The 288,358-nt window shown below is 39.6% G+C and overlaps 4 protein-coding genes across 10 annotated transcripts in view; 2 read left to right on the top strand and 2 right to left on the bottom strand.

Moving 5' to 3' along the window:
• Positions 1–23,989, bottom strand: part of LUZP2 (leucine zipper protein 2) — a 309,932-nt gene extending 285,943 nt beyond the window's left edge. Inside the window, exon 1 of one of the 2 annotated variants that reach the window (XM_027798713.2) lies at positions 23,877–23,989. The gene's annotated coding sequence lies outside the window, so the exon portion shown is untranslated. Of the gene's footprint in view, positions 1–23,556; positions 23,620–23,876 lie in introns of those variants that run through there. The other variant, XM_027798712.2, reaches the window with a different exon arrangement.
• A 103,709-nt stretch (positions 23,990–127,698) lies between these two features.
• SVIP (small VCP interacting protein) lies at positions 127,699–133,246 on the top strand. Its single transcript, XM_055722776.1, has 4 exons — positions 127,699–127,859; positions 128,601–128,651; positions 131,113–131,226; positions 132,048–133,246. The coding sequence occupies exons 1-4, from the start codon at positions 127,797–127,799 to the stop codon at positions 132,060–132,062; spliced, it is 243 nt and encodes an 80-aa protein (XP_055578751.1). The 5' UTR covers positions 127,699–127,796; the 3' UTR covers positions 132,063–133,246.
• A 4,619-nt stretch (positions 133,247–137,865) lies between these two features.
• On the bottom strand, positions 137,866–236,099 carry GAS2 (growth arrest specific 2). Of its 6 annotated transcripts, none has more exons than XM_055722587.1 (8): positions 235,816–236,093; positions 225,854–226,022; positions 217,657–217,781; positions 197,388–197,529; positions 187,193–187,256; positions 182,372–182,516; positions 178,936–179,043; positions 137,866–139,264 (listed from the first exon to the last, which is right to left on the bottom strand). In XM_055722587.1, exons 2-8 carry the CDS (start codon positions 225,993–225,995, stop codon positions 139,046–139,048), a joined length of 945 nt encoding a protein of 314 aa, XP_055578562.1. In that variant the 5' UTR covers positions 225,996–226,022; positions 235,816–236,093; the 3' UTR covers positions 137,866–139,045. The 6 variants fall into 6 exon arrangements, with proteins under 6 accessions (XP_055578562.1, XP_055578564.1, XP_055578563.1 ...); XM_055722589.1 differs by having other exon boundaries at positions 225,854–226,015; XM_055722588.1 differs by lacking the exon at positions 235,816–236,093 and adding an exon at positions 235,259–235,381.
• Positions 236,100–256,201: 20,102 nt separating this feature from the next.
• Positions 256,202–257,594, top strand: FANCF (FA complementation group F). Its single transcript, XM_055723024.1, has one exon. The coding sequence runs from the start codon at positions 256,232–256,234 to the stop codon at positions 257,339–257,341; it is 1,110 nt and encodes a 369-aa protein (XP_055578999.1). The 5' UTR covers positions 256,202–256,231; the 3' UTR covers positions 257,342–257,594.
• The last annotated feature ends 30,764 nt before the right edge of the window (positions 257,595–288,358 follow it).

Below are 288,358 nucleotides of genomic sequence, written 5' to 3'. Positions count from 1 at the left end.
GCACACTTTGCAAGCTTCTCCGGATCATGCTTTATTAGACACCGAAACCTACATTGGAATAATTCCCATCTGGATTCTTAGCCATTTCCTTAGCTTTAAATAGCTATAGAACTGTTTTTATTAGTGGCTATCAGAACCTAATTTATCACCCAGAATTACAGTAACGTCCTTCGGCTCAGAAAACACTACCTCATTTGCTGCTTTGAAGGAAAAGTGTGAACACCCTTCCGTGGTGGCTGGCCTCTCACTTCTGAAAGACCACGCTGGGCCTCGGAGTCAGAACAATTCCATACAGCCCATTACCTCCCTGTATTGACAGCACTTTCTCCTGCTAATTACCTCCTTAATCATTTTGATATGCAAAATATCTGAAATCTTGAAGCTCAGCTACCGTTGCTCCCTTTAGGCTAATAGTTCACAAGTTTCAAACACTTTAGTTCATCAGTTATGATGAATGATCTTACTCTTGTTTATAAAAAAATTATACTAATTTATAAACTTATTCATTTAATTTTCAGGTCTAGCACTTTGACTGGAAGTTTAAAGAAATAATGAACTACTGGGCAAAATTTTCTTTAGAGAAAACACAACATTAAGTTGCTACTAAAAAGGTTCCAATATTTATTTTCTAGTCTTTTCTCAAATAACAGGGTCGTGAAGCAAATCCTGAAAGGTATACAGGCATGAGATTTCGTTATCAAATTCTAATTGTTTACATAGAGATGTATGTGCAAAAGTGCATTTGGTAACGTTTACATTGCAAGAAGGGAAATAGTTTTCTTTATTAATTTTTATTAGCTTACTAATATATTATAAATGTGACTTCAGTTCAGTTAACACCATATCCCATCCCAGCTGGAAACATAGATTGCCTTCAAGGTGCAAATATGAAGGTTTTTTTTTTTAATGTTAAAAACTACTATGGAATATTTGATATATTTTTCTCATCTCACTGGCTGATGAGTTATGAATTGTGGGGAAAAAAATGACAAGCCAAACAAGTACAAATAAAGCTCGCTATACTCCATTATTTTTGAAAGGCTATTGACTTATCTTTGGAATTCTGGAACAGTTATCAGTAATAATTAAATGTAATGTGACATTTTAGTAACATTTTGTAATATCAGAACTGCATAGAGTGAGATACATTAAAAAAATGGAAGTTTAAATCACATTCGGATAACATTATCTAATCTATTTTAAAACAACATAATCCTTTAGCAATTCAGGATGCAAACCATTCTAGACATGGTTGCTTTTTTGGCAGTCCCACACACATCAGAACTGTAAATCCTACAGCCCGTGCTCTCTTTTTCTCTGGGGACAGCATTGCTATCAAACAACAGTTTGGGAAAGGAGCCAAAGGAACAAAAAATACAGATGTCTACAATGAAGGTATGTTATTTCACCTTGGTAGAAACAAATAGTCACGTATTAGAGGAAACAAAACCAATATAAGACCAGGATGTCCTGAAGCTTAATTTACTTGAACACCTCTGCAACTTAAAGCTTTCGACTATTTACCGCAAAAACCCAAGTAGAAGATCAAAACTTTCCATGAGCATGTATGTGCAGATATATCGACCCAAATAGCAGCAGCAGCGTTAATGAACCCACTGTGCAGATAAATGGCTTCAATTAGGTTTCTTGTTAGTTTCTACCAGGATATTTCCTTAATCATAACTAATTTATCTCATTTTGTAGCTGGGTTTTTTTTTTTCCCTCCCCTTTTTCCTCCTCCTGTTTACCGAGGCTTCAGGAAGCTGTTTGCTAAGCACATGAATTCTCATGAATTAGGGTGCCTTCAAGAATTTACCTTTTTCTTGACCTTTCAGGCTTTTCTTCCACTTTTCTATTTAAAAGAGCTACCAGCACTGTATTACAGTGAAAACAGCAGAATAAAGGCATGGCACATATATGAAAGTGTGACAGCTTCGTAGGACTGCAGGAATATTCGCAACTATTGCAAGAAGGCTGTGATCAATCCACCAGTGTTTCTGCCTGGGTATACCAGTTGTGGCATTCTTGCTTAAACGGGAAGGAAAAGAAAACATCTCTGACTGCGCTAACGTTCTTCCACAACAACTAAAACTAAGCTGAAACACAAGAATAACACCAAGATTTTAAAGCTTCGTACCTGCTGCAGCTGGGGGAAGGCACATCAGTTGGTTTTACAGATTACACAGAACAAGGTAAGGATTTGAGAAAAACTATTTTGAGTTTAAAGAACAAAAGCTGATGATATGATTCTGCTTTGGCTCGGCACCAAATTACACTCCTGACACATCCCTCTGCATCCCGAGCTCCAGACAGGCCTGGGCAGGAAGCAAAGGTGCTGGAAAATACCCTTTTCACACCACTTGGAAGTGCGTTTTGCAAAAATGCAGAAAGCCCATCCACCAAAAAATTCTAATTTTCTAAAAGTACTTTGTGACTAGTTAATCGCTTTCATTTTTCAAAGTGGAGACAGAAGGGGAGCAGAAGCAGGCTGGCAACAGCACAACATCACCTGCTGTCCTGCAAGGTCTAGAACCTCACCCAGTGTAAAGTTTGGACAGATACTAGGAATATTTTACTCCAAACCTCACACTCAATCATTTAAATTCGAGTCTTTGCAGACACAGACCCTGCCCTGAGCAAGGTCTCAGTCACCCATGTATCACTCATAGTGCTTATGATGGGGGAAGCCAGAATTAGCAGAGACATCCTTCATTCCACATACAGTAGCACCCATTTTTGTGGGAAAAGCAGGAAGTATACTCCAGACTTCATCCAAAGTCCACTGAACTAAAAAGGTTTTCTTTGATTTTACAGGGCACAAATTTGTTAAAGCAATAGAATATAAGAGGATATATACATTTAAGGAAAGCCAAGTGACTCCACATCACGGAGCAGATCCCTAACCTAACCAAAAAAGAAAGGGAAAGTTTTGGGATGATAGCCTGAAACTGAGAGAAAGCATTGGGAAAGCAGAAGACAACATGAAAAAGGCAGCAGGAGGAATGTACTAATCATGTGCTGTCACCACCCAGCTTGGAACACTAAACATTTCAGATAAAAACAAAACCAATCTGTCCAACATGCTGTTAGTGTGGCAGGGTATCAGGTAGGCATTCCTCACCGCTGAGATCACAGAGTGTTTTGGTTCAGACTAAGAGGATCTAAAGCTTTGTTTTTACTGTGTTTCAGTGGGAAATAAGTAATGTGTAAATGTATTTATTACAAAATTATAAATTTATTATGTATGCCACCTAACACATGCACTAGTTCTAAGGAGGTTAAGACTACTCCCGTGGTTTGGCTTAGACATACTTACTCCTTCCCTGAATCAAGATTTCATAAATCAAGTTTTCACTTAAATTATTAGAGAAATAAAATGGACCATGTAAACAAACTTGTACTCAGAGCCCTAGAATGGAGCTGTTCTTCTTTTTCCAAAGTCAGGCAGGTAAAAATCACAGTGTACTGCAAATTTTAAGATCCAAATAGTTGGCATCTGCTTTGATTGTTACAGGGCGACATAAGTTAATTTAGCAGTAAACCTTAGGATTTCTGCTAAGGTTCCTGTTCCAAGTATAAAATAGAGAAACATGGCAGTAAATGGTATTGGGCTGAATTTGGCTGACAGTTTCCTAGTTGCAGCCAACAACTATTTTCTAGTTATGTTTAGTCTGTCACAGTGAGCTCAGGTGGTTTTTTTGGTAATTCAGTTTCCTACTAGAGCTTCACAGAAGTGTTATTAAAGGTCATCCCAGAACATCATGCTTCAGACCAAAATAAAGCTATGTACATTAAACTTTTAGCCTATTCCAAGTTCAGTCACAGCAATGTAGAATCCTGTATTTTGGCACATCATTAAAAAGTCAAAGCTCCATTCTAAGGCCAGATCAAGGAAATGAGGTCAATCAGAGATCATACTGGCCTTCTTGGAAAACAAGGTTGTGCAAAGAACAAACCATCAAATTGGAATTTGCAAGTTTCTTTCTCCACAGAATTCCATTTGCAGTTGCAATTCTGCATTGAGTATTTGGAATATCTGTCCCAAAATTTATAGACTCTATCCAGAGTTATTTTAATGCACATCTGGACATTAAAGCAACAAAGACATCCCTCCCATACCCCTCAGTTACCAATATTTCCACTTTGTTTTTAATAAAGAACAAGTTAGACACTTCCCCTGTCCAGGGACAAGTTCTACTGTATGTGTTTACTTCTGTTTGTTGGTCTCCCAAACACATTTATTCCCCAGGAGCCCATTCATCTTTTATTTAGTGTAGAAGCTGAACTCTATTAAAATGATATACAAGCTATGGAACTGAAGAGCAAAATTTAAGGTTTTGGATAACACCTTATGAAATTAAGTTGACCTTCATTAAATCTTCTTGCACAAACACTGCATCTAAATCAAGCGTTTGTAGGAACCATCTCTGGTTTCTAACAGCCATATTGTTACATCCAAAGCCTTTTGAAGGTTTTCAGGTTGTAGCTGCCGTTTGAGGGGTCTTATATCTGTGTTAGGACCTTGCTTAGGCAGCAGCAATACTGTGGCATCACTACTTCTATAGATCTGCAAACTGAAGTGTGAAGCATTGATTAGGTAGTTAAATATTTTACCTCCTGCAAAAGCACTGAGAGATAGTATCATACAAGAGCATTTTAATATTTTTTCATTCAGTTTATAGAGATCTAGGGCTGGATCCAGCAACACTGATATCAGTAGGAATTGTGAACAGTGAAAGTATCAAAACTTTGTGGTGCAGTGATTTCACAGTTTTAGCATTGCTATTCCTGTTTGAGGTCCCAGTCCAATTCAGCATAGTTATTCAGAATCAAACTTGAATAAGTAGAACATGTAGATCATTGGTTTATCTTGAATTTGGTCATCTGAAGAGCTTCAGAAATGTCAGGAAACCCTATCGGCATGTCAGTTTGAGTCCTAAGGAAAGCTTTAATAGGGATTTTCTTCTTTAGATGACATTAATCTCATGAATGCGTAAAAAACTGTACTTTGCCTTAATTTGTACTTTGCCTTGCACATTTAATATGTGGCCTGTTTACCCACAACATAGCTATTTTCAAAAAATTGTTGTAATCCTCTATTATCATACAGCTCATCTGAGGCATTTTCCATTTGATGTATTTGACTCTCTTAGCCTGAACTATTACTTCCCTGTAGTTCGCCATTACTTTCCTGTAATTTGTTTACCGAGAAATGAACAGAATACTCTACAAACACATACCATTCAACCCCGTAACTTACCCAGTAAACTGGGTAATAACTCATTCTTATAGTAAAGATTTAAAGAGAGAATCAGAAGGGACAATTTCATTTATTTTTCCATCAGACGCTTAGGTGAAGAATGATTCCAAGAGACAATAACGTTTCTGGGACTCAAAGATATTCAGGTAAAAAAAAAAAAAAAAAAAGTACTGAACTAAATTGCCCAGGGATATCCAGAGATTACTAAATCAAAAGTTCACAAACATCTTAGTACTGCAAGATGTCTAAGTCAACTTCATGCTTCTAATTCTCATTAATCCAACTGAAACTGGGTACCTAAATATCTTACAGATCGAAGCTCATTTTCTGACTGAATGAATTAAGGTTTCACACTAGCACCATTTTTATGAGTAGTCCCACTGATTTTTAATCTTTTGACATTCTGATCTATCAATATTTTTACTGTTTGTCACTGTTCTCCAGGAATGGTTTACTGATCAAAGTTTTAGCTGGTAAGTGGGTTGGTTTTTATCACAGTCATTTATGTCATTCACAGAGGGATTAGCTTGCTTTGCCCATTATAATGAGCAAATGATGCCATGGATTGATCTAAAAAGTACAGCACAGTGTAAAGCACACAGCAGAGCTGCTTGTTGCAGCTGAGTGAAACCAAACATATGGACACTCTGTTCCTAAGGAATTGCCCTGAATTGTTTCACTTCACTGCAAGTAGTCAACCGACATGTTTTCCTGCAGGGCTCCGTCAGGCAAAACTCTGACCGTCCAGTCCCCAGTCCACAGAAACAGGCACAAAGTTCAGCGTATTTTTAGGCACAAACCTCAAGTGCTTGACAGCCCCTCAGGCTGCACAGAGCTGAGCCCTCCGCAGACCTGCCTGTGGCTGGGTAGCAGGAGCAGCAGGGCAGAGCCCTGCGCAGGGTAGGATGATCCTTCTCCCTAGGACCCGACAGATTTTGTTGGGTAAACACATGGCTCCAGTTCCACAAAGATCAGGAGTTTTGACAGCAGTGTGATTTGAAATTCCCATTGAGCATGGTACAGCTCATGGTAGGTTCTGTAGGCACTGGTAGTTCATTATAAGATGACTTTACTACTAACCAAAGTAAAGGCTTTACACCACCAGGTAGGAAAGAGTAAGCTGCAGACAGTGCCACTCCCCTTCATCTCACATAACCTTGCTAAGGTGCCTCGTTCCCTTCCTATGGGAAACTTCCTTCCTCCATTTTTATTTTTATTTTTTTTAAGAGGAAAAGCACCAGTTACAAATGAGCTTGAATAGATGCATGATGAAACTTACCGTTCCTACTGGCACCAAAAAAGTAGTGATTTCTTGTAGCAGTTGTTCATAATGCATTTAAGACTTCAGATTTAATTATTCCTTTGTATGTAATTATATATTTTCTGTGTTAATTATCCCTTTGTATACAAGCTCTGTTTTTGCATACAATTACTTTCAAAAGAAAGGCAGTTATTTTTACTGCTGCTAATTAGCAGAGTTCTTTGTTCCAGCTCCCACAATGTATTTTCGCATTTTATTTCAACATGAAAAAGTTATAACTCTAGAACTTGGAAATTCTACATAATACTTCTGGGTTTTTTTTTCTTCTTAATAAACACTCTGATTTCAGCCATTCTTTTCCTGTATTATACCTCGGCCACATCTTACTGAAGGATAAACTCAGACAAGCTCAATAACAGTACGTGTTGCCCTCACTGAAGGAGCACACAGAAACATCCTTTGCATTGTCTTTGCAACGAATGCTGAACTTTATTATTTTTTTTTCTTGGGAAACCTTATTCCCATGCAGTTGAGATTCAAGGACACTGCAGCCTTCTTGCAAACATTCCACAGAATGATCAACGGCCAAATTAGTAAACTGAATTATTCATTGCAAATTATTTGCTCATTTTTACAGAACACATTGCACGCCACGTGTAATTGCCAATACACGTTCTCCTTACAATGTTGATTTTGCAGCTATATTTTTTCACCCGATTTTCCCTTCTCCCTCACCTTCTTCCTGTGTTATGAGACTATTTCACTAAAATATCTTTTCACAACCAAACTCCAAATGGGTTCGTTGTGAAACATAATAGCCACTTTCTTCCACTGTCCAAAACAGCTCTTCAAATTAAAAAGAAGCGACAGTCACTGTGATCTAACAGAGAAAGATGTGACAAAGGTAATAACGTTGGGCGGTATTCATTTGTGAAGGCAAATAAAGACAAAACCTAGGCAAATAGTCCAAAAATGGAGACTGCAATGAACTGATCTAACACAATAGCATCGCTCTGTGTATTTGGAAATGTTAACGAAACAGTGAAGACGAAGCTGTACAAGGCAGAGTTTTACATCGTATAATGACAAGGCTGTAACAGCTCTATTGGAACTGGGAGAAGCAAACCTACCAGCTCTGTTCCTGCTCAGATGACGAACAACTTCTTTAAGTGCTTCTCAGCTTTCATTCCAATCGCTGTTTCACTATAATTGCCTCTCTATCTGCATACACAGCGGTTAATTTAAAAAGCCTTATGAAACTGTTCAAATAACTGCTGCCCTCACATTTCCCATCTCCTGAAGGCTCAACCTACCAGAGCTGTTTGCAAGCAGCAAGGCTGTCACAGCTGGCTGCTGGGGAGCAGGGGACAAACAGGAGAGACCACCGAGGAGGTAGTGTAAGCAATCTTTTAGGGCCAGCTCTACAACCAGGTGAGACATAGAGTGTTTGGACCAGTAGGAATGACTGGCCTGGAAATAAGGGTCAGAACGTTTGGGTTAGAGCAAATGCCACAAAACAGTAGCTGACTTCAGAATGAATAGCTGCTGTTACAGCTGCTGTGAATTTGCTATTCATACTTTTGCTCCCGGGTTTATTCGCTGCCATGGAACAAGAAATTAGAACTTTAGACAAAGAATGGGGTGGGGGGAAGTAGCAGGAGAGTATGTGAAAGAACTCCCAAACAGAAAATGCTTCTGTGATGGAAAAGATCATATCAGTACTTACATTTCCTTGTTTCCCCAGATTTCCTCATGTTTAATTTCTTATTAGATTCCCCACCCCACCCCACCCTACCCCCCCAGGAAAAAAACAAACAACGCTGCTGCTTTTTAAGTAAGGGAAAAAATGTTTCCTCAGTGACTGAAACATCATTATCCTGTGCTATTAACAAAAGTCAGGTTTATAGTGCAGAGATATAGTTCTCAACATTTAGATTAATTAGAAAACCAGATTTATCACATTATTATGTCCTTTCCCTCCCTTTTCTTAATATTAGTGCTTGGATAAATTATGGTTTTTCATACAGAAAATTAAGTCTGAATTCCAATTACCTCTCTCCTTTTCTTTTTTTTTTTTTTTTTTCTTTTTTCATGACTTTCCATTTGAAAGGAGAAATAATAATGCATAGTCCCTAAACCTTGCTGCAATAAATGGATTCTGGTCCCATAAATTTTTATTTTCCTTACCACTCCATATTCCCTTACAGTTCTGATCACCCAAACTGGAGAATAAAAACAGAATGCCATTCAGGTGACTAGTCACAAAAAGATAATTATGAATAACGAGCATAATCCACAGCACAAAGCTTGCTTCAGCAATCAGTGTGACATTTTTTCTAGTTTTCAGCTTGCTCACAAACAGAGTGGGTCAGAATGTACCAGTCATGTACAGAGACTAATGCAGAAGTCTAGTGTAAATTACTTTAAGGCCTTTGTATATAGTTGTCACATAGTATATAAGAATTTCTCCTAATTAAAATCAGAAGTGAACAATATGAAATTGCAAAAGACCATTCTGGAGAGCCTGTGGCTGGACTGTGACAGACACAACGCTCTGGAATCATGGGCTACTCAAGTCTTTTACACCGAGATACACAGATGCAATATTAAACCACTGCTGTAAATAAGTAGATGCTGTACGCTCACTTCTGGAATTTCTTCCTGTATGCATTGCTCATGCAATGGAAGGTGAGAACTACCTAACCCAGGTACTACAGCTATATCTAAGGAAGAAAATCCATGCAAATTCTCCATACAAAAAGGTCTCAGTAACTCATTATGACATTTTATGTCTCTGGAAGAGTTAAGCAGGTAACAGAAACATGGGCATAAGACACTGTATGAACTATTCCAAGAAGTACTATTAATATTTAACTGAAGAACCCAAAGCTGTACATTAATTGTTGGAAGCCAATCATAAGAACATAAAGTCTGAACTACTTTAGATGAAGTAGTGCATTCATTGGGAATTGGGCAACTGTCAACCAGCCAGAGTCTAAAGTGGCCTTCTTTAAAACACCTCTCTACTTGTAATGATGCCTTACCTTTTAAGCATTACCACTGCTGTGTCTTTTGTATTTGTCCTCTCAGAATTCCTTTTTTCCATATTTTAAAATTGAGGTGATGGAAGTGATCTAAGCAGAAATCCCAGAGGGTTTTTATTTGCCTGGGTTTAATTTTCCTGGTAGATGTGCTATAGGTCTCTATACTGAGCTGAGCACTGTAGTTCAGTTAAATCAATTCAGTTGCTGGATGATTTTGTGCAAAGAGGACAGAGACCCAAACACAATTCATCTTTTTTATTCCTCTAAATTAAGTCACTGGATAGCCTAAGAAAATAGAAACACCACATTTGCTAAACCTTGGGGGGGGGGGGGGGGGGGGGGAAGAACATTTTTTCTACTTTATGTTATAGCTCATTGTATTCTTTTATCTTTTCAAGAGCAATGCTCCCTTCATTGGAATATGTCTAGCAATAAACAGTTTTGCAGTTATCAGATGTCTCAGCTTTACTCCAGCATTTAACCAATGTCTAACGCCTTAATGTTTTATATATTCAGGGCCATACACACCATTCCCTTCCAATTTAAAAAATGCTTATAAATATCTTTTCTTTATAATGTGTTTCCAGACAATTGTTAGCATGTTACTATTGACTGGGGTTTTTTTTAGTTCCTAGTGGTTCTGTCCTCTGTGTCTGACAGTAAAAGAAACAGACATTTCTTTTCAGTTTCACATGCGACTATTTGAAGGGTAACCGTTACAAGCCCGTATATCCAATGCATCAGAAGGAGAATAGGCTAACAAGAGGATACCAGAGATTTTAATGTCATCTCTAATACAAGCATTCAGCAGGCGTCATCACAAATAAACTACTCTTGACACTCCTGTTAAAAGTGATGCAAGACTGGGAAACCGTGACAATTTTCCTAGTTTAAGTATAATATTAATGTGGTTGTTCATGCAATGCAGTGCTGCTTGATAAGAGTCTTTAGCAGAACAAGGTTCAAACAGCTTCTTCCCTTACATCCCTAAGTACGCTCATCAGTGTTTTCATTTTACCTTTACCTCAAAAAACACAGACTGAATATGAGAGCAGGGCCTTACAGATTTGTGGACCCACTTTGAGACACACATGTAAAAATTGCACCTGAGCTTATGGAGTCTTGGCAGCTTAGCTTTCCTAGTTCAACCGCTGTTTATTTAATAATACCTTCTAAAAAACTCGAATCCGCAACCATTTTATTACTTGGCAAAATGTGGCAGCATGCAGATGCATCCTCTAATACATAATTTACAAAGCCAATTATACTATTCTCATTAATAAGGGGGTTGGGAAGCTGTTGGTAGCTACACCTGGAGAAACACTAGTATAGCTTCACAAGGATTACCGAGAATCCCTCCTGTGAGCTCTTTCTGGTTTTGATGATCTCTGCACTGATTCACACAGATCTACTTCTGCACTTCAGAACCCAATTTCCAGACCTAAAGCCAGATAAATCTGAGAAATGTAAGTGATTGCCACTCTCACTGCTTCTGCCATTTTTCATTTGTAAAAAGGAAGAGTTACTGATCCCCATTACACTAGTTTCTTTCCTACCATTTCAAGCAAATTATATGCTTTATTATCACTTCATTGTCCCCTTAGGATAGTAAATAGATAGTCGCAGCAGGGATAGAGATGGGGTTTTTGAAGTAATGAATGCAGTACTTCTAGCCACCCAGGAAGTTAATTTTATAGGTATAACTGGAAGTATTAGGGTGCTGGTGGAAAGGAACATCTGAGCAGTAGCATCTAGCAGTCAGGGCCACCAAGTGACTAACAGTGATCATTTCGCTACCCTCAGGCAAGCTCCCCAAGCGAAGGGCTGCAAGCTCACTGACTGAAATTCAGGTGCCACGTAGGCTCTGCCAGCACATGAGAGCTCCATCAGAGAGCCAAAACAGTTAACACTAAGCTCATGATTAAACTTAAAAGGAACCCACAAAAACAACAGGATAGAGGTATTCTTCCACTGTAGGAATGGGGATGTCTGGCACCTTCACAGATCTTAAATGAACAAACCTGAATTATCTATGACCCAGTGGCAGTGGCTGATGAGTTTTGCAACAAGGACTGCCACCTCTGAGGTGCCCCGGGCAGAGACAAGCATGCCGAATTCACCCTGACCTTGGGAGATGCTCATCTGCCCCCTGACTGACGGAAAGGGAACATGTGCCAGCTGCCTCTACAAGGTGTTTTATGAGGAGCTTCCAGGCAAAACTGAATCCCTGCCACACTGCAGAAAGCAGCATGCAGTGCCTTGTAACAAATGGGCTGTAGAGACCTGCAGTTAACCTCCATGACTGTAAAAGCCCCATCTTCCACTCCAGACTCTGGGAAGAGGTAGGCAGGGATAGGGCAAGAGGATGTTAATTTCATTTTAAAACTCAGCAAGTGGAGTAAAAGGGAAGAGTTTCCTTTGCTTGGCTCTTTAGAAGGCTTATGGACCCCTCATCTCATTTAAGGACTCCAGGCTGCAAAGACAACTTGAAAGAGGCAGAGATCCTACAGGTACAGACCCTAGACCCCGCCATCACACACACCCCCCTCCCCCCCCCTCAAAAGCACCTAGGAATCAGAAGAAGCCTCATAAGACCATTCTTTGAAATGATTCCCTAGTTTTTCCCCTTTTATTTGCTCTGCAAAGGGACTTGGGCACCTCAGTTATAGCTCTGGAGTCTACTCTATAAGCAAGTATCTAGAATGCAGGGACCGCAGCAGATAATGCTTACTCATCTAAGTTTGATAGGCATTTTTTTTTGATCCCTTTCTGATCGATCTGAATAATTTACAGCTTTTCTTGATGTCCATTTAAGTATATGTAAATTTTACACATAACCTACCCTACCTAAATCGCAGGTCTAATAAATATAATGAAAAGCTGAAGTGTTTGCAGAGTACTCTGAGCTACACCAGTGAATAGTTTCACATAGGAGAAAAACATTCATATCCAGGGCTTTAAATAGCCTCACCAAAAGAAAGTTACACCATCTCAGATGCAAAGCGTGTCATGTGGATATGGAGAGTGTTAAAGGCAAGGATAAAGCATCTTCACCAGAATCACTATTTGTGCATGTATTTAGAAAGAGTTCTCATGATGAAATGGAGCGGCTGAGAAAGTCTCCAGGATTCTATCCACTGGCTGTATAAAAGTGTCAGCAATCCTTTCCACTGACATATCATTTATTCCCAGCCTATCCACACATGTCACCAGCAAAAACTCTGTGCTGCAAGCCAGACCCAAGGGAAACGAAAGAAAGAGTAATTAATTCTCAAGAACTTCCCCAAACTGCCTCCAGTAGATCCATCAGAGCTCCCTGCTCCAGCTGTCTAAGCTCAAGGCAGAGACAGCAGAAAAAGCTCTGGCTGTACAACCTTTCTCTTAATCTGCACTCCAAAGTTTTCCCTCTCAGCTGGCTAGCAAAGCATTTCTCTGGCTCTCCCCATCGCTGTTATTCACAGCCACACAGCAGATGGGAAGCTCTAAAGAGAAACAGAGAATTAATTCAGCTTTCTTGATGGAGTAACACAAAGAAAATTCTCCTGAAGGACCCAGCCTTTTCTTCAGGCTCCCGCTGCAAGGACATCTGCAGTTTCCACATAGATATTGTGGTACAGAAAGCGATATAGCACATTCCCCACACCGTGTTTTACCCTGGGGAGGTTATGGCGCTGAAATGCTTGTTTCAACTTACTGCTACCTACAGACCTCTCCTGGACCCAATGATCCGGCACTTGAAAATAGAAAGAGTCTTCTCTGATGTAGAAGTTTGTGCTGGAAATTTCACCAAGCAGAGCAGATTATCAAATGTAGGTGTCACACACTGACCTCTTATGGGTTGTCAAAAAAAACGTTAAAAAGTGTCAGCCTCTGGGCTAGCGCATTAGAGATTTTTCTCTCTTGTTTTTGGCCGTTCTACTCCCTTTTTATTCGTGACTGTCCAAGCATGCTCGGTGCAAAAGCCTGAAAAACAAAGCAACAAAACCAAAGAAGCTGTCCTCAAGGCATCTGGTCTCCTCTTTTCTCACCCATTTTCACATCAGAAGTGCCTGTAACTGTAAATCCCCCTTTGTATTACTGAATTAATGAGTGAATAAATAAGCGGCTATAAGTGCTGAGAGGACACAGATCTGCATAAGGGAACTCACAAAGCAGCAACAGGGGAAGGGATGTAGGATATGAAGATCATTAGAATAAGCAGAGTTCTAATAACAGGAAGCAACGAAAAGCCTTGAGTTTGGGTTTGAAGGCAACTGTTTTATTAGGGAGGAAAAGAAGACTTCAGAATAAGAGCATCATGTTTAGGTACAGAGGCGACACTGTCTGGGTGGTTGTATAACCAATATGTAATTAAGAGAGATGAATTTTTGACCTCCACTTATGGCCCTGGGCAAATGTCTGCAATTCTCAGTACTATAATTTCCACATGTTGATCACTGTCCACGCACAGCATTATCACAGTAGGACAGACAGGCTACATTGGGTTTTTGGGATGATGCCAGAATATAAATAAGGTGTAATAATATTAAATTAGAGCAGAAAGAGCATTCAAACCCCACGGAAGTGTTGATAGAAAGACTAAAGATGTACTGCAAGAATATTCAGCTCAGCTGGATGCTTCATTACTGCTATGCTCTATCTTTACTAGATCAAGAAAAAATGTACTTAAGGAAATTAACTGCTGTAAAACAAAGGACAAGAGCAGACCCTGAAAAGCAAAAAAGGTATTTTTGCCATCATGCAGAGCTCTCAACACAAGGTCAACATTTCTTGCTCACTCCAAATCTGTTCCTCGTTACCCAACTAATTTTATAAATAAATCAAAATGAAATACACATTACCCAAGAAAGAATAAAACAATTGGGAGATAAGTCTGGAATAAGGTTTGTTTCTTTCCAACTTTACTTATCCATCCTAAATGTTTACTTTCAGAGAAGACACTGAAATAAGAATAAAGCAGAAATTTAGCACAGCGAATAAGCACATAGTCCTAATTATGAAATTGTATTTTATTCCAAAGACAGCTGACTCTTCAGTATATTTAATAAAGGGAAATCAAGCAAATGGTTTCAACCCTTAATGAGAGCTCCTGGGAAATTAAAAATTATAAAAGAAACAAATTCCCATGTAGGGACAAAATAGAGAAGCTGTAATTATGGCTAAACAGTTGACAGATTATAAAGTAATACTTTGGCACAAAGTTGCAGGAGAATTTCTAGCATTAGGACACCCCTTGGAGGCTCACACAGCACTATTTATCTCTGCTCATATTTTGACTTCCACTTTAAGCTGCCCGTGTTGAAATAAGAAATTTTTCAGTGGTAAAAAATTATACCTGAAAATGAAAGACATTATTACAATTTGACTCATCAAAGGATTTCAATCTATTGTAAGGCTTGGTTTTGAGGTTCTTGCTCACACTGAGCTGTTTCTTACTCCAAAGGTATTCCCACTGAAGGCAATAGGTGGAGAGAATGTCAGGATCTGTTCTTTTGTGCCAGCTAAAGGTCATTTTCTGTGGCACCAAAGTAGTTTAATGTGATATAAAATAGCAACTCTTTCTACTATGTCACTCTTGAGTTGAAATCCTACACTTCTAGTCATTTTGTTTGAATTGGACATCCAGACATATGAGCACCTGGAGACTATAGAAGCAGACCCATTCCTTTTTCTTTTTTGTCTCCAAAGGAAAAAAAACCCCAGACTTTAACATAAAGTTACAGGTTTCCTGAAATGTTCTTTACTTTCTAGCAATGATTCAAGTACTTTAGTACCCAGCTTCAGGAGCCTGAAATAAAACCTGAGCACATTTAACACTTCACAAATTAAATTTAGCATGTGATTAAAGATTTCTGGTGCACTTTTGAATTTAGCAATATTTCATTATCCCTAGCATGAAAAGCTCATTTCTTCTACTGACCTTCTGTCAGCAACCCTCCTGAAAGCACTAAGAGACACAAATAGCTAAAGGTGCCAGGAAACTTTTGTCTCCAGCGTAATTAGATTATTCCCACTGTCCTTCAGAAACCTGACGAAGCTTCTGTATGTATGTGTCTATACATGTAAACAAGCACACAGGCACACCTCAGAGTGCTTCTTGATTTCCTATACTTCCATGTAATTTCTAATTTCATTTCTGTTTCCTGGCAATTTTCCCCAAATGCTTTCACGTTGTCAGCTTTTGCACTCTTCCCGGAACAAAGCGTTATATTTTTTCTCTTAATTGCTTCTTGCACTTCTCTACCCAGCTTCCTCACCCTTTCACTGATAACACTGTTGGGTTGTTTTTTTCCTGTGTTACTCATGCACAGCCTTTGGGTACACAAGAGTTTCTCCTGAACATTTTCATTTCTTTCTGCACTCTTCCAGCCTATTACTGACTTGCAGAGTAGCTCTCCAAGTCCTCCCCTATCTCTTCCTGTCCTGAAATTCAAAATTCTGCCTTATTATATTCCGATATTACTCACTCAGCCTTACCCTGACTGTAGGCCTGATTAGATTAGTCACTTCTCCCAACTGTTCACCTCCATCACAACCAAATCTTGTTTATACATTGCTCAGAACCAACGATGAATTAACCCTTCGGCTTCTCCTTTAGTGCAACACAATCTTGTTGTACAGCAAGAACAGCAAGTAGCAGTAGTAAGCATGCCTTTCGTGTGCCCATTAGCTTTTGGCCTCTTAGACTGGAGTAGAAATTTCATTTTCCACCACCAGTTGCCTGTACTTGCTGTTATAATGCTTTGCGTGGAGCAATGAAGACAACAAACAAGTCAAAGTCCAAACTGTTCAGATGAACAGGAAAACTAGAGGCAGATTTGCACTTCAGCCAAACTTAACACACTTCTCACACCAGAGACTGGAAAATTCTCAGGACTGGACTATTATGCATTTGATGCTCAGCTTATTTACATTCCTAAGAATAAATCCCACAAGGGTACTTAGAGTAATCTGCTTTGGTACAGCTAGGACTTGATGTGAAAAAGCACATAAAGAGCAAGGATAGAAATAATCCCTACATATTTGGAAAATAAGACACCTCTCCTTGAGTTTGGGCACAAGTATTAAGTTACGAAAACTTAATTTTTCCTTCAGTCAGATCATCAGTTAATTAATTCATTTTGCACAGGACACTGAGTGGTTTTTTTGTGTTGTGTCTCTGGTTTCAGACCTGATTGATCCTACACTTAAACCTGCCTCTGGTAAATTAATAGAAGGACAGGTATCAGAAAAGCAAAGGATCGGTAAATATCTCTTTTCTTACTCACTACCCACTGGACAAATTCATGTCTGGGAACATCTGGAAAGGGCCAAGTACTCTGCATTTCCCCCCACTTCCATTCACTTCCCCTGTTCCTCTCCTCCTCCAAAACGCCTGGAGCAGGAAAAACATCACTGCCTCAGGGTACAGTCTGCTTTTGCTAGGAGAAGGCTCCATTCTCACCACACCCTACTCAGTAAGTGAAACAACACAAAATAAACCCCTTTTTAGCTGTCACACCACAAAATGTCTTGCCTTCCTTTCACCCTCAGTTCATTAACAGTGGTAACATAAAAAGGAGCACTTTTTTCCAGAAGAAGTCAATGTCTTCTTGAAGCAATCACTGATAGATTTTTGCTGTTTCTTTTTTCCTTCCTATGACCTTATGCTACCGCTGCTATGCATCAGTCATCATTATCAGTTGTGAATTTTCACAACGTTCTCGAACAAAGTCTTCCTTGTTCCCTTTACCGTTCATCCTGCGGTGATGATGATTGCGTGGGGTCTGGCAGGGACACCACAGCATGGCAAGAGACATTGTTTCAAACGGCCTGGAACTGACCTTTTCCACCCTGAGTCTTCAAAACCTTCCTTGAAGAAAGGGACACATTTGTGATGATGTGATATCGGTATGTCTTCGGAAAACAGGTATTTTTCATTCCCTGGCAATATCTGTATGATATCTGAAAAATAGTTAAAGGCTCCAAGAAATCTTTGAGTATCACATCTCATACTCATCATAGCAACAGACCTATGGTTTCCTAGCCAAAATACCTCTCTCGTGTATATTTTAAATCCAAAACCTGACTTCTGCACCTGGGAAGCAATCATTATCCAAGATATAATAGAGACAAGCACGTACCAGCATGAATTTAATGGGAAAAATCTGCAGAGTTGCCTCCTGTTGTTCACAGACTCATTGTAAAACCCCAGAGAATTAGGAGCAAGCCTACTTCTATTCAAAATACAGTAAAGTGTAAATGTTCCTCTTAAGTCATTTTACGCAGAAAATAGTTTATCAACCCAACGACATTACGATTCTGGAAGTAGCAATAACATATGGTTTATTCTTCTTACCTGATCTGCTGCCTATGCTGTGTTTCCCCAAGCTGCTTATATTTTAGTCCTACGTCTGCTCTGTCAGATCTTTTACAAAGCAGCTGTAGGCCTGCCAGCAATTCGGGAATTAAACCAACAACCATTTCTGATCAAAAGGGGAAAAAAATAAATAAAAAAAAGTCTGGAAAGCAAGATATAAAGAATTTTATTTTTTGTTTTAAGAACAATGTCTTTGTTATTACCTTGCTACTGCTTGGATTTCACATGACGTCAAAATAAGATCAAGTGCCAAAACGGCAAACTCAGACACATTTTGCATAGACCAGCTCCAGAGCAAGGAGGAGGAGGGGAGAAACAGGTGCAGAATATACATAATATACACGAACCTGCTTTTTGTAAACACATCTAGGCGGTTCCAGCTCTTTTTGATAAATCCCTGATTGAATCACGGCCCCATATTCCACCTGTTCCTAAGAAGTCCCCACATTGACAGTTCTGGAAATATATTCAGGATTGAATCCAAGTTTCCTAAATCAATGAAGTTTTGAGTCTGCTGTGAATGATTAAGTTACTGGGGCAGGAGAGGAGAGAGATGGAGCAAGAGAGAGGGAAAAAAAATAGTGAGTGCTGAGCTATTGTAACTAGCAAAGAAGCCATGTTCTGTTTTCTGCAGAACTGAATGTAACAGGAATGCATAGAACTTCTCAGGCGATAAAAGTGGAATACTTTATGCATCGCGAAGTATATTTTGCACTTCTCAAAACTGTCAGAAAGCATTTAAGCAAGTTGGGAAGCTTTGGACTTCTAAAGTAATAAAAAGACCCAAATGCATCTTGTGCTAGGGAAATTAAAAGGAAGGGTTTACGATGGTTTTTTTACAGTAACTTAAGTCCTCCTTAAACCTTTCAGGTCATCTAATTTTAAATATGTTTCTCAGAAAACTTTTACCTACTCTTAGTTGCTGTGAAAAAAAACCAAACCAAAACAAAACCAAAAACGCCAAACACAAGGACTCTTCCTTTAAGAGATCAACATGACTTAGGTGGCCTCAAGGCAGGAGAGAGGACCAGATTTAGAACTGCTCCTAGAAACCTGCAGGAAGGTTATGAACAGATTTCTACAAGAGTCAATATTTAGAAATAGATATGTTTTCTAACAGTAAAGAGACTTTTAAGAGATTTTCTTGCCATCAGTTTAGACTCCTTTTGTAAAACATATTGTACTGGGAAGTCTACATAAACCCTCAGAATATAATTTTTTCTTCCCTTATTTTTTGCTATCTTCACTTCCAGTTTTACTGCTTAATGCCTCTGCATAAACAAATATGAGTGAATATGGAACTACTGCAAGAGGAAAGAAAGAAAAAAATTCTTATGTACCGAGGACATGGTGAGGCAGTCATGTCCCAGGGTGATAAGAATGGCTAGATACATACAGCTCAATTTTCATTGTGCTTTAGTGCTTCCATTGTCATCTGAATTTCAAGTAGAAATTTGAACTCCCGCAAATGTTGAACAGAATGACTAAAGAGTACTTTACGCAGAAACTAAATAAAAAGTCAAATTTATTTTTAAATCTATAAGTGCAAAACTGTGGTTTTAGCATGTGGCAACAGTCAGGAACTTTTAGAGTTAATTTTGAAAGGACCCCCTGCATTGGATTCATTGGACATCAATGCATTAATAGAAAGCTGGACTACGGTTAAGAGTGTAACAGTTAACACACCAGTTGTCGAATTATAAACCAGGCTAAGCACATATAAAGCATCAACTGTGTACACACGATAACAGATATAATCACAGCGTTAAGTAGAATTACCTCTAAGACCAACAAAAACCACCACCAATCTGCTAATGATAGTGTAATAATTTTCAATCTGAGTCTCAAACACTCACAAAAAAACCAACGCAGCTGGCAAGAAATGCTTTGGTGTCCAGAATTTAAGGAAAAAAACATGACTATTTTAGGGGATACTTACAAACTTTATTCATGGTAGCACCACCTGGACTGCTTTCAATAGAACGTTTCAACATGAGTTTTGCTTGAACACATTCGAAAAAGTTCTATCCTCTTAATTTCTGCTTCATTTCTTGTCATTTCTATAGCGAGTGGAGCAAAGCAAATCAATTCCTTGACCCAGTTTAAGAGCACATGAGCAATAAACACGGTACAAGAGAAAGCCAAGAGCTGCCATGAGCTGAGCTGCGGGAAGGGTGCAGGAAACACAGGCTGTTGGCTCCTGCGAGTAGTTGATGTTTATGCAGCGGTTACACCCCAAGGCTCCAGTTAGCACTGGAGAGCCGCTGCCCTAGGTGCTGCGCGAACACTGAAGGACACACCCAACCATCAATCAGTGAGATATTTGGGGTTACATTTTCCTGATGGAAATTAGCATTGTCCCAGGGAAGAGGGAGAACAACTGACACTAGCTTTTGCACTTTCTGGGAGTAAAACCATGTCTATTCATTTCTGATTATTGATGATTTTAAAGGAGAAATTCACATGCCTTCTCTGAGTACCACTGACTTTGAACACCCAGCAGCTGACTTCCCAACTACTGCTTTTCTCCCTCCTGGTTATCCTCAATGATGACTGTTCTCCCTGACCTCCATTCCCATTTTAATTATTTTTTTCAAATCTCTCTCCATCTTCACCACACTTTAATCATCTTACTAAACATCTCCCTAATTGAGAAACAGCAAAGCATAAATAAATGTCATACAATAATATTTATGGTTAATATACCACCCTAATACTTTATCAATTAATTACAAATAATATAAAACATAAACACCATTGCAAGTTAATAACTGATTGTGTGTGTGTGTGTGTGAGTACTGCAGGAGAGTATTTACAGACATTGGTCTTTGAGATCTTGGAACATGTAGCATTTATATTAATTAGGAAAATACATCCCTACTGTGATCTGCAGAGGGCTTTTAAAAGTAATTCCAGTGCACATAAACAACACATATGTAAACTTACAGCAGATCACTGATTATTGTTTTTCCTTGCTAGGCATAGGCAATTCAGAGAAAAAGATATAGTCAAAACAAGAAAAACAAAGCTTACGCGAGTGATAGGTTGAGTTCAGATTGCTGCTGTTCTGTGAAAACGAAATAAAACAGACAGTAATTGGACACTTTAATATACCATCCAGCATCATTCTCAGGTGATTCTGTTATGGACTAAGGAAATTTAGATGACAGAGAAGGAACTAGGGACCATATGCTCGTGGTACCTAAACACAGAAAGCCCAAACACACTCCAAATCCAAAAAATTAATAATGAGGCCAATATTCCATCATTTCAGTTCACAATAAGGAGCACCACAAGTGGTAAAGGAATAGACAGAAACTATATTGTATGCCAAGAAAATTTAGAGCTGCGTGGCAACCTTCCCAGATGAGCATTGTCTTCAAATAACCAGTTCAAATGGTATAACTCTACACACTAGCTTGCACATAATTTTGCTTTAAAATAGAATACAAACTATTCTGCAATGCAAAATAACCCGCCCTCATCAACATACAAACACATCCACAAAACAACACGTGGAAAAGTATCTTTGTGACTGCCAGGATAGAATTTATTTTAATCTCTTCTATGATCATTCTTGTCTGCTTTTTGGTGCTCTCACAGGGGAATTCTCAGCCCCTGACCAGTGCTGAATGCTCAGCAGCTGGCATCCTAACAGACCACCCATATCCTTGCTGGTTATTCTCTGCACCTGGTGCATCAAGCTCTTGCTCCTAGGAGAAGCTTATATTGCTTCTCCCACATCTTCCCTGGTTGTTTTAAGAAAATTTCCCCTATTTAAGGTTTGTGAACTTTCTAATGTGCAAGGTTGCACAATGCTGTAGGTCTGTTTACTTTAATTTTCTCTTAACTGCGTGGCTTCATTACTGCATGGCTTCATTAAAAGCAAACAAAAATCCAAGCCTGATTAAACCCAAAGGAAATAAGTGATTTTCATTTGCTTCTCTGTGCTTTGGGCTGAGGTCCCAGAGAATAACATTACTCTCTCTCAGTCTCTTTTGGGTAGTTTTCTTTGAAGGATTAGTGTTGTAAAAGAGGTCTAACTCTAGTCCATGTCAATCTTTACCTCACAGTGCTGCACACATTTTTCTCAGGATTCAGGTACTTGAAAGTTGTGAAGCCAAAACTGCATATTATTTTTTCTATAATGACAAAGTACGCACGTAACGCACAACACCTATGAGATACCAATCACTGTTTACTTCTCAACTGAAAGAAATCACCTTATTGACTTCAAGAGCAGAATTCAAGCTTGGATCCCTTGAACAGAGCAGCTGATGAAATGCATGTATTTAATACTAATGGATTTAACTAACTGAGCAACCAGTGTGGTGTTTAGCCTTCTTAATGTGTTTCTATAGCAGATGTCACTAATGGAATTTAGTCAAGTTAATTCTCTCCTGTTTAAAAGCTTTTATTTATAATAGCTTTTCTGGGTATTAATGTTGTAAATTTAAATTATAGTCATTAAGGAAGTTTACTTTAATGTCCCATGAGTTCTATTGCTGTTTTCAATAACGCAACTACTTTTCACAGGCTTCCCCCCTGTGCACCGTAGTACAAGAACAAAACCTGAGGATGCCCAAGGACTACCCAGAAACTCTCTGTATGATTGTTAAGGCATGAAATCAGATGGGGAAATAAGCTATCCAGACCTATTACGCATCAGTTAAATACCACAGGATGATACTTTTCAGAAATTCAAAGGCTACCTAAGGCAGTAAGAGCCCCTCGCCTTCCTTAATTTGGCAGGTGCAAACAATCTGGGTGACTTGTTAGAACCAAAAAAATTAAACAGTTGAGAAATTGGCCAGAGGAGAATAACCCTACAGTAGAGAAACTTTAGTATTAGATCCCCAGGGAAATTATTTGAGAATGTCAGCATTTGCTGAAATCCAGCATTTATCAAAGGTAAATACGTGTGGTCTTCAGAAATAATGTCCAATTCACATAAAATTTATCTGTGCCTTGTCCTCAGAGAGACCTAGCATTTCCAAGCGGCATGTTGAGGAGTTGATGACAACAGAAACAGACCCAAGAAAGCATCATGGCCCTCCACTCCCCTATTCCTACTGTGCTACAGAAACACCTAACCTTTTCTTAATGCAACTGAAATGTTCCAGGTAATGTTCTGCTATATACAGGCTTAAAAATGAAATTTAAATACATTTCCATCTTCTGATCTGTGGAAGTTTCTTAACACAATTTGAATATGGGTACCTGTCCTTGCATGCCTTTCAGCGTCACTCTCTTTGAAACAGTACCCCTGTACGAAAGGGAACACTGTTAACTTAATTCCTCTTACTTCAGTTTTTCCTGGAAACTAGAATAACTCTCATTACAAGCACCATACTTAGCACTTATTCCAAAAAGTTTATAAACTCCATTAAAAGAGAGTAGCAGAGAAACACACATGGCTGAACTAAAATCAATCATCATTAAATCATTTCACTACATCTAAGGAAAGAGCTAGAGAATTCAGCTTAGAAATCCATAGAGGCATGTGAACGGTATTGTTTTTACCTGAGGGCCATGGTTGGGCAGGCATTTTAACCTTCTGCTGTACTAAGAAACAACACAACCAAGTGTTTAAGAGCTTTATACAAGAATGGTGGATGACAAAGAGGACTACCTTAATTTTGTATGACCTGTAATAGCTCACTCCTGCTTCACAGCATCCTCTCACCAGTCATTCACAGTATTACAAGTAGACAGCTTCTCAACTGCTGCTATTTATTAGCCAGCAAACTGAGGTAACTCAGTGCCAATTAGCCAATTAGCTTAACATAGCAACCTATGAGCTAATTCTGCAGCCAGCCAAACAAATGCCACAGCTCCAGTCTCAACAACAACAACAACCTGCAGATCCATCCCAGCACATACGCACGGCTCTCAGGTTTCATAAAGTCACATAAGGAAAAAACAAGTGACACGAAACGGCGAGCATCTTACCACTAGTGGTGTTATCTCCTCTGAGCACTTTTTGTGTGTTCATTTTGTGTGCAACATTATTGCTTGAATTAAAGGCCCAGAAATTAGGTTATTAAGATTAATCTTTTGCCTGTATTCTTACTCTGAGAGTGTCAGCAGCACAGGGATCTCCCTGCAGCTTTCCCATCTCCATAAGCTCTTGACATATTGAGTTCACCTAAGCATATAGCAGCAGTTGCTCCTGTTGGTAGTGTCCTTGCCTGTCAGCTCCGAGTTCTGAACTCTCTTTCATAGTGGAGAAAACAGACAGGTTTTGACAGCGTTTCCTAAACAGGCTTTGACCCACACAGTGATTAACCAGAAATTATGTGATATTGTTCCCTAAGTAAGACCAGATGGGAATTTTTGTGATCAGCTTGGAAGAAGTAATAAAGTATATTCTGTTTTTATGGACATCTAGATACTTCATCTCAAATCATTCCAACAAAGCAAGACATGTGGGAGAACCCAGGGAAGGAAGATGAAAATCGGTAGTTTTGAAGGGCAAGACGTGGAGTCAATCTATATGGCCACTGGGTTACAATGACGCCAGTTATCTGTATCTTCTACCGCTCCCAAACGCAGATTTGTCCTTCCACTATGACATCTACAAAAGATAATATTTCATGAGGTCCTTTCTACTGCAGCATGATTACTTTTTGTTGCTACCAGTGAGCAAGATGAGACCAATCCACTCCAGCTGCAGTGGCCACTGAGGGGTCCTGGCTTTCCCTAACCGCGGCAGGACTCCATGCTGGCTGCCGGAGAGCTCAGCCAGCGATGGCTCTGGCGCATCTGCACCGTGGCCAGGAGATGTTGGAGGACAACACTCTGACCAGGAGATGCTGGAGGACCACACTCGTTCAAGAGAGAGTCTCTGCTGTTGTTTGTAAAGGATATAGGTATTGCTCAGTTTTGAACAGCTGCCAAAACACAGTGGGACGTAAAAACTGAGAATTACAGACTGGGAGAAATCACCTATTAACAGCTACCATTTAGTAAATGCATATGTAACTATGGAAAACTCCTGTAGGATAGCTGATGGGTAATAACAGAGCATGCCAGCACAGACAGGGCGTGCAACGGTGTGACCCAAGACATTGCTTCACTCTCTTACACAGATGACTCAAAACTTATTTTTGCGTTGCTTCAAATAATTCGGCAATATCCTTGACAAGGTTCAGTCTGTGAACACAGTTGTGTTGGAACAAAGCATTGGCGTTGATGATCCTTATTTTCTGTAAATTTGCAGAGTTTAATCAAATATAATACAGTTTAATCAACTAAAGTACAATGGCACCTCATTGTTAATAGTTAACCTCATTGGCTAAAATGGGGCATAAAGTTTAGGTTTGCTTAAGCTTTCTTCACAGAAATAGTTTCACCCACAGAGTCGGTTATAGCCTTCTGTTCCTGGAAAGAGGTAAGGAATTTATAGTCTAACAAATCTCCCTTCCCATCATTCCTGCTCTTTAATTCATCAGGAGCCTGATCTTCCCTATTGGCACCTGCACAGCTCTGCATTTCCCACCCAGGTAACACCCGCAGTTCCCTGAGAAGGGTCTTGACAGCCTGGACCTCCAAACACACCGAAAGGGAGAAGTTCTACTGCCAGGGAGCAAATCTATTCACTAACTTCCACCAGGAAAGTGCAAATGCTGATTTCTGTGTATGCAGAGAGCGTTGTTGAAATTGCATTGCAGGGAGTGTGCTGATGAATGTAATCGAGAGGATATCACACAGAGAAGTAAAGTCTACCATATGGCAAAAATCAGAAGATGCATGGGCTGCTCCCACATAAGAAAACAGCCGTTAGGCACAGGTAACAAAATAAACATGCAGCAAAACCGGTCAGAAGCAAAAAGGAAAACAAGCCGTGAGTAAGTTAGAAGATGCTTTTCAGGTATTCACAGCAAGAAATCAAAGGAGCAAAATGTGTTATCAGTCACCGCAGAATGGCAGCTTTTAGTGTAGGGAAAAAAAAAAAAAAAAGAGAAACCCAAACAAAAATTCACTATAAAATAGAGGTTTTATTGACTTACTAAATTAAAATCCTTTTCTCTGACAGCTCGAGAGATTTAAATGAAAGAAAAAGAAACAAACAAAAAACCACCTCAGGAAAACTCTATTTATTTAGTGTGTTTGTAGTAGCTTCTAATTTAAATGAGTTTCTTTGTCAGCTCTGTGGTAGCAATCTCCTCCTGGTAGTCCTCAAGCTAAGACTGAAAATACGTGGTGAGGAAGACCTCTGTTACTACGCTACCGCAATACTAACAGTCATGGTAAATTATTACATATGGTAGCCAATGGCACATGTCCCGTACAATTAGATGCCCAGCTCTCCTACATCAATGCTTTCTGGAATGTTTCCACCTCTGGAAAAAAATCAGCTTTATTGGATGCAGCCAGATGCAAGATGCAATGGGACAAAGAACTGTATCCCAAATTCAATTTGTCACTGCTGTGACAATTCATTTCCCAGACCCCACTGAGGCAGTACACCTAAGAATATTAGGCAATGTATAGGTGAGTTATTGATCCTGTAAGTGGGCTCTTTTTCTGGTGAACACACATGGTTTTGATGTAATGTAATTGTCATGGACACATATGCATGTTACCGCTACATTTAAAGGATCAAGTTCAAAACTTAATATTATTGCTACAGTAAATAAAACTTTTTGTTTAGCTCATTACTCACTAAGTTTATGCATGCGTGGAAAAAGAATTCTGAGCTCTGCTGTTCATGCGTCATGAAGCCTTAATTAAGTAAGGAGTTGCTGCCTCTGCTACACTATTCATCTACGTTCCTTCTATAATAAGGGGAGACAGCCATCTCCAGAAGGTGAGCAATCCCATCCAGTATTTAAATACATGAGATGGGTGATATAAATTCCTCTCTGGAGCATTCTGTATCTCTCAATTGCCTGTAGAGGAATCCTTGATTAATTAGCATAGACTACTTTGGCACAGCTAATGTTGCTTCTATCATCCTTACTTACGTGGGTCTGCAAGTTACAGTGCTCATTGCAACTGCAATATTTTCACAACCAAGGGAAGTCCTTAAGACATTTTTATATTTTTTAAGAGCATCACTTTTGAAAACAACATACCTTCTACACTTCTTAAACACATTTTTTCCCTTCTTAATTATTTATACAGTGAGCAAAATTATTTAAATATTGCAAAATCTTTCTTTTGCAGAGGTAGCCATAATGAAGATTTTCCAAATGAAATGGATATATAACATATATATTTAGGGCCCATATATATATATATATATATAATACTATATTAATGCTTCTGCAGGCTAGCATGTTAGTCATGCAGCAGTACAGTGATGATAATACAAAATGCCCCAGTATGCAGGGCATATAAATAGTAACTTACTACTCTGAGCTCCATAAAAAGTAAACTGGAAAATGTAAAGAACTCTATCACCCTTGCTTCTGCATGTGTGTGTGGAGATATGGTCTTCTTTTTCTAATTATCTTCCTTTTCACCCCGCTCAGCCACATGCAGGTTCTTCCTTAATTAGCACAACAAAAAGCAAGTGCGAGTCACAGCAATTAGACATTACAGGTTTCCTGTAAATGCTACTGAACCAAGTATGTGCAAAACTGTGTTATATGCAGTTATTATTTATCCAAAGCTAGCTAGAAGTATATACTATTTTACGTAAAGTGATAAAATAAGCTAGAGTGGCAATTAGCAATTTTCTTGTCACTTCCTCAAAGGTACAAGATAGACATCCTTTACAGCTCAGACTATGTATTCTGTAAGGTCCTGGGCCCATCATAGTCATTGGCAGAGTTATAGATGGCATAATTTTCTAACAGTAAACCTTAGGGACCAGGATCCAATTACAGTTGATGCTTCTCTTCTAGTATCACAAGAATCTGTACAAAACTGCTAGAAGAGCAGAAAGGGAAATAAGTGGTCATCATTTTTCAAACTATAGACTGAAGTAGCTAGTTTTGTTAGAATATGTATCTGTTCTCTGAAAACAAAGCAAGATAGATACTGTTACTGCTTTTCCATGTCAATAGAACTTGGAATGCTTCAACCTCATCTATTTGCCTGTGTGATAAGGCAGGGATTTTTCAATACATGTAGAAAGCATTGAACATACAGACTCAATTTGCTAAATCAGAAAGTGACATCCTAAAAGACCCTCTCTTTCTGTTTCCCTTTTCTCCCATCCCACGAACAGTGATAGGCATAATTACTATTGGATACGCCTGTTTCTCAGTGCTGCCAGGGAGGCTAGTGGTATGAGGAAAATAGAGAACACAGCTACTAGTACTGGATCAGGGTAACAGTTGTAGAAGGAGCAGAGGATGAGTAAAGCGTGGCAGGACAGCATGATCACACGAGCCGAAAGGATTAGGATCAGGCAAAGGAAATGCAAGGATGAAAGAGATGGAGAAAATGTAGCACTGGCTTGGAAAAAATCCTTAGTGAAAATGTAAGTAATAAGGTTAGCGCTTTAAAAAGGACAAAAGTATCTGTCACGTGAAAGCCAGTTAAAGTTACAGATCTTATTAGCCTCATGTGAAAAGGGTTGCTGCGGATCCTGCAGGGATGCTTCATTTGAGTTGTTAGGAGAGACATCAGATTTCCTAATACTGTTTCCTCATGATTGATAGAAACCAAGAATATTGGGTTATCTTAAATTATTGCCCCAGACATGAAGAAAGATTGTAAGTATGTAGCTTTCTTAGACTTCACCTTTACCATCCTAACTTCTGGGAACAGAATAGGTCATGTCTCTTGGGGCCTTTTCCAAACTGTATCTGTTACTTACAGCTCATTGTTCCTTTCTTACCTATTTCTTCTTAATGGAGGGATATCATTAACTGAACTAAAGGTTCCTGAACACTATCCTGACCATCCAGCCCTTTGTCAAGAGCTAAGGGGGTTTCTACTTACTGCATGCCCGAGCCCTACCTTGTTTCTTTTAGGATCTGCTCCTAACTCTACTTCCATTTCAAGTTTTCCAGAGGTTTGGAATTTCTATGGAGAAAGGATCTGCTCTTCTTCCCCTGAGGAGACACAAGTGGTAATTTGGACCTCCCATTTCTGTCCAGATTTCCAAATATTCCACAACGGATAAAAAATATACTGCCTCCTTAAAACTGTTCAAAGATGTGCCAGCTCCAGCTCTGCGGACTGCACCCTGCATATTGCTTCAGTGGTTCCACCACCAGAGGTGCATCCACCCTGACACAGTTTTGTGTTGGCTGCCTTTCCACAAAAACATCACTCATCTCTTCCAGGTAATGAAGAAACCATACCGGGACAAGCAGTCTCTGGACTGAACAGCAGCAGGTGCTGTTCATTGATGTTTTCTCTTCCACGTTCTAAAGTTTTAGGCTAACGGTGCTCAGTTAACCAGTGTGGTTACTGCCAGGGACAGCACTTCTGATCCACTGTGCCTTCGTCTGCCCATTCCTACTCCCGAGTTACTGGAAGCTGTTATGTTATTCTCCATGAGAGACCACAAAACCATCAGTCAACCTGTACCTTCCCATATCTGGAGTATTTTCAGGCACTAGAAGTTTGTGGTTTTTTTTTTTTTTTTCTGATCAAATTAAGCACTAAGCCTCAGTTTTCCAAAGTGATTCTCCTCAAAAGGATTTTAAGCATTAAACAGCTAGAATAGCAAGTGACTCTGAAAACTGAAGTCTACCTTTTTCCAAAAATGAGTTTCTAAAACCTTTTGCACCTTAAGCAGTACCTTTGGTATTGGTACCAGTGTCTGAGCCCACCGCCCACCTGAAATAACAGCATGTTGTGGACGACAGCTGGGTTCCTCTAGCAGTGAGGAATTCTGCTGTGTGTATAAATAGGTGTGATTACAGCTAATTTTTTATTTGTCTGTATTTCCATGCTGTCCCTGTCCATTTTGTTGCTGTTTAACATGTCTAAAATCACCCCAAGGCCCTTTAATAAAGGGGAAAATTGCATTAGTTTATCTAGAAAAGTAAAGCTGGTTGTTGGAAACATTATTTTTTATTCTTTTTAAAACAATACAGCTTGCACAGTAATATGCCAGCTTAACCCTCTTTTTTTTTTTTTCTTTAGAAAAACATTTTATTTCAGATTTTACTGGGCTTAATGCAGTTTACCTGCAAGAGTTGAAGCCTCTTCAAGACAAGTTCAGTTTTAAGGGTCTAGAGCTATAATGTTTTTGAACTACTCCCTAAATGGAAATACTGACCTACACGTTCAGAACACTAGCTGATGTCTTCCCATCAATTTTTCTCTACCAGTCTCCCTGGAAAAATCAAGCTTATTTCTACTAGACCATGCATAATACCATCTTCAGAAACAAATTGGAAAGTTAATAGGAATGTGCAAATGTTAAACTGCATGTAGCGATGAGAAGAAAAGCTGACAAAATGGTCAGTTTGTAGCTGTCTTTTTGCTGGCTCGAATAAACCATAGCTTCTTTATAATCTTGGTAATTTTACTTTACTATGTTCTTCGAAAAATGGAATTCTTCTTGGCAATGTGCAATTCAGCCATAATCATGCCATTTCAAATGCCCAGCAAGGCAATATGTGAAGCCTCCCCCAGTAAGAAAAGGATTACACACTCACATGGATCATATTGCTCCATTTTCATCAGTCAAAATGAGGAGAAAAAAAAAAAAAGCTTAGGCTCCTAAATATGGCTCTACTGCGCTTCTCTTTTCATTATGCTTTTAAGTTATCTGTTACAGTGCTTGCCACCCTCCCTATGAGAAATTAAGAATATATGCACTCATCAGGCTCAGAGCTAGAAATCAAGACAGAATAAATACAATGTCACGAAGAAAGCAGCAAGCTGCTAGAACTTAAAAGGTATTTATGCTCTTTCATAGGCGAGCTGATACTGTGTTATTTTGATCTATTATCTCATATAGAATACTCAGATTCTTGTGCACTCAAATTCGTTAGTAATGGAATATCTAGCACAGGCCACATGAAGCGTCAATAAAAAAATGGAGCTGTAATTACGGGAGAGGAAAGTGATTATCAGCAGCAAATCAGGTACCCATGAGCATGGCAGTGAACTAGGTGCTCCAGAAATGGCTTCTACTTCCCCGACAGAATCAAAGCTCATGACACCACTGAGGCTGTACCAGCCCATCTGTTTTGAAATGGTTTTACCCACGTGTCACCCCACCAGGATGCCACGCTCATGCTGCTACTGAGCTGACTGAATTAATCTACTACAGAAAAGGCTGCTTCAAAGGCTGGTGGAGGTTCATAATCAAACCTGGATAAGATTCAGATGCTGAAGTCTATTTTCTACACGTTGCTTGCGACATTGTTGGAGAGAAAGAGGATTCAAACTTTTAAGCTATAAACTTTGCTGAAGGTGTTTTGCACAGATTTCTAGTGCTATTTAACTTTATAGAGAAAATTATTATTACTTCGAGGCTCAAGTTAGATAGAACAGTTTCAATATCTAATGTATTAATGTTTTCCCAACAATGTCATCATGTTCCTCAAAGGAACACAAAGTGGATAATATGTTCTAAAATTACTTTAGGTGATTACTCTTCCAGGAAAAAAAGAATATAAAAAAATAACCTTTCATATTGCCATTCCAGTTTAAATGTGGTTGTGATTATTGTTTCTCCTCCTATCAGCTGCATTTGACATTTGTGTATTACATACACAGCTAGCTAGCATTTATTGAACAGAATTGGCAGGAGACAGAGATACGAATGGGTCTGTGTCTTTATGACATTATCTATGGGCAGGAGCTCTAACAGCATATGTTGTCAGGCAATGGGAAAGGAGTTGCCCTGGAGCTGCTGTACAACAGCAACTAGCAATAAACTGAGGCACCATCAAATACTGACCTCAGTCCCTTAAATATACAGGTTATAGTATGAGCATTATCATAATTTTGATCCAAATTTAAGAATAATTGTGTTAAATCAACACTGCAGTTGACAACAGATCAAAGAAATCTCTGGGACGGAGAGTTATTAATCGTGTCCCTGTAGAGAGAAATAATGCACGACTCAGTGAAATTCTCAGTCTTTATTTTCCTCATTATCGACTCCAAAAACTGAAAATGTTGACTCTATTCATTATTTCAGTAATTCCAGTTGTCCACTTCAGTACTCTACTAAGTGGAATTATGTTAACCACATAAAGTAAGAAGAAAGCTTTGATTAACTGGCCTGTGCTTTTATGGACTGTTTTAGCTAAATACAGATTCATTAATCAACAACTAATTCCTCCTCATTGTTTTGTTATGCTAGTTTGTACGTGTTTACTTTCCATCCCTTACTTGCAGCCTTGGGAGGCAATATTTTGCTGCCTGATTTACAATTACATACTTTATTCTGGACTCAAATAAAGTCATCTAGTAATGCAAGTGCATTGCAAAACCAAAGTCCCGTAACTCATCTCTAGAGCCACCTGCGCCTTTCCCTTCTTAAAAATCGGAGTCTCCTTGGGAGGAGAAGAGAGAGCAGGTACATTTAGAATTTCACTTTCTGGTTGCACTAGCGTGGCATGTGGCACAGACCTTACCTTCTCCTGCGGAAATCGGTCAGGTTTTTGGAGATCTTCTGGATACAGAAGTGGAACAAAAAGGAACAGCGCCACAGTGAAAATGTCCTTGTTCTCATTGAGGTACGCCGAGATCCCGTTGCATATGTCACTTTTGATTCAGCATTGAGATTGATACGTGTTTCCAAATTTTATGCTGCTTGAAGTCACTGTTAGATTAATGATGCATAATAGACAAGGTCAGCTGCGGTCAATATTTGCTTGGTTTTCTCCTCTTGAAATTCAGGGACAAAGCAGATACTCTATCCTAAATAACCTGACACGACCGTGAGAAAACAAAGGTGAAGTGTTCATTGTTCATTTCTTGTATTGCATCCATAGCAAAATTGTCTTTTTACATTTAATGATGACTAATACGATGTTTTCTTGAAATTACGTTAACAGAAGATTCTCACATTTTTGTTTTGTCAAAGCCCCCCAAAATACCTGTCTTCCTATAATTCGCTTCCTTTTTATTCCTGCTTTGCCCATTCCCATTTTGCTTTGGGAATATTAGCAAAATGGGAAAATAACATGTGTAGGAAGGTACATCCACACCTTGGAAACATCTTTACATAAAAGAATGAGAAAATATTTCACGCATACTACAGAAAAATAAGAAGCTCTGTGTTGTGCATTTTTTAAATGAAAAATAATGTTAAATGTATTCATTCTTCTTTTCAGCTGTTATTTCTTCATAGCATTTGATACAAAAATTTAATAATGACACCCACGCAAAACATTGCCTCACCCTCACCCATTTTAAGTGCTTAATTATCATGATGCAGTAATATTTGCAAAAGTACTTTAATCACCTTATTTCCCCTCGCTACTTTTTGCTTATTTAGTTTTCCTGACTTCTGCCATAAGGAACTAGCAATATTACAAAGGTATTAAAGACTGTTTTTGTAGCTTTCCTTTAAGCAATAAATTACAAGTTACCTTATAACTTGTCTATAATAGAGAGATTTGTGACCTTATTTTCCTGAGTCCAAAGTGCAGATAACTTTCCATAAACAACTCAAATGTAGTTTGTGACACCCCTTATTAAATTAAACATTGATTTTTTTCCTTACATTCTTAACTTTATTCCTTTTTTATTTCCTTTTTAAATAAGAAGGAACTCATTTTCTACTAACTGAAAAGCACACCTAACATATATCACAGTTTTTAATATAATTTTTTCCTGAAGCTGGCATATTTCACCATCCGTGGTTGCATTCAAGTATAGTCAATGTTTTATAAAAACCTTCAATTTAAAATATTTTTAAGGCATGTCACTCAATGCCATTCTAATGAATCCTATTTTCTCATTAGAAATCTAAAGCAGTTCATGAGCCATTATATAGCATTTATGCCAAAACCAGATCCTCAGTTGTTGTAGATCCAGTTGATTTTGCCTGGAGTGGAGAGATTTTATTGATTTATACCAAGCTGAAAGATCTAGCCCTTGTATTTTAATACTCCTTCCTAACAGGAAAAAAAATATTTATTGTATTCGTATTATATATTTTAATAATAAATATATATTATTTTACACACAAAATAAATATGCTGCCTATATTGACAGAATTGGGTTATTTTTAGGGAAGATTCAAAACCAGACAAGTGCATAATGTAAAACCACCAACAAACCAGAATGCTTGTCCCCTTTTTTCTCAGGTGAGACTCCCGTTATCTTTAATACCCAAGGCAGATAATTTGCTATTTCGAAGAATCCTTTGTGACATGTGAATATTACAGGCTTATCACACAGTCCAAAGCTCTCACTTTTAAGCAAGAGAAGCATGTGTGCCTCATTCATTTCCAGATGCCACATAAACCCCTCTCCTACTGGGTAAATTAGGAGTTCCTAAAATTGCTGTATTATTGATGGCAGAACAATAATTTAGAGTCATTTACATAACTCATATAACACAGTTCCATCTTGTAAATTATGTGTCACTGAAATGCCTAGCTCCAAAGCTGCCAACGGGGAAGCCCATCGGTAACGACCGTGAATCCCGGCTCCCCTGACACTAAGGGTGCTGTTACTGCTCTCAAATTGCCTTCTAATTGTTGGGTAATGTTTGAGTACACATAATGCTGGAATTTCACTGCCACAGAAAGTGTTTGCTACTACTGGAAGTTTTTGTTAAGAGCTCCATGATACATCTATCTCTCTTTTCATACTCTCTTTATATCTACATATGCACGTGCCAAGTTTTTTCAAGGAAAGTTTTTTCATCTCCCGTAATGGTTACTTGGGAAGACAAACGCCATAACACTGAACGTCCCTCTTTCCTCCAGCTTTTACTGCTGAGCTCAACATCCTACGACATGGGATATACCTTTGTCAGTCGGGGTCAGCTGTCCCGGCTGTGCCCCCTCCCAGCTTTTCGCGCACCCCCTGCCTACTCACCGGTGGAGCAGCGTAAGAAATGAAAAAGCCCTTAACGATGTGTAAGTGCGGCTCAGCAATGATTAAACCAAGCTGTATTATCAACACTGTTTAGGTCACAAACCCCAAACGCAGCACCATAGGACAACGATCATTCATCCTAAACTTTATCTGAGTTAACGTGCTCACAACGTGCCTGTGATACCAAACACAAATCTGTTTGCTGCTTCATGAAAATCTGTACATTACCAGATGTTGCAATATGATGGAGAAACACCACGTTACACAGTGCTGCACAGAAGACGGTCCTCGTGAACTGAACTTCATAGTCAGACCTTGATGAAGGGAATGACACCGACAGTTCGGTTGCTCCAAGCCAATTAGTGGCAAGTTCCAAATGACTTGGAAACATCTTCCAAGTAACAGAGATGTCTCTTCCTACAGACCCATTACTTGTATTTGCAGTTCAGGGTTTGTTGGGTTTTTTGGTTTTGTTTTTTGTGTTTTTTTTAAGGTCGGTTGTATTTTGTTGTTTGGGTTGGGTTTTTTGAATTTCAAGAAAAGAAGAGAGCAAAGTACATTTAAGGAGATCAAGAAGAGCTCTCAGCCACACTTGTGTCATGACCCAAATAAGCTATTCACGACCCATTGGCACACCCAGCAAGTATGGGAAATCCTGGATCAGCTCTTCTCTCATCTACAGCACTTAAAAGAGGTCTAGCTGAGGGACATCAATACCACTAGCAAGGAACCTGGCTGGTGAACCATGTTAAATAGATTTCTCAATTATATTGCCATCATTGCCATGCACTTGGAGACAAGTAGCTGACGCCAAGACCAGTGAGGTAAGATTATAAACTCCCTGAAATGGAATAAAACAAGCCAGCCAGAGGGACACATGTCTCCCAGGAGCCAGGGTTCTCATCTCTCTAGCAGTCCTCTGGCTAAAAGACTCAGGCCAGCCTTTCACTGGACAGTAAAATGGGAGTAAGAAGCTACACACACCAAAGCTGAAGGCTCTGTGAGAAGCTCTAGGTCAACAGCATCTCCCAGTCATTTGCAAGACTGCTCTTGCTCCATGTCCCAGAAGACATGGCTTCCCACCAGAGACCCAGGAAGAATTTCAGCTGCTTCTTGCACCATGCTGATTGTGACAGATTCTTTCCTAAACTGTTAATTTATCCCATTAATACATTGATTCTGTTCCAGTACGTGCCTTGCTGCTTCTTAAGGAGATCTGTAGTCTGTGGAATCTTTACTTGTGAACGTAAGGAAGGATTTACTGAAATAAATATCAGTTAGCTCTTTTGTCTCCATGCAACTTGTCTGCCTAACACGGCTAATACGGAACACTGCAATACACTGACTTAATTTGCACTCAGCAAAATACAAACATATATGATTATGTTTGACTGTATTATGTTGCTAATCAGTGTATTCAAGATGGCTGCATGCACATTATAATAAACACCCATTTATTATGTATGTGCATGAACTGTATTAAGTCAATACATTGCCTAATTGTGGAGGCAGGAACTAATCTTCCCTGTTATTACACACGTTACTACAGTTTACTATGATAGAAATAGCTTTTGCTTTGAATCTTTCTGTTATATGACAAAGTAACAAAGTGCTACAATCCCATGAAAGACATCAATGCACGGGGACTAATTTGCTAAACTAATATTTTTCCTCTTATTAGAAAAAAAAAATATTAACATTTAAATACCTTGTTTCATCTGAGTATCAGAATGCTGTTGTAGTCATTCATGTTTTCTGCATCTGCCAGATCTGTACTCCTAGCAAATATCAATTCATTTTTAACAAAACCCTAACTGCAGCAATTAGTGTTCTATAGATAAGAATATTACGTTCCTCAGGAGAAGCTGAGGCATATTATGTTAATTTGTTTGTCTGTCTCTATATAGGGACACTTGCCTGTAATTAAGTAGATAAGGCAAGTTTTAATGAACTCTAAAATATAAAAGTTGTGATTTAGTTTTAATAAGAGAAAACTTGGTGCTCGGTGCATCCTCAGCAGTGTTATTCAGTTCAGACGCTATAACGACTTTTCATTTTAAGTGACAATCTTTATACAATCTGCTTATTTACCGTGAAAAGCTAGTCCATGAGAGGAATTTAATCCCTTTTCAGAAAGGGAATGTAAGCTCTACACGTCAGCTGAGTCTCAAGCCTGCCATCATGGATGTACATAAATTCAGAGTTGGCTTTTGGCAGCAGGAAGAAGATAACCCACACTCTATGCAGGCGAAAGCAAGCATAGCTAGGGTACCATCATTTCTGTCCTAAAATGACAACTCCTGATTCTCAGCCCAACTAGTCACTTTGAAGGCAGCACTAAACTGATTCCAGTTCCAAAGAGATTTCATTAGTGCCACTAGTAGAATCACACTTCATAGTTGTGCTGTATAGTACGGACATGCCCTCTGCTGCCAAACTAACACCGAAAAACACCCCACCCCAAGTGCTGAAAGAGAAAAGACAGATATCTGATGAAAACTGTGATAGGGTATGCCCGTGGACAGAAGTTTAAACAGCCATGGTATAGAGCATGCTACCTGAAACAAAAGAACTGAAAAAAACCTCATGCTCTGACTGCAGTGTCATGCTTAGGAGGTATCTGACACCTGTGTGCAGTCCTAAAGAACTACGGATGCTCCAAGCAGGGGAGGAACCATCTGTAAAACACAGGATCCCACCTTACAAGTGGAACTCCTAAAAAAAAAGACCTGTCATCGGCACAAATGGAACACAGGCACGCAAATGGAAAAAAAAGCCAGTAAGCCAGACGTGGAGAGATGAAACAAAATGTAGGCGCTTTGGTGCCAATGATGCAGAGGACACACCTAAGAGGGAAAATAAGTACAATAACGGGCAGGATCTGGGCAGGGGACAAACCATACATCCCAATGCCGCAACTACCTGAGGAAGAAAAAGTAGCAACACAACATCATTTAGATGACAGAGGCATCCCATCAAGAGAAAAGCATTTATGGTACAACTCAAGTAAATCTAATGAATCAAAGTACATGAAGTTCAGGGAAAAGCCACCCCTTCGCTTCGAGTGTCGTGAGGGGAACAACCAACCTCATCCCAGCTGGATTCGAGCAGCACAGAAAAAGTGCAACAGAAGGCAAATATTATGACGAGTCTTCATTATCTCCAGCAAAATCGCTTGGAAGATTGTCAAAACCCCACATTATTAATGCAAAAATATTCTAAAAAAAACGGAGAGATGTCAATGCTTGTTTCTGCCATGACACACTGGAGCGTCATCTGTTGTTATGCTGTTGGAAAGTACAACCGAGTAATTGAGTGTCACACACCAGCTTAAGTTTCGATGTGACAAAAGAGTGAACACAGACACTATTAGCTTTGTCTAGTGTTCTCATTGACTTCAAAGGCAACTTTAAATCTGTAGAGATTCACAAGCATAGGCCATGGAACTATTAAAATGTGGAGTTTCATGATTTTTGCCAGACTTACCCGAGATAAAACCATCAAACCTACAAAGCAGTGAGAGCTGCATGCTGTTTGTTGCATTTAAAATATATAGGCAGATGAATTAAATAAAAATCTTCTCACATGGATCTATGAAAATCCCAAACTGCTGAGAACAGAGAGAAATCCCATTGATTTCTGCATCATTAGCAGCTCGTGGAACCTGCTCACTGATCTGTGGTCAAGAATGAGGCTTTGAACATTGGTTCCTCCCAGAAGTAATTAGTGGTTGCAAGTGTTGCAGGCAGAGCACATCATCCAGAATATATTATAAGGGGCAGGGGGACAGAAAAAACCCCACCCAAACTATTGTTTATTACCATGCTATCTAGTTTTTATATTTCATATGAGTCTGTCAGCCCTTGAATTAGCCCAGCTGTCCAAGGGGCAGACTGAAATTCTGGGCTTTGCTATAGTCTGTAGGCAAACCAGCCGACAAAGGAGGAGGAGATGATTTCCTATCGAGATAGTGATGTGGGAACAGTCAGTTTCCTTGAAAGGCACTGAGGAAACTACAGCAGGTTTGTGCTGTAGCATCACGAGAGAAAGTGCACGTTTGAAGGCAGAGAAAGGCCAGAGACAAATAAAGGTTTATGCCTTTTGGCAGGTCTAACCGCTTCAAAAGGGGAAGGCATGCAATGCCTCAGAAATGCCAGTTCTTTCCCACACCTCATAAATAACCCAAGTACATTACTCAGCCCAGCCATGGCTCACCTTTTCAGGGCAATTCTGCCGGCAGGATGGCTCTAAAGGTGCTTGGCAAGGTGCTCTGCATCTCCTGGGGCTGCAAGGTGCCTTCTGCCTTGCTGAATGCAGTGCTCATACGTCGCCCACCTCAAGGTTTCCATTCACATTTCTAAACAAAAAACCCAGCAGATACCCATCATTTTTTATATCGGATACCTAAATGGAATAGTAGGAGAAGGCGTCCAGAGCTGGTTTATAGGCAGTCTATCCATTCCAGTATGACAGATGGGACAAACGGAGGCCACCAGTGCTGTCTGATGCCACCTGATGGGACGTTCTGGCCATAGTCAATAAGGAAACACTGTCTTAAGAAAAAAGAGAAACAAGATAACAGTCAATATTTTGGTTTAAGTACTTATACCTAAATATGTTTGTTTTCACAACCAGCTTACATATTAAATTACCATATGTTTTGTTTTCATAGAAAAGTTAAAGTTACCTTCTTTCCATGAAAAAGGTTTATTCTTTTTTGAAATTATTTGAAGTACCTCCTTTTGGATGCTTACCTATTCTTAATTTAAGTTTACTCAACAGGTTTAGAAAGAAAAATAACTAAAAATGTATTCAGAGACTTGAAGGGTGTAAATCTTTGCAAAACTGGAAATTACGCGTTTGTTTTCTCTAGACAAAGCAACACAGTTGCAACCTTCTTTAATGTCGAAAACAAACAAAGGATATAAAGACCTGCAAGTGCAGCTCATCTGGTGTCTCAGTCAAAACATATCACCTCTAAATAAAGAGCTAGAAACAAAGAAGATTGCTGCTATGGAATGTATTTTTTTTTGTATTATTTAACTTTTCTCCAGAAAGTTTGAATACGTCTTACAAAACAGACATTAACAATTGCCCAGGAGAATACTGATCCATGGATAACGGCTCCCAGCTGGACCCAGATGAAAGGATTTTTGCTGCATTCCGAATACTGGCAACTACAAATACATTTTATGTTTCCGTGTCAAAAATAATCACAAAGTAATGGACTACTTTAAGATTTCAATTAGTTAACTTCCTGGTTAAAAATAATTTGGCTCCATTACTAAACATCGCCAACCTACTCTTCGAAGACTATAGCGTTGGAAGACTTTCAAGTTCTCTAAATTTACTTAACTTAGGTGTTTGATTTTAAGCAAAAATTGAAGTACAATAGCCTAGTGAAGGCAGTAGATAGTTTTTATCTTACATTCACATGTTATAATGGTGTTCATAAGTTCCCTAGGAGAAAATGAGACAGTCATCAGAACCTTTGAAGTTTATCTTCACAGTCTTTCTGTATCTGCAAAAATGAAAAAACAGGGAGTTTAATTTACATTTTAATTTGTTGTTTTGAATTCAGTAGGACATTTGAGTAAGCAAAGATGACCTCTCTCTTTTCTCCTGCATATTTTAATACAGCAACAGAACTTACACTGTATGTTGCTGCAGTTCCATAGTTATGAGTTAATTTTTAAAACAATTTAATTTATTCCTTCCTTTTTTCTTTTGAGGGCTTTAAAATAGAATGAAATCGTTTTTGCTTTGAAAATTCAATTAGAAGTTTTAAGTAGCCTTAAATAACTGGATCTGTCAGAGGAGTCAAATAGAGTCTCTGGGGCATACCTAGAGACTCCATCAGTCCAGTCAAAGAAGTTAACCCTTAACCAGGTTCTTGCAGGGACTGCCACTTAAAAAAGGCTCTTTAAAGCACATTGTCCTTCCTACAGCAGACCAACACAATGCCTCTGTCTTCTTTGCTTCTGCCGATGACAAGGAAAACCAGGTGGAAAGAGAAAACCAGGGAACTCACTCTGAGAATTTGTGCGCCCAAATGTTGCACACCTGAGCCACAAAATGCTTCTCAGCCCTGGTAATTTCCCTGAATATGCATGGAAAACCTCCTCAGACTTGTATTTCCATGTCTAGAAAATGGCATAATCGTTAGAGCACCTATATTACTCATTTACATGCTAAAACATTGACCTTTATTTCTGAAATAAAGCCAACTGCCTTGCTCCCCTTCTGTCAGAAAAGGATGGTGAGATGGGCCAGCCCCGCTGCTGCCCAACGGAGAGGTTGCACAGACCCACCAGCATGATGCTCAGCGCTCATCTGATTAGGAAATAAGTTGGTTCACCTTGCTAACACAGTAAAGTGCTACTGATTTACTTTCTTCGTTCTCTTTTTTACCATTTTGCTCCTGAAGCCGTATGATGAGCTGAAGCACTCGGCTTAATGTCATTAGCACTTACAGGGAAAGCCAAACTTCACAGCCCTGGCGCCTTTGTAAGGAGTCACAAGGTTTTTACACGGGCAGATCCAGTTGATACAATCTCCTTACACTTCCAAATGACTTCCAAGCTTCTTACTATAATCTCTGAAGATATTCAAGCAACCCTTGCATAAAAAGGAAAATAGGTAAAGTAATTGGCGAAGAGGTAGGAAACAGAGAATAGGAAAATCCTTTCACTTGAGAGTGATCTCCAGCAGCGTTTCACAGTATTCTGCATCGAGACCTCTGATGCTTAACATATCTGCAATATCATAGGAATGTACTTAGTACCAAGGTGGCAAAATTTGTTGATGGTAGGAAGTTGTTCAGAGCAGAAAAGATAAAAGCTGACTGCAAAGAATTCTAGAAAGACCTTATGACACTGAGCCTCTTTGTGTCAAAAGGCAGATAAAATTCAGTGTAGAATAATATATGGCACACACAGTAAAAAGCAATCCTAACTTCAGAAAGAAAATAATGGGCTTTGAGTTGACCTTTACCAGGAAAGCAATCTTGGGATGGTGATAGATAACTCCAGGAAGCATCAGCACAGAGTTCAATAGCAGTCAAAGAGCAAATAAAGTCTTAGGAACTACAAGGAAAGAAAAGAGAACAAAAGAGAGAACTCCGGACCACTGAATAATGTGGTTTGGCTTTCCCATCTCAAAAATGACTGAGCAGATCTCCAAAAGGTTAAAGAAGAGCAACAAGGGTGACTGTAGATTAGGAACAACTTGAGTCCAAAGAACAATTAAGGTTAGGAGCTTTCATCCTGGAAAATAGGTGAGCGCAAAGGGAGGGAAGACAGACGTGAATGAAGAGCTGGCAGATCAGCTGCTCACTGCCTCTCCTCCAGTAGAAGGAGAAGGTATTGGCTGGTTTTCACCCAGTAGCAGGTGAAAAGCAAACAGAAGGAGGTGGCCCGTCGCAGAGTGCACAGCTCAACGGTGTCTCCTGTCCACGGGGTGCTGCAGATAGGTAAGATAAAAGTATGAGCATTCAAGAAAGGATGGGATGAGTCTTCTCTGACAACTTCTCTGCTGAAAAATCCACCGAGGGTTTTTGCATATCTAGATTCCTGGTCTGGCTTAGAAAGTCTTGGAGTCACAAACTGCTGGAGGGTGTTTGGGAGGGGTGTAACAATCTGGGTTTTCTCTTCTTCACCGAGCATTGGGTTTTACCCACCACCAGAGGCCCAGGGTTAGAGGGACCAGCCCTGTGTGGCCTTTCTGCATGTAAAAATGGTTGGACAAGTGCCACAGCAACTACAAGGAAAGCAGCAGAAACTCGTGGCCTGGGTCAGGGAGTTATAGAGCAGGGAAGAAAACAGGATTTATCCATTCCAGTGGGCTTTTAGAAGAATTCAAGTTCCAGCATGTAACCACGCTTTAGGTGTTTCAGTGAGAAGACTACTAAACTTAAAATAGCTTCATTCCTAAGGGTGTTAAACCTCACACAGGATGATCCAAAACACCTAGACAGAGTGTATAACCTCCAGCTTGTTCAGGTTACCTCCTTATTCAGGCAAAGGCAAGGCATCAGATTAAATCTCCACCGTTCATTTGCTCAGCTCACAAAGCATCTTCTTCACACAGCACAGACCCATCTAGAAATGCTTTGGTATTCTTGTTGCATGAGGCATCCCCACAGTCCTCAGGCTTCAGCTAAATTATGTTTTTATTGAAATCATGTTCTCAAAGCTCTCAGGAACCTTCAGCTGAACTGTGCTTCACCTGCATGAGATACAGTGTCAACAAATTTAGAAAAGTGTTGTCAGGTGGGATTGAAAAAAAAAAAACCAAACCCGATAATTTTACTAGTTTTAGCCCTGTAATCTTAAATTAGTTTATATTGTAAGCATACGAAACTGTTGCACATATGCCTGAGCAACAAATGCCACCCGCAAGCTAGATATAATGCCAGGAATATTTTATAATAAATATGTTTCATCTGCTGCTTCTATGCTTACACTTCCTAATCACTCTTTAAAAACATGGGAGGACAAGGTGCACTGTACAGTCTACGAGGGGCAGAGGAGAGTATGTGCTGTATTTCCAAAATTCCTGTGGCATTTGAGAAGCTTTAGGAAATTTTATTGCAAATTAGATAAGTAATGATCGCTTCACTCATTACTGAAATGTCCTGGAACCAGCATTTCTACTGGGGCAAAGGGCAAAGGCTTTTTAGTAATGCACAACACAATAGTTTAGGAGAAAAATGAGGAATATCTTTTCTAACTGAAAACAGCGAGGAATATTTTAGTAGGTAGAATGTCATTATCTGATTAAAATTAAGCCATGACATTGCAGCTTTCACCTCTCCTCTTGAAAAAAAGTGCCATGGGATCTGTTAAAGGGCTGCATGTGGTCGGGACCTCAGTTTTATATCTCATTCAGAAGTGCGGTGGGAAGGGATGTCAACTCAGCATTTAAAAATCCCATTTGTTTCACGTGCAGCTTGGGAATATTTTTAAGCTTTCACTTTTTATCGATTTGTTCTCAATACTCAGGGAGGAAGAAAAAGAGTTTCCACAAAAAGGACTGCAGGTACAAAATAGATAAGTGGTCGCTCTGCACAAGAAAAATAACACTGGCAAGAAGATCGCAAATGCTAAAAATATTTTAAAAGTACTCAGGAAACAGAAAAAAACTGAAACTGGAAACTTTGGTGAATACTCAACCATTAGGAGATATTTGTTAATATTTTATGTAAATATATTCAGAATAGAAATGGAAAGGATTTTCACTAGGGTCAAATAAACTGGACTTTTTCAGCCAGAGTAACGAGTTGGACATGAACAGTTTTTTAAAACAGCAACTCAGATATGCCAGTTGTGGGGCACATATATGCTTGTATGTTTTACTACAAATAAATTTCAAAAATGCTGAGTCTCTTTCCCAGAGAATAAGCATCATCACAGTGACCCTACCAGCTATCACCTTCGACTTCAGGTTTTAATTGTACTTTATTTGAAAGAATCTCATGTTCCTGTAATGTGAAGGTTGGGAAATCAAACAGAACATGGAACAGTGCAGAGCAAAGCTGAAATGCCACATTAACTCTGGTCACTTCTGCTTGCATCTTAAAACATGATTTCCATCAGCAGCATGAAGAGCCATAAATGAACGTATATGAACACTTCATTGTTCATTGAACACTTCATTTCTGAGTAGAAATTAAACCTGAAAAGAAAACTACTGCACAAGTGGAACATCTTCACAAGTTGTACACCACGCCTTGTAACAGGGCACACGCAGCTTCCACCTGTGCCTTGATCTTAACAGCAACCTAAGCTGGGTACCCTGGCTGCTCCTGAGACCTGGAATGTGACATTTCTTCCATCAGCCTGAGCTGTGTGCCCAGCCCCACCGCTAAGACAGGTCAGTCACTCTGATGTGATCTGACAGAGGGCACACCAGGCTCTTTCTCTGAGGAGATAAATTGGTCCATGATGACAACCTTAAACTTAGGGAAGTTCCTCAAATTATCCCCCTCTCTCAGCTCCGCTGCCCCACCAGTACTCCAGCAGATACCAGCGTGGACTGGCAGCGAGTTTAGGCTCAGGCTGGATTCTGCACTGTATATAGACAGTCAGTGACATCTAATAGCTAGCAAATATAAAAAAAAAATAATCAATTCTACAAAGCCATGGCTCCCAGTGCTTCGATACTGGGTCCCGGAGGAATCAGTGGGTTGACACGAGGAAGCAAGGGTTCAAAACTTTACAGGAATGGGTCAAAACTGTGCCTAGCATATTTCATTAAAGTACACAAATACCTACTTGCTAGTGAGGAATTCTAGTTTTTGCTCCCCCTTTTACCCAACATCTAACCCTCTCATGGAAACTCAAGCAGATGACAGTGTCTACTTATGAGAAAGCTAAAGTCAGCTGGAACTGGAAGGAACAGACCTGGGAAAGGCTGAATCACAAAATCTAGTACATTGAATAAATCCCCTGTTCAGATCCCACACCCAACAAGGGACACAGGTAGCGGCTGTGGATAAAAGGAGCTTTGCCACAGGCTTCATCAGGAACAAAGGCGACCTCTGCGTGTATCCGTAAGGTGAAGGCAGCCCTGAGTACCAATATGGTGATCACTGCCCCAAAGACACCTTCGGGCACCGCACAGAACATCCCTGCGCATCCCTGCGCATCGGTGCTGCACCTCCCATTCACAACCCATCGCACCTGTGTACGTCCCGCACCAGTGATGCGCGGGATCCTCCCTTGTCCTTGCTAGAAGAATGCGAACCTCCCAACATATGGTGCTCTCTTCACTCTGCCCTCCCATCCTTATGCGGTTTCGAAGCACGTCAGAACCTGTTCATAGTCGGCTGCCTGCTGCTTGTGATACACGCGGTGCTAACGTTCAGAGAAATGATGTGGCCAACACACTTTTCAATTAACCCATATCTTTAAAAACACATGGTGTAATACAATTTGCTGTGAGTTAGAGCTGAATTTTAATTCATATTATTTGCATTCTGGAAGTACGCGATGGATTTTTTTAAGATTAAAAATTTTAAATTTTGAAATGAACACTTCATTTCTGAGTAGAAATTAAACCTGAAAAGAAAAGCTACATAGGTGACACTTTTGCACCTCCAATACAATGGAATCCAAAGTGTTAGAACACAGCTCTAGAAAATACCATATATCAAATGATAATACCTAGAAACAGTCTAGCAAACACTCTCAGAGCTTTATTTTGTTGAACCCTATTAAAAGAAACTGAAAATATCTGTACCTGAGGTGCTTATACAAAATATACGCTTACAAATCAGGATCTGGAATGCAAACTGATGTCTTCATCTTCCCCATTTCAAGCATGATCTAAAAAAAAAATCTCTAAGTAAGGATTTTCTAATTTGCAGCATCTAAGATCAGTGGTCAAAAAGGAGACCAAAGCTCTCTCCCATCTCCATCACCTTGAGCCTATTTGGTATAATAGCTTGTTAGTGAATATGTGGATTTGGATTTCCTCCTTTTTCTTAAAAGTTTGAACCAACTAAAAATGGTCATAGAAGCTTTCTAAACTTGCTGAGGAGGCAAGATCATGAAAGTGAAACACTGCAACGGTCTCCATTAATCTTCCACATTACTCCATGCTTTATCCTTTGCTTCTGCTTCACTAATCCTTCTGTTCCCAGAGGTGATGACTCAGCCAGGTTTGCCTTCTTTTTGAAAAACTGTTCCTCTCCTGACTAACCAAGCGTCAGGCTCTTATTCCAATCTTTATGTAGTGTGCACAGGAAAATTCATCCCATTCTTAGCAGAAACAGCTACATGGACATAGTGAATATGCTTACATCAGCACTACAGCTCAGATCAGAAGCTTACATGAAACAAATCTCTTGTTTTACATACCCCGCTGTGGTTTTCTCTCTTTTTCAAGTCTTTCTTTTCCTAAAGCAACTTCCAGGCAGGTAACAAAGGAGCAGGAGTGGTCTTTCAAAATTTATTTCTGTCTGTACCTCTGATAGGTGTTGATTTTTATTGCCTGATATGGTAATGAAAGCCACCTGTACTATAATCTAAGTTCTCAAAAGGAATATAATTTCAGTTTCTTTTCAGCCTACATGCTCCTTCTTACCTCACAGCATGTTCACATGATGAAAAAAAAATACATTGCAAATAAAATCACATCCTTCTAAATTAAATCCTTCTGGAATATGAGCAGCAAACTCATGCAGTGGTTATTGCTATGAAACAACACTCCTGACAAAAAACAAAGCGTGAGAGTTTGTGTGTATATATGTATGTATATATATACAGTAACATTTCGAAGAGAGTAACAGTCCCTCCAGAAAACCTTCTAGCATTGTCTTCTGAGAGTTAGCTACCTTATTAAAAAATTACAAAGGAAAATTAAACCCCCTTTTTCAGTGTTCTTCCTGGCCATATGCATTTGCATTTCCTTTCCCAGCAAGTGACAGATTGGAACTGTGAATCCAAAGACACAGTATTTGACATTTACTACAACTAAGGGATTAAAAAGAAGGTTTCTGTAACAAAACTCTGGATAAATCAGATCTACCCCTTCTATATAAATGAAATTAATAAGCAAATATCTCCCCTATTTTCATCTCTTTCCAAAATTATTTTTCCCATTTTTATACCAAAGACTAGTGCTTATCCTTCTTAAAGTCCTTTCTTCTATTACAGCTGTAGCAATGTATATCACATCTGTTCTATATGATCTAAATAACTGTGGTCTTCCATCTTGAGCCAGAGATCTGAAGCCAAGGCAATGCTGGCCAAGCTGTGGTTTTGTCAATGGTAGGACAATGGGGAATTTCATCCCTGTTTTCAGTGCTCTGAACGCCTGGAGTTTATGCTGGATGTGAGAGTCTAATTGTAGGTACGCAGGTTTGGAAGTTGGAATCATACGGTCTGTCTTGCTGTCTGAGCAGGAGGTGACATTACACCATTTTAAAAAGACAGAGATCCTGAGGTCTATCTGACAATATAAGCATCTTTTTAAACAACTATATGAAAGCTGCTATAAGACAGCAATGGCTTTTTATTTCCTTCACATTTCATCCTTGTACCAAGAAAGGCAAAGGTCATCAAAACCTTCATCAATAATTTCACTTTGTCTATAAAACTGAGACAATGTTTGAAAGAAACTTATTACTGTCTATGCCTACAGTACGAAAACCATCCTTCACAAACATCAGCCCCAGTTTGGTTTTTTCTTTTCTCTTCTAGCTCAAAATTGCTAAAACAAGATAGGACACTGTTTTGGCATTCAAGGAATGGGGTCTTTGTGGCGTGAAGCCAGCGGTACCTTTAGCAAGCTGCTGGGCATGGCACTGAGGGAGAGGAGGTGCTCGACGATGGAAAAGCAGCAGGGGTAGCGCCTGGGAAGGTTGCAAGCCGCGCACGGTATAGCTCGTCCATCTTCCTGTGGCAAACTCTTCCGTTGCTGAATCACGCCTAGCTTTCCTGCAAAAACATCTTCTTGGGTCTGGCAGTGGGTTTGCTATTTCGGTCCACCCACCCATGAAAGAACATAGAAATGAGTAACTGCAGGGTGGACAACCCAAATGCTGCAGCCAGAGAATGAACGAGGACACCGTGGGTTATTCATTAGCATCCTGTTCGTGTCTACTCTCCTTCCATGAAAGTCCTCCATTCCTTAATTTTGGAAGCTGCCCAGCCACTTGTGCTTTGCCTTACCAACTGTGCCGGAAACCGGGAAGCATTTTACAGAGATGCTTCTGTCACTGAGGATGCTGCCTATATGTCTGTTTCAGACAGTTCCAGCTTTTCAGGGCTCAACACTCTCTTAATAAAAGTACCTGGACATTTTCATCCATCTAAAGATAATTATATTCCAGGACAAAGCACATTTCCTCGCATTTGCCTCACAAAGCACCACTTTATTTTGTTGCCTGGCTACCCTCCACTGAATTCAGGCAGAGCACTGTGTCTGCCCTTTAAATGTACTAATTACTTATTGCTGTAATTACAGCACACTAGTTTAAAGGTTTTATCATTACTTTGGACAGATTAACATGCTGTTGTAAGAGCACTTCAGAGCCTTTTGTTTCAGATTTCCATCATTAATCAGGCCGATGCTTCTGTGAAAATTCAATATTTATATTCCCGATAACAATATGTGTACTTATGGGCATCTGTGCTCCTAAACAACATATGAAATACAGGTAAAGCAGCAGTCACTTACTACGTAATACATCTTTCTGGAATTATTACATACTTAATTAATGTCTGTTTGTTTGTTTGTTTGTTTGTTTGTTGTCATGGCATAAAGAAGGAGTAGCAGGATTTGCAGAAGGGCTAGTCAATGCATTGCTCATCCTGCTCAGACATCTGCCTTCACTTTTATTGAAGTAGATGGGACATCACCCAGGGGGGCTGTGCATATTTGTGCGCCGTGGGCCAGCACACAGTGAGGTATTTAAAGCTCTGGCCATTTGGGAAAGGGTGCGGGGGACACACCGCATTGGCCCCCTGCCCAGCTCAGCCTGCCACAGCAGATTTCCAGCTCCTAATCTTAAGCAGCAGCTGTACAAGCAACTTCCCATGCCAAGCACCCTTCTTACAGCCAGACCCCACCATCCAACCTTGCTACAGCCCAATGTACCATGAGTTTTGTATGCAGGTGCATTATGCTCAGAAACACATAAAGAAATCAAGGAGATCATTGTTGGAGTTAAGCGTTTTTCACTAATAAGCTAAATATTTTTATTATGCGACACATAGCTTGTGGCATGAATTTATTACAACCTATCACATTTGGCTTTTACAGCATCACCTTTCATGTCCTTGCTCTCAGGTGGATGAACAGCTCTGGGTCGTGAGCCCTCAGTCAGGTCCCTTCTGCTCGGCAGCAAGCTGAGCAGCTGAGAGAACATTTTTTGCACCAGCAGAGACCTGAGCTCCTACAGAACTTTATTTATCATTTCCAGCAGTGTGAATTATGGGCAGACTACAGTAATCCTTAATTAACATTGTCTATCTAGATGTCTATTAGCATTAGCAGATCAATCATAGTCAGGATTTTCAATTAAGAACAAAACTGTCCCTTGGCCTGCATATGGAGGAAAAAACTGAAATTTCTAAATCTCTGAGGAGGGTGGGAATAAGCCCAGTCCTTGCATTCAGAGATCCCAACCCCGATAAACACAAGCTGACCACAATTGTAATAGCTTCTCCATTGCATACAGCAAGGAGTGGGGTAATGGTCTTCTACCAACCAGCTCCTTAGTACGGACTAAGGCTGATCTCCTGCGGCACAATTGCAGCCTGAAGGATGCTACAGAGAACACGTTTCATTAGGAAGCATAACCAGAGCAAGTATTTTCAAATTAGCTATTGTTTTTACTAATTTGTGCAACAGTCGTTGGGTGCTCATTAATAGTTACGTACTGTTAGACAAACCACATCCTATATTTCGTCTGCTTCAATAGATCATTGTTTAATAAAACAATCACTTTTGTGTTGATAAATTCCCAGCTGACATAAGAACTTGATTTATTTTTTTTCTGAAAAAATTTATTATTTTTAAAGCATATTTAGAAGTTTTCAGTAAGGGTGTTTCTCACCTTAAAAGCCTAAGTGTTGGACGGCTTTATTCATAGCAGTACACCTAGAGATCTAGCCCAACCTCGAGAATTCCATCCTTCCACTCTTTTTGAAGTCCAGCAATCCAGTTCCAGCATGTTTGGCTTTTCCATTCAAGCAAGAGTCCATTCCAGCAGCCTTATCTCCTTCATATACTAAGAAAATAATGAGTGTTATTACTCATCGAACCATTTACTGATATCCTCAGTGCTTTTACTCTCTACAAATATTCCTCAAAACAGCATTTAACTATGCTAGTACTCACTGCTAAGTGCTGGGGCGAACAGAAGAGCTAGAGCATAGAGCAAAATATTAAAATATTTCTTTTCATTATGTCTTCCCAGCTTTACCTGGCTTCCATATATGTGCCAAATTCCCACCGATAACAGCCTCTGACTGTGTGGATTCTGCTAGGGTCTTCTGCTAGTTAGAAGCGTTTAATTGAAACGCTACAGAATTGCTCTTTCTGCTTGATGGCCAAGCACTGTCGGAAGATGCCGAGCAGAACCACCAGGCAAAAAGGGTCCTGGGTCCACACACCTTCCTAGCCCTGCTTCCTCAACTCTTTGAGGGTCTGAACTCCTCCAGAAAACCCAGGCTTTTTTGTTTCACGATAAAAATGAGTGGGTTCCTTCCTCTGAGGTTAGGCACATCAATGAAACGAGTAGCTCAGTTTCACCTACTGACTTTCCTGAGGCGATGGCCTAAATCAGGATCACAAGACTGATAACTGTCTGGTACTGCGAAGGCCAAAATTAGGAAGGGTTTTCCTGAAAAAAGGATTGATTTTCTGTCTAAAGCAACAACGGACATTTCGTTTACTTGACTATTTTTCTCTCATTCCTGACATGTCATGGAGTTTTAGTCACTACAAAATGTTTCTGATCCAACAAAAATATCAAGGCTTTGGGTTGAGGACACTGAAAACTCATTAGAGACTATAGTCTAATACCGTCATTGGTAGTTACAGAAAGTATTTATATATAGCAAGTGTAACAAACTAGTTGTATCGAGGTGATAAACTGCTAACATGGGCAGAATACTTGAACAACATAATCATCAGCTTCTACCTTAGCTACTCAGTCCACAAGAAAAATGCAGCAAATATGGTTACAAGAAATTGAAATTTAGAGTTATACATAATTCCTATCACAGAAAAAGGTTAATAATTCAGGCACAGGGGGGAAAAAAAGATAAACATTTACAACTTGGCAACCAAATTCAATGCGTATGGAAGTAGAGTTTTGTCTAGAGAAATGTTTCAGCTGACAATTTTTGCACTTACACAGCATCTTTGTGAGGGTATGAAAGCACTTGCCAAACATTGTCAGAATCCCTCTCCAGAAACTGCTGAGGAACTGAAGTACAGTTCCACTATCCACCAAAACAGTTTTATATTAAAAATAATGACCTGATGGTGTAAAAACATGCTCTGGGGACTTTAAATAGAACAGGCAGACACACAAATGAAGCATCAAGCAATGTCTGGTTTCCAGCTGACCCACCTGGCTGGAATCTGGAATAAAAATCAGAAAAGGACAAAAAAAAATAAAGTCAGGAAAAGTGAAATTTAACACAGGACTTTCTAGGTCTCTCAGGTCACTTTAAGATATTTCTGTTTGCAAATAGCCTAATTTAGACAGAGCTCCTTTGCATGGAAACTTAATTTTGAAATATGTTTCGTATTCAGATGGACTTGGCTAGATTTGTAGATTAAGACCATAATAGTTTTAGCAACAGAAGTAATATTGGAACCTCACAGCTTAGCCTGACAGATGCCCTAGATCTCAGAGTTGCATAATAGCTTAAGTTCACCTGGGTGTTGAACCATACCTAGTACCTTGTGGAATATCTCAGTGTGCTCATTTTGTAACAATATATTCCACTCTTACATCTCTCCATTGAACTTGCTTTCCTCTTGCCCCCATCTAACAGTTCCTCCTTTTTGGCTTTGTTTGTGATTCACCTGAGTTTGAAGCACTAAATGAAAATTTAGGAATCAATGAGATCTCTCAGTATGGGCAGTCAGAAGAGCCAGGTTTAAACAGGTAGAATCCCTTCCCAAAACTGGCAAGTGCCACTGGTGTTCAGTCATAATTCCTGGGCCCAACACAGTTTCATTAAATGCCTTTAAGCAATGCTGCTTTTCTGGAGAGGAAGGGAAGGTGAGGCAGAGAAGAGTTATTAGTGAGAGATACAGCTACCCCAGCAGTGGTCTACACCTCCAGCAAAAATCTAGGGGGACAGAGTGAAGAAAGTAAAGGTCAGGTTCAAATCAAACCAAAGAAATTTCTTGAAGCAGGTGGGAGACCACCAACAGCTCTCCCCAACGGGGGCTAGGACAGCTGTCCAACACACCGACACGGTAACGGCACAGGCATCCATCCAATGGTCACTAAACACGTCAGACACCACATCTGACCCAGCACGTTCCTGGACAGAGCACTAGCTGGGTGCTGAAAGATGCTAAAAACCCTCCCCGTCTCTGTGCAGAAAGCATCTGTGATATACAGAACATAATGTACAATTGGCAATTCTAAGGTTAACCGTGTGTTTTCTTTGCTATTTTGCACCTCAGCTTTTTTCTTCTCTGAGTCAGTGTTTCAGTCAAGTACACTGCTTCTACAGTGCCACTTGGGGCACCCTGTACCTCTGCCTTGCTTTGCTCACCCATCTGCTTGCGATGCATATTGCATGGGGGAAACCTACTGAACCGTAAGAATGCACAGCCAAACCCAAACTGTGGCAGGTTCCAAACACAGTCGTGTTCCCAAAATAACCCATTTCATACAGTACATCAGCTTTCATCCTTTCCATCCCCACTGTATTCTCAAGTTCATTTTTTAAATTACTCACTGGTTCTTGATGAACGACAATTTATCGTTGGCTAAGAGAACAATCGTCAGCTGGACTAATTTAAAGGGATTTGCTTGTTTTCTCCCCTGGCCTGGGAGAAAGCTGACTTTTTTCCTGAAAAGAAAAGAGATTGTTTGTTAAAATTAGCTGGAACTGTACTGGAAGATTCACCAGCTACTGTGCACAAACATCTGCATTTTATCTAAGGTACTAAATGAATCACTCAAAACAGTTCTGGCCTTTGTCCTCTGCACGCACTATGCACTGCTGTTTAAGAAACAGTAATATTCATTTTGAAGAAAAAAGATGATATTTAACTTACCCAACATTCAGACTCCCTAGTTTCTGTACACCCCCAGCCCCCACAAAGTGCACTCATGAAAATCTTCCTGTTTGTGAGTATAACTTCAACATTAACTCAAAAGTTAAAACCACGATTCCAGCCATTCCTGAAGCTAATCTGCAGTTGGGAAATCAGTAATAACTTCATGCTTTTCCTGTACCTCATTTTCCCCTCAGTACACTATTGCTACTGCTAGAAATTTCTGAAATAACACCAGCAGCATGAGAAAATAAAGATGAAACCCACAAGTGGGGCTTTCACTTTGCTTTATGACCAGTGCCATGTGTTTGGCAGAGAAAGGCATGCCCAAGTTATTAATTGTTCTGCCTTAGTAAGGAAAGATAGAAACAGAGAAATAGAAATGCTCCTGTTATCTGCTTCTCATTTTTATTATCTTTTTCTCTACCAGTGTATAGTAATATATTTTACTTATCTCAGGTGATGTAACTTGTAACCACTATAAGCTTGCCTCCCGTAACAATCAAAATATCTGTTCCTTATTTTTTTGTTTACTAAGTATTTGGCTTATGCTTGTTTAATAATCTATCATCTGCATTTCTCCCCTTTCTTGCTATGTAACCGTGCAAAATTGAGAGTTATGTTTTCCGTAGCTCTCAATCTTTTTTTTCTTTTTTTTTTTTTTTTTTCCCTCCCCTCAAATTCATGGTAAATTAATTCCTGGGGTAAATGCATATGCCAAAAAGAAATCTTACTGCAATACAATACGTTAGTAAGCTCCTATAATTTTACCATTAGCTTCTTTCACTGTCTAAAATGCACTTGCCAACTGACTTGATGCAGGATGAGAGTTAAGCAATGATGTATTCAAATATATGTTGTTAAGTAAATGTCCTAGAAATAAACGGCAGATCATTTCTGGAAACGAACTTCTCAGACTATCTCCAGCAGCATTGTGGTATTAGGGAATACCTCAATTATTTTCACAGAGGTGCTTGCTGTAGCCATCAAAAGTGCATATCTGCCCAGGGAAGTGGCCGAGTCCCCATCCCTGGAGGTATTTAAAGGGCACGTGGATGTGGTGCTTAGGGACAGGGTTTAGTGGTGGGCTTGGCAGTGCTGGGTTAACAGCATGGCTGGACTTGATCTTAAAAGGTCTTTTTCCAACCTAACCAATTCTATGATTCTATCAATCACAACAGCGCCTATATGCTTTTTTTTTTTCCTACTCTGAACACTTTCTCTTTTTAGCTCATCTTTTTCCATGTACTTGCCTGTACTAGCTGCAGCTTTACGCTTTTCTTTCAAATTGCCATTCAATCTGGCAAGCAATGTGCCGATTTTTCGCTCAGATTAAATTTACAGCAAACCTTTGGGATGCAATTACCTCTTGTAGATGTTATATGACAATCATCGTGAGGATCCGTTCATTCCTAGCCACATTATTTTGTAAGATCACTTTCTTTTATCTTCATTTTGCGTGAGTTACCACCTTTTCTATCCCCCCTTCTCAGAATCTATCAGCATTTCAACTTATTAGTCAAACAGCACTTTTTTATAATGCTATGTATTTATTAACACCACTTGTGTTTCTTCTGTATTCATCACAGTTTTATGCAATGGTTATGATTATTCATCCTTTCCTGGACAATCCACTTTCTTTTCGAGGTGTGTTACTGCATGAAGCCCCAGTGGCTCCCACTGGAATTGATGGCTCACTCTGACCATCTCTATAAACATCGTCCTGGCAAGCGCAGGGAGCTCTTCCTTATGTTTCGTAGCAGAAGAGCAGAGAAACATTCAAATCATGTCCCTTGTCTGCAGAAACATGGCTGTGCTCATTCTGTTTGGATCCTGTTCAGCTTAAAACTTTCTAACTGTAGGAAGTTGCAGCAAATACATAACTACATAATATATACATACAATAATATATACACACATATATACACACACATAATACATTAACTAGAATGAGCTTATTAGCGGATTATTTTCTTCCTCTTCCTCAATAAAAACAATACCAACAACGGCTATTTCTTGATACACGGCCTACTTTGTAGTAACAGAGAACAAAACTGACTGCAGCAGAAACATTTTCAAAAAGCTTTCATATGTGAAGGAGTGTTTCTGTCCCAGGTTTTGGGTGTCCCCATCATCCACACATCCACCTGCCTCCACTGCCCTCAGACTTACACTGTGTGTCATTAGCAACTACCTCGACTCAGGGTTCGAGTATCTGGTACGAGACTGGCAGGGTTGCACAGGCTCTGGCTCTCTAGAGGCTCCAGTCTGGATTTTCACCCCCAAAACTATACCACTACATAACAGTTTTGTAAATTCTATATACTGATTAAAAAACCCCAGCAAACAACAACAAAAAAACCAACCCCCACACACACACAAAAAAAACCCCACCCCAACACCATGCAGGCATTCTTTTTCCTCTAATCAAGAAATGAGGTATGTTTTTCTTTAAATGCTCGTATGTTAAAAATAGGGAACAAACAACAGTTCTCTGTTTGCCTTACCTGTGTGCCTCTGCATTCCTGAGATTTCTGAGCACCTCTTGGACTCTTGTGCTGCTACGTCTGAGAGCACTGACCCACTCTGGGGTTATAGAAATAGACTGCTGCTTCAAAGACACTTTTTGCTCCATCTTGCCTTCTGGAATGAGAAACAAAAGCAGTCTTTGTGTAAAGAAAACCTGTGCTTGGTATAAAAAAGAAATAATATATTTTTGTATTATTAATAAATACATTTATTAGTATAAATAATAAATAATAAATAATAAATAATAAATAATAAATAATAAATATAATACCACATCAAATATACAATAAGTATAATAAATTAATAATAAAAATTACTCTTTATGTCTAGTTTTGACTTTTCAGTGTCACTGAGGGGTAGAAAACATTATGTAACCTTGGGGTCCAGCCCATGCTTGCTCTAACTCAGGATCTGGATATTCAGCTTTTCCAGAGTTAGTGTGTTACATGATGTTTAATTGAAAGTTATATATGTTCTGATAATTAAAAAAAAATTCTTCAGGTAAAAAAATATGAGTTTTGAGTTGTTACAAGCACGAAAATCCTATCCTGAAATGAAGGCATGGATTACCTAGAGATAGGTCTTGGAATGGAAAACTGTATCTCCATCTCTAGGAAGATAATTATCTGTTCTGTCCACCACAGAGCAGACATTACCTTCAAACCGAACTAATGCAATTAAAATGGCTGCACTGTTAATTGATACTTATGTCATAATAATTATGCATAACAGGGCCACAAAAGTTAATAAATACATTTTAATAGCCCATGGCAAATTCTCATCATGCATCTGACAGTAGCTAACAGATGTGTCAAGAAATTTCGTTGCATGTAAAGAGCCCTGCTGTGAAGAGCTGCTCAGTGTATCATTGCACTATTAATTGCTTTTCTTTCCCTCATTTTGAAAAACCCTACAGGTGTAAAAACCAGTGGCTAATCAATTGCAGGTACAACATTTTGAAGGACTGTAAGATGTTCAGCCGAGGGGCTAGGGAGGAAACGGCTTGTCTGTATTGATGTTATCTTCGGGGGGAAATTGCCCAAATTGCACACACAGTGCCTTCAGCCTCTGTTCAGTACACCAGCAAAATCCTCCTCGTCATCAGACACAGCAGCAGGTGTAATTCACATGTTGATTGTAGGCCCCTACTCTACACAACCAGTTGAGTGGGTCATAGAAATTACAGGGCAGTTTTGCCCCTGGAAGCAAAATGAACAAATTAAGACAGATCTTTGCAAAGGATAGCTACGATACAGCAGACAGATTTCCTCAGGAAAGTATGTTTACATCTAAGTAGAGGTCTGTGAAGCTCGATGGGGCTCTGAACACCTCCAAACATCGAGTTGCATGGCTGTGTAAAAAACTGCCTGGAGAGTTACCGCAGTTATTTCAGTGCTCAGCCTGCCATAAACTCAGAGAACATCCAGCGCTGGATGTTGTCATCTTTGATGAAGCAAAACATAAAGAATGGAGCAAACCCATATACTTCTAATTTCAGTAAACAACCATGAGAACGCCACATGAGCATGGCTGGTCTATTTTGCTGCTGTGTTTGGTGCAGTGCTCCAATACACCTTAGCGATGAGATTCCTTGTTGAAGTCCATTACAAAAGCTGGCAGAAAGACTTTGTTTCAGCAAAGTAAAAAACATTAATTTTGATTTCAAATTAAAAGTTTTAAAGCAACAGTTTCTAGTGAGAGCCAGAATAGATTACAGTCAAGTTCTTGTCTGAACTCCTTTGCCAGTCCAAGTAGCATTTGGGGCTACCAGCACATTTTCCAAAATGTTCCCTTTGGGTAGACTTTCCTCTTCCAGAATCTATATTTTTACAGAAAATTCCCGGTCCCACCAGATCCCCGTCCCAAGGTTGCATAATTTATCCTTATTCTACTTCTCAAGCAAAAAGGGTATTACAAATTAGAGTCACAAGCATCAGGGTGTTACAAGGTTGAAAGTAAGAGACAGTAGGAGAAGAGTGAAAGCAGACAACAGTCACCTTTAAAGCCGCAAATGTCATAATTGATTCACAATATATATTGCAAAGAGATGAAAATACTCAGCATATGTAATACCTCAGTTTTACTTAGGATTTGTATTAAGTACAGTGTCTGAAGCAAGAAAAGAAATTAAGACATATATAAATCTTTTGAAAATCTGCTAAGCTGGCAATAGCATGTCAGATTTCAGATAAAATAATTGGAACAACCGCAACCATCACGCCATCAAGAATTTTCCAGTAGCATTTTCAACCAAGATGAGTATCTCTTACACTATGGTGGTGGATTTTTAACGGTTGATGGTTTCAAAAAATAACACACACCTATCTGGACACACAGCACCGTTCGTCAAGAAAAACAAAATCCACTTGCCTTGTCCTTTAAAAAGACAGCTCCACGGTGCCTGCAGCACGCAGACACCCATCGTGCACCTCAGTGCCTTTTGGACACGCTGGCATATAAATGGTAAGAGCACTGCTTATTAGCATGTGGCTCCTACCCCTGCCGCCAAGGTTTCCCTGTGAGTACCTGCCATCAAGGCAGTGGAAGTTCCTCTGCATCTATTGTTATGTTATTTTAAATATGTGAGGGACTGGGATGTGTGAATGTATCGAAGGACGTCTTAAACGAGCATCTTGCCCCTCTGCCTTATGAAGTTTAGAAGTGAATAGAACTACTCAAAAAAAAAACCAACAACCACCTAAAAAAGTCATCTTTACAAAAGAAAACAATTATCTGCAAAATCTGAGCTTTGGTGTGGTTTTTTCAAGTTGGCTTTTGGGGGGGTGTGTGTTTTGGGGTTTTTCTCAGTTTGGGTTTCTGTGTTTTTTTGGTAGGCTTTGCTAGTCAAGACACACAAACAAGGACCAAATGGGACCTACTGCCCACGAGTCATCATTAAAGGCTAAAAGTTCTGAATTCAACATAACTTTTTTTTGGTGGGAGGGTGAGATTTTGTTCAGTCTCCGCTTCCTTCTGCTTCTCTTTTTACTGTATATCTTAATGCAGATTGCTTCTCCTGGTCATTTCATTGATGTCTAATTTTCCATCTGTTGAACATGATCTCACTTTAACACTGATACCTTTTCAGTTAAACTCTGGTTTTCACGGTTGAGATCCTTGATCAATTACTTAACATCATCTTATCCATGAATGAAATATAGCCCATAAATACATACTGGCTTATTTATCTTCTTTAGAAAGTCAAATAGGGGCCCTGTAAGTACTAAAGAAATACTCTGTTTAGAGAGCTTCCTGATAATATTTCATATTTTCTGAATATTTGAAAAATACTCTATATTGCTAAATAACAGGGACTGTTATTATGCAAACTGAACTACTTTTTTTCTTGATTAGTGAATTATCTTGATAAACCACTCACAGACAACTGTTTACATATATAAAGAATATTTCCAGGATTATTTTTGTGTTTGCACATTTGAAGGGAGGGAGAAGAAAGCTTTATTATGGCTATTAAGAAAATCTTGTTATTCCCAATGCAAAATAAGGCTCCTGCTTGGTTCACTGCCAGTGCAAGACAGCACACAACACATCTGACTAGTGTAATGTTCTTGTGCCCTTAGAATAGTCCACTCATTTTAAAAGAAAACTTATTTTCACTTACTGATGTAGGTTGACATGTGTGGTCTTACTAGCAACGTATTTCTCTCAGTGTAGCAGTCTCACCATGCAAGCTGGGGCTCGATGTCAAAGTCAGGTTTCACTGACCAATAAAGCACTGCCTCTAGTGCAACCTACCCCAAGGTACTTATTTGTATATGCAAATGTCCCTTATAATCTTTGGGAATATGGCCTTAAAGTGACACTCCAGTAATTGTTTCGCTGCCATCAAAAATGGCATTGCAAGCACAGGATTACAATTTCAAGGTGAGAACGAGCAGGTAGCAGACATTGACTTGCAAGACTCTTAAAGTGAAGAAAGAAGTAAAGAAAGGGGTAGAAACCTGGTGAGAATGGAAAAGAAACTGTCTCTGAAGGCAACGCTTTTCAGAGTTATGTGGGATGCACCAGTCTAGTTTTAATATATACCTTATCGTGCCAAGCCAGGCTGTGGGAGGAACAGACCTCAAAGACCTCTACAGGCATTTTTTTCCCTTGTTTTACTCCTTTTCTCTGGACCTTTCTGCTTGCATTCAGGAGAGAGCGCGTCTGAGAGGATCAATTTTTCACACAGAAAGGTACCATCCTGCAGACTGGCAGCCTCAGAAACTTCAACCTCCCTATACAAACACAGGCAGGAATTTGCGTGCTGGGGGGAGGGAAGGGCTGGCAAACAGCGTGGGGGCTTCCAAGCCCTCCGCAGCCCTGCCAACACACCTCAGCACTCTCCTGAACAAACCTTGAGCCACCATGATGAACTGAAAAACTACCAGCAACGCCAACGTGGATGCAAGCGCAAGGGCTGGCACAACAACCCCAGGCTTATTCATCTGTGGCCTAATTAGCGTTTGCACCTGTATCACCTGCTGACGAGATTTCTGCAGCAGATTCTTATTCCCCTGCTGTGAGCACTCACACTTCCAGCCCTCTCAATTACAGGTGAGAAGAAACAATAACAAAAATAACACCCTCAAACTTGGCCGTTTTTCAGAATTCAGCTGGTAGCAAATACAGCAGGTGCTCGTACCTCATAAATTTCAGTTAATTTGAACAGACAGCTTCACTTTCAAATAGGGACCATTCAGCTAGAAGATGTGTGCTCTGTAATTCCACATCACCAAGCTCTTGATCAGGCAAAAATAATTCCAGGTAAAATTAAGTCTTTTGCAGCTTCTGGGGATAGAGCACAGCACCAGGGCCAGCCACTCCGCCTGTAACGTCCTGCAGAAAGCTCAGCCTTTTTGCATCATCTGCTTGAAAATGGAAGCAGTTCCACCAGTATGAGGTGGCTTTCCAGTTGGCACTTACTGCCATACCACTCGAGCCCTTGCTAATGAGCCACTGCTAGTCTCCAGCATCAGCAACTGCTCATCTCACACTGTTCCATAATAGGAGTCTGATCCCAGTAATGGATTTTGATCAAAGTTTGTAGGAGTTTAAGCTGCATTTAATTATCACTAGAGGGCTGGTTGTTTTGTTTTTTTGTGGGGATTTTTTTTGTTTTGTTTTAGTACAACTCCTTATAACACTCCTTAGACAAACCACTCTTTCTGCCTGCGGCAATTCAAGTTTTTCTCCAGAACTTTCTCCTCCATTGTCTTCTGGGAATAATTCTCATCTCAAGACCGCTGATCCTTTTTCTAGCTTTGAAGTATAGCTTAGCATAAAACCAAAATGGGAAATGTATTTCAATCCCATGAGAGTTAGTTCATCGGAAGGCAGTGGGAGAACTGTGAGAATCCAAATGGCATAAAGCAATCCTTTGCTTTATTAGGGGTGTGCCGTTCTTCTGCTGCTGAAACACCAAAAATCATGACCACTTCCTACCACCACCCTGAAATATCTGCATAGTGTGAAATTACTATGAACACTGGTAAGGTGTCTTATTTTGTATAAGTCTTCATGAAATCAACGTGCTGACAAACCTAGAAAAATTCATAAATAAAAATGCAAATAAATATCACATAATTAAAAATAAATTTTTACACCTGGGCACACTGCACATTGACAGTTTGGAGCCAGCATTTGAATCCTCTCTTATCAAGACTGACGAACCCATTTTCCTCTCTTTTTATGGATTCTAAGGCCATAAGTAGCTACAGAGATAGTTTGGTCTCACTTCCCGCAGAACACAAGCCACTTCCAACTGCAAACTAATAATCACTAACAAGGCAGTTCAGGGGAATTTAAGTTAACAAAGTAATTTTTCTTTTTCTCAGTTCAGTCCTTCAGGCTTCTAGAATTCCAGAGATCCCTCAAAGATCACCAAGATTGGGCTTTCCAGAGGCTTGCAGCTGGGACTAAAGCATTCCAGAGAAATTTGCTTGCATATCATCTCATCTCTTTATAGAAAATACTACTCTACACATGCATTTCCAAATTTGAACCACCTTGTGAGTTATCTTATGAATTAACTAAAAGGCATGATCTGGTTCCTTTCAAAACAAGATGTTGAAAACGATTCATTTTTTGGATCCACCCAGAAAGGACAAATTCAACAGTCTCCATGGACCTCCCAGTCCTACAGAATGCAGAGTTATGCCTCAAGAATATTGCTTCTTCTATTATCACCAAGACTTCTTTCCACTGCCTGAGACATTTATTTTCCTATTTCACACACTTTATCCTCATGTGAATGAGTTTGCAGTATGCCCAATACCAAAAATACAAAAGCATTAAAAAGTCTTGCCCTGGATTATGTTTATTGCTTAAAATAATTTGGTTTTTATATATACACAAGCAGAATGCCTCTCCTAAAAAAAAAAATAAAATAAAATTAAGGTGGGTTTAATTGTCAAACTTCTACCTGGCACCAAAATGGGCAGAAATGTCCTTTTTATGAAAATCAAATTAGACATGAACCTAACTTGCATTTCAGTAAGGTGGGTTGCTGGCCTGACCAGAAAAAGCAGCATCTGGGAGCTCATGAAGAAATGTTTTACAAATTAAGGTTTTTCAAACCAAAGCAGCTTTGTGATAACATAGGTAAGAATGAAATTTTCCAAATCCTCATTCAAACCAACAATTATTACAATCACTATTTTTCTACATTCATAAAGGAGAAAAAGCAAGAATTTGAAAACCTTTAAGTCAAATTGTTTTCAAGGCATGTACTGGCATCCATTAGTTTCTTAGTGCTCCCTTTAGAGGAACTGTTTAAATGCTGTTTAGTACTTCTGACTGCGTAAACATTTCTCTCATGATGACAGTTACCTACAATTATCCTTAATCATGCTTTTTTGCTTTGTCAAGGTACAAATAATGTTCATTACTTATGTTTTCCAAGCCCTGCAGTTTAACGCACATCCTCATTTATATGGCTGTAAACATATTTATGAACTGCAGCTTTCATTCCAACAGTTAATAGCCTGTACATTGCAAAAACCTAACGGTCACAGTGACCTACAAAAATCTTTGGTTTCATTGAAAAGCTTTCTCAACAGTCAGAGGGAAAACACTGTAGCACCTTCAGATCCTAAAGCTTAATATCCACATAAACCACAATGAAATCAAGACCCTCGTGGGATAAAAACACACGCACAAACCCAGAAAGGAACAAGAAAGAATAGGACTCTTTATTTGAAATTTTGATTTTAAAACAGGGTTTTGATCCTGGGGAGAGCTGAGCTAATGTGTTTTCTCATAGCGTGGACTGAACAACTGGAACAAACTTGTAACAGCAGAATGCATAACAGCTCTTCATAAATGCTTTGTAGCTGAATGTCTGAGGACAAGGCAATGGCATATTCTATCCTGCTTCTTTGAAGGAGAAAAGAAGTAACATATGGGGCATTACTTGTTTTTTTCACTGCTCAGTTCGCAAGCAAAAATAATGAAGAAAATAATGGGCAATTATGTAATAAAGTTAATAAACTCAGATGGAAAACACTTTGCTTCAGTCAGCATTTCCAAGGAGAAGACGACAGCGGCTGTATGTTTGCAGCATCTGGGTTTATACAGCCACAGGGCGGCTGCACCAAAACCACAGCGGAGCTGGAGACGTGTCACTCACCCTCATTTCCCACTCATCCTGGCACTAAGTGAAATTTTCTCCTGCCCTCATGCTGTGGGACATGACTGACACAGCGTTAAACCGAAGAAGTGAAGGCTGCACGTTAAGGAGTTTGCTGGAGGTGTTTCCTTCTCTGTCCCCTCCTTCCCTGCCATGCTTGTATTCTGGCCGGCCAAGTGTCCCATCGGGAAGATGAACCAGAACTCCACAGTACGGAGAGCTTCATTCCTGCTTTTATGTACACATTGCAGAATTCAAATCCCGCCAGCAAGGAATAATCCCCTTTCCTTTCCCTTTCCACGATACGAGCCGATCAGATCAGTGGGGCTGCCACAGCCCTGACGAGCCCTCAGAAGCCTCTTAAGCTGCCTCTGCAGCTCTCCAGAAGGTATCTGTGAACCAGCTGTTTCCCCCTCTTACCATTTAGATTTAGGATTACATTCCTTCCTCTATTCCTGTCGACAGGCCTCTTCTAATAATCTAAGTGGGGAGGGATAAGCGGTGCGATTCCTTACCTCAAATAGTAAAAATTGCAACACGCTCCAGGTTACCGCAAGGTCATTAAAAAAATAGTTGTGGGGTTTCAATGGCTTTCTTCTCACTGTACACTCTCCATCAGCCCAGGAGCTGTGCCGGCAGGGATCCAGTGAAACCCAGCTCCATGTTTCTTGGGAGTCACTCTGCGCAGGGCGCTTGTCTGAAACAATAAGTTAATAACATGACGGCCTTGCACCCTTGCTATCTCTAATCCAAGGTTTCCTTCCTTAGGATACAACTTGGAGGAGGTTTTAGGCTGTTCAAATTTGTGCCGGCAGCTGAAAAGCTTCTAGGTAGCCTAAAGAAATTAAGAAGAGAAAGTCAGGTTGAATTTCTTCCTTCTCTCAAGTCCTATACTTCATACTTCACCTGCCTAACTTGAGGATTGCAAAGGCTGTCACACGGAGCATCCCAAAGGCAATCGCCTCTACAATCTCCAACCATGACATATAAACTCTCTCAAACAAGTCTAATCTTTCCTAAGTGTGAATAAAGACCATTGTTGGAAATTTCTTGCTTCTTCATATTGTCAGATATATTACTATTACTTCTGGAGAAAAAAAATAATCCCCACAGGCAGAAAGAGTGGTTTGTCTAATGAGCATTATAAGGAGTTTTACTAAATAAAAAAGACCCTGTATCACCCTGTAGTGATAATTAAATGCAGCTATACACACACACACACACATATATGGAAAATACCTTAGCACCCTTGCTACATCATTGTGTGCAACTCTACAGAAAGAGTGGATTTTTCCAGTGAAATCTACTCTGTGCATCTTGGTCATAACTACATGTCCGTCCCCTAAAGAAAGACCAGTCAGTTTTGGAAGTGATTCCCTTTTGTGAAGGGACATTTTCCCAATATGCACCAAAACTTTGACAGGACCTGACGTACTATAGATACATACACCTGTTAGCTAAACAAAGAACAACTTTTCAGTTGTATCCTGCTGCTTCCAGGGCTGTTTGTAGCATGGCATTAACAACTGCAGAGGTTTCACATGGACATAATGAAGCCTTGGCAAAGCCACCAGGACTCACTCCGCTCACCACCATGCCCCACCCTCCCCTTCACTCCCTCATGATGGAAGTATTATCTTGGGGTTTTTTCCTTTTACCTTTCCAAAGAGCAAACAAAATTAATGAATGCAAGTCTTACATTAATAAAACTCTACAAATCTCACTCCAAGCAATGCTTCAACCCATGAGAAAAGAAACACAGGTAAGACCATGAGCACTTCAACGACCTACAGAGCCTGTCCTAAATGGATTTATCTACCACAACAGCAATAAGAAATATCAAAGTCTGAAATACATCAGAATAAATGTGTCTTGTGTTAATGTTTAGGAGCCCCAGGGTGTGAAAGTGCCACAACTTCACTGTGACCCCAGAACAAAAATACAGTCTCTGTTTCAAGGGTTTGAAACAAAAAAATAAGACAATGGGCAGTAAGTGAATGTAAACAAACAGATAGGGAACAAGAACATGAGAGTAACATATTTCAATTAGAATTGTGCACTGTTAAAGTAAGAAAGCTTTTCAGGGTGACTGTCAGTTAAGTAAACGTATTTGCACCTCAAAATTTTCCACATAATTCTACATAAAAGAGAAAGTTTTCTTTTTCCCTTCCTGCTGTCTAAAAGCTATCTGCAATCAGTTACTAAATGTAAACCTAGGAAAAGCAATCAGACCCCATGTGGACTCATGTAGGTGTATAGAAAAGGTAGCACAGTTGTGAAACTGCCAGTCTTTACCCCCCATCAAAACTTTCTGACTGGGTTGGAGGCAATGGATTTAGTATGCCTTGAAAACACGCTGTAATTTGTCTTTGCTGCCTTCCATAAGGATATAACTCTAGGGGAAAAGCTCTCTGAATGGGGAAAAGGGCTAAGCATAATTCTAATAACGGATGTTAAGATCTGTGCAATCCAGAATGGCATAACATAGAAATGCAAATTGAAAAAAAAAGGAAAAAAGAGAGAGTGTTTTCTCTAATGCAACTCAGTGATGACATTTGTAGGCTGATATCCTCCAGTGACCCTACCATCTTGATTTTATAGTACCTGATGTATCAGCACCTGACTGCTAATAGAATTAAAACACTGTCTCCATTTCAAAAAAGACTGCATGAGAGGCAAAAGTATTAGCCAAAACAACGAGGAATTACCAATCCATTGCAACACAGCTGGTGTCCCCAGAGCCACTCCCAGCCTTCAAAGTAGCCTTCTGAAGTAGAGCGTCCCAAAGCATCCCAAAGCCATTGTCACGGATCTCCACACACATTAATGCATGTGCAATGAGGCCACGGTATTTTTGGATATCAAATCACTTCAGTTTTGGTTTTGGGTTTTGTGGGGTTTTTTTTGTTTGTTTGTTTTGGGTTTTTTTCCCCTGAATTGAATGGTAACTTTTCATATATCAGTTTCAAACCTGCCAAAAACATTTTGCATGAAAAATTAAAAATAATACAGAAGTTTAAAAAGGAGACATACCATTTATTATTGATGACATCTGTGAAGACTGAAATCTTGTACTTTTCTCCATCAATAACAATTTCTCCTAGCATACTGCCAATACACTACTAAAAAAGACCAAATTAAATATGTACAGGTCTTAGTCCCTGTGCAGAAGATGCTAAGCACTTGTGAAGTCAAACCACTCTTTTCAGTAATTAATGCACAGATTTACACATCTAGTGCTACATGACTTAGCTGGTATATACTGGAATTTCTTCTATATGAAACTCTAAGCATATTACAAAGCTACTGAAAAAGTTCTAACAATTGCAGGAGTCATCTAGAAAGTGGGGTTAAAGTTTATCAAGAATAGATCTAAAGTACCTAATTTTGAAAAAATATTCACAGGAGGAAAACCTGTCCTGTATTCGCTTCTTTGTTTCCCCCCCTGCTCTCTCATCAGTATTTAAATCTCATTCAGGACACTACTTTAAACTTGGAATTTATACATAACAGTATATGGTAATATCACTCACTGCTACACTTGATGAAAATTAAAGCTGAGTGCAATTTTTCATTGAAGTATTCAGGTCTGCAGCATTTTTGAATTTCTGTGGGATTTAACTCAATTGACTGAATATGAAGAACAAACTACAGTCCCTTCAAGACAGAACTTTCAGCACTTCAGCATTTTTATGATGAAACTTCAAGTTGGGTTTTAATTTAAAAAAAAATAATTTTGTTTGAAATATCCAAATAGAATGAAATTATTTTGGGGTTAAACAAAATATTTCCTTAATCTAGTAGCATTTTTTCCTAAAACTTCACCAAAAAATAATTTTCAGAACAGTTGAAAACGGTAAATCCAAAACTCATTTCTGCCATTTTTTTTCTTGAAACCAAGAACGAAATAATTCCTATGCTCCTAATTGAATCCTGATTTTCTTTGGAAGCCAACAACACAATATGCAAAGAAGCTTTGTTGACCTCTCCTTCCCGAGATGATGGTGCTTGTTTCATCCCTTTAGGAAAAGGAGAGAGAAGTGGCTGTCTACAGCTAGTCATGGAAGGCCACAATGAAAAAGGACCAAAAGTCTGGATCTGAGCAGATCCCAGCTAGCTATACTTACTACACAAGGTCGTTTGAGCACGCTTCTAAGCAAAAATAAATAAATAAAATAAGTAAATCTTTAGTTTCAGCATCAGCGAGATTCTACTGAAATCCCAGCACACTTACTGCAGGGAAACACTAAATGGCTATGTAAGTATTCCTACATATCTCCCTTTAAGCCTTCAGAAATCAGTAAGTTAACATCATGTTTTCCCCGCTACCACCAAAAATTCTAAAGAAATGTACCCTGAAATTTCCTTTACATTACCAGTATGTTTTATCTTGGAAGTTCAGCTTTGAGGAATAATATTCTACATGACAGTGTAGCAGATGGGGCATCACTTGCGGTTCTGTCATCATTTCATTCAAGTCTCTATTGCCTTCATTATGACAGAGAATTAAAATCAAATCTGAAACCTGCCACACTAATTTTTAAAAATCTTTTCAGATGGGACTTTCTTACAAAAGATTAAAAAGCAAGAGAAATGTCCAATGAACTCACACCATATGTTTGTTAAAAAACGCATTCCTGGGACAATACCCTTAAACAGTTGCTTAACCCAGCAAAATGAAGAAAAGCAACAACAATCCAGTTTGCAGGTGACAGATGGTGCCATGGGCTATTACATTCTGTAACTCTGCCAAACAATTTACTGCAGCTTCATTAAGCTATGGGCATGTGTAATTATAAACTTGCCAGGTAAAATCTAAATTCAGAATCTCAATTCCAAAATCAAGTTGGCGTATGTCAGGAAATCTTGAAATTCTGCACAATTGGAAGAAGTTAGCTAACCCCACTCAGTATTTCTTATCTGGGCAGTCCTGGGGATCAGTCAATCTTTGCACAAAATGGTATTTTTTTGAAAGTTTACAACACCAATAAAAAGCCTGAACAGCAGCCCTCCAAGGTACCATCAAGAAGTAAATGGAGTTGACCAAAAAGTAATGGTTCTATCTTGCCTTTATGTCTTGATTATTCTCATATTTCCTCTCCATCTCCTACTCAGATGCAGATGCTATGAATGAAAGCCAGTAAGACTGGCTGGAATGACTGGTCCCTGTGCATCTTTAACGAGGCTGGCTTCAGCTGTCATGAAATGCACTTTCCACTTCAAGCTTTGCCTTTGTGCGTTTCCCTGTTGTGGAGGAACATTTGCCTATTTGAGTGGTGAGCAAAGTTTCAGGTCCCATGCTCTCAGCGCGCTACCAGAAATCATGTTACTATAGCTCCTCACCCACTGGCATCAGCAGCAGTTTTCACTCAACTTTTAGAGAGGCACGTTTTAGCAGGGTTTGTTGAGATAGGACAAGGGCTAATGGTTTTAAACTAAAAGATGGTAGATTCAGACTAGATATAAGGAAGACGTTTTTTATGATGAGAGTGGTGAAACACCAGATCAGGTTGCCCAGAGAGGGTGCAGATGCCCCATCACTGGAAACATTCAAGGTCAGGTTGGATGGGGCTCTGAGTAAGCAGATCCAGTCAAAGATGGCCCTGCTCCTTGCAGGGGGGTTAGACTGGATGACATCTAAAGGTCCTTTCCAACCCAAACCTTTCTATGATTCTATGTTTTGACATTTAACTGGGTACAGGTAAAGACATACTTATTGCACTTAATGCATAAGGTAAATAAAAGTTCTCATAATTGACTTTATAGTCACCTAAACTTCTAACCAAGTGGCTCTTCCTAGCAGTCACCTGCTATCAGAGACCTTAGCTGGGAACACAGGGACCAGAGCAGGTAACTCCTGTTTTTTACTGAAAATTGCCTGTGTCTGGAACTCCCTAAATATTGTTATAAATCCCCTTTTCCCTGCCCGGGTGTTGAATTGGAGGAGACCCAGGTTACAACCAGTTGTTATCAGACTACCCTGCATTCACTAAGGTGTTATCATTGACAGACTCAAGCTGGTTGTTACTAGCAGGTAGCTATGCATACCATGCATGGCCTTCACCCCCAGGGTACACAGAGATTCACCAGGTGCCGGGTTTCTGCATCCACCCCTTCTTGCAGATAGCACCAGGGCAGGAGACACCGGAGCTCCCCAGTCCTTTGGCGTGCTGCTTATTTTTTAACTCTTCAGCCTGACGTTTTCAAAGGAGTGATACCTGCATCCTGACCTATGGGTACACAGAGAAACCACACAAATGCTCACGTGGAAGTGGCCTTTCTAACAATATTTCTTTTCTAGAGCCTTTGGCATCAAGAAGTTTCATCATATATGAAATTGAAACAAAAATTTTCTCATCTAATAAAAATGGGAATCTGAACAAGCAAGTAAATACGGCACATATTTCATCTCCCAAACCAAAGTTTACAAATCGAAAGATTTCCATAGGGAAACAATGTATAGTCAATATCAAACATGCTTCATTAATTGAACATATTTTTTTTCTTTCCCCAATTCCCTCCTAAACATTCAGTCACAGAACCCCCAAAATATTCGTTTTCTTTTCGCCACAAGCACATTGCACAGTAATATCACTTAAACCATTACTGTAAGTCTGAAGTTGATGATTTCTTGAGTTTTCCCTGTCATACAGATAAGCTGGATATTGTAAAATCCTTTTAAATCCCACAATCAAACATAGTGGCAAATATGGATACAATTTATATACATGTCAATCAGAATAATCCATTTCAGTAGGGTTCCAGTTTTAAGTCTGTTTTTACTTGCATGTCTTGCATATCTTTATTCCACATAAAAAAAACCCCAAAACCCAAAAAGCAAAAAAACCCACAACCCAGCAGTTTTAAGTCTCCAAAATTTCTGGAATAAAAGATAAAAGTATTAAATACATCTTTAATTACTATTTTAAAATTAAAAAAAAATCCACACAAAACATTGAAAGCAACTCTTCCCTAACATAATTTTCCTTTTCAGCAAGTTGCAACTTCAGGGAAGAAAAGTTCCAGCCAAAAGCTGCTGCCCAGTGCAGTTCAGCAGTACTGAGTCCCCGTCTCCCAGGATGAAAGCAAGAGCCTAATTATCACAGCTCACTCTACCTCAAGGCAGTTTCCAAGCACCCCAAGTTCCACAAAGCTTTAACATAGAAAGATCATGCAGGAACTGAGCATCCAAGCCCAAACCGCACTGAAAATCCCTGTTCAAAAGGAGCCCAGAAATTAATTCCCCTCAAACCAGTGGCTTCTCTCACAGGCAAGGTCCTCTATAGTCACCAAAAAGCTCTGCGTTTGATTTGCTGCCACAGAGATCCATGGCTTTTGTGATGCTTGACAGCTCATCAAAAACTCGTTCTACACCCTACTGAAGATGCTACATGGACACTCCTTCCTCCCCAACACTTTGTAGAATAAACGGTTCCTTTGCTAATGAGTTCACAAACAGAGGCAATGCTACCAAGGAAAGGAGAAATACATGACCTACAAAAGTTATCTACCATTTTCATCCCTGCCGATTCTGGAAATCTACGAAAATAACTTCACACCACGTAGTAAGGCTGCATCTCTGCTTTTATCTTCCACAACTGCAGTTGGCATGGCTGAGGTCTCATCTTTCTCCCACCTCCAGTCAATTGAAGTTTGACGTCAATTGACATCAGCTGGAAAGGATTCAGATGTAACTTGAAAATACCTTGCTGGGTGTGGGGGTGAGCTCTGGCAGGTCTCTTCTGATGATTCTCACCGTATTAGCATGGAAAATTCCTCATCTCTTCTGAAATGCTGTTAGAGCCTCTCTGACTTTAGACCATCTGATAAAAAAGAAGGCAAATGAAACTCTTAGGCATGCATTTATATTTTTGTAAGGGAATGAAAATTTTGGATTTTGTTTTTCTAAAACCAGTGAAATATGCACTTGACAAGTAATTTAATTATGTCAAGTACACAAGGTGAGTTTCTGGTGATACAGAGTGAGGCTCTAACAGTTAAAACAGAGACCTTTATATGCAAGTGGTTTTTGTCTCTGTTTTTTTAAACAAGCATTAGGAATATGGAAGTTGAAGGACTCTTCAATGCATCACTCAAGTGTTTATAAAGCACTAGCTTAACACCTGAAAAGCTCTAATTTCTGTTTACATATTCTTGCTGTCTTCTCTCCAGTACAACTCACTGCCTAAACACTTCATGAGCACGTTACAGACTTCATTATAGATGTTTAATCTCAACCTTTAAGTATGGTGATGCCAACCCCAGGGCTCCCAAGAAAACCTCCTCCACCGTCCCTGTACTTCACATTGCATTTACTGCAGGCACGGCCCCACTCCTTGGAGCACCATGTGGTTTACAGGAACCCCACAGCAGCGATGCTCAGACACATCATCATGCAGAGAGCACAAAGCAAAAAGGGAAACAGTCCCATAACCATCACTGTATAGAAGGGGAGGGTGAGCACAGTTGTGGTTTCTGTAGAGTTGCCCAGCAGGCCAGCAATAAAGCCAGGAAGAAAATCCCCTGCTTATACCTTAAGCTGCCTTCCTATTTCACATTCCTGGAAAGGAGAGAGGAATTCCGAGACTCAGGACCGCTGTTAACTACGCATCTGTGAATGTATGCACAGAGACTGCTCTCCAGCCAAGGATCGCTCAGAGGAATTTTCTGTTGGTTTGGCTGTTAGCTTCTTCTCTGGTTGACTGTGTCAAACCAGGGCAGGGAGAAAATGGTATAGATCTAGTCACAGCTGCTTCATTTCACAGGGTGTCCTTTTCATCTTGAAAATCCATAATGATGACTCCTTAAGCAAACCTCCTGGTGGCTCTGCACCACCCCACAAATAACAACTCTAAGTAGCAAAGGCTCAAGACCATTGTATCCCCACGAGACATGTTAGTGCTCTATTGAGTACCTTATAGCCCCTTCCCAATCCATAGGCTTAATTTGACCAGCAAGCTTACCAGAGCACCTAGCCACTACTTGTACTAGTAAAAGTTATTTTTAAAGTATTCTAGTTAATGCCTTCTTTGGGTTATCCCAGGTGTTTTTACTGTTCTATTTCCCTGATTAAAAAACAATTTTCTTACCATAGGATCTATCTCTGCCCAGTGGTGACAAGAGAAAATATAATATTTCTTTTTCCAAGATAAAAGGAAGTCTGAGGTTTTCTTAACTTTTGTTTTGTTTTGGAAATGTGAGGACTACACAGCCTTTGGATAATGCTGGACAATTGTGTATTTCCTTTTTAATCTTTCTATACCTACATTTGCTGAAAGTTCAAAACAAAAACTTATTTTGAACTAAGAAGACAAGGTGGGGGTAGATTGATTCCTGACTAGGACCAATCACAAGCTTTAAAAGCATTTTTAAACTGGAATTTCTTTTTTTTTTTTTCTCTCTTCCTAAATACAATGAAATCTGCATCACATTATGCCCAGGCTTGTGCTTTGCAAGAAAAATGGACAATAATGCCAATTAAGGCTATTTGTAATGAACTTTCATTACAATGCTGGAACATTGTATCTGAAAATGACAAAAATAAAGCTCTCAAGCATTCAAATACCAAAAGCTTCAAATACCAGCCTTGATGGGAAAGCATCACCTAAGATAACGTTGACATGAGTGGAAAAACCAGTATAGTTTTCAGGGATCAGGCCTCTTAAGATCAACTAGATCTGCTAGAACCTGCTAGAGCTCGCATCAGCATCCATTTTCCCTGATGGTCCCACATGTAACCCTTTGTTTCCAAATGTGCCCTTAATCCAGCTGCCCCCAACCAAACAGGGGAAACAGGATTTACGCTACCTTCTTCTGACACGCAGCTTCTCAAGTGCGGCAGGTACCACAGTCAGCTCCAGAACATGACTGTCAGCGAAGGGTGGAACAATAATAAACTTGTCCCTAAAGCTGGTTAATGGCCAAGCCCACAAAATTTTATTGTCCACACACCACAGTTGCTGAGCAACCTTCCTGCCACACAGCCCCGAACATACTTGAAGCAATCAAATTCAATTGAAATGAGTGCACTAGTAAACTGCTGGGACATTATTATTGATCCCTAATTAAAATGGACTACATGGAAAATAGTACAGGGGAAGGCTATTAAACTGAGAAACATAGAAACAAAAGCCCAGATCCTTGACAGCATTTAAATGTTCAGCTCTCAGGTGAAGCTTCCCTATTCCCACTTATCATCTCGCAGAACGCAAAACTGCTATAAAAAATATTAAATTTTTGATGTAACTGAAGCATTATCCCATTATCAACATAAGCAAGAAGTCAGAAGCAAATTCCAAAGGTTCAGGATCTGTAGTGGTGTGAATGCAGCATTATTTCAATCCGATTCCAACTAACCAGTCTCACTTATGAAATTATGCCCACACTTATAGCGATGCAGAATCATATAGCAGTTTTCAGGGGGGTTGGTTTTGGTTGGTTGGTTTTTTAAACAACACTTTCTTCAAACATATTATTTGACTACATGTAACGTTCCTTTTGTGTTATCTGATGGTAAATAAAACAGCATCTCTATTTGCATCCTTTTCAAGAAAAGGCTTAAATTCTTCCTACACAGTTCTTTACACTTGGTTGGAGTATCAGTGCTTTACCAAACTGAAGTTTTTGTGCCTGCAGATCCAAGCCTAGCCAGCAAATGTAGATATTAATAAGTAGCCCATTTCCCTATGATTTATCTGGACAATAAGCAGTAATTTTCTAGCAGCTGGGTCAAAAAACCCTGTGGTACATATGTAGGCATATATATGCATATACACACAACATATAAATGGAATAACACAAATAACTAAATAATTTTTTTTTAGTTTTCTTTTCGTGCCACTGTATCAATGATGCAGTATATGACATGATCCTTTGACATCTTGCAGCACGTGGTATATTTTCTTTTGTCCTCTAAACATCTCACCAGGCATTGACTAGAGGATTTTTACCTGTCAAAGCAGCTGTAAGTTCTGCTTGCTTTTCCAACATCTTTTGCTGGTAAAAGACCACATCATCATCATCTGATTTGTCTGTCATGGCTCTATCCACAGCACTTTTGTTCTGTGCTGGGGATGAGATTTTCAGTGCCTGATACCTCAACAAGCTTTTGACTTGAGCTGACTGGTTTATTTGTCTTCCTTCCCCTCCCCACACCACGCTGCCCATCTCTTTCTTTTCCACGTAACGCACAGCGGTCTAGAAGTGCTGCCATCAGGTATTTCAACAATACTTTTCCCCTTTTGGATGGTTACAGAGAAGCATGCCTGTGCTACTCTGCTGCTGCCAAGAGGGTACAACATGCAAAAGAAACACAAGACACTCTTCTCTAGTCTAAAGCGTCATTTGTATATGAGTCCAAGCTCCCGTGCTGGGAGAGACCCTTGGTTAATAATGCCGTGACATTTACATGACAGCTGACAATAACGCAGCCTGCATCCTTAGGCTGACTCAGGATGGACACGCTATTCCTCCCAGGTGACACACCATATTTGAACACACCCCTATGACTTAATTCACCCTGCTGTAAGCACTGAGGCAGTGCCACCCTGCAAAGGGCTTTGTGCCGCCCTGGGGGAAGCAGAGGATGCAGCCCTAGGTCCTCCTAGAGTGGGGACGGCCACGGTACCCAGCCTAGACACCATTCCTAAACGCCAACCCTCAGTCATCACACAAGAACTACACGTAAATTATTTCCAAGTTGGCAAACCAAACAAGAACCACCACCACCACATCTCAAGACAGCCACTAATGTGCTACAGGGAAGGTCAAAAAGAAATGCAGGGAGACAACTGCCTCCTCTCCGGGGAGATCCCCCAGCCTGCCAAGGGAACCACCAGCAGGCAGCCCCCATGGGAAGGCAGAAGACATTCCCGCTGGGATCAAAGCAGCTGAGAAGACTGCTCTGGGATGCTGTGTGTTTCCCACACAGTGTGGCTACACGGCAGCTTCCTGAAGTGTTACCCTGCAACTGGGATTGCTTGCTGCTCCTCCAGGAGCACCCCTAGGGAATGTGTGGGATTTTGGAAAACAAAGGAATTTTCATAAAGAGGTGACTTCCTAATGGGCAAAGCAGGAAGTCCTTCCGAGCAGAAGTCCAGTCTTCTATTTTTTGTGAAAATCCTCCAGAGATGAGTGGAGGTCTCACTATTCTCTTGATCCATATGAAATGTCTGAAGTGTTCTATGCAAACATCATTAGCTCTATGCTACACATCTAAATTCAGTCCTCTTTTTTTCCTCATTTCTCTTGTGCTAAGAAATTAGCAAATTTTTGATTCCTATAATTTTTAAAAGTAGTTTTGTCTTGTAGAACTTCTCCCCCTGTCAGCTGTCAGTACCATTTTATTTTTTTTTTTTGGGGGGGGGGGGGGGGGGAATATATTTTACAAGCAGAATTCCAGAGCTGACAGCATGAAGGAAAAAGCAGCTTACATTACTTTAGTTAGTCATGACAGCAAAAAATTTAAGACACGCTACCCAGAACATAATCCAGATTTAGTCAGTTAAATGAAAAAGATATTAACTGTCAGAGGTGCTAAGCAGGGCAGCATCATTTCTGGTCTAAAGTCACTCATAGTTTCCAATTTAACCTAAGCTGACTTCCTCCACCACTTGAATCCCGTCTGGCCTGCTCCTTATGGCAAAGTCGTGTTGCATCTTCCCTGAGAAGTGCTCGTGCAAGGATAACACAAGCCCTCTGCTGAGAAACATTGCAGTTTCCCAAGCTGTGCATTTCCATTAGCTGCTGCACTTCAGTTCTGCTGGTGAGAGCTTTTCAAACTTTATTTTTTCATCTTGAACAACAAAACAAAGAGCTGGGTGACCCAGATACCTCTTCGGAATGAGATACAGCATAGGCTGCTGCAAAAGCTTCTGTCATAGCAGCTTCTTCCCTCTGAAAACAATTGTTTTTTGGACACAAAACATGGGAAGCCTGGGCTGCCTGGGAAAGCCCAGGATGGGGCAGGAGTTGCATACAGTCTGTGGCAGCAACTCAGACCTTTATAAACAGCCTGGAAATATGAGATCTGTAAATAAACCCACTTGGCCAGGCAAGGGGAGGCTATCAGCATCAACCCTACCCCCCAATGTCTTCTGCACTCCAAAGGTCAACTCCTGTCTCCCCCTTTTCCTGGCTTTTGTCACCTGAATGAGAAGAAACCAAAGCACTCCAGGGCTGCTCGCTGCCACCGTCAGTTTAAGAAAGAAAATATTCTGATGTGGCAAGGTGGCAGCGTCAGGGCCACCCAGAAGCTCCATCCATCGAGCAAACTGTTGCCCTGATTGTGTTAAAATATCATATATTTGTTTCACAGGTCACCTTTGTGAGCATAGAGAGGCACAATGGTGGCTTGAACACACCCTTCACTAATAGCACAGCAGGAACAGGGACTACGATTTTCCCTTAGTGACAGGAATGCGCACGGCAGTGTGGTGAATAACAAAAACCTTGATTTTTATGCATGATCGAAAAATATCTGATGAAATTTCTCGTTACCTTATGGAGTCCCTTCAGTAAGTTGATTTCTATTTTGGGGGTGTTTAGAGGGCATATGAAGGAGAAAAGGAGTATATTATGATGGCTACACTGCACTTCTATGCTTTTCCCATTTCTAGACTTAATATAGATTTTTCCCTTAAATGCACCACCTGCAAAAAGTCTTTGTTTACAGGCAACCCCACATAATTTCATCTTTGCTACCATACACTGAGCTTCTTAACTTTTTTCTCAGGAGTGGACAATGAGTATCTATGTCAACATTTATTTAAATATTTACTGTGGATCAAAGCATCATCAAGTAGGGATTTAAAGCCTAAAGTAGTTGCCTGATGATTAATTTAGACTCCTTGAATTGCTGATTAAGGACTCATTTTACTTAAGAAGGATTCTCTGAAGTTAAGTAGATGCAGACCTCCTCAGAGAAGAAGATTTTACACATCTTTAACTATCTAATTAAAATGAGCAAATGGTTTCATTTACTATTTTTAAGAATTTATCAACTCCTTTTTTTCTTACTTAGAGTGAATAAAGCTGTCAGATTGGTCCTTTGTGGTCTCAAGAACATCAGACATCAGTAAATTAAGCTTCTCCTACATATTGTTAACATTACCTCTTTTTTTTTTTGGCATTAAGCACATCAATGCACTTATATCCTGGTCAATCATTAAAAAAAAAACCCAAAAACAACAACAACAGAAAAAAAAAGTGGAGAAAAATATAAATCAAAGCTTCCCTGCTGTGGTGAATTCTTACTGTTTTGGGTTTATTAGTTTTTTGTTTGTTTGGGGGTTTGGGGGCTTTTTTCTTTGTTTGTTTGTTTTGTTGGTTGGGATTTTTTAATGTGAAATTTTAAATATTTTATCAGGAACATTAACTCCCAAAAATTTTGCTTTTAAAAAGAGTTTATTCTGCATTTCAATTGGTATAAGATGCTGACACTTGAGTTTCTTTTCTTCAATCACACCGCTTTTTGTTTCAGATCAGCATTGCCAGAATTTTTCCTGTCTTATAAAAGACAAACTTTACAAACGTAACCTGGCATTCATTATTATGGGTTTGGTTGTTTGGTTTTTTTCCAATGCATCATATTTCCTGGTGGAAGCACGTCACTCTCTTTGGCCAGTCAGGCCTATGGCTACATGCTAAGGGATGCCATTCTGCAGCAAGACAGGCTCATGAGAAGATTGGGTACCTGAAATGCAGCCTTGGTACAGCAGAAGCAGAGACAGCGTCTGACACGTCAGCAAAGGAGATGCTGTCACTTATTTAAATCAGGTTCCATTTCAGTGACAACCTCCAGAATAGCACCTCCTAATGCAAAGGCTACAGCTTGAGTCATATGACCAAACCCACACTTTACATTTGGAGAGCTTTATAGCTAGGAAAGCTTAAAATCTGCTGGACTTCAAGATATTTTTGCGTTTATGCCTCTAGATGTGCTGCTGCAAAACCCAAACAACAGAACTGAGATCATCTGGTGCCATGATGATTAAATCTACACCTACATTAGCAAATGGCACATGTAGCAGCTGATCTGGAGGGTCTGACATCCATCATATCCATATTTTGGGGAGCTGCCTCAACCGAGCTCCAGCCTGGCACCCTCCGTAGACTGCTTGTCTGTGGCTGGGGTTCGTGAGGTGTGTGCTGAGGTATGGACCACAGCACAATGATAGGGACAGCTACGAGACTCACTTCAGAAGCACATACCTGGTCCAACCTACACCACACTTTGGAGTTTTCCACTGCATCTGCTTCAGCATCCTCCTACAGCCCAGCTGCTTCCAGCAAACTCACTGGTTATGCTAGTGTCAGCCACAGCATCATTGCAGCACAGCAATTAAACTGACACTCTACTTTATTCTAGGAAAAGTTCCAGATAGTGGGAATGTCAAAACATTCCAGATTTTTTCTGATTAAGGGCAAAATTCCATTATATGCTTTTCAGAGCTACTTACATGCTAAAGCTTTTCATTTTCATTCAACAGTTCAAAGACAGATTCAGTAGTTTCTTCCAGCTATCTAGAAAATGAGAAAGGAATATACATTCTGGAAGGGAAAACAGACTGTCATTTTCTTCATCTACATATATGACTCCATCAGAAAAACAGAGATAACAGGAAAATAAAACGGAAGAATAAACAAGTGGGTTTAATCTAATGTTTGATTTTATTTTTTTTTAAAAAAGCCGTCATTAAAATTTCCATCCTGTTTAAAATTTCTCACAATTATATTAAAAACAAGTCATTGCCATATAGTAATCAGATGTATACTATGGGACTACTGATGGTGAATTGCACTTCCAGTGAAGAAGAAAAATTATATTTTAGTGACAGGGAAGAAAGGTCATACAATGCATTTTCATATTTCCATTAATATTTTGATTTTTTTTTTCCACTAACATGTGCTGGGAGTTTGAAACAGCCAGGCAGAAATTTTCCAAGGGAATTATCTTGGCTGGAAAATTCTGACTTACAAAAATAGTTTACAAAGGCAGTACTGATACTGAGAAGCAATAGGATGGTGATTTTGCCATAGAAAAAGACAGTCTTTTTGAAAGCTGCTGTTGGAGGCTTATCACACAACCCACACACACCCCCCATGACATTTGTCCATCTTGGACTGCTGCTTATGGTCACCCCCAGCACCACCTCTTCACTGCTGGGCTGCTCTCCCTTCTTCCACATTATCTTTGACTCAGTGTTGACCCGGCAGCCCTCAGAACTATCGTCACCGCTTTGCTGTGCAAACCAGCCTGACCCCATAAGACACTTCAGTCTTCTTTTGTCCAGCATACAGTTAATGGCCAAGGAAATTTCCTTGGATAAGGTATTATTTTTTTTCACCTATGGCATTGGTATTCTCAGTGGGATCTATCAGATACCCAGGTATTTGTAACATCAGAGTAGTTACATGACTACACATATAGCCACCATACAAGAAAACCAGTTCTCCTTGTACTGAATAAAATCTCAATTGTAAACTGCATCCTGGCTGGCATCCTGAGCTACAGGTTAAACACAAAGCTGGTTTGTCATCTTTGCCTTTTTTCTCGATTCTGCCAATAAATTAAAGTGAATCTTTGTCAAATCAATTTATTAGTAGCATGGAGATAAAACTGCTTAGCTAGCTGTTGCAGAAATACAGACAAGCAGCACATTTTTATTCTTATTACAACTGTGGACTGTAACTGCGTGCTGTGAGCAGGACGTGATGAATGCGAGATTATTGGAACCACGACTGGACAAATAACAGGATGAACCTAAAGAGAAGAAGAAATACCACCAAAAAAACCCACAGAGATGAAATACTTGCAGTGTAAAACAAGGGTTTATAAAGAAGCATCAAAGGAGAGAAGACTGAGCATGGTTATTTAAACTTCTATCAGCTACTAGCATTCCAGGTTTTTTTTTCTCCTATGCTGTTACGGTGTTATTTCAGAAAACAGAGGGCATCTATTTTGAGAAATTAATCTTATTTATGATGTTTTGGAAGCTGAGGAGAAAAAAAAGTCTATTGATTTTAACTGCAGACACAAACTCAGAAACAAACCAAGGTGAAGTGACAAAGCTAATAAGAGGGCAAGCCATCACAGCAAAGTACAACCGAGCAATTCACTCAAGTCCTTGAAGCAGCCCATTGCAACAAGGCTGTGCTGCACAGTCAGCATTATTTGAGGATTTTTCCAAACTACTTGGCTAACACCAGTGAATGAAAGCTTACCTTGTAGTCAGATAACTCAGGAGCCATGAATTCAACTGCTACCAACAGATTTTGCTAAATTTAGTGATAAAACGCAATCCCAATTCTGATACATCTAACAGGATAATTCTGCCTGCTTTCAGGATGTCAGGCCCCTGGAGCATCATGTCAGAAAAGTCACCTCCAGTTCTCCACGCATGCATCTGCCCCTTTGCATAACTGAGAAAATATCGTGGCTGACCTTCTGGAGCCTGTGGGTATCCCATATTTCACTAGTTCCAAAATTCTGGGATATATATTTTAAGGACATGCATTGTATTTATCTTAAGAAACTGTAAATTCTGCATAGTCCTCTAGCAGTCCTAACTCGTGAGCCTTAAAAATCACTTCTCATCAGTAGGTGGCTAAATGGTTCACAGAGAAGCATGATCCTTATTTTCAGGAAAGAGAAAGGGAAGGAGAGCATCAGTATGAAAAGTTCCCCTGAGTCCTAGCCCAGTATTTTCAACCATCATACAGGTGTTTCCCTTTGATCACTGCTTTTTGGAACAAGTTACGGTTTCAAAAGAGTAGCAAGGTATGGTCATCCGTCGAAAATTCACTGCCAAGTATTATCCAGTACATTAAACAGTGTTGACTGGATTCCAAACTGTATGACACCCACATACCTATTTTCCATACTATGTGATAACATCCCTGCAGCTGCAAATAGTATTATAAAACATTCTCACAGACCTTCGCTCAACAAAAGAATTCATTTCAGCTCCAAGTCCAATCGGCATTATGACTACCAGCACCAGCTCAGGCACATGCTTCTCTGCTTCTCCAGATCAGGATCATCTCAGCTACTCCTCTGGAGCATTTGATATCAAATTGTAATGCATACGCTTGCGAAAAAGACATATTAACTAGGTGCAGAGGAATTTTCTCTGTGTAAAAACCTCATTCAAGGTCACAACAACAAACCAAGAATCAGCCAAATTATTTTGCAAGTAATCGGGGGGAAAAAACCCAAACCCACACCAGCAAAAACCAAACACACCACTCCCACCAACCCAAATATGAACTGCAAACAGTTTACCAACAGAAAGATTACATGTACTTGAATCTATTATTCACTATGAGTTATCACTCTGCTCTGCTGTAATTGCTTTATTTATAGAAAACAGCAAATGCGCTCTGCCTGCTGTCTGCTCTGCAGAGCCAGGCTGGCTGAAGAAGAAGCTGGCCTCCTTTCTTTTTAACATGATTATCAGAATTAACAATGCTCCTGCCACAGTCCTTATCGTCATTGTTAATCCCTAATGCCAAAAATCTGGGCAATTGATTCCTAGATTCAGGTGAAAATCACAGTTGAAACACAATGTCATATTTTTTGTACTGTAATGCAGTAGATTCTGTCTGGGAATCAGTGAGGGAGAATAAACGTGAAACACTAAAGTGATGATTTCTTTCAGAGACTCACCCTTCAGACAAGCTCTACAGGCAGAGGGTTTTCATTTATCGTAATGAAAAATGGCAGAACATTAACATGTCTCTAAAAACTCAAGGTGCACACTCCAGTAAAGATGTGATGACTTAATGGGCCCGCTACTCACCCTACAATGGTTTCTTCACTGCTCAGCCAGCAAACCGAATGAAAAGCCCATTTAACCAGTTGGCTGTGCATAGATACTGCTCTGGATAATCTGAACAGTACTTCAGTGATCACAAAACCTGAGTCGTTAGAAACAAAAAAGACCTTAAACCAGAAACCGCTCTCATCTTCTCTACAGCAAACTGGTCAAGGACTGCTGCTTATATGGAAGACCCTTCATCATCCCTCAATGTTACTTTTTTTCCAACCCATTTCAGGCAGAGCCAAGAATTTATCCCACTCACTCCACCTCACTCTGATTTGCCGCCTTTTTTTTTTTTTTTTTTTTTTTTAGAAGCAATATATCATGGAAGATATTTTGCAATTCCCTCGTAAAATTTAATCAAACATGCAATGTCCTTTTTCAGGAAGCATAGTCAGAAACATTGCCCATTAAATTAGCGCAGGAGGAAACATTTCAAAGGCTGTTCTCAATCCCCAGAACTGTTCATTCCTAATAAAAATCTATGCTGCTCTCAATAGAAGTTGGAACTAGTCAATTGGAAATGGAAGACTGAGTCTGGAAGCCTTGGGGAGGGCGGGGCACATAGCAGAATACAATAGAAAACCTTTTAAATTTGTTAAATTTCAGCCCCATCAGACTGACACATTACTTGAGTGCTCGCCTGCAAATCAGCAGATTATTTGAGCTGTCAGTCACATCGGTTTGTCACGCTCCCATGTGTGCACTGAAGTTTCAAATGCCGCAGAGATCCGTGCACGGACACGGCTACATTTTATTCCCAGTTCTGCCAGAGACCTGCGATGCAACACCACGCAGGATGCATCACCTTCCCCTGCCTCGCTCTTCTCACCGGCTAAATGCTGCTCCTAATCATCCCCCTGCTCCCTGGGGAGCGACCCAGAGAAGGCAAACTGTTTGCAAAGTTGTCACAAAACCACAAATAAATACACATCCGTGGTGCACAAATAGGTCTTTTACATTTCAGAGCAGACATTGGAGGTGGGTGGAGAGGCTGTTTGCTTCTCATGGATGAATATAACAGATATAGAGAAAATTAAAGCATATATTGAGTTCACGTCTTACGTCTCTCAGTGTGATTACATAAATATAAGTGTGGGGTTTTTTCCTGAAGATGCCAACTCATTTAGACACATTTTTTCAGATCCTGCTTATTTATAAACAGTAGCTCCCAAATACTTGTCAAGACACCAATGCTGAATTTGAGTAAACTGTTGCAGGCATTCTGAAACATCTAGCTTGCCCCATTATCCCCAATTTATAAAACATTTGCGTCTCAAAACTGGCATAGCTGAATCATTCCCTATTTGCAAATAGGAACTTACTCAAGCCAGACAGCTAGCGTGTCAAACGAATAAAACTTGTACGCTTTATAGGGAAGAGATATAGGCATATATATAGATAGATAGATAGATATAGGCATATCTGCTGCAGATATGCAATTGCACCGGCCCACAGAGGGACAATCGAACTAAGACTGGCACAGAGCTCATTGCAAGAGTTGGAAAAACTTGGCCTTTGCCTTGAGGGACCCTGCTCCAGGACCAGCATGGCACAGTACGGCACATCACAGCTGTGTCTCTGCCTGCCCCCCACCTGCTCCCCCTGGGCAAGGGCGCAGGTGAGAGCCCGGGCTCTTTTGCATCTTCACCACTGCAGGTTTGGGCCTTTATTTCTTTTCTCCTTCAGATTCTGCACTTCATCCAGCTGCAGCGGTGGAGCCAGGGCGGCGATGCCAAACCCAACATGTTTTTCTCCGCCTCTCTCAGTTTTCACACCAGAGCATCAAGACAAACGTTACCAGCTTCAAATGCAGAACACTTCAGTTCTGCCTCTGCAGAGGGGTTAACACTGAGCAGCTGATTGCTGCTCCCAGGAGAGCCTCTCTGGTGTCTTCAGCAATGCCCTGTACAGTCCTTGCATGAATTTCCCCGCAGTTCTCAGTGCACTGTAAATGCAGCTGCACTTCAGTTTTTATTAGGCCAACATAACTGTTGCTCCAGTTCTTGTCTGCTGCTTGTAACAAGGGAGAAAACTTTTTCAAGCCAAAGTGTTTGAAGGTTAAAAAGTCTCAAGACAAGAAGAAATATCCCTTATCCTTATGTTTTTTCACAGTTCTCCAAGCTCTTTTTCTTTTTTTTTTCTTTTTTTTTTTTTTCAAACCAGTCAGGAATATTGCCAATTTCTTCAGTTGCCAGAGTAATAAAAAACTCTGATCAATGCATATTTTGCATACACTCTATGTTCAGTTTCTCATCCATACTTAGTTTGCAGCATTTTTTAGTTTTAGGTTTAATTTTAAGCAGTATGACTTAATTTATTAAGAACAAATATTTTCATGTTAAAAACCCCCTAAAATATTTAACTATTCAATGACCAAGACCCCAAAAGAAAGTATGTAATACCACATACCTTCCTCAGTAAAAATCTCTTGAATTTCTTCTTCATCCCTGTGTTATGAAAATTTGCCTGTTCTAAAGCTAGTGCTTTGTCTTTGCAACTGGACTGGATATCGTAAAGCAGTTTGGGATTGCTGCCTCATTCCACATAGCAATTTTTGTGTCTTTTTTTATGGACATTAGAAGGGTACTGTTACTACACATCTGTTGGTACTTCCACCCCTTTTCCTGAATCCAGATATTGGACTGAAAATTTTTACTTTTCTTTGGTAATCTAGATGGTATCCTTGCCTGTAGGGTAATTTCAAAGTTATTACATTCCAGGGAAGGTCTTGTCTGGAAATACAACAAGGGCTCTTTCTGCCTGAGTTGGTAGCTTTTCAATACTAACAGGTTGAGCATCTATCTCTGTAACTAGTTCTACCCCACAAGTTATGCTTAAAATAAGAATGCAGAGTGATGGAAGAGAGGGATGTTTGAGATGGAACACGGATATCATTCACAAAGGCGGTTTGAATTCTACAGTGTTTTTTCCAATACCAGCTATTAATTTTTGAGGTTTTTTTCAGAACTGAAAATTTAATAAAATACAAAGAAATCATAGGTATAGTCCAAATAAGGCCCATTCTCATCAAAAGGATTACTAATTTTCCCAAAGACCAGAACTTTCTCTTCTCTTCTACCACCCTAATTAGCCATACCTCCTGCTGAGATCTGAAGTAAATGTATTTTAAAAAAAAATAAATAAAAAAGACAAAAAATTACCCCTGTGTTGTTCCCATTCCTGATGCTGTGTATAAAGCAATGCAGTAGTGTTTATGAACATTAATTGGGTATCTCCTCTGACAGAAAGGCTGTCTATACCACAGGTCTGAACAGTCCTGTAAATACCAAATCTTTTATCAGATACTTTGCTTTAATGTGATTTACAATGAAAAGTCACCACTATTAGTAAAGTTATAAAATGATTTTTTAAATATTCATATGTACTTTTGCAACCTTTTGCCAGCAACTGTTGACCTTGACTTGTGTGTATTTATTAGTGTTCCAAGAAATAAAAAGTTTGCAATTGCTGTAACTCAGATTTCCAAGGATGTCTAAACAGAATCATTTGTACTTGATTAATATTCAAAATGTCATCCAAATTGCCAAAAAAAAATTTACTTCATTTAGATAATGCTGAGACAGAAATCTGATCTTGAATCTTGAAATTATGAATTTGGTTCTTAAAAATGCCCAGATGCTTACGATTTCTCACAGGAAAACATCTTCTATTCCTAAAATATTCTTTGAGGCAGAACAAATTATAACCTTGCTCGGAACTCCTTCTTTTACAGGGGTTTTGCTGCCAAGACACTTTCTTTGCTGAATTGCTTTGCTTTGCTTACAACTATTTTCTCTCACAGTAATCATAGAAAGAAAGAAGCGGGATGAAAAGGTTTGGTTGTAAGCCAAGAGAGCTCACCCCAGCTCTACCGTACAAGGGGACTGGCCTGGCTGCCTCCATCAGCTCCCACTTACTTTGTATTTCTTGCACAAGTCTCAGAAGTTAAACCTCTTCAATCACCATGGAAAATATTTCAGTTTAAAAAAAATAGCAGACGAGTATTCATTCGGTAATTTCTGCTATAAACTATGCTCTTTTTTAGAAACAAGACAGAATTCCAGAAAGAGGAAAGTACATCTTGTTCTTCTTCTGATTATAACAGCATATTTAATTGAGTTTCAATCATTTCAAAGTAGATAAATCTGACCTTTATGCACAGCACAGTGTGTTACAGAAGAGACATGAATAAAGATTAGGTGACTACGAGGATTTCTCCATCAGCTGCTCCACAATAACAGTTTAAGAGAACATAACACGAACACCAGTTTCTCATAAACTTGCTTATCATAATCCAATCTGGTTCAGTTAAATGTTTAGTCTGTTTGCTGAAATTTCCTCAAATTTACAAAGGCACCTATTTGCCACTGCAGATTTTTTCTAAACATATGAAGTGTATTAATGTTTTTGTCACTTACATTCCCAAAGTAATTTTATTAAGCATTTTCAGCATGAAATATGATTACAAGCACACCTGTACTGACTTTGTACATCTGTATTTAGTAAAATTGTGCCTCACTACAATTTAATGGCAGTAAAAATACTGTAACACATTAAATAGGTGAAGGGGGTTGTGCTTTACTTTCTTAGCATGAGTGGCCCAGTAACCCATTTCAAATAGTGTCCACAACCCTGCATAGGGAGAAAGCACATATGATAAAAACCTTTTTAATTTAAAAAACAATATATATATATATATGAAAATCTGCTAGGTAGGACAGACTGACCCATTGTATTTTCTTGAGAAAAAAGCCCAATTTTTTCCTTGTCTTGCAATGACCCTATACCAAAGCGTCACACTTCATTAGAATCAGAAGATGTTTTAAAGCTTATACAGTAAGGCAGGTCAGTCAGCAGGTTCCCTATTTTTAAAGAAAATACAGTATTTCGGTTACATTATTACTAACAGATAAGGAAATTGATCCCTGATTTATACCCTGAACCAATTTCTTGTCTCCAAAGAGCATATGCAGAATGGAGCCCAACATCTCTGCTCCCAGAGCATCCCAACAGCTCTCAACAGTTCCCTGTTAATCCTGCCTGCTTTGGAGTTATCCAGACTTCTAGCAGAAGGCTCCTTTTAAAAAAACCCAAAACCCAAAAAACAACCCCAAACCCCCCAAAACAGACCTCTCCCCCGAAAAAGACCCAGCAACAAACACAAAACCTGAAGGGTGGAGTTGGGGGAAGTATACAGCCCATAACACACACAAACTACAGAAATGGATCTACTGTTTGTAATGAGAATTTCCATCGGTTTCCTCAGGCTCTCAGCCAGCTATGCCAAAAGCAGCATTTTCCCTGAAAGCTTGAAAGGCACCAGATCAATTTGCCTGTATGGGTGGGTTTTTTTCAATTCAGCTATAATCCTCTGTCATTAAACAGGAAAAAATATCACCTTGAGCTGAAGAAAATATCAATGTCAAATAGAAGGCCAGTTTTAATCAGTATGTCATTGTTTATCTTCAACCTTAGAATTTATTTAAGTAAGATTTTAAAAGGAACTAGGCACATCATCAGATTTCAAAATAAAAAGCAATTGAATTGTTTTGAAAATTCTCATAAACATCTTGTTGCCACTTTATATCCTTCTTTAAAAAAAAAAAAGCAAACAACCAAAAAAAAAAACCCCACCAAAAAAAACCCAAACAAACCAACAAACCAGAAGAAATAAACCCTCAGCTACTTTTGACAAAAAGCCTTTTCATCCTTTATGAAACAATTTCAGGAGCAGGCACAGACAGTCTGGGCCGATGCATCTTAGTGGCTTGCAAGCATCACGCATACGTAGATGCAACCAAACATAAGTGTGTAGGCACATGGACCCAAAGGGGTCCAAATTTAATTTTTTATTAGAGGTATCCCATGTTTACTCTTATTTTCCTTTATCTGCTGTGGAAAAGATCCTTAAGTAGAAAGCTAAAACCAAACTGCACCTATGCTTTACAAGGGGATGTCTCCCGACAGGAATGCCCCGTTCCTCCTAGCTAGACAGACAGACACTGACACACCAGAACAAACAGGGTTCATTAAACAAATCTGATTTTTTTCCTTCTAAGATAAGTTTGGCTGATGAAATTATTTTGCTCAGTTAGGAACCTAAATGGGAGAATATTTTAGGGGAGAATATGATTTCCACTAATAAATATTAGTGTAATTAAAGCCATAAATGAAGTTTGATTCCAAGCAAAGCTGATTCAGAACAGAGCATTTTCATTTACTTTTACCTCCAATCACTGGAAATTTCACTGTTCTTACCCTGAAAGAAATAAGCTTTGAAGGAAATTACTTAGCTTCCAAGGATTGTTTTAATCAGTAAATACCCATTCAGCCTTAATTTCAGAGCTGTTCTGATTCAGAATTAGTGTTTATTGTGGAGATAAGTGTCTTAAACATGTTCATAAGTCTAGTCTTGCACAACAATAATTTTTGCACTGTAAGAAATGCTGATTGAAATTGTTACTATTATATTCATTAATAAACATTTAATTGATAGATGAACAAAAACCAGAAATGGAAAATGTTGAAGTATAATTGAATCAAGGCTATTGTAAAGAAGGTCCCTCAGAAATCTACCCTTGAAATAGTGCTTTCATTATCTTTATGAATCCTACAGAAAAGAATAGAAATGCCGTGGCTGTGAGCCTTGTAGGCAATGCAGAAGTAAATAGACAGTTATTTCCCAAGAAACCTCATATTGCACAAAATGTTCAGCTTCGGTAAAAAATGATGGGGAATACAGTTCAATGCAAATTCCAATGAGGAGCCAAGAATGTACATTACTGGTAAGCTTAAGAATTCAACAACCGTAAATAAAGAATAGCCAAGTACAATAAGATGCTAGGACAATGCAAGTGGGAGCAAATGCAGCCCTTCACTGAGTTCACAGCAGCACATCAAACAAAAAACTGTTATTGCCATGCCATATCATTACTGAGACATTCCTGGAGCGCTGTATCTAATAATGGTGTCCAGATTTCTAAAAATTGTTGAATATAAAGAAATTGGGCAGTATCTTTTCAGTGCTCAACAGACAATGCAAAATGCAGTTTATTTTTAAAAAGCATATGGTAAATCAAATAAAATAATATGCCTGGCAGCACAGCAAAGTTAGATCTCATGAACTCCTCGACTCAGCATTTCTCAGCCACTTTTCTCCACAGGCAGTGTAACACTTGGATGTCTCGAAGAATTTCAGTTCACCAGGTTTATGAGGGACCACAGGTTATTAAGTCAACTGGGCATCACGGTTGAAGCCTCATGCTAATTATTTCTCTTTATGAGCACTGGTCCCTAGAAATTATTTTGTTGGATATGCCCCCCAAAAAAAGCACCAAACCCAAAAAACCAAACATGGCTGAGCTGTGCTTGACCAGGCATATTATTTTAGTCCTTGGCTATTAACCACAGCAGCACAGAGTCGATGCTTGATTTAAAAGAGCCAGCTGCAATAGTTTCCAAAGAACAAGCAACTACAGAGTGAAGTGATGCCTCGGTGCCATGTAACCAAGTAAGCATTTCTGCAGGGACAGAAAGCAAACAGTCAAGCTGCTAGACTTACTTTCCTTCTATTTACAGTGTTGCTGGTACACCGCATCCTCTCTTTTTTAAAAAAAAATCATGTATACACATGCACACATATATATACACACATACAGAAAACACCTGCAGAGACAAACACACGCTGCCTTTACATTTTTTCTTTTAAAAGAATGAATAATTTCAAACAATGATAATTACAGCAGCATTTGGTCTTTTTAAGGGTGCAGATGGCAAGGGGAACAACCCCCACCACCACCGCATAAGATAGCTGAAGCACTGAGTAGAAGGCTGCGCCTAGACAGCATCTCAAGCACATAAGGCAAACACACTCTATATAATGCATGGGGAGCGTTAAAAGCTCCAGTTTAAAAGAATCCAGACTAGGAGAGTTCGACATAGTTGGGGTGAAAGGTCAGAAGATTAGTGGCAGTCGGTCTGGAGCTCCAGGCGCACTCAATGACTGTTTCAAAGCTGACTGGAAATGAGGGATATTTACAAATACTTCCTCCAGGCGCTTCATGTTTTAACTTCAGCCTGAGTTATAGCACATCTCACCACCGTTCTTTGAGGAAAAAATGAAGTTCAGCTGTACTCACAATATATTCATTCACCCTTGAACTACAAACTAAGATGGGCTGTCAATTGCCAAACCTTTATCTTTTCAAGAAGTCACAGAAGTTGGTTCTATCCTCAGCATAATTTCCCTGGAAAGGGCTTCTGTTTCCAAATAAAAGGAGGATTGGAAAGACCAGCAGAAGCCAGGAGCTAAAAAATAACAAAATTAGAAGTCACAAACACAGAGGAAAAGATAAAGGAGAAGAACGGGAAGGGGGGGAGGGGGTAAGAAAAAAAGGTAGACCTAATAAAATAAATTTAAAGCACAAAGAAGAAGGAAACCAAAAATTATTTCTCGAGATTCCCTCTGAATTTTTGCAGCCCTGTAAGTATCCAGCAAAGCACCTGATCAGGAGGGATTTGAATATTTACAGGACAGAGATATAAGAGATAAGATGGTATATACGTGACAATCCAAGCAAGATTCAGATGAGGTTCGTGTCCCTGAGCAGATAAAGGGAGAGAGAGAGGATAATAAAGGCAGGTGAATATAAGGGTTATGAAGGGTTACAGTGGATGGAAAAGAAACATCTCTTTGACAGTGGTGGTAAAGGAAGCCAACCCAGGAGTTCAAAGAAATGCTAAATATCCTAATGGCACCCCCCTGGACTGCTACAGGTGGAGTGCACCGAGGACAGTTGGGTGCCACAAGGGACAAGCCCCCAGTTAACACATGGAAAGAGAAGAGGATAAAAATATCAGGGGTGTGGAGGGGTATGAATGCTGAATGTATGCTGTAGTAACTCTGTGTGAGAGTAGGCAGGTCAGAGAGAATACGGATTTGGTACCAAATGGAAAGACCAAACTTTTCTTGGATTCCTGCAGAAGAAATGATTTATTGGTTGAAACAACATGCCTGGAAGTCTGAAGCTTTTTATTCTGCTCCCAGCTGGGCTGATTGTTTCCCCCGTGACCCCAGGCAGAGAACTGCTCTGTGCCTCAGGATTTCCACTGCAAAAATTAGAAGAACGATTCTGCTGTGAGCAAGTGACCCTTTGGGCTGCCCAGAGCCACCCGCTCCCAGGGCACCAGCTGCTGGAGGGACCTGAAGAATGACCACTGCTGGTGAGATTGAGCCAGTTTCAAAACAAACAAATAAATCAAAGCAAACTTACCTTCATACAACTAATGAGACTGTCTCATTGGTTTCCAATTCAGAGAAAACACATTTAAAAGTTACATTATTGGATTCAACAGCCCTACCCGTCACTCCACCAGATACTGCTCTTTTTGCTGCATTTACTTTGTATGCTAACATCTCCTCCACCACCTCATCTTAGCCCAAGAAAGAAAACTGATAGAAGAATAATACAGAAGTTTCATGGCTAGGAAAAGATATGAATTAAAAATAGAGACACCCATACCAAAAAGTTGTTGGTGTTTTTTTTCTTTTTTTTTTTTTTTTTTTTTTAATGGAGAATTTCACCTTCTTTTGCAGTCTTAAAAGAGAAACTGAGATCCAGGTATTCAGGACAAATAACTGCAGGAAAAAGAAAGCCCCACAGTAACCCCTAAATTACCTGAATGAGGCACGTATACCAGTTCTTTTTTAAAAAGTGTGCTTCATGGAATTATACTTAATTTTGCAGCAAAGCTTTAAGGAAATATTTTTCTTATTCTCCACTTAATAATAGGAAAAAAGCCCTTCACATAACAAATTAGCAGCATATCAGGATGGTATTCGTATGAGGAGCTCCATACAAAGATCCATAATCCTTCTGGTTTTGTATAACACACAGAAATAAGCTGAGAGAAAGACTGTATGAGCTCTTAAAATAATTGTAATGTGTAAAACAGGACACAATAGTTTCTACATAATTCTGGAAGGCAGAAAAACTCTTTCCCGATCCCGATAAGAAATTCAATCTTCTGCCATCACAGAATCAAATTGCTTTGGCTGTTTTTGACTATATGAAAAGATTGAAAAACCAATTCTTCCCCTATATCGGGGCTAGATTGATTAGGGGTTGTTCATATTGATTAGCTGTAACAGCTAGCAGCTAGCTAGTTATAAACACAATAAAAATTCTTTCTTCCCCCTATGCTGACCTTATATAGAAGGCCTACTATGGAAAAATTTGTGAGGGTGCAGGGGAAGGCAGCAAAGGCCAGCTCCTTCACTTTTATAAGTAGTCTTTTAAGCCAGAGAACTTCATAAGGGATTATTATTTATTTAGAATTGCTTCTTGTCTTATGCCTTTTCTTCCCATGCCCTAAGTTAATTAAGCCTTTAAAGGAAAAAGGATGGAAAAAAATAATAATTGAGAAAGCAGGCTGGGGAAGCTGGGGGGGTTCAGCCTGGAGAAGAGGGGGCTCAGGGGGGACCTGATGGCTCCCGACAGCTGCCTGGCGGGGGCTGTGGGCTGCGGGGGTCGGTCTCTGCTCCCAGGGAACAGCGACAGGACAAGAGGGAACGGCCTCAGGCGGCACCAGGGGAGGTTCAGGTTGGGGGTCAGGGAAAATGTCTTCACTGGGAGGGTGGCCAGGCACTGGGACAGGCTGCCCGGGGGGTGGTGGGGTCACCATCCCTGGGGTGTCTAAAAGACTCATCAATGTGGCACTTCAGGACAAGGTTTAGAGGTTGACCTGGCCGTGCTGGGTTAACAGTTGGACTTGATGATCTTAAAGGTCTTTTCCAACCTAAACAATTCTATATACCACAGGTATTTTCACCAGCACCTGCAGAGCAGAAAGCAGCACAGAACTCATTAGAGAGTTTTACCATTTTACTCTCCTTTTTGTCACCTTGAGCCAGAATTGAGTAACAAAGGAACAGGTACATTAGCTAAACTGGAGCTCTTCCCACAAGCAACACCACACTGAGCTGCGTCACCGCAGCAGGGTGGCACGTGTGGCTTGTCCACATTCCTCTGCACTTTTGAGATTTGGTTCATTCTTGCATGTACCTTATTCAGAGGGCCTCTTACTCTCCCTTTTCTACAAAAACTAAAATACTAACAGCACCAAAACTTCCAGCTACAAGCACTACCGGCCAGCAGAGATATTAGAGCACTTCATCTAAACTACGTAGTTCAGAAAAAAGCAGGCAAGGCATCTCAAATTAAAAGTTATCAGGGCAAAGTTAATTTGACACCCCAGCCCACCAGAGTCATTATGCTATACCAGCAAAACAACAATCTGCATAAATATGCCACAATACGCCTCCTGAAGCTGGGATAGGCAGAGTTCCTTCACTCCCCATTTATTTAAGGAAGATATCAAGAGTCATTAGCCCACCTACACCTGCCAGGTAATTTGGAGGTAGCTGTGGTACAAAACCATTAAGGCCCACTCAGACCAAAACAGTGATATCCCAGGCTTTTAGGTACGTATTTACCGCAGTTTGCCTTTCTGCAAGTTATCTGAAAAATGCCAATAGACACAGAAACTTGATTAAATGGAGTTTTCTAGGATGAGGTAGTATATTTTAAGCTGAAAGATAGATGGAGAAAGAGCTTTTACTGGCTCATTTTTTTTTAAAATTCAACCTTATAAAGGCAAAACTTCATTTTTTCCAAACATATCTGGTACTACTTCTCTCACGGATCTTGTCTCATTCATATGCATAATCTGTCAGAGAAGGACAATATTGGTACACAGCAAAACTTATGCAAAGCACAAGGAGAACTGCAGGAGTGCAAAGGCGAGTGAGTCCAACCTCAGCTCTTCCAACATGGTTAGAAAGCACAATGTGTGCCAGTCTCAGATTTCTGGCACAGTTTTGCAAACCCCCAAAATAAGCTTATGCAGCCAGGGGTTTTTTTATACATTTATCTGAAAGACAGTTTTCTTCAGTTGGTTTCCTACAGCTCTAACAATTTTAGTAACAAAATAAGCGTACCTTCATTGATTTAAACAAATGATACTGAAGTTCCCAGAGTATTCATTACACCTCTGTAGCCTGTCAAGGTCCCTCTGGATGGCATCCCTTCCCTCCAGCATGTCGACTACACCATACAGCTTGGTGTCGTCGGCAAACTTGCTGAGGGTGCACTCCATCCCAGCGTCCATGTCGCCCACAATGACATTAAACAGCAGCAGCAGTTCCAGTACGGACCCCTGGGGAATGCCACTGGTCACTGCTCTCCATTTGGACATTGAGCCATTGACTGCAACTCTTTGAGTGCAACCACTCTGCCAGTTCCCTATCTCCCGAGCAGTCCAGCTGTCAAATCCATGTCTGTAGTTTAGAGGTAAGGATGTTGTGCAGGACAGCGCCAAATGCTTTGCCCAAGTCCAGGCTGGTGACATCAGCTGTTCTTCCCTCATCCACCAATGCTGTAATCCCATCGTAGAAGGCCACCAAATTTATCATTGTGTTAGATTAAACAGGGGAGCACTCTTTAGCAAATTCAAGCTAAAAATTAATGACACCAATCTGGTGATCTACTGAAAACCACAGTGCAAGATTGGTACAGCCACAGCCTTCTTGTTTCCCACTTCTTAGCATGCATTTCAGTATTTTCATTTAATAAACATTTCTGAGACACCAATTAAGAACTTATTTCACAGATATTTCTCTGTAACGCATATTTCCCCACCTTGTCCTGTCAGCTGTCTTTTATTGTTGTTATTTAGAAAAAAAAAAAAAATGTTGTAATTGAATGCACTAAAATTCCAAGCCGATCAGTATAAACCTATTGGGATACAACAGGAACAGTGTCACGTACCCCCAGGCTAGATTTGGTTAGGTACCTGGCCTCTCTCAGACATGATCCATATAAAAAGAAAGGAGAAGATGCTGGAAAATTATGTGTTCTTTCTGAGCCAAGCCACAGAGATAAATGTGCTGCAGCCCATTTCAAAATCTTTTTATGACTGTGATACCTCTGGGTCAGGGTCTGTTTTTGTAGAGCAAAGCAGATTTTGACAGAACTGTATCTCTTTGTGGCTGTAATAGAGTAATGTATCAAATTGGTGAACAAGACAAAATAGGATGCCGTTTATTTTCCCAGGTTCACTGAAAACCGTAGGGGTGAGTCATTACACAAATGAAAAACTCAGAACTAAAGAACTTGAATAGGGCAAAACCACCCTCATGTAACCTTGAAGCATCCTCCACTGGAATATACACTGGTTTACATCAGACAAACACGAAAAGGGAAGCTTTAAATTCCAAGCGTGACTTGACTCGCTATTAGACGTAACTGAATTTCTCATTTGTTAGGTAATAAACAGTTTGGTGATTACAGTTTCATTTACATGTAGGAGTCGTTTGCAGACTTCAGAAGGTCAGAAAGATGTTTCCAAAAAAACAGGGGCAAAATAAGGGATTTTGTAGTCTGTGATAATAAAGGCAATAAAATACAAGGAAGACTGGGGAACCTGGCTAGGGTCATGAATATTTTCACAAGCCTGCAGAAAACAGAGGAGTGACTTGCTGTGATGTTTTGCCAATGGACTCTAGCCTATGTTATTATTCACTTTCAAAATCTCTTGACTTCCAAGAGGGTACTGTGGCATTTAATTATACATGAATGTGCATGACTAAGCAGCCCTCAGTACTCTTTTTTTTTTTTAAATCCCCAAATAATAGAATTTTTATTTCAGATAAGCTTAAAGAAAAAATTGATCTGTTGTATTATTCTGAAGGATAATTAAAAATCGCCAAGAACAGAGCAATATATGCTTAATAGGAATTTTGTACAGTTAATAATCTGCAGATTTCTAATCCTTTTCAAGAGAAATATGAAATATTCTCCAGAGAAAGCTTGCTGTCCTGATTAGGTAAATGCAAGAAGTAGTATTCTCCTGTAGGAAAGGATGTGTGGATCACATCAACTCACCTTCACATATATATTTCAATATTTATACAATATGTATTTTTATACAAGCATACAAAGAAGTGTTTATTATAAAAATATTACACCTCAGGCTTTTAAAACATAATACCTCATGTCAGATTGCACCAGAGACAGAAGGACAACCCAGAAAGCCTAATGAGCCAGTAACAAAGTCTGCGTATGAAGTGTAAGAATATCACAAATTTAAAAGACCTTCCAGTGCGATTTTTGCTAATGACTCGCAGTTAAGCTCCAGGGCTCCAGCAACATTTATTTTCTTGCCTTAAGTAGGGAAATCAGAGCAGTGCAAACCCAGGAATGAATGTTTCTCTCTGGTCTGGTTCGCTGCTGAATCAAAGCTCCCTGCGAACCAGCCTGAAGAAGAGTGTGTAACAAGTAACATGCATTGGGAGGTACAAGCTGCCAACTTTTTATGAAAGGCTTACACACGTTATATAGCTCATATTCCCATATATTCAACTGGTTATGGCAGAATTTTGGGATAAGGCTTCTGATTTACTTTCCAGAACCCAAGTTACTCTGCTGCCTGTATTGTCCACTGAAATAACATGAAGATCCATTTGGACCCTGAAAAAAACCTTAAACCAGCTATTTCAGTGCAAGGCAAAAGAAAACGAGAAAAGAGAAATGCCTACGTGGAGCCACTCACCTGTGATCTCTCATTTAGGGGACAGGGAAAGTAACACCACTCACAACCCACCCCACCCCCCCACCCCCCGCTGCTGTCTTACAGTGGCGTTGGCGGGGGGCATGGAATGGAGCACGAGTCATCATTTTCCACAGGGAAGCTTGGACTGCTGTGGGATCAGGCAGAGAGAATTTAGCTCGGCACCCCGAATTTCCAAAGAGCGCTCTGCTACAGAGCGAGGTTATATTTCCTTTCTTTACAGTTCACGAGTGTACCACATGTAACGTATGCAACGCGGTAATTCAAATAAATTTTTCATAAGATAAAAATAACTCATTATGTCCCAGCCAGCTGCCTACTAAAACTAACCAGAAATAAAAAAAGTTTCAGAGAAGGAATTCCATTTAGTTTTTGGAATATTTCCAAGCCTTTTCTTAGATACATGAACAGCATCTGCTTATCTGCCTGACAGCGGTTACCATATGACAGATATTCCAGCACAGCACTCCTATCCTGAAGAGAAATGTGTACAAGCATTTCACGAAATAACCACAAGATCAATGTTTAGTATGAGAATTTTCCAATGCTTTTCCTCTATTTAATATCCCAAATGAGTACAAGTAGATGTCTTATGTCCTATAACTGTACAGCTACAAAAACAGAATGTGAATGACAGTCTTTCCCCCATCTGGGAAAACTAAAAACTGCATTACTGCTTCTCGGCTCTGAGAGCAAGACTGGTACAGCTACAAAACAAAGACTGAGTGATGATATACTGAACACTATTCCCACTGGGACTAATGGGTTTTGCCAGAATAACGCAGATTAACGCAGTGGTGCGAGGCACTAATGCCAGGGAAGCAGAACGGGACCAAAGGGGAATTCCTGGTGTGCAAATTCCACTTTGTGTTTTCTGGATCCTCTCTTAGAACCCGCACTTCCAACTCTGTGGAGGTTTTGCTTTCTAGTAGTACAGGAGAAGCAAGACTATTTCTCCACTGTTTGCACACACTGGACTCATCTCTGTGTTGCAAGCAAACGGCCTTTCTGAAGTCCTCACTGTCCATACATAGCATCTGCTTTCAGTTTGCCCTCCAAAGCCACCAGCCCAAGCCTATTACCACCTGCCTCGATCAATTAGCAACTAAGGTCATGCCAAGAAGTTCTATCCAGAGTCTGAGGTTTCAGAAAAATCTCTCCTCCTGCAGCTAAGGAAAAGCAATGCAATTTGCAAATGGATTTAACACACATTTAACTATAGCTATTAAAGTATTACATAGTTATTTTAGTGTATACAGCCACGCCAAACTAGAGCCCCGTTTGTTGTGTGCTATAGAACCAAAGCCAGTCTCAACACTCCTGTCTTGTCTTCCTCGTCTCTCTGGATCAGGCAGAGATAAGAACATCCTTGGCAGAGAAACGAGGTCCAGACACCACGAACAGAATCCATGCAGAGGTTCCTTCCCACCTTAGCTACTACTCAATTGTGGAGTCAGTTCAAAATCCACAGGACTTAAATTTTCCATGTGAAGATTCTTCAGGCACGTAAAACTTTGCCTAAAGCATTTCCAAGAGCTACACAAGTCCTGACAGTGCCCATCAGTAGGTGCCCATGTTTCTAGATTCAGCTTTGGCAAATCTGGGCGCTCTGGTATCCGCTGCCTTTGCCAGGACCCACGTTTGGCACCTGATCTGCAAGTGTATCTGGTGGACGAGGTGCCAGAGAAAGAGATGGCGATGGTGCGGCTCTGTCTTCTCTTCTCATCCCTCTTACTGCCAGCATTAATCCAGCGACAGAAGATATGGCAGATGAGCTCAGCTCCATCCTTTGTCTTACTTAAGCTGCCACCTGCTACAGAAAATGTTTAAACCTCCAGATACAGGACAGCCTGAGGCAGGGAAGGCAATGGTATCAATCTTTTCTACCAAAGCTAAACGGCTTCACAGAGACAAATTAAATATTCGTTGAGCCAAGAAAAGGGGAAAAAGGATTCACAGGCCACTGGTTTGGGTATCTGATCATTCGCCAAGCAAACACAGCTTTCTGTGCTGCTCTACTGAATGCTTAATGTAAAGAAAGTGTTGAACAACACAGACATGGGGATGGATGTCTCCTTATCTCCCAGCTAACCAACAGAGCCACTGGGCTTCACTGTCATGCCATCTCTATTTGCTACACCAACAATTATTTAACCTTTCTACACCAGGGAGATCACACGAAGGAGACAGAAGCTTTTTCTGTCTATGAGGGTTTATCAGCGCTTCAGAGTATAATGTCCCTATGTCCAATAAAGCCAAAAAATTTCTGAACAAAATCAAAGCAATCAGAAACACCCACAGACAAACTGAACGGGCTCATTTATGAAAAGCTGACGTATCTGGTCACAGTGCAAATTAGTAAAGAACTACCTAGTTGGTTTTACTACCCCAAACTAAATACTAATGTTACCTGCAACTCTTACACATGATTATTAGCATAATAAAATATTTATAAGTAGTGGATGACACAGACCCTGACATTATTTTTTGTGAAACAGCATATAGAAATAACAGTTTCCTACAAATCTCAAAAAATAATCCCTACAAATCTCAGGTTAGCTTCAATTAACATACATGTGATCTGTTAGAAAAACCCTCTTGCAGTAATGAGCCACTAGGCATATAGTCACAGCAGGAATAGCCACATTTAAATTTCCTCACTAGGCTAATGAGAAGAAAGATCTTTGTTTATACTATAACCAGAAGTCACTGTAATTATTTTCCTAGGGCTAGCTGAAGGCAAAAAGTCCACTATAATTAAAGTACACTGGCTTTGTCAGATGTGTAAAGTCATTTCCAGTTTGGTGGTGGAATTTGGTAGGTTTAATCCCCAAGGACTTGCTCAGAAAATAGTAATTTAGGGATGATCTCTAGTGATGCATATAACAAAAATTAAGTTCTAAAAAAAAAAAAAAAAGTAAGAAAAAAATGTTCTGCCACTGGGCAGACTGCTGAATAAAAAGCTGGAGTTGCACTAGTTCCCTTTATCTGTATTTGCAAGCTGTTCACAAACAGCTAGCTGAATGGTAGGAGATGGTGCTTAAATATTCGCTTCACATTTACTGAAAAAAACATCGTAGTAGTTTGCTATCCAAATTGATAGTAACTATTTTCTCTAGAAATATCATTTTCCGATAAAAAATACAACCATAGGAAAAGGGGTTATTTGGGGTAGAAAAGAGCAGAACCCATGCCAAACTATCAGCTTTGTGCACAGACCAAGAAATGCTCCAGTGCACTGGAATGCAAATTTTATCAAGTCAGTCAACACATTTCAAATAAATGTCATTTTCATGCCCCCTTTTTTCATACTTAAGCGAACTAGGACCAAACAAGCAATAGAATACCAGTGAAATAGAACTAATAAACCAGAAATTACATGCTTTTTTTTTCTTGCAATGTATCTCCAGGGCATCAGAAATTCAGCTGTGGTCACTGAGGACTCAAACCCATTAGAGTTTTGTTTGTCTCTGCTGTTATGTGGCACAGATTGCAATACACAGCTCCATGAGGAAAGTGATTTGGAAGAGCACAAAGGACTCCTCCTCCCATATGTATTAAAGAGCACTTCAATGATCAACCAGATCGTCAGACCACTGACTTTAAGCATATGATAGCTGGTAAGTAGGTCACAGCAGCACTCCAGAAGAGCTACAGTGAGCAGGTTGATACAATTCAGTCTTATTCAGACCGACAGACATAGAATATTTCTCAGGCTCTGGGATTTACAGAGGGAGGTTGGATCCTCAGCTATTACAAAGCATCATAGTTTCATTCATATCAATGATGCAGGAAGCATGAAAGCCATTTACACTAGCCAAGGATCAAGTCTACAACACCTGGCTCATGGCCACCGAACAGTTTACAAAGCTTTGAGTGAACTCATAAAGTATTGCCCAGCAACAAAAAAGAAATCCACCCCTGTCCTTGAAACATGCGGTTTTAATAGGAATTTTGCTTTGAGATGAATATATAAACCTAAAACTGGAAGGACAACAGTGACAGGGATCACTGGTGCATAAAATCAACTGAAATAAAAGAACTGAAACCATGATTTTTATGACATGACCCACATGCCTCACTCAAAGCCTGGTTTTAAAGATTAAATGGCTAGTACACAGTGTTCAGAGGATCATAAGGCCTCCAAGACATAGGATGGAACAGCAGGAACTTGGAAATTGCACTTGTTCTTTGAGAGAAGTGGAACCCATGGCAATGCTTTAGATGTGTAGAAAGTATTGTTAGTTAATATGACCCAGATATCTAATTTGCAGTCAGGCTAAAAGTGAGGGAAATGGTTTAATAATTGTCCTTCCCCTTACAGTCTATCAATATTTATTTCGTTTGGTTTTTTTTTTTTAAAAAAAAACCTCTTCCTATGTTTTCACACTTACATTTTCAATATGCATATATGTGTGTATGAGTGCATGCAAGCTGTGCAAAAACTCAAGCAGCATCCAGTACGTTAAGTTATTATGCACCACGGTGAGCAGGGTAGCCCCATTTAATCGTGAGAACATCTGTTGTCCAGTCAAATAAATAGGGAAATGAAAAACATATATAGTTAATTTTATCATTCCAGTCACTTACTACAAGCAAAAAGCTAGCAAAAACATTTAGAGCGTTGACAGATGCCTTTAATCAGCCCATAAAGAACACCTGAACCACGGGTGGTGTGGGGTAGGGTACACAACTGACGACGAAATGGTCATGCAGGCCCTGAACGCCCAGATAAATTGAGAAGGGATATTAGTTCATTACCCTGAGTTCCTGTAAAGCCAAAGGCTTTAGTCTTTCGCACCATTGGTCCTGCACTGAATCCAGTAATGCGCATTTGATAAACTGCATCTTCCACGGGTGCGGTCAGTCTTGAATTAAAACAACATTTTAAAATGAGATTATGTAAAGAACCACAGCTTCCGTGCTAATTAGCTCCAGTGGTTGATTACCACATTGCATTGAAGAGGGAGAAAAAAACCAAAACAAAATAAATCTGATTCCAAGACAAACTTGTCAGGTTCCAGCTTCCAGCTGCTGGGTGCCACCTGACCAAAGCACTTTGGTGATCTGTGGGTTGATTGTTTGGGCTTTATTGGTTTTCCTCCTGTTACATTTTTATATATTCTATCACTTCTCACTTCTGTTTTCTTCTTTGATTTTAAGCTACCAAATAGCCTGACCCTTCTCTCATTACAAAGAATTTTCATCTGCCTTCAAAATGTCAGACCTTTTTTTTTCCTTTTAGATCATCGATTGCGCGTCACAACATTAAAAGAAGTTACTGAAAACTCAGCACCATATACCAGTATCGCCACTCTCATTAGTGCTGTAAAGAGATGAATCGTTTCCTTGCTCCTGTTTACTACTCCCTTATTCATCCCCCTGCAGAGCATCTCACCTTGACTGGTTACAGCATCACACAGACAGCATATGTTCTCTTACACCCAGGTCCTTTTAGTTGCTGCCTTCCAGGGTAATTTCTCATTTGAAGTAAGCTCACACTCCTTATTTCTACAAGAATTGCTTTACATTTGGTGTATTTAAAGTTTATTTCTTGTTGCAATGAACCTCTATTTATCATTCTTTCAACTGTTGATTTATCTGAACATTTGCCCCATATTGATTTGATAGCTACGGTTGCAAAAACGGTATAGCTGAGCCACGGTAAACTTAATAGGACGATTCCATATAATCTATTCTGGAGTCCCGGGGACTGCTAACATCCATCAGACCAGGAGCTCAGAGCACTTCTGGCAAAGACAGGCCATTCTGGCATGCCCACAAAAAGTAAGGAAGCACTTGATCTTTGCTATAAAATAAAGTAACAGCAAGAGAGCTCTCTACTGTACCGTCAACAAAGGTATGTGAAAAAGAAAGAGAGCTCAGGAGCCACGAGAGGTTAGGCTACCCCAAGTGCATTCATCATGGGGAAAGTGTCCATCCAGCTCCCAGCTGCCACGCTGACGCTAGTCTTACACACGGAACAGCAAGCAGCATTTGAATTGGTTTTCTTCAAAAGACTGAAGATTTCAGGCTGGGTGGACTCGCTTTGTCACCAGAGGAAGCCACGAAGCGGATCAAGGAGAAAGCCAGGGAGTTCATTTTCAGGCTGGTCCCCAGCCCAGCTCACAGAAGAGGGAATGGCTGACATCCCAGCCCCAGCAGGTACCAGACATGAAGCACAGGGACCCACCAGGTGAGCTGAGCCCTGCCTTGGGACGCAGTCAGGCATAGCATGTCACATCCTAGAGACGTCAGTGAGGAGCAGCATCTCAGTAATTCTCCTAACTATGAACAGAAAGGAGTGACTTTCTCACTGAAGAGAAATTCATCATCTGGCCCGCTAAGCATGGGAGGTAACTTAAGAAAGTCAGGACAAGGCCGCCTACCACACACTTATCTCCCAGATGGCCACCATCTCCCTGCCAGCCTTTGGCCGCTGTATTTGCACCAGTACCAGTCTAATTCTGACAAGAACTGGTGCCAGCCCAGCACTGATGATCAAGTTTGCCGCCTATCCCTCTGACCTGCCCCACACACTGCTCCATCAAAGCCGTTTATAATTATCACCATACATCTCGCGGATCCATTGGCACTGCCGCAGAACTGCCTACTCAAGGCTATCTTAGTGCTGAGTAAAAAAGGAAGGAAACCAAGCCTCAAAGAAAATGGTGCAGGTGATTATTTTGTGCTTGGCAAAAGCAGCAGCAAAAGCTCAGCAAATCGTTCTCGTACAGCAAATCCACAGGCAGAGCTGCAAACAAAGGCTCAGCTCAGCCCTTGACTCTCACACATTGTCCCTGCCTTTCTTCCTTTCCCAAAGTCATTTTGAAACAAAGCAAGCAATAAAGGATTTAAGTGCTTTGAAGTGACAAGAGATAATATTAATGCTTGTTAATCAAGTGTTTAAGAAAACTAAATAGTGCAGGAAGCTGCCTGTATGGACTATATTTTATTTGAACTGACTTAATCTATTTTGCTTTATGAAACAGTTGCCTACATTAGAATAAACAGAAGAATTAACGCAGTGCCTTAATGTCCTGGTAATCTTCAACTGTTCTTTACAACATTTGGTGGGGTTTTTTTCCTTCAGAATTTCAAAATAATTTCTAATAATTTGAAACATATTCCCAAGCAGAATCAGTCTGCCTCTGCTCGGAGCTCTGCAACTCCACCTGGGACTTGCTTCCTTTCCCATGTTATTACTGCAAACAGAATGTCTCCTAAACTAAGAAATCCAGCATGAAAAGATACTTCATTACTCTGTATGGTGATGAATACCAAATTTCCCTTGGGCTGTCAGGAAGTGGAAGTTTTCTTTATCTGTGTATCAAAACAGCAGTCGGATTTCAGGAAAGCTGCTTACAGAGGATTTTCCCCCCCACACCTTGAAGTTCTTTACAATTATGAACATTTCAGGACAGGGAGCATATATAAAACCATTTCAGATAGTTCCATTTTAAAGATGTCACAGTCACTGTAAGCAATTTCTCTTCCCCAAGACAACTTACACAGGTTATTTTCAAATACTATTAATCTTTATTGAGACTTCAGTGTGGTTTTGTATCAACACTGTAAACAACTGTTTGTCCTGAAAGTTGTTAATTACCTTTCATCAACAAATCCGCTTATTTATTGCTATTCACAGTGTTCGTTCCCATACTGGCTGACATGGGAAGCCAGTTTGTTTTTTTAAAACTTTATTTTACTCATTCAACTTTTGTTAAAATAGCATTTATGTCAATCAAATTAATTACACTCACATTTCCCTTCCTTCACATTTGTATCTCACAAAATGATGATGGGAGAAAAACAAAAGCACCTTTTTAGACCTTTGTATGTTTGTATTTGTCCAGCTACTCCACACACAGACATTATTTTCAGACAGGACTTCAAAATATTATCACCATAGTGATCACAGATTGGAGCTAGAAGCACACAAACTATAAGAGAAACATAATAAATATAGGATAATGATCAGCAGGAAAGTTTCCCCTGAAGCAAGTAAACACGAAGTCAGCAAATATAAATCATAAAAACTATCTGCCGTGTCGCTTTGGTAGAGCCTAAGAGTACTGCTTTACAATAAATACCTTTCAGTTCACAATTCATAGTCACGTAAACACCTTGGATTTGCATCGAGCTACAAAAAGTAATACCCTAATACACCACCTCCCCTGTCGATCAGAGGTTTTGTGCAGGAATAAGGACCTACACTGCACTTGAGCATAAGTTTGCTGAACTGGCTTTGCTCGTTTATACTGTGCTCTTAGAGGAAATAGTAGATCAAGGAGGATCCTTAAACACAGAGCCCTGTTATTAAAAGCTCTGCATTTCTCCAGGCCAGCTGCACACCCTGCATCACTGTGATACATCATCTACCCTGCCCTCTAGTAGATAGCCAAGACTTTCAAATGCATTAAGAATGTATTATAAAAACCCACAAAACCAAACATGTAGGAACAGACAATATGGACAGCGATCCTTTATAAACAGATGATGAACAAAACCATCACAACTTCCAAGGTGTGAACATTTTTTTCATTGCAAGAAGGGAAAGCAAAATGTCATTACGAATTTAGAAATTAAAAGCTTCTGCAGAGTCATCAGAGAAACCGATTATCTTGACACATGTTGAAGACAAACGTGACAGTTTTTATTTATAACCTTACAATCAGAAGCTCAAATAAGCAAGTGATCAAAAATGTAGTAAAACTGTGGGTTAATGACAGTATTAAAAAAAAAATAGATTAAGAAGTCTTCTAGATTCCTGATGCACACAAACTGTTCTTTGTGATTTAAGGAACTTGACACGTAAATATAGAGTACTCAAGAAAAATATTACTTTTTCAACAGCAAAGCTAACCTGCTGTATCAGAATAATGGAAGAAATAAGATGATTTCAGCACCCTTTCATCATCTACTGAATATGAATCTACAGCGATTCTTGTCTCCATGCATAAAATCCTAGCAAGTTTCCCCTGAAGCGAAAGATGAAAGATATAACACACGCCTATCCACCAGTGAGGTTCAAGCATTCTGAAAATCAAATCATAAACCATGGTGCCAAGTTTACCCTCTTTCAAAATTCATTAGAAAACCTTTTTTTTTTTTTTTTTCCTGGTGTTAACAGAGAAAGAAAAATCTCCTTCCCAAGATACTCCCATTCTCTATTAAAATGCATATTGCTTACTTTTCTCTTTAGTGAAAAATACTGTTCTCTGACAATCTTTTAAACATCATTCATATATAATGGATTTCCCCAAAAATCAGTCTTGATACTTTGCGATCACAGTGGTTAGCACTGGCAAGACTTGTTCACAACATCCCTGCTGTCTTCCATCTTGTTTCAGGCTTATGGCACATTTACATTAGCCAGATATTTATCAGGATTTTTAGATACATTCAAAGTTCCTCTTCTATGTTCAAGGAGCAGCAAAGAACATATCACGATAAATAGCATGACACATCGGCATCAATCTACCCACAGATATACATGACTCATTAAATTTCCTCCCAACATGAACAAATTACTGCAAGGGAGTATAACAATAACTCAGCTCTATTACTTCCAGGGTTCCAATTCTTTGTATCCCTTACTATCTATCTATTTCTACATACTACATCATTGTAAATGTATTCCTATTGTAAACTGCTCCCAAAGGCTATGTGTACCCTTGCAATTTAAATGGCTAGGAATTGAAACGCTTACAGATGGAACTCTAAAAATCAACTTCTGTCTTTAAAAAAAAGAAAAGAAAAAACACCAAAAAGAACATGCCCTCAATTAGAGCACTTTTTATTTAAAGCATAGCTCTGAAAATCTGTAGCATTTGGCTATCAGTCTCACAAAAACAATCTGTTGAAAGATTTCCCCTTCCTGCTTCCAAGTGGACCAGAAATACACACAATCTGCTTTGTGATATTTTAGTATTTCTCATCTCTGCTGCATGAAGGTACATTAATATATTAAGGCATGCGACAACTGGTTTGGAAGAGGACAAAGATTCTTCCCATCCTCAGAAAGCATGGTTGGATAAACCTACTTGTATTTTTAAAGGAAGAAAGCACCACCAAAGGATTACTTCAAAATGAAAACTGTGTTGGCGACGTCGCGGGCAGTACTCAAATCCCTGATCCTTCTAAACAGCAAGAACTGTGCCGGGGACCCTTTGCAACCTTGATTGTTAAGACAGCCCCAGGCTCTTGGACGCTTTCAAATCATTTCCCAGTTTAATGAACTGTTCATTCCACAGTAGTTAAAATCATTTCTGGCAGAAATCCCCCCGCTAATGGAAACACTGGAACTCATCTTTTAAAGGTAGCAAGGACAGGGCAAGTGAAGTAAGTAACATCATGTCTGAGGTAGGGAATCTCCAAAACAATGCTATTTTGACAGCTCTGAAAATGCAACAGATAAGCTGGTTAAATGATGACATGCCAGAATTATTAGTACTACATCACTAGAAACCCTTGGGTGTACATTCTCCTAATCAGAACTTAAAAAAAAAAAACAAAACAGTTTCAACTCATAAATGTTTGTTGGTTTGTTAACTTGTTTATCGGTGAGCTACCAGCAGCTCCCCAAAACTAAGGATTAATAGATTTAACAATTGCAAACCTTCAAGTTGCGAATGATTTGATCTCAGGACAACTCTAAAGGCCTGGGCTGTGCAGGTCTCACAGCCAAAGCCGAGCAGCACAAGTTCGACACTCTGTTGTGCTCTCCCCACATCACTGTAAGCCTGGACTGAAAACCCAAGGACCACTCTTGCCTCACACTCTTGCAAACATGTGTGACCGACAGTTCACACCCAACTGACGTTATTCTTGAGCAACCTGGGCTAGGGAAAGGTGTCCCTGCCCACAGGCGCGGGGTTGGATCTTTAAAGGTCCCAAACCGCTCTATGACTGCACTAAGTACAGGTGCCTACGCGTGATGTTAGGCATGTAAAGACCACACTTTGTTTTTTTCCTCTCATAGTTCCCATCTTTTTAATCACCAAGTCTAAAGCCTCCATCAAAGCACCAGTAAACTCAAAAATTTTAAGCTGGATAAGCCCACTCCTCCAGAACCAAGGTGAAGGCAGCTAAATCACAGGCCTTCCGACCACCGCTCCTTGTCCATTTCTATAGCCAGCCAAATGCCCAGCGGTACGGTTTTGGGGGTTTTTTTTGTAGCATAAAGACTTGCAGTGTCACAGTCCTGATACTTTTTCTCCTTTTCCAGAAGCAGCAGAGTATCCTCAAGGTGCAGCCAGCAACATTAATGCACGTCCACAGGCAGCACTTGGGGAAATGTCTTGTTGCAGCTCTTATTTCATGGAGCCAGTTTCTCTCCTGCACAGATCTGGCTGGATTCAGAGAAAGCGATAGGAACGCGTCTGCCCTTTGACTGACTGTTTGTCAGAGAGACTGACACATTTAGCTTTGAAACCTGCCAATATTTCACAGCCTCTGGAACAGACAAGCTGCCAAATTTCCTTTGGGAGAAAGAAAGGAGGGGACATACATCCACTGAATAAAAATTACTAATACAGGGCTGGATCCAGCCTCAAACAAGCAGACTCTTCACTGAATAAGGGCTACAGGTCTTGCCTTACTGATTTTAGGTGGAAAACAATTCTAGGATTTGGCCCTTACATTTAAGCGTAAGACTATAAGATTTACTTGCCTAAAACCAATAAAAGACTGGAAGTTTGCATGAGCACAAGATGCATACAGAACAGTTTCAACGCCTGAAAAATAACTCATCAGGCACACAACCGTTACACAGACCAGCAGCCATCGCAAGCTCGTACTGTTTAATGCAACAGCATTAAAAAACCGGGCTTGCAATGCTGCAAAACATCACAGAGCTTTGTGAAAGGCTTGTCAAAAAGCACTCACTGTGATGGGTAGCTTATTTCATTTTTAATGACATATTATACATAATAAATCTATTTATATGGAACAGCCAATACAGGAGAACACGTAGATGAAGAACAGCAATTGCTTTTCAACAAAGGAATCCTCCTTTTTCTCCCCAAGTTTCTAGAGATCTCCATGCTTCAGCATGGAATTGCCTTCCACTGTGCAAGGATCCCTGGCCCACAGAGAGTCCTTCCAAGTCTGGGATTTAGAGCAGAACAAAGTGCGAGCTTGCAGCACAAAGCTGGTACTGTCCAGAACTTTTCACTGAGATTAGGCACCTTTAATCCTTGCCTTTCAAGGTATAGAGGGGTTCCAGAAAGGGATTTACGCTTGAAGGAGCCTTTCTTCCACAAACTGAAGTGGCTGTGAGCGCAGCTTGAACTTGTCCTAAGCAGAGACCAGTTCTGCTTTGGCAGGATTTTCTTTTGGGGGTGGGGGAGAATTTGGTTCATTTATTTTATTTTTTTTTTTAATGCACACAGAAAATACAATTTAGATAACAGCGGATAAGCTTTCTCTGACTTTTGATTGCAAAACCTATTTCTGTTACTTGCAACTTTGTCAAGCTGAAGTTTATCAGCACAAGGCAGAAACCTGACATAGCTGTTTCAGGTTTTTTGACAGAATCGCCTGAAATGTTACATTGGTTTCACAGAAAAAGGTGGGAGAAGGAACCATTCATAGATGTAGAAGAGAAATTACTTCAGCAGGTGTTTTAATGCAATGTTTTGAAAAACAGGTCTCCACATTCATCATAAGGGTCACCTTTCTTGTCAAGGAATCGGCTTGTGGGGAACATTCTTGAAGTAGGAAAAAAAAAATGAATCCACAAAGATAACGAAGAAATGAGCTACTGAAAGAAATTACCACACCAAGGCTTACTGCTGCCTTTCAAAAACCTTATGCTAATTTACAGCTCCTCCATTTTAATGAAACCACACCAGCACCAACCTTTTTGACTGACTATGCCCCAGCCCGGCAGGGCAGGAGTCAAGCAGCTGCCAGGCACAGGATTTCATGGAAAGAGGCTACTCCAGGTGTTTCAGCTGGACATAGGAAGAGCAACCATTTTTTCACCTTCACATAAAAATATGGGTTATCATAGCGAAGGGTTGAACAGCAGCAGAAACAGCAAGAGAAGAAACTGGTGCATCAGGAGGTAGGTCTGCCGCTGGGGCTGTTCACTTAGAAAAGACGTGTGGGGCAACCCCCCCCACGGCAGAGTACCACTTGCACACCCACACACCCCTTGCAATCCCACAGCATGGCATGAGAACAGGGCTTACCGGCACCAGCCAGTGACCTCCCACAGACCCCCAGGGGAAAGGAGTCTTTTTTTATTTATTGCCTTTTGCTGAGGGAGAGAAAAAGCAGAACACAGTGGAAGACCAAAATATTCTGAAATGTTAAATGTTAGGCAGCTAAACGAACGTTTTGATTCCTGTAGTCAGATGTGATTTCCATTAAAACAAAGAGGAATAATTCTGTTATCAAGTGGGGTAGCCTACCTGGTTGACTGTCCCCACATAGATTCGGGTACGAAATGCTAGATACTCTGAAGAGGATGAATCATTAGCTCAAGGAACCTCGATTACTTTGAATTATCCAAATTACTGGCTAGGTTACTTACATGCCCGTAGGCATCCTCCCCCAGTGTTAGAGCCTTAACCTTTAGTATACAGCTCTTAAGTCTTCTTTGGAAACACCGGGGACTTGCACAAAGGATTAAAGTCTTCACTTCCTCATAGTGGTCGAATTACTAAAATAATTTCAGGACAAAGCAGTAAAGGGCATCCAGGAGCAGGAAACCATGCTTTTCCATGCCTGCAGCCCAGGGGTTTGAAAGGATGCAGGTGCTAGAGAGCCACACAATGGAGGCAGCAAGCATTCCTATATTGTAGGATACAGTGCTAAGAGAGATAAAAGAGATAAATATCATTTCATTTGTTCTAAATCAATGCATAATTTCAAGAGGATTCACATTTGTATCTGAATACAATATTTACATTGTCGGTAAGTGTATTTTCTCGACAGATGTCTTATTGTAAACCCTGATCTGATTCAATCTGCAATCACTGGGGCTATTCACATGCTAAAACACTACGATGGATGATGCATTTTAAAGAGTAATTGAAATGGGAAATAAAATACCTAGTTCTGAGTCAGAAAGGCTGCATTACATACTGAAGGAGCATTAGGACTGAACATCAAGCGTTGTTATGGATGGAAAGACTCCATGTAGCTTTCCCTGGCCTCCAGCTTACCATCGAGCCCCTAAAGCTTCCCTGAGCAAAAGACACAACTCTGGTTTCATGATAAAAGCATAGCAGCAGTCAGGATTTGCCCCACCACAACGAGTATGTTGATGTCAACTAGGAATCTCATAATTGCTTTTATGTTTTAAAGCCTTATGAAATCTGGCTGAGATGACCATGTAGTTCAGGAGCGGTCACACCTGAGATGAGGTCCTTGGGCCTGGGGCATTTGTGGACCTCTTGTCCTCACTTATCTCAGCTGGCAACCCACACGCTGCAAGTCCTTTGCAGTGAAATATTAGTATGGCAGCCAATCTGAAAAATACTTCCGATTGCAAACAATAAACTTCTGGGAAAGAAATCGATATTAGATTAGCTGCAAGGTTAGTGCGCGGCTGTGAAGGACATAAAAGAAACAACAACAACACCCCCCCCACACAGAGCAGGTTACAGAAGACAAGTACACAAGGTCAAGATTCCATATTAAGGGCACCCTGTTCAAACCAGAAAATGAAACTCTGTTTTATTAAAGGCTTATACACACCTGCTTTGAAAAATGAACTCCAAAAATATTGTTCACACATGAGTACAGACAAAGTATTTTGCATTAAGAACACTCAAAACAGCCAACGGGAATTAGGCTGAGAAGAAAAGCCATAGTGAAACTAATGGGAAGGTTTTAAATGAGATTTTTATTTTTAAATTGTAATCTTTTGATGGGATTTTATGTCTTTTCAATTTAGTCAAAACTAAATAGCATACTGATCCCTTCTCAGGTCTCCTGGCAGGGAATACTGCAAAATTCAAGGAAACAGGATGCACTTCTTTTCTACTTTGATCTTCAGAAATATTTGCTCAGCATTTTGTCTGTTAAGTCAGGGCACCTCAGGTACAAAAGATGCTTGCAAACAATCTAACACAGGACCAAATCCAGCCCGAAAAAATTCTCTCAAATTGAATGAGCTTTGCATGAGGACCAAAAGGCTGAGTCCCAGATGTCACTCAATGGTGGCAATGCAACTTGAGGATGGTGTATTTATAAAGAAAGATTACAAGTATTTCATACGTAGAAGCATTTCCCCAGGTGCCTCCGTCCCGAAAGCGCAGTGATGAAGATGGAGATGGGTAGCGATTTGGTCTATGTAGGAAGCAGTAGGGTCAATGGCAGGACATTGCCAGAAGCACACAGAAACACGGTGTGGTGCCTTGCCTGGGTTCACAGGTCTGAGAGCCCACAAGAAAATTCAAGTCAGCCCCCTCACTCTAGCACCATACACCCCATCGGCTAACAGGCAGGTCTGGCCGTAATACAACATTGTGCAGTTTCCCCACTATACTAGGCACAGGTCTCCTCTGTGACTATTCTAACACAGCATTGATTGCTTGGGTCCGTGGACTAAACTCCACGAACATACCCATAGGAAGATCACTCTTTCAACAGAAAAAATCCCCGCTAGTAAACCAATAACCCAAATTCATCCTAACACCAAGTGCACAATTTGGCTCCGAGTCTTCTTATTTTCACAAACACAAACTTCAGCTTCTCAGTACGGGCCAGGGTGTTGCTTGAGTCCCTTAGCTTTATGATGCAACAGACAAAGGAGAAGGAGCAACATTAGACACTGACCAAGCACTAGGGGTGTCCATCGGCATCTGGCATGAACCCCAGCTTGAGCTTTGCTCTGCAAAGCACGCCGGCAGCACAAGCCTCCTTCACAAAACCATATCGACCAGTGACCACCTGAGCACCACAACCCCTTCCTTCCTCATCCTAAGGCTGTTACTTCCCTGGGCTCAAAACTTACGATTTCCTTTACCCTGGAATCTTGCCAGAAATGTTTAAGAGAGCTATTACTCAGGGACTATTCTTACCTGTTGGATCTTTGCTCTCTAACAAGGGAAGAGCAGTGCGACAGCACCTAGGGCAGCTATGCACCTTGTGCTGTACTGACACAATTATGTTACAGATGCTGCTGTTCCACAGAAGCTGAATATTCAACCCTTACTGCTGCTGCCGGCTTTTTATAAATAGACACGTTTCAGAAAAATCATTGTTATCTCCAGTTTATCAACTCAAACTTGGTGACAAGAAAGAACTGGGAGGAAGCTGTTTTGAAAAGACTCGCTAGAATAAGAATTATTCAGTGCAGGCCCACAGCTGCAGGCTGTCATGCGTGCTGAAGTCATTCTGTACCCACAGTGACAGCTGTGAACACTGGATTAGACTGTTATCGGTCTTTATATAGCATAAGGACTCTAGCTATAAAGTGATTTTGACCTCAGAAATGGCATTGCAGTACCTCACTTAAAAATACCCACCCTGAAAGCCTTGTGTTAAGCAGAGGGATAGTGAGTTGGGCATCAAAGCAGGCCCTGGCGAGGAGAAAGCCACACTTTGCTAACAAAATAAGGATTAAGTGTCTGTTCAATTCTGCTCTCCGGAGCTTCAGCACCTTGCCCTCGGCTTTTCCTCAGATCAAAGATCTGGAGCCTTTCCGAGAAGGTTTGAATTATGTGTTTTCTCCTAAAATAGGTTCAGGAGAAAAGGGTAAAGGCGGGATGGAGATGGATTTTTAAATAGCAAGCACCGCACACCCTTTCCCTAAGCACGGGCCAGGATTGAGGCACAGGCCAGGTGGTAAAGGATCAAGACAGGACTCAACTTCCTCTTCTTAAGATTTAAAACAGTACTTCCAACCCCTCAAGACGATTTTCTGACACCAAGTCTCTGATGGGAAGGCAAGAGAGGAAGCACTGATGCTGAGGATCTGTTCTCAGAAGTGATGTTTCTCCTGTGACCAGAGCAGTCATACAAAATAATTCACTTCTGTCCACAGTTCAGCTGAGTTCCCGTAAAAGCAGAACCAAAGCTTTCCCTTGCCCTGTTACACACACCAGGCATCACATATTTTTTCTAATCCCCACGAGTGACATCCTCACGGACACAATCCCAGGTCCCTACAGCTCATATACTCATGGGGGTTCCAGCTTTACCTTATGCTCTCTTCTCCTGAACAGTCCAAGCCATTAGCTGACCTTAAACCTCTAAGTATGGATGGATGGATCAAAAATATTTTAAGGCCAGTATCTTAGGCAAACCACAACAGCTGTGATACCAACGGACGAGACAGAACAGCTATTTTCACAAGTTGACTGGGCATAGTAAAGTGAAATACAGCCACAAACAGAAAAAGAGCAATAGTTACTCTCTTACGAATGAAAAAAATAATTCATTTTTATTTCCATATATGCATGCATCTCTTGTAATTTAACAGAAACTCCAAAAGACGTTTCTGTTGTGTGTTTCACTGCCTATAGGCGAGAGCGTGCCAGGCTACATTTCACTCATCTGTCACGTTTAAGTGCTGGAACGACTCTGCCCGCAGCCAGTAACTTTCCACGTAGCCCAGTGCAGTTCAAAGCAGGTCACAGTCAGCCAAGATATGACTCATGCACATCTTAAATACCCAACAGGTAAAATTCATTCCTTTCCTTCCCCTTCCCTGCTTTGCTATGGTTTTACTAAAATAAAACAAACATTTTTCACCTCTTGTTTAAATTAAAATCTGCAGAACATCTGACTCACCTGAAAGAAAATGTCATAAATTGCATTATAGCGGAGTACCTTATGATGGAAAACCTTGTTGAAAGGTTTTATTAAAATATCAGAAAATAAATAGTCATCCTAAAGTATCTCCTGGCATTGAAGGAAGAGTTCTATACCTACAATACAATTTCAGAGAAGAGTTCAAAGCCCCTCTTTTAAAAACAGATAATTCCTTTAAAATATGCACATTTCTAATGTAATTTATGTAGAAAACCTTACTGGTTTCATTGCTGTTAAATGCCATAGGACTCTCCATAATGGAATTAATTTCGGAAAAAAAAATACCATTTAAATTTATTTAATCCCATGAATTAATAAAACCATTTTCTGACCTATATTAAAAAGGACAGGGCTAGCTAGCCTAAAACGAAAACACAACTCCTCTGAGATTTTATCACTAATTTGTAAATTACACAGCTAGTTTAATTAGACCTACATCATTAGACCTGAAGTTCAACTCAGACCCACATCTTTTCATTCACACTATCACTTCAAGATTATCCAAAATCTTGAAATGGCTCTAATTTCTTCTTATGGAATAGCAAGTATATAAATATTCTGTAAAATGCGTACATTTACAAGTAAACAGAAATGCAGCACTGCTTCTACTACAATTCACAGAAAGTCTCAAAAATGACACTTTCTACACCGAAGAGAATTTAATCTATGCAGTAATCCTAAAAGTCACTGTTCAACCAAGTATGGGGAAAGAGGTGAAACTTAATAGCTCTCAAAACAAGCTCTGCAAATCAGTTTAACAAGTTCAGTTAATCCAGAGATTAACAGATCCGATAAGAAGTAAATACAAAGCAAACCTCATTTAAGTGAGAGGAAAAATAGCAGGAGCTCTAAAAATGGAAGTAAAGCCCCAAATACATTAGATGGATTACCATGTGAAACTGCAGGATGCGCAGCCATCATAAAGCAGTTGTACTTCTTTCTAGAAAAATCTCAAGACAATAAATAATATCTCTGAAGAACAGCATCACCTGTTTCTATTCCAGTTAACATTTCCAACCTCTTAATTATCTTCTCTTAAAAGTATATGGGTGTATATATATACACACATGTCTTTTTCACACCCTCTCATTTGCAAGCCATTAATATGTATGTCATATGGAAGGAATACATATTATATCACTACCACTACCGAGACCTGAACAAGGCTGCGGGAGAAGCTAATGCGAGCAGGAATTTGTAGTTGTTTTAAGAAGTTGGTCCTGAGGTACAGGAACCAGGCTGGTGGTCCTCAGGAGCTTGGCATCCTTCCCCTTACTTCACCAGGACCCTCCTGCCGAGACTGCTGATACACACTGTCCCTCTGTTTCTCCATCCATAAAGCTGTATGTGTGCTTCCTTGACCTTGTTCTCAACCTTGGTGGCATAATACTGTCTCAGTAACAACTCTGCACATAAATGACATTGTGTAAGAGAACCCCAATCTATTTAGGATCACTAAGAAGCAGTCTTGTGTCCTCAGCATCCGTATTTCGTAATGGGGAGATAAAAGGAAAGCATGAGAGCTCATGGAAGCACAGGCTTGGAAACTAAGAACTCATTACCATCAGCAAGCCTCCAAGCTCCCTAGGTGCTAGAAACATGCAATTTCCTGCAGTACGGAAGGGCAAGCTTCCCTGCAGACGCAGTTCCCAGGGAAAGACCTTGGTTTTATTTGGATATAATGTCATATCATTGCTGTAGAACATGCAGTTAATGATAAGCAGCCAAAACAGACATATTATTAGAGTAAGTGGTCTTATCACGACCAGGAATCGCCCCATAGAACTGTTTTATGTGGATGAGTGTAAACATTCGCGTCTTACTGGTTTCACCAGGAGTGGATTTTATTGTAAATATTACTATGACATCAGCGGATACAAGATGTTATTCCTGTAGGAATATGGAATATAATTATTAAGAGAGGGAAAGTTAATTCTTCCTTTCATCACTTCTAATTCCTCAATTTAGACTAATAGCTCCTATTCTTATGGTGCTGATATTTTATGTAACATGGGAGTAGCTCTACATAGCTTCTTGTCTATTGTATTCCAGGAGTGAACAAAGAGTGTCTTAGTCGTAAGTTAAGTATCGTGTGACTCCAAGATGTATAAACACAAGCTACTTTACATTAAGCAGGAGGTAACCAAAGCAGATGGTATTCTGCTAATAATGAATTTCAGGGTAATTTATCAGTATCTTCCACCCTGAGAATGGACGCGTACGTAAAAGCATGGTGAAACTTTCTGAACAGCACAAAGCAAAGCACTGACCTCGGAAGCTTTAAGATTGTAAAAATAAATTATTACCAACCAGAATGACTCTTCAATACTGCTGAATTAATGCCTTTAAAAAGCACGTAGCTTTGTATTTGAAGATTTTAGGTGGTTAACAGAAGAAAACACAGATATTATCAGGCAGGTATGGGCTTTTAAATCTTGCTACATGAACTAGTCAAGAGATATTTTTACTTACAGGACTTCAGTTAAGACAAAAAAGATCTTGCTCGAGAGGATACATTGCAGTGTTTCATTAGGAGAACAGCAGTCAAACGAAGTGTCTTTGACTTGTTACCCACTTCTCCTTCATTGGAAAAGAAAGCTCTGGTAGAACTAGGGAGTACGTGAACACACTAAAATCTCACCGAAATAGAATTTCTTCACCAAAAGCAACTAAATTTAATAACATCAAGAAAGAGCAAATGGTGTGACTTAACTGGAAGAAAACCATGCTCTAACTCATGGGCAACAGCAACTTAAACATAAAGACAATTGCAAAATCTTCTCCCCACCATGAAATATGGCATTTGACAGTTCACTGGGGCTTCATGAAATTTCTCATTTCATGTCATATCACTTGGGCCACAGGACAAGATCTTCCCCACGAAAGACATCAAGGTTTTTCATCTGCTCAGTTTTGAGCCAGAAAGTGTGTTCTTCAGGTTCTAAACTGGTTTCTGGCAATTGTAGTGCATAAATAGGCCACAGGAAATTCAAGAATGAAAAAAAAAGCCACCAAGCAGATATTATTAATAAGTAAGAAAATACATAAAGTTTACTTTAATGGTTACCTTAACGATATGTGTTCTGTGCTACTGTTCATACTTAATAGTAGGTTTTACACCATGAAGTCCCCAGGACAGCTTACTTTGTGGAACATCAAGTAGAGTTCTGGGGTCTTGTTCATTACAAACTTTTCTTTTGCCCAGACAATCAACTGCTGACTTTTAGAATTACATGTTAAGAACAGAGATAGAAGCCGTTCTTCAAATATCTAAATGCAATTCCTGAGACACTCAGAAACATCTGTGCTCAAATGATACACTGAGTATTTGCTTGCCATTGAATTCTTCCACAGATAATCAGATATCTAATGGTACTGTGTTGTTCCTCTTCTGTTTCTTACATACCAGCTTATATTTTCATGGTTGAAAGATATTTTCCACTGGTATTTTTCCAAGTCACGTCTTGGCTTTCTGGAGTGTGCTTACCAGCATCCCTCTTCATTTGCTGTAATTTGTGCTCTTACCAGCACCCAACAGAAGATGTGCCGCTATGATAGCGCTTGTCATAACATCACACTTGACACTCATGTGCATGCGTGTGGGCACGTATATATACACACAGAGAAAGAGAGAGGTAGTAAGATGCATAGATTCCCTTACAAGATTTATACATTTCCATTTCAAGTACCAAATATAAATATATTCCAAACGTAACGTATGTTAAAAGGCACCAGGCTGAAAATGCTGTGGAAAATCGTTTTCAGTTTATACAAGATATCAACAACGCTGCCTTGAAAGACACCAAGGCACACGTCTCATTTATCTGATGCACAACTACCATCTTGTGAGTACAGTTCGTAGCTGTGAGATCGGTCTCTGGTTTTATAAATTTCTTAAATACAGCTATAAGTTAAACCTCTCACCCTGGCAATCCAATTGCATTTTTTCCTTCTAACAGATATATTAAATACAAGCTGAAATTAGTCATTGACAAGTTAGTAACTAAAACCAGAGACAAATAGGAAGCATAATAGCAGTATTGAAAACACACCTCAGCAAGTCAGTAGTACAAATGTTTTGCAACAGTCAGTTAGAAAGATGCATTGAATTCATCCACAACAATGTGCTTATTACGGTTCTTTCTTTGTTATTTTGTCTATTTTCAGCAAGTCACTGCAGTAATAGAAAGACCCGCAGCGTTAACAGTTTCCACAGTGCCATATTAGTGCTTGATTGTTCTGGTAATGCTCATCTGTATCTCACACCGCTGCAGTTCAATGGCTCCTGTAATCTGGTATGAGGTTTTGATAATGCAGCCAACTATTTCAGTTGCACTTCAGATTCACACTTTGTGCACCTTCATTTTATACACTGCTTAAAATATATTGGGATAAACTTCGAACCTGAAATCATGCAAAATGTATCTTCATGATTAATTTACAGCCTGGTTTTCATTGAGATTGCTTGAGTCTTAAAAGATAAGGAGGAGAAGCCGGGCCGTTCTACAAAGCATGTTTTTCTACAGATGCCATTACTGTGACTTGTAGCAGAATACGTGTAATTTGTAGAAACATTTCTTTTGTAGTATGAAGTGTTGCTCATAAAGGAAGTCTGACTGATAAATGGGAATTACAATTTTCTCTAGGCTTGCCCAGTTATTTATAGTCAACTATCTGTTGGAAGTGACTCGCATTCAGTGTTAAGACTGATATCCCACCGAAAAGTACATCTCGATCTACAGTACCTGTGCATAATTGTTTTAATGCCGTTTTTAAAATTACAACTTGTTACTTGCATGGAACAAAGTCTGGCTGAATCCAAAGTCCACGTTCAATTGTACAGAATAAACAGGCAAAATGTTGCCATGGAAACATTACACTAATGAGATTCAGACTTGATCTACAGTTCACAGAAAGATGGCATTTTTTTTTAAATGCTGCAGCCAGTTAGCGAGCACTGCTTCTGAAGGTCCAGTCAAGAATATTTAAGTGAGAATCGGCATGAGGCAGTTCTGTTTTCCTCTTACTCTTCCACCTGCACAGCTTTTTCTCCACAATCAGTCATCAAAACTCCCACGTGTTCCCAGTGTTGATCAATATCTAGAGTTGCCGAGGGCTGACATCTTATCCTAGCACAAGTCACACCCCTGACACCTGGGTTAAGACCTTCATGCTAAAGAGCTTTGGCACACAAAAGTCTCAGGGCAGTCTGCGTTGAGCATCTGACTTGGGGCAGCCCAAATACTACCCGTAGCAGCTCAACTTCTTTGCTGAAGCTCCTCAAAGAAAAGCGGCCCGAGGCAAACACCCACATGACGAATTTCAGTCCAAGCAGCTCAAGTTTGGCAGTGTGAGGAAAAGATGAAACCCAAATCCTGTCATGATAAGTGTCAGGAAACTTTAACAGAGTGACAAAACCACTTCTGTCTATAATAAGCACTCGCAGAAATGCAGTATTCTTCCGCGGGGTCAGTATATGGACGGAGGGCTTTGCAAGATCACCCCTGACAAATGCAGTTAGAAAATTATAAGCAGCTGAGAGAAAAGAATGTGGAAGTTGAAAGGCTGGCGAGACACAAAACATGGGAGTATCAATGTTAAAATGTCACAGGAGGAAGGAACAAGGTTATTCAGCACTACTACATCGGCTTCCCCTGACAAGGTGGCCCCACGCCTCCTCTGTGGTCAGCGCCTCCAGCAGGGACCGCGGTTCCCTTCGCCAACAGCACCAAGGCATCCGCTCCCCAGCACGTCGTCAGTGCTGTCATCAGTGCTCCAACCAGCCCGTTTCAAACTAGCAAACTTTCTACCTCGGGGACAAAGCAAACTCTCAGCGTGTCTATAGCAGTGAAAAATCCCCGCATTACCCTCCAAGCAAACCTCTCACTTCTTGCCCATTAAGCATTTATGTGTGTCTATAAATACACACGTGCACAGGCTTCTGCTCTAGTTGAAAAAGTGCTTCCCTGGAAAGACTCATGGCCCGCTGCTTTGCTTTTTAGTTGGTAATCAGTAAGAAAACGCTTGATTCACCATGAATGCGTATCAGAAGACAGTAAAGGGCTGGGAACATGAAATCCTCTTCCCATTGCTATTCTCTTCTAGCACGGGATTAAAACATTAACAGTCCCAGAGACTGACTTGTCCTGAAAACTACGGCAACCATTTCTGGAAACACCAGTGAATAAAGACAATTTATTGCAACAAGATTTGTTGGCAACACAATACACAGGCAAAATTCTATGAGTTTACCACCTCTCAACTATTGCCTGAATTTCACTGTGGTTATGGGGGTGCAGCCTGTGCGGTCTGCACAACAATTTCTGCCGAGTCATTCCTAGAGCCTTCATTAATGTCACCTACACCAGGAAGCACACATTTATAAGGTCATTATGTATTATTCCCCACAAAACACACTATTTCAAGTGGAATAATAAAGAAATTACATGGTTCATTTATTGTTAAGCAACATACTAGAATTATATACATTTATGCTAACAGTCTGGCTAATGTTCTTCTTTTTACATATAGCTCTGAGAAGTTTAATTATTAAAATTTCCTAGAACTCCATTATAATGTGTTACCTATCAACTGTTACCTATCAACTGTTACCTTTAGTTTTCCAATTTCTATTTATTGGACTATGATGTGGCACTACACTGTAAATGAAGTCCTAAAATCATTACCTGTTAATTTATTGCTAGACATAGCCCATGTGTCTAGGTAAACTTTAGGTGTGTTCTTCTCTTGTTTCACAGAGATAATTAAGGCAAAGAAATATTGCTGCATTCGTGGAATCACACAGACAAGTTGATTCAGCCATGTGACTGAAGAGACCATGAAACATCAATATTGCAAATACATGCCAGAACATGCACCCATGGGTGTTGGTGACATAACAATTTACATATCACTAAAAGTTTTATCCTTAAGATCTAGTTTGATACTCTACACAAAAAGGAAAAGAAGGAAAAAAGATAGATTTCAGCCAAGTATGCTGTCAGATGCTCCAGCACCTGCTGACTGCAAATGTCAATTTTTGATGCTTCGTTTTGGTACAGGAAGCACATATTACTTTTTTCTTAAGGCAAAGGCTTAATTTTTAAGTCATATTTCCAGGATGAGAGAAGAAGAAATACATGTTTGTGTCCTTCACCTTTGGGGTTTCCCCTGCCCCTGTGATACTGATTTAAAACGGGTAAGTGAATCCAAGTGTTCCCCACTGAGACGATGCAAGGTGTTTAAAAGAAAACCAAACACAGACACAAACAGCACGAGTGCACTTACACATGAAAATACCATAGCCCCATAGAAGCTCCTGCTCTTTACACACCACCCTCTTTGCAAGGGGCCTAAGTGTTTCTCAAGTCTGAAGAAGCAACTCTACAACAGGACCCACACCAGCGAGCGGTCGACCTGTGAAAGACCCGAACATCAAAGTGTTGGAACAGATGTATCAAGGCAATCTTGAGCAGAACAAAATTTCAGCAAGATTATAATCTTTTAAAAGGGTACGTTAAAGCTATACCAGTCTCCGGGGACTACAGATGCTAGGGCAGGGAACAGAGCGTGAACTCCTCTGTCAAACTGGTGAGGTTTATTTGACATGCTGAAGCCAGATGTGAGAGAGCTTAATTCCATTCTGTACCCAAGATGTGAAACTGGTGCCCCAGGCAGGGCTACAGAGTATCGGGTGCCTGCGGAAACCAAGCAGAACGTACAAAGGCCAAGAATCATCTGCTCCCATCCTTACCTAATTGTGGGAAAACGGTCTGTATTTTACTCGCTTTAGAAGTTATTTCATGCCAAATAACTCCAAGCCTATCTCCGCTAACATGCTAGAGGGAGAAAGCATATGCATTGCTGTATGTCTTGTAAAGGAGTCTATTGCACAGCGATTTTTCAAACTGTGTAACAGTACAAAGGCAAGCAGAGTGCAAATTGACCTTAAAAAGCAGCGAAATCTTCCTTCTCGGTTTTAATTGCCCTTGTACTCAAGCACAAGCTACTTCATGATGCAAATTTATCCTTAGAAGTGGTGACTGTAAACAGATGTTCTTTTGGCAGTCCCTAATTACTGTCTAACTGAGGTATTCTGGACTGATAAATGCATCATATGAACACGCTCAGCACAGTACCTAAAAGCATTCTTTGTTTTAGCTAGCAAAGAAATCGGAAGGCGCTTTACCAGGATGCAGACTTTATCATTACATGCCAGACAGTCAGTCGAGCACGACTTCCACATGCTTTTACAGATTTTATGCAAGGATATGATGCTACTGAGTTGTACACCAAATTCTCTGAAAAGTTTCAGTGCTTCATATATACGTTTGTTTTGCACAGAAGGAAAACATATAGACAGGAGGCTTGTATGCAGTATGCATGTTTTTAGTCACCAGCTAGCAACATCCTTAAAGCTGAAAATCTGTCTTGCTACTGCGGAGCAGATCATGACAATCCATGAAGACAGACATGGAACTAATGGAAAGGGATTCATTGCTAATGAAGGAAAGGAAACTACCATGATTAGCTCAAAACCTGTGAACTAAGTTAAGCTGTAGCTTAAGAAAAGCTCAGCTTCCATGGACCTCAACAAAAGCTGTACCGTCAGGGATCATACAGAGCTTGGACTGCAGTCTGACATTCACAGTAAACCCTAAGTTAAAATATAAAAAGAAATCTGAGAAAAAACTTGTGAAGTGAAAACTGAGTATCTGCATCTGTAACCTATGACTATGCCCTACACCATATTTGCTCACCTCTGGTTAGAATAATAAATTAAAAAACAAACAACCAACCAACAAAAAAAAAAACAACCCAGCCTTGCTACATTCTTTAAAAAACACGCCACAAAGACATATATAAATGTCCAGAGATGCTGCAATTACTTTTCCAGTAGACATCCCGGCACCAAGCTGTTCCATGCCTTTCCTGGAAAGGGCCCCAACGTCTTTGTTGCTTTAAAAGCTGCCTATGCTGAAAGCAAGTACTGCTGATTCCCAAACCAGTTGCAGCTGAGCCACAGCCACTTGTCCTTTCTTGAAGAAAGATTCCTAAATTTAAAAATTTAAATTCATGGTTTTATTAGCTGGAAGAGAGGTATGGTAAGTAAGATTCCCGAGTTAAATCTGAACTGGTTTAGTTCTACTTTTCTTTTTAAGTAATTCAATGAACATGACAACTTTCCAGATGGGAAGTCAGAAACGGATTCTCTCTCTAAGATTACGTGCAGTACCAGTAACGGGAATCCTCCATTATCAGTAAGCTCTTACATTCAGAAGTCAACACTACCTCTGCCCCTTTCGACCTCCTACTCCAGACTTTCTCTTTTGTAGTGGCATAATGCTGTGAAGTGCTTCAGAAGACAGAGGTATTGAAAAAGACATTTATGGGGTAGAGCAAGTACGTGTGAAGACTAATTTTCATCCTGAAAGTGAAACTCGTCAACCCGTGAGTCACTTGGCTGGGGTTCTTCAAGCAGTTTCCCTTCTACCTGCATTATCCTGAACACACAATAGTGCAGGGTAAAACGGGCCGTTTGTTTCCCGCAGTCCTTGTCAGTTATCCTGAAAAGCTTTCTGACACATCCACAAATGGAGCAGACAGTAGCATCTTCATTCCTATTCAAAGCCACACTGCCTGTAATATCACAACAAAACAATAAATCGAAGGTGTGGTTGCAGAGTTGGGAAATACAGAAAATTTTTGTGCTAACAGTACCATCTGCTGGATTTGGAGCTCTCTAGCTAGACACGTCAACATTGACAGAAGTCAGTAAGACGCAGTTTGATACCGTTCTTGCACAAACGACACCATAACTAAACCATTACAAATCAATAAATAACAAATTGCCAAACCTTCCAGCCAGCTGCCAAAAACCTGCAGAGAGGTCACTGACATTTTCAGTATGTATTTCTTGCTAAAGCAGACACTCAAAACTCAGTACACGCAATTTGTCACATATCAAAAAATCAAAAAATTCAAACTGCTCAGCCTAGCAGCCCCACTTAAAGGCAAAGTGCTACTACTACTAATGTCAGTGTTAAGTGTGTGTGTGTGGTTTGTTTTTAAAGTTTATTACATAACTAATGTGTTATTCCACTACAGTATTATTTGGCAGGCTGTGGGGAAGTGGACAAAAAGAGTCCCAGAGCACTAAATCAACCAAACCAAAACTCCCTATCACCTGTTACTGTTGAGCTACCAGGCACTAATACCTCTCATCTCACAGCATCAGGAAATACTTGGCATGCAATTAATCAAACAGTACTGCAACCCGTAATGGTGAAGAGCACACTTCGTTCTGTCAAGCGATCACTGCTGCGTTTGAGAAGATGAGCTTAACCCTAAAGCTGAGAGGGATGCGCTGCATTATTCACACCCAGCACAGGGAGTAAGTTCCCAGGAGAATGAAAAGCAGAGACCAAGCAGGAAAGGTTAGACGGCTCTTCAGAACAGAGATGGGTAACTGCCGCTGCGTGTGTTCAGATGCTCATCCCGAGGCAACACAGATTCATTGAGCCCAAAACCACGGGACAGATGTGTTTTACTAGCGGTATCACTACAGGCCAGAGAGCTATCAATCCTCACCCGGCTCTCAGAACACAGCGAGGCTAACTCCTTGCTCATACAGAGCCCAAATTACGCCCAAAATCTGAAGTTACATCTAATTTCCCAGCTATCGCTGGTTGTCAGCGTATCTGAACACACTACCTTGAGAAATTCATTTCAAACTATATACCCCCAGAATCTCTTCAAGCTCGTTCCAGGAAATCTCAACAAGAACCTTTTGTTAAAGGACCACAATTTAAGTGACCTAACTGAAAGCTTATCCCTAAAACTACAGCAGTGAAAACATCAGCCTTGAAAACCCTCAGTAGAAACCTACAAACCCTTTGTTATAGAACAAGAAGTTGTTACCCTGTTGCAGGCTACTTCTCCATGAACAACTTTACCTACTTTATGAAGGCACCTCAAAAGAACCAAAATTTTGCTTGAACCACCCACCTTTTCAGTTACCTGTCTCACCAGCTCATACTGCCAGAAAGCTGGGCTCTCTTTCTCTGTGCAGTTCTGTTCAAGCGTGCTTCAATTTTCCTCTAACTATTTTAGATGCAGCAAAATGTATTTCAGACACCCTCCGGGATTATCATCTGTTGGATCAAACAGGGGCCGGCAACCAGCCAGGAACGCCTCAGTTCCAACCTGAAGCTTGACAAACACTAATCCACACAACCATAAAACAATAGCATCTTGATACTTAAAAAATCAATCATTAAAAAAATATATATCTTTCATTATAAAGCAGAAAGTCAAACCTTAAACACACCACACAGCAGGGAAGCTGCAGCTCCTGGGACAACACAACCCAGCCCAGCTGCTCTGCTAGAGCTTTGGTGTGCTCCTGGAGACCACCCCAGCCCCACCAGCATGAGATGGGCCACAGGTGTGCTCCCACCGGCCCCCTCCCACCACCCCAGCATGCTCCCATTGCTCCCACCACTCCCCTCCCACAGCCCCAGCACACTCCCACTCTCCCCCTCCCACAGCCCCAGCACTTTCCCACTGCTTCCACACACAGCCTCCCACAGCCCCCCTCCCACAGCCCCAGCACGCCCCCACTGCCCCCCAGCCCCCCTCCCACAGCCCCAGCACGCTCCCATAGCTCCCACCCCAACTGCTGATGGCCAGTTCAGAAAGCCCAGGTTGCTGTGCTGTGCTTTATGTGAAGCGCTGGTTTCAGCGAGGCTGTAACCCTCTCTGAGGGCTAATTAAGGTGCACGGAACAAGCAGAAGTACTTAAATTGGTACTTTACAATAACAGACAGCATCACAGGCTCGTGGGATAAATCACAGGACAAGAACATTGGTGCAAAAAGATGTATTTGTGTTCGAAATCACAGAGGCAGAAAAGAAGCTGGGTAAACATTGCAGTGTTTATGAGGAATAGGTATTTTACTCTCCACATAATCCTTGGGGATGGGCATGTAGGCCAGCACTCATACTCTGGGAATGCCATTCAATAGGGTAATGCTGGGGTCTGCTGGCAATAACTAGAAGAAAAGGTGGCAAATTTTTAAGAAAGAGCTGTAACAGAAAAGCCAGAAAAGAGGGAAAGACTGTCGGTTTCCTCTTTTTACTGAGTTAACCAGCGAGGGAAGAAATCCTTGCAGGGCCGCTCCTGCTTGTGAGGCACAGCAAAGCATTCCCACAAGGACGGAACAGCACCCGCACTGAACGGTTAACGCACCGAGGCCGAGGGGCTTGCGAAATGACACGAGCATTTAAAAATATTAAGCCGGGGGATAATCACATCCACCTCGGGCTGAACATCGGTGATCAGCCCAGACAGCCGGGTGGTGCCTGCCTCGGCTGGGCGGCGGGCCGGCCCTGAGGCGGGGAGTGCCCGGGGTCGTCCCCTGGGGCTCGGGCCCTGCCACGGCATCGGCGGCGCCTCAGCCCCCGCGGGCACCGAACCGCCCGGGGGGCGCCACCGCCCCAGGCCCGGCAGCGCGGCCCCGCCGCCCGCCCCTCAACGCAGCCGAGGGCAGCACCGGAGCGGGCGGCTCGCTGCCGGGACTGCCCCGGCCAGTGCAGACCCCACTGCCGCCCCCCGTGCCCCGCAGAACGGGGCCAGCCCGGTTCGCCCGCCGGGGCAGCCAGCGCCGCCCTCCCCGCACCGCCCGCCCCCCGCCGGCCCCATGACGGGGCGGGCCCTGCCCGAGCGCGGCGCCGCCGCCTGGTCGCTCGCCGCCGCCTCCCCCGCGCTGGCCGGCGCTGCCGGCGGTGGGGCCCGCCATGGGGCTGTGCCTGCCCTGCATGGGGGGCGCCGTCAAGGACGTGGTGGAGACGCCCGACCCGGTGAGTGCGGCGCCGCGGGCCGTTTCCCTCCCGCCGGGCTGCGACGCCCAGCGGCGCCGACCCTCCCTGCCGGGGCGGGGGAAGGGAGCGGGCCGCTTCCCGCAACATGGAGGCCGGGTCGTAGGGCCGCGGGGAGAGGCCTCGGGGCTGCCGGACCCGAGGCCGCGGCCGTGCGGGGGGAAGCCCGGCCCTGGGGGGCCTCGGCGGCGGGGAGCGTCATGGCCGCCCGCAGCCGCGGCCTGTGCGCTTGGGGGGCCGGGGGGGGGCAACGCGCGGAGGGGGTGCACCCCACAGCCGAGCGCTGGGGACCCGCGGCCGAACCGGACACCGGGAGAGCTGCGCTTTAACCGGCCCGGGGGGGTGGCCCTGGGCCGGCGGCGCCCCCGGCCTGAGGGACCCGGGCGGGAGCGAGGGGCAGCGCCCCCTCCCCAGCCCCAGGAGCCGTCGCGGCCCTCGGGGGCGGCCCGAGCGCTGTGGGGCGATGGCGGGTGGCGGGGCTGGGCCGGGCCTTACCGAGGTTCCCCCGCCGCCCCCCGGCCGGCTGGCAGCCCTCTGCCCCCCGCCGGCCGCCGCCGGCCGCCCCCGGCCCTCCCTGGCGCGGCCTGGCAGGGCGATGCGCCCTGAGGTCGGGCCGGCATCTCCTGGCAGCCCGCGGGACACACCTGAGGTGGGCTGGGGGCTTCCAGAGGGGTGCCGGCTTGTCCGGGTATAGAATGTCACTGTCTTTCGCCTTTTGTGTAGGAAATAAAGAGGAGACAGCTGGCAGAAGCTGCTGAAAAGAGGCAGATGGAGGTAATGTGATAAAACTATTTATTCAAAGTAATTTAGGTAAGCAGTTTATGGGGAAAATAGCAAGGGCTTCTGTGGGAACACTGGATAGCAGGCTCAGGATTGTGGGAAGTCATTAAATATTTTCATAGTAGTATTAATGTTTTACCTTCTTAACACTTACTACAGATACATATTTATGGACCAGTTTCACAAGCAGGTGCTCAAAGACCACTGCAAGATAAGTGAGCCTGTTTGGATGGGAGAAGTTTTGCAGGAGTTGAAAAAACAACCTAAGAATTGAAAGAGCAAGTTCATTTTTTTCCCTCATGATAGGACCTGAAAACAAGAGGGTGAGAAAAATTTCAACCCGGAGTTGCCAAACAATTGTGGTGGCAATTTCAAGCGGTACAGTGCTTGTAGTTCCCTTACAAACACAGGTTCTGGGCTCTTGCAAGTTGAGTTCATCAGTGTGGCAACAGCTGAGCATGTTTCTCACTAAACTCTAGCAAGGAGGGGTTATTAACTTATTTTTGTATTTTTTTAAGGTTGCTAAGCTCTAACTACTTAAGTATCCTTAAATCTAGAAGCAGTAGGATGCAGATGTTCTAGCAGGATGTGGAAGTAGAACTGTTTCTTCCTTCCCACACCTCTCAAAAAGGCTGATAACATACACCATACAAAATCTACAATAAGTAACACATGTGTCTTAGACACTACAGCTGAACTATGAAGAGAAAGGAATGTGTTATTTGTATGACTGTTAGTGTCGTTACATGTGGAATTAAAAATTGACCATTATTGATGAGGAGCATGTTGACCTGATTTTAAGAGAGTTCGGTGAATAATTGAAGCAACAGCTGACTGATGCTTCAGTGTCCTTCTTTAAAACTTCTTGATTTTGTGTCAGACTACATACTAAAAGCAATTCATATGTAATCTTAAAAAGGGTTTTTTTAAGTTTAACTTAACTATACATTTGAGAAGGATGTAAAAGGGCAGGGGGGGGGGGGTGTCCCCATCTAGCACTTAAATTGCTAAAAAACTTTTTCCTGGGAGGAAAGAGAAATGAAGCAACTTGGCTTATGGATGGCTTTGAAGTTTTGGGATAGCCATTAGGCTGCTATAGAAAAATGGAAATATCACTCACTTACATTTTGTTTTCTTACAAGAAAGAGATAAAACAGCTCTACCAGGATTTGTCAGGACTATCTTAAGAGCATTTTAGCCTCTGAATGTCAGGTAATGGAGGTGTCTTGCAGGCAGCCTAATCCAGTTTCCCCCTCGTGAGGGACAAGGGATCAGATCAGATGTCCTTCTCTGCTTAGTGTTTTCCTGTACATGCTTAACTGCTCATTGTTCAGCCTGAGGTGGTGTGACGTGTTCTTCCTTTTGGGGTGTTGTAGAGACAGTCTGGGTACCTAACTCACTTGGAAGGCTGGTTGCCTAAAAGCTAGAACTCACAGCGTCTGAGTTGGTAACATGTGCCTTAGTAGCCCGTTGAGATTTGAGCTTGTCGTCAGGGCCTTGAATTTCAGGTGAGAACATTGCTTTTTTCCCTTGGTAGATTTTAACATCTCTTAGGCTGTAGCATCATAACCCTAAACTTAGCTAACGATCAGGTTTAAAACATCTTCTTTTTAGATTTAGAGTGTTCACTGTAGTTCTGTTATTCCTGCCATCTAGGCTAGGTCCTTATTAAACCATCCCCATGAGGATGTGAAGCAGGTAGTTGTCAACAGGTTTCTCATCTGTGTACAGCTGCTATCTGCATGTCCTATGGAGTTCGAAGGGTAGTCTGTCTCACAGGTTGTTTCTCACAGATGGCAGTTTAGAAATGGATTTCTTAGGGCCTGGGCTAGCACTACAAACACAACCTTTTTCCTCCCCTGCTTGTAAATTGCCCATCGATTTCTGTAGCGGCTATACAGAGCTTGTGACCTTCTCTGTCTGCTTATTGAGTTTTGGAATAGAAGCTGTCATTATGATTTCCATCATCTCAATTTTATCTCTAAGTAGCCTTCTAATAAAAAGAGATGGAAGAAGTGAATGAGTGATGAAACAACTAAAGCTCTTGCAAGTTCCGTCTGCCCAAGTCACCTCTCCCCAGTTAATTCCGTTTGTGAGGGCAAGAATAGGCCCTGACAGAGAGAAACACAGGCTAAAAATTTACCGGACTTTTGGCAAGGGAGGTTCTGGTCCTGCATCTTAAGAAGCAAAGCAGGTACATGTAATTGCATTAAATACATTCACCTGGATGTGATAACGTAAAACAGAACCACTCTCATATACCTATGGGATCAAGAGCTCAGAGTATGCGGAAGTGTCCCAGAATGTCTGCATTTATGTAATAGTAGCATTGATCACCATTTCAGTCTTTTCACACAAACCAGAGTCCATAAAACTGCATTGTCAAGAGTTGCAGTTTGGTTTCTATCAAAAGAAAAATGGCTAACTAGTCTTACCTAAATGTGTTTTCTCCCAGGCTTCCTCTCGAGGTATTAAGAACGCTTACTCTGTAGAGCAAAAGAAAAAGAAACAGGAAGAAATGGAAAAAAGAATTGCGGCTTCGGGTTCTGGAGGAGAAGGAGGACTGAGAGTAAGCTTAAAAAAAGAACATGATGCAATTGTCCATATATTCGCTGAGAAAATCCTGTTTTGTTGTTGTTTACAAGATTGAATAACTTGAGGAAGAACCAAGAGGAAGGGAAATGGAATAGAAATGGAAGCAAGTGTCATTATTGCGCACAGTGTTCTAAGTGAGACTTCATTTCTGGGACACACAACGACGGCAGAGAGCTTTTCTTTTTCCTTCCCCCCAACTCTTTTTCCCCAGTTTCTGCACCTACGATGCGTCAGTTTTACAGTACTTGCAGCACTGGGGATCTCCTCACTGACTTGACCTGTACCACTGCCCCTTTTCAGTCCTGGTTGAGATGGTCTCTCTTCCCTCAGAGTTTATAGAAAATGGCTGAACTAAGTAGGGTAATAGCTTTGGGTTTCATTATCTATCTCTTTACAGAAGAAATACGCAGCATTTGCGTAGATAGTGATGAACTTGACTGCTGCTACTGCTTTTGTAATGTAAACTTTGTCTTAGAAGGCCAGGCAGAGATGTAACTAAGAATGAGAATCTCTCCAAGGCAAATAATGCATCAATTATTCAAACACAGACTTCCTAAGCCTGCAGCTCTTCCTCTCATTGCTCTAGATGACTCAGGGGACTGGAGTTTGTATGAGCTGCTGCTGGTGGGCTTCATGTCCCTCACCTGCTGGATATAAAAGGTGTTAGAATGGGGAATTTACTTTATTTAGACAATCTTGTGGTGGTTGGGTTTTGTTGTTGTTGTTGGGAGGCACTAGATTTTTTCCTTTCCCCTATTCATACAAGCCTGTGGTATGTTTTGTTTTCTTCTTCAGTGGCAGGTTGGATAATGAAGTACAACTGCCCACAAGAAGGTTGATGTTTACTGCCAATAACTTGCCAGTTTCTGCGGCTGAGTGGCACTTACTCATCATGTGGCTTTGCTGTTTGCATATGAAGACTCAGCAGTACTTTGCCATCGTCAGAGAACAGACGTGGAAACGTACACTAAGAAACTTAAGAACTAACTCTGAACACTAGGTTTTGGCCAATTTTTTTGTTTGTTTTATGTGCATGTTTGATTCTTTCTCTGTCACGGGAGGGAGATGGGTTTTCTTACATGAAAGCAGCCTCCTTACCTGCAGTCTGACAGTAGGCGTATGATGTCTGGTCAGTTGATGTATGTATGTCTGTGTGACTGGTTTAAGCGCAGCTCAGGTGCCCATGTGTTGGTTTTGACGCTTACTTCAAGCTCTACAATTAAACTTTTCTCTTAAGTCCTCATGTAGAAAATTGTTCGTAAATATATATATTTGAATATGTCAGTGACAGTATTTCTCTTCGGTTTCCTAATGACTTGTCAACTGCTTAGGGATTTAGTGCCTTTTTCATGAAAGAAAGTGGATTCATGGTGGTTCCTTACAAATGGAAGCATTTTGTGTCACCAGTTAAAAAAACAGAAACCTTTATAAACCCTGTATGCCTATAGCAAGAAAGTTGTTTTATTATGAGTCTAATAACTGTTCTCCTTGTTTTCTGATGTGGATTTATTTCGAGTTTAAATATTTATAATGAATACTGCAAGTTAAACATTAAATTATAAATATTGTTACTAGTTGTTCTCCTTTATTACCACAAGAGGGCAATGCTGCACTTCTCAGGATTTTGAAAAGCAAAAGGCTTACACTGTGTCTTGTCTTGGACAGTTTGTTTCCTAAACTTGCTGTACGTTATAGATGGGTTTCTTACGGGGTGGTAACGCTTGCTCGGTGCCAAAAGCTCTGTCACTTTTATTCTGTATTCAGCAATGTCTGTAGTCCCTTTGCCAAAGGTGAAGCTGCCTTTGATTATTTAGAGCTATTTAAACTGTGGTGTTAAAACCAGGCTTTTGAGCTAGTGGTCCCCAGCCACTGCTTTGATAGAGGAGGGAAGTCTGTTGCAGCATGATCAATATTAAGAATCTAGCTCTTACTTTCCCTAGAGACCAGTAGGCTTGTCCTTAGTATCTTACTGACCCCATTTTTGACCTGGTTTAGGCTATAGAGGAGTGCTTTTTCTTCCCTCCCCCCCCGCCCTTGAACTAAGTGTTTCTTCTTTTACCTCCCCCAGTAGTGTCTCATGCTGTCTTAGGAGTGCAGTCCCAACAGGTGACTTTCCTGGCTTAGCCTGAAGAATTAAGAAGGGAGACTTTTTCAATATTAATATAATGGTGTCTGGGCTAGAAAGCTGTGTCCTTGGCAGATGGGTACCTTCAGTTTCCTTTGCTGGCAATTGCTCTCTTCCTTGTATTAACTGGTAATAGTGATTTTTGGCTTTTTTTTAAACTCTAATGAAAATGCATTGAGTTATAATAAAATACACTGAACCGTAATTTGAAATGTGAATTTCAGTCTTAGATCTGTCACAGTGGGTGTCCTACAAAGACACTTAAGCCACACTTAAGCTTAGTCGGTTGCTTGGAATGTTTCAGACTTAATACATTCTTCTCTTCATTCTTGGTCACACCGCTCCCCACAAACCTAAGGGGAGGAAAATAACCCTCAGTCTGTTTTCCTCCAAGCCCCTGTAGGAAGGAGCTCGCACGCTGACCGAACAGGAGTCTGTGCTTGCATTAGTATCATGAAGACTTTCATATAAAGCCACTGAAATAACCTAATGAAACAACCCACAGTTCCCATCAGCAATCCAACGCTGCCAACAGCATGAAGCAGCCATACTGCTGCGCTGCCCATCCTTGCTAGGCGGCCCAAGGCAAGCCTGTTCTGCTCCAGGCAATGTCTGTCACCAGTAAGGACGCTCAGCATTCAAGTAGAGGATTACCACCCTGTCCCCAACATGCACGCTGCTCTTTATCCAGCTCTTGGTCCTGCTAAGAGAGCTGGCTTGCCTGTGGCTGCCTGCCCGGCAGCTGTGCTGGAAGGCCCGAGTTGCCCCAGGTCAAGGGTGCCTGTCAGTGAAGAGAAGATCCTTGCAATTGAGAACTACCATGGAAGAAAACACTGCACTCCCTCACCATCCTTTAAGTAAAAACTAGGTATGTCTGCCCTTTAAGTAAAAACTAGACATGTCTGTGCTGTTTAAAAGTCCCCCCTGTGAACACCAATTTTATTCCTACAGCCAAGACACATCAGAGGATAGGGGAGTGTACAGTTCCAGATTACAGATCACCAACTAGTAAAGCTATTTTTAAAGAGGTTTCTCTACCATACCCCTGTTCAGATGGCCAGTCTGAACAAAATCTAGGAAGTTACTTCGGTAAATAAAGTCACTTCTTGTTGTTTTAAGTTTCTTGGTAACATAAATTTCAGTTGAGAAAGCAAGCAGATGATAGTGCAGTTGGGTAGCATACAACTGATAGCTACCTGAAGTGTCCCGTTAAATGACACGGCTCAGAGCTCTATAGGTGAGAGCTGCTCTATTCTTGTAGAAAGAGACACCTCTCTCTTTCTTACCACTTAGTGCTGCACTACATAAATACGAAACATAATGGGAATTCTGTCCTTACTTCCCCTAATCCTAGATGTTTACTTCCCCTTAGAGCCTGTTAAAACACATCCATTCACAGCCCTACGAGTACACCTTTTTTTCTCCACCTTCTGAAAGTTTTCTTATAGCTCACTTGAAAAACTGGCAGTTGGGATCAGGGCTTACGAGCTGCAATGAAAGGGCTGACTCGGTGACCGCGATAGCATAATCTTCCTCGAGGCAACCGAAAACGAAACCATCTGCTATCGCCTGTTGCTAAAGTATGTGGGTTACGCCAGGGAGGGAGTGTTTGGGGCAGAACGTCCAGAGGCTTGGGAGGACGCAGAAGCCGCATCTCCACAGGGATGGATAGCACCACTGCGGGCCCTTAGGAAAACAGATGCCTTCAGCATGTGGATTTGGCACAGCGACAGACCAAATCGCTGGGACGCAGCTCATCAGGCACAAACGGTGCCGGCAGTTGGCCTGGGATGGAAAAACCTCTCCAGCCTCATAAACGTTCGCGTGATTCCACGTGTCTGTTTCACCTTACTCTAGATTCCTAACATACCACAGGCTAAAAAAAAACCAGTAGGAGATGCAAAGAAAAAGCGCTCTTCCCTCCTCCCCTCTCAGGTAGTGCCTCTCAGCAGCCCACAAGACACAAGCCCCAACAGGACCAGACCCTTGTCAACATATCCAGCAGATGCTTCTTAACACTGGGCTGTGGCAAACAGCTCCTCTCCCTGATCTAAAATGAACACATATAATACATTCAGTGTTGTCTCTTAAGGTATCAGAGACTTGCTATGCCTTCCCACACACATATATTGACACCTCCCCATTTCACTCGCCCCTGCCAACAGCCTTGAACTAGCTTCCATAGATGTTACGTTATCAACTCTAAACTGCAGTTGGAAAAAAAGGTGGTAATGCAAAGGAAGGAACAATTATCACTGTAACAGATGAGAAAAAACCCTATCCTCACTCACTTACGTAAATAAGCCTGCTTGGAAGAAAAATTTCAGGTGAAACAGCAAGGTGACAGAAGGTACCTCCTGTAGCAAGCGGTAACAGATGTTACATTTCCAAACTAATTCTGAATTACTTCCAGCATGATGATATTTCTTTGACATTACACAATAATAATAAGTTTTACAAGTAATCTGACATAATTTAGCCATCTTGAGTTGAGCACAGTTACTTATTCCCAGTCAGCAGGAAACCCCGTGGGGTCTGGTCTATGACCCAGCCAGGACTTTGAGAAGCAGCTTCATTGCAGCTCACGACTGTCCAACTTTCTGTGACTTCCAGCCTCCTCACCACCCACATTCAGCTGAGGCACACAGCGACAGACCAAACTAAAATCACTGCACAGCACTCTTCCTTACCATCACCATCCACGACCAGCCCAATATCGCAACACCTCATCTCCTGCCTGCCCAACACACAAGTATTCCACAGCCTCAGCAGAGCCTCCCTACCACCAGGACAAGGGATTTGCCGCAGCTACTCCCAGGTGGTACCCTACAATTCAGTTCAGCCTTCTAGAAACCTACACTAGATACGTTAATCCCATAGCTTTTGGCATAGAAACTTCGAGCATCATACGCAATACCTGGGCAAACAACAGGGTGGTTTTCCCTCCCCAGATACTTTCTACACAAAGTTTGTTCTGCCCCAGCACTGCAGCAAGAACCACACGTCTTCAAGCAAGATTTTGCTGCTTGTCTTTAGCTTTGTAAATTGAGCCTCAGGCTCTTAACAAATTCCCCAACTCCTACGGTGCTATAAGACCTAATACACTCAAAAAACACCATTGACCACACTAACCTTGCAAATAACGTACTCCCAAGCCCTTCCTCCAAAAGAAACTAGCTTACTACATCATTTGTTTGCTTTATTGATGCTCCTGCTCTAATTTCCTCCTCTGCTACCCACGCCCACACCAGGTGCATCACATGCAGGAACCCCACCTGCAAGCTTTTCACACAGATTAGGTGGCAGTGGCAATACATTAAAAAGTCCTTTATAGGCCTTCCTTTCTGGAATTAACTAAATTGAAATGTTAAGTTAGGAAGTGCGTTAATGCGAATTTTTTTTTTTTTTTAAGAAGCTTGATTAGCCTGAATCAAAAAAGGTTATTTTGATAGCTACAGTCCAAGCACATAAAGCAGTTCATGTTTAATTTAAAATTTTGGTTTGGATTTACCAAGATTATTTGTTGAAGCTTAATCTTAAAATAAACCTAAGAATACTTTTAAAAATAGCTATTTGATTTATTAACATGTAAACACCTTCAGATATTTTAAAGAAAGAATATAATAATAATGCCAACTTAATTTTGGGTGACGGAAATACATCTCTTGATGTTTTAAAAAGTAACCATTATTTCAAAATAAACATCTGACACTTTCACAAGTTTGGGTTTTTTTTTCTTTCTCTGTTCATTCAAAAACAGATCTCTCAGTGCATGTTTTAAAATCATGATTTTTTTCAGCTGTGCTGCATTTTTGCTTTTAATAATGTTGCTTATGACCTGTTCTCCACTCCCACAAGAGCCTTGTATGAGAACTGGGTTTTCCTATGGCTTTTCAAAAGATTTACTGGTTGAGTATACATTTCATCCTCCCAGAAAGTACCCCAAAATAAGAACACAAAGGCTGCAATTTTTCTTTCTAAAAACATGTTTGGAATTAGGTACTTGCTGTGTTACTTCGCATGGTGCACCAAGCAACTGTGAAATGCTCATATGTGGCAGATATTTTCAGGTGGTGGGGTAGAACGGTTCCACCAAAGGGACAGACAACGTGCTGGTTCTGATAAGGCACGGAACATAAAAGCAGGTCTCGATCCTCTCTAGCCAGCAGATATTTTGCTGTTAATCTGCAAGACCACAGCAGCAGATCATAACTCTATGTTTTAAAAGGAAACATCAAAATATACAGAAAAATACCAGTTGGAACTTTAAGAATGCTTTTGATTTTTTTCTTTCCCTGCAAAGTAAAATTAATTTTCAATAAAATCTGGGTATTTCCGTGCTATCCGTAGTAAGCAAGTGCTTGCCCCGTTCACTGTGCAGCTCATGATGAGGTTAGCAAGCAGCGCTGGGTGTTGCAGGCATCCGGGCAGTAGCAGCAAAGTGATACTACAAAGAACACAGATTACAAATAAGACTTGCAAAATGTATGAGTACTTTAAAAAAATTTATTTCATTTGTAATGAAACAACTGAGTTCTGCTCAAATTTATACAGTCAGTGAAATAATCCTATAAAATGATTTTTCTAGGATGTTACAAGGCACATAAATTACCAAATATAAACATAGAAAAGTAGCCAAAAGAATGAACTAAGCCCCCATATGCTTTTAGCTATTTTTGAGGTGCATGAAGGATTTACAAGAATGTGAATCACTCTACTGACAGCGTAATGAATATCTCACATTTGGCATGACCAACAAAATTAAAAATAGGGGGAAGGAAAAGCTCAGATTCGAGAACAGTATAGTGATTTGTGACTTAGGAGGGACTAGCATCTCCTGAAGCTCCTCCTTGGGTCCAAGGGCTGTGCATCTTTTTTTATGGCTTCCCTTGGCAGGCTGCAGCCCAGCACCCCACCAGTCCCACTGACCACCTCTGCGGTCTGGAGGAGGAAGGGGCAACCGCTCAGCTTCCCCGTGCTTCTGTATCAGGCACCTCGGGAAAAAACAGGAAGGGTCTGCACACAGATCTAACGCTTAGCATTGTCTTTAGCTTGAAAGAAAAGAAGGTGGGGGCTGGTGGGAGTGGTGGTTGTTCTTGGGCTTTTTAAATTTTGTTTTAAAAGTAACTGCTTTGGGAAGTCGTTTGGCATGCAGTAAGTCTTTATGTTCTACTGGTTAAGAAAATCTTGCAACCCATAAAAATAGTCAATTTTTATTTCATTTTCAGAGGCAATACCAAATAATTTCCACAAATACTCATTTCCCACCTGCATATATATTTTTCAACTAGTCTAACAGTCAAGGATTCAATGAAATACGATTTTCATACAAATATAACGTATTGTGTATTTTATTCCATTAACAGGAACCACTCCTTTATGTAACTCTAAGTATACATTCACATATTAAAGAGTAATAATTTGGCTAAAAATATATGTCTATTTCTTATCTGATTGTAGTAATTAGCCTAGCAAGGGTAATTTGCTATAAAAGATACAGTACTAGAAATAAATAGTTCTACAATTCAAAGATCTTCAAAATGGGTTGCCATTTCCAGTCTGTCTTAAATTTTCCAAAGTCCTTTTAAAGCATAAACTAAATTTACTACACTGGAGAAAGTAATTTGGACCTAAGTACATAGAGTCCCAATCACATGAGAAGCTTATTTCACTTAATCTCCTTCTTGGTTTTGTAATGGGCAGAAACAACCAGATAATTGTCTGGATTCATGTCCCTGAGGGTTGGACTCTTGCTCTGGATTGGAGAGGTTTTCCCATCCACTCGGGAGATCTGCAACATTCGGCACGGGTCATGCTTCAGTAAGTAACCTGCAAATGTCTCCCATCCTCCTCCAACACGAACCATCACGTGTTTGTTGTGCAGCATCTGAAATTACACATAAAGGAGAAAAAAAAACCAAAACACCAAAAAACTCTTGAGAGGGAACTATTGACTGGAAATCACTTTTTTTCTACTAGGAAAAACTGTGCTTACTTTAAAAGTCACAGACATATGTTAGTCTGCTTTACAATAAAAGGAAAGGAAAAGAAATAGTAGAATGGTTTTTATTTTAATAAATAAATTAAACCAACTGTAAGAAAATGAGATAGTAGTTAAAACTGAAGAGTTTCGTATTTTATTTAAACAACGCTACGTGGTTTTCTAGTCCTGTGGCACCAAGCGATCCTGTTCTTCATATGCTTACTATAAACGTTAGGGAACATGAATGGTTTTCAGATTAATTTTTTTAAAATATGTTAGTAAAGCCACCATTTTATACATCTTGAAGCTGTCTTTTCTTTATAGGATAGTGATCTATATGTAGCGAAGGGCGAACAACCAAAACAATCTCCTCTATCTCCTAAAATATATATTAAAAAAATCGTCACTTAAGAAACAATTTAGCATTGCTGACATACCTTCTAACTAAACTAGTCTAATGTTGTCATTACATTAGTCTAATGAGGGACATCAGAAATAACGTATCTGGAACTGTTTGGAGATACCTGAATTTATGCTGACTTGGGGAAAAAAATACAAGTCAAGTGCCCAGGCTCTTACTAGCGGGCCGGCTCAGCGCTTGCTGCCTTCATTCCAGAGCCACCAGGGCTTGACCTCCAAAGGAATCTCAGGTTGCGAGGAGTATCCAAGTGCCAAATGAGGTACCTATCTCTGATGTACGTCATCCAGATCCATGCTCATTTTTTGCCTAAACTCAAATAAACTTTTTCCCCGAGAACAAACGTAGCTTCGCCCATGTCTGAGCCTGTGAGCTCAGCTGGCAATTCCACTGTTTTCCTCTGGTTTCCCATGCAGAACAGTCAAATAAATACCAGCGAGGTATCATAAAGCAGCACATTCTATAGAAGCCACATTGTAAATCACACATTGAAAAGCGCTTTGATTAGTATGGCTCAGGAAATGCTAAACATCATTTAGCTGTAGTGCCAGAAATTAAAAATTGGCCCTGTAAAAGGCATGCTAGAAGATGTTTAACATAGTCTGGGTAATAACATTTGGATTTATGGCTGCGATGTGCATATGGGGTCTTCTACGTGTCCAAAACTCCCTCGAGGGCTAACAGTATTTGCAGTTGAGAGTTATGTGGCACATAAGCCTTTTGTAACATAGCACAATTTAGATTAGTGCACATAGCCTAGACAAGGAGAAAAAATCTCAAACAAAATCACAGATAATAAAAGGCAAAAATGTAGCTCTTAAATAAAAACCACCCAACCAACAAACACTGCATCTCAGCCTAAAAATAATGTTGATTGACTTGTTAGTTACACGAGGAGACAGACAGCTGGGGTGAAGAAAGCACGGAAAGCTGTTCAGCTTTCTAAAGTTTGAAAATCAGGGTAAGTTTATATGGAATCAAACTCTTTATTTCAATAAGCAACTGCACATGAAATCGTTTGAAAGTTTTCATTTAGAACATTTTAATGCAAGTAAATTATTATCCCTGCATTTGGGGTTTTATGTGAAACACATCGCCCAAGCAGCTTCTGATTTACGCCACTCAGGTACTCTGTTTTAATTAACCCCTCCCAGCTACTAAGATTGTGTTGTTGCTACGGGTTGTAGGAGCGTTAGCCTCTGCTCTAGCTATACACGAGCGAGGTTTTTCTCTAGATTTACGTGGGTGTGAAAGCAGAATCATAGTCCCATCTTCACCAATCACGCTTTTTGTCTCAAGCTTTGTATTTAGGTATTTAGTCAAAGACTTCACTTTGAACCGACAAGGGTATGATCAGCCTTCAGCGGGATGAGATTTGAATCATGTCTTTAGTCTGGGCAATACATCACGCAAGCAGCAAATGGTTGGTACGTCGAGTTTTAAAACTGCAGTTCAAACGGTGACACAGCTTTGAGACAACCGAGAATGGTATTTAGCAACTTTCTCCCCTTTGAATACCTAAAAAAGCATTTGAGCAATGCCCCAAAAACTTCACATGAAAACATTTTAAGCCCAACCGGTCCACTACAACAGGGGATGCTGCTGTGGGAAGGACTTAACTGTTGCTGAATTTCTGCTTCCACATATTGTCACAGAGGGGTTCATGTTCCAAGAGCAGTTAGTATCTGGACTTTTGATTAAGAGTTAGGAATGGAAAGTTAGCAGAAAGTATACTTGGCTCAGTTTCCCTTAGGGACTACTGTGCAGACAAATAAAACCTACTGCTGGTATGTTATTTCCTGATGCTCAGGTTAAAGGTACATCTTCTGTCTTTCCCCTCTTTTTTTCTTTCTCTTAGTATTACAATACTATTATAAAAATCACTGAATGCTTTTCTGTAGAGACCGAGTTTTCCTACATCCTAAATATAGTCTGTTCATGCTGTGCTGTGCCACAAAAGCACCATTTTACTTCTTCGGCCATATTTTGATGTTAGGAACACCAGCACTAATCCTGAATTCTGGATTGCTTCAGGTTCACTCAAGTATAAAAGATTTCTCACCAAGACAAGAAAACAAAAGAAAAGAAAAAAAAAAAGGGAAAAAACTTGCTGTACTTTGTAACTGATATAACTGAAAAGACAGTTTTCCCCCTGACATCCTTCGGCTGAAGATGAAACTTTTGAGCTTTTATGATCCACCCAATTCAGCTTTTGCATTGCACGAGATTGCTGACAACAAAACAGTTGGATTCTACAATAATAAAGTTTATTAGTCAGTTATCGATGTAAATAAATTCCTGACATACATGTACTTTCACACTGCTATCCAGCCAGTTGAAACCGAGAAAACCCTTTCTGTAAAACAAAATCAAACATATGTTTACGATTGCTGTAACTCTTCATTATTTCAGTTGTGGCTGAGGCAGGGCTGTCACTAAAGCTGTTCCTTCTAGAATCTGTGTTTAAATTGAGTCTGTGGTGAAACAACCATATGAGAAAACAGATGACCAGACAATAACATTGCAGAGGGAGAAATTCTGGATTGTTTGGGTATGCACTGAGGCTGTATGAAGAGATAACATGAAAAATAGTCAAAGTTCAGTGAACTAAGCTGTCATTGCCTAGGACTTTGGGCATCAAAAAAGAACCTTAGTCTAAACGGTTCTGGTTTTTACAGAAGTTGAGAGCGCTTTATGGCTTATTAAAGAGATGTGAGGCTGTATGTAAATATCTTAAGCTCATGTAAATGAGCATAGTTTTACTGACTTGAAAAAAAATCTCTTCTGTTTTATAGGAAATAAAAATCTAGCCCAATATTGTTATTCTTCAAATTATAACTTTCCTAAAGAACATTTCAGGCAGGGGTAGGGGATGCGGGAGGAAGAATTACACACCACGGATCTGATCCAAGCCCTGCAAAAGCCAACAGCAGGAGTCCCACCGTCTCGAAAGGCCCTTGGGCTGGGCTCCGGGAGCCAAAGGCAGCAACCTAAAGCACATCACGGCCTGGAGCGCATCGGTGTGATTTTAAACCAACTTCAGAAACAACGTAAGCAACATGCTAAGAGAATATTGACTATGAAATCCAAAGGTGTTTAAAAAAATAACACTGTGCATCACACCAGTGGCAGTACAAAGCAAATTTTGCACTACAGAAGTGAAATTTTAAAAGAGAAAGGGAACGGAACACATTTCAATTACTTTTGACTGAATATGGGCCACGTAGGCTCATCGTCATCAGTAGATATAACCCTTGTTTCTCATATCTTAGCATTTAGAGGACCTTCTTTGAAGGGTGTTGAGAACTGCATCATGAAATGGGTTTCTCAGAGCCCACTTCATCTAGATTTCATTCTCTACATTCATCTAGAATTCATCCTCTAGATGAACAGATTTTCACAATGACCCCAGACACATCAGAGGCCAACACTAAAGGAATCCCAGTGGTGTTAAGACTTGCCCAGGTTACTGCATCAGCCCGCTCCCCACAGCAAGCTGGAAGGTCTTGCCACCACCTCTGCCAGCTTCGAGACCCGAGGTGCATACAGGCTCCCACACGCCATGCTCTGACATTGCAGCTCTACTTTATGATTTTGCTTCAAACCTGGGTGATGCTATTTAGTAAACATTTTGCTCCAGCTTGTCTGTACCATTTATGTTGATGACCTACCCTCCTGTCTATCCAAAAAAAAAAAAAAAAAAAAAAAAAAAAGGCTTTCTCAAACCTCAGCATTATTCATGAACCATTCTTAGTTAATAAAATGTGACAGCAGGACATAAAACTCAAACCAGGAATGAGATCCCTATCTGGGCTGTCCGTATGTCCCTGGGCCTGTACCTAGTACATGGTATTGTCAAGTAATGACAAATTATTCCACAGGGACATGGATGTTTTCATGGAGTAGGACATCTCTTCCATACAAGAGACTATGGTCTCTCCCAGCATCTTCCTAGCTGGGACCTGAAGAGCTTAGGAGAGAACTTGCAGCCTGTGGCTGTCTTTGTGGCTGACAGAAGGTGAAGAGTTCTTGGAATCTGGTATGCACATCTATATCAAAGAGGAAAAATATTATCTGGGGACTTGAGGCACTATTGCTTCAGAGAACAAGGCTCGTGTCACCAAGCATCAACATTTTATTCCTTTTCATGACAACAACTTTTCATGGTCAAGCTCTAAAGCTAGCAAAATCAGTCCTCAAAATCTTCAGCAATTCCGAGGTCCTCTTGCACGTGGCCACTGGAAATTCTCACATCTATTGTTTAATGTGGAGACAGGTCTAGCCTGGTGAGGCCCTGGGAAAGACTCCATCAAAGACTGGCAATGTGCAGAGAAGCCTGTCTAGCCGCATGCCTTCACAGAAGCTCGGGGGATATTAGTTCAACATCCCCAGCAATCACCAAAACACACAAAAGTTCGTGTTAACAGGTGATGTTAATAGCCCATTCAAACCGGTGATGACAGGGCGCTGGCCAAGAAGAGGACGCTGAGAACACGACACAGCGGGCCGTGACGACTGGTCTGATAAAGGTCTGACAATGAGTCTGCAGATGGGTTTAATTAAAAAAGACATTGAGGGAAACCTCACAGATGTGCAGTATGTATTGAGAGCGGCAGGGCTCTGCCGGGGCAAGCCTGCAGCAGGCTGGAGTTGGGACCCCTGCTCATTCCACGGAGGGTCTGAGGAGACCTGATGTCACCAAGGGCCTCGGCCAAAAGAAAAGGAGCTGCAGTGCTGCCCTGTGCATCACGGATAAGCAGCACTTCCTCGTGATGTTTAGCCATCTCATGCCTCTGGAACCACTAATGTTATCATATTATGATGACAGTTTACTTATTTCCCAGTCCATGCCCATGCAGTAAATGCAGTAGCAGGCAGTATTTACACCAAGTCTAAATACATTCAACTTGGGAAGTGAATTTTCAGAAACTTGTGGGTAACTGGTGCTGCAGTGGAATTTTTCTACTTCCCTGAGAATTCAGTGACCTGAAAACACCATCAAGAACATGCAATAGTCTCCTGATTCATTGCTACAAGCCACGATTACAGATGTTAAAAACACCTTGTGAGCAGAGATTACGCAACTTCATCCCTAGACTTAAGGTAAAATTTATAGCCAAATCCTGCACCACTATCAGATAAAACGCCAGTCAGGTTAGATTTAGATACATTCCTATTTTAAAAAGTTTACAGCCACTGTAGCACATATTTTATAAAAGGCATTGCTGCTGCTACGTACACAGGGTTCACCCTTACGGACACAAGGGATTGTAGGAGCAATTCCCAAGAGGATGTGGAATAAAACCAACTTCCAGCTGGAAAGCTAGAAAGCTTCCCTCCAACTCTTCTTTTTTCTTGGCTTTCATTCTCCTTTTGTCATTGGATTTGTGTGTGAGGTCTTCTTAGAGCAAAGTAAAACATAAAGCTTATTTTAGACTTTTAAGAACTCATGTGCATAAGTGCACATCTAAGGAATTCTAATTAAACCTCAACTCTGCAAATCTGAAAAAGAGCAAATTATGTACCCAATCCTAGAGATTAGTTATTCATCCACACTGAATTAATCTACTTAGAGTATATTAATGTGTATTTTGACAGGCACCAAGATATTAGTCCCTTCCAACCTGAGTTATCCTATGATCCAATTAAGGAAAACCCCTCAAAACTAATAAAATCTTTCCCCAACTGTAAAAAGAGGAAAAATGCACTCCTCATTTTTCCTTGTCATCCCTTGTTAAGTCGCATTTTGCCTCGCCCCTCTCTTGATACAGGATTATACAAAACTGTTTTGGATTATGTCTACTAGTTTTAAAAGTTCCAAATGATACAACTGGTATCGCTCCAGTCATTACATATGGATTTGTTTAGGGACCTCCTCCGAGTTCCTCTGTTGTCATTCTCCAACCCCAATAAAGGAGCCTGCACTTCCCCTCTCTGCAGACACCATGATAATGACATGGAAAACTGACAGCTCGCTGGATTAACATCGCCCTCTCATTTTCAGGGATTTATATGCAGTAAATCACACTAAATGAATCTCAATTAGCTGGAAAAAGCATGATAAAGATGCTCAGCTTGAAAAAAAAAAGATGTCAAGAGCATACGCTAAGTGCTTGTCACAATATTCCTAGCTGTGCTAGAGTTGGGGTTTATAACTAACACACTTTCTTAATTATAAAGCATTTTAACATTATCTCAAGCTGTATCAAAGGCATTAACAGGTACCCACTCAGTTTATCAAAAAAATCTCTTACACTATGTTGTATAAAAAAAGAATGGGATGGCATGATACTTTATAAACGATTCGTAAGCTTCACGGGTTCAAGTCTATATTCCCCAAAGAAATCACATGCAAACTTTCCTGGTTTTGTCTCAAATATATGTGGTGGAAAATAAACCAGAATGGAGGCATCCATCAGAATCCCTAGAACTCCATTTTGGGGCAGAATAACCTTTAATGCTTTGCGTCAAGTGGTATTTCTCACTGAACAAGGAGCTCAGCTTTCATGCAGAACCTAATAAAGTTCCCAGCCACTCCAGCAACGCCACCACGCTTACATTCTCTGTGTCTATTGACTGACACATGGGGTGGGGGGAACTGAAAGAAGTATTGACTTAAGTAGGTGATACAAAAAATGCTCATACACTGAAGCCTGACAGATTTTTCAGGTGAGGCAGCAATAGAGGTTTGCAACTATAGACCTTTTAAAGCATATATAGACCAGACCTTACACTACATATCGATCAGAAGCCGCCTACAATTCATTGAGTCTTTTTTTTCCAGTTTGCCTCAGACCAAAAGAACAAGCAGGCTTTGTGTATGCAAATAATAATAAAAGAATACCTAAATGACCATTTGCACACGTAAAAACCGAAAAGGTAATTTAAGCATGAGAAGTATGAAACAAAAACTGGCAGGTATAAATATCTGCTTTTCTTGTCACTCAGTCAAACAAAATTCATTAGAGGACTACAGATTTATCTCTGCAGACAGGACTTTCATTTAGGAGGTCAGCCACAGTTAAGACAGGTTTTTAAAGTGTTTTTAAGCTCATCCTTATGTCTTTTGAAGTTAAAAACCACTAAGTGAGGCTTTCTGCAAAACTGAACCGAGTACTAATGTTCACACATCCTCCTAGGCAGGAACTGTCATTACGAGACTACTAAAGATAAAAGAAGGAATGTTAGGTGTGTAGTATATTATATACAGTGACATCTTTAAGGCAAAGGCTGCCTTTTACTATGGCAAGATCCCGGACCTGTGCCTGCTGCCCAAAGGCAGCATCACACAACAAAGAAGCATTTAGGATACAATGACATATTTTGGTACCATTTTCCATGTTCAGTTCCTAACTGCTTCAGATACATTAATGGTGAGGAGGTTTCTTTCAGCAGTAAGAATGAGATAGTAGTATTAATTAATAATGTCCTCTATCACAGATCCTGTTGTATCTTCAAAAAAGACTTGATCCTAAAAAAAAAAAAACAACAACAAAACAAGCCACCTATCTTCAGATAAATTAAGACATAACGAGACACTCATAAGGTTTAGTGGGAGATCAACAGACACCTTAAACGGTCACTATTCTATGAAGGGAAAAATGTTTGAATTAAAATTGTGTTTTCGTTGACTTGTCTTCCTTCCCCAGACTTTTTTCAGTTTTCTATTACATAGTTGAACCTCAAAATTGAGGTAGAAATTCTTCAGGATTTGTAAAGTGATAGCAGCTTGTAGTATTATTATTACACAGGATAATATTATCTATTATATTATTATTATATAATGTTATTGTAGTATAGTATTAAATAGGTATTACCTATTGTTTCACACTTAAATCTATTAACAGATTTTGCAATACAGTAGAAATGGAAACGTTTCAATATATAAATAAAGTGAAGACCCACTCTCCAAATTTTGGAAGCCTACTCAATAACAGATACACTTTCATCTCCTACCCCTTCTCCAAAATTAGTAGTGCTTGCTATGTGTTTCCATTTGTCATTGACAAAAAAGCCAAACCAAACCAAGCCCCAATAAGAAAAAAAGTTTAATATCAATGAAATTGATGCCTCTCTCTGATTAAGGGGATTTTTAAGGATTAAACTGGTAATTAATAAACTGAAAACTTGGCACAGAATGTAGTGAATTTGGGTAGACAGCACCTGGAGATTTTCTTACTTTTACTTTGCTTATTCAAATCTGACCTGAAAGGTCATTATGTGTTTTGTAAAACGGCTGGTCTCAAAGCTGCGAGCCCTTGCTCAGCTGTAAATCATGACTTCTTTTTGACAATGTTACTGAAAAGATCAGAGAGACTCGGCTAGCCTCAACTCTTCTTGTCTGAACTCTTATTCCTCAAAATGCTGCTTCCAGTTTATGCCTTTGCCAGTCTGACGGGGGAAGTTTCGGAAGCCAGAGTTGTATCCTATTGTTGTTCTTCAACACTGTGTAGTAAACGTGGCCATTACAGGTAAGAAGTTATTTGACCGTGTTATTTGTGTATCCTCCCTTGCTCACAGGCTTTTCTGTGACAACAGAAGTTGACTTAAGATGGTTTTGCAGCCACGTGAAAACGCCAATCTTTAAGTGGCCAAGGGTGAGGTCTACGGCACATGATGAAGCGTTATCACTTTGCCACAAAACCAGGAGGCTCACTAACAATCCTTACAGCATAATGCTTGCAAGCTTCAAAATACTTCAACATCAATATTAAAATGATCGCCGTGAGGTACGTAAGTTAACTCCTGGTCTCCTAACAGATTAACTAACATACGCACCAAAAGGTCTCAGAGGAAACTTAACAAAATCTAATAAAACCAAATGAGACCAGTTACACAACATTTTCATTAAGTGACTCATCTAGGTGAAGTCAATGGGAATTTATCCAGTTGATCAAAATGTATTTTGGGTCATGTTTTTCTGAAATCTTAACCTGACCCTTTTGCTAAAGTAAGTATTTTATTTTTTTCTTTTCTGAAAAAGCCCCAAGGATAACAGCTTTAAAACCGTATCCACCATGTCCTTTGTTAATTAAATCCACTCCTTACAAAGCAGCCCTCTCATTCTCCTTTTCACCACACAGATAATTCTATGAAACGATGCCTAACAACATCAACTTTGTTGCTTCACTAAATGACACTGCAGAGAGGTCTCTTCATGCTGAAGATGAAGTGAATTGCTTTCACCCAACTCATCCTTACAGAACTGATCAGTCAGTCATTTTGCATGCATATTAATTTCTCCTTTTTCTAGGCTGACATTACGGTCCATTCATCAACTGTCCATTTGGCAAGCGCTTTCACTTGCAAAAATGCTCCTTTCCGTGAAAAACTTAAGCAAAAGGAGAGTAAGTAAAGCTGACCTAAAATGAGAACGCCTTTGCCTCTTGGGACTCTCTCTCTTTTCAAACCTTCTTTATTCCATTTGCACATTCCTGCTAGAGGATCTTTGGATCTCATTTGAGATTTGCACCTCACAACTTTCCAATTTATTTTCCGAATACTCATCCAAGTTGTTAAACTACCGTATCAGTCTAAACTCTTTCTTTATAGTGCTTATGAAATACTATTTGAAGATGTCACTTTTTCAGCACAGGGCTGACAATGCAACTAAAGACATCTGTATCCTGCTAAGACAAGAGAGGCACAGAAATAAGTGTCTAGTGATTCCACTGAAATCAGACTGCTGTAGCGCAAGAACAAAGGCTTCGTATATTAAGATACCTTGTTGGTTTGACCTATATTACCTGGACACCTGCTGAAGTTCCACCTCCCCCCTCCAGCAGAAAGGCATGTGGAGCTTGTATAACGCTTTACAAATCTGGGGACAGTGCTAGCAAGTATCTCAAGTCTTCCACCTTTACACCGAGCTAAGTCCTGCTCCTCTGTTATTGTTTAGTCAGGAGGCAAGTCCTTCTCACCAAGCATCACAGCAACGTGAAATGAAAACAAAAATTCATTCAGATTTAGTCACAGCTCAGCAAACTAGCATGTAATCAGGTGAGAAACCCAGTACCAAGGGGAAAAAGTTGATTAATTGTTCCTAGAGCTTTCCCTCAGCAGAGGTACCTATGTGGAAAAGTCAAGATGGCTTCTTAGTTACACCCGCGTTTGTAACAAACAGCTGCTCCAAGTGGGCAGTTTACGAAGGTCTGAAAGAAGCCAGGAAACATATATTTGAGCATGAAGACACAGGGTGTCTAAGAAAACAATTAATAGCATGCTAGATGACTAAAGCCTCATACATTGCAAAGGAAATATCGGAGGATAACTAGGACCATGATCTCAAAGCAGTCTGGGAACAGCCAGATGGCATGTTTGCACTGGTACGAGGCATGATGTGCCAGATTTTTCCATGTGATATTTCAGCAGCAGATGATACTAGCACAGCACCCAGCCTCCCAAAAGGGGCAACAGCAATTACTGAAAACAATGCGCCTGTAAATCTAATCTAGCAGCATATATTGGTAGCAATGAAGATCAGCATTTGTGGATTTATCAGCAGTACAGTACCAGCAGGGTAGAGCCAGAATGGTGGAGTAGAAAACAGGGTGTCCCAGGATGCGGGGATGAGCGTGAAGGCAACAAATGCGTGACCCAAAACACCCAGTGAAACACTGGAGACAGTAGGACTTAAAGGCCTGGGGAAAGAAAGTTTCTTTTCAGCAGGCATCTAACCGTAAGCAAGGCTCAAGCAGTACACTGAAACCCTGACCTGATGCGAGACAGGGAATATTGCAGGATGGAGAGCAAGATCTCAGAGCAATTAACAGCAGTCACTGGAAGTATTTAAAGACAATTTAAAGACTCAAAGAACAAACTGGAAGTGTGACTGACAACACTGTCCCATAAATTATGGCATCTAGCACAGAGATGATTTCTAGCTGACACCCAGTCATCTGAAGAGATGGAAGAGACCAAATTATGGAGCAACGATCGAGAGAATTGCACGCGATACCTGACATCAGGGCCTGAGATACGTACAAAGCCACATGTGGAAGGTGGTGTCTGGGGAACTGGGAATTTTACAGGGATAGGGTAGCAAAGAAGAAAGGTCCACTTGAACAGTGAAGTGAATGGAAAAACCTCATTAAGCCTGAGGCACTGAGGAACAATCAGTTGATTAGCATGGAGGTCCGAGCTTGAGCAGCATTTCCACGGTCATTCCACCATTAAAGATACTTAGAACCCATGAAATAACATCTTGCCTTCTGCAAAAGAAATAATCAAGCGAGTAAAGTGGATTTTTTCCCCTTTCACCTTGCAAAACCTTAACCTCCTCTCTCTGCTTGTTCTTGCCACGAGATGAGGTGACATGTGCTTGGTATAATGGCATAAAACACTAATGCACAGGAGTTCAGCCACCTTTCATGTACCTGAAGCCAGGAATTGGCTTAAAGGGGGAAACCCCAGCATGACAGACACCTTAAGGTCACCAGCCTATTTGACCTCTGGAGGTTAAAGAAAAGGCAAAGTTGCACAGAACATTGTGACAAAGGGAAAGCACTGGGGAGCATCAAGTTAAAGTATTTTCTATAGCATAAATGTTGCACTTAATGAAAAAAAAGTCTTTATTTCTGTTTTCAGAATATACCAGAGTCATTGAAATAATTAATCCAAGTATTCCTGCCCAAGTAACTGAAATCCAGATATATCTTTCGTTCTGTTCTGATATAAACAGCATGACAGTTTGGACATTTGGGATTCTTACTCTTGATTAAACTTTCCCTCAAACCTTACTTTTAGTTTTTGTCTGACACAATTTTATACAGTTTGGGAATAATACACATTTGGTGTCTAATTAACACTAGACCTTGGTTGCTGCTTGAAAAAAGTATCCTGCGGAGGCGAGCACTTTGTGTGTGAGAAATTACTCAGAGGCAGACATAAGTAAACACATTTGTCTATTCATTAAAAGACAAGTGGATTTCTGACAAGCGCAGGCTTTTATTTCTTGGACAAGGAGGAATAGCATCAAGGAAAATTAATTAGATGTAGGAGTCGGGTTTAGAATGGCATCGGTAGGTAATGGCACTGAGCATTTCCAAGTACTCTGGGTGAGACCCTGCACTCGGTGGCTGTGAGGGCAACAAGGGTGATGCTTTCTTGTTGCTTTCCCTCCAGACATCAATGTGTGGGTCAGCCACAAAGACTTATTCCCTACCAACCGAAAATGTGGGATATATAACGGGGGCCTCGTTACTTCTAGCTACAGCACCGACTCATAAGAAACATTTTATGCAATGCTCAGCAGAAGAGATGATATGGCAAACAGATTAAAATACAGAAAAAGAAATCAGACAGAGTTTATGAGGTTAAGCGAAAGAGAAAGCGTAAACTGGCAAATGCTGTCTCTGGACGGAGGCATGGAAAACCAGATGTACTGAGATCGAATCATGGGGGCAGGGGAAGACTGTCCTTCAGAAAAAAAAAAATATTTCAAAAGCATAAGCATGAAGCAGCCAAAATAAATCTAGGAGTGATTGCTCAAAAAGAAGAAAAAGCCTTTACTCTTACCTTTGAAAAAAACAGAAGTAAAAAACAGAGTTGAATTTCTTAATATTAGACAGTTAATGTTTCAATCAGCATTTGGAGCCTTGGAAAGTCTCTCTTAAAAACAAATAGCTAAGGGGACATTTCTGTCTCACTTTCTAAAGTTCAGTATGTTTTTACCTCTCAAGGAGTACCACTGAAATCATATATTGGAGCAGCGAAATACTACTCAGAATGAGGTGAAGAGACAAAAACCTGATGAGAAATAAAGATATGAGTTCGGCTCATGAACAATGTACAAATTTAAAACAGAAACCTCTCTAAGTACAAAAGGAATTAAGTTTGCCCAGACTATCAAGATTGTCCTAACTGACATTCCTTTAAGGATATTCAGTCATTTACAGAGTGTATTCGTGCACAGAGTGATCGTCCATTTAGATTTTGCCACTGAATTCAGCGAAACTAGGATTTCACCATGCAAACGTGCATGGGTTGCATGTGAACACACTCGTGTTACAGCCCTGCAGAAGTACATGAAAATGTTCTTTTGAACCCTGACGTGCCATCTGTTTTCTAGCTATTTCTCAAGACTTATTCCGTCCCTCCCAATTTCCTGAATAACAGCCTCAAAACAGTCAAATGAAAGAAAATATTTCCCACAACCAAATAAAAACCCCCACACCTTCAGCTATAGAAATCTTCTAACAGCCTGCCTATGGAAATGATGTGCATGTGACAAGTGACACAGACATGTTCTAAGTCTAGCAGAGACTGATGTAATCTATCACACGCATCCAACAGCAGCAACCTGTGTGTTTCCCTGACTCTGCCTGAGGTTTTTTTTTTTTCTTTTTAACGTTCCAAATTGCTTCAAGCAGCTACTTCCAAGTATATGCAACATTAACGCAGACACTGGAGTTAAAACGTTCAGTGTGCTTCCTTCATTGTGCATCCACATCCTCGGGGACACCAGTATAGCAGACCCAGCAATAACTTCCCTGCAGCTGTGATCGTTGTAATCACAATTACAGTCACAACTATAATCACAAAAGTGACTGCAGGCCATTTTCCCCAAACCACTATTTTCCTCCATGGACAAGACAGGCTCTGACCTCTGTAGACAATAAACCTAAAAGGATGCTTTCAGCAGCAGTGTTCACAGCAGGAGCTCACCCTATGTACATAAACGCAACCAAGTCAAAGGCCGTTTCTGACAAACGTAGAGGAAAAAGAAGGGAAATTGCATTATCAGAAGTCATTCATTCCACCTAGAGCATATGACAATCAAACACGTTGTAGAGATTGGAAAATCCCTGAGTAGAAAAAACATTTTAGTAAAGTAGCTGAAAATATTTTTGCCAAAATAAAGCTTTCAGTATCTGTAATTATATTTTTCCTATCACACAGAGGTACTGATCTAAAGCATTCACGAACACAAATTGCTCGGAGCCAGAAGGTGAAATCTCTTACCTTACCTCAAACAAGGGGAGTTCCAACTCCATTTCACAGTCTCTGATTCACTAGCGGCTGTTTTAGACCACCAGCATCTAAAGGCTGTTCACACTGCTCCCCATAATTCTGGTCCCCTCATTCCTTCCCTGCTTACATGTCTGGGTCTTCTTCCAGTTGAAACCATGTTGTGTTGAAAAGTAATATATCCATCTTTTGCCTCCTATTGAAATAAAGATGCTGCCAGCCCTTAGTGGTAAAAATCATGACCCATAAATTTTAAAATTATGTTTAAGGTATTTTGATTTACCCAACGTTTAAAACTAACTTGCATCGAGAAAGGTATAGCAACGTCCTCAAGTCGGCTGTTAGTATTTCAGTTTAACGTGTAAAGTCCAAAGTCATAAGACTTTGGGAAAAAAAAACCACCAAAAAACCAACAAAACAAATCACAACCCCCCACATTCAAGCATAACTCCAACAACTGGTGCTTTTAAACATTTTTCCAAGCTGACTTTCTGAGGTACTACAGACCTCAGGTCCAAGCAAGTCAGTAGGACAGGACGGATCAAGAACTGGATGTGCGATCGGCCATTATTCCAGTCTTTATGACTGACCTTCTCCATGACCTTAAGAAATTAGTTCCATGAACGCACTCTTTTTACTTTCACTACCCTTCCACTTTGTCTAGTCTGATCATCTGAAAAGCTAAACGGAATCAGCTTTTAGTATGAGTTTTTACAATGTCTAACATGAGTAGCCTGATCTTGGTTAGGTCCTGCAGACCACTGCACCATAAAACCAGAACACAACGTTAAAGAAGTCATAAACCAGAACCACCCTATTTTATTATGCTGCATACCAAAGATTTGCAAAACCATCAACACCCTGTCCTAACCTTTAAACAAACAGACATATACCAGAACGTTTATTCAGAATTCCTACAATTTGGGATTTCTTACAGTTGGATCTGTTTCCAACCATTTTATTTGCATCTCTTTTGTAGTGAAACAGCTACTTTGCATAGCTGTGCATCCCATGCTACAAATTAATACTACTTAAAACAGAAACTGTTGCTGCCTGGAGTAGCAAAAAGCCATGCTCAAAATGAAATCACTTTTAGGATAGTGTGATGTCTTACTGAGTCACACAAGTCAGCATTGGGAAGGTATGATAGCATCAGCTATCACTTACATGAATAAAAAAAATGATGACAAAGTATGGGATAACACTCATCCGTTCATCAATGAGTCTCTCAAGGGCATCGCTCTTATGCATTTCTAAGAGATAAATAAAAAACGGCATGTCTACAGTCCTCACAATGCAATGCAATCACTTAGCAGGGCCTGTGCGAAACAACTGAAAAACCCCCCAAAACCCAAACAAAACCAAACCCACCAAACACACCAGAATTGCAATTATGAAGAAAATCACAAGGAGGCAGACAAATACCACAATCAATTAAATGCATCAGAAAAAGGAACCAAAAAAGGATGTTCAGAAGTGAAGATCTCACAAAGGATAGTTAGAACTTTTTCACTTGCTTGTGTAACGAAAACTAACAGAAACTTTAAGTCTCCAGACACCTTAAGCAGATTACAAGGAACTGAATACCATGTACTGTATACTTTCAGAGTATTTTTTGTGAAGAACTAAAAAATATTTGACACTGGAGAGATTTTCTGTGCAGATCAGCATAACCAGTACCTTGGCTTTAGATATTTTTCTGCAGTCTATGAGCTCATTTGGTATTGGTACTTGCCTCATTTGGTTCGACACTATCAGGTTAAGTGCAAGGAAAGACAATAGTCCGAGGTGTCTCACAGGCTGGAGAAAGGAGGCTGCCCAAAGGGAACAAGCCGCGTATCTGAGCCGTCAGATAGCGACCGCAAAGACCATACGCTCCTAGGATGGAACTGAAGATGTAATTTCTGTTCGACCATTGGAGACATCGGGAAGTCTTGTCTCTGGGTTTGAGCCAGAGCACAGACCCACTGTTTCAAGCACAGATACCTCAAAGGGTGGGCATGTCCCTATTTTCCATTTCCAGTCAGGCTTACCTTTAGCTTGCAGAGATTTTTGAAAAATATTTTTTTTCTCTCTTCCTATATCCACATATTTGACTTCCACAAGCTGACTTCTTTCCAAAGGCACCACAGAAACAGTGTTATACTGAACTGGAAGCTGATGGCAAGAACTCCTGCTGTGTGTCTGGGCTTAGAAATCCACCATGAAAAGCTTGCTGCTGTGCCAAGGGAAGTTCTCACAACCGTTATGTCCACCGCTGCACCTCGCAGCATCCCTGCATCGCCTTCAAGCTGTGCTATATTGAGAAGAGATTGCCTTTGGAATTTACATAGAAAGTTATTTCATTACATCTTTTTCCAGTAGAGCAGTAATAACACTCAAACAAAAACCCTACAGAAGCATCCTGCAGTGGGGCCCCAACAAAAGAAGCCAGTAAGATTTGTATTCTTCTGGACATTTTCAGAGTAACCTTCACATTTTTAGGTGCAGTGGTTGCCTGAAATGTTTTTTATGAAACATTCAGTAGTGCCTTTATTACTTTGACTTTTTACCTCTTCATGGCATTACTTTCGGGACTGGCAAAGTGCTGGGGTGTCTGATCCAACCCATCAGAGTAAATAATATACGACGACTGTAACACAATTTCACTTCCTCAAATTTATGAGAGAGATGTAGGTTTAATTATAAGCCCTAAGACATACTTTTTGCATGACCTTCAGCAAGTAAGTACACTGTAATTCTATACTCCAAGTCTCTAGGCTGGGCATAACAAGACTTATTTTTTCCATTTCTTCTGTGTACTGGCTTTCTGGCTAGTGAAAGACAGGATCTTTGCATATATGTGGATAAAACGGCAACAGTAGAAGGTACAGTTTCAAATAACTGATGTAAACCAATGACAGGATACTTACGGTTGAAATCAAAAGCAGTTTTTATGACTAACACATGCATTGTCATGACTCCTCACTGAATGTCTGCAGATGAAATTGGTCTGTGCTTATAACTATGGAGCTGCCCACACGCGCCTGGGGGTGCAGCAACTGTAGCGCGCAATTCCAGCGTGTGCTGGGCCGTATCTCACTGTGACTGCACCTTATAATAAATAAATAAATAAAGCTGACAAACACAGAAGTACAACACCAATATGATGCATTGCAATCATAACAGTTATGAAATTAAATTGCAGTAGGAAATTTAAAACTAGGCAAGCCCCCAGCCATGTGACTACATGGGCCCGGGGAGATCATGTGCCAAACCCCAGAAATTATACAAGAGGAGCTTTAATAGGCTTACGATCCATTTATTCCTATGCCAAAGAACTAAATTTCTTTCAAAAAGCTTTTAAAAGCAATACAATACACCAGCCAGACACAAAGCCATTTGTCCTTGGTTGCTTAGTGATCCTAGAACAGAGATGTAAAGACATTCATTGGACCTTTACTCTAACTTATTCAAAAGGTTACATGCTATTATCTAGTCTTATCCTTAAATATATTTAACAATATGGTCTGTTAGAAGGAAACTGTTCCTTTATACAATCCTCTATGAAAAAGACTCATTAAAATGTGGCTACACTGAGGATACTGCTTATAAAATCTCTTCTAATAGCAACAGGAATTAGTAACCACCACTGAGGTACATTTATCATGTTTAAGGATGAGGTACACTTCCACAATATCATCCATCTATTTTTTCTCCACCTTTCCTCTACAAGACGGTTTTTTCCTTGAATTTTCACAACCAACAAACTTTAGGGAAATCTGCTCTCTGCATTAATAAAGGTGACAGAAAATTAAACCCTGCCAAAGAATGGAAGCACAAAGGAACAAGTACAGAAACAGAGAAGAGCGCAAGCCCCATGGCCTACAAGTGCCCCATGGCAATGAAGTACTCCAGGATGGCAGGGAGGAGAAAGCAGGAACTGTTCTCACTCCAGGCTTCTAGCTCTCCAGTATGCTCAAGCTGGAATATTTCTCAAATAGGTGCAATATAATTTTAGCACCAGACCAGCAGGGACTATTGCTTGACATTTACCTTCAGGTGAAAGATTGCATGTGAACACTTGTTGTGGAGTACTTGACACGCTGCTCACTCACACCTAAAAGTAACTTGGTGAATTTGCCCAAAAACTTAAGTAGCATAATCTTAGCTCTACAGAGATGTAAATTAATTCCCAATATACTGAAACAGATCTTCTGGTCTGACTCTCTTCCAAAAAGTTCTGGACCATGGAGTAAAAGCTTGGCCTCCAATTGCTTCCCCCCACGGTGTAGAGCAGCAGGAGCTGCAATCCCATCTCCTCCCACTCCCCACTCACGCTTGCTCTCTCTGGCAGGAATGTTTCCACCACTCCAGACTTCACCTCCTTCCCTTGATGAGTTCCAGGAAAGCACCACATCCCATTAAGCACCTTACACCCTTTGCTACTTATTGTAAGCAGCATGGAACTCTGGGCAGTAGGCCAAGGCCACTCATGCCTCATCCATGGTACGTCGTGTGCATAAAGAAGGGTACGTGGACAGAATAGTTAAGAAGAGAAAAAGACTTCTTTATTATTATCCATATGTATACAGTTCCACCTCTACAGTTCTGTTCAACTAGGTGTCCTTTTCCTCTTTTGAAAAATATTCTCCTGCATTCATAAACCCTCTATGCCAGGGGTCCTCAAACTTTTTAACCAGGGGGCCGGCGCGCAGATGAAGTGGCAGGCAGTCATCTGCGGCTGCTTGGTTTCCCCTTCAACCCCCGGCGGGGCGGGGCAGGGGGGTTCTGTAAATACCGGGGGCTGGATTGAGGACCCTGGGGGGCCCTATCCAGCCCACGGGCTGTAGTTTGAGGACCCCTGCTCTAGGCAGAGTATGGCAAGGTTAAAAGCATGAGCAGATCCACACTGAAGATTAAAGGTCATGACATGCATATATCTAGATCTCTATTATTTGTCGTGTATCTGGTGAACAGATAGTAGTCAACAATTGATATTTAACAATACTCAATTCTCATCTACACTCACTCTAGCAGCTATTTTTGATTCATTTTAGTCCAGGTTTATATGAGCTTTTTTACTTGTACAGCAGTTGCCTTTGAAAGATGCATTTTTTGTATGTATTTTTTTTTCCCACAGTATCTCTCCATCTCAGTCCTCAGTTCCAGCAAGTCTCTGCGCTTTAACTGTCCTATGGCCTCACTCCAATGTAAATTCACAAAAAAATGTGACCCTTATCTCTTTTAGCAACATTATGTCCTCAGTGTTGTCAAATTCCAGCTCCATTTAGACTGTACCACATATGTACAGGCAAATAGAAACAATTTTTAGTTTCATGTAAATCAGAATCAAGTAACACAATAAGAGAATAAACATTATCTAAGAAACCTAAGGTCGCAAGAAGGAAGTACACTGCCAACTCCATCCTGCAGTACAAATGCTTAGATTGACCTACGACTGGAAGCGGCACAGCTATAGCTGTTACGGTAAAATTTTCTCAGGGAAGAATCTTTTGGTTACTAGCACCTGTAATAGAGATAAAGGGCTTGGGGCAAAAATATGAGTGAGCTGACTCTATATTTAGATAACATCCCCGCAGCCACCACTGACTGATTTTCTTCAGAACTGTTAGGACTCTCTAAGATACTTCAGAAAACCTGTGCAAAGCACAAACAGCCTATGATACTGGGTGGGTGCCTATACAGAGCGCTTCAGATTACTTGTTTTGCGATTCCTACTTATGCTGGAAACCTTAGTCCATGTGCTTTTAGATAATGTCTAACAGACAATGAACACAAAAGTCTTGAGATTTGTCTTTCACAGTCTTATATATGAACAGTTCAGGGCAACACCAAAATTACGAAAACAGTCACAGATATCCCAAAGTAAGATGCAGAGATGTGGAAACTGCCTCCCACCTCCATCCTCTGTTTTTTAAATCATCAGATCTACATGCACAACCAAGAAAATTACATTTGGAAAGTATCTAGAGACAGATTATTTTATCAGATCTTGCTTGAATTAAGACTAGAGATTATTCTTTTCAGTAAACACCCCCAAAATATACTCATTTAACTCCACTGGTTTCATTAAAACGTCCTAATTTATACTGGGGTAACGAGGAGGGAACAAGCATAGCATAATTTCAATAATGTTTATACTTAGGCTTAATTTCCTTTAAATAGTACAAAGCATCCTCTCAAAGTTTTTGGAGTTATGTCAGTGTGAGTCTATGGGGTATGATGTTACGATGTTGGAATGAAATTATGTCACTGCAAATCTATGAAAGCAACATTGTAAGTAATGAACCAAAGCTATACTAACGTGTTAAAAAATTGTGAAAACAATCTGAATGGAATAAACACCTTTGAAGAAAATTACAGACAAGAAATTATTTATCTGAGACTGCAAGCACTCTTGACTATAGATCCAAACATATATAAATATACATATATACAGCTACAGAGCCAAATCTAGTCAAGTGCAATCTGTAGTCTATTACCTAAATTCAAATGCACCATAGCTCAAGTGACTGAAGTGACTGCAGCTTGGATTCAAGTCTTTGGGCCAAATTTGGTCGAAGTATAAATAATACTGGAAATTACATCCCAGGTACAACAACTGGAGAAGAATGCAAATGGTGGAGAATTTAAGCTAGCATGTTAAGTGGATAAAATTACTCCTGGTAATGTCACTCCTGTGAAAGGAGGAAATCCACATCTGGTCACTCTCCCAGCTTCTAAAAGACAGTCATCCAAACGCAAATCAGAGGTAATTTGATTGTACTGATGAGGGTAGAATAAGCACAAATTAACACATGACGACATGGCTGCATGGTATTTCTCTATTACCAACTTCTCTTGCTCTACTTTTTTCCTTTCTTTCTGGGATCACATTAGCACTTGCAATCATCATGAATCAAACTGCCAATGCACTTGATACCTAAAACGGGTTTAATCAGAAATTACAGCACCACAGAGAAAAGAAGGATCTGCATTTCAACTTACAAAATGCATGAGTTTTACATACTGAAGTTGACCATTTCATTTCACACACAGAAATACTTTGTCACAGTCATTACACCCACCTTTGGACCTCCTCACCACCACCTCATATATAGTCTTACGCTATTACTCCATCTATACCGAACATACAAATTAAAGTGGTTTCAGTTCTCAGGAACATTAATAAACCTTGCTAATGTTCATACATATATGAATCATCTGAGGTTTGGTTTTTTTAATCAGGCATTTCTTTTAAAACAGTTTAGCCCAAGTCAAATTCAGCTGAAATTACAGTCTCTTCTAGCTTTATGTTTAATGTTGATTTTTTAATTGTTTTGACACAAGACTATACATTTTGCATAAACGTGAAACTGCCAAGATTTACCAGTTTGGTAAATTTGGGAAGAAAAGAGAAAATACTGATGTTTTTGTTCTCCTCAGCTCTACTTTGACAGCACATCTGATATTAACTTTGTGCCTAATCCTCACTTTTCCATGGGACAGCTCCAGGAAAAATCATGGTAATGCTATCACTTTTGTTCTGTAGAATTCCAGCTTTATCTGTGGAATGTGTTCCAGGACAGTTTACTGTACTGTACTTCCATGACGCTTGTGAGGGGCTGACCAGGTGCAGGGCCCTGAAATCCATGGAAGTGCTCTGAATGCTACCGAAAAAAGCTGCTGCCTTGGTGTGGAAGTGGAGATAAAGAACTGATGGGGTCAAGGGGAGAAGAAACCAGACTTCAACAGCGCACAGAATTTTCATGTACTGTTCTTTTTCTTTGGGAAATTTAATAATTTTAAGACTCCGATAACTCTCTCGACAGAGGAATGAATTATTTAAAGTTAGTATTAGTAATTTAGTTTAGTTTTGATAGCTGCCAGCTGCAACCTGACCGCACTTAGATTTAGTCACATGGAAATCCCCTGTTGTATATATTCTAGTATGTTGGATCTCTTTGCACTCATCAGTTTTATATCTTCCCGCAAATACCAGAAGAAAGATCTTTTTAGGTTCTGGCAAAGATCTTGGAATGGGAAAATGTGCTAGTTGCCAAAAAGGCACTGATTACTGTAACAGAGTAGCCTGGAGTTTCTATCTTTTCCCTTTTAATATGTAAACTTGTTTCTGATTTAGAACTGACTCTCCTGGCAAAGGTGTTTTCCTCACTGCTCGTTTGTGTATAGTCATTATGTATATACACATATGCGTATATGTGGCTCTGCTGTCGTACAGTACAAAAAGTAGTTTTCATTTACTTGGAAGCACAACTAAATTTTATACCATTTAGCCTTACATTGCAGGAGATAGAGTGGGGACAGACAACAGGGACAGAAACAGTACTTCTATTGCATGTATGCTTTTTAACCATGATTTCAATAGCAGGAACTATGGAAAAGTCATTCAAAAAAAAAAAAAAAAAAGAAAGAGAAAAAAGGAAAGTCTTCCTAACAAAAGGAAGAACTGCCTTTTGACAAGCCCAGTATGCAAGGATACTTACATACATCAGTACTTCATCCTTAGATTTCACCGCTTCAGAGAAGTGCTTTTTGCTTACTCTGAGTATAAATTGATTTTCCTTTGATAATGCACCAATAGATAATTTAATGGATGTTTACAAGATGACCTTGCATAATGCTGACATTTACTTGTATGATGGGAGATGAGTTTTGAGGTGGTTTTGAGGGTTTGGGTTTTTTCTTTCTTTCTGTTAAGGTGATGCTCCAGTAGAGGCTGAAAAAGCTACAGAAACATTCTTGGCTGAAAAGCCTTCTCAAATCTTCTCTCTCATTCACTGTGCTACGTCTGAACTGTGGGGTAGAAAGCACTTCCTGTGTTCCACATGTGTGTGGTGTGCCCTGCCACGTTTCAATCCATGAGAAAACAAGACTCTTTTTTTAACCTTATCTCTCCTCTTGCTTTCAGGTTTCCACAGCAAAGAAGCCACAACAGCTCTAGCTACATACCCCATCTGGACATTCAAGAAACTCCCCGTATCCAAAGTTCCACCTACTTCATAATCTAAACATTGCCAGAGCTGATTAGAAGGAACTACTGTTGCAGTTCTGAAAAGCCTTAGTAGAATCTACAGGTCTGTTAAATCCCTAAAGCCTTATTATAATCCCTTTTTCCATCCACAGTGAATAAATTATGATTAAAAATATATATATATATAATCTAAGCATGAAGCACGACAATTCTTGCCTTCTTGAAATCACACACTGAATTTCTACAAATGTAACGCATTGAGTTTAAACAGCAAAATTAAGTGGATCCTTACAAATGAGATGCTAAAGGCCAAAGTCTTCAGGTCCAGACTCCTGCAAAGAAATCCACTGCGACTGGATAACACGTTAGATACCTTTACTATGCCATATCTGCTTGAAAGGAGATCCTAAAGGCAGGCATCTCATGGGAAAAATCAGGTCTTACTTCCAGGGTACTGTTTGAGAAAACAGCTTCCCAGCTGGCACTGGGGAGATGAATTTCTACCGAACCCTTGTGCGCTGATCTTTGTCTTCACAGCACCTCTCACCAAGCTCTGTTTTAATTGATTCTTGTTACTACAGTGTATATGTTCTGCAAAACAGTTTGACTAGATTAGAAAGTGGCATATAGACATAAATATATCTGTTTCAGGGCCAAAACAGAGAAGATTTAATCAATGTTCCCTTCTTAGATTTAAAATATTTAAAGGGCGCAGTTCTCCCTTTATTCACCCTGGGTGTCTAACAAACATCCCGATAATATATGACCCAAAAAACCAAGAAAAGCGGATTGAGTACAACTGTCCTTGAATATTGTAAAAGACTTAAAAAGGCATATTGAGGGAGAGAAAAAATAAAAATCAAAGCATGTAATTTCACAGGTTTCTCTTCAAGGCGGGCATCTGGCAGGGTGAGGTGACCCCAAGAGGAGGGGGGGATGCTCAGGTCAGTCAGCGCATTGAGGTAATCAACTTGTGCGTTGAAGGAGAGGGTCGGCTAGCTTCAACTTGCTGGAACCCACAGGCGTTTTGTGGAGTAGTCAGGGCAGTAAGCATGCCTTTAGGATAGGTCAAGAGCTACTTCTCAGAAGGACAGTATCTAAGCTTTGGAGATTGGGGGTACAATTAAAAGTCAATGGTAAACATTGGAGAAGGAGTGGTGAATTCCAAGCACCAAGGAAAGTCAGGAGAGTACTTCTAGATTTGAACTGATTTATCTTCTTGTCCTGTGTCTGACAAAGCTCACGACTGGCCCCACAGACTTTGCTACCAAAAAAAGTAGAGCTCAGAACAGAAACACATAACCACCCAGCTGACACAGGAATCGCACCTGGGAGCACGTATAAGCACATATAAGTAAAGCTGTAGTCTGATATGCAATTCCAGATCAGTGTCTACCCTATGCTTTGATCTGAACTGCAGTCATTGTTCAGCAAATCAAGCTACCAGCTGGATACTACAGTTCTTTGATGTGTTTTGAACTGACACCATATTAACTTTAGTCACAGGACTACAGTTTCACTGATAGAAGTGTGGCATGTGTGCTGTGTACACATGCATACCCTCACATAAAATACGCAAAGTACCCTGTGGCCAGGTAACACTGTGTATAAGGCAGACAAGTGTTCCTAAATGCAAACATATGTATTTAGTTGGAAGGTCAACTGGTTCATGTATTTTCATAACATTTTTTTCCACTTCTGTATTATGACTCAGGCCAAAGAATTCTGTGTTGTAAAACAAAGCTTCTTCAGACTGGAGAAACTATTAAGCTTGCTTTAGCTTTCATTCTAACAGACTTTGCTTTTAAAACAGTTTTATGTTAATCTTCACAGTGGAAACTGATCGTTAGGGTAAGACTGTTAGTGTTAACTTTTTACCTGGTCATGGATAACACCGAGCAATAGCTCCAGACAGGGACAAAGCCACAGACACATTCCTCTCAGACTAGCACTGCTGATGCTAAGCATGAGTTCTGAGAAATTCTGCCCAGATTATTTTCTGCTCAAAACATCACCTAAGCAGCCATTATGAATTTTTAACAGCTAAGAAAGATGAAGTAACTCCTTTTGTGAAGATGACAGTGTAAAAATGTAATCACATCAGTATTGTCTTTTATCATCAGTATAGCCTGATTTTTGTATTGGACTCCACTTCAGTATTAGCAAAATGGGGATATTATGTAACAATTCCTGAAGTATTAAATGCCAATACATTAATATTCACTAGAATCTGCAAAAAATTACTTGATGGCTTTAAACCAAATACAGCCAGACTCTTGGCTTCCCAGAAGAAGTCACTGACCAACCTTTTATACAAAAGTAGATATGTTGCCAGACACCTGACCTCCACATTTCCTACAGCAAAGATTTCATACCAGAGACACAATATCACAGAGTATAAAGCTTTGAGCTTGAAGGCATCTCGTCTGGCTTAACCCTCAAGGCAGCTTTTTGGACAAAATTGAAACTACGGGAGAGAAAAGACAGGTGTTAGAAAAGTGGGATCACAAGCCTAGTCAGTTCAGAGCATTTTGCAAAGCTTTCCACTAGTGGAAAGAAAGGATCTGGGATGCTTGGCACATTTAGCAAAAGGTCTTTCCCCTCCTGTTCCATACATACTCAGGTACTCCTAACCCACCAGCATTTTACTTATCCCTATTAGCTTTTTTGTACTGGGGGGATTTGCTGAAGCACTGAGAACCAACTTAACTCCACAGAGAGATTTTCTTTTTGCACTGCTTACAAGGGAATCAGGGCTAGGTCAAGACTGAACACTTAAATTACATGAATATATATATAAAAAATCCACACACACCCCTCCCCTTTGATATTAATTTCTCTTACTGGAAAATGTGTTCTAAAATTAAGCCAGTAAGACAGTAACCCTGAGCAAATTAGCTACATTATACTCAAATTTGTAAGATACTAAAATATAAAATCAATACATGCAGGCCAGGCTTTTATTATATCCTTCAAAATCAAGGCTTAGGCTCAGAGTTGTCTTAAGCAGGACTATCTATAGCATCTTTGCAAACATTTAATTTTTAAAAAAAATTTACAAAAATCCCACCACTCTACCCATGCAGACTAAAGAGAAGGAGGGAGACTTGAGAACAATGTACACTTTCAGCTTGAAAGCGCCATGATATCATTCTTTGGCTTGCTAATATATATACTTCGAGAGTCTGGGGTGGGGAGGAGGGAAGGAAACAGAAACAGGGTTCTTTGTACCTTTATGAAATTCCAAATGACTCCTTCTCCCTCTTGCCCCTCAGTAAATCATGGGGAAGTAGTTAAGTAACATGAACCAAGAAATTAGCACAAACAGCAAAGTCATTCCTGAAAACCTGGTTTAAGTAAAATGCCAGCCTGTCATTTTACCTGATTTATGTGACTCTGGTTAGAAGGTTTTACACAGAATGCTGAATGCTGCTGTGGTTCTACACCTTAGACACAACAGAATATTGAAGTCTAAAATACATACTTTTTGCAAAGAAGGTTTTTTTTAGGCAGCCAGGATTCTCCTTATGTTCTTTGTAATAGATGTCTATGTTTTAGACATATACAGAGAAGTAATCATAATAGTAACCATGCCCTGACATCAGGAGTGGGGGGTGTGTTTGGGTTTTTTTAGCTCAAGCTGTAAACTGGCTTAGAGGTTACTCTTTAGGCATTGATTTTAATTCTCACTCGCAGATCCCATTTGCTTTCAGTACATAATTTTTTTTTTTTTGTGCATTTCAACACGGAACAAGCTGGAAATACAGTTGGTTGAATGCAGAAAATGGACACCATTTCAATTATGCCAAGAGAAAGAAAATGACCTTGTTTACACAGGAAAATTATAACCTGTTGGCATTTAACAGGCTGCTGCATAGCAGCCAGGGACAATTCAGCAGCCCAGAGGCAACATGTTGCACTTACTAATTTTTGCTATGCTTTGCCACGTACAGCAAAACTAGATTATGAAATTTAAGATGGTCTAATCACAATGTTTGGTTAGAAAAATCCACTGACACGATCTCTGCAACAAGTTTAGCAGATATCTGTTTTGGTTTCCACCTGAAAATTTTCCACACACCAGGAAAAGAACCACGTTAAAAAGCTAAACAAAACAGTTTGAATATTTCATACTAACAAAAAGCAAAAAAAGGGAGTTTCTTTTGTTCACTTTATGTTAACTTTTGCCTAACTAAAAGATTCCAGATTAATATTTACCTTCCCTACTTCCTTGATAAATCTCAGCCAGCTAACACAGTATCAGACCGGGAATACTGCTCATCATAATGAATTTATGCTGGATTTCACTTCCCCTCCCCCCCATAAGTACCTTTTGTGGACTCGTTTTGTCCATGCTTTCAATACTGAATTCTACTGATCTAATTTATGATGAAGTTGCAAAACTTCCTAATGTGTTAGTTCTTTCCTCTAATTTTGGTTTACCTGCCTGCTGATCCTTACACCATAACTGTGGGATCTCAGCAACGTCCATCTTAATGTTGTAAAGTGCTTACTAACCTAGAATGACAAGGAAATTGCAATAAAACTAACTGTGAATGATTTTGTTGTGGTCTCCAGTTGATTCTCCACCTGACTTTGAATATCCAGGGAAGCAAGTGATTTGTTTTGCTTGTGTATGCAACTTTACGAAGGGTCAGCTTCACTAAAGCACTACTGTTCATGACTGTTTTGCTACGATACTCCTTCCTGGGATTTAAAACAAGGTTTAAATATACGGAGGATGGGACCCAAACCAAAGCCAGGAAACAGAATAGGAAAACAGCAGTAGTTTTGTGAGACTGTCTGAAAGGGAAACAGTTGGAAGCATTATGAATCAGATCCTCAGCAAGCCTGCCAGGTTCTGCAAAAAAATTGGCTCATTGGTGTTTAAAAAATAAAAATAAAAACTATCTTGTCCAATACAGTGAAGACAGATGAAGAAATGAAACATTACAGATCATTGCTCTGATGATCAGATAATAAAAACTAAAAGGAGTGGCAGCAAGATAAACTTTGGGTATTTTGGGCCGGGAAACTTTCTAGGTTAGAAACTTTAAAATCCTATCATATAGTTAAAAGAATTCAGTTCACTTTTCAAAACACTATTCAAATATTATGACCAACTACAGTGTCTGAAACTAAGTGAGCTATGTTAGCTTAACTGGCTGGGTAACAGGCTGGCTAATGGCAAAATGTTTCCCAGGTCCAATACTGAATGAGAAACCCGAGCTGTAAAAAGAAAAACTACTAAAAATTAAGCTTTTTTGAATGAGTTCCCTTGAAGGAAACAAGGAGAGGGTTTGGGACCCAAAGTGATACCATATGCCATATCAGTTAAGTTGAGCTCAAATGTCTTCCATGGAAAGCAAAGCGTTAGAGTAAAATAGTATCAAAAAGATCTGTGTCAGTTAAAAAAAAAACACAAGACTTAGCTGGGTCATCTTTAAGTGATCTATTAATATGCTCCGTGTAAAATAACACCAGTAGAAGGGGACCAGGAGACTGTCAGCTGCTGAGCTGGAAGCCCCTTGCCCATGTGCCATGTCCTCAGGCCTCCCTGCCACCCCAGAACCGTTTGCAGCCAGTACACTTACTGCAATACATTGGTGCTCTAATGGAAACATTACAGATTGTCGCTGTCCAAATTACACCTCCATCTCATCCCAAAAGAAAAATTAAGTATGTAGGGCAAGGAAAGGTTTCAGATGGGGGCTGCTGGGGCAGGACACAGATGAGGTAGAAATCAGTTTTTACATGAAGCATGGGTAGACTAACGTGTAAAACTTTGAGCTTGAGGCACAAAACTGCTTTTTACATTGAGAAAGTTTTTGAGATTGTTAAATCTTCCTTCAATTGAGACAGGAATTTATTATGGCTGTGCATTTGTCAAGTAGTTACAAACACGTCTCCTTATGAATGAATAATTACTCTTAATACAGTAATTTTCATGTGAAGTTGAGAAAGTCACGCGTTTAAGATGATATGAGAAAAGCCCAACTTTCACAGGCTTTCAGTAGCAAATACAGCAGAGGAAGCAGCTGGTTTGCCCTATGCTGTATTGTGGTAGAGTTTAAAAGATGATCTTAAAGCAAATTAAAAAATCACTTATGTTATTTCAGCATTGTTTACAGAAACAATCCCAACCTAATAACTAACAGTAAATGGCACGTTCAGGGCAATGGTTCTGGCTCTCTTTTGACTTTTAAAAAAGTGCAAATAGATGGGCAGGCAAAAGGCATATTTTTAACTGCAAAACTTGAAATTATCTAATCCGTTCTGATTTCATTTCATCACTTGTCGCCATGACTGAAACACTAACTTGATAAAATAATACAATTTTAACAATCCAGTATGGTGGGTTTCTTTTTTTATTTTTTGGTGTGGGTTTGGTTTTTTTTTGAGTTGTTTTTTAAACCTTAAGGTAAATCTATTTCTAGCAAGTCGAAAACAAGGCATGACAGCACACGCCAAAGCAGTCTGAATCAACTGATGGCGATGTATGACTTGGGGAACAATCTCTACCTGGTCTTCAGTTCAATAGTAGTTGTTTTTTGGAAAATACCCTTCAGATAAATAGTTGAGTCTGGGACCTCCAGAGTTTACTCATCTTTGCCAAAGAAAATGTTTTCTGTATTTAATACTTCCTTACAGCAACATTCTTGTTTTGCTCTGAGTTTCAAATATTAATGACAAGAACAGAAAAGACGCCCCTAAACTTCCATTAAAATACACACATTATTTAAAAAGATCAGGTTTACATATATTAGGTCTCAATGAGATTTGTAAAACAAGCTGATGTTAGAAGAACTGGTTTAAAAACATTTTAGAAATTTGTACATTCACCATTTTTAAAAACAACATATATGGGAAAATCTGTTCTCATATACAGCTATCCCTCTATGAAAGAGCTCATTACCACAAGACAATCAAAAAAAAAAAAAAAATCACTTCTGGACTTGGGTACAGAAAACAATGTTGTTTTCAGAAAAGGGTAATTAATGGCATTGGGTACATATTTTAACAGAATTTCATAAGCTACAAGTTTTACCCCTTGGCTTTTCTGGACTACCACTAACTTCAGTGTTTGTCTACAAGCTTAAATCTGTCTAACTTAGCACTTATTGTGTAGCATACATGTGATAAATAAAAAACTTTTCATCACAGCAAAAAGAAAGTAATTATAGCCTTTTTCATGTTCCACCGCCAAAGGCTTAAAACCAAGTAGAAAATCACGTCTGTGAAAATTCATTATTTGATGCACAAAGCCTGTAAGTGGACTTGGACTCAAAAAATGCTAATTCTAATGCCAAGAAAAAATTAAACAAAAACACAGAAAATAAAGTCAGGCTCAAACGTTGACCTTGGTTGATGGAAGAGCCATGGAAGCATAATTTTGGTCCCTTGAGAACTAGCGCAGTCATTTGCTATAACTATTTCCATTTGTTTCACACAAAGAGATCATACATTCAAGAAGCAGAGACAGTAACCAATGCAGTCTAGGGTCGGAGACTTATCCATGGAGAACTAGTAAAACCTGTATTTTAACCTGGGGTTTTTTACCATAAACTAGATTTTATATGTGTTTAGCATAAACAGCTTGAATGGGCAAGATGTCATTATATGAAAACAAAATATACAATTAAATATATGCACAGAACCTTAAAATCTTTCCTTAATTGTCTCTTACCATAAGCAAGAATATTTGCCAACCAGTTTTTTGAAGAATTAAATTAGCAAATGAAATTTAAAATATGAAGTAAAAATAACTGTTAATATTGTGCTAAATTAGCAGCATCAAACTACATTTTAAAGGAAAATTTTATTAAATTGTAGTTACATTAAATCTAAAACCCTGCACTTAAAAATAATTGTACAATATAACCTAAAAGTATTATTTCTATGCCATCGCACATAAAAGACAGATACATGGAATTTATGATGACTATTTCTTAGTCTTTGGCTCCTAGACAGATAAATAAATAATCAAGGACATAACTGTTATGGATAAATGTCTTATGGTTTTATCCATTCTCTACCATGAGAGTTTATTCTCGATAAATACTTATTTTGGGGTTTGAAAGAGAAATCGATTGCTACTGACTCAGATGCAGCTGAAGTTTTTGTTGGTTTTTGGTTTGGTTTTTCGGTTTGTTTGTTTTTTTTTTTTTAATCTCTTTAAAAGCTGGAACATAACGTCTCAGTATAGAAACTTAAGAAATCCATGTAAAAAAAAAATCCCATAATTTAGAACAGAAGGTATCTCAAACTGACAGTTTACTTTGTAAAAGTTAAATAATACTAAATATCATATAATTCTCTAAGTTGATTAACAATCCAGTTAATAGCTATAACAGAAAGAGAGAGGAATTGCTTGTTCCTCTCCACTGAAAGAAACCTGTAGGCATCAAACCTAGGTGAGATGAATGCAACCCTCAGACTCTTAAAAACAATATTCATTTTTTAAAAGCAGAAAAACCAAAAATAATAACTCAGCTTCCCCCATCTCTTCAGGAAGAGTGAGCATCTCACAACTTCTGCTAGAAAAAAAATATCCTAGTGGAACAGACTGGTTGAGAAATTAATTGGTATGCAAACCATGAACATTCTCATTAAAATACAATGGTCTACATTTCAAGATGATAAAGAAAACCGGGAAATACAGTGTTGACGGCTTTTCTACTCGTCAGAATTAAAAGGCAGCACAGAGTACAAACACATGGGATAAATTCTTGCCACCTCTCTTTACGGTAAAAAGGACTTTGTGTACATCCTGCGTATTGGCACAGAGGTGTGGTAGAGCTTCAAAATAAAATACAGTAGATATAAGTAGTTTTCAGCGAACGAGATGAATGCATACAAGGTGTAACTGGATGCAGCAGGAGCAAGAACCATTGCTTTCACACTGCTAAGATAATGACAAAGAAATAAAAAACTTTTTAAAATGCACTTCAACTTTTTCCTGTTATTTCAGGAATGCGGAGGCCAAACCACACTGTATTAAATATTTAAAAAGCCCACATACCTTTTTTGTTAAATCAAGGCCAGTTTAGTTTCATGCAGAACCATCATTCCTGGGCCAAGATACAAAGCCCAGCTGAACATTCCCATGTAAGCTATGAGTTCATTAAGAGTATTACCCTAAAGCTAAAGAATACTGCAATAGGTAATAGATGCATTCTTACACATGAATGCTCTATGTTCAATGAAGACGTGTGATGAACAGTGCAGAAACTTTGGTTTACTGATGCCATCACACAAAACTCGTTCATTGTCAGCTCTCTAGATGGCAGCAAGAGTTATGTTTATACTGTAAGTGTAAGTGTATACTCTACACCAAGTATTTTGCAACAAAGCAGGGTGGGTTTTTTTTTTTTTTTTCATTTTGATGATCATTGTATACTAATTATATAATGCTACAGTGAAGAAGATTGATTTAATTCACCCTATAAAATATTGCAGCAGCATCCTATAAAAAATAGATGAGCTTACCTTGACTGTGTTAAATATGTTAATCAGATTAGTGTCACACAAGACCTTTTCACCTCATCAAGAAAGAAGTTTAAACAAGACAATGTAAAGCTCAGTGCCATCCTTCTTGAAGGGCAACACCAGAAATAGCTGCAGCTTCAGTTCTAACGTGTCAGGCATAGTTCCAAACCACGAGCATTAACTGCCATTTCATTGTTAATTTCAGATGTATTAATCTCTAGTAAAGCATTAAGTGGATTCTTATGAAACGATTGATCTAGTCAACAGAACCACAGCAAGTAAATAACTGAAGAAAAAGGTAATACTTTCCCCTAATAACATTTTCAGTATGAACTTATGGGACCCAATCTGTGGTTCTCAACAATCAACTACAGAGGCTTTTTCATTCTGTAAATTCTTGTCTGTAGCGTACTGGTGCAGTGGATTAGCAGTCTGTCTGTGCTCTTGGATACACAGATGCTGATCCGGCACCTTTCATATAAAAGCAGTCAGAGGAACAGGGGAAAAGAAAAAAAAAAAAAAGGCAGAGGGTGGAGGAATGAAAAACAGGTAGGAAGGTCTATTAATTTGTCTATTTTTGTATTCTCAGCATTCTAGGGGGGAGGGGAAAGCCGGAAATAATGAGATTTGTAATACATATTTATCCAGCTTTGTTACTCATCTTTATCTTTAAAGTATTGAGAATTTTTTTGTGTAATGAAGTACCACACAAAAAGCACTGCTGATCAGGGTGTGCGGGGCAACTGGACCCTGGCTTGTTCCTGCCAGAGGGGACACTGGCACCCAGGGAGGTCTTGTGGTGCCACCTGTCACCCCTGCAGGACTGGCCGCCTTAAGATCCAACCAACTTCCTCCTAAGCCTGAATCTCCTGGCAAAGGAACTCAGCTGAATTTCTGGCTGGTGCTTTTAAAGACATTTACACACACAGCTTCAGAAAACCCTACACGGGCCTCCTGTTCTAGGCCACCTCCCGAGGGAGAACTCTTTCCACTGAATACAGGGAGCCTAATATTGTTGTAACTTTGACTCTAGGAGCCCAAATTATAAATACCTTGGCAGGAAATTACTGCAGGTGTATTAGTAATTTCAAGAACTAGCATGTGACACTTGTTGAAGACGCATTATGTCTTAGAAAACCACAAGATGATTTGCTAAAGATTTTTCAAGCACCCAAGTGGAAATCTTATTGTACAACACGGCATAGGGGGAGACACTGGGAATTACAGATGACACAGTATTTAATTACCCACAGAAGGAGGTCACCAAGGCAAACAGGCCTAAGTTAGTGAGGAAGACTGCTAAGCTACTGCATAGCCTGCCTGTTCCATGGAATCAGCGTACTGCATCACAGATAGTTTTGGTTGAAAATGCTTTGACAGAATGTAACAGAAACACCATTTGGGTGAAAGTGAAAAGGAGTAACTCCATCACTGTTGCATTAAATTAGTAGCTAACAATTTGACTTACACAGCTGTTTTGTAAAGAAGTTTACAATGAATCCTTTCAAAGCATCTTTACACATTCCAAACTATCTCCAACACATGCAAGTTGAGACACTAAATTTACATGAATGGCCACGCAAACCCTGTGTGTAGAATAAAAATTACAAGAAATAAAATCAAGCAGTGGGGTAAAAAAAAAATAAAATTATTTGTAGTACTGTAGTAGTAGTGAAAGTCTGTCAAGCATTTAACTAAAAATGTCTAGGCTTCACAGAACCAGATAGTGCAACTGTAGCTGCTCTTGTGTTCAGCGCAAACACAAGGATAAAGTCAACAAGAGAGATGTCCATGGGCTTGTGGCTCCACGAAGGCTGCTAGGCCTCAGTAAGAAAGGCTCAAGGAAGCAAGAAGGAAAAAACCCAAGTAAAAAAGGCAAAAGCAGAAGAGAAAATGTAACTATGAGAACAATCAAACTGTAAATTCAGGTGGGGGAGGGCAGGGGTCTGCCTAACGTCAATCAATAGATTAATGGCAGAGTAAAGATGAAAATAGATTTCCTGACTGTCCTATTGGCAGCACTGGACTCCTGTCACCCCATGGATACATGCAGTGTCATCTTGTCCAAGAGCTTTTGAGTCTCGTGGACTGAATTTTACCAGCCCTTTAAAGACTCTTTTTAAAAAAACAAAACCTGAGAAGGTTGAGAAGAATTCCACCTTCACTAACACAAGACAGACTGAAATGTGCTAACTACTCCATGAGCATAAAGCCATTGGAGAGGAATAGGCACATAGTAAAAAAAGTGTTCAGCCACCCACTGCTGGAAGACGACTAAAAACACCTTACCTGGGACATAAATTAGGACTGGACTTAGACATGCTTTTCCCCTGGGTCTTTTGCCACCTGGTGTTCATAATTAGTATGTTTGTCTGTAAGCATGAAGAGACTGAGATCAGAAGCCCGAAGAAGAGAAGAAGAGGCCAGTGACAGTCACTGCCCTGAAGCCCAAGGTGTGTTTTCATAATTCCCTCACAAGATGACTCCCAGGCTTCCCACATCACCTCCTTTAGAGTCAGTTCAATTAAAACTCCTGATCTACCTATGTTTTTGACATTGGAAACATATCCTTGAAATGTATTTGATATGGATAAAGCTCTAGGGAAGCAATTTCAGTGCTGAAAAGGTGACCTGTGTGGTAGACTAGAAGTGAAAGGGCCTGGGGAAAGCAGAACAACTGTTAAAATCCTTGGAATAAGGAAGACAATACAAGTTAGGTAAATGATGCTGAAAAAAAAAAAAAAAACACCACACAGAAACACACCAAGCAAAAGTTGTGAGTATGACTTATGTATTTGGTTTGGGAAAGCAGAACTAGACATTTGAGTCTTGATAACTGTATGATCAATCTGCTTTCCATTTGTACTTCCAGTTCTTAGATGGTATATCATTCCCACCTGGATCGTTTGGAGTAAAGCGGGCGTCCGTGTTTATATATGAGCACATTTTCCCCACCAGGAAGAGGCAATCATGTACATCAAACTGTCTGAAGAGTGATTTTACATATATATATACACACCAATATTACACACACACCCCACATACATTTTGACAGCAAATCTCAAAATAAAGTTCTGCAGAGGAGCTGTATCAGGCAAACAATGCCTTTCATTTCCTGGGGTTTAGAAGAAGCTAGCATTAAGCAAACATTTTATTACTACTACAGCAAAATAATGCTAAGCAATACTAATGATTTAAAGTACAAGGTCAAAAAGTGTAAGAGCAATCACATGCTTCTCTGGTGTGCGAGGCAGAGAACACCTACAAGTTCTAAGAAAAACGATAGGCTTAAATTAGATGATATAAAGTGTTCTGGCTTTAGACTCCTGTTGCACAAAGAAATAATTTTTCCATCATGCAGAACCCAATAGTTTGAATGCTATTACGGGTCCAGACCAACAGGACAGATCTTTCTGAGAGAAGCTTCCTGGTGTGTACAGCAATACGTGCACACAATGTAACAAACACAAGCTAACTCAAAATAAGAATATTTGCCACGAAAACTGTTTAAAAACAATCACCCTTTTTTAAGGCCTGACAGACATTTCTTACTATAAAATCTATTAATCTAAACTCCTTTACTGCCTTCTGCAAGAGGTAAACACTTCAAAATCGGTGACGCTTTTTTCCAAGATATAACTTACCTTGCACAAATGCATGTTTTTTCATGACTTGTTTTTTTTTTTTAAATGGTCTGGTTCTACTTTGAAAAATTAAGGCTTGTTCTCTAAACCACTTCATAGCATAAGACTAGGATTAAGAGTGAACAGGCAAATAATTGACTGTATATGGCACACGTATAGAGATCACACTAATTCTAAACCAATGTTTCTGTTTCAAATAAACTAGACATTTCATTTACTTCAAGTTATTAATATAATCTGTTACTGTAAAACATGTCTTCCATCATTTCTTTGGAAGGGGAATTTAGACTCTTTCATGCCTTATAGGCAGGAAGGAAAAATAATTCACAAGCAAATAAATTTTTATTGAAAACAAACTTTTAGCATCTAAGTCACCACAGCATTATGGCGATCGTGTTCAGTTTATGCATTACGGAATTATTTCATGCATAAAAAACTACTTTTGTGACACTCATTATTATCAGCAGACTTAAGCTTTTTAATGTTTTCATGTGTTTTCATCATTTCCATTGTTTATTTTCATCTCAAATTTAAACATTTTTCAATATTAACAAAAAATAATCTTTATTCAAGTAATTTTAATGGGACCATTACCTTAAGTTACTACAGTACAAGAAAAATTTTGAAGGACTGTCCCCCCCTGCATTTTGCTGCACATTCCAAAGATTATTTTTTTTTTTTCCCTTAAAATCACTTTAGATTCATGTGTAGTTTTTTGGTGTGCTTTTTTGCATGGGTTCTATGTTCTGCCAGGTTTTATTTTTCTTTGCTGTTCCTTTTTCAGTTGTTTCATACACAGATATAAAGTAACAAAATGAGGGACTGGGACAATTTTTCCTTTTTTTTTTTTAACAGGACTTTCAGAATCAAATAAATTTGTTATGCATATAATATTATTAAATATTTTATGAAAAAAAATAAACCTTAACCTTCACTGAAAAGGTGTTAACTCCACTTTTAACTTAGCTCTTATAATGTTTTATCACATGATGTACTTGTAGCATCCCTGAAACCAAATAGGTTTTAAGTCCTGTACAGGTTACTGGAGAAAGTGAACAGAGACGGTAATGGGTAGTCTAAGCCAACTTAAAACAATGAAACTTTCAGTCTCCATTCAACTGGAACATGTTGGGTTATAAACAAATGGCATCTTTCTGGCTGTGTAAAGGCCAGGTCAGGCTGTGTAAAGAACATAGAACACAGGAGAAACTACATCAGCGACATCAAATTGAGTGCCAAATATCAACAAGATTAAGTGTCGGCTACACATCTTAAATGTGTTTTCTAACAAGTGTCCAAAGAATTCAAAAGAAAAGCTAATAAATCTACTTATATACATAATAGGAACATGTAGAATGAAGAGTAAAAACTTACTGTGATCCAGTGAAGCGTTCCAAACTGAGGTTCAAACCAACCAAAACCAAAAGACAACTGACCTAAAACCTAGGAATATGGACTTGCTCCCATTGAAGTTCATGGCAAGTTTCCATTGGTGTCAGTTTTGTAGGAATGATCTCTAATACTGCAGTTTAATGTCTAATCTATATTACTGTTATTTTTTGGCAGAATTCAACTTGGAATGCAGTAGCGTGATATGAAAAGGGTGCTTTGTTTGCAAACTTGGAATGGAATCTGACTTGGACTAGATTGCACAATAAAGAAGCCAGCAAAAGGGAATTTGACACTCACCATTCTGGCAGAAAAACAAGTTTCTCAAAACTAAAAGATTAAAAATACTTTTATATTGTTATTTGAAATTTAAATCCAAAGGAAGAAAACGTGAGTGTTAAAACTGTGCCAGATTACTGGGATCTTTGGTGAATGATCATTACCTTCTTCAAAGTCGTTTGAAGCTAGTAAAAAAGCCTGTATCTAAAAATACTGCAGAATTTAAAAAAGTCTCACTGGCTACAAAACAGAAAATCTATTAATCCTTTACACCAGTATGTGCAGTCTCAAACTGTCTGTGACAAATCCTGTATTTCTTCCTCTTTCTGAGGTACTACTGAATTAATTTCAAGTTCTCAATCCCTATTCAGCACAGTACTTAAACGTGTTCTCAACTTCATACACATGAGAAAACCTAAATCCTTATCTAAATTTGACTTCATCTTAAGTTAAGCATAAGTTAATGACAGAACAAGCGCTCTGGTGTTTTGTTGAACTAGGAACTTGACTTCTACAGATGGGAAGGAGTCCCTCTGACTTCTTTTGTTCTCACAAGTGCTAAATCCTCAGTTTTATCAGGTCACAGTTGTGTGCCTTTAGCAAGATAGGAATAACAGTTATTTGAAAGCAAGAGCTACCATTTTGTCAATTCATTACTCAAGGATAGTACATGTGGAGAGGAAAAGGGAAAATGGGAAGAAGCATAGCATCAGAGTCATAACCTACTACTGCAAATTGATATGATTAGCATATTTTCATTATTATTACCATAAGCATATACAGAGAAGAGAATAAAAATTAAGTTTGGATAGTACACTCCTGCTAAACTCACCCAGATACTAATGCTAGCAAGTATTTATATTGATGATTAACTTCGTGCTTTGGGAGTTAATATATTACATATGAAATCAGAAACACAACACGGGGATTGGAAATATCTGTTAATCAAATTAAGTACTACGGACATTAATGGTTTCCTCAGCCCAGTTCGGCAATAGGTCTTAGTCATGACTTGGCAATTCAGTCATCGTGAAGTCTTTGATCTGTTTCCTGACCCGTCAAATAGTATCACTCAACACAAAACAGGAGAAAGGCTATTTTAATGCAGTGGATGTTCTTTCCAACCAAACTGAGAGGAAGTTATCAGCTCCATTTCTGAAGACTTTTGGTTGCCACTGATCAAAGACAGAGCAAATTCAATGACCTGAAGTTAGAAGGAACTACCACATGCTACTAATTCCTTGGGTCAGTTAACCCACTGTAATTTATTTATTCCCCAACAGCATCATAAAAATAAGGTGGTGCTGGTAAGCCAAAAAATATTTTCTCCTCCCAATCAGTGATATCATTTGCAAAGTGCAAGGCAGCAGATACTAGCAATTCACTGCAAAATAAAAAGTAAAATCTTTACCCTAATAAAGAGGATCTTCTCTCCAACTCTGTATCTTCCTTGTGAAAGACGCTCCACACAGAACTTATTAGGGCACTTACAAGGTGGATCTTCAGAAATGTGTTTAACCTGAAAAACCCAGAGGTAATTAATAGAAACCACTTAAAATAGGACATGTAGCAAAACATTCAAGGGGGCATTTGCCATAACACAGTATCACTAATCTAAGTCTCCATTGATGATATTTTATTACTTTTTCTTAATATTTCTGTAATCCCAGGCTAGGGTGCTTCCAATATCAAGAACGATTTCGTAGCTGTGATGAGGTAAAAACAGAGACCAGTATCACACAGTTCAACATGAAATTTGCACTGTTTAACTGAAGTCAGACTGTTAATTTGAGTTCAGCAACAAAATTTTGTAGGTGTGTTCTCAGTATTTTGTGATTAATCAGCTCAACTGTCACAGTGCTAACATAGCTGACAGGCAAAACGAAGCTGTCCTAACAGAGTATTTTCCCTTATAAATAAATATAATACAGAAGCATCTTGCTTATCAATAAAAGGTGCTGCCCAATACCTTCTCTTGGCACTTTCAAACAGTGCCCTAACGTTAAAAAAAAAGTATACAGAGAATAATACTGTGACATAATCACAAAGCTATGCCAAGATGCTCCCTAGTGTTGTTAACTACCTTTTGATGATCTCTGCCTTAGGGCATTAGTGCAATCAAGGGCAATTTAAAGCCCTCTCAAGAATATTCTATCACTGCCAAACCTAACTATATAGCCCCAACAACAGGGGCTGAGAAAAGACAGATGAAAACCACTTTCCTGCTTTTTTTTAGTTGCATCAGCTGGACTTCTGCCTGTTGTGAAAACTTGACCCTGCACGTGCTACCAAAGGCATTAATATTTCGTAGAGGTGTATTTTGGACTTTTCGGTGATTTGAAAGCAGCAGAACTATCAATGCCAAAATAGCAGATCTAGTTGAGAAACTCTTATTTGACATTTAAATTGCACTGCTGCATAGGAACAGCGATAACAAGTGCAGCATTTTCATACGCTGCAGTTTTCTTGGATGAGTGCTGACCTAGTATGTCAGTGTCAGACAATACAAAATGCCAGAGGAACTTCCTAGAGTTTTTGACCACTTCAAATAATATTTCAAAGACCTCTTCAAATCCAGTTTGTAAACTGAGGCCTGTAAAAGTGGTCTGAGGTCTGAGAAAGGATATTCTTAGAATAGCTAACAAATTATAGTCTTAAACTGATTCAGAAGAGAAAAAAAAAAAAGGAATCAGGGCAAAGCTACGGCACTGTAATAGGTGTTTTGGTTATCTTGAATAAACGAACAGAAAAGCTTCTGAACTACAGCAAATGTTTTTCAGATCTGCTTTTAGAATAAAGTTATAGTATGTTAAATACACCAGAATGAAATTAAAGGTTAACCAATTATTGTTTCTATACTACAATAGAGAACAAAAACACTTTTGAAACTAGCCCTGTTGACCAATTTAAAGGCTTTCCATTTATTTCTGAAATTGTTCAATGTTGTTATTTGACTAACTTTATTACTTTGTGGAGTATTTTATCATCATTATCCTTACATAATTTTTTTTTAAATCAGAGCATAATATTTTTGTAAAAAATTTCATTCCAAATTAACGCTTAGCAGAAGAACACACACACAAGTGTTTCTCAAGTATCAGATGAGCTGTCCTCAATTTGAATGTACAATCACTCAACTATTTTATGATTTATTATTCCACTGATTTTCATCAACATGGGTGAGTGTCAGGCTCCATTTCTGGAGAATCAAACTATTTAGGCAGTCAGTATACAATAGGGTAACTTACACAAAGTCAGTGGTTGATGACTTAAATCCAAGCGCAGGCTGCTGAGGATGCAAAAGTTGCATTCCTGTATCGCTTGGAAAGTGGTACCAAGACTGGGACTGTGCCTACAGGACTGTTTGGCAACAGCCCTCTGAACGCTGCCCAATAATTAGCGATTTCTGACATAATACCTTATGGTATTTAACACCTCTCTGATTTGGAAACTGAAAATGGATAGCGTGAACTATGCCTTAAGAGCTGTTTTTACCAGGGTTCATCAAACAAAAACCCAGAACAGCCAGACGGAATATGTCCAAGGTTGTTTTGAACTGTGTAAGCAAAATAGAGCCATCTCTGGCCGGTAGAGAATGGAAGCCAACAGATTTATACTGGTGTAAAACAGAAGATAATGAGCCCTTCACTGCTGATCCTGCTATTGAGGCTTCCATTACATTACTATCCCGAAGGACACAGAAGTATTATTGAGTGGAATTTGGAAATCGAATAAGGAAGCAGAGGGAAGAATTATATCCTATTTTATTTTGTGTCTGGACTGTATGAGCACTGCTGCTATTTTATGGTGTGAGTGTCTGGGGCAGAGCAGGTCAGGAATCTAGCTGGATGAATTCCACGCTGTTTCTATCCCTACTGCTTTCTAAATTAAAGGAGGTGGTTGGAGACAACCTTCACACTCTGTTCTGTTCCTATAAGATACACGGTCTCCACCCTCCCTCTACACATAACTGTTCTGAATTCTGTTGAAACTTAAGCAAGTGCTTTTGCAAAATTGAGGAAGAAATACAAAATCTAAAAAAACATTAAAGGTAATTATTTGCATCAAACAGTACAAAGTATTTCAATAAAATGGATGACCATAATATTCCATCTGTTCTTTGTAACAAAAAAGTGGCACATGGATTTTTCAAGAAGTGCTCTGTAACTCCCAGGTGGCACATCTACCTTGTAATATAGCAGTTACTATAGTAACTGCTTCTTTTTATGGAATATATTTGTACTTTTCAAGTTTAACCTTTTCATGGTCTCAAAATGTATCCTTTTCATCTAATTCCAGCTACTTCAAGTGAACCCCTCTAGGGTTTGTATCAGAGAAATGAACACTGCATTGTAGTGCAAAGACTTTAACAAAATTCAAAGCAAGATTCTTTCTTCCCAACGAGGCAAAAAAAAGCTTGTTTTTTTACCACGTGAGAAACATACAGAACAGCAGCATAAAAATTAGGCTGAGATAACTTAGAAGTGTTTGTTAACATTCAGTAGAAGTCAGTATGGGCCAAATCTCCTAGTCCTGACTCAGTCCTTTTTCAGACAAAACACGAAGTGGGAGTTGATGAATAAGAATTGAACAGAGAAAGAAAACGGAGTAATAAGAAGGGAACTTGGCCCTAAGCACAAAGCTAGCCTGAACTGCAGATCTCCTACACAGTGTGACATTTTTTCCAATCTTCAGGCATAAATAATTGTGGTCAAAAATAAATTAACTCTATCAGTCTGCAAATCTTTAAAATCCAGTCAGATGTTAAACTCAGCCTTCTGTGTGCCTTGCGAGTAAGCGCATACCAGAACGGGTCAGATAGGAAGAAGCTTCCTCCCACAACTTACAGCATCATCCAACAGTTTCCCTGTGCTCTTTTTCCCAGGAGACTTTGTTGGTGACGGTGAAGGAGACGGAAGAGGGGCTGAAAGTGTTTCCTCTTGTTCAATTTCTTTTTCCAGCTTTATTAATCCAGGAGGCTCCACGCCAAACCTTTTGGAAACATGCAAACAAATTACTAGTCCTTATAAAGTATTACGTATTTTAAAACAAAATGGTGAAAAGAATTTATACCTTCTATATTGCCCTACTGTGCAATAACAGAATGCTACACACACTAGTAAACATGTATAAAGTTTATCTAATATTAATGCCATCATTCCCAATTAATACAAAAATTAATTTAGATGGAACCTCTCAGTTGATCAAATTGACAGGAAATACAGGTTATTTCCAACTTTTCTGTCTGATAACATATATATTGGTGAATGACTAATTTATGACCAACAAAAGGCCTTAAAAATCATTATGCCATGTAAGACAGATTCAAGTTCAGTACATTTTTGTCTTTTTTCCCCCCCACTTTTTTTTTTTCCCCTCCAAACAACCACCTTTCAAATTGCTCAACAATTTATATTTTGTGTTTGTATTTTTCAAAGAAATCCAGATGAAAAGGGATTAAAAGTTATCCTTGTCTCAAATATTGCACTGAATTTATAGATAAATACATTGAGACATGGCCCCTATTTTTCAGAAGTGGCTAATGCTTTTTCTAACTGATTTTGGACAGGTAATCTTCAGATCTCCGTTTACAGTGGCAGAACACTTGTACCTCCAACTAAAACAAAATACATGCAACTTCGGCATGGAGCATCTCAAACACGGCACTTGGAAAGTAAGTTCTTTAAAACAACCTCTGCTTTTGGAAGTGTCACGCAAGTGATTAAACCAGTATCTCACAGCAAGAAGCAGAGCTTGGACAGAAGTCTAAAAGCCCATCTCATTTTCCTAATCACTGATAATTCCTCTCTGGTTTGTTTTGTTTTTATTTTGCCAACACTGAACAAAATCCAGAAAAATAGAAAGATTTCCTTTTTCAGAGGAGGACTTCAGCTTGGAAAAGTAATCATGCCAGGTAGGCTTCTCACAGCAAACCACTTGCATAAGTGAAAAATATTTTCTTCTGTAGCAGAAAAATCCACAGCCTAGATGCAGAAATAGGCTGGTTTATCTAGGTAAAGATCTGGACACTAAAATGTTTAGCAGTAACAAACGTTTTATGAAAATCTCAGCTAAATACCTTAATAATGTTAAAAGTGTGCCAAGAAAGGGCGTAAGTGCATATATAATCTTTTGCATTTTCCTGATAGCTTTTAATTTAGTTACACTACTGCCTAGAAATTAATACAAAGAAAATCAAGAACCAAATCTGTGCTTGTATTGGCTTCTAACTGGTGCGGTCTGCCTAATGAAAAGCCAGCCAACACTGAAGCAAGCACTTATATACAATCCATTTACTTCCTGTCTGCCTGCAGATGCCGACAGGCTGTAAATCTTAAAATTCCCACTAGGCTCTAAACCTACACCTGCATGCAGCCTTACTCATCAAATAAAACTCCTACACTCCAAGCAATGCTGCTTCTTTCTTTCTACTGCTTCCCATAATTTCCAATTTTTGTCATAATTACTGAGTTTTAAAGTTCCCTGTACTTCCAATATTCTGAATTCCTCTGGTGATGAGTTGAAAAATGAAACCAACGAACAAATATACACACACACATTTTTTCCCAGACATTGTATCAACCTGCGGAAAAGTTGCTGGAAAGCTGAAATGGTAAAACCCGCATCTTTTCTGGGAGGGGTAGAGGTGCAAATTCTGTTCTGGAAGGTACTATGAGAATTTCCTTTTCTGCTCTTTCCTAGCCTGCCTTCTCATAACTCCAAATGCAGCAACATTCGACTGTAATGTGATCTCCAACAGACTTCTTAGAGCACCACTTCCCACTTTTACCAAGGAAAAACTGAATACAATAGCAAAAAGGTCTTGAAATTGCTCAACAGTAATTTCAAAAGACCTGTGGGTATTGTTTAACACACACACCAAGCCCCCTAGTTACCCAAGAACTTCATTCTTTCTGCAGAAAAGATAATTTAGCTGTTTTCCATTGTATCATCTCTGACTTGAAAATAATTTGGGATAAAGTTGGACCTGTGCAACCCACTGCAATAGTCCCATGTATTGTCAATGCTCGCTTACACCCTGTGGGACACTTCCCTCTCTCATGGGAAGTTCTCTACCCACAAAGTATCTGCCGGTGCATAAAATGGCCCATTTTAGCTATTGAAATTTCACAGATAACCTCAGAGTTTCGTTTTCATAAACAACTGGAATCCAGGATAGTTTATGAGGTGATGTTATTTTTATTGGTACCTAGATATGAACTGCCACACTGTGAGCCAAGTGGTCACACAGTTTTCCACTCACTGCATAGTCCAGCCAGCCAGCCCACGTCTCTAATTTGGCTAATCGGACACTATGAAAGAACATGCTAAAAGCACTGCTAAAGCATAGGGCAGTTATCAGCTGTCTCCTCATCCGCAGAGTATCTGTGGATTGGGTTCAAGTTTAGCAGAACAGAGCTCAACTCTACCTCCTCCTCAAACAATCCCCATTCCTGCTCACATGTGCCTCAATCCCGAGGTTATTTTCATTAAGAAGAAGGGCCTAAGATGATTTATAGGAATACTAGACCCTAAAGACTAACAGTAATCTAGCTCGGCAAAGTGCTAGGAGCTGGCTCCTTGTGATGAAGAAGCCACAATGAACGTCTTTCTGCTTCTAAAACAGAAAAGGAAGAGAAAAGAAAGAAGTTATTCAGCATCTCTTACTATTTTCATTCTTTAAAAACATACTGAGGCACCTTTTCCAAGATCTCTGCAGCTCCTGCACTGGAAAGCAGACTCCTAAGACTGTCAAGTGACCCAGTTTGCCTTACAAATTTGGCAAGCATGCACCCTGCTTCTCTCCTGTGTAAAGCGGCACAACGTCAGTTTATTGTGCTCTTTCCTACGCTTAGTGGAGGCAACTATCCATTCTCCTTTTCCATATAGTTCTAGTTTACCACACAGCTCAGGCAAAATTGGCATCACATATGTGCTTTTCAATTTTATTAACCTCATGTTCCCCTTCAAAAGTTTCTGTGCACCTTGGAAACTCACGAGATTATAAATGGGGTTTTGTTTGTTTTCAGAGATATTAGAGCAGGAACAAGTAGAGACACATACGTTATTAGTCGTCTAAGCTATAAACAAAAATGAAATACAGTAACATAAATATAATATATACAATAAATCAGTGGCATGTGACAATATACATGTATTATAAATAAAAAAGATATCTCAAAGGCAAATGGATAGATACACATAATAAATGAAAACACTGATTGATTCAATATTTGTTTTCATGCCTGGAACAGAGAATGTGAGACACGGAAGCTTGAGACAAAAGGCAAATATAAAGGGTAAGATTCTATCTTAAGTCCCTTGTAAATCTGTTCAGAAATCTAATTTCATTTCGCAATGAGATTTATCTAACTCAACCGACTTTAGCAAAATAGAAAGCTGTCTAAACACTGGCCTGCATTCTCTGAGGAAGCTGGATACTATCAAGTAATCAACCCATGGCAGCCATTTCTGACAGCTATGCCCTGGGCATACGGTCTCTGAATGCTGGAAGGTCTACCTCCAAGCTGAGGATCTTGCAAGCACAGTTTCTTGCTCATGAATTAAGATTCATGAACATCAATTTCATTGAGCACCTACAGATCACAACACTTCCTTATCCATGGAAAGTTAATTTTTTTTTTTTTTTTTTGACTGGATCTAAGCTTTAGAGATAAGAAAAATCTTGCAACGTGGAAATCAACCTTTTCTGGTCAACACAATTCCTATGCAAGCTTCCACTGGCACAGAGGGCTTTTCTGAAACTTCACCAAGAGACAAATTACTAGTTAAGCAGCTTCCCAAGCAAGTTGCATTCACAAAACAGGAATACTCATAACGCAATTTTAATGTGAAAATGCTAGTTCTTAAGCTAGAAATAAACAGGCATCTCCTTCGCCTTGATTGTAACCACAAGAAATTCTTCTGAAATTAATGCAACTATTTGTATGGCAAGGCAGTCCAATTTGATACACATGCATGAATGCAACTGCAATTTACTTGCAAGGCTGGGCAGCAACACTGCTGTCCATGTATGTTTCAGCAAATCTTATGCACTGTGCTTGTTAAATCTGCATCTGCAAAAAGGCAAAAATCACATTCTCATTACTGTCATTTTGATTGTCTAGCGAAAGTCACTTGCCTTGACATCAAAGATAATACTACGATGTACTGAAGGGCCAGTCTGGCTAGAAGCATCTGACAGTGATAGAATGCAGACTGTTAACTCAGTTCTCGTATTGCTTCTGTTGGTGAAAATCAGATCTAAGTTTATTTAAATAAGAGTCAGTGTTGCTTAGGTCAGATTTTGGTTATGTGAAGATCAACTTATTATCAGTGAAGTTAATGAAATCGCAATTGTCTAGAGAGAGATCTGACTGTCAGAAGAAGAAACAGCTCAAAGCTTTATTTAGAAAAAAATTCTTAACTCTTTCCTCTCTTAATAAGTCAGCCAACAAATACCTTCATCGAGGTGATGGGACAGAGATTTCATTATATTTGTTAACAACTGCCCACAAGCTAATCTTGAGTGACACCAAGACAAGCATTCTCCTTGAACTTAATGACAATAAAAGTTTGCTTGAGATGTGCTGATTTGGTAAGTCTCTCAATAGCCACTGCTGTGAAGAATGCAAATATTTCTTCATTCTTTAAATATTTTCACCTACCTTGCTGCAATCCTTCCAAGTTCCAACAAACAAAGGCACACTTCTCTTGGCTGCTTGTGGAGAACTGGAAAAGCAAAATGAAGATGGAACACATTTATAAATAAAATTTGTTTTAAAGATCTTAGTGATTAATAGAACCTAACTGTCAACTTCTCTAACTCTTGTCTCAGAAAAAATTTGGTTTTCTTTGGCTTGCAGTGGATTTTTACTGGAATAAAAAGGATGGGACTGAGGAGTGGTTCTCAGAGTGCAGACGATTTAGGCAGTTCCCACTTCATAATCCTTTACTTCCTTTGAAAACACCATTCTAAATCTAAATCACTGAGTAATTATTTGGGCTATTTGGTAACATGCAAGCCATTCATAACAATTTTGAAAATAATCAAGAGCTCTGGCAGAACACTACAATTTGTAGAATGTCAAAAATAAATGGAAGTAATACTTTTCTCACAAACTAAAAGAATTTCTATCCTTTAGATCACTATTTTTCTTAGATTATTTAAAACACAGAAGTAATGAAATTGTATTAAGACAGACATATTTCATTACAAACTAAGCCCTGAATTCATTATACATCTACTCTTAGAGCAAATATGAAACTGGAATACTTGAAGAATTCAGCTCATCATAAAATAAAAAAACCCAAAACCAAACAAAAAACCCCTCTGTTTATTTACACACATCTATGCACATTTTCATGCCTGGATTCTACAGAAGAAACAAGGTTTTAAGCTTCAAAAGCAGCTGTAACACAGCACTAACTTCTCTTTAAGAAATACCACCATCATCCAAGATAATTCCTTCCCCCCCTCCCCACCCCCCATTTTGTAGGTTATGTTCTGTAGAGAAGTCCAGCAAAATATAATAACAAAATCCAAAATCAGTAACTGAGGAAATGCCTGTGGCTGTTTGCATAATCCACTCCCCAAACGTCCAGAAAGAAGAAAGGAATAAAGAAGGAAGAGGGGGAAAAAAACCAACAACAACAAAAAAGGAATTATGAGTACGTGGTCAACTTCTCTCCAGAAATACTTGTTGCAGTAAAACCCTCATGTTGCAGCTAAAATTCAGGTTTTAGAAATTTCCACAATAATTGAAAGATTTGTACTGTATAGTTCAGATTGGTGTGTGAATATTCATACTAATCAGAAGAAACAGCATCAAAACTGATTTTTTTTTTTTATGAGGTAAGGTCAAGACATCTGCTGTATAAGCATTTTGGTTATCTAAACACTCACCTAACTCAAATGCATGAAGAAAAAAATACCATGCCTGAAAAAGATATTTCAATGTCTAGTTAAAGCTCTAAAAGTTATTACTTTGTCCTATATTGTACGCATGAGACCCAGAACAGGCATCCACAGACGTAAACACCTCTAAATGCCCTGGGGCAGATCTTCAGCTTCTTCAACTTCCAGCTTCGCGGACTTGAATAAATATATGGTAGTTTGTGGAAGCTGAACGCTCATCCCAGTATCTTTTATTAGTGTACATGTAGGACTTTGAGATGTATGCATTCTTCCTTGCTAATCTCATCCAAATACATTTCCAGAACTGAAACTGCAGAGCACGAATACTAAAAGGGCACTGCACTAGGAGAAGTATTTTTATCTTTCAGCCATCTGTTATCAAGAACATAAAAGATGCAGGCTTGGATTTTCAGATATTCTCAATATTCTTCCTTGCCACAACACAGTAGTTTTATGAAACATCTACCTTTACTAGCAATCAGTATTTTTAAAGTGTTACATCCATGACCCTAAAAATGTATTGCGCTGCTTTGGTTTTAAACCAGTTGGGACTGCCACAAAGTAAAACTGATTTTAAGAAATAAGGCATACCACAAAATACAAATGCAATAAACCAGTCTTGGAACAGTCAAAAGGAGTTCAATATTTCTGAAATGCAATTCAAACATATGCAAATATGAAGGACTTTGTAAGGGAGAAGAAAAAAAATGAGGCTCAAGTTTTATCATTTGTGAAGAGATCCATAAATGGAACTAGAAGAAGATTTGATTCAGAAAGGTAAAATGTTTTCCTGTCAATGCTTAAAGCTCTTCTACCCAAACAAAATTCAAAGTCCTTTAGCAAATCTGACCCAACATAATCCAGAGATATTTCATGCATTTCACATCGAAGACATAGTGAAATCATTGTTAGAGGATGAAGAGCTGTGCAGGCAATTACTGACCAGAAAAAACAAACATCTGTTCATCCGATGAGAAGACGGTGACACAGCACTTCTACCAAGAAAATGTTGGCATTCCTGAGGACTATACCAGCATATGTATTCAGGAACTTCAGAGACAAACAAATGTTATTTTGTATACTGCAATACCCACTGGAAATAATTTAGATACTCAAACCCAAATTTTCATTTTTTCCCAAAAGCAGAGCTGCTTAATGGGCTACTAGCTCACAAGAGACTGGGAAGGAGTCACAGCCAAAGCCACAGAGACACGAGTCTGTGTTTCCACACCTATCTTGGACCCTCACTAGAACCTTGAGTGAGCAAGTAGCACTTTCGAGTGCCTTGATTTCTGAGTACTTATTTTGAGATACTTTTCGCCTGAAAGAAAAAGCTACCTTTATGCTTTTTTCCATACATGGAACAGAAAGAGAAACATTTCTTACACTTCCTTTCTTAGTTTACTTATAGAAGTTGAGTTGCTATTTTCTAAGCAGTTTGAGACATCTGATAAAAGATATGGCAAAAACTATTTCAGAGGCACTACACAGCATCAAAATCATTATTTCATTAATTATAACAAGTATGCCACTAAACCCCCCAATCTGTAGAAATCCTAATATTTCACATATAAATGCTCACTGTACTGTTAATTTGAATTTTCATTTAAATTCTGATCGTACTTCAGTTTATCGCTAAATATACTACATATATGTACACAGTTTTATATATACATATAATTACATTTTCAAATGGTAATAATTACTATCAGTTGAGGACTACAGGCAATTCATTCGGAAGCTGAGGTTGAAATGGAACACCTGTACCCATGGTATTCTGTTGCTCCTGGGGGAACTACATCTACGATTTTATGAATTACTTACTATCATCTATATTAATAGTGGCATTTCAGTCAGAGGCACCACCTCCACTTTTTGATCTGATCACTTAACCCCAGATAACCTATATGGCAAACAGACATTTGTTAAGCAACACATTTTCTGTAATTGTCAAAATTTATGTGCAGTTAGGACAGAGTAAACACTGGAAGCCAAAAAATTATTTTGAGAAACCACCTTCATTCTGTCTATGGCCACATACGCAATTCACTGCGCATCGTTTAAAGTTTACAGTCAACAATTCATTTCCACAACAAAGCTACTGTATGCTGTGAAGTATTCAAAGAAAAAGCAAAAATTAAGATTCCTCTAAGACTTCTATGAGTTAAGTAGTAGCACTATTCCTATCTTATACATGGAATAAAGGTATAGGTATTAGATACAAGAAAAGCACACACTTATCTAGGTGCTATTCTGAAATACGTCCTGCCTGATCTCCAGGGTACTGTTGAGTTTCCTAATCCTACATTTTGTATGAAATCCAAGCCAACACAACTAGTGATCCCATTACAAAGTCCAAAATGGATCCTCCCACTGCATGTAGGTGCTATCTAGTCCCTTCTTCTGATGCTGTTCAGTAGCAACAGCAAAATATCATCTTTCAGCATCCTGCATCACTCTCCAAACATCTTCAGATTTTTTCCAACAAATAAGGCATGCAAGGAGAAAATAACATACCACTAAGAGTTTCTTTCACTTCATGAACCATATGATACCAAGATGTTGGCAGAGCACGGGCTGTTCTAAAAAGAACACAGCTCTCTGGGGAAAAAAATAGCCCATGACCACATGAAAGGCTGGTCAAAATAATTAAATAGTTTAACTAATGTAGTACAGTCAGCCTTAACTGTAGCCCAAGCACTTCACTTTGCATCAATAACACAATTTTTTAATGCAATTTCCTGTAATTGTTCAAGCTTATATATTGGAAGAAAATAATATTCCTGGAGAACCAGTAGCTAATCCTCCCCTACCAAACATTAGCAAGATGAACTGCCCAAGCAAGTGACTGTAAGCAAATGGCAATTTGTAAATGTAGAAGACATGAGCACTATGCCGATCTACTGCATAAGAGGAATGGAAATATTCACCTTGCCAGAGAATCTAACTGATGATATTTGCTTAACATAAAAGCAATGTGAAGATTTAGAACTAGCACATACAAGTCCAGCTTATTTTAGGTGTCCTGACTGTTACAGGCTCTATTGCTTGCCATCTCATTTATTTCAAATCCTCACCTGCTGTCCTCATTGCTTGCATCTTTTCAAGCTACTTCCAGCCACTCTTCTTTAACAATTCTTCCTTTTCAGCTCCTAGCAAGCTTTTATCCCTGTTCCTCTCTGGCTATAACTGCTTGCTCCACACTGCTTCCGTCTTGTTGCTGGCTCTTTCTCCTTTCACTGGTCCTGCTCTCATGATCACTCACCCAGTGTTCTCCTTCCTTGTACCTCATTTCTTTCCTACTCACTGTTCACCACACTTCTGCAGCCTTCATCACTCCCTTCTGCAGTGCCTGGATGCTACCAGGAGAAGCGGAGAAAGCAAAGAAGGAACAGCCTCTGCTTTCAGTGCTGATCAGACCCTGGGGCTGTAAGGAGACAGAACACACCCTGCACATGGATATCATGTCTTTGCTGCACATATTTAAACCAGGAGTGTTCATAATAACCAACAAGAAATTTCTTGTTTCTGGTTGGTTGGGGATTTTTGTTTTGTTTTTAGCAGAATTAGCAATTAGCAGAAAGCCCAACCACGACACAGGAGCAAAGTTCTTACACCTCCCTGCCAAATTTCAAGCCTTGGCTCCTAACATTTTCATAAACCATTTCAGTGGAGTCACTTTTTTTTTTTTTTTAAACATCTCAGGCATAGCTGAATCAAACAAGTGAGTATTATTTCTGCTTCTAAACCAATTTTTAGCTCACTAGAAGCAAAGGGATTTTCCAAAGGGGCTTAGTATTTACTATCATAGGCTTCCAATTGCTATCAGAATTCACACACATTTAGGAAAAGTTTTTTAAAAGCTTGATCCTTTCATCCTTCTTCCTACTGTCTGTCACTTTCTCCTTTAATACTTTTTCTTCTGATGCTATGGTAGTTTTTGTTGGTGTTTTATTTTTTTTAACATTGCTTTGATAACACTTACTTTGTTCAACTAACTCCACATGTATCCTTGCTTCTGCATCAGTTGCACTATGACATACTTAAATCAAGGAGTTCAGCCCTGTCACTTATGGAAGTCTCAAAAAAAGTTAAGGTTTCAAACACAGTAGATATAGGGATAGTAAATAACTGATCTAGAATGAATATAAAGAACATCTAAGCACTAATCATTTGTTGGAATTCATTAATTTAAAATGAAAATCCAATGGTAATAACACAGTGTCCAGGATGCTTCTATAGTCCTCAGAATGAGACACATTCAACAATATTATGAGTTGTTTGGTAAAATATTATGAAAGATATGACAAAGTCTTATTCTGATGCAACTAAATGTATTAAAATGTAACATGCGTTACAAGCTGTAAATGAGTCACTGTGAAAGAACAGCCAAAATACTTCCATCTTGTAATATGAAATTAGATAAACTGGAGTATTAGTTTAAAAAAAAAAAAAATCATTTACCCCACGCATAACATTTTTAAGCTATCGATGTTTGAGTGGTTTTTTCCTATGTAAATTCAAAAAAATCATTAGAATAAATATCAGAGGTGTTTGTGTTTGAGTCTATTACTTCCACTAAAACACTAGATGCTTTTTTTTAGGGAAACAATCAATTAAACTCTAATCACTACGTTGCATCAAAAGAAGCCCATGTCCCATGTTGCATGTACACACACACACACACAGAGTTACATAACATACAAGCACAAAACAAAAATGCAACAATATCATCCAACAACTCCCAAAACAGACAACACACATGGGCATGCTGGTACACTCGGTGGCAAACCCTTTTCTTGCCGGGTAGACTCTATCATAGAAGAGGTGTGGACTATTCGTCGATTCCAAATCCTACAATCATCCAACAACACTACATTACCAACAAAAGAGTTCACAAATTAGGCTTTAAGTTCACTTAACAAAAGCAAACATAGAAAATCTTACCATTCTTACTATTCGGCCAAGAGTTTTCTTCAAGTATTACACTCTTCAGGCTTGAGCACCATACTTACAAATATCTCCACCTAGAATGCTTCCATAAATTGAATTACCACAGCTGTGTGGATCTGCTGCCCTAAAAACTACAAAGGGGAACTTAAAAAATATATACATTATGGGAACAGAGGAGTTACAGACAGTATTACTTTTCTTAGGCTGCGAAGAGTTAATGCATGACATTCCAAGTCCTAGATACAGGACAAATTTTGACCTCTGATACATTTAAGAACACTGTTCAAAGACAGGGTATCTCAAGATTTGCCCAGATGATGAAAGTCTGGACTCTGGATGATAGGTTTTTTCACTAACAAAGCTAATTTCTTCTTCTTTGAAGACGCTGACTACACTAAATCGATCAACGAGCACAGCGAGCATGCAGAGCCTCCCCCTATTTTGCAGCATTCAAGACTATCCCCACGTACCGTGTTGCTATATTTGTTGCAGATGCTAATGTCTTTTCTGCTGCTTATACAAGACAGGTATGCCATCCGCCTTTTCTTTTGCAAAGGCATTAACTCTGATATTTTAATGCAGAGACGTGGCAAGAAAGTAAGTTCAAAGGGCAATATATATAGAGATTGCTACCAGTCAGCTCTGGCTGTATCATAAATCTTTACAGAAAACTATGTCCCATTTGTTTGTATTTTGAAATATGTTAAAGCATAGTTCAGATGCTTTAGATTCAACTTCAAAAAGGTAAAATGCATCATATTATGCAAGTGCATTGTTTTCAAACTTTTGAGCTCTGTACTGATCTCTTTCAAAGATATGTTCAAGTAACTCTACTGATTAGGAAGCATAATCATATCTACCAGCAAAACAAACACCACTTCCCCGCCTCCCCCCCCCCCCCTTTATTTGCTTTGAAGACTTTGATCCTGTTTCCTGTTTAGCTTAGCTAAATCCAACAAAGCATTTCAACCCTTGCCTAACTTTAACTAAACAGACACTATATCAGTGCATATGTGATGGACAAGGGCACCAAGTGACATGAGTAGGTCTACTCACCTACTTGCTTGGATCAGCCCTAGAATGTTAAAACTTTGCAGCACCAAGCCTTTAGGGACACTCAAGATCGCCCGCGAGCTCCTCAGGCACAGACTGCACCTATCTGCTATAGCATCTGTCTGACACCATTCCATTCCCATGAGGAATACCTTCACATGACTTCAGTCTGAGCGCTAAGAAACCGGGAGTGTCGGGTGTGTTTGCGTGCAGTTATACTTGCACGACTTTAAAGGCTACAGAACTCATCAGGATGAGAACATATTTTTAAGTAATGAGAAATGTTATTAATTTTAGTTATTTAATTTAGCAATTAATAGTTTCTTACCTAGTATTTAACTAAACTTGCTGATCTCTGGATAGACTAGGGACTTTTTTTTTTTTTTGAAATCTGTAGCATCACAAATCCATCATTCAAATCTTTCAGTGCTGTAAGAATGATTTTGAAGATTTACTATGTCAGAATACAAATTCACCAAAAAAAGGCCTCAAACATTTTATGTGATACAACGGCATGAAGAGAATATCACTATGTGCATTCAATTACATAATACAGTATTTACATACCATAAGGCAGGCAGAATAGAGTAAAAAAGGAGGATAAGCATCAAGTCAGTCAGGAACATTAACACCATAAGGTTCCTCAGTGTAGACAGAAACAGTTGCTTCATCACTAGCAATTTACACATCAGTACAGTCTATTAGCCATGGGGAAAACCCACAAAAAAAACACAAAACCCAGTTACCTCCGCAACCATACCTTCACCGCAATTACTTATCAAAAATACAGCAGAATTCCATAAGGCAGTGGGAATGCTTAGATGTCACTCATACATGTTTCTCACCACTTTGAGGAGAATCCTTGATATTACTTACCTTTGCTGAGTTTTTATTTCCCAAGCAGCGGAGAAGTGATTTGTTGGAGAGAGAGGAACATCAAAGCTTTAGATTGGCAGCTACTATGAGTCATCACCATTTCTAATGCATTAGAGAAACCTCAACTGAAACCAAAATTTTAAAGAATTCTAGCTCCAAGCCAGGGAGAATGATAGTTTCTGGGTGGGTTGTTTTTTTTCCCTTCGGTGCTATTTGGTTGTGGGGCTTTTGGTGTGGTTTTGTGGGTTTTTTTGGTTGGTTGTTTTTTGGTTGGTTGTTTTTTTGTTAGGTTTTGGTTGGGTTTTTGGTTTGCTTTTTTACAAATGCCACGGCCACTACCCCTTTCTCAAGTTCAGAAAAATAGGTCAAAATATTACCAAGTCCTCATCTTATTTCCAGCACCGTAAGTCTTTTAAACAAGTACTTTCTATAAGTAGTAACACTCAGAAAAGGAAAACAACAGAACCTAGTTTTCAATCAGTGAAGAAAATCAGTCACTAATCCAACAAATCAATACAGTACAGGTTTGTGCACTGTATATATGGGCATGTTTCACTTCACTTTTCTGAGAGATGAAGTCACTGAGAACATCAACCTTCCAGGTGCATTTACACTCAATGTTATACTGTAGCAGGCAAAGCACTGCCTATGTGTAAAAATTAACTTCTCCAGGGAATGACAGGATTTCAGCTATGACAATTCAATCTCTAAACAAGATCTGGTTTCCTAAAAATGCACGAAAAAACTCCTTAAAAACATGCTTTCAATTACACAGTTAACTTATTACTGGAACACCGGTAAACTGCTGGGTTTACCATAGCAGTATAAAGCCTAAATCCATTTAATTTTTTGATTAACCAATCTCAGACATTGGAGGTCTGTGTCTCCTTCCTCCTTGTGTTTGCACATTTCTTGGTCCTAGGCAACGATCAACCTCTCCATCATTCCAAAGATTTGGAAATACAATTACTGTTCACCTTGCATATGATATACCACACCCCCAAAAAATTTCATCTTAAGGATTTGAATAGAAAAACAGAGCCAATACATATATATCCTCCTTATGATGCATCACCTTTGTGATACTGATTTCTTCTCTGTCAAGCATTTTCTCCTGGAGATACAAAATAATTTGTTTTCATTATAAAAAAAACCCTCACTATTTGTCTGTTCTTTTTTCCTGTGGGGAAAAACATCGCTTCACGAATAGTTGTGCTAGAAGAGCAAAACTATAAAAGAAGGGGAATAGATCAGTTGCAACACAGATAAGAACTTCAAGTAGGCAGTCAAAGACCTTTTGAGCAACAGAACAAAGAAGCCTCTTGATTCAGGACAGTGTTCATTTGTCTTCCACAGACACTGAGCTGTCTATCATCACAACTGCTTTACACTTTTATCTGAGTTCAGATAACCAACAAACATTTGATTCCCTTCATTTCACGATATTTGGCTGAAGGACTCTCGAGGTAAGATTCCTAAGTTTTCCTTTGAAGAGAGAAGAGTTAAAATAATGAAGAATATGTAGTATTAGAACAGTGATTTCCTGAGCAGTCCAATTTTTATGATGAAACACCCTGAAGCACTAGTGTCGCACAGCTTTGGTCCAGAGCTGCACAAGACAATAAGCTGGAGAAAAGGTCAGTACAGGAAGCAAAGAAAAAAAATAAATCATATTTTCTGGCCTCTGGCACAATCCATTGAATCTGCACAAACAGCTAAATGTCTACAGCCCAAACGGCATGCACTTGCATCCTACTCCCCTGAAACAGAAAAGCACCACCTTATACAACAAACGTTCCACAATCAAATAAGATGAAAAAATCATCTGCGTGCAAGAAATCATAGCAAGATTTTTCTCTCATTTAAGCTCCTCTTAAAATTGAGTGAATTTTAAGTACTGCCTACTTTATTTGTTCATGCTTCAGATAAGGGGCAGAATTAACAGAGTCAGACAGGTCAGATTTGGAGTCAGGATCTGTTGAGAGCACTATTCCATCTCTCAAGGCAAAACACAGAAGAAAAGTTATTTACAATTGCCAAATGTTATATAAATAAACACTTACCCAAACCTTCGGATTCAAACAGGCAAGTATCATCTACCCCTACATCTCGGCACCAGGACAAGAAATTTGCTGTGTTGTCCCGTGCAAAAAAAGACCCTGAAGGAGCATTGGCTTTGCATGGAATCTTCCGTACTGGCAAGGTCTGAAAAACAGAAATTTTCTAAATGAGTGATACATGCTAGCATTATCCTGAAATACTATGAAATCAACATGCAGATTTTGCATAGATAGGTGACTGCCACTGACACATTTCCTTGTCCATTAAAAATTCCAAGCAAAGAAGAAGAAGAAGAAGAAAAAGAAGTAAATTTAACAGCATGAAGTTGTCAACCACAAAGTTCTTTCACAGCCTCACGACACACTATGTGTTTTGAAATTCAGAGCTAAATCAATACTAGCAACTTCTTGGGAAGATTAGCAACTACAATTTCGGGATTTTGGGTCCAGTTCACTGAATAAAAATTAAGAAAATAATAAAGACAGATTTTAAAGTAGGAACTGAAGTTTCCCAAAATTAAGGGTGAATTCAGATCTACATTAGAAAGGATACATAGTATAAAGCAATAGGTCTTAAGCCCTAAAGACTGTAAATATTTCAGAAAGCCCACTGTCTGCCATTTAACAATACAGGGAAGCCCCCTTTCCACAACACAGAAACGTAATCTAGTAGCTACAAGATCAAGGTCTACCACAGAGTCAGGCTTTCATTGTATCAGAGTAGTTCCATTTACATGATTTCATTATCAGAAGAGATGTTACTGATATAGCTGAGCCAAACAGAATAGATTACCACAGCAAGTTTTTTGTTTGTATTGGTACATTTACTGAGACACATAGAAAGAATACTTCAGCATTTAGTTCTCATTTAAGTTTTTTTTTCCTCAAACGAAAAATAGGCATCATCCTCAGCAAAATGAAAAAAAATGAAATATTGTTACTATGTAACTTTAGAAATCTCTAACCCATGGAGGAATTCATACCCCTATGTTGATTTGAATGTGCTGGTTTTCTAATGCTGATTTATGAAATATTTGCTTCTGTTCAGGAACCTGTAGCTCCTCAATGCCAAAGTGAGCTAAGAGGTAGAAAACTGGAAATGGTGACTCTACTAGTTCCTAGATCTATGTCCAAAATTCTGGGTTTAACAGTCCAAAATAATTCTTGGAAACGTGGAAAGAGGAAAAAAAAAAGATGACACAGGAACAGGCGTCCCCTTGCCACAGCTGCTGGTAGCATACCAATGTCAGTATTTAAAGGCAGTTTAGAAAGACTTTATATATGATTTTATATTAGACATCTGCAAGTACATTGCTGCTGTCATAACAGATCTACAAGCACAGAACTACTCACCTTTGTATACCTGGTAAACCAAAGAAACTGCAATTAGAATGGCTACAATAATAAACACCATCCTACTTCTTTTACCAGTATGTCAATGGAATCTTATAAGTTGTTTCAGACTTACACACATGCCTTGTAAATATTTAGACCTGTTCCTAGCCACCTAGCTCGCATTCCCCTATTATTTTTATTCCAATTGTACTCTTTTACATTTCCTTGTTTTCAAAAAGTTATGCTTATGTTTCAAAGTATTTACAAGAAAATACTACTACTTTTCTATACTGTATTAGCAGAAAACACTGACCAGTTTTATATGTTTTAAAGCAAAATCCAAGCAAACCTTGTGTCACAGAACAACATCACCTCCTGGACCATCCTGGAACAAGGGAGGGGAAGGAGGAAGGAAGGAGGGAAATAAAGACATTTATTCACTAAATCCAGAATAAATAAAAACAATGAAACATGAGTTCTTCCAAGGGGCTCTAGATATGGAAAAACCTTACAGATCAGAGCACAAGGAAGTCGTTAACTATTGTTTGAAATCCCTTCACATTATTCTGGGGAGAAAACAAGGGAAAAAAAAAAAAAAAAGAAGTGCTGTTTCTCACAGACGAGGGCTTTTATTTTCTTCTTTTCTTAAGAGAGAAAAAAAAAACAAAAACAAAAAACAAACAAACAAAAAAAAAAACAAAAAAAAAAACCCTAACTGTTATCACTAGATGCATTTCTAAACTAGCACCCCTTTCGCATTACACTAATTTCTTCAAAGAAGCAATAAGCATCTGTACCCCGAGGCAAGTTCTCATTATCCTCTACAGACTTCTTCACACCTTCAGTTTCCCCCTGTGACTTACAGTCTCTAGGAAGTAGTAATGCAGCATTCACCCATCTCTGCCCCTGCTGCATCCTTTCTCAGGAAATTTTAATTGGACAAGTCTAATAACCTTAAAAGAGCACCCGCTTCTGTTACAAGGAGTCACACAAAACTCTGGCAGCCTGCTGGAGCAAGGTCAACTGGTCCAGTCTGCATTTGGAGAAAAGCTGTCAAAACAAGCCTTTGGCTTCGTGATTTTCTACTAAAAACTTACACAAAACATTGTAAAAACCTTAAAGAAGTTCCCACTTCAAAATAATTTCCCCAGCAAAGGTCTAACCTGACCTTACCTCCTCCAGTGCAGAAAAGGAACAAGCAGCATGGGCAGGGATGTTTGACTTACCAACCGCAGCACAGGGAAAGATGGGAAACGGGTAGGGAGCAGCAAGAGTTGGGCTGCTCCAGGAGGGGAGGACAAGCCAGGAGCCAAGGGTGACCCCAGCACAGGGGTGGCAGCCCTCACGGGCAGCAGTGCAGTCCCACAGCACCCAAGTACAGCAGTGCTGGTGACATACCAACCTTAGCCAACCGTCCCATGACAAAATGGGGCAACAGGTCAGGTCTACTGTCTAGCAAGACAAGTCAGAAACAGCAGAAGACAAGACAGGGCTGGACACAAGGCTACAGCAGATGTGAGGTTCCAGCCACAAAGCCCAGCCAGCGGGAAGCCAGGCTGGAGATGGTCTGGCCACAGCACGGCTCAGCCAAGAAGTGGGGTTGAGGTGAAAGCGAGCTCCTGGGCCATGGGCAGAGGGTGAGGTTGAGGCCCCAGGTGAGGCTGCTCATGACTGCTCAGGTATTTTGGTTCCCTCAGGTCCTGGTAGAAATTATTTTGCAGTTTTTAGTGTTTCTGCACAATTAAACCCTTTGGAAATACATAGGTAGTTGATACTCAATGCTATCTTGTCAGTAGATTCAAAGAGGTGCCATTTCATAGTATTATATCTTAGTCTAATTACATAAAAAATCCACTGTACATACAACGTTTTATCATGTTCTCACAGAATCAAATTTAACACCATTTAAATCAAATGGAGTGAATTTCTTTTCCCATAATACCTCTGCTTGGACTAGAGTATGCAAAGTGCTAACATGGATACATAGATGTGGAACCAACTGACTTAACAAGCCAACAGTCAAGAGACCAAACATATTATACCTGACAAAACTATACTTTTTGGAATTTTTGAATGATTACGTCTAATTTAGAGCACAAATCCTGGATGACCTTGTAAGTGGTTAGCAGCAGCGACAAGAACAAGTTGACAAGAAGCCAGCTCCAATATTCCTGGCACTTGCATAAGCTACTTCAGAGAGCATGAAAAGGAGATAAAGCTACAGTTACTTTCCGTGTGAAAGCAGACCTGCAGTGTCAAATCATGTCACCTCCCAGTTCACTCTTCAGTTCTCACCTCTGGATCTTCCACAGTGCCTGTACATTACTTTGCCCTCAGGGTCTCCTTTGCAGAAAGCTAGGAAGTCTTCTCCAAGACCAAACCGGTTTATAACCCCAGGAACAGCCCAGAACAGGTGAAATCATACCAGGTTTGTTTCCTTCCATTCCACTCAGTTCCCTAACTCAGCCCAGACGATTCCGTGCCTCGAAACTACTTTGTCCTGCCACATTCCCTGCTAACCAGCCTATATTCTTTCATGGTGTGCTAGAGGGTATTAGATGCAGTTCTGGAAATCTATGATAAAACCCTCGTATTATTTCAGGAAATCTGAACTAGGAGAAGAGCCACCAAAAAAAAAAAAAAAAAAAAAAAGTGTGCTATGTGGCTGGTGGCTGCCTTCTGGCAATTACAGGAAACTTGGGCCCAGCGCAGGCAGAACCCATCTGCTCTACTTGGCCCTGAGCCCACAGGGCATGAGCAAGTCTGCAGCACTGGTCCTGGAGACCAGGAGCTGCTCCTTGGCACAGATGCCCTCAGCAGTACAAAAGGAGCTACAAGTGAAGAGATAGCCAGGAGAATCTGCAGTGCCTTTCTTTCAAGGGGCTGTTGGGAAGGCACTGCAATGCCAGGCAGGAATGCTGAAAACTTTAGCATTCCCCTGGGTCACCACTGCTCCCCGGTACTAACAACATGTGAATAAATCTGGTTCTACATGTTTTATGTCTTCTGATTTAGGTAGATCGTAATGACTTTCAAGGAAAGCAATTCAGAAGAGATGGTTTATGTGTCAGAAATCTATGCAGTTAAGAGTCAGCAAATACACCATCTAAAACATCATGTACCTGACAGACTATCCATAAATTACTATACCTTGACAACTAAGACAGACCTTTACACACATCAGTCAACCTAGCTTCACTACGAAGCTCAGACATCCACAGAGCTTGCAACATTTCTTTTACAATTATAGAGATTACAGTGTCTTTTAGAAAAATACTTTGGTGGTAAAAGCTACGACAGCAAATACTGAGTCTAGGTACAGAACTATCACACTTAAACCCAACTTGTGACATCCTGGTTTAACAGTGACAGAAAAAATGTCTGTTTAATGGGTGCCCTAAGAAACTCAAAGGGACCAACACCCAAATGTAAAAAGAAGGCATGTCCTGGGCTACAGAAGGGAAAAAAACCTATATTATTGAAAGGAAAAAAAAAAAAAAAGGCAAAAAAAAGAAGCTTTAAGTCATTTTATGGAACAAATACTACACAAATAAATATCCGTGGCATCACATGACCTCACTGAAATGTACATTCTGTATCTCATCCCACCTCCCACAATATTAGGGTCTGGCCAAAGAGAACAGCAAAACCACCCCTCTGCTCTATTCAACAATAGCACAATCAGCTTTATCACAAAAATCACAGGGTAATACTCGTATTTTCTTATCACCTAATAAATTTCCCTACCACCTTTTAAATAGAAGTCTCCTTTTTTAATATTTCCAAAAGTATCACTGTAATGTTCAACCTGTAACGCATGAAAGCTCTTATTTAAGAAAGGTTTCATGCACAAATTTTTTTTACTGATTCGTATAAATGGCCTGACTATCTCAAAAGTGCTTTCTAACAGATCATTCTGAAGTAATTAGGTTTCCATCTGGCAAAAGTGACTTTTGTTGACATAGTATAATATAACCGCAGTTGCTTTGAAACAGCAGTGGCCGCAATTACTCCTACCAAATATCATGAAAACAATTCCCCAGTTACACTCCTTTTACAATCTTGTCTTGTTGATGTGCATGCATGTGGTTTAATGCAGGATGTGAAAGTGTGAGTGAAACATATGATGCAATCCTGGAAAAATGCTCTCAGGTTAACTTCTAAACCCAAAAGGGACTCTCTTACACCAATGCTCTGAAATCACATGGAAAAATGTATTTTTTGTACTGATTTTCCAGAACGAGGGTCCACAACAGTGTGTTACATATCCCATCTTTTTATAGTAGACTTGAGCCACGCTGAAGATTCCTACTCATACTTTGTTCTTCGAATAGATAATTTCACAACTTTTTGAACTGTCACTCACATCTGAATAAAAGAAAAAAGATTAGCAATTTTGTTTGATATGGAGGAGGGTTACAGTTAGCTAAGCACTCAGCGGTAAAAATTGCTTTTATTGACAGATAACCTACATTAACCAAAATGGGGAGGAAATTACAGTATGGAGATTGCGGTATCTGGCTGCAGTGGTGCCTTTCATAGGGCTATTTAGTGTTATGTGAGCATAAATTCACATTGACATGCAACTATATCAGACAGAACATGTACCTGTTTCAGAACTCTTTACAATTTTGCCTTTAACTTTGCTACTAGCCACAGAGCTATTTTTCTTCTTAAATTCTCCTCTCATTTTGTTCAGCTATTCTTAGCAAAGCCCTCCTCCCCCTTATAAAATCTGATTTAGCTCATTAGCACACAGAAAAGAAGTGCTGCTACAATCTTCTCTGTAAATATGATTTTGCTCCTCATCTTTTATTCATTTGTTAAGCCTAAGTGAACTGACACGCACTGCTACAGGAACTTACTCCTATTGAGCTGTTAAAATTCACCTCACCACTAAGGGACAATATCCTTAGCCAACCAACACTGATTTAGTCGCTATCATTAATTCTTCAAGAACTCAAACCTAAAATATTTCGGAGCCCATTTATAAATCACAGAAGTGGTGTCCCAGACACTCATTTCAGCAAAGGAAAAATTAAGTTTACATTAGACTGCTTTGCAGTGCCAAAATTCAGGTTTAGTGAATAACCATTCTAAGAACAAGTATGAACTAGGTATTAAATAAATAAAACTGTAACACCTACAAGGCCAAATAAATGCTCCTAGGCGGGGAAGAGGGGGGGGGTGGTGGGCAGGGAGGAGAGGGAAGGGCAGCAGTTTTGATTTCCCCCTCCCCTGTTTACTACGGGAGAGAACACTTCCCAAATATAATGACTGGACCAACAATCAAAAGAATGTGTTAAACGCATATTCAGAATGAACAGAAGGAATTCCAAACATGGAGATACATATATAGAATTTAAAATCAAGCATCTCCCACTGCAAAAAATAAAATGTAAGAAAAAAAACCCAAAACCACCCACCCTTCCCAAGGCCACAATAAAAGTTAAAATCCAGGAAAATTTAAAAAACAAAAACTTAGCATGAAAATTTTGAAGGCTTAGGAGAAATCAATAAAAATTGCCAAACTCTTCAGCAGACATGGAACCAGGAACAGCTTCCAGATTAATGAAAAAGACATTGCACTTACAACCAAGAAAGCACCCCTAAGTAATTCACTTAACAACTGGCAAAACATTGTCCTTCTCTGAAATACAGTCTTTGCACTGTCATATTAAGTACTGTAGATAGATGTCATTTTAATGGAACAGCAGGTTGGATTTACGGTTTCAAAATCATGTGCTGACCAGATTTTTACCCTATGCAAACACCGCAAAGATCATCAAAAGCCAAAAATCACTCATTGTCAACTTCCTAGATGCTAAGAAAGCATTTGTGATCGCTTTGAAATATCTAACAGATTTAGAATATGCCAATAAAAATAATGAACTTCACCAATGCTTTACATCAACATACAGACTACAACGTTAAAATAAATACAAAACTAAGTGAACGGTTCAGCTATGCTATTAGTGTCAATGTACCAAATCATAGAATGGTTTGGGTTGGAAGAGACCTCAAAGATCACCTAGTTCCAACCCCCAACCCCTCTGCCACAGGCAGGGACACCTTAAACCAGGCTGGTCCAAGCCCCGTCCAGCCTGGCCTTGAACACTGCCAGGGATCCACAACTTCTCTGGGCAACCTGTGCCAGTGCCTCACCACCCTCATCATAAAGAATTTCGTCCTCATATCCAATCTAGATTGCCCTCTTAGTTTAAAACCATTATGCTCTTCTGCTGTCACTACAGGCCTTACTAAAAAGTCTGACCCCATTTATAAGCTCCCTTTAGGTACTGGAAAGGTGCTACAAGGTCTCTCTGGAGCCTTCTCTTCGCCAGGCTTAACAACCACAATTCCCAGCCTGTTTTCATAGGAGAGGTTCTCCAGTCCTCTGATCGTCTTTGTGGACCTCCTTTCGACTCACTCCAACAGGTCCATGTCCTTCTTATGCTGGGGCTCCAGAGCTGAACGCAGCACTCCAGATGGAGTACTCCAGCAGAGCAGAGGGGGAGAATCACCTCCTTTGACCTGCTGGCCATGCTAGAATACATTTTCCCACTTCTTCTACGTAGTATTAGCTTCAGCTTCTTAAGAGTAAGCATAGATGGAGAAGAAATTTAAATTAACGACGATGTAGTTTTAAAAGTTAAGATTTTCTTCATGGCTTTGTTATTCTCAGTGTTCTGTCCCGGACACAGCTTACTGGTCACACAGCAAAAGATGAATATGTTGTTTATAATTCCAAAAAAGTTTGGGTTAATAAATAATTACAAAACCCTAATTTAACAGAAACACTGCAACTCCTACTTCCAGGAGTGCGTTAGAAAACCAAGGAATCCAAGAGATGATTCAGTTCATGTATAAGGCACCTGACAACTGGGATACCCAGTTGTAAATCATGTCAAAAATTGGCAAGACTAAAGCTTCATTCACCAACTTAAGCACATTTGATTGACTGACTAATAACTAGTTTAAATGCAGCCAAGGGGCATGCCCATTTCAGCATAAGGAGACAAAATCACAACATCTGCCAGAATCAGGCGGCCACCCCTGAGAGGCTGACTAGTGGGCAGCTGGATAACACACCGAGATCAACAGCCAGGAACCTTCCATTGGAGAGCAAGTGACGCACAACGAATAGAAGCTGACAACAAAGAGCCCATTTAAACAGATGTCAGACCCTTTTCCTGTCCACTCAATTTGTGTGATTGAGGATGGGATTAAGTCACTACAGTCCAAAGTCTTGGAGAAATCTATAAATTGACTTTCAAAACTTCCAGACATCTAACTCTATAACATATCTTGGCCTACTGACAAGTTCACTTTTATTAATAGTCTTTCAAAGACCTTGTCTGAGTAACTTAAATTCCAGGCAGGTGTGCACCACAAATTAAAAGCCATTAGTTCTACTTACCTACAATCTGAAAATGCTAGCAGGCCAAATGCAAAAATCAAAAGATGGTTTGTTGTTTGGTTGTGGTTTTTTATCTAACGTGGTAATAGTGTTAAAGAGAAAGACTACCAGTAAAGCAAGAGACTGTAATTATTAAAAAAAAAAAAAACCACAAAACAAAAACTAACACATTTATTTAAAATTTTATAAACAGAGAAACTAAGACAGAGACATTAAGGTAAGTCATAGCATGGCATGGCATGACAGAGATCTCCTTTCAGTGTTCCTGAAAAAAAAAAAAAATAAAAATGCAAGAGCCAAAGCCTGGGATTCAATAGCTCATTTCCATTCATTAAAAGCTCCATACTTTCTCCTTAGACCTCTGGTTTTCAGAATTTATGTTTAAAGGTGTTTTTTTAAAATTAGCACCTCCTAATAGGTTTCTTAAATAACGTTATTAGAACAGAATGGGGCAATTCTCACAGTTGCTCTTTCAGAGGACAATTACATCTTATCTTTAATACATGGTTGTGAGCTTCTCCCCACCACAACCACAGAAGCCAGAGTTGAATTAATGTAGACTTAGCTGAAGAGGTTGAAGAATCTTAGTTTCTACATTTTCCTCATTTATGTTGTAACTTAATGAGAAAAACACTGAACATGAGAAAAGCATTACCTTTGACAAAGTTGTTTGTGGCTATTTCATTGTCACACAGCACAACCTCTGAATGAGCATGGCAACTACATCCACAAGTAGCAATTATTCCACAAGATACAAACCGATCAATACTCAGTGGATTTTCTTAGGGCACATTTCAAAAAGCATCTTAACCCACAACCATGTCTTATCAAACATCATGTCCTTTAAGGGGATATGATTCTCTCAAAATCAAGTTAAATATGACAAATAAAAAATTTTGGCAAAAACAACCCATTTGAGACACAGAAATTTCAAAATCACTTTTTCCCCTTAATCATTCGAGGAGAACTCAAGCTAAGGACAACGCTTAGAAAATTTCAGTCTGAACAGCTGAAAGTCCACCGTAACACATTATAGATCCTAAGATTTCATACCAAAAGATGTTTCTATATGTCCATTTCCAGTGTGGAGCAATATAGTTCAAATAGCCAACATATTTCTTTGGAATTTGTGGATAACCTTCAACGAGAAGTCTGAATAACAAGTGTCAGAAGCCATTCAAATTCCTTCATTTAATAATTACAGTGCTGGGTATACTGCTGTGTTACAGTCATCCCTCTTCTTCCCTTTCCTCCAGTTTTTCTCTCAGTGATCAATCTCACGCTTTGTGACCTTCTGAAGTGCGAGGCAGGGCTGGGGGGTGGGGGTCCCAGCTTTTTCAGTAAGATTAGTTCCAAATGGTGCTTTACCTAACATGAGCCAAGTGTCAAGGAAGAGTGTGATAGAAATCTACACAGTCTACAGGAAGACAGAATTTTTACAGATGCTTCATCTGTTCACTTTTTGGATTTCCAGATGTTTAAGATACAGTTTTTATGCAGATGCTGAAAATGCCCAGAAAAAATTTCACATGTAGGTCACTGCAGGTAAGTCTGATTCTCTAAAGCTCTGTATGTCCATTTTAAAGAAAAGCATCTTTGCCTTCATGATAAACAATGTGATTTCCTGTGAGCTTTCCAATTAGAACCCACAAGGAAACTGCTAGAGCCCTGGGAATTCTAAGCTGGCATAGAATTTAAAAATGGCCCTGATTTGAAAAACATGTTGGAACATTAATCTATACAGCCAAACTTCCAAACTATCTTTAAATCAGCTTCTAAAGTTGCAAACAAAACTTTATTGTATACTTGAAGCAATTTGGGCCAATTTACAAATACAAGCCCAAATAGGAATACATGTTTATTTAAACCAACAGATTAAACCCAATTATGATACCTATAAATTGGTGTCTATGATTCAGTGACTTCTGTTTTCTCCTTCTGCATTGCAGTTGCTTCTTATAGCTGTATGTTCACTGTTTCCGTTGCTTCAGAAATTTTGGCTTATCATTTTAAGTTCAAGACTCACTATTGGTAAATGGACCAAATTCTGTAGTTCTTACTTTATTAATTCACCAAAAACTAACACTAAGTTTGCCCTAAGAATAACACAGTTCAGCTGAAGATAGTTGGTCTAAATTACATTTTCTCAAGCTTTTAGAAATATTCACTAATTTCTATTCAAATCCCTCATATTTCTGTTCCAGACAATTCTAACAGTCTAAATAAAAAGATCCATAGAAAGATCTGTTGCAAAGATTTTTACAGTTTGATTTAAAAGACTTAACAAAATAAATAGGAATGATACAATGCATTTCACATAAGAGGCAAAATCCAGCAAATATATAAATGGTTGCTTACGTATTTCTCTCCAAAAATATGCCACCTCTGTTTGCAATGCCTGGACTGAAGTAAAAACGATATAAAAAACTTCCAGGTTTAATGCAGATTTTGTGAAGTATGTCAGTATTAGTATTCCAAACAAAAGCAATTGTAATGAACTATCTCTGGAAAAAAAACTTGAGATGTTTTCTAGTTCAGTGGTATCAGAAATCCAAGTTTCCTTCTCCTCTTGACCTGATTTGCCATCTGAATCATTATATTTTCCAAAGCTGGAGCTAACAGGCAGTTAACAGGTTAAATTTGCACTGCTTTTTCCAGGACCATTACCTTGATGCACATTCTGATGATTTCCACAATGTCAAATAGGAGCGGAGGGAGAATCCCTACCTCATTTCTACATTACTGAGAAGAGCAAGGCCAGTTCACACACGGATTAATTGTGCTTCAGTCAAACAAGGCAAGAAGCCATGTTTTCCCAAGGAAAACAAGAATTAGTGGGAGGAACAATCTGAAGAGCCATGAAGTCTTGGTGCTCCTTCCAGGATAGTGCAGCTCTGCCCCCAGCATAGGGCATGGCTTAAAGCACACCTACAAGCTTATAAGAAGTTCCCCAATGATGGCACCACTTTCAGGTGCCAATCAGGCAACTACATAATATCCTAAATTTCTTCAGAAATCTCTTGTTATGGTCTGGTGGAAAACAGAACTCTACCCTACCATGTAAGCCTCATGCAAGCAGAAAAGCTTTAGTTGTAAGAGTTATTTACTGCAGCATATAGGGTTTGTCCACATGACCTATTTCAGGCAAATCTTACAGTATCTGCAAGAAACCTGGTACCAATCCAGTTGAACACGAGCTCAGCAAGCTATGGACATGTCTGAGAAAGGTACAAGGAATTCTCTAACAAACAGCTTTACAGTCTTGTGGAAATGATTCCTTCCAGATGGATTAGCACTTGTGAGTCATTTCTGAAGATTATTCTTTTCCTCTCATATCCACACTAGTCTGACGCTAGAAAGATTAATACACAAAAAGACAGTGCTGTACTTTTTCCCCCCTCCCTCAAGTAACCGAGGGCCGTATCTATATTTTATATGATTAGAAATTGGCTCCACAAGCTTTTAACTGCAAAACAAAAGTCGCCAGCAAGTACAAGTGTGCAGACAAGCAAACTGCTGACCCAGACCACAAAGAATCTGTTCATAGCCTAACCACATTCATGCAGTTCCCAACTGGAGAGTCAGATTTATAACTTAGAGCACCTGAACATGGCTCTGCTATAGCTAAAGACTCTTTGCACTGGGCAAACACGCTCAAGGCACCAAGCTTACAGAATACTCTATTTGCTGGGAATCCATCCCATCTACAGGACACAGATAACATTGAGAAACTGAAACCGACAGTGAAAATAAAACCACCACATGTTTAGATCGGACTTTCAGCTTGGTCATCCAGGGTCCAAGAATAGCAAGATCCACATACTTCAGAGGAAGATACTTCAAATCAGACAAAAAAAAGAGGAAAGAGTGTCCAAAGAGAAAATTTATTCTTAGTCCTTTCCATCTGAACTTAAATTACACCTTTGGGCATGAAAATTTATACCCTTTCCAAAATAAAAAACCATCTAAGCAATTCTCTGTATTGTATCTACGGATGTTCTCATAGCAATCTCACATAATTCTGTTTAGAAATCTGTTTTGTTCTTATTAAGAACCTATTTTGAACAGTAAGTTCAAAACATATTATTTCAAAAAGACCAATTGAAAGAAAATCATAAGTTTATGAATTGTCATTGCACAGCACCTCAATTATTTCTTGTAAGGAAGATTTCCTTAGGGAAGGGCCTCTTCTACTTGAAAAGGGAAAATAAAATTATGGTTTGCCCTATTTTTTGCATTTTAATATCCTGAATAATTTTAATGCACACCCACTCTTTGACAACTCCAGTAAGGGAAGCTCAAACAGCTTAGGTGTTGGCTTTATAAACTACAATATCTAGCCCAAATAATTTTTTACTAGCCACCTCATTTTTAAGAGCCTTTCAAAAATACTGTGGTCTTTACTACTCGATTCAGGTTTAGTTGGATCTTAAACCACCTACTAAGTCTTTGAATTCTGCCAAGCACAGCCTGCCTCCTGTCTACCAGCCAAGTTAGCTGTCTTGGGAAATTATTAAATATTTTCCTAGTTCTCTTCCTGGTTTGTTATTTGGTCAGTTTAAGTGAAAATATACTAACATGACCTATTAGACCTTCTACAATTTGTCAGATATGTACCGCCTTCTGTAAACAAAAAAACCCCCACAATTTCACCTGACAGTATCTGTACAAGTATCTCACCTTATCCAAGACTTGAACATATCTTCCTGGATGACTTACAAATGAGAGTTACAATAACATATTCATTTCTTATTTAACTGATGTGATAATACTTGAATAGGAACATACAAAAAATTTCTAAACTCAAATTTCCTCATTTCTAAACTGCTGCCAGACACTTTGCTTTCTTTGATGATGTGTGCCTTGCAGACTCAGAAGCATTTGTTACTCCTCGTGAACCTCCGGGATTCTGAGAATTTCTCCATTTGCTTAATTCCCTTTATGCAAAGGAATAATTGAAAACATAGAACTAGGATAAACAATTTTTTTTTTTCTCATAAATTGTTAGAGCCAACTCAGAGCTGTTACTCAATCCTGACTCTCACTGGTTTGGGAGATGAGGCAAATGCTAAAGTCATTAGTTCAGATTCTCTAATTCAGGAGGACTAGGTTCCCTACATTTGCTTGCAGTCCCATAGGAGAGCAGACACAAAGCTCTTTCAAGCAGTAAATTCATAAGCAAAGGTTTGTCTCCTATCTACATTTAGAGAACCATAAGTTTCCACGTGTCTTGTAAATGAGCAGAGTCAAATATAAATTTATTTTCATAATGGGTACTACCTAACACTAATCACAGACCACCAGACGGGGCAGCAATACTCCAAGCGCTCAAAGCACTTTACAGTGTTCACAGACCAAGCCCCTGTTTCACAGAGACCAGTATTCCCAAGTTACAGATGGGGAAAATGAAAGCCCAGGCATGTATTCTCCCAAAAGCAAACAATAAGCCTACAGGCGAGATGGAAAATTAACTGGGCCTCCAGTTTATAATCTTGTTCTTTTGCCACAAGCCCCTTCTTTCAATATTGACAGGATTAAAGTCAATTCCCTGGCTTTTCAAGTAGTTCAGTTTACAGGATTCTGCTTCCACAGATACACTCCTCAGAAAAATAACCATCTTGAAATTTAAAACAAACTGAGTTTTCAGCTGTGAAACTGCTGAATTGTTTCACCTCTTGGATCCAACTTCAATATTGGAACTTCATTACGGGCAAAAAAACTTCAATCCCAAGTAGCGGTTTAGATCTCTTAATTGTAACTCTCAAAGTTCTCTCACTAGGCCAAAAATGTCACTTGACGCAAACCTGCCTGACCCTGAGAAGCCAATGCTGTCACAGAGCGAACATCAACTAACAGATTTGCTAAATAAATTTCCCAGGAGTAAGTGAAAGCTTTAGATGTGGGACAACTGCAAAGCACACTTCAGATACTAGGATTATGGGTAAGAGGTGGACAGAATCTCTTAATGTTAGGAAAGACATGAATGTCTGCGTGTAGAAATTATTGTTTCATAGACTGTTTTAAGTGAAGTGCACGTACACATCCTAGGGCAAAATTTACTCACCGTTTTTTACACAACAGCTTTATTTCAGTGCACATTCAGTTTAATCTCACTAAACCAGCTCCCATTGGAAGGATAAAATCCAATGCGTACTTGAATTAAATATTTGCATTTGGATTTCTTCTGCACTTACTTTATTTCTTTAATAGGCCAAATCAAATCTAGATCTCCGCTTCCTAAATATGAGGTTGAATTTTAGATTCTGATTGATTATTCACAAGTACTTCTGAAAGAGACTTGACTTGAGATCTATCTGATTAACCCATGAGAACTCAGAGAAAAAGGATGATTCCACCTCAACCTGTTTTCATTCATTTGCCATGAAAATGTAGCTTTCAGTGGAACGTTCATAAATATATAGGCAGCTTCAAGGATGGTGGGCAGACTACTATGCTCTGCCTATTAAAAGGGCGATAACTGTTAACACAATTTATTTATGTTTATTTTTAAGTCTTAATTAATGGGCTTACTAAACTAAGCCCAAACAAATGTGGGCTCTGTGCATACTGCACATGCCTTGATGCTCTGAATTTGTTTGTACAGCTGGGAAATTCTCAAATTAACTGTCTGTCAGGAAAAGTGAAATACTGCCAGGAGAGCATGGAGATGAAATCCAAGCCAATGGGAGAAAATTACAAAATGGCATCCTGTGACACAAATCACTGCTACAGAATAACACCTGCTATAAATAGTAAGTCTGTAGTTTACAAACAGTAGATCATTAGCAGCAGCAGTGGTAGGTAGTTCCAACAACTCACTACCATAGAAACTTTTAGCTCTTAAAAAGACTGGTATCAGTCACCTCCTTGTCATTTTATGAAGTTACATGATTGGATTCATTTATGACTGTAAAATCTCCAAAAAGTGGGAAAAATGACTTCTTTGAAAATATATCATACAGTCACACCAGTCTAGTACTACCCTCCTTAATAAAAATTTCCATTTTCATTTAAAACTCAAAGTTGTTTTTTTTGTCTGAAGCAAAGGATCAGATACAACATCTATGTTTTCAGAATCATCAGGTTTTGAAGCACGGTTTTGCTGCTTAACAATGAAGACGACTGTCTTCTGGGATTTGCAAAAGAACCTAACGCCTAACATCCTTTGAAATGAACAACTGTTAAATGCCTCATCTTTAGAAACCAAAATGCTTTTAAGTTATTACCGAATGATTAACAAATCAAACACCACAAGGTTAGGGAGCTAGACTCGTGGAGGACGCATTCAGAGTATTTCTTATGATACCCAGAAGTGCCTGTTAGGGCATTAAGATCAGAAGGGCAAAGAGCACAGACTGTGTAAATGGCATCGGAGGATGCCGTACTCCAGTGCTCTCAATCACACATAACTCCTCTGGATAACAGATACCAAAGCGGAGGGTGATTTAGGTGCTATTTTTAGTTGCAGGGATTCAGTCCTTAAGAGGCGTCTTTACAGAGAAACAACAAGTAACGACCTGAATTTAAAAACATTTCTTTGAAGTTTGACCCTTGTGAAAGGATAGATTTGCCCACATCTACCTGCACAACCAGCAAGGCATTCAGCCCCAAGACACAATAATGTACAGAACACAAGAGTGACCCTCCTGAGTCAGCTAAAGGTTCATCTAACACAGATGCAGGCTGGCCATAGCAAACACGTTACGCCTCTCAATACTTTCTCAAGCTCGAACCAATTTCAGCTGTGGGGACTTCCTTGTCTAGATGGGGTTCCTGTATATGCAGCCTTCCAAGAGGTGTCTCTTCCATTACTTCGAGTATCTTCTTGAACCCAGGTAAACTTTAACACTTACTGGCAAGAAATTTCCAGCCAGTTCCTCAACAAGGCCTCCCTTGCATTTGTTTGGCACCTACTAGCTTCATTCAATGTCCCACATTTTCTGTATATAAAAGACTGAACGCCTACCATGCCATTCCTGGTTTTGCAGGTTCCATCGTATGCCCCCATGTTCTCTTTCTGTACCGAAGAATACTAACCTCCTCAGTCACACATAGAAAGCTACTCCATCGATCTCCTCAACTTATAAAAAGTTACTCCTTCATTGCCTTCACTCCTACGGAAAGAAGACTTCACTTTTGCATTGCACATCTAATTTCCTTTCCAGTTTGTTAAAGCTGTATTCCCAAATCATGCCACTAGTACTTTCCTAACTTTTGTAAAAGGTCCCCCATATCCAAAAGTGCCTCCACATGACACAAAAAAGAAGTTTTTGTATCAATACCACCATCTTCCTTCCAGATCTGGAACATGTTATTTTGGGAGGCACGACTTTTTTGGTTTACGCCTTCCCAATTTATTCTACACTCAAAAAGGTTGATTCTGACCTAGGGGGTCCCTGAAAGCTGAAGTTCAGTGCTCCCTAGTGAGAAAGAGCACGATACAGTTTTGTTAAGAAACAAACTGCATAACTGACTATGACTAGAAACATACTGCACAAGCCGTTCACCCACAAGCAAGGGGACTGCACCTCCGCCATTCTGTACAGTATTGCAATATGAACTTAAGGAATTATGGCAAACAACTGATGAGTCATTGCACGCAATATTAGTTTCTGATGTCTTCATACATGTGTTGCCTGTAGCTGCTAAACTGGCCAGACAGCCCCAAAGAGCTGCACAAGTGAATTCATGATCAGCGGTACATATACATCAAGTAGAACACATTATATCATCATCTTCCAAGACAAAACCAAAACCAAAATATTTCATGGAGCTCTGGCATCTAGGAAGTCGTTTACAAGCAAGGAAAAACTTCACTTATGAAGCAGACTAAACCTTCAGGCTTGGGGAGGGACTTCGCAAGATTACAGACAGACACAGCCCCCCATTATCTATAGCCTTATCCTGTCTCCCTCCCTCAGCTGCAACCTGGTGCTGCGTGCAAGCTGATCCTTCTGGCAGCCACTCATATCAGTCTGCTTCTGTCTAAAAAAAAATAAAATTTGAAGTTACATATATGGATAGAAAAGCATGTTATCTATTTTGACAGAGACCAAAGTCTACAAAAGTCAGCAGCTTCTTCCAGCTGCCAGTGAAGTCACCAGGGCACCTGGGTGAAAGACCATAACGATTCCCTTTTCCTGTGCACAGAGAAATGGCCAAATGGCTTCAAAATTCCACATGTATTATTAACAGAGAGCACAATAATGATTCAGGGGAGGATTGTGGAATTCTTACTATGCTAAATTTCATACAGTATAATCATCTTGTAAGTTTCCTTGGCACTACAAGTCAGATTTTCCAATGTGTAGACTAGTACTATTGCCTAGGACTGCTACACAGGCAATTAAAATCTGAAAGGATGAATAGCTCCCTAATAGTCTACAATGACACAAATCTATTACTCCGCCATTTCTTTGAATTCTTACTATACTAAGCATGAAATAACATACATTGAGGAGATAGCAGCAGAGCAGAAATTTCCCCTGTAACTGCATTGCCCATTATATCAGTTTGACCTTGTAAAGACCAAGAAACCTCAGTTAATTACAACACACGGGATTACAAAAGTCTAACTGGCTTTGAATGTAACTTAGGTTCAAAAAAAGGGATTCGGCTAACTGATGTCAGGCAGGCCATAGTCTCAGCTGAGGACGTTAATGAAAGAAAGGAGGCGTACCTCTTTTCAGTGGCAAAACCCAGAAGTACCAAACATTGGCACATTTCTGGGACATCTTTCCAAATGGCAGCTCTCTTCAAATGAGCCACCATCTGACAAAAGTCTGATGATACAAAAAAAAAAAAAAAAACAAACACCCCAAAACAAAACAACCCAAAATCCAAACCAACAAAACAACCAAAACCCCCCAAAGCAATAGTTAGATACCTAACAAAAACATATTCTTGGAATTTCTGAATATTCCCTAGGACTTTGTAATGGAATTTATGACTATTATTTTTCTTGAGATTTTTATATTAAATAGACATAGCTTTCTGAGTTGTAAAGCATTCTTTTACAGACTAACATTTTATAATTTAATTCATTTTCTAGTACACTAGCCGAGCAAGATATGAAAAGGGAATGTTTTAGAACAATGTCACCAAGTTTACCTTTTGCGTATTCACTGAAGCTTTTGGTCATTTTTGTCAAGAATGGTACCTTTTGCTTGCTTGTTTGGTAAGCGAAAAAAACAAGACAACAAGTAACTCCTCTTTTTGCCCAGCCAGTTCCTAGGCTTAGCCAAAAAGACTGCCAGAAGTGCTTTCTCAGCTTCGGAGCTACCATGATGCTAACAGGCCACCAGTTAGGTGAAGACAAGCTGGACCTTATCATAAAGAGGAAATCGGAAGTCATCCAGTACTGATGCTTATAATTTGAAATATAAAATATGAGTTCCAGCTGGCTTTTCCTCCTTTGTGAAGGAAGGCTTCCTTCCCGCTCTATTTTAGTTCTTATCTTTCTTCCCAGCTACCTCATCCTTTTTCTTTAGAAAGAAAAATCCAAAGCAAGCAAAAAACAACACCCCCTACACCCCCCACAGAAAGTTCAAAAATAATAAAATAAATAAATAAATAAAACCTGCCTTAGTCCATTTTCTTCTGCAACACAATTACGAGCTTGGAACCAAGAAAAACAACTTAAACAGCTGCAGCTGACACAAGGCTGTCAGTCCTCAGAACTGCTGACAAATGTTATGCCATGCCTCAATTTCTGCTACAGACAAGTAATGAAAACAAGTCAAGAATAGAAGATGCATTATGCTATTTCTGCTCTTGGGCTCTTTTTTACTTGATGTGTATTTGCCTGTTTTAGCTTTCAAGGAAGACGTATCTGAATTCAACAAAAATAAAAGCAGTTTCACAGTAAATGCAGTAGTATGTCAGCCATTTAAATTCTCCCAGAAAGAAACTTGCTACACCTTTGAATTTCTCCCAATAAGATTGTCCTACGAAAATAATTTAAATAAAAGGGAGGTTGCAGGCAAGCAAGATCTTAACCTTATCTTCACAAAGTTCTTCAGCATCTTCTGAAGGTTCAGATTTTCCACATCATTCTTTCAATTCTTTACTGAGCCCCTTCCAGTACACCAACAGGACCTTTAAACTCACAGCACCAAAACTAACTACAGAATTTGATTATTGGTCTCGCTAGAACCGTTTATGGAAGAAATGGCACCTCCCACAGCTACTTAATATTCTCCTTGCAAATAAATACGAGGGTCACATTTTCTCCATTAGCTACCACATCACAATGCTAGAGCTTGTTTTGTCTTATCCCCCACATGTTACAAGTCATTTTTGAGTAAACACCTCTCATAGCTACCTTTATCATCACCCCTGAAGTATTTATTCGCCCAATTTTGTATTGTAATTTTTCTACGCAGACCAATTACCTGCCTGCCCATTTGCAGAGCTCCCACAAATGAAATCTGTTAATTGCACAAAAAATTTCAGTCCCAAAACAGTCAGACACCTCAGATACTGATAAGGCATGCTAGAACATTTACGGACACTTACTTTGCCAGGCTTGTTTGCATCAAAGCTGTTTTCTTTAAATTTCTCCTGCAGGGTCTCAGCTAACCGACAAAGTAAGGCACCATTATCCAATTTCTCCATAAAGGTTTCTGCTGTTATTTCTCTACCTGAACAGCAAACAGAAAGTTAACATGGCAGAAAGCATGCAATAGTATAGACTGCACATGTGTAAAAAGAGAAAGAAATAGAAATCTTAACAATTTGAAATATGCTTTAACTATAAAACTTGCATTATTTCAAATATTTAGCCAATAACCTCACTACTACTTTCCTGGTAGATATACAGAAAATTATACAAAAATAACATGCTTTCTTTGGGAAGGCACGTGCTATTTGAAAAACAACTCTAGCATATCAGACTCCACATACCTCATTTTACTCATGAAATCCCAGTGCTTTTAACATCGTGTTTTTAAAACCAGAGTACAGGAGACAATTGCTTTACACCAGTGTGCACGGGTAGCTATAGATTAAGAGCTGCTAACGCTACTGCAGTTGATATTGTAAGAAAAGTACAAAACCATGTCAAGAAGGACTGTATTTTTTAAAAAAGACTTTAAGACTTCAGTTCGCAAAAAATTGACAACATAATACTTGTGATGGCAACACTCCTTTAAAAGAGCTTTTTCAGAACTCGAGTACATTTTAAAAAAAAGGAGAGACAGAGACATTTCACGTTATATAACACTTGACACACATTAACATTTTCACCCAAAGTACAAAGCCTAAATACTCTGATTTCAAAATATATCAATTATTATCATGCCAGATGACGCTGTCCTTCAGTTGCCACAGATTGTCCTCCCTGGTTACAGCAGACCAGATGACCTTCCGTTACACCATAATTGCTCCTGGTGGAGGAGATGACAAGAGTCCCATGACAAGATGTGCATTCTGACAAGGCTGGACTGGCCAGATGAGAAGGGAATCATTTACCAGCCTGGATGAAACGTCCAGGATCTTAACATCATTTCCCGGTAAAAACATTCCTGTTTCTTATCAAAGGTTTTCAATTTTCACATTTCTGCTGGAAAATTTGCCTTCTGTTTGGACACTTTTTTTTCGACCAAAAAATACCAGCTGTATTTTTTAGCCCTCTTAACTCCTACAAATATCAAGAGAGCATCAAGGCATAATTCTTGCTCTTCCTATTAAGACAGGGTTTATTTCTTCTTGGTGATATTTACATATGTCATTTGGGAACAGGAATAACACTATCAATTCATTTTTCACAGGCTATTGCACAGTGATCACCAGTAAAAATAGTCTACTCTGCTAAAAAAAATAATAAAAAACCCTTAAACTGAAGTGAGCGTGGTTCCTCATCCCATCCAGATCCACTCCTGCTTCTCAAAACCAGCTTGTTTGCAAGCAGGACAATGGCTAGCAGTCTGCTCGCTGCCGGTTGGGGGGGGGCTGTCAACAGATTTTTGACCAACAAGCAGCTCCCTGACTAAACGAGGGGTTTTTTTTGTTTTTCTAGTTTGGGGAAATCTATTTTCCATGAGATATCTAGAAGCTGAAAATGTTACAGGCTCATAACATCATTTTGGTCAAAAAAACATAGGAAAAGCAGGTTTACAAAAAAGAAGTAAAGCTTTGCTACATCTTTTCACTCAGAAAAGAGGAGAAAACTAACATTCAATAGTAAAAAAATAGATGATCAAAAATTGATATTTTACTCCTGCAGTATATTGCTGGTACGTTGTAATCTGACAGCCAATATGACGTACAGCACTGAAGATAGTAGCATTATAAAATCATATAAATATGATCACAGAACTGTTAAAGGAAAGCTGATTTCTCTAGGTCCTTCCCTGAAAACTTCACATCCTTTGGGCAAAATACTATCAGTCTTTTCAGCTTGGTCAGTTAAAATCAAAGACATAAGGGCCTTTGCAGCAAATCATCTTCAGATACAACAGTAGACATATTTTTGGTTGAAGTTAAACTTGTTTTTTCTAACACATTTTACTTCAGAAATATATGTTTACTGTGAAGTTTTTTTCCCCTTTTTATTCCCCCTTTATCCCCTCTGTCACACAGCCCACTTCATAGCTCCTGTAGAGCGACATGACTTCTCCCGGCAGAACAGCAGTAGCAGCTCTGCAGACGTTCATTGGTAGCCTGTGCATAACTGACAACATTTTAGCAGGGCCCCCAGCTCAGCTGAAGCTAGACCAAAAATACAATAGCCCACAGACACAAAAATCTAACATCGCTGCACCTCAAAAGCCTTCATCACCATTCCAGGCTAAATATTTCTCCCATTTGACCCATCAGCGTTTTTGGCAAGAGGTATAAAGCTAGATTTGAAAACTGTCTATGTTATAGGTACTCTAATATAGAGTATTGCCATTCAAAACAGACTCATTTTCTTCTAAAAAAACACAAACAACCTTTATTTCAAATGTTTTGAACCTACTCAATATTTTTATTTTATTTTGGAAAGCGTAATTTTTTCACACAGTTAAAAAAAAAAAAACCACATTCTACGTAACTTTTCTGTCCTACAATCTGCAAGTTTATTATTTCACTGGTCAAGCATTAACAAACCTACAACCTCTTTAGACGTATTTTCTCTTTACACAGACATGGGAAAATTCTTCTAGCTTCTTCTGCTATTTAACAATACTTTTATACTATTATAAATGCTGAATTGCATTAGCAGTTTGGTCACTGCACATTGTATGCTAAGCTGGAGGATTTTAGTTCTGTCCCCTTTTATGAAAGCTGAAAGAATGAGTTTTGCATTGAACATCTGTATCCAATGAAAAATATATTAGGTGTCAGCTTTCAATTCACTGTATTTTATGGCTCCAAAAGGTGGCATTTCTTTGCTAAAACAGACACTCTGACATATTTAACAGTTGAAATGTATTGATTCAAATCAGAGTAATGTTCATAGCCTGAGGAATAAAATGGCTCTATATGTTTGTATGGAAAAAACATTAAACTCCATTAAAAATGTATAACTCCCCCTATAATTACAAGAAAGCAGTTGCAATGTTTTTACAGAATGGTAATAACATTAAGTATAATAAAAAAACAATACTGAAAGTATAAAAAAAAAACCAAAAAAAAAACAACATAGCCAGGAATATGAAAGCTTTCTCGAACTTTGCAAGCACTGCTTACCCTCTCTTTTACCGCAATCACCAGATGCCCCTGTAAAAAGACGAACTGTTACACCTGAACACCTACCACTTGGAAACAGTGGGCAGCTATCTGTAAGGCCACCCAGTCCTGGGGGTCCTAATGCAACCAGACTGGGAGGTCTGTGAAAGAATAACTAAGAAGAGCCCACGCCAAAGGCGTGTGCCCAAGAGGTCGAAAATCAAACATTCCCTAAGGGCCATCTCAGACAACCAGAGCTTTCAGAAGAAGGTGGAGGGACTCAAAGACTAGAACAAAATACCAAAATCTAGTCGGTTGGTGTAATACCTTAGTTTAACAGCTATAATGCAAGACACTGACTCCAGCCTCACAACTAGCTGATTGACTTTTTCAATCCTATGCTTCCGTGGTAAGACAAAACCAGTAGTTTACAAATAGTAATGTTTCACTTGGGTGAATCTCTGAAACGCATTGGTAGGAAGAGCTTCTACGATACTGAAGATCAGTGGAACAGCTCCTCCTGACCCTCTCAATTCTGTGGCATTTGAACCCAACATAGCAGAAAACAATAAAAATAAAGAAAACAAAGGCAAATAATTTTATGCACATGCAAAACTGGTTCTCTTCTGACAACGCTACTCTGTTTCGTACAATAGCTGACAGCAGGAGGAACAGTCTTGATAGCACTGCAGCATTACCTGAAATGGGACATATAAACAATCCCTAAGGCATGTTGATATTCAAGAAAATTGTAAAGTTACTCAACTAAATAAACTTGTAGTAGTTCTGCTGGCACTGATGCAGTATCAGTATTATGATATGTCTTGACATTCAGATATTCAAAACCTGCATTTCCCACTGCCTTGAGCTGAACCTGCCAATGTTGAAAATTAAGGTACTGCTACAGCATCCTCTTAAGATAAAAACACCAAGCAAGATCACCGAGATGAAGTTGGTTTTGCTTTTATTAAGAATCAAAAGACAGTTTTCTTGCAGAAGACTTAGCATGCTTTATACTCCAAACTTTCTGCCTCCTTCAACACACCTTTAAATTCCAAGCCTGGTCTACAGCTCAGTGCCTCTCCCAGCATCCTCACCTCTCTGTTCCTTTTCTCCATGCCGACTTCACTTTGCACGCAAGCAACCTTTATATGCCTCATACAACATCCAACATTTACATGTCCAATTCCTCAGCATTACCTATGAGGTCCTGAAGCCCAGAAAGGTCTCCAAGGAAGAGGCCTCAGTACTGAAACCTTGGAGGCCAGGCATGTGCCCAGAGCGCATCGTACAGGTCTGTTTCATGGTCCCATGTGCTAAATGAAACTGGATGGATTAACTGACAATATAACCCTCTGCAGCTGGTAAATGGACTCTGGGAATGGGAAAAACTATCAGAGCTCTACACAACAGCCAAAGGGGAAACAGAAACTATTCCTCTGTACCTGTCCCCAACTACAGACTGGTGATGAGGCTCACTGCCCCTGATGTCAGCCCTTTCACTTCTGCAGACACACAAGACAAAACAAGACAGTACCGGAGAGTACAGCAGGCAAACCAACCCAGTTTGCTTTCAAATTACCATCTTGCCTCTGCTAGATTACCATGGCCCAACTGTGTTAATTCCCACATGAAGCTTGCTCAAGGTGGAACAGTAGTTTTCAGTATCCACAAGAGCATTCTAATCAATATTTAGATCGTGTAACAGATTTGGACTGTGTCAGCAGTGAAAGCAATGCCAAGCGCTTCACAAGCTCTAAACCTAATAAAAACAAGGCTGAGAGATAATCATGATTTTCAAGATGGTTGGGTAGACACATCTCCATAACTTTGTCACTGCAAGAATCTCTCTACTGAGCCACCAGCTCTCAGCAAAGGGAAAGGAAATTAAGAGGCACAACATCCACAGCTCCAGTCTTCTTCCCCAGCCTGCAAACCCCAAGCCCTGCAACACTGGCATGCCCTGCTTTGAGAACACCGTAATGTACAATATTGCATGAGTTAATCCCATCTGACACATTGATTTCAACTGCAATGTCCTTTTTCCAGCCCCCAGAGTACAGACAGCTAAAATCTATTCAGCAATGGAGCTTTAATGACAAACGATCCTCTCAGAAGCTCTGAGTTTCTCTGACATGGTTCCAAAAATAATTAGCAAAATGTGTACAAAAGTACTAACAATTACTAAATAAATCCACAACAGTGTCCATGCTAAATGAAAATAAAACATCCAAAGTCTCAGGGTTAAGAATTCTTACAGTGTTATTTTTGAGCTGCGCCATGTATCTCAGTCTTCCAGTTTATCACTCAGGCTAGATCAAATTCCAGCTATGCATAATTTCCATCCAATAGCAAAACCTTGCATTTGTATCGTTAAGTGCAATATCCTTCTAGCGTTTTCCAGTTTGCAATTTCAAATCCACACCAGGCTTTGCTGCTGCAAAACTGTCACCATTTTAGCTTCCAGAAACACTATGTAGAACCTATTTGCCTCTCCACAAAAATTTCCAAAAATACCACCAACTGATCAAACTACCTCAGAGGTTCAGCCCTACTCCTGCCTAAAGTACTTTTTTTTTTTAATCTACATTTATTTGAAAAGATTATGTGTCCTTGTTGAGTCACAGTACCAATGACTGAACCAAATAGAGATGAAACGTGAATCAACATGGCAAAGACTAATTGAAATGTCTATTCATTTTCTTTATGAACTGAGAAATCCTACTGCATTAAAACTGGCATAAAGACACATTGAGGCCACACAAGTTACAGTGCAGAGCAAACTAGGGTGTGGATACACAGAATATTACCTGCATATCCATGCATGTGAAAAATCTACTGACCATTAACGCAAATTACATTATTTCTCCCACGGAGGAAATAAAAACCAGAACAAACCAAAATCTTCTTTATCATTTTATCCTTTTGAATGCTTGAAAGCGACAGAGTATAAACAAGTTTTTACCACTAGGCAATGGCATGCTATAAATTTGTACCTATTTTATCGTACAGCAACGTGCTCATGCGTCCTTCCTCTCATTATAGTTAACCTAAATTATACAGTAATTAAACCAAATTTAAATTCTGAGTTAATATATCTATATGAATATTAATTACTTTAATTCAGTTACACTTAATTTATTTTGAATATGAATTTTAACCTAATTGAATTATTAATTTGAATAACAATGTCTATACAGGAATTCAAAGCATTTTAACAAATCGCTATAATTTCAGTTCTTCAGGACAAACTCTGAGAAAAGAAGGGCTTGGTGGGAGAAGGTGCAGGAGAACGCATTAAGCGAATGAACTCTGTATGCTGCTTAATTAAGAGAAGGTTGTGCCCATTTAGTTCTGCAGTGCCAAATTTCGTTTCCATATGAAAAATCAGATTTTTAATTATAGTTGGCACTTCGGAACCTCCTGCTGGTTGCTACTTTCTTGCTAAAAAAAGTGACCCCATTCCTAAACATGTCACTGTGAGAACTCTGTTATGAACTGCAAACAAGCTTCTATTTGTTTTAGCATGGTTCACTAAAACTTCATTGTCTAAATCGTTTAAACAATACATTAAAACCTTAATGGAATGTGGTTTTTCTAATTCAAAAAACAGCCTTTTGGATTGCTGTCTTGTGGCAATTGGAACGAAAGTCAGGATTTCTAGATTTTGTTCTGGCATTGCCTAGACAATTTCATCCTCAAAACTCATTAATTTAAATGCAAGTACCACACAAAGACGTAATTTAAAACAAGTCCACTACTGAAGTTCTGAATTAACTATTCCAGCTCTAAGAAGGGTAGCTCCTACCTGCAAAATACCACGTTCTTGCATTCTACTAACACTGTATTTACTGACTACACCTCTCATAACATAGTGATATTTCCCTTCCTCTTAAAAAGAGGAAATACAGCCATGTGGAACATACAATGAAAGGTGCTAGGCATACTCTATTATTGTATATCACTGAGGCGGTTCAGCTACGGCATTTGCCAAGACAAGACACTGCCGATGTCTCACCAGAACAGACTTCCAAGGAAAAAAAAAAACAAAACACACCACACTATAAAAACCAGCAAAAAAACAAACAAACAAAAAAAACCACAAAACCAAAAACCCCCAAAACCATACACAATAGTTTAAAAATGCTCATCCAACCTCTCCTCCAAAATAACGTCAAAGAAAGCTTCATGTAAACATCATCTCCTCTGAAATATTTTCTCCTCTTTGTTCAAATGAGAGGAACTGCTGGCACGTTTCCCTTAGGATAGGGTATTGTGCAAGTCATCACACAAAAGCCACTTTCCCCTGAACGTTCTAACAAACAACAAGCTATTTCCAGGCTCATAGCTGTTAAATTCCACCTTCTTGAATGAGTCGTATATCCCAAAGAGCTGTCTCTCTCCTTCCTGCCAGGGACATATTCTCATTTGCTTCTCCTCATGTGTACCTGATTTTTTTCTTGGCTTTTGCATCCTCTTTCATCATTTGGCTTCACACACTACAATGTACAGCTGCAACCAGTAAATACCCAGGTCCCAGCTGCAGCCACTAGGTCAGACCCCTCTACACACAAGCTTCCACAAGTCTTAGCATGCATTGCCTTGGGCTGCAGTTATCAATCACTGGACTGCTTGGTCAGCAAAGAACTATTTAATGGCTCTTTCTGTTCAATACAATCAGTACACCCATACTCTTTAGGAGGCCTACCAAAAAAAATGGAAGATGGTGATGGCAGTAGTTAGCACCCTTCAGCTTAATGATATTAATACAGAAAACACGTGCAAAAGAACATTTGAAAGGAAATTTGAGGAAAAATAAAGATGAAATTAATAATACAGTTCTGTTATGCTACTCACAGAAACACCGTGGAGGTAAATAACTCATCAGCTTTATTATTTTTTTTTTTTAGCTTGTTAACAGTTGTACTGTGTGGAGGTAGCTACCTCATCCGAACTACATTTATTTTTGAAATGCAACAGTGTGAAGGACTGACTTCCCAGTTAACAGGATGTAGAGTTCTCTTACTGCCCAGTATCCGCATTCCACCTTATTGTATCTTACCCAGTAGGTTTGTGAGCCACAGGGCCAAATCCTCTTTCATTGGCAACAAGTTGGCCTCATGTCGACTTGCAAGCCACTGACTGTATTGATGCATATCTGAGAGGCCAGGGCCACGTGCCTTCGGGCTCAGAGCAGTGCACATTGCTTATCCACTTGCTGTACCTGTTTTCTTATATTAAAGAAAAAAAAAAAGAAGGGGGGGGGGGAAAGTACTTTATTATACCAACTAAAGTTTTGTGGGTTCTGTTTTTAGAATTGTACTCTGTAACAGTAGCTATAATTCTAAGAAATTAGATATCAGACAGACAGATGTGGATCTAACACATAAATACAATACCGATGACTGAAGTTTTGTTTTGTTAATCTATCACATGGCAAGTGATTAAACCACACAGATAAACATCAACTTCATTTGTACTCACCAAGCTACACACGTTGCCAAGACATAACCAAATAGTCTGCAAGGAATGATTAAAGTCAAATCAAAATAAACATTTTACACAAAGCTAACAACTCACTATGGTGCCTGATCCAATATCCATTCAAAATAAATGGAAAGCTTCAGAGACTTTTTGGATCAGACCCAACAAAAACATGGGAACAACTGAGTTACACTACTACAGCAAAGTTATTAACAATTAACAAATGCTGTAACCAAAAGGAATCAGTCTGTTCCACAGCTTCAGAAGAATTGAAAAACAAACCCCACACCAAAGACAGTTAGTGAACAGCGTAATTCCATCAGAAAGCAGCACAACAGCTAGTGCTGGCCACCCATGCCTCTCACTTCCACTTTTTATACATGTGCTCCTCGGCTTCACTGACAACTTACTGAAACTTCACTTCCAGGTAAGGCATTACGTCATGCGATAAATATTAGTTAGGTGTTGCAAGGCTTGCAGCAGCCAGAGACATTAGACCCACTGGACCTGTACCTCTGCTCCTGAAAGACTAATTCCCTCACCTGCGGCAGAAGCGTGCTAAGGGAACAAGGTTATTTTTCTCTCTAAAAAGAAACTCAGACCTGGACCCTGATGCTCAGAGCAGTGACCTGAGATAGTGCCTTGCCTGGTAGGCTGTAGCCTGCTGAAAGCCCAGTCCCACCAGCTAGCAGTCACAAGGTGTTAAACAGGTGGCACTAGACAGACATTAATGGGGGTGGGAGGTCCACAAGGACTAGTTCTTTGCCTACTGTCACCTGGCTGATCTGTGCCCACTGTGATTGCACAACTCAGCTGGCTTCAGCTTATGATACTCTGCAAATAGCTTCTGTCTGCCCTTTGCATACCTTTGGAGTCAGGTAAGAGGTATCTGCGACTTCAAAAACAACAACAAAAAAGAACATTTATTATACTATTTCATTGGGGCCTGGAATAACAATACTGAAAATAATTATTTTGCCAAAAGAAGGAAAACGTTTACTGAATGTAAAAAGCAAACGCCTTTCCATAAAACTGTGTTGTAACCGACATTTCCAAATACATGAAATGCTATGTGGCGTATTTTAATGCTTACATTAAAATACTCCAGCATTTTTAAACCATACCCTGGTTAACTACACTACTTGTTCACAACAACCTCTACTTAAGCTCTTGTTGAGGGTACCTCACCCCAAATCTTGAAGCCTGGCTTGCCCTTGAGATAGATGCAACTTTCACTATGAAGATATTCCTTACTGAAATTAGACAATTTTCTCAGTTGGGTAGGGGGCGAAATAAACATTACAAAGTCTTTATTCCCCTGTATAAATACACATTTTGAATTATCAGTAGATTTTAAGTTTTTTCTAACAAAAATACCATATACATCAAAGTTCCTTTGAAAGCAGAGTTTAAGGCAGACTGAGGTATATAATTTAAGCAAAGCTCCACTCTGAAAACTGACTGTGTAAAAATGTCCGCTTGGATTTATGGTTTCCTGGTTAAATGCAAATCATACCTGCTCATTTGGGGTGGGGTGCAAGGGAGCGGAGGGATAAGATTCAGCCTGTTAGCTCTGCAGAAAATCACTCTCAGATTCCTTCAGACTAGATGATACTAACAGCTAACAAACTATGATGACCGTATATTTAAAGTTGTTCTTTGTCACTCAGGACTACACAATTTAGTGCTTCAAATCACTGCTTCATTTTGGATGGACACAGAGGCAAGATGAGTAACTGGCACCACCTTGATTTTTCCCATATAACCTTTGAAGACAAGTGTAAATACTTCTGCCATATACTTTCTTTCCAGAAAAAAAAAAAAAAAAAAGTCTTAAAATAATTTCTTTTTACTGACTTCTGGAGTCTACAAACTCCATTGATACTGTGAGAACCAGAACTGAAACTAGTTTATTCTCTTGAATCACCTCTGAAATGTTATCAGTAAAAAGTAATTAAAATTTTTTCTCATTCCTGAATGTTCACTTCATATACAATACACAAATACAGCCAAATAAAAACACCTCATTTTTGGCACAATTTCTTCAGTTTATTAACACCTACGTGTCTAAATGTTTAGGAAACAAACTCCTGCAATTTGTTTCTTTTGACATACAGATAGGAAAATACACCTGAAAAAAAGAAGCATCATTGTACTAAAGGAGCCAGTAAGACACTGCACCTCTTCACTGGAAACAATTTCCCAGTTCCTATATACTTTGAGGAGAGGGCTAAACTCTGTGACTCCTGGAGGTCCCTTCCAACCTAAATTATTCTAAAATATTATATTTCAAGGATGCACACAGCAATATTCATCATGGAACCTGAGGCAGGGTCTGCCCTGCTAGGAGTATAACACATGACACACATGCCGAGTTGGACTGTCTTAAGAAGAAAACTATAGAGGCAAGATCCTTTTCCTTCATCTCATGAAAGGTCCACCTACCTTATCACTTGCAAGACCATGCATAAGTACCCTGTGAAATCTGGAGCTAATTAATAACCAACATCATGATAATATACCTGACAGACAGCCAGATACAATACAGGCTGTTGCCACTGGTGGGGCTGAAGTAATTCTAAGGTCTGAAAGCTGCAATTCTTTAAGACTAGAAAAAAAGACAGGGAAGGATTCTGGAGCAGCTACATGGAGGCAGTTTGGGTTTTGCCATCAGCCTGTAAAACAAGCACTGCAGTCTGTTTATGCTTCAGGCTGACCTCTGCAGAGATGCAGAGCATGGAATTTGAGATGTTACTTCAGTTTGTCTCTAAAATACAGGGCAGTCTTCAAATCTATCTCATGCTGACCTACCTCTGATTTCATAAAACCCAGCAACCAGGCTGTGTAAAGGTCTCAAGAAACTTTTGAGACTCACTGAAGGAAGAAAAGCAGGAGAACAAAAAGCTCTGATTTCAGAGGAGTCTCGGGTGCTTGAGCTTCATAGTCACTGTGGTAGTAAGAAGAGAGAAGATCCAGAGACAAGAAGGGTATTCTGAGTTTAAGGTTGTTTTAATGGGACATGGGTTCTCAGGGCAGGAAACTAGGAGAGATGACAAAAGGCAGATGACAAAATCCTCTAGAAGCTGAAAATGATTCAGGCATCTCTGTACTGGGACTAGTTCTGCTTGACGTAGTGGCCCTGAATTCACAATAATGTCAATACATGAAAGCAGGCAAGCAAAGCAAGGAACACTAATGAAGAGTATCCACTGAGAAGAACCCTGAAGAATCACAGATGAATCACAAACCGACCTTACCTCTGTGTAAGTTTTCCTTAATTCCATTTCTGAAAGAAATGAATTTTCCCCTTCCAGCTACTTGTCTGAAAGCCTACCATATCCTTCAATAAAATACCTTCTTGTTAGAATCAAAACAACAAAACTCCTACTTTGGATTTTTAAAGTAAATAAAAATCAGCCTTCAAGGAGCAAAGTGCAATTTGTCCCTTGTAACTCTTGTCACATATTCTGTGTGGTCACAAGTGATATTGTGGGTCAGTTATCAAACTGCAAGCATCAGAACCTATCAGACCCTTAATTATTCTTTATGCAAACACTGATTACTACTGAACTTAGAACTAAGTTTAACTTAAGCCTCCACAATACTTAAGTGCTCCATTAAAATGTTCATCTGCTTCATCAACTGTAATAGCCCATACATTAACTATTAAAACTTCATCACATGCTAGCTAGGATATGTGAAGCCACTCAACTGAGTGAGTCAGGTGAAGGTGACAGCAGGGGGTCCTGAGCTCCTTCAAGACCCCTTTGAAGACTCTATCTGCAGCCAAGGCCAGGCTCTTGAACTCACTCGGGTACCACCACAACACCTCCTTAAAACATCTTAACATATTTGTTTTCTTGTGAACTGGAGAAAAGTTGATGGGCAATTTAATAGTGAGCAGTCTGGTCAAAGAAATGGACCAACTTGCCACAGAGGTAGACAGTAGCACGCAAGGATAGATCACCAAAGCTGAGGCAAGCCTCTTGGGCTCCAACAACTACTTCATCTTTTGTTTTGGCAGACATAAGGTGTGAACAAAGTAGCCAAAAAATATTGGTTTTCCTAATCTCACTACTTTCTAACAACAACATCAAATAGTCATATATACAGCTCTCCAATACTAGCCAACACAAACACATCAAATATTTTACAGAATGTAACACTTCTTTATGAACTGTTGAGGCTGATGTGATATGTAGAAGCATTTTTCAAAACTCACCTCTTAACTGCTTTGTTCCTCAAAAAGCAACTTCTTCCCCCTACTATTCTGAAAGCAGACAAGGAAAGGTCTTCAACTACTCTTCATTCTGTTTTGTTACACGTTATATTTATGCAGCATAGCCTTTTTTTCCACCTCTGTCAATAAGAGGAGGACATCTCAAATTCTTAAGACTTATTGTCTAGCTGAAGAATTCAGTGTGGGATAGTTTACAGTACACCCAGTGACATGTAACAGATTCAACACACTGAAAGGTTATACTTCGCTCCAGTTGCTTCTACCACACAGTGAAGTTTTTATTTTGCTTTACAGTAGTACATTTAGTTTTCTGTGTATTGCAGCTCACTGTATTTTGCCAGCAGTGTAACTTACACTATCTGCTGATTATTGTCAGTGATCATCAAGTCAAAGCAATGAGAATCAAATGAGTAATCTTCTGTAATTCCACTGGCTTTTGTTGGGGTTAACCGGTAGAACAAAAGGATTCAAGAATGATACACTCTACTCAAAACACACAGGAGGCAAAGACTGTTTAATTCAAAAAGTAAAATTGGCTGCACAGTTAGGCACTCACCGTTGCAGATCCCTGGATTCACTTACATTTCCTATTCCAACCACTTTCCTTACCTGCAAAATTGTGGTAATAATAGTACTCTTCAACTGTACAATTGGGGGGGGGGGGGGGGAATTATTCTGCATAGTGAAAATGTATATATATGTGTGCATGTATGCATAGATATACATACAGAGAAAATACATGTTGTCCATGCTGTGAGTTAATCATACAACACAATAAGTTTTTACTCCAAATTACCCATCTATCTGCATCATACACACATAATGGCTTACACTAAGTAGCTGCTGGCTACATGGTGTGCTCTCTGTATTGAGTGAGTTTCACTGTTGCCTCAGCCTGGTTCCTAATTGCAACATGCGCATTAGTCCCCAAACAAAAGGAAGCTTGAATCACTCCTTTTCACTTCCTAGTAGGCACAAATCTTCCAGGTGAGGGATGAAGTCTTGCCGAACCACTTGATCTTTACGACTTGGTTTAAGCATTAGCATAGAAATTAAGTATCCAGCAAAACAAGCATTTTTCTTTGTATCTCTATTCAGTTAGAAAAGAATAAAAAGATTTTACAAGTTACACCGGGGGGGGGGGGGGGGGGGGGGGGGGGGGGGAAGGCAGAAATAAGTCATAAAGCAAATGTAGAACTCTGTATAGAGATCGATCCAATCATCTCTGATGCAAAGGCCCTACGCAAAGGCCCTACATGATGTGCCCGTTGCACCATACCAGCGTGACTGAGACACTGTGCCACAGATGTTGTTTTGGCCCACCCCGGCACTACCACCTAGCAGGCAAGCCAATCGACTGGCTCTGTTTAGTTGACAGCTAAACCAGACTTATCCAGGACCAAAGATTGGCACATACGCCAATTCAGTGGCCTAGTAACTCGACAAAGCTGGAACAACTGGAACAGGAGATGGCATGACTCTACTCGGACGCTGGGTTCAAAGAAGCAATTTAAAAGTCTTCATAGAATTATATTTGCAGGCTTTAAGTTTGTGAAATAAGGTCTGTTGTAATATGATTGAGGAAGCGCAGTAGCTATCAGTTGTAGAAGAAACAAAACATCATGCATGCAACTGTGCAATAGCTTTACAGTCAGTGGCTGAGAAAGCAGACAGCAACCTAGACAAGAGCAGCAACAGTTTTTCTCTGAAGGAACTGGAACTTGAGCACTAGACTGCACATTGGCTTTGACAGAGGGGTATCGGCTATAACTGCAGACAATCTCCTGCTGTCTTAGAGAGAAGGTAATGCTATTGGAAAGCTGCCATCCTGGAAAGAGAGGAGACAGGCGATCAAAAGCCAGAACAGAGCTCATGAGTATCTGGCAAGGGTTTCTGCTGGATCTCCCTGCTAGTTCTAATCACCTCAAACAGATGGAAAAGAACAGAACTTTTGAAACTTTACTAGTGCTTAAGTGGACTGTGTGAAGCATGCACTTACTGTAACTGCAAGCTGGGTACAAAAGAGGCTTAAATAAAGAGATTCCATGTTCATAAACAGATGAAGTTGCAGCGCACATTTGTGCAAGCAGAAACGAGGCTGCCCACGATTTGGGACCCACAGTTGCAGTCACCGCTTTCACATAAACAAGTGCCAGTTTTACACATGCAGCACATCCAAGCATAAAGGCGTTCACACTTGAGAACTGTTTCAGTTTTTCTGTCTCAATGTTGGCATATTTTTCACATTTGGAGAGTAGATCATCAGTCCACAAACTAAAGGCTGCTCTTGCTTTTCCACCCTCTCACCCATATACATACCTATGTGTATACACACACATATATGCAGAAAGGGCAGGGGGGAAGATACATGAATGCCTTCCTTTGAGAGCCACAGAGGTAACTAACAGCTTCTGTAATTGATATTTTTAATGTTAGGAAACTGTTCCCTATGGTGAGATCTGCTAGACAGTGGAATAATTTCCCTAAGTGAAAAGTTAAAAGCTCCCCCACTTGAAATCCTTGAAATGGACTAAAAGAAGCAGTAGGGAAAAGCACAGAGACCTGTCACTCACTGATAGATGTTACTCAGTCGATCTTTACCACCTGCAATTTCCAGTTTACTACAGAATAGTAATCACTCTCACTGTGTCCTTTTACAAACGTAAAAGCAAGCAGAGTCAGTTTTAAAGTGATTCTGCTACTACATCGCATAGCTCCTCTTCAAGAGCTGCTGCAGAGCTTTCCCTTCTGTAAGACACAAGTCACTGTCTACATCATCCTAAATACATATATGTGTAACCTTACTTTTCTCACTACCATAAACAAGCAGATAAAACATAAGCTCACAAATGCAGCAAGCATATTTTGTAAGGAAATGCAATTTTTCTAGTTATTTTATTATCCTTATAAACTATACCACAACCAATTTAGCCCAAGGTTTCTGGAGCTTTCCCAGATTAACTTGGAGCATACTGTACATGTTAGGAGCAGGGGGAGGGGCACTGGAGGGGAACCACCATCTGAAACTCATTAATCAATTAGAATTTTTAAGGGCTTACATCAAAATGTGATCTACACTGATAAAGTAAACTTTAATCACAAGAAGCCTTTGTCCTTTACATTATGAATATATGTGTTACAAATGTGTGCAGTGCTTTGAGCCGAGGATGAGGAACCTGGCACAACAGCTTACCAATATTTTGGACCTGTAAGGCCTTTGGTCTGAAGCCAGACCAAAATGAAGTTAACCGCACTTAAAAATCTGAGCTAATCATTGGAAGCCTAAACGTTTTCAGGACTATGCCTAGTAGAAACAATTTTGTTGCCTTGATAATGTCTCCTCTACCAAAAGGAAAGCAAAAAGTCCTTCTCACATAGACCAAAACAAAACTTAAAGAATGTTCAATATCTACTTGCTCATAAAATTACAACTTCTGGACACTGAGCCCGATTCCTAACATGGTCCAAAAACTCTCAAGTTGACTTCTCTTTGCCTGGCTCTTACGATTACGTTTTTCTGCTCATCGAAGCAAAACAGCCATTAAAAATTAGTACAAAAGAAGTTTCAAGCACCACCAACTAGAAAAGGAAGTACACTTTTAAACAGACATATCACATCTTCCAAGGAGTATAAACATGACTCTTGCTGCAAGCACACCATGCAGACAGTATTACAAGCTGTGTCTCAATTATCAGCTTTGGTTTTAATTATGAAGTTCTATTTCTAAATCCCATCCTACAATTAGTGTGAAGCCTAACTAAGAAGTGTAAAGGGGAGCTGAAGTTGTACTTAGCATAGTGAGCGTGCAAATTTAAATAAGGCTGTAAGTAAAATACATGAAATAACCAAATAGGTTAGTAGCTTAAAATAAGTAAGATCTAGAACTTAAGGACAGTACTGACTCTTCCTCACCTCACCACCTCCATCTAGGTTTGGCTGTGGTTCCAACACGGGTACCACGCTATAATGCTGATCAGATGGCCTATGGTGCCATATGATACGAATTTGTGACTGTCAGCTAATTTCCTATTAAATCACAATCCACATCACAAAACCATCATAAAACCACTACACTTGGAACAGCTTCTACTCCACCATGAAGGAACCGTTCATAATTTAATGTAGATGGAAAGCAAAGAATATTTTTTCTGTTCCATTTTAATTTCAAAGCAATGTCAGAAGCGTGCTGGAAGTGCGCTGGGGAGACTGCAATGCATCCTTCCCAGCACCCCAAAAGCAAGCCAGCGGGCTCGGCTGGCACACACCAAAGCAGTGGGATGCTGATGGCAACCCTAGGTAAGGCAACCAGCAACCTTCGTTTCTTACACATTAAGCACCAGCGAAAAACACAGCCCTCTTAAAGTCAGTCTCTGCCCTCTCGAGGTTTGAATGCAGAAGCTGAGGAGGCAAGCCAGAAGCTGGAAGGCCGGCTGTCGGCATGAGAAGGGTCTCATCCCGCCTGGCCTTCGGGGCAGCGGAGGGGGCCGGCCGGGCGCAGCCACCCGCACCGCAGCCGGACTTGGCCGCCTCCCACCCGACACTTGCCGCAACCCCGGGGCTCGCGTTCCCCGTCCTCCCGCACCCCCTCCCCGCGCCACCAGCAACCCGGGGTTACCCGGAGCCTCCCCAAAGACCCACCATGGGGCGCGGAGGGGCGCGCACGGCGGGCGACAGCCAGCCGAGACGCGAAGACCCCATCGCCGCCCGCGCGTTTCGCCCGGCGGCCGCCCCCCCGCGCTCACCCGCTGGGGAGCCCGGCTCCGCGCCGCGCCGGGATGCGTTTGTCCTCCTCGGGGCCCCTCCGCAGTAAGGTTGAGCTAATGGCTTTGCCATGAGTGCTAGAAGCGCTGCTTCCAGCTCTGCCCCTCGGGGGCAGGACCAAGCAAACCCGCCGCAGCCCCCGACCCTCCGCGGGATGCCCGGGGCGGCCCGCCAGCAGCCCCCGGGCCAGCCGCAGCCAGCCCCGGCTGAGCCGCTCCGGGCTCCCCGCGACGCCCACGGCCGCTCTCATTCCACCCCCGCAATGCGTTCAAACGCCGGACAGCCAGAGAGCGGGAAAAACAGTAACAATAACAAAAACCCCCCAACCACCAAAACAAAACCAACAACAAACTAAAACCCCAAACCTACAGCAAAACCACAGACCCCCCAAACAGAAGGAAGCCCCCAGCGCGCAGGCCGTGCGGGGCCCGGCGCCGAGCCCTGCCACTTCCCCAGCGGACCCCCGCGGCCAGCCCGGGACGCGGCGGGTGACAAAGAAACGACAGCACCTACTCCACAACCGCCAGGCGAAGCTCACCTTGCCGCCTGGTTCCCCGGGCCCTTGCTCCTTAAACTCGAAGGCAGCCGGCGAAGTGCACGAAACGCCCTCGATTTAAAGGAACCTGGGCTGCGGGCTCAGCTGTGGGGCCGGCCGGGCGAGCCCCCGCCGCCGGGGCAGACACGGTGCTCGCTGCCGGGGCGGGCGGGCTGGCGGGCAGGCAGGGCTCCCCCCGCCGCCCCCGGGGCTGCACTCGCTGCCCCCCGCCTCCAGCCGCCGCCGTGCCCCCGAGCTGAGCAGCGCAGACCGGCAACAGCCGCGCTGCCGCTCTTCATACTTCTGTCCGCTCCGCGCTCTCGTTGGGAAACCTTTTTTTTTTTTTTTTTTTTTTTTTTTTCTCCCTTCCCCCTTTTTGTTTTTTGTTGGTTTTTTTTTTTTTTTTTTCCCTCTCCGAAACCGATTTCCTATACTCCAGCAGTCCACACAGACTGAACGGAAGTTACAAACTTACTTTTTTTCAGACGGACGGCAAACGCAGTTCACACTGATTTTACCCTTGAAATGCTGAGATATTCTATTACAGCCTTTGGCAGTGAGTTGGTGCTTGGGTCCGTTTCTCTTTTATTATTATTATTACTCTCTTTCCAAGACTATTTATTGTGGAAAAAGAATGAAGGGTGGAAGGAGAAAGGAAAATTTCACATCCAAAATAAAACTCTCCTTTTCTTTAATTTTACTGGTTGTGTCTGGAATTTTTTAACACTTAGTAGCACCTCTTTTAATTGTCACTCCTCCACCCCCAGCTAAAGGAACATCTTGGGGAACTGTTTCATTGTACATTTCACCAAAACAATTACATGCTACCTGGTAGTCTCTTTTGAACAAAAAACGTATGCCGTTCATACATCAATCATTCTTAAATTACACTTTAAGCACAGTGATGGGTAAGGGTTTTGCTTCTTCTTGTATGCCTGCGCTTTGATTGCCAAGCTAACTCTTAGCACACCTTTATTTCAGTCATTTCGTTCTCACCTTATATCATTTTCGTGAAATTTCAACATTTTGTTAAATGTCAGGGATAACCTTCTCCAACTGCTGTTTATTCACTCATTCCCTGCCCAGAGAAGCCCCTTTTGTGAATTCAATAGCGGGAAACAGATGTTCAGACTCCTGCATCTCTTAATGCATGGATGTAGATTGTCTTGTTCAGTTTCCTCATGGTATCATGTTATCACTTTCCATAGGAGTGCTCCAGTCAAACAGCACATTTATTTTTCTTTCACAGTGGTATACCCACTTATTTTATCAATATATATAAATTAAAATAATTAAGTTGTTCTAGGAAAAGCACATTACGTATAATTATACTCAAAGAATTGTTTTAACCTGATTGCTGAAAAGCACATCAAGCTGACCCTTAATTTTTAGTTACATTCATTTCTTTGTACTCTGATCTGCTGGGAAAACATGATTTGCACAATTAATGCCGGGCTATTTTTCAATAATTGCACTGTAAGCAAATTCCTTTTCTCTGAGCAGCAGATGTTCATTGCTAGCCAATCAGAATACACACATCTTTCGTTATTTATTATATTCCTATACTCGTATGATGCCGTTCTGATGGACTATTAACTGCTGTGATGAGTGCTACTTAAATGAGAGCATTCATCAGTGTGCTGATGTATTTAGCTATGGTGAGCTCTAGCCAGGTACTATGTGCGTAACAGCCCAGAATTAAATGAAATCCTAGTTTTGTTTTGTTTAGATAAATCTGGATGTCCCTGGCCATGACTGTTTTCTTTGGCTCATCCAATTTCTTGGTCAGGGAAAGAAGGGGGGTGGGGGGGTGGGGGGGGGTTGTGCGCAGAGGTAAGAAAAATGTCCTCAGACATCCCAAAAATGCACTGGGGTGGAACAGATGTTGAGCTGATGAGCAGATTCCTGTATGCACTTAATTATCTTACAGAGGTTTTATCTGACCTTCAGAAAGATTTTTTCTAAATAATTAGCAACAATTTAAATCCAATTTATGTGTCACCTCAATATAAAAACCAGCTTGAGATGAGACCAATTCTGTTAAGGTGTCCTCTATACTTAAAAATCCTGTCACTTTATAGAGAAGTTGGAAAATGCTCCCCTCCCCTAAGCAGCAGTTGTGTCGCCAGTAAAAGCTTCTCAAGGTTCATGTGTACTCTGAAGTTACAAGATTTCTATCAATTTTAGGAGCAATTCTATGCAGGGAGTTAAGCCAAGGCTTTTCCAGACGTCATGCAATAAATCTTGTGTGTGAATTTGCATATGTACCAGTGGGAAGGGCTGAAAAAGCAGTTGTAAGATTTTGAAGCCAAAATTGGTTATGCGCTTCCTGATATGGTCAGTTTGTACCAAAGAATAATCTAAAATCAGGTGGTAGTAAAATCGCATACATTCATAGATACACAACCTATGGATCTTCTCCTACCTCTTTTTATTTCAGTTATTAGTTTCTTACCATCGTTTCATAAAGAATGTATCTGAACGAGCAATGTGCAACACCCAGTACAGCAGTTAAGCAAAATAAAAAAACCTGAAGGTCAGATCAAGTCTTATACAAGCAAGACTGAGAGGAGCACAATGCCAAATATCATCTGAAATGTATAGAAGTATGGAAGTTCCAGCAGTGACACCGCAGCTACGAACGCAAGGACTACAACTTCTCTGTTTTGCACTTAAGCATTAGAATTTAGTTTTCAAATTTGGCACAATAACTTTGAAGCCACAGTACACTTCTATTTTCTACATAAGGCTATTTCAATAATATACTCACTAACCTTTGAGGAAGAACTCAAAGTTTCCTTCTGAAATGCTATTATTTTCTTCGCCGCTTCTCTACATGAACAATCTTAGCTCCCCACACTTGCAACTTACAGTGTCTACAGGTTCCAACAATATTTTTGACACAGTCTTCTTCCAAACAGACAACACAATGATCAGGCATATGAATAAATGATCATTTGAAGACAGACATAGGAAAGAGAGGGGAGAGAGGGAGCAGGAGAACGTGCATTGACTGTGGAAGGTAAAGCTCATTTGGTAGTCATATGCACATGAAGGAAATCTGAGCAAAATTACCACCATGACTAAGACAAAATGGTTCTACACATTGTCATTTAGATAATTTTAACAGTAGAAAGGGAATATTAACTCTCAAAAGAGATAGAAGATGTGGATAATTGGCTGAGTTGCAGCAAATTCTATCTAAAGATGTCATAAACTTTCTATGATTTGGGACAAAAATTCAGGATTAAAGATTCTGCAGTATTTAATCTAATTTGGTTGCACATTATAAATCTTGATGCATAGATAATTAGAGATCAAATTTGGGAATATGAGGTCAGCAAAGATGATCACAATGGCCCATTTTAAGCCATTAAATTCCTCAGCCCTTTTCTAAAACTGACTTATAATAACCATCTCTGGTGACCTGTGGATGTTATATCATCGTGCGGATTTTCTTAAGAATGTACCTTGCAGGTCACTTATAAATGGGAAAATTACCTAGATCAAAGGGTTATCAATGCACAGGGGGCTGAAGGAGTAGCCACTGAGCAGGAGGAAGAAAACAGAGCAGGAGAGAGAGAATGTAGAGAGAAGGATGTAGTTCTTAGTAGGAGAAGACATACAGGCATCTGGTTTGGCATATCTCTAGATCACGCTTTCCTAGTGACCTTGCAAATTTCCCAAATACTCCTGCTTCATTATGTACTTAGTGTCCTAACTGACCAGTGTAATGTCAGTCAAATATAATGATTACTATGTAATTTATGATCGGCATCCCAATTCTGTATCAACTCTTAAAGCACACACAGCCATTAAACAGGACATGCCTTGGTCAGCTAAGAAGACATGGATGGGAGACAGCAACTGGGGTGAGTAGCAGAAACTATGAATAAAATGTATATTGAGTAGAGAATGTAATACCTGTTGATTTCTTGCTGCTAAAGGGACTGAACAATTAAACTATTTAACTGAAATTCACGCAGATCTGGAAGACAGAAATATATTTACTCTGTTCTTTCTTTCATTATATACCACAGAAATTAAAATTCAAAAGATGTGGAGTCAGAGGTGATTCAAAACTGCCAATACTTGAGTCAGCTTGCTAGAGTATGAGCAGCCACAATGAGCACAGAATGTTTCATAAACGACCAAGCATTGTCCCAATGTTATAGTGCTTGGCAAAAAAAAAAAAAAAAAAAAAAAAAATTAAAAGAATTGACTTTTAAAAAAGGCAGAGTAGTCAGTGACCTTGCTGGCCTGTGATCAATAAATATCTCCTTGTGGAACTCACTGAAATATATTGTACTAACTGGTACCAGGTACCTTTTAATTTTACATTTTTTCCTAAAACTGTTGGATTATATTATGTAAGTCCTACTTAAAATGTATTTAGTATTTGGCAATTTGAAGAACATGTGGAGAAAACATGAATAGGTAAAACTTAATATTAATTCAGTTACACATGATTTTTCATTTTAATTATCATGAAAATAAGGCATGCTGTAAGTTAATTTCATCCTCTGATAATTCAGTTCAACACACACAGACTTTGTAATCAATTGAACTTTCTTCAAACCTGTGGTAGAATATTCATTTTAAAGGTCTACGAATAAACTGCAAAAAAATTCCTTCACCATAAATATAGTATGTTCTATTCTTCCATCTCACAAACTTACTCTGCAAGAGATGTACTTTCTATTTATTATACGTGACTTAATTACAATTTTCTTTCTTTTTTTTTTTTTTTTTTTTTTTTTTTTAAATCTTAAATGCGCAACTGACTGCTGTAATGTAAGAACAAGTTTTGGTCATTGTAAGCCTAAAATCAAGTTTACTGTCTCCTCTGCATCATATTTACTACAACACACCTGCTTCTAATCTTTCAGAATAATATTCACCAATGTTAAGGAAAACACCTCAATGAAATTTGACCCAATAACAGACAGTTTTCTGTCATCATGGAGTGCACATACTTGAATTGACATACTGTGACATATGACCAGCATATATAAACTGCTCAAAAGCTACAGGTGTATAATACATGCATCACTGCAACATACATTGTGGAATATGCACCACTGTCATGAAGACATCACAATTCACATTTATATAGAAAGCTGGTTTTCAGCCAAGTGTCATAATAGTTTATTCATGGGTACCGAGCATGCAGTTGATGTGCCAAAAAACCACTGGGGTTAACACAGTGATTACCAGGCCAGATTCTGTGTTGTGTCTGACAACTAAAGTGCAACGATCTGTCTCTAAACCAGCGAGTTAAACATTAACAAGACAGACTGTTATTATTTTTTCCTTCTTAAATACAAGGATCTCAGATACTAAATGGATAGAGATCATTTAAATGACTAGATAGATTAGACAGGCCTCCTAACACCTTCCTTGAAGTGAAAGCAACTCACATACAGAACTGAAACGTTGTCCAACTACAGCTCATACTGCACTGTGATCCCTACCAGACAACGTAGCAATTGGAAGTGACTCAGGAGACAATATAGCGACTGAAACCAACTCAAATTCCTATCAGAACTAGCTCACAGGTAAATGAAGTGAAGGGGAAATGCTCATTTGATCTCTGTTCCTTATATTTTACAAGAAAGCCAGATTTTGTGGTTGGTTCCTACTTGGGATGGAAAAGTCACTAAAAATAAGGTGCTAAGGTCACATAGAAGCATCAGATTGTAAGTACCAAAGGCACAAAAACAGCAATGAGAAAAAGAGTATCTAAGGAGGCCAACACCTACCACAGCAACATTGTCTTCTTGTATCACAGGTGTTCTGGAATCATTTTATCAGCTTCTTGTAGCAGCTGACTCAAATACACAAACTAATTTTCATAGGAATAAACAGATGAACACTGGCTTTGGGAGGCAATTTACAAGCAGTCCAGATGTCCACGTCACAGTTTCTCACAAGTCACAAATTTTCCAGACCATGAATACGAGCAGACCAATTCATTATTCAAGAACTGAAAAATTCTTTTAAACAAGAAAATGTTCTAACAGTGTAGTGACATCTGACCACGTTGGCTGGTCAAAACCATCCTGCCTTCCCTCTTTTTGTCTTTCAATGCAGTCCTTCTCCTGACACATACCTAGGTTTCTCTTAAAATCCTTAATATTCTTTGTTTGAATTTCCCTTCCTATTAACTTATTCCCTTTGTTAGTGGCCTTTGTATGAAAATATTTTGTTGACTTCCTATTTAGCATAAACCAAGGCCCAATTCTGTCCCTAATATTACCTACAGTAAAATTCCTTTTAATGTTAATGAAATCAGATGAGGTGGTTTTTGTACCTAGTTTATAAGAACTAAATTATCAGCAGTGATTCCAAATGTGAGAGAACTGTAGATACATATAGCTTTGAATCTTTTCTTAACAGCCCTATGGACCCCTCTCCAGGTCTTCATAAGCTCATCATATCCGCACCAATACTTTCCCACACTACCCCGGTCCATACTTCTTAAAGACATTATCACTATATTTTATTGAATGGGGAAAAATGTATTTCAAAAGGCTAGCTAACGATCTGATACACCTAAATGGAAATGCTAAGCTCAAATCAGAAGCAAGTCTGGTTTGAAACATACAGAGGTATCTCTGTACAGGCCTCTGGAAGACAAATACGTCTTCTTACTTCCCTACTGGCTACCTAGTGAAAATATAGCCATTTCATAGAGATACTCCAGCCTAGTCACTGGAACAACTTCTGCACGGCAATTTAGGACCCTGTTTCCATATGAAAACTCCATAAAGCAGCAGATTCTTTGGCTGTCTCACAAGTTCACTTCTTTTCTCACGTTCTCTGTCCATGTAGTAAAAAATGGCAGATAATTAATTCTACACCATTTGAAGTGACGCACGTTTACAAAACAAGTAACTTGTAATAAACCTGCCTTTGTAACAATGAAATTCAAGAGCTTCACTGCCTGGCCAGCAACATAATGGAAGTGACATAGATGGGTCCTTACAGGAAAAACTAGGTGTTCATTTGCATTTCTGTGAGTTTAATTTTCTTTCCACACTACCCTCACATTTCTCCCAGCCTCTGTCCTGGTGTTTCTGACACCACTCTTCAGCATTTATGCATCAACCTTACCCTCCACTGACTTTACAAATTAATTTTCCTCCGAAGGTATAGTTGAGATACTATTTCTATTTCTATTTTCCTGGGTTTCTTTCTCCAGCTGCTTAGTTCAAACAGTCAGTCTTACACCTTAGGGAATGCTTCAAGTCCAGCATTCCTTTTCATTCTTCTACTAAAGTGGCATCATCGAAGCATTCCTAATGGAAAGAACACCATTCCCTTCACACTGTATTACACTGCCAAATGAAACAGGATGAATGCCAGCACATTTAATGACTATAAGTTATTCCTGTCTCAAGGGGGTTGGGAGACTCCATTCCTTTTCCCAGCCCTGCAAATGTATCTGTCACATGAGTTTTGTCGAATCACTTTTTATTTCAGATTTCCCATCTGTAGAATAGGCATATTCATAAAAACTTTGTCTTGTAAAGTATTCTGACGTTAGTGGGCAGCGAGAACTATATAAAGATGGGCTTGGTTTAATAATTCAATTTATAGAACAGTCCTGCATATACTTCCCTTCTCTCTCTTTCCTTCTTCCTTATCCTGCAAACCACATATCTGGTAATATGCTATTAGAGAGGGGAAGTAAGGTGTTTTGGGAATATTCTTGGCTCTGGTTATCACTTGCTGTCATAACAAAACAAGAAATCTGTGTGTGATCTTGGGAAAGTTACTTAATCTTCTAGATGCTTCAGACTTCCAATACATAAGATGATTATTAAGTGTATCTCATGAGGGTTGTGAAGTAAGAGGCAGCTATTAAACATTTTGATGTCACAGACTGAGGAGTCAACAGAAATGATAAATATTACTTTAATGTATTACCTCTTTTGCAAGCATTCCTCTTGCTGTGAAGAAGTTGCTCAATTCCAGAATCATCTCTGTGACATAATTCTTCATGCAAAGGCATGTTGTGGAATGGCAGTTTCCTTCAGAAGAATCTTCCCAGTTCATAGCATTACAATCTGAAACACGATAAAGTAATATCTAATTGCTGGCAAAAGACAAAGTCTTTATTTTTTTAGTATGTTTTTTTCAGACTAAAAAATGCTTCTGTAGTTCTGTACATTTTTTATTTAGAAAGTGATTATTTTGTGTAAATGTTTCTTCAGCACCTGCAACCCACAGATCATCCTTTTCGTTTATCTTCCTTCTTCATTGGGAATGATTCTTTATCCTTGCTGTTAACCATACCAATGTCAAAATAAGGAGTTGATTTTGTCCAACAGGTTTCTTGTTCAGAATAAAAACAAAGCATCATTGCCAAGTGTACACCATTGGTTTCCTTCTAGGGAGAAGCCTGACATACCTCTGTTTATGCTATAGCCTATGCCTTGGGCATGTTTTGCTAATTGGGGCTGGCCAAAACTGTTCTGCTTTCCTGCTGCCTGTCATAGGCTAAATTGCAAACAATGGTGAGACCCAGCTCCCTTCGTTAATGACATATGTTGCTGAAAGGCATTGAGAGAATTTGAGTAAGATCAAATTTCAGACCAACCTTGAAACCAGATGCCCAAAACCAACAATGAAGAGAGAAAGCTATAGATAGAAAGCTAGTTTTTTAACCTTGTGAACATTATAGCCATGCTTGCTATAAAAGCAAAGTCAGAATTCCAGTATTAAAAATAATTTTCTGTGACCTTTAATTTAGTATGCTGCTTTTTCCTCATCTGTCACAAGTCACAAGAGCCCACAGGACAGTGAAATTAAGAAATAATTCAACAAATCTGAAAAAATTCTTTTGCAAAATATCATAGGCCTGATAAGTGAGAAGAATTAGGAACAAAGTAGGCCAAGGAACTAAGACTGAATATTCAGATCAGTTATCTGAATAACATGATAGCACGAGATATTTGGATGCTAGTAATTTTATATGGAATTTGCTACCAAATACTGTACTGTCTATCTGTGGCCCTCAGGCTTCATTCAACAAAAAACAAGATGAGAAAGACAGTAATATGAAATATTTCAGTTTTAATATATGCCAGAGTTAGGGTCTAAATCCATCATAAGGAACTTATTATTTCCAGTAGCTATGCATGTGAAATTTTGCTTTGTAGGAAAAAAAAAAGTCAACAAAAATACGTAGTGATCTACCAAGGCGTAAATGGTGATACACATCTGCTGCTGTAGCATACACTAAGCCTTACTGGACGTAGATAAAAATTATAACTTTATTTGGGTAACTGTAAATTTTATTACTCTAGTAATAAAACTTAGATTATTAACCTAATAATAAATATGGTAGCCTAAGTAGAACAGATAGTCATACTTCACATCATGTGGGTAAACAGAGTTCACTGGCTGCTTTTTCATGAAATGCTATACAAGACAGAAATCAGGAGAAACACTAACTAAGCCAAGAGTTTTACACTACTGTGTAAGTGGAGCAAGTACAAAGAACGCCAGGCCCACAAAGGGTACGTTTTAGGAAAAAAAAGTCTGAAATATGTCTCCTTGAAAAATAAAATAAAATCTCACAAAACTCCCGGTTTTGCAAAGTTTAACAAAATTCTCCCCAACAATCTGGAAAAATTCCATGGATTTTGCTGAACATGGCAGTAATTCGTATACAGACCAGTTACAACCGAGCAGGAAAATTCAGTGAGCTGTTAAGAACTGGGATGCTGAATCACTTTGGGGACCAATGTAATGGGCAATCTGTGACCAAAACTGATGGACTAAACTACTATTATGTCTGCTAGTATTGTAACTGGAGGAATACTCAAAATGGGACCAAGGTCACTGTTTGCAATTTACTAATTAAAACAACATGTAAAAATAAAAAAAATTGAAAAAGCATAATTCTTGAAATAACATCATTTGAAATAACATGATTTTTGACCAATATCTAAGTCAGTACCTCCCACTAAACTAGTTAATCCAGATTACCTGAGATAGCGATGGATTAGCCATAGTAGCAAGTTTGGTAAAAGGTGCCTATTTGCAGGACAAATCACCTGGAGCCAATGCACTCTGCATAACTATGAACTTTACATGTTTACTATGAAACAAACACACATGCTGAAATCATGCCAATGTGAAAACTTTGCAAAAAATGTAAAAGAAAAGGACTTGGAAACCAGGAAGAATTAAATGCTACGAGAAACAGTTATATATTCAGAGAAACAAACAAGAAAACAATATAATGTAAGCAAAAGCAGAAAGATTTCCATTTGGATATCGACCCATCATGTTAAGCCTACTGTTTGAGAAACAACTGCATCCTACCAGGCAGCCACTACATTTCCAGTTCTTTGTCTCCTGCAGCTCTTCCCACACCAACAAGAGAAAGGGTAATTTTGAACCAGGCCATGTATCTCTATCTTGTCAATAGGACAGAGACTCACAAGACCCTTTCTTTTTTTCCAAGTGCTTTGAATAGATCCAGTCTGGGAAAAGCAGCGCAAACCAGTGAACATCCATTCAAACTAGTAAGAGAAGGTTCAAAATATTTCAATGGAAGGCTGGAAAGACCCTTGAAGTCAAACCTCCCAAAGAAATTCTCCGCTTAGAGTAATAACCTGTCGGGGTGAAAGAAACTCCCCTTCCTCAACATTTTTTTTAAACAAATGTTTCATTTTTTAATTTTTAAAATAATTTAATTCAAAAATATTCACTTGAGTCAAAATATACAAACCATACAGATTTTATCTAAAGTAACATTTTTAATTATCCCAAGTCATTTTATTTGAAACTTAATTCAGTATAAAATTCTAACCCCTCATTCATAGTGAAATCACTGATAGCAAAGATCAAAAAAAATAGAAGCAAATTTAATTTCAAGATTTAAAAAATGGCTCTGATTACTCCCATGGAAATTCTCTGGACTATTCTCTTGGATAAACAATTTCTATACTATAGTTCAGAGCAGCTATCCACTAGGACTGCAGTATTTAAGCAAGTTACACCCAGATTATAAACTGTTAAGTTTCCAGTGTAAACCTTCAATCATGACTATTGCCAGATGCACAGAATGCTTTTGCTAGATGGATGAGGATCCCTAACTTGGACACAATCATCTCTGCAAATACACAGATTTTTGAGAGCTCTTAAGACCCTTAGGCATCTGGTTCCCATTGACTTGCTATTGTGGCAAGGCGCCTAACTCCCTTAGGTGTTTTTGAACAGTCAATCATAGGCAAGTTTTGTGTGGAAGATTTGATCTGTATTGTCCCTTTTCTAAGAACTGTTAGATCCAACTCTTCCTACAAAAAGCAAGGGAACAAACTCCAGACCTCAAGGGTCATAAGTTATCAGTTAACAGATCTTCACATATTTTCTAATGCTGGTGAGAATCAGCATTTCACAGAAAGAAAAACAAACACAAACAATAAATTTCCATTGTTTCACAAGTGTTATTTTCTCCATGCAGAGCACAAAACTCCAATACATTCATTAGAGCATAATTATTCCTTGATGCAGTTACAAATGTATTTCTCTCAAACTAAGGGTAACTATTGTAATATCAATAAATATGAGGATGTTTGCAGCAGTGGTTTCAGCTAAGAACAGTGGTTTTGCTGAAAAAAAATTAATATGAAATTGATTATTTCCAGGTTTAATACTGGGTGTTCATTACCTTCTTCTTACAAAAAAAAAAAAAAAAAAAGAAAAAAAAAAGAAAAAGAAAAGAAAAGGGACCTTTACTAAAGAAGACCTGCCTTTCAGACTTTTGCCTTAATTCTAGGAATTCATCTTGACCCATCACCTTCATCCCATCCAAACATATGAATTATAAAGAATTTTTTTCCTGCTGGCTTTTAGATTTATGCAAATATCCTTTGTGCTAGAATCTCATATCTGTTGCTTTTTAAAAAAAATAAAATAAAATTGCTATACTTTTCTGCAAATACAATTCATTGGTTTAGTACTGCTATTTTCCTGTCTTATTGAGAAAACCAGTGGCAACGTCTCAGGTTCAGGTATGAAATAGCATATTCTAATCCATATATCACCCATATTGCGATGCCTTTTGGATATACACAAATTCTCCAACCTTTGCCATTATACAAATAGTTCAGCACTGGGCCAGGAACAAAGTTAGACAACCAAAATAACATGGAATTGATACGAAATACACAAATCCCAACTGCTGTGGAAAACTGCAACAGTAGATCAAAATATTTTGTTTTCTGGCCATTTGTCTAATTAAATACCCGTATTTTCTATAAAATGTGGGGAAAACCTCTTAAAGAACACCATCAAGTTAGAAACTATGGAGATAGGAAAAAAGATTAAGTCTGCATTTACTTGGCCTGTCCCTTCTGCAGAAATTATCAATATCAGGACAGTATCACAGTTATGGTAGTGGTTTCTGTGATACGAGAAGCTTACTGTCAGGAAGGTCCTACCAAAACCTGCCAGAAGCATTTCCCAGAGACAGGTACACAACTGACTATCAAGCAGCCTTCAACAGAAACTGAAATTATTTTACTGTGCTATTGATCCTATAAGCAGGTATAGCAGTTTTAATTATCTCCTTTCAGGGGATGTTATGACTGTAGATAACAAACTAGTGTTTTTACATGTGTTTACATAAATAAACAAGCAAAAAAACCCTTAATTTTTTTTTTAAAGGAAGAAAAATTCCTTTAAAGTTGTGTATTAACATTTGCTTGATTCAGCCATTTATCTGATTTTTTTTTTCCATTGGATGTTTTTCTTGATGTACTAGGATGGAGAAAAGTAAAATATTTTAATCATTAATGAGATTAACATATAACTCCACCATTCACTTAAGTAATGACTCTTACCATCCCACTCTCCCACATTTGCTTCACAGCAAAAAGGATGTTAATATGGAAAATTGAATTCCTTTGTAAATATTAACCAGTGAGCTTCTTAGCAAAGACTGAAAAAAATTTATGTATATATTCTGTGGTTTCCATTTCCTTGGCTTTATTGTTTTTATGTACATTCTCCCAGGACATTTCAGGTTATATGTCTGGAAGCCCCAGCCATTCAGCAGGGGAAAGGCTGAGCGAATAATGAGAAATGTGCTGGAAGAATTCACATAAAAGCTTTGGAGACATGAAAATGGAAACAACAGATACTTAAAAGCCTTATTGCTCAAAAAGAGAAATGTCTATCCAGCATGTGCATGTGTGTGTTATAACGTAGCTATCTCTGTATATGCAGACATGTATTATTTGTAAAGACAATATACAGAGCTATGAAGGAGCAATATTAGTGTATGTGATAATTTAAGATGTTCTCAGGATATTAGGGCAATGAAAGTGAAAAATCCAAGTAACTTAAGTTATTAGAACCCAGACATACATATAAATAGCTCTATACATAGTCGTATTGCATTGAGTTTTATATATCTTCTTTGTAAGTGAAAAATATAACCAATTCCAACATGAAAGTGTGTTTATAAGATCTCCCTGTACTCTTGTGAATGACAGCAATTTAACTGTCATGGAAAGACACAGAATCTATGAGTAGGAAAGACTTTTGGGTTGCTGTTCTGAAATGTACAGATTTGCCTCTACCCCACCCCAGCACTTGTAAAAGACACTTTATTGTTGAACACTAAACCCATGCTGCTATAGACTAAGCTTAGTCCTAGTATGCTTGACTTGATACAAGCACCACGGCATTATATGTCAAAGTTACAAACCTTTAGCCATAGCCAGTGTTTTATGATTCAAGCTTTATGGAATATTATTTTCAGAGGATTCTGACAAGATACTCTATAAAACAGATAGCTCTTTAAGAGACATCTTAACAGGTACCCTGAAAAGGAGGGGATGCATTCGTACTGCCTTAGAAAGCTGAATTTGTACACCTGATCCTATAATAGGAGCGCTTAACATAAGTCACTAGGAATTTTCTTGGTTCAACAGAAAACAAGCCTGGAAAAAGGCATGTAGACAAAGACTCTAATCAGTATATGCTGCAATCTATCAAACCCACTGCCACAACAGACAGCAAATGAAACCTCCACAAAAGGTATAACAAACAATGGCAAGTGATCAAAGCACACAACTACTACCTTCATGTCCATCAGCTGGGCAACATTAACTGACTGCATGCTCTTATCCCAAAGCAAACATAAGCTAAAATGCATTAGCTTAAACAACTTTAAGGCAAAAACAGTTGTAGGTAATACACACTGAACAACTGCAACTGATTTTAGAGTGCAAATAGGATCATTTAACATGGCTCACCTGGTGAGAGGGAGCTTCATAAGTGTGTAATAACTCCACTTCTAATTGACTATTCACAGTTAGTAAAGAGTGGTGTGATTTGCTGCTCAGTTTTACATACATGTATGTCTAGAATACCGAAGAGCTACAACCTAGCTTAGTAACTTTGCTAGCATAGCCCTGACTCAGAGCATCAAAATTACAAATGAGGCTAGGCAGCAAAGTCTGTCTGTTTATATCAGTTCCCTGAAAGTTCAGTTTTGGTATAGCCAGGCATAGGCAAAATTCCTAAATTGGAGTGGGTTTTAGGTTATCTCAGTAGTGGCAGATATTATATATAGCAATCTTTCAACACAAGGATTTTCAATCAGTTTTCACTCTAGTGCATTATATAACTGCTGCTTGATCATTGACATCAGCTACTGAAAATCAGAGGTCTGACTCATGACAACGGGCATTGCTATTAATACACTGGTGCGCTACAGTCAGCACGTGCAGGACTTACTACGCTATCCTAACTTAAGCATAGCTTGAAGAGGTATCAAGGGAAATCCCCTTGCTGACAGATATGCCTTTTGTACACTCTGAGGCTCACACTGATGTACAAATAAGTAGGTTCAATACCTTTATTATGCAGTTTGACCTCATACTAAAAACCCTCCACAGCCTTCCTAAATTTTGAGCTATCAGAAATTACGTTGCTGAAAAATTATAAAGCACCTCACCAGAACTTATGGAAGGGGTGACGTAGTCTGCCAGGTACTGGCTTGGCTAATAGCCTCCTTTTTCCACAAGGTTTGTTGCAGAAATAGGAAGGAAATCTGCAACAATGGTCCACAAGTTCACAGACCTCAATATACATAACACACTCCATAATGAGGGGGGCAACTTTGTGCCTAGCATGCAATTGTGAGGCAGATAAACAAACCTCCTTACATTTAACAACGATGCCAGAATATAGAAGATGATCACACATCTCTGTCAAGGTATTCATTTTTGTAATTCGAAGCAACAGCTCCTACCTAAGGAAAGACCATTTTGGACTTTTATAATGCTAGCTATACTGAGTAAAGACTGTTCCAAATTTCTGTTCAGGAGAAATGGTTTAACTGTGTTACAGCCAATATGGCTTCTAAGAGGAAGGAAAACACAACAATGGAATACAGACTTCTGGCTACTTTGACCAATTTTGCTTCAAAACTGACATTCCCTGCCAGGGTGAATTTTACTGGCTCCATAATGAGAGTGAAGAAACTCACCAGTTGCATAAAACTTCATATGAATATTTTACTTGACTTCTCAGCTTAAATAAAACAGTGCAGTAATTCATACAACATGCAGGGCTTGTGAAACAGTTTTGCAGTGCTTCACTGAAAAGTAGGCTTGTTTTTAGAGAGCTGTAGAAATGAATTCCCAGGTTCTGTATGTAACAGATGCTTTTCTTACTTGCTCAACAGCTTTCTCTGTCATGTATCTTATCGACCAAAAGCCGTAGCGGAGAAATACTACAGCTCAACACAGTGGTACATGAATACTCCCAAAGACCTTTAATTTAAAGCTCGTTTTTAAAATGAAAACTAAAAAAATAGACTTTTGGAGAAAACAAACAACAACCCAAAACCAAAACCCACAACACAAGAAATACTGGTTACTCCTATTCAAACTATTATAGCTACTTGCAAAAAGCATATAGCAAAGAGCTTCAACAGTCCAACATGTTGCAACTGTAAATCTGTGCTCTAGCCTGTCCTACAAACTATGCCCCATTCTTCTTAGCTTTTATATCACACAAAACAAAGATTACTTTTTAGTAACAAACGTGTAACTGAAGTGACAATTCTTCAAAACAGTTGAAAAATACTACTTTAACATATTTCCCCATTTTCCATAGAAGGAAACCTCACGCACTGACACACATAGTCTTTATGATTTTTTTTAAGATAGTTTTGTGGGTTCCATTTCTCATTAGGAAAAAAATAGACTGCATAGCTTATGTGCCATTAAATACACATAAAACCACAACTTCAAACAGTATGAGAGACTACTACAAGTTACTAATAAGAGAAACAGATTGATATTAAACAACCAAAGGCTTATGTAAGGCCTAGAAGTAAACTTTTACGTGTTCTTTTTAAAAAGTAATCCAAGTTGAGCAGGAAAGCTCACGCGCGCGCACACACGCGTGCATGCATGCACACACCCACCCCTTTCCCCCATCCCTTTCCCTAAGATTAACAACCTCCCCCCCTCAGCCTTGCAGTACTTGCCTCTTAAATGTCTCCCCAGTATCTCATAGATGTTTCTCAGATACTATCTGTACACCTCAACATTGTATAGGTACTTAAAACAATGCCTACACAACTCAACAACAATATCAAGTACCAACAAACAACGTAAGTTCATAAACAATACCTACAAAATGCAAACTTCAATATTTAGTAATTTTGTTGTCAGTAGGGAAAACCTTAGGGCTATTAAAGCAATGATTTGGCTACAACTAAGACTGTTGAGAAAAGACAGAGTACTAGCATTTAAAAGTTACATTAAAATAATTCAACTGTGAGAAAGAAACCAGATTAGTTCAATTTAATTTGATTACTATATGGCACCACCACCAGCAGATCAATCAACAGATAAATAGATTCCAGCTTTGCCATGAAAGATCCTGAAATATGTTCTGAGAGTGGTCAGGTTCCCAAATACCAACACAAAATTCAAAGCTGAAAGGGAGGCTCCTCAATGGTGAGTGTGGAAAAAGAATTACCATTTTTGAGGGCTATGTAGTATAACAATTTATTACATGAATCATTACTGTGTCAGTGCTACCTTGTTTTTTTCATTTGTTCCTTGAATTCATCTTCAAATGCATTCTTATGTAGAGCTCTGCTGATTCTTCAGATGGGGGTCTATTTTTCATTATACGTATTTTCATCATGACTAGAAACTTCCCAATGCAGCTGCAATACCTAGAAATACACAGATGTCTGTTTGCATAAGCTATTTTATTACAGAGATGTCACATTGTACCACCTTCCTGAAAAATGCTGATATTTGGACTATTCACCATAACTTGACATAAAATAAAGTGCTGAAATGTTCAGTTTTTCATAGAACAGAAATTACTTTTTTCAGTCAGCTCTACAGAGACCCATTAGAACATACAGACCATCTCTCTTCCCATGCAAGAGTATTCCAGATACCATATTACTCAGTGCTTTTTCCAGTCTGGTTAGATTTTCACAACGTGTTTTTGTTAGTTTCCTCCCACTGCAAATGTGATTATTTGGTTTCTTTCAACTGAAACATACAGAGATATTCACAGGATTTATACTTTACCCAATAAAGAAAAAGACCAGTTATGTCAAAGATGTCCTGTGAAAAGTTTTCTAAAGTAAAGGGAAATATCTCTATGACATGGAGCATATGCACCTCCAAAAATATCACTCATTAAAATAGAATGTGGGTCTGGAATTCACTGGAACTGTTTTCGTCCTTTATGTCGCAGTACTTAAGTGAAGAGATACCGTATTAAACCTAACCAAGGGGCCAAAGGATGTAATCATATGCTAACCACTTCAGGTTTCTGTCACTTTTCTTTAAAGTAAAGCATTATGTAACATGTCCCAAAGTGTTGCACTCAACTGTGTGTAACTGAAAAGGTCGCATGTTTTATCTTCTCTTCAATGTATTAGTTTATAATATGTTTTGGAATATATGGGCGAGGCAGATGATAGGTAAGTATGAATTTATTCATAACAAAAGCACTGCCATTGTTAACGATGCAACAAATCTCTAGCCACCTGTGGCCAATATTACATTTATTACCTAAGAAATAGTTGACAGAAAGCTTAAAAGATTTTTTTTTTCAGGAGAATAACATCAGTTTTAGAATGATACCTTTAAATACAATTCATAGACACTGAGGGATTGTTATGAGCTACTTCAACCAAAAGTGCCATAGAATTTCACTCTAATTCCTGTATTAGGCCTTTAACCTACAGGTGATCTAGAACATCAAACCTATAACCCCATTGGGTTTTTTTAATAGATGACTGAAACAAGAAAATAGGATAAGAACTCAGATGAGAGCTCTGTTTTCCTGAGAGAACTTGAGAAAGACCTTTCCTGAACAACCATCTCTCGCAGTCCAGGAGAGGGTTTGAAGAGGGGAGACTAGTATCTAAACTCTTACTTAGAATTTTTTTATTCTCTCTTTTGCTTTATTTTTTAAGTATGATGTGAACTAAAGAAGCCCATCCCCACCAGCTAGCAGTTACCTTTAGGGCAGTGGCCTGTGGCCAGGGGACAAGGTCTGAGCATGTTCCTAGCAAGGCAGGGGACTCTAATGGGTTCAGTGGCTCTGTTGACTTGCTTCAGTTTTGCTTAGTGGAAAAGAAAGCGCTAGAAGCATGTTGTGGGCCACTTTCTTGTCAGCCATCTTTGTCTGAAGTCAGGTATACCTCGGAGGCTCCAAGACTTGTGTTCCTTATTATCTGAGCTGAAGAATATTTGCTACCAGGAGTCTGTTGCACACTCCATCACCCAGAAATGCAGTTCATATAGATAACAAACAGGGGGAACCATTTGCAGCACCAAGATGTGTGGAAGAAAACCCGCATTCTGCCTAAGAGTGTTACGGTTTGCTTTACAGTATTGCAGCTTGCAGCGTTACACTTTGGTTTCTGTTGCTGGTTCCTGCAAAATTCCGGTCAAAATTCATTTACTCTGCCAGGTGTTGTTGCTCTTGCCTTTCAGAAAGCCCTGACCAAAGCATTTGATAGGCAGGCTGGCAGGGGGATTTGTCGTTCCCCCACTACCGTGACCCCAGAGCTGGGCCACGGGGCCACATCCTGCCCGGCGCGCGTAAGGTGGGAACGCCTCCCCTCAGCCTCCCTCAGTGCAACCCAGCCCCGGCGACTGCCCTCAGCCCCCCGGCACTGCTGCAGCCCTGCTCTGGGCCCAGACAGCAGCACCAGATGCTCCCCGAGTCTCTCTGCTGCCTTCATGCAGGCTCAGAAGCTGGGATTATACAACGGGGCTCCTGAGCTCCCTGAGGAGCACCCGGCAGTTCCTGAGGCTGTGCCAGCACCCGCCGCTTTCCCACCACTGCCTCATCCCCTCAGGAGCGGGCACGTGGGGGGCTCCTGTGGAAGGTGCCAGATGCCAGGCCGTCCTGCTCCCTTCCACGCCATGAAGGAATGCTGAGCTTCATGAGTCTGTTGCTCCCTTCCACGCCATGAGGGAATGCTGAGTGTAGCGGGTCTGTTGTGGGGATGAGGATGGAGGGAGAGAACCCATCTCCCCACCAAGAAGCCCTCGAGGTGGAGGACATGAGGGAAGCACCCAGGAAGAATCGCTCCAACAGGTAAGCTGCGTCCTGTGAGCTGTGCCTAATAGCCCCAGCCTGCCATGTAAAACTGTTCTTCAGGCGTCAGAAGCGGGAGAGAGGGAAGGGGTCCCCTCACTAGAAAGCAGTGCTTGTGGCATGTTTCTACCATGTCCATGTAGGAAACCATGGCTGTGAGGGCTAACGCCATAGGTGTTAGCCATTACCTCTGCAGGCAGTCAGAGGCCTAGCTCTGGTACGCATGGAAGGACAGGTACCCTGAGGAGCCACTAACAAGTGCCAGAGCCTTTAGCTGGCAGGCCAGTGAAGCGAGCCCAGCTGTGTGGGCTGGGCAGGGTTTGGCCCTGGCAGGGTGCTGAGCTGCAGGCAGCGCTGGAAAGCCAGCTCAGCTGAGCTCAGCCACAGCTTATGGATGTATCACAGGAAACAGGGAAATACCCTCAAATGTGAGGCATGGGACATTTGCTCCTGAAGAACTTTGTTTTTGAAGGGGAATTTAGGGATGTTTTTCTATGGCTTATTCCAAATCTCTTGGCGGTTTCCTGCAGTTTGTTTTAACTTCGTAACCGCGCTCGCTTTTTAACTTTGATTCGCCTCGGTTTCTGCCGCCGTTCTCTGAGAGATGCGAGACAAATGCGGGAGGGCGGTTAAAGTCTCCTTTAAGGGAAGATCCTCGTACATCGGCTTGACGTCCGATTCAGCCAATAGAGTTACAGAGGCCCTCCCTCCCAGGCGCGGGATTGGCTCTGGTTCCCGCCGAGAGGCGGCAGTTCTGCTCAAACCGGTGGCGCCAAGACCGGAGCCGCGCGCGATGGAGGCTGTACTAGCGCAGGTGGAGCAGCTGCCCGCGCTCCTGGCTGTCTCCCGCTCCGCGCTGGTGCGGGACTGGGACGCTCAGATCCTGGACAGGGCTCTTGAGTGGGGCCGGTATTTCCAGCATCTCCACGATCGCTTCCTCACCCGGCCTCGGCTCCGGGAGGCCCTTGGGCGGCGGCTGCGGCGGGGTCAGCCGAGCCTTTTGCTCGGCTTCCCGCAGCTGGGACGCTGCCCGCAGCTGCTGGGCCTGGCTCTGCTGGAGAACCGCGCTCTGCCGCCCGCCGCCTGCCGCCGCCTGCTGCTCTGCCTGCTGCAGCCTCCGGGTGCGGAGGCCGACGCCGAGCCCCGCAGCCTGCCTCTCCTCGCCCGCCGGAAGGCCGCCTCCCGCCTGCTGGCGCTGCCCGGCGGCCCGCCGCGGTCCCTGGAGGGGACTGAGCCGCAGCTGCAAGCGGAGGCGCAGCTTCTTCTGGTTCGGCTGCGGGAGGAGGAGCAGGAGATCGTGCTGGCCAGCGAGGCCGAGGGGCGGCAACGCTGGCTCTCAGGTGTCCTGGAGCAGCTTCCCCAGCCCCGGGCCTTCCGGGTGGTGGCGGCGGCGCTGCTGCTGCTGGGGCAGGGCAGTAGCTCTGAGCAGGCCGGAGGCGGGGGTCGGGATGGGAACAGCCTAGACGGAAACCAGGCGAGTGCAACAGGAGGTGAAGGTGTTGCCGGGCCCCTGCTTTCCTGGCTGCTGGGGAATCTCGAGCGATTTTCTGCCTTCTGCCGTTTCCTCCCAGGCTCCCTTCTTGCTTCCCTTGCTGGTCACTATTCCCAGTTAAGCAGACCTTATTTGGACCTCTTAACCACCTGGGGAAGCCTCTTGCTCTATGACCCCTTGCAGGGACGGTGGGTTAAAAGTTGTCTTGACAAAGCTGGATTGTCCTGGGAGGAGCTGAGGGAGCGCTTCGGGTACCTCTGTCGGGGATCTGTGCTACTCGGGGGACAGACTCAAGCCGCTCTGAAACTCCTGAAGGCACAGGATGGAGACTTTAAAGTCTGTGGCCTAAGTGTGTGGACTGACTTACTGATGGAAGTAGAGGAATATCTGAGGAAAGAAGCTGAGCGCTGACGCGTGAATGCAAAAGCAATGTGAAAACTTCTGAAATCCAGCAAATTTGCTTAACTCTTTGATTTGAAAGATAAGAAAATCATACCTCACTTGGGGTTGAAAACCAAGCACTGTTGTGACTGCTGTTTCTGACTGCATATGAATTCTCTCAGGGAGGCCTGGTGCTTTCTTGTAGTTGTGCTCTCATTTCTGGTCACTGCAGGAAATGTCTTTTCAGTACTTTCTGCTTACCTAATAAAATGAAGAAAATGCATTCTGTTTCAAATACAGAATAGTTTTCTGTTGAGAATATATTATAGTTCAGATATGGTCATGACAGTGGAGTGTCTAACTGTGGGAGGCTAACCAAAAGCTCGAAGGGAAGGTGGAGTTTCAAACATGAAAACCCTAAATACAGAGTTAATATAGTCGTGGTTATCTTCATTGGGCTGTCTGCTCTGGTGGCCACTTTCGTGCTTGTATAGCTCTGGCACGTGACTTGCCCCCTGGGTCTAAGTGAAGGTGAGAGGAAGCCAACTGGGAAGTTTATTGAAAAGTTCCAAAATTAGAAGGCTTTATTAGTTGCTCTACTATATGATATGCAAGTATTTCTTAAGAAAATGGCAGTAAAAGGTGGGGTGTTCTGTGTGGTTTTCTTCCCTTTTTGATGATCTGTTACATGATTTCTATTGTGGAGCAGAAGTGAGTGGGCAACAAACTTTTTTAAGAGATGACAATTTTTTTTTCTTTATTCTTTTCTGTTTCATCAGTTTCTGTGGACAACACTTGATCAGGGTAGTTTCTGTCTTACCTTATCACTGTCATTTAAAAGGAGTATTGTAATGCAGAGGTAACGTGTCCATGTATATTTAACTCTGTAAGCAATTATTTCTAAGAGTTAACAGTGTGATAAGAGAATAGTTGAGGAACATGGGAGAAATGTGTGTGAATACCACAGAAAGAGGTCTTCATTAATCTTTTGTGTGGAGTACCTGTCAAAGAGTTCGTGTAGCCCCTGTTCTTAAACTTGCAAGATCACTTGAGACATCTCTTTCCTCTGTTGCTGAAGTCTCTTTAGGAAGAGTTAAAGTGCTTTGTTACTGCTTATAAGCTTTAAAACTAACAAGATATTAGAAAGTATAAACTGGATTGAAGGTAATTAATAGTTTGTATTACAGCATAAACCAGCATATACAACTATGGCAGATATTTTTTCACCACAAAACTGGAGGGGGAAAGATCTTCTGAATCTGAAAGGGAAATGAGTAGTTCAAGGGGTTGCATAGTGTTTATCTGGGAAAAGAAAGAATGCCTACTCTAACATTTATAGAAATAGTAAAAGACACATGTAAGATCTTATTCTTCCCCCTCATGTAAAAAAAGATATGCTCAAGGGTAGCACTCTTTAAATAGTTAAAAGGACATGCTGCTAATCTCCTATCAAAAATATGGCTATTTTCTTTGGATTCTTTGCTACATCATGTCAGTGAAGCAGTGAAGTTGTCAAGATTGGCAGATGAACATATTATAAAAGCAACAGCTAGAGCTGTGGCAGTTCTCTTGCTCTTTTTTTAAATGGGATTGGCCCCCCTTCTGGAGCTTGTGGTCCTGTTCAGTCTTAAAAGACAGCACTGTGTTAGTGGACCTCAGGACTTGGTCAGTGTTTCTGTGGTATCGAAAGGAATATGAACACTGTCTCCTAAGTGTTTAAAACTGCTTGGAAGTATAAAGCAAGAGGTTTGAACTTACGTTGTCTAGCAACAGTTCCCTGCGTTATGTAGTTTTGGCATTTGGTATGGAAACTCCACTTGAGCTTGCTCTTAACGCTTTTAACAGGCATAAGGTTTTTTGTCTGTTAGAATACTTTCCGCTATCAGCGGTTCCTAATGAATGATATACCCAAAGATACTAGTGCAAGCCATTCCCTTCTCTATACAGCTATATGTTAGGGATGAATATCAAATGTTGAAGTAGTGTTACACATGTTATAGTAACAAAACTAATTTTATCGGTATTCTTTTCTTCTGCATGGAGACCTAATGGGACAAGTTGGGTAGAAGCTTCTGGCATTCCCTCTCATAGTGAGGGATAATTGATCTCAACTAGTTAAGAACTTGCTGTTCCCTTGTACCTGAGTCTGTGACAAATGCCGATGAGAGTCAAGTTTTGGGTTTGCTTGTCAGGGTAGATATGTTTCCCAATGTACTCAGCTTGTTGACCATGAATTAAATCTCATAGCAACTTTTAACTATTTCTTGGAGAAACCTGATGCTTGTAGTCAGTTTATGCTTGCACTATTTCAAGTCTTGCTTTTTGATAAGCTTTCTCTTATAAAATTCAGTTGCTGAAGACAGATGTCGTCTTTCCAAATAATTATTACGCCTTTTAGTTGCTAACTGCAACTGCAGAATCTTCTACTAGAGTAGCTAAGAAGTAATAAGCCCTTCAGCGTGACTTTATTAAGAAAGAAATAATTGTAAGGGGCAGGCAAGGCATAGGCGAGTGTAGACCATATATATTTGATTTCCAATTCTGTCCTCTTCATAGGAAACCTGAATAGTAAAAGGTAGTTTAGCCTTTGTGAGGCAGAAGCACCTGCTTATAGCAATTTCACAAAAATGTTCTAATCTGTCCCAAATACATTATAAAGAGGTGCCAGATCCATGATTACCGAATTCCAAAATCCATATGGCTTCTATTGAAATAAATGCACCAGTCCACATCCCCTATTATTTCAGCATGCTCGTCAAGTTTGCCAAGTAGCTGTGCAAATGACGATTAATGAAAAAATTTTGGAACTCCTTTTTTAATAAAAATATAAACAGGAAAGGAAGAAGTGTGATGTCTGCAAACTCTTGACCTAAACAATCTCAGCTATCATGCTATCATGGGAAGTACTACAAGCTCTTCCCCTACCGCTGCCTTCTCTTTTTTTTTTTTTTTTTTTTACTAATAAAGAGAAACAGATCTCTACTATTTTTTCTGTTAAAACAACGATTAAAAAAATATCAATAGTAGCAAAATGTATCCATCTTAGCTAATTATTGGGCAAGTAAAATTTTCCTGATTCATTTCTCGACCCTTACCACCCTTCAAAAACAGGAACACTTTTTTTTTTTTTTTAAGTAGTAAGTGGAAACATTTTACCTTTTATCAAATGGTACAGTAAGCCTCCACAAGTGATAGACATACTAGGAGGTGTCTGGTTACTTGTATACTTTTTAAATTATTTTTCTGGTGACCTGTCCGTTTACCTTGTAATAACCCTACTAAGCACAGTCTAGAAGAAAACATGTTCTTTTGGTAACTGGCAGTATGTATCTTGGTCAGGGGTCCTCAAACTACGGCCCGCAGGCTGGATACGGCCCCTGGTATTTACAGAACCCCCCTGCCAGGGGTTGTGGGGGGAAACCGAGCAGCCGCAGATATAACTTTCTGCCACTTCATCCGCACGCCAGCCCCCTGTTTAAAAAGTTTGAGGGCCCCTGTTCTCGATAGTAGAATAAGGATAGACGGTGTAGAATGAATTATTCATTTAGAAAAAAAAATATAACCAGAGTACTCTCAGATGAATACATGAGCCTGATTGTGATTGAAAAAACGCATGTTAAATTCAGAATGTCCAGTCAAAATGTTCAAATTTAACAATGCATTTAAGTGAATTCTTGTTTTGCACACAAGGTTTCTTCTCCCCACCCCCGAAACTACGTGAATAAGGATCTAATCTTCTTCAGTGACAATGATGAGTTTTGGGGGTTTGTTGGGTGTGTGTTGTCCCTGTCCCCCCCTGCATGTAAGAGAATATTTAAGGTCATGAAGACAGACTAATATTTTGATCATATGGCAGTAGTATTTTCGGATACTGTTTATCTAGAAAGCAAAGTTGCAGTTGTATGGTTAACTTTAGTTCTGCTGTCTTTGAAAAATTGAAGATTTGAAGCTAAAATATATTTCTCTTGAATAATTTGGATGAATGACCCATTGCAGAGTGCCAGTGAAGGCCCAACAGCGTCACCATGCAGAGTACAGCAAAGAGCAGTAGCATGGGAGTCACCTGCTTGAAAAGCTTGCTTAGTTCAATTGGGAAGAGTTACAGAAAAATGAATAAAAAGCAAGTGGAGATGGTGAGGAGAAAAGGCAGAAAACTGCTCCCTTATGAAGGCCTTGGAGAAAAGGTAGATTTCCCCTTCACCAAAACTGAATGGCTTTGCTACTGCTGGGGACAGCTTTGGCTCTGAATGTTCTGATTAAAAAGAAAATAAATCTAAAGGCTTTTGATGTTGGCTGCTCTGCTAAAGCACTCAGCCTCTGGGTTCCCTAATGACCACTTGGATCAATGGTTTAACAGGCAAGAATATTAAGGTAGTGAATGAGAAATGTAGCTGTATGTTACAGGGTAGGAAACTGCTTATTTAAATAGGGTTGCTCTTGCAGGGGTGAGAGCAAAAGAACAATATCCTATCTGCTCTGATATAAAATAGATTTGAATAATCACAAGTATGGTCAGGAAACGTAGCTTTTATCAGTTAATAATTAATATAAATCCTTCTCACAAGCTGTTTGCTTCCACTATTGTATCTGTCTCGTGAGGGATTAAATGTTACTTTGACCAAACACATCATTCTCGATTAATCAGTTATGTGCCTGTACTGAATTTCAGATTAAGAGATGACAGACAACCTGGAAACAATTATGAGTTTGCTCTCCCTTACCTACATATTTTTTAAAATGTCTCAGAGAAAAAGATGACCGTAACAATAAACTAGACTAGTGATAAACACATAGTTAACATGAATTCTTTTTTATCATTTCTCAAATGTAGCCTCCAAAGATGTTAAGCTGGTTAACGTAGCTACTACTTCAATATTGAATTCATTCATGTACCAATACCACTTTAAGTCCTTGTGGGCCTGTACCTTAGAGTTACTGACACAACTTTCTATGTTTACTGATATCCTAATAGTGTTTCATTGCGTCAGTTTTTTAAAAGCTAGTGATCTTTGTCCCTAAATCTCTATTTAGGGTGTTGGCATTTTATTTATTATTATTAGTGTTTTGAATCTTCTCAGATACCACAGAGGGTGGCAGCAGAGTCTGTCTGCGCAGATGGGCTTGGACTTCTGATCCAAGGGGAGTCCCAGCTTGTGGCCCATTTCTAGAAGCAGAAGAGATGCAGGGAGTAAATACCCACTGTTGTGCTACCCGCTCAGAAGTTTCCAGTTGAAAAACCCCATTGAGAGTTTATTTTGTCCTTGCAATTCTGACTTTACCAGCCCTTTTATTTTCATGTAGGATCAGGTAATAATATAAACTGTATCCCCTAACTGTCTCTATCCACAGACCTGTTTTATTAGTAATATTAGGTATTCAGCTCTTAAATTCCTTTCCTATTGCATGATAAATTCCTGTAGTATTATGTGATCAATTTACTGTAACCCTTAACTAGGACATTTTACCAGAAATGATAGCAGTATGCACTGAACAGAGAATATAGCAATCAAATTCTGAATTTCATCTTAAAATGCTCCTTCGTATTATATTTCTCCCTCTGGGAAGAAAGTCCAGAATGAATGCTCAGACATGGGCTGTTCATAGTGCGTAGCTCACAAAGAGGCTAATCCCAGCATCTGATAAAGCGTTATTTAAGTTTTTGGCAGTCATTGTGAGTTCTAAATCCCACCACAAAGATTCAGTTTGAATGTTTTCCGAAGGATCGTTTCCAGGAATGAAATGATATGATCTGCTTTTACCTGCACATTTGTACCCCTGTTCTTCTTATGGCGTGTTAGACTTTATGACTATCTGAACAGGAAATCGTAATTGTGGTCTTGAGTTTCTGTACATAGCGCTTCTCTTAACATAAAGTTAGCAATGGACGAAAATGATTGTGCTTTCTATTGTGTGTGATAAAAGTTACACCCATGAAAATAAGCCAGCAATATAAGACTAATTGTTATATGATCCAATTGTCAGTTAAATGTATCAAGAAATACTTTATTTTAATGCTGAATATCCGGGGAAAGTTGTGTGGGTTTATTTGTTCTGCTCTCATAGGAGGCAATAATGAATCTTCTAGAAATACTATAAGGCCAAAATGTAAATGCAACCTGCATTTCCAATACCTTGAGGCAGTGAAGTCATTAATATTTGCTTATTAATGTAAATGAGCTAGGTAAGAACAATTGATTTCTTCTAGGAATTAATTGGACATGATCAATCCCTAAAACGAGTGTGACAAGAAGGTCATTCATCAGCTGCTTAATGTTGCAGTAGCCTAAGCTTGTCCTTTCAGCTAGGAAAAGATGCCATGCCTGGGGGAAAAGGCTTTTAAGTTGTTTTAATGACAAAGAAAATGTGTACTGTTGTCACTCAGAGCCTCACCATTCTTGATGTTGAGGTGAAAGTTGCTGAGTTGATGTTTTTTGTAATTTGCCTTGTAAATGGTATATCTTTTCAAGCTTAAATTTCTGTTACATAGTAAAAATAGAAGGTGTAAAGAAAGCTAAATACAATAATACATTAAGAGTGACAATCAGCTGCTTTGTCTGGCCCAAACGTTTGAGAAGACAAGCAGAGTTGTCTCTCCACCTACAGAAACACCACCAGGGTTTGTGTCCTACCAAAGCAGCTGTCTTTGTATGCTAGAAGGGCTGATGGTGCCTGTGAAGATGTGCTTAGCATTCTGCCGACTTGGAATTTTTTGTTGGGTTGGAGGAACATTTTTCCTGCCTGAAACTAAGGGCCTCAACAGCTACACAGGGATCTTTAGGCACTGGAAGTGATAAGCAAGAAAAAGTCATCATTTAATTTATGTCTCGATCTTTTTGTGAGTCACTTGTGTAAGAAGATGCTTTTTAGTGGATTCTACCAATGAAATTACCTGACCCATCATTTGTTTATTTGCTTCAGGTTACTTTGAGCACTGAATTCACCTCCAATTTGCCTAGGTTTTTTGCTTTTTTGATCACAGATTTGCTTTCCCCCAGATGCAACAAGCACCTTCCCTTCTGTTCCTCATAAATGTGCACAAAAACCTGTTAAGGCTGAAAGATAATATACATTAAGGGAACACCAGGGTGACCATAGTGCAGAAAATAATTTCTATAATGTGAAACTAGTATTCCTTACCACTACTGGAGTAGTCAAGTAAATACGTTTTCCTAGTTCTAAATGTTTTTTACAATAAGTTACTGCATGAAACAAAATTTAAAAAACTGGCAAAAAACCCCCACACCTTCAGATGGTATGTCAAACCATCAATTAACCTAAAAAGCACAGATAAGTTGCAGCAGCAGGAAGTGAAAGCTTGAAACCGTTAAAAGAAGGATTCAGTTTTCTGTAACAGAAAGATTATTAACTCAATGGAATAATTTTTGAACATTTTTTTGTGGTTTAAAGCGCTTGCTTGCAATCATTTGCAGACGCTTGGTGTTTTCCTAAAATATGCTTTCTTATTTCAAGCTAAAGTTTCATGGCTAGAAGTAGGACCAAGCAAGAAAAGTCCTATGGCCTGTTATTGGGAAAAGTAAGGATTAAAAACAAAGATGAAAAGCAAAGAAGCAACAATTTATCATATTGGTTATTGGTATGAATCTGTATTCTGAATCTTCCTGATAAAAGAATTGCAAAGTTATGTGGCTGTTCTCAAGGCTGCATGTTGCTGGGTTGTGGATTTAACACCCTGGATGCTGCACAAGACCATGATGCAGCACAGACCTGCGAGACAAGCAGGAGTACGATCTTGCTGTTAGTACTGGTAGTGTTGTGGTAGATACTGATAGGTTTTGTTTGTGTTCTTTAAAGTACAGGTTCTTGCTGTGTGAGGCAGAGAGTGTGGCTCTGTTACTAGTAGCAGGCCTATGATCTCCAGAGGAGGCACAGGTTTAAGCTGGGCATGTGTTATTATTCATCCTGCAATTCATATTTGTCGTAAATGCACGGATATAGTTCAAAGTCCAAGGAGACAGATGCAGCGAGAGAAGTGGTTTATATTGCCGGAGGACTTCTGCCACTATTACTAGAGGCAAGGCATTGTTCTTTGTTTCAAAGTCAACAGAAACGTTGAAGTGTGTGGTAGCACAACACGGGCCAGGAGGTGACACTGGCTTGGAAAGCATGAAGTTAGTGTATGAATTTTGCATTGAGTTCACTGTGCTGCGTCAGTACCGTTGAGCACAAGCTGCTGTCGTCTTGCCTCCTCCCACTGTTGTCCTACTTGTTGCTCTTTCTGATCTGACAAAAAACCCTGGCTTATCTGCACAGTAGAATGTCTCTCCAAAATATCGGTCGGGTGCTGTACTGGTACATGCCCTTTCCCACTGTTAAATTCTGCATCTCGCTGTTTGTCACACCTCATGACCCTGATCTTCTGTGAGTGGTGAGCATAGCGTAGAGTGTGTGGCTTACAATGACAAAAGCTGCAGTTGTAAAGTTTTGAGGTGATTATTGTTTAAGACTGTTGGAGTCCATCTAGTAAAAGTGAAAAAAAATTATCTTGATCAGGCTTAATACTGCTTCCTTTTGAATGTAGTTGGATTTTTGTCAGTGACTGTCATTGAGTAAGATAGAGCACAGATTTTGGTGTGAAATGTAGCAGACGATATCGCCACCAAAGGAGGAAGAAACGCTGTGCTTATTTTTGAAAGACTGTACAAATGTGTGGGGCAGGGGTTCCTCTGTAAGGAATGTATAATGTGAAAATCAAGTGTTTCTTTTAAGTAACTGAGGAATGATTCCTAAGGTGTTAACTCTGTTAACATAAAAATCCCATCTTCACACCTTCCATCTAAGTCAAGTTTTCTAAAACTTTCTCTTTGTCCTATGACTTTATACATATGACAGCTTTTATACTTGTTCAATCTGAGAAGGGGAAAAATGGCATAAATCATTCTTGTCTGCATTCTCAGTAATGTCAAAAACACGTGTCACTGACACTGCCAGTTCAAGACTGTTGTTTGAAACATGAAATAAATTGCAGAGGACTAACAGGAACAATTTAAAGAAGGTGCATTATCCAGACAGACACATGCATGCTCCACTAGTCAGCAGACGTATGGTTGAATCTGGAATTACTACAGTAACTTAAGGTAATTGTGAGCATGCACTAGCCTCTAATTACAACAGGAAAACACTGGGCCCTGTGCATTGCACTGACAAATTGCTCCCAGTGGTATCTGAGCTATTTCACTGCTGTCATTATAGCCTCTAGCAAAGTCAGGATATTTGAAAAGAGTATGGTGTCTGCAACCTATTAAAGATATTATATCCCTATTTATAGTTCAGTTCTACGAATAGAAGTTTCCAACAGAAGAACATTCACTATAGAAATTTTGGAATATGGAGCTTTTAAAGGCAGTTGCGTTTAGTTTATGGGCCAGGTATTTAGAGAAAAACAATTAAAGCCACCTTGCTCATTAACCTTTCAGTTCCTCATAGAGCACTTTAAACATGAGAAAGAGATTGGGTTTTGATTTGTAATGCTTCTAGTGAACCGGACCTCTTTTCTGCGTATGTGTGCGTTGTATTAGAGCGCAGTCTCTAAAAGCTTGCATGTGGTTTTGTTCTACCGTGATTTAACCGATATGATGATCTTCTAAACTCTTTGAGCTCATGGAATCCAATCACTTTTTGCTATGTGCTTTGTTCAGTCCTTTTCCCATTTGTTTTGCGAAGGTATCATACCAGAAATGCATCGCATTGCTGCATTACCATGGTCATTGTTAGTTTGCAGTGATTCAGAAGGCTCAGTGTATCATAAGCAATGGCAAAAGCAAGACTGATTTATAGAATGCATATTTTGACTTTTGCATTATGAATTGGAAGAAACGGCAGCATGAGTGTTATCTCTTTCTCGCTGTATGGGTATGGTGAGCACAAGTCATCAAATTATTACTCCTTTTGGAAGATATCTGAGGTGGGGGAAAAATACTATATCCCATTCAGCTGGCCCAAGAAAGGGGTTAGATAACCAGAAACTGCTATTTTAAAATGTACAGGTTAGGAAAAGACGCAGCTTTCAAAGTAGTCTGGTTTTCAGAAGCTACTAATTAGAGTTAGTGTATGTTGGTGGGGATGATGGCCGTATGTTAATCCTTTCATTTTCTCCCAAAAGCAATTAAAAATAACAGATAAAACCGATCAAATAAAAAGAAAGATTTTTGCTGTCTTCTAGTTACAGAAAAATAACCTGTATGTTGGGTTAAGTTTTTAATCCTTCAACCTCGAAGGTGTATCCAAACGAATGTAAAATACAGAGCCTCTTAAAATGCAAAAGTTTTTGTCATCTTGGCAGCTGTGACATGCGATCATAACACACCTGATGAGTCCTTGTCACTACAAAAGCTTCAGGCACAGTGGCATTTTGCTCTTTATGCTGAAGATCATGACTTCAGTGTTTGGTGAACACTGCACATGTACTTGAGGTAAAAAGTTCAGCTATTGATTAAGGTCTGGAAGGAACTACTTTGCAACAAGATTAGAAGAGGCCTTAGGTTCTTATTTTTCTTTGTATTTAGTTTTGTATTTTGTAGTGTGAATTGTTGCTGCAAAAGCTGGAAATGTTGGTTCTTTTAGTCTCCTGTTTTGACCCTGTCATATGTGGTAGTACAGCATAACTTAAAAGATTTGGTCCATCTAAATCACCTGGTCTCAAGAAGAGAGTTCTTGAAATGTAATAGTAAATATAGGGTTTTCATATTCTTACATGAATTGCCATGCTGTTTGATATACTTCTAATATATTTTTTGCAAAGTCTCAATCTATAGGCCTGCCTGTACTTTTGGACATAACAAATATTTTAAGGAAAAATAATGGTGTCACAGCATTTTTGCTGCTGAATCACATTTCTGGATTGTGAAACTCTTGATTTAAATGTAAGATGCACTAACTTTAAAGTTATGAGCCAGAAGTTATATCTTTTAATTGAATTAAGTTCTAAAGAAAGTAAATAATGGTCTTGTCAGACTGTCAAGTGAAGGGAGAACTTGAAGTACGCAGAAATCTAAAGACTGGTGCAGAGTCATGCACGGAGTTTGTAGCAGTTGGCCACTTGATGCAGCTGTTTGTATTCCTGGGTCTAATGACAAATCTGTCCATGCTTAATTATGAGACTGAGATGTTTTGAGTGTTTCATGGCAATTTAAAGGCAACTTCTAAGAAAAAGCAAATAGCCATTTGATATTACCAACAAAACTGTGCATCACATGCACCATTGTAGACTTCATCTAGGTGACTTTCTTATTCCTTTGGCACTCCTATGGTAAAAAGTAATTAAATTCATATGAAGCAAATGGAAAATGGTAGTTTTTTCCACCACAGTGAAATGCTGAAATCTGAATGAATGATGAAGCCTTTAGAATTAGTGGCACATTACTGTAGTGAACTGAGGGAGTGACCTGCCCTGAAGGAACAGGGAAAAACAATAATGTTCATGTCCCATCTGTCAGAAAGGTGTAGGAGACATTTCTTGTTACATAATGGCTGTCCCATTCCCTAAAATATTATGGGGATTAGGAAATACCTTGCATAATTTATGTACACCATCTCTATTCCAGGACCATACATTACTGTTCCCACAGACAGATTACGCTGACATTCTGAACCATATGTATGGTTTATGCAGGTAACATAATACTTTCAAATTATATGTGCTATGAGCCAATAAAATTAGTATGGGGTACTTATGCAATAGCCTCATAACAGCTAAACTAACAAAGGTTTATAAAATACTTCTCTCCTAATTTTTCATGGGGCAGTCATTGGTTTTTATTTTTTCCCCTTAGCTTTACTAATGAAACGCAGCATTAGAAACCAACTCTGTTACTAGCCAAAATGCCGGTGTTCTCAGGCATATATGGAATTCCATTCTCCTATCTCTTCTTCTCAGATGCGAATTTCAAGGATTCAAGGACCGAATTTTCAGCTAATATAGAATTCCTGCAGAGCTATGGCAAATTACACCTGGTTAGAATCGGGCTTCTTGCGAAACAGGATAGCTGGCTGTTTTAAATATACTTTCTGAGATGGCATTTTACTGTTTCGTCAGGGTTTTTTTACTTCTGCATGGGCAGCCTGTATTATTTTTTCCAAATACCTTCACTGGTTCACTTCCAAAACAATTTCTGGACCATTTCATTCCATTAAAGCTTTATTTCTTTGTTTCTGGGAGGGAGGGGAGTTGCTTTCTTTTTTGAGAGAATCCCACTGGTGCAAAACCACTGGCACTATCTGAGTTCTTGGAAGTATGTTACCAAACCAAATAAATCTATCCAAGGGTCTATGAAAGGACAAGAGGATTGATTATTTCTGTCGTATCAGGATTGTCTGCTTCTGAGCCTGGAGAGCTGAAGCCAAGACATGGCAGTGGACAGGCCAGCAATGAGAACTTGTTCACAGAATCACAGAATGGTCGGGGTTGGAAGGGGGGGACCATCTAGTCCAACCCCTTGCTAAAGCAGGTTCAGTTCTAGGTTGCACAGAATAGCATCCAGGTGAGTTTTGTATGTCTCCAGAGGAGGAGACTACACAACATCTGGGCAGCCTGTTCCAGTGCTCTGCCACCCTCACAGTAAAAGAGTTTTTCCTCATATTGGGACAAAACTTCCTGGATTGCAGTTAGTGCCCATTGTCCCTTGTCCTGTTGCTTGACACTACCAAAAAGAGCACAGTCCCACCAGGCCACCTGGGAGCTGGCACGTGGTGCTGAGCTGTGCTAGCTCAATGGCAGCTTTGCTATTTTCTCTGTGCAGTCTACTGTGTCCTCATGAGCAGCCAGCTCCTCTCCTGCCCCGGAGGATGGTGCTTTCCGTTGTCTCGGCTTCCAACCCACTCGTGCTGTGCTTCTACAGACCTGCGAGCCTTACCACTGCTGAAGGAGGTGGCCTGGCCAGCCGACCCGCTCTGAGGGGGAGGCCAAGCACTTGTGTGGCCATGTTGTTACAGGGGCGAGAGTCCCTGCTAGCCCAGCACACCTTATCTCCAGAGTGCGTGTGCTAGAGCAAAGGCAGAAGATACAGATGTAGGACATACTGCTGCACATACCTGCCCCGGCTGTTCCTTCTGGCAGAATCGGTGTTTGATGCCTTCTTCAAGTGCACCCTTCGGTGTGTATTTCCTTTATTCCTAAACAGCAGTTGAGAACATGGGTAGACTCAATCAGGTGAAAAGCACTGGAAAGGAACGGAGTTTCTTCTTCCGCATTACTCCATTGCAAAGGTGCACAAGCTGGGCTGTCCTAAAGAATTATTTATGTAGTCATTTCAGATGTGATACGCTGAAAGACAATAACTTTTATTAAGTTTTGCTGAATCAGCTTAGGTTTATTCTAAAAGATACATTGTTGTGCTCACTTGGGTTAAGTTCTTTTTCTTTTTTTCAAATCCTGTTTCATAATTTGAAAATTAAGTTGCTTATTTTCCATTTAGAAATGCTTCTTACTGTACAAGATGACTTGAGAAGGATATAATAAATTAGAGAAGACTAGGTCCACTTGTGTTTTGCACCACCTGAGCAGTGGAACTGCCTGGGACACAAGGCATCGATCTACTACTATCTGTTCAAGACTTTCAGGATTGACATTTGTTAAAATTCGTGTTTCACAGTTAATTTCAAAATTTATTTTCTGGCCATTATAGTACTACAATAATTGAAATAGGTGTAACGGGCTGAAAGTGACATCTTCCTTTACTACTATTTTAAATCTGTAGCAGAGTTTACTAGCACTAGGTGTGTTTGCTGATAAACTTTCAGCTGATTAATTAAGCTTTCCACCTAAGCAAAGACACCCACACACAGAGTTCTTAAGTAACTGAAATCTGTATCTTTTCCATGCTGTAAAATCAGTAGGTGTTTGCTGTGAGCAAAAGCATATTTGTTTTATGTTTTTATGCAACAACCATCAGTCTGGAAAAAAAATTATGAGAAATTTAATTCTACACAAATAAAATGGGAAAAGGGCAAGTTTGATTTTTTTTAAAAAAATTCTAGGACATGTGAAAATGATACTGATTTCCCTAAGCCATACTATCTATCTGAAGTATTTTAATATTAATTTATGGACTTGTTAGATAGTTTACTTTGCTAGCTTTGTACGTAACTGTACAGACAAAGGTTTTGCCATCCTATCATCAGTATTCTTAATCTTAAAGGATTTTTGGTGATAAAGATGTATGGAGATTAAAGCTGTAGGAATTTAATGCCATTTCACTGATATATGTGAAAATCCCCATGGAAACTTAGTGGCCTTTTCATTGATTGCTGTGCCTTGATTTGTTGAGTGTTCCTTCATAAAAATGGCCTCAGGTTTTTCATTATGTTTGGATGCTGCTTGCTTGTGTGCTACCCTGAACACCTTGTAAATCAGCAGGTAGGCTCATTCGTTCTTCTTGTGTTAGAGAACTTCGCTTATAGGAAATATCTAATAATATCTATTCTGAAATTGTCATTTGTGAATTAACTTATGCTTCAAAGAAAAGAAATATTAAAAATGAACCTTGTTTCTTCTGCTGTTACTGGTATAGACCAGTATGGAAAGGACTTAAATAGTTCAGTCTTCCCCTGCCACCCCAATAACAGCAAGCAACTGCTTTCATTAGGTTTCTTGTATTTTATTATTGTGTGTTGGAAACAATAATACGCAGAGCTAAATTACGGGTGAAATCCTGACACTGTTGAGTCACAGTAATGTATCTGTTGCCTTAGAAGGGGTCAAAATTTCCTCATCCATGTTCTTTTGACGTGAACAAAGCTATGGACTCCACAAAGCGCTACAGAATAGGACTGCCCGGGTGGTCATCTAAATACATGAGTTCTTTTGCAGGTGTATTTTCCCCACCCAACCCCAGGCTCTGTAGTTTGGGACACAATCATGCTCTTTCTGCCACATCAAATAAGAAAGGTCAGAATATCTCTAGTGAAAACAGATTATTTGGAGCCAAGTTGTGTTTCTGCCTTAAATTCTATTCTAAAATATCTTCATTGAACTTGCAGTGTTCTGCCTGAATAAGGGGCACTAGCATAAAAGGCTTCCAGGAGAGAGTAAATCAAATATTTCTTTTGGTACAATCCAGGGAGGTTTTTATGATCTGGGAAATTAGATTACTAATTCTGCAGTCCCCCTGATGAAAGTAATTGGTAACTGTTCAGGTGTGTATAATGAGTTCATGGGAACACTTGTTTTTAGCTACAGAGCTTTTATTAGAATTAGACTTCATTGCGTTTCAGATGGGTGCTATTTGTATGTGGCAGGAACTTTGTATGATGAGTGGTCTCTCCTTTCTCAGGTCAGTTTTTACCCCGCTACTGAGCAGGAAGTTAGCAAAGGGAATTGATTGAGTCTGCTGGGAAATTGGGAAGCTGGTGGGGTATGAAAGGCTGAGTCCAGTGAGGGCAGGTGACCTGCCACACCACAGGCTGGAGAAAGACTTCTGAGACAGTACAATTCAGCATCTACTTGGGATGAGTGCAACAGGGATCTATTGGAAGGGAGGGAAAGGTGGGCCTGGTAGTGGGTGACAGGCTGGTGCTGGTAAGAGCAGAGGAAATGGGTGCTGGAGGCTGACAGCGAGCAGGCACTGCCTAGCTCTGTGCGGGGGCGCTGGGCACAGCTGCTGCAGCTGAAATCTTAATGTACTTTTTTCCATTTTTTGAATTACTTTCTTTTTTTCCTTATTTAGTTCCAGGATGTCTTTTTCTGTCGTTCTCATTATGCTTTTGAACCCATTTAATTATTCTACCGATTTAGACATTCTTTTCCTCCCATGAGTAAAAACCTGCACAGATTAGATGTAGATTTTTATGTTTTTTTAATGGAAGGTGGTGGCTGGCTCTAACAGGATGAACAAGATGACATTTTAAAGAATGACAATTTCTCTCTATATTTTGCTGTAAGGCTGAAACAAATCTTGTGCAAAAGGCAACATAAGGTCTATTCACACCTTATTTTCACTTAAAACATTTAAGTTAGAATTAAAGTAAGGTCTTGTGTGGCAGCTTACTATTGAACTGGTCTTGTAAGAATGGCTTAATTGTACAACAAATGCACGGACTTTTTTGAACGTGTTCTTAGCATTTCACACTTAGGTTACTTAAGTTATTTAATGTGTTTGGATCTATCCTGCTATAACGTTGTAGCTGAGCTTTCTTACTATTTTATTATGTTGACTTTCTGTCATTCTTTAAATTACTATAGTCAATATTATCTCTTTTTTCTTTCTTTGCCTTTTTGTTTCTTCCCAGGGTGGATTTCTGTCTGTTTAAATGAAGAGTTAATCAGCATGTAAATCCATCTTCAAATGCTTTTACTTTATTGCTTTTTAAGCAGAAAGCCGTAACTGGCGCAGTATTTGGTAAGAATATATGCAAATATACTTAATAGGCACAAAGTATGTGTAGTATTAAATAAGGCATCTTTGTTGCTTCTCCTAAGGCTTTTCTATGTGAAGTCTGTACATTATGATTAAGCAACAAGTTTTTCACAGCTGCAGAGAAAAAAAAGAGGAAAATACTATTCAATTCATCAGAATAAACTTATTCCAAGACAAACTTGGAATAAAATTATGGAGTTACGCTGGTCAGAACATGAAAACAGGGTTTCTGATCTACCCTTTAAATGCATATTGTTTGCATGGCATAAGTAATGAGTTACAGAGTCATTTCACTAAAGGTAAATGCCACGGTAGAAAAGTTGCATCGTTATTAGTAATGGTGAAACCCAGTAGCTATCATAAGTAAAAATTTTTGTCATTCTCGTAAGGTGAAGAGGAAGATATCAGCAAAATGTTTGGTTTAGTTGCTCCTTTCTCTCACCCCTCAATATTTTAATCTTTTCATTGCTGTCACTTCCATTGCAACAGTGCTGTTGGCGCTCGGTTAGCTTCAAGATCCCAGTTTTGTTGTGGAGCAAGAGGCAACCGGAGAGATGAAAGGAGCACTTGTGTCAAAGTGCTTACACAGCTATGAATATTGTTTGTGACCTTTTACAAGCTTTGTGTGCCCCTAAGTGCAAAAAAAACCCTATGTTAAGATAGGTTGAGCTGTAGGCAGCTGTTGATAGGGCTGGTTAGCTTGGTCTAGGTACCACCAGGCTTATTGGAGAGATATGTGGGGTCACCTGGCCTGACCTGCACGGTGGAGTAAAACTGCAGTTTAAGGTAATGTCAAAGGCTATTGCAGTAGCAGAGATGCACTAGATCCTTGAGTCAGAACTGCTGGCCCACTAGTCAGACCCCTAGGCAGCTGCGTACGGTGGATATAAAAGAAGGAAAATAATTGAGGGCTTGTACCATAGTTATTTCAGGCCACTAAAGCAACATACCTACAGCTAAGGAATCTTAAAGCAAAAATTTACTAGGTGGTTCATGATATGGTTATTACCAGCTACCATAGAAATCTTTAGGGCATTTAATTATTATTATTTTAGTATTCATTATTTTGGTGACAAATGAAAATTGAGCTCTGTTAAATGTTGTTTGTTTTATTTCCTTGGGGTCTTTACCAAGAATAGTAATTTGTCTGTCTGGGTTTTTTTTCGGTTGGTTTTTTTTTCTCACCGCCCCCCCCCCCCCCCCCCCCCCCCGTAAGCCCCATGATGAATTCAAACATTCAAGTTCATTAATTAAAATGTTTCCTCCTCTGCTTATTTTAACATGACACACAGGGTTGATTACCTTTTACCTGAGTACATTTTGGAAGACTGATTATTCGGGTTTGATAAAACATAGCTTTTATAAGGATGTTCTCTGAAATAATTTCAGTGGCAAGGGTTTGTTCTGAAGGTATCGTACTACTTGAATCATGATAAGCTATGGATTAAAAAATAAAGACTTTATGCTAATTGCCGCTCTCTGGAATGTAACAGAAGGGGGAGGCAGAAAAAAAAAAAGTAAGATTCTGTTTCCAAGTTTTGCTGTCATGAGTAACAGATGAAGAATGATAAAGCTGGGTAATTAGTGGGATGCTCTGCAGAAGAGATCTAGTAGCGGTGGGGGGAGCACTGCTCTTACTGTTTTAAAACGTACTGCTTTGCTGTGGTGCCCAGGTGAATTCAGGAGTAATTTGCAAATCTGTCCTGTTGTGGATATGTGAAAATGTTATTTGTCTAGAAAAATCTATATTTGAAAATTTTGACTGTTTTAAATAGTAATGTGAAAATTCTTATGGTTCTTTGAGCTCATGAAGATGCTTCCCCTAATTCAGAGAGTTTAGTTTCTTTAAGAAGAACCTCTTTCCCCTGCTTATGGAAAGCAAAGAGGTATTCAGTAGTGGTTAAGAGGCAGAAGGGCCAAGGCTTTTGGAATGCTGTATGTAACATGAGAATCCCTCGAGCAGAATGGAGGGACCATGCAGTCACTGCCTCATATTCCCACTTGCCTACAGGGATATAGTTATGCAATTTTAAATGCACTTTTTATTAAACTCATATTTTCCTTATTAATTCTATAACATTTCAGAGAATATTTTTTCACATATTTACATACAGTGAGGTATATATAATTTTTGTATTAAATTCTTATTAAGGATTTGATACTTGAAAAATATTTTTTCAAATCCAAACCCAAAAGTTATTTAACTATTAGAAGTGCAAATATAATGAAATCACATTTTGAAATACAGTTGACAAAAATTTAGGACCAAACAGTTTCCTAATGTGCAAGTTGAAACTCATTAAACCTTTTACAGTTGCTGGGCAGCTGTCACAAGTAACCTGCTGGCTGGAATGCTGCTGAGTTTTGCTGCTGGAAAGGTGGGTGCCAGAGCAGCTGACCTCACTGTCAGGGGCCAAGGTTTGCTGTGAAGGGGGAGGGAAAGCAGCAGCTTGTGCTGAGCAGACATTTAGTGCCCTCAATGCTGTGGTCCAGACACTGCTTCAGGGAAACTTTTGCTGTGCTGGAAGAGTGTAGTTTTGCTGTGTTTTTGAGGAAGCGAGCATGCCTGCTGGTGATCTTCAGAAATGGCCTCTGCGCTTATTCATAATTTTATGGTATTGTTCTTTGAGCCAATTCCCGAACAAAGTGAGAACAAGTTCAGAATGGCTAATTTCTCTTACTCAGACTGGAGGAATCCTCTGCATTTTTGAGCCATCTGTGTTTCCTTTTCATGTTCTAAGACATCTCTAAATGCACATTTTGGTGGGGTTTTACTGGAATTCCTCGCAGGTTTGTTATGTGCTGGATCATTACGGATTCTGTTATTGCGGACTGTGTCCGTTGAGTTGTGGGACTTGTGGGTAGTATTCACATTTATTTATTTCAAGTCTACAATATTGAAATAAAGTGTCTCTCCTCAATTTTGATTACAACTTTTGGCTCCCTCCTGATATTGGCAGATTGCAAGTTTCTTGGGTTTTGTTGTGGTTGTTTTTGGTTTGTTTTTTTTCTTTCCATATTAATTCCTTCGTATCCATGTGCCGTAATGTAATAAGCCTTTTGTGTACTCCTGGAGTGTTTTCTCCGTTCACTTTATGGGCAGCCTTGATGAGAAGGCTCTCGCAGTTTGCAGCTGTTTTAAATAGGATTGAGATCAGAATTTTGGAGGGCTTCAGAAGGGTCTGTCCTGCTGGGACGCAAACCCGTGTGAGATGACTGGAGAACTTCCAGGCTAATATGGAGTAGAGATATGTCCGTAAGAATTTTACAAACAAAGACCTAATGAGCATTGAACTTTATATGCTTTCAATATTGATAATAGAATGCACATTGTCACAAAGAGCTGTGCTGTGCAGATGTAGCTTGCTTCAGTGCAGATGAATAACTTAAGTCTGCGCCACAAACCTAATATGGACAAGTCACATATTACAGATGTAGGAAGAGGTCTTCACCTGTTGAAAAACAACCCCTGCTGCAACAAACAGAGCTAGGCTACAGCTGTACTAGCTAATGATCTAGCCCAGTGAAGATTTAAGACAGTATCTTTCTTTTCTGGTGAATGGTTTAAAAAAAAAAAAAAGTTTTTCATTTTGTCTGAATTGGTCTTAGTGAGTGGTGAACTAGTTTTTCAGCAGTCACTGAATTAAGGAATACAACTGAAGTTCATTGCACAACGGCCAGATACTGCAGTGCAAAAGAAGCCATGCCTTTTGTTTGCATAAGTAACACTGGTCATAAGGAAAAAAAATTAACTTGCTTTATGTAAAAGACAATAATGAAATATATTTACATTAAGACCTTCAGCTGACACCATTGACTGAGACAGATTAGAAGAGCCTTTTTTGTATATTAAATATGAACACTCCTACTGAGAACGAAGAAGAGGTGGTCTTCATCACAAAGGCTTTTCGTTCTCTGCTATTGCAATTGTACTTTCAAACATTGTGCCACTTAGTCAGCACCTAAAGGCTAATCAAGCATATGTTTTGATGACTCTAGAGCATGGCAAGTATCCTGTGGCAACTGCTTGTTTGCTAGCCTTGTTCTTTTCAGATGCAAGGCTGACTAGCTCCTTTTCGTCAAGGGATAAGCTATGCCATGTTTTTTTTAGGGTGAAAGGACATTTTACCTATTACCCTGGAGTACCTAATGGGGATATCTTATATCCTGGTAACTTATTTTGGATTTAGTTTCTATGCTACCAGTCTAAGGCAGGACATGAATTTTCAGTTCCATAGTTACGTCAGTATAATTAAAGGTATGTGCAATCTTTTTTCAGAGTTTTTTCTTTTTTCCCCTTAACTACTTTTCCTATTTTTTTAAGTTCATGTTGAATCTTTAAAAAAAAAAAAATATAAAGCCACTCTTTGTAATCAAAATATTAATGTGGGGTAATTGCACTGGTATGTTCTTAACAGTTTAGCTGTGCTTCTAATAAAAGTACAGCTCTAAAAATTCACTCTATGGACAAGCATGTAGATACATTACTTCAAGGAGTAGGATTTCTCTTTCTATTGTTCTGTTCTAATGAAATTTAACAGGATCAAAATGGGTGCTTACAAGGCTGAATGGCACTTTAAACTGTTTTCATAGGATCATAGAACGGTTTGGGTTGGAAGGGACTTGAAAGATCATCTAGTTGCAATCTTGTGCTGCGGGTAGAGTCACCTTCCATAGACCAGGTTACTCCAAGCCCCATCCAAATTGGTCTTCAATACTTCCAGGAACGGGGCATCCACAAATTCTCTGGGTAACATGTGCCTCCACAGTAAAGAATTTCTTCCTCATACCCAATTTAGATAACCCTCTTTTAGTTTAAAACTATTCCCCTTTGTCCTATCGCTACATACCCTTGTCCAGCTTCCTTGTAGGCCTCCTGTAGGTACTGGAAGGCTGCTGTAAGATCTCCCTGGAGCCTTCTCTTTGCCAGGCTGAACAACCCCAGCTTGCTCAGCGTGTCTTCGTAGGAGAGGTGCTCCAGCCCTCTGATTATCCTTGTAGCCCTCCTCCAGAGTCGCTCCAATAAGTCTATGTCCTCCTTATGCTGGAGGTCCCAGAGCTGAATGCAGTTTTAGCCTGCCATGTTTATCCAAACAGGTTCAATGATGCTAGCCTGCTTTCTAATGGGCTGTTTGAATTGTGTTACAGTAACCTGACAGAGCTAACATAATCTGTGAAAAAACATCAGTTTTACATATTGAGGCATGCCAATAGATTGTTATGCCTTTAGTATTTGAGGCTGCTTTGGTATATTTTTTGTTTAATGCTAGTTGGCTGAGGTACATCTCATCTTTTAGGGGACTTAAATAAAACCCAGCCTATTGGTTTTTATGTTGTTTACACATTGCTCCATCATCTGTCTCCTGTCTTCCCTTCCAAAACATCTTTTCGGTGAGGGAGACTGTGCTAGGACCATTTGGATCAGGTGTAGGGCCAACATGGGAGTCATACAGCTGGCAAGCATTGAGCTTTTTTGTGAACATCAGAAAAGGGAGAACCCTTTATCCTGTGAAGAGTGATTTTAATAAATGGAAGAAAGCTCAATAGCTATTGAAAATAGATTAAAAATTAAAGAATAATCCCTAGATATTCTGAGACAAGTGTCATGATGGACAAGACACCTATGCTACTTGTACAAAAATAGCATGAAGGGGGGAAAGAGATGGGCCGCAAGCATCAATGTACTTATCGTACCAGAGACTGTACTCCATAGAAAGTCCACAGAAGTTTTCAGCAGAAAAATAAGCTGCATTCAGAGATGAGAATTTATCAGGCCAGCCAGTCACGCTATTAGCCTCTATGGTAAAGCCATGGTTATGTTTCAATAGCTGATGATTGTGGGGACCCATAAAAGAAAATGCTGTGCACTCAACTGTGGGAAAAGCTTTTGAGAGCAACTGGTGTGTTTGGGGTGCATCAGTTTTTGAAAGAGGTATAAACCAAAATTGGTGAGCCTGTTTTTATGGCATTGGCTATGGAGATTCTGGCCTTTACATGCTTTGTGGTAAGCCTTTCCCTGTTTCACAGAAACTGCCAAATTGAAAATCTGTGTAGTAGTTATCCTGTAGTAAGTTGGCATTTGGAAGTGAGAAATGAAACGGCTTACTGAACTAAATGACCATGTGGGGGTTACTGGTGCATTTTGTGTTGTGGCGCAGTCCCTGTCAAGGCCGATCGTCTTAAGTTTTTAGCTGCTGTGGATTTCTCAGTTTCCAGGAAATCCTTATATATCTTTCTAGCTCAGGCTTTCAGGCCATTTGTTAAAGAATGGAACAAAAAGCTTATAGCAGTTTATGTAAGAAATTAGGTATCACACAAGCAAGCTGTTAAAATAAGTATTAAGATGTACTGTGGATAGTATTCAGTGTAACCCAGCTTTTAGTGCCCTTTTTTAATAACCTGTAATATGATTTTTTTTTAACTGAAATATCAGACATCCAATATGTGTGTCTGACATAAATGTGGCCCATTCAAAATGAAATTCCTAACTATGCTATTATATTAGAAACCAGTGTGGCAGTGCATGTTGGGAAGTTCTTTGTGTAGATTACTTTCACATTTGTTTTACTACTCTTCTAAAGTTTGAGGACCAAACTCAGGGCTGATATGAGTCAATGAAGTTATTAAAAAGGGACTATTTAAGCCTAATTTTTGAGGTTTCTATTTGAATAAAATAATAAAAGAACATTAATGTAAAGAACAAAATTGTCTTAAATGGGTTTAAGCTTTTAGGTATTCACTGTACAGCATTTTTCAAGTTTTGAGTAATTTTGAAAGAGATTAATGATCTCTTGTATCTTCTCAATGTTGCATTTGTTACTTTTGCTGCTCGGCTAGGACACAGCCACTGAGGGATGTTTGTCTGGCTTCTTTCTTGATAGGCTGCAGCTTTACAAATAACTGTTCAAAAGTCCTACTCTCTCAGCTGCATTATAAATACTTTAAGATTCCCAGCTGTACTGTGCCTGTACAAACATCTTAAAATTATGAGCTCACTGGCATGCAGCTGGGTTGAATGCACAGTTACGAATGGTTTATACCCAAGGAAAATACGTGAATAACATCAGAACTTTTTATTTGTTCAAGTAATCTAACATTAGGGAAGCAAGCCCTGCAGATTTTTTTTTTTTTCACCATTGCTGGCATATTTGTCCTTTCATAGCTTGTGATCTGAGATCCGTGAAACTATCTTGTGTCATTCTGTACACTGTTTTGTACAAAGCAGGTATATAAAATGCATACTCTTGCTGCTAGTTTCTAGAAAGAGGTGATGAAGGAACAAGAAAATGCTAGCAGTAGTCTGGATTATAGCACAAAGTACTACCCAGTTTTTGTTCACTGAGATTTTTTGGGATAGCTCCCTGTTACAGAGTATGCCATAATAAATGATGTTTCTGTTCTTACTGGATGGTCTAGTGGACTTTTCGGTGGTGATACCCTAACTGGGGAATGCAGAATCCTCATATTTCTAGAGGGTCTGTGCATAGTAAGATCATGACTTCTTGTACAATACTTATATGCTTGGAAAAGCAAAACTAGTTTAAGCATGGCTACCTTGAAAGTAGCTGTGAGGAATCCTTGTATAGCTGAAATCAATAGTAACTGCATATTATCACTCCCTTGGAGGTGCCTGTTGGCGTGTTTCTACATTGGACAATATTTAGCATCTTCATCTTTCTGCATCTTTTTCAGATTTAAGGTCCCTTATAGTGCAGTGCTTAGTCTGAATATCATATTACAATTTTTTTGGTGCATCTGTATAATAAAATATGGTGTGTTATTTTTTGAACTGCATTGTCTACATGACTTGCTTTTTGTTAATTTTAATGATCTACTCCTTGGGGCAGAAGAGTTGTTCTAAAGTTTCACAGTATTGAGCACAATGATAGAGATTAAGTATGTGGAACTGTGATGAACTGCATCCTCTCTGGCATGAAGTCAAGAGCATTCAGTTTCTGGTTTAGCAGTTCATGAACCGGCTTTTGTTTTGACTGATGATGTACTCTTTCTTTTCAGACATCTGGGAGTCTCAAGATATCTGCTAGCAAGCTACACTTCCCTGTCTCTCTCAAATGGCATTCTTTCACATAATGTTGATCTCTGGGTTTCACACTACTTCATAACTCTTGATATTGATAATATGCTGATCCACAGAATTACATAAATGAATTGTAGGCAATACAGATATGAAAAATCTTCTATCAGCCAGTCAGTCTTCTGACTCAGGCAGAATGGGATTTAGTTTCTGCTGTATCGGTCTTATTTTCCTAAGGAAACGTAAGGGTAGACTAACATCACTTTAGACTAATAGACATCCAGACTTTTTGCAAACAGTTGTTCTTTTCTGGTTTCATCATGAGGCATGTCTCCTCTTATCTATATGGCACCTATTGACTAAAGACAATGCAAACAGGCAATTCTTATAGTTCTATTTTATTTTTATTTTGGTAACAAAATTAAGGAAACCCAAATTTAAAAATTCATTTATAGTTAGCTTTTATTTTTACTTTTCAGGTTAAAACAATGTTTACGGTCTATTTATAAAAAAACTAATTTCAGTTAATGTATGTATATATCCATATATTATAAGTAAATGTAACAATTTATTGGTGCATTCATTAATTTATAGGTTCATTAATAGCTATAGTGAATTGTCAGTAAGTTTAATTCCATTTATTATATTTATGAGGTGATCTATTTATTACAGTGAAGTAAACAGGAAAGAATAATTGCTCATGCTTGCAGTGTAATAATCATTAAAACTAAAATGATCATGTTAGGCCTGCTATAGGTCTTGTACATATGACAAGCATTTATGCAGTAAATAATCAAAAAATTTACTGCTTTTGGCACTAGTACTTGGAAAATACATTCAGCATTCAAATTTTTTTCTCACTTTCCAGGGTGTTTTCTCTATAAACATTCTGCCAAATGTAAAAAAAAAAAAAAAAATCCACTCACCACTTTTTTGATTCTGCCCCTGTGCTCGAATCTGTTCCATACCTGTAAATTTTTTGTTCATGCTGTGCCCTGGTGGTTTACGGGGAATTTATTAACTGTGATTGTTCAGAGACGTTTCATACAAACAGCTCTTTCTTGGTGTGGGACCTTGGTCTTCCATAGCTGTGTAAGGATTCAAGGCAAAAAATAACTTCATGTGGCCAGCCTATTCAGTGACCAGCAGAGCTGCTGAGCAAAGGTGGATATAAGCATGTATGATAGCCACTAGCCCATTTCTGAGTGTTGAAATTATATTCTTATAACTGAGTCTGAAATACAGATGAAGAGTGGTTTGGGTTTTTTTCTGTTGTTGCAGGATTTTTGTGACATCACACACCAGTTGATGTTTGGTTAGGGTTTTTTAACTTACAAAATGTTGATAATATGTTCCTTATTTCCTGGAGAGCTGTGAATCCAATTTAATATTTTTGCAAAATGATTTGGAATCCTTAAATGTTACAAAAATACTATTAATTAATGAAACAATCCTTTTGGTTGAAATATTGGGGGAAACAGTATTTTCTGGGTATATCTTGTCAGGTTCAGTATACTTTCATAGTAATTTAAGAAAATGCACTAAAAACATATTCTAGCATTTATATTAATAGTTTTACAACTTAGCAGTTAAAATCTGTTTAGCATAAAAAATTCTTCAGTATTACTCTTCTGATTTATCTTGTGTGTTGTTTGAAGTAAAGGTGTAATTGATTCTTTCACAATAGAAAAATAGACAGGTGACTTAAATTCAACAATAGAACTTTTTCACAGGAAAGAATTGCAAGTTTATATGACAAATGGAAATGTAGGTCAACCTCAGGGAAGAAACAGTTTGGTCTGGGAAAAGGTTGGGCATATCTGAACTAGTTTGTGTACTTTTTCAGTAAAGAAAGACTGAAGGTAAAATTTTGTTTCCAAGAATTCTTAACCTTTTGACTTTTTTAGTGCAATATATATATATATATACACAAAATATATAATCAAACATGATGAATAAATATGATGTTCATGCTTGGTTTGAATCTAGTTCTGTGTTTTATCACTGTTAAGATTGATAACTAGCTACAGCAGTAAATAGGCCATTTTGAGGGAATAGAAGCTATCTAATATAAGTACCAGATAGATGGCTGAATACTTTGTCATATACCTTATACTTTAAGTGAATAGACTAAATGAACTTTTAATGCAGATTCATATTCCAGGAGGTAACAAACAGAACTTCTGTCATTGCAGCTCTTTTCCATTAAGAATTATCTGAGACAGCATACACTCATGCTGTCTCTGTTTTTAAATGAAACCAATGAAGAAATCCAGGAGATAGAAAAGGTTTCTCATCATTCAGCAATACCAAGATATTTATCTTGAGCTTTTGTTCCAGAAGACACTTCAATACTGTTAAATTATTCAGGGGGAATTTTTGGAGCCTCTAAAATAATCGGATAGATAAAGCACCTTGTTAAAAACCTTTATTTGGCAGCCATTTCCATTGTTGTAGCGTTACCCATGCAAACCAGCACCAACGGATTTCTGTATTTGGAAAAAAAAAATCCCAAAGGAGTAAAAGAATTTGACAATCCTTTACATTTTGATGAAGAAAGGGCAAAAAGCAAAACTGACTGCAAAATCTTCATTTCTAACTTTAGAAATAAAGTATATCATAGTGGAGACATTTAAATAACAGGAAAAAAATAAATGCACTTATAATATTACACAAGGAAAAATAGTTAATTGCAATACTGCTAATTTTTAAGAAATTGTTCTCTGAATGCCTGAGATGTAGAAAAATAGATTAAATGCTAAGCTAATCCATTTGTCGTAATTGTAATGTCATTAGAGGCAGGATTGTGTCCCTGTTATGCTCTCGTCTGTTGGAGGGAAGGATGAAAGGGTCACGAGGAAATGGGAGTCCCTGTGAGCCAAAATTCTTTCTTATAGTTTCTGCATGCAAGCATCACAGTGTCTGTAGTTTGTGTCATGCTTCAGCTTACTTGCCAAGTCGTTTCATCAGCTTTTGGGGTGGGTGCAAGCCTGGCCCATCTTTTATCCCATTCCTTCTTGCTCTTCCTCTAAAAGCTACTGTTCATGAGGTCACAGGCAACAGCTATCTTCCCCTTTATGCTCTTGCCAGTTTTGCTAAGTATTTGGAATTTAGGATTTTTTTGTTTGGTTTTGGTTTCCATTAAGGCTTCCAGGTACATGATTTTTCTTAAATTTTCCAAATGCTGGGGAACACACTGCCACGGCATCTTAGAGTGTTTTAGAGACTGGTAACATTGGAGAGCAATAACCTGTTTATAATTATAAAACAGGCAGTGATAAGTTTCACTGCTCTGCTATAATGCTGGTGGAGGTTGCGAAGCATGTTTTAAATGGAAAGACACAGAAGAGCAGAGCCTTCAGAACCACTTTGCACTTTGTCTGGAAACTGTAAGGACATGGAAGGGCTGACTTTCTCACCCATGAGAACCATTGACAAAATAAGTCTCTTAAGGAAGCTGCTACGGCCATTGGGATACCTGTTGTTATGCAAGTTCCCTGTAATGAAACCTCCCATTGTATTTAAATAAGGACTAGTTAAACTGCTGTCTCCAAAAGAAGGTTATAAAAAACCTAGCTAGCTTAAAATGAATATTCCTTGGAGCAGGGCATGTGCTGAGTGAAGGAGGACAACTGGTCTGCTGCGAGGCAGTTCTGACAGCCAGTTTTCTGCAAGGTAGAATACTGTGAGCAGCGGTGGGGGTACTGTCTGATGAACTTTTGGACCTGCTGTCATGACTTGTTCTGATATTCCACAGCTGGAGTAAGAATATTTATTCCGTGTCCTGTGAAGTCCACCTTATCCAAAATCAGGTTAAGGATGATACATTTTGTCATTGATTTCCAGTTCTATTATGTTTATTGAGCAACTTGACCTAGTGAAAGATGCCCCTGCCCTTGGCAGGGTGCTTGGACTAGGTGATGTTTAAAAGTTCCTTCCAACCCAAATTATTCTGTGATTCTATTAAGATACAACAATCTCTAGATCACAAGGCAATCTAGCCATTAGTACGTTAGTTAGCTGATACCGTGAATCATTTTGAGAAATTCAAATACATCATAAACATGCATGCAATAATACATATTTTTGGAAGAAACAAGTGTGCTTATTGTTTAACCTTGTTTTATAAGACACTTTTAAAGGCAGGAGATGGTATCTTAAAAGAGCTCTTCTGAAAATGACCCTAGGCAATGCATTTGTAATTGAATGAATCAAAAGGCAAATGAATATTAATAGAAAAAAGTACAGTCATTTGTATCTGAAAATCTTCTGCTACAGTTTCCACTACAGCAGGTGAAAAAAAAAGTGGTCAATAACATTTACTGAAGTGGAAAAATTTGATTGCAATATACTTTTTGTACGTGTGCTCACATTAATGGTGCTACATCAGGCTATGCTGCCTCCATGTCTAATGATATTTTAAATCCCTTTCATTAATATTGAATAGTAAAATGTGTTACCTTTTCTAATCCAGTTTGGTGGAACTGAGAGGGCTTATTGTGTACAGCTGAAAGAAACAAGACTGTGAAAGCAATTGATTGATAACTTTTCCACAGGATTTTCTTTTCTTTTAATGGAGTGTTTGGGTTTCCTATTAACTGATACGGTAAGGGTTAAATGAAACACTTAGTGAGATCGGTAAGCTCTGAATGAAAGTAGCCTCAATGCTGTCCTGTCCTTATGAAAAGGAACTTAAGGAACTGGGAGCTCATCGTTATTCGTTATTGTAGCAGGGACATTGTGGGCTGCTGAAAAGAAAATGAAACAGCTGAGACAAGACAAAACCCTTAATGCAAGGGGGAAATGCCCAATGTGTATATAAAGGTTCTTTTTTTCTAGAACCTTTGAAAAACACAGTCTAGTGGCAAAATATGTGCCAATAACTGGAGCTCAAAGGAGCAAAGATGTTGCTAAAATACTGATGTAGTTCAGAGTGACACTAGACCCTGTACTGGGGAAAAAACAATTTTAACAGGCTATTTTTGAAAATTTCCTTTTCCACATTTGTAGAACGATTAAATAATACATAAACTACATAAAACACAGCATAAACAAAATCCTGTTCCATTTCATATTTATTACAATGCTGAGTAGTTGCAGCTTTGGTATTTACAAGTTTAATCTGGACCTCAAATCATAAATTTGGCTTAAACGTCTATGTGTTTTAAAACAATACATTTTTTCTTTTGTCAACTTCCTTTCTATGCTAGTGCCTTAAGGCTTCTGTTCTTTAGATGTATTTTATTTCCCTATGTCCAGAGGGTTGAGATCCTTAAAAAAAAAAAAAAATACTGTATGAGATTGGATTATTATTTTTAATTAAGCAAATAAATGATAAATCACCAATTGATTAAAGATTTAGGATTAAAATTAAAAGATTCGGCAATACTGATTTCCAGTGAAATCAGTGGAAATTAAATTAGTCCAGAGTTCGGCACCATTTCTTTAAATGACACTAGGAAAAATCCTTACATGCTAATAAAAATTTAATTCTGCCTTCTGATGTAAAAAATTACCTTCTTTTGATTGTGGTATTCTTAGTATTTTATCTCCCAAATATAGTAGATAATCTCCTGTATTTTACTACATAAGTAAAATATTTTACTACATTTTTAGGAGTCGGGCTCTTTTATAGAACTGTGAAGTACTGAGCTCTTTTAACTCTACCAAAGAAGCGTTCTGCAACATCTGAACAAAACATTGGTCTTTTTGGCCTAAATCTCTGAATTGTTCCCTGTATCTGCTCAACTGATCTTGCTAGAGCAGAAGGTCACAAGAAAAAAGGCGATTTCTCAGGTTCCAGAGCAAGTTGTATCCTGGTCTGAGCACCAGCACAAATTGATGCAGTCTGGATGCTGTTCTCATGCATCCTTCCTCCTTCCAGCCTGGAATGTGCCATCTGCCAGCTGGGAACTTGCTGCTGTAGGGCAGTACTGCTCCAGTGTCCCTACAGCTCTTGGTGTCCTGTTCCAGGTGAGTGTAGGTGCCAGTTAGGCCAGCTGGAGACTTCTCAGTGCCAGGTGAATCCTGAGATGGAAAGATTGAGCTGCTGCTTGGCCTCGTCCTACTGTCAAATGAGCAAAAAATGTGCCAGGATGAAGTCCAGAGCTTGACATGCTATTTAATTAATTTACCCATCTGTCATATATGGATTTGTCAAAGGTGTTGTGAAGCCTTCATGTCTGAAGTGCTTTCATGCAGAGGGCCTTTGTGTTTGGAATTACTTCAAGGTCCTCCAGTGAAAAATGCTGTATTGGCAAAACCACTGCAAGTAGGAGTAAGTCATTTGTAGGATTCTCTAGGTACATGGCATTTGATTACTTTTAGGTGCCTTTGTTTTTTCATTGAACTTCGATGCCTTTGCAAATGCTGTTCCTTGAAATAGAAAAGAGATTTTCAGTTTTTAAACCAGACAATTGCTATTCATAGAAACAACTTTTCAGGCAATAAATACTATAGAAGCCTGGATTGAAAGGTCACTACTGCGATAGCCAGTGAGGGTCTGGTTTTTTTTAATGGAAAGTAAGCATTATGTGGCTTTGCTGCATAATGTGTTTTGCTGGGAGGTGAAGCTGTGCAGCAGTGAGCTTTCTCTAGAGGCCTGTTCTCTTGGCTTTATGTCGAGGACAGGCTTCAGCATTA

The sequence above is a fragment of the Falco cherrug genome, chromosome 10 (genome assembly GCF_023634085.1).
Source record: "Falco cherrug isolate bFalChe1 chromosome 10, bFalChe1.pri, whole genome shotgun sequence".
Taxonomy (NCBI): domain Eukaryota; kingdom Metazoa; phylum Chordata; class Aves; order Falconiformes; family Falconidae; genus Falco; species Falco cherrug.
This window is presented reverse-complemented; position numbering and strand designations above follow the sequence as displayed.

Bases quoted from the DNA above. Each gene is read 5' to 3' on its own strand.
- SVIP (XM_055722776.1), top strand. From the start codon at position 127,797: ATGGGGCTGTGCCTGCCCTGCATGGGGGGCGCCGTCAAGGACGTGGTG. The intron at 127,860-128,600 runs GTGAGTGCGGCG...CCTTTTGTGTAG, and splicing joins TGGTGGAGACGCCCGACCCG to GAAATAAAGAGGAGACAGCT. The intron at 128,652-131,112 runs GTAATGTGATAA...GTTTTCTCCCAG, and splicing joins CTGAAAAGAGGCAGATGGAG to GCTTCCTCTCGAGGTATTAA.
- GAS2 (XM_055722587.1), bottom strand. From the start codon at position 225,995: ATGTGCACTGCTCTGAGCCCGAAGGCACGTGGCCCTGGCCTCTCAGAT. The intron at 217,782-225,853 runs GTAAGATACAAT...TTTGCTGTTCAG, and splicing joins GTGGCTCACAAACCTACTGG to GTAGAGAAATAACAGCAGAA. The intron at 197,530-217,656 runs GTAAGTGTCCGT...TCTGTTTTTCAG, and splicing joins ATGCAAACAAGCCTGGCAAA to ACCTTGCCAGTACGGAAGAT.
- FANCF (XM_055723024.1), top strand. From the start codon at position 256,232: ATGGAGGCTGTACTAGCGCAGGTGGAGCAGCTGCCCGCGCTCCTGGCT.